The 288,358-nt window shown below is 32.3% G+C and overlaps 2 protein-coding genes across 3 annotated transcripts; both read right to left on the reverse strand.

The window, feature by feature from the left end:
* Window positions 1–41,887: 41,887 nt before the first annotated feature.
* On the reverse strand, window positions 41,888–225,955 carry LOC129941415 (serine-rich adhesin for platelets). Of its 2 annotated transcripts, none has more exons than XM_056050037.1 (8): window positions 225,562–225,955; window positions 111,908–112,930; window positions 81,898–82,082; window positions 71,306–71,974; window positions 66,509–66,867; window positions 53,445–53,617; window positions 52,809–52,932; window positions 41,888–42,980 (listed from the first exon to the last, which is right to left on the reverse strand). In XM_056050037.1, exons 2-8 carry the CDS (start codon window positions 112,561–112,563, stop codon window positions 42,852–42,854), a joined length of 2,295 nt encoding a protein of 764 aa, XP_055906012.1. In that variant the 5' UTR covers window positions 112,564–112,930; window positions 225,562–225,955; the 3' UTR covers window positions 41,888–42,851. The 2 variants fall into 2 exon arrangements, with proteins under 2 accessions (XP_055906012.1, XP_055906011.1); XM_056050036.1 differs by lacking the exon at window positions 225,562–225,955 and adding an exon at window positions 164,287–165,644.
* A 36,074-nt stretch (window positions 225,956–262,029) lies between these two features.
* On the reverse strand, window positions 262,030–280,144 carry LOC129938672 (polycomb protein Scm). Its single transcript, XM_056046351.1, has 4 exons — window positions 279,021–280,144; window positions 266,919–267,836; window positions 265,914–266,861; window positions 262,030–262,406 (listed from the first exon to the last, which is right to left on the reverse strand). The coding sequence occupies exons 1-4, from the start codon at window positions 279,546–279,548 to the stop codon at window positions 262,269–262,271; spliced, it is 2,532 nt and encodes an 843-aa protein (XP_055902326.1). The 5' UTR covers window positions 279,549–280,144; the 3' UTR covers window positions 262,030–262,268.
* Between the last annotated feature and the right edge of the window lie 8,214 nt (window positions 280,145–288,358).

The raw sequence follows: 288,358 nt of genomic DNA on the forward strand, positions 1-288,358 counted from the left end.
GATATAAAATGTTAATTAAACATAGCTTTGAAACAATCAATCAATTATTTCAATACTAATCGTTCTAAGGTCCGAAACTAAATGAAAATGAAGTACTTTAAACTTACCTACTCTACTGCAAAAAGCTCCATATAGTCCCACTCGCTTATTTTCCAATTTCCTAAGCTTCGCTTACACTTAAATTCAGTCCACAGTCGCATGGAGTGGAGATGTATTTTTGTAAGTAAGGTAAAGGTTCGCTCAGACATGGCTAATAAACAATATAAATGATTAGAAATTAAATTAAAAATGCAGAATATATTTGAAAAAGCTATTTATTTTAGTATCCATGCCTAAAAAGCGTTGGTTGGTAAGCTCCTGTATTAAATTATTCAGCCAAAAAATGGAAAAATATAAACACCCGTATTCATAAAGAAATAAAATGCACGACTGGGTCGCACGAACTTGCTCCTGTATGCTAAGAGTATGTTTAAAAAAGTACTTATATAAGATTTAATAATATACCAACCTGTAAATTAAGTTTGTCTTCAAAGATATAAATGCCATTATGTACAATTGTACATAATGAAAACCATAGTACTCTTATGAGCAGAAACTTTAAGGGATGCAGAGTCGTTGGCGTGGCGTTAGTATCGAAAGTGGAGAAATTCAGCGGGAGCGCGAGAAAAATATTATTTCCATTCCCATAAGCAGCCAGCAGAATAAGAAAGATAATTAATTTTCGACCCAAAAAGTCTACACAATTTCCTTCATTCTACTTGAGTCTATCCTTGTATATCTTTTCACATAAAGAGCTTCCATATGAAGGTTGATGAATTTGTTTTTGTTTTATTTATATCAATGCAATTTATATAAAAAACAAAATGGCTTAATATTGTATCTAATAAGGGGATGAAACAAACTTTTGCATTCTTACGTCAGCTGTTTAGGATCTTTTACCGATATTTGTTTTTATTTACATTCATAAGTTTGCTTTTACTTCGGTACGATCTTTGTATATGAAAAATGGTTTCTATTATGTATAAAGCTACGATGCGTTCGATATAGATTCAACTTGTTCCTTAAAAGCTTTTTTCCTTTAGATAGCTTTATTGTAATTTCATATTAGAAGAACCAGGATGGAAAATAAATAAGATAAAAAAGAGGCATGACCATGAATATTTAAATTGTAAAGCGATCGCCTATTGGTTGTGTAGTTAGGTAACAGGTAGGTAGATGTCTAAAACGAATAAAGAATAGTTCATTGGCGAGCTTAGCTTTATGCAGATAGATAGATAAAACCATGTTTATGATGATAATGAAGGAATGTTATTGGTAGCTAAAAGGTACATACTACATTCCTTCTTTACTATAAGTTTTAGCGCTAACATGAAGTTTTTACGTTCAGTTTATTTATTTTGTTAAAGTTTAAAAATAATAACAAGCATACGAACAGGTACAAGAAACTGCTATTGATGTTTTGTTTAAAGTCAGGCTTTTGTGCGTTTGATATTTTAATTATGAAGTGACACGTAAGCAGTAGTTGTAGAAGTCGTACGTAATACTTTTATAAATAGGTATAATGTGTATACGTTGAAAAAGTGATTCTAATACATATACTCTTTCTGGCCCGTTTCATTAACTTGTACTAAGTTTATATAGGCGAAGGAAAGTAAATCATGTGTGAAACAACCTTATTCGTAAAGAATAATATTTTAAAATCACATATACAAAGTTACCAAGATAATACTTCTTGATAGACACTTTAAAATAGACTGTTGATTAAATATATCATATTCGTTAATCCGATACAGATGCGCTACATGGGCGGCCATCGTTGGTATTTACAATAATTTTAGTTATAAAAATACATAAATATGTACCAAATGCACTAATTTAGATAAAAGCTAGTAATGTAATTACAATTTTGTCAAAATAATGCGCTCTTTCGGGCTCATGCACAGTTAAAATATTAAAAAAAAATATTTTAAGATTCAAAATTTCGCCCGAAAAATAAGTTTGTCTTCAAAAATTTAGATGCCATTTTATAAATAAAAAAACATTTCATTTTTCAAAATTATTTTATGAAAATCGTTAGAGCGGTTTTTTTTTAAATTAATTTTTTATATATAAAATTTTTCAATTTTGTTCTAAAAATTTTTTTGGTACGCAGTTGTTTAGAGATTGTTAATATACGCTATACGTTTGAATTTCGTAAAAAAATGTTGAAACGTTTTTGAGATATCGAATTTTGAAAAAATAAAATTCAATATTTTTTTAAAAATCCAAACAATAAAAATTTGCACTTTTGATAATCAAATATTGTTAAAGCAATATAAGAGCTTATTCAGAAAAAAAATTATTGAAATCGGTTTATAAATTGCTGAGAAAATTAAAAAACAAAATAACGGTTCTATGAGCGGTACCTTTCCTGAGCAATACAAAAATTTCTATTTCTTATTAAAAGAAGCCAAGTTAAGAAATAAAATTTTAGAGAAAATTTAAAGAAAATCTATCGGTTTGTTTTTGAGAAAATTCGAATTTTCGTTTTTTGACCAAAAATATTGTATGGTGGCCACTGTTAGTTATGATCTTAAAAAAAAAATGAAAAAAACTCCTAACGCGAATCTGCTCAAAACCTTAACTTCCAAGTTTGAACTCAATCGACCCAATGGTTTAGGCTGTAGGAGCGTGGACAGACAGACAAAACCGACCGGACGGAATCGCGGGACCCACTTTTTTCGACTTGTCTACCATCGTAATATCATGTTTGATTAAAATCTCGAGTTCGAAATTTTGCACGAATGCAAAACTTGCCATATACATAGTTCCTATATGTCGCAAGTAAAAAGAGCTATTATAACCCCCGTGTTTAGGAAAACTTTACAATGGAATAACAAATTGATCTTCTTTCGTAGATTTCATTATTATTTTCCATAGACATTTTATTTAAATGCAATATTATCGTTTAATTTTTAAAATATTTGTGACAAGTAATTTAAGTCAGGATTTTCAGTTGCCAGAACTGCAAGCACTGCGAATTTAACAGTTATAATTCTGTTGAGCATTTCGTAGGTAGAATTCCACCGCGTTATGCATGATTGCTTAAGCATAAGTTCTAGCAAATTGAGCTCCCTTTCCATGCTTGCAAGTTTGACTGTTGCTTTTGAGCTTTTTTGAAAAATGCAACAATATTTTTTACCTACAAAATTTTCGACTCGATAATAGCAAGTCCTTCACCAACAACCAAATTAAGGCTATGTGCAAGACACTTATGGGAAATGGTTCCACTTTTTAAATTTCACTGCACCAACGACATTGGAAGCATTGTCTGTCACAACACAACACACTTTTTCTTTGAGGTTCCATTTATTCAATTCCGATCTGAGCATGTTTCCCAAGTAAATTATGGTTTGGCTTTCGTTATAAAGAATGTATCCTAGGAGACGTGACTCCAGGGATAAAGTGTCTTGCTGCTCTTGAATGAAGTGGACCGTATTTCCGATATAACTTTGCTGCGTATTGGATGTCCAAACGTCTGTTGTGACACAAACAGCTGAAAATGTTGCTAATGCGTCTTGTACCTTTACTTTCGTCTCTTCATAGAGCCTAGATATTAAAAACTACTTGGATTCAGCATTTGAACAAATTTCTTGACTTCCTGGTCGTCAACCATACAAAATAGATAATATTGCTTCACCATAGTTTTGGCAATTTGTTTGTCTAATTGTTTTGAGTATTTTCAATTTTTATGCCAACGTGTTTGGTTTTTACAGGCCTTCCTAGATTTCCGGTGGCACATCCGCTGTTGCTAATAAATTTTTGGCCATAGAGGCATTTTGCCTTTTTCTCATTCTCTGTAGTCTGACAAAAAATGCATCCAAATTGGACTGCGTTTGTTCTTGAGTTCCATTATTAAATTTGTCTTTATAAATAAATAAATTGGGTGGCGCAACAGTCCGTTTGATAACTAGGGCCTAGTGTCAATTCCTGGCAAGAGGCAGTACCCGTGAAAAAACTTTAGGTGGCATAGGCAAGGATCGAACCCAAGACCTCTCGCATGACAGTCCAACGCACTAACCATCATTCCACGGGTACTAAATTTGGTTTTACAAAGTTAAAAAATTATGCTTATTTAAAGTTTCTTTTCAGCTGAAAAACAGCTACCTGTAAAATTTAAATAAAATTCACTTGATTTAAATTTTTGTAAGCATTATTTTGCTGCCTTATGAGCCAATATGTAGGCAGGTATTTTATATAATTTTGAATCGCAACCAAAAACCAAATACCAGAAGAAAGAAAATAAAAAAGTTTTCCCATTTCATTCAAAACCAAAATGAAACAGAAACCAAAATGATTGAAAAAATGAACGATTGAAAAGAGCGAACCATTGAACTGAACGACATATGAACGATTAAATCTTTTAAAATGAACGATTGAAACACCTCTAATTGTTTCTTTTCAACGAGACTCTGAAATGTTCTAATTCCCAGATCAAATAAAAAGGTTCTAAAAATTCAGTTACGAATCATTATCTGCTATTCTATATATATAATTTATTTTGATTGTTCTTCTGTCATATTTAAAAATCAACATAACAATTCATGTCTTATTAAATTCAATTCCTGGATATCTCTGGGGTCACCTGAATCTATTTGTGTTTATTCTTTTTTTTAATTTACGATTTGCCTTATGTTTTAAAAAAATCACTAATCAATATTGATCAATATCAATCAATGCTAAAATATTTTGAATGAATAATAACTCCATCAAGGATCGTAAAGAGCTACAAGAAGATCTAAATCCATTTTGGAAATGATGTATTCAAAATTGTTTGATTTTAAATATCGACAAATGTAAGATAATTAGTCTTACGAGCTTACGTGATATAATAAATTATGACTATAAGTTGAATTCGTCACGTTTGAATAAAGAATTCAGTTTCTCCCGAGAGTTCCGTGCTTCTGTACTTCAACTTACTCTCTACAAATGACAATCTCAAATGTGTTAATTTTAAATTAAATTTTGTTGTCATAAGTTATGCTATGGAATTATGTTGGTTAACGTTTATATTTATGTAAATATTGTAATCTTAACCTAATGGTTTAACGGTTTTAATAAAATATGAAACCCAAACTCAACAAACAATTAATTTTTGATTACCAGTGTTACATTCTTCTTGGAATCAGGTTTTACATTTTGATATGAGGTGTCCTGAAATATTGCTTGAGATAGGCCGCATTCACAGCGCCCACAAAAACTTTCCATACGGTTTAACCCTGACTTAGATCATCCTAAAACTAACCATATCTTGTCCCAAAAAAACATGTAATACCGTGAAAATTATTTATCAAAATTAATGATTTTTCTATTCGATTATTTCCTTCAAATCCACAGAACGTATGTTATGTATTATAATTTTCACAGTATTTTATATTTATTAACATTTACAATTTAAGTTTTTTAACAAAATATGAATGTTGGAATACAAATGTCTACACCAAATTTCCTGTTTTTGATGCTCAATTAGTTATAAACGGTGATTTTTTAAGAGCTTGAGAACTTAAAAAAAAAAAAAACGCATAAAATTTGCAAAATCTCATCGTTCTATATTTGAAACGTTAGATTGGTCCATGACATTTACTTTTTGAAGATAATTTCATTTAAATGTTGACCGCGGCTGCGTCTTAGGTGGTCCATTCGGAAAGTCCAATTTTGGGTAACTTTTTCGAGCATTTCGGCCGGAATAGCCCGAATTTCTTCGGAAATGTTGTCTTCCAAAGCTAGAATAGTTGCTGGCTTATTTGTGTAGACTTTAGACTTGACGTAGCCCCACAAAAAATAGTCTAAAGGCGTCAAATCGCATGATCTTGGTGGCCAACTTACCGGTCCATTCCTTGAGATGAATTGTTCTCCGAAGTTTTCCCTCAAAATGGCCATAGAATCGCGAGCTGTGTGGCATGTAGCGCCATCTTGTTGAAACCACATGTCAACCAAGTTTAGTTCTTTCATTTTTGGCAACAAAAAATTTGTTAGCATTGAACGATAGCGATCGCCATTCACCGTAACGTTGCGTCCAACAGCATCTTTGAAAAAATACGGTTCAATGATTCCACCAGCGTACAAACCACATCAAACAGTGCATTTTTCGGGATGCATGGGCAGTTCTTGAACGGCTTCTGGTTGCTCTTCACTCCAAATGCGGCAATTTTGCTTATTTACGTAGCCATTCAACCAGAAATGAGCCTCATCGCTGAACAAAATTTGTCGATAAAAAAGCGGATTTTCTGCCAACTTTTCTAGGGCCCATTCACTGAAAATTCGACGTTGTGGCAGATCGTTCGGCTTCAGTTCTTGCACGAGCTGTATTTTATACGGTTTTACACCAAGATCTTTGCGTAAAATCTTCCATGTGGTCGAATAACACAAACCCAATTGCTGCGAACGGCGACGAATCGACATTTCCCGGTCTTCAGCAACACTCTCAGAAACAGACGCAATATTCTCTTCTGTACGCACTGTACGCATTCGTGTGGTTGGTTTAATGTCCAATAAAGTAAACTGAGTGCGAAACTTGGTCACAATCGCATTAATTGTTTGCTCACTTGGACGATTATGGAGACCATAAATCGGACGTAAAGCGCGAAACACATTTCGAACCGAACACTGATTTTGGTAATAAAATTCAATGATTTGCAAGCGTTGCTCGTTAGTAAGTCTATTTATGATGAAATGTCAAAGCATACTGAGCATCTTTCTCTTTGACACCATGTCTGAAATCCCGCGTGATCTGCCAAATACTAATGCATGAAAATCCTAACCTCAAAAAAATCACCCTTTAGTTACAAAAATATGCATATGATATTTTTATTATTATTTTCGATTGTTGAAATCAACTTGTTTTATTCAATTACTCACAATGCAAATTGTTTATGATTTCCGTTTTATTTTATATTATTTATGAGATAAATTGAAATATGTAACTTAAAATTGAACTATCAATTATGTTAAATGTTTGCAACAGTTCACGCATCATGCAGTTTAATTGTCACTTGTGCATTAAAACTGTTTGAATTCTGAGAATAAGTGTACTTTCAATCAAAATAATGATATATTGTTCAACTCTGATGTCAATTTATACCAATTAAAGGAATCGATGAAAATCTCGCTTTTTGAATGCTTGTTATGTGCAATGATATTATATTATAAAAGTATATACTTACGTTAAAATATGGTTTATCATTGAGTTTGTACCAATCAATTGTTAATAAATGTTTTCAATTTTGATTTTCCATATATTTTCACAATAGTTAGTGATAAATGTGTTTATACCAATAGGTACACAGAATTATTTTCAGAAAATTTAATACGAGCACTTTTCAGCTGTTTCACTAAACCTAGGCGACGAAGATCAACAATTCCGCTTGCCCGACCTGGACGAATTGAAGATAGCTTTATCTTAACTGAAGTCAATTAAAGCTGCTGGATCTGACGGCATTGCTGCCGAACTATATAAAACAGCAGGTGATGACTTGGTAGGGAGCATGCACCAATTCATCTGCAAAATATGGTCGGAAAAAAGCATGCCCGATGAGTAATCTCAGCATAGTTTGCCCGATACATGAGAAAGGAGACCCACTTAATTTCGCCAACTACAGATGCATCAGTCTCCTTACCATTGCATATAAGATCCTTTCTGCCGTTTTATGTGATCGTCTAAGGACGTTCGTCAACAACCTGATAGGTCATTATCAGTGTGGAAAGATTAGAGCGTCTTAGGATGCTTTGAGAGAAAAATGCTTCGGGTGAATTTTGGTCCCGTTTGCATAAATGGAGAATGGAGGAGAATATATAACGACGAACTGTACGGACTGTACAGCGACACTGACCAAGTTAAAGAATTAAAGTCTAACGACTTAGATGGCTAGGTCATGTAGAGCGGATGGACATCAACGCTCCAGCCCGGAAGGTCTTCGAATCCAATCCCGAGGGACGGAGCAGTAGAGGAAGATCGCGACTCAGGTGGCGCACTAGTGACCGAACTGGCTAGAGACGCATGTTAGTTGAGGCTCAGGTTGCCACGTTATGTAAATAAGTAACTTTGTACATTGGTTTTAAATTTTTAAACACTGCAGTGCCGCATAAAGACAGAGTCTGGTATGGTATTCCGCATTCGTGTAGTACGGCTAAAGAACGACAGCAGTGAATACTAAAAGCCAATTATGGTCTTGGTTTTCAAAATTATGTACACATAAGTATTCAATGTTTTGTTTTTTATTTTCGAGTTTCGTAGTACTTTTTTTCTAAAGCTTTTTTAAATAAATACATAAGTTGATTTTGAATATACAAAGAAAGAACAGACTTTTGGCTCTCAGAAATTTTGGAATTTTTTTTAATACTATTTTAAGGTTGGTTTCCAAGTGTGATTGCTATTTCTTTGTGAAAACGTAATTCCTCTTTGTGATATATTTAAGTGTCCGAATTATTTTTTTTTCACACCCACTTATAATTCAAATGTAACATCATCTTGTAGTACCCGTAGCATGATGGTTAGTGCGTTGGACTGTCATGCAAGGGGTCTGGGTTCAATCCCTGCCTGTGCCACCTTAATTTAAAAAAATAATTTTCGCGGGTACTGCCTCTTGCGAGGAATTGACAAATCCTTCAAGAGTAATTCTTGTCATGAAAAAGTGCTTTCTCAAAACTAGCCGTTCGGATTCGGCCCAAAATTGTAGGTCCCTTCCATTCCTGACAACAGTACTCGGACACAGGAATGGTTGAGAGTTGTAAGTCACTAGGCCCTGGTTCACAACGGACTGTTGCGCCACCCCATTTGATTTGATTTGAACATCATCTTAACTAGTGCGGTAATAGTTTAAACCAGTAAGTGGGAAATCTTTGCCCACTTAATTCCAGAAACTTATATAAATCTCATAAGATTTTTTTTCATATTTATCCATCCATAAGAATCCCATAAACGTATTTTCATATTTTCCATCTCTCGTATGATATTAATAATTTTTTCATCTCGTTTTCATTTCTAAACCTTGTTTTAAATTCATCACTCCAAGGATCTTTTTCTGCAGAACAAAATAAAATTATTTTGTATGTACTTAACTTACAACAAAAGTATGAAAAAAAAATCACCATAAAAGTCTTAAATTACAAAGGCTGAATTCTCTTGACACCTAATTATACCAGCCAACAACAAGGTCACTAACAAGAATGGTGGAAAAAAAACAACAACAATAACAACAACATCTTATAAGTGGCCAGCCAACGCTTCTTCCAAATTGTTAGAGTGTAGTTATACCTCCTCATGTATGCAGTCTTAGATAGAAGATGACAAGTTGTATATTTTTATGTCCTTAGCTCGTTTTTTTTCTAAGAACGAAATTACAGTCAGGAGGTTGTAACTAGAGCAAAAAGGACTTCTTTTCCCGTTCTTTTGAGGCTTTTGTCTTCATTTAAGTTGAAAACTATTGCTGTCGAAGAAAAATATGAGTGTCTATATAGTAATAGATAATATGAAAGCTCCCGGGGGGAAACTTCTAAGGATTATCTTTCAGGCTAATTAAATGCCATAAAACAGGGACATAGAGCCAAGACAAGGTCATGGTTGCCAATGAGGGTCGTTAAAAAACAATTTTCAAAATAAGAAAAGATTTGAACATTAATAAAATTTTCTGAAATTTTTAAGAATATGAGAAAAGCTACGTGACGTGATGGTTAGTGCGTAGCCCTTTCATGCTAGAGGTCTTGGGTTCAATCCCTGCCTGTGCAACCGGAAGTTTTGTTCACGGGTACTGCCTCTTGCGAAGAATTGACAAATTCCCCAAGAGTAATGTTTGTCACGGAAAGTGCTTTCTCATATTAGCCGTTCGGATTCGTCCTATGACTTAAGGTTCCCTCCATCCCTGAAATGACTAGCACACAGAAATGGTTAAGTGTTGTAAGTGACAAGGCTTCATAGTTCCTAAAAGACTGTTTTATTGTGAAGAAATTTGTCATTTATGACAGTCGTGTAAATTATTGATTATATCATAGAATTTGACAGCAAACCAAAATAATTTAAATTTTTTTCCTAGTTGGCAACCCTGCCAGGTCATCACAAAAACAAAAATAAAATCATAGGGCCAACCAGTATCGGATGACTTGAATACTAAACAGCAAAGTGGTGACAAAAAAGATCCCCACAAAAAGCTAACAAAAAGAAGATGAAAAATAAAACTAAATCGGAAGGCGAATTATTCTGAAAAGTGGAATTTATAGTCCAGAATAATAAGGACATTCTAGGAGCCATAGTATAGTAAGTCAGAGATGCGATGATGAGAACGATGACAATCATGTTTATGGTGGTGGATTTTGTTTTTTTGTTCTATCAACTTAAAAAGACTATATGTAGGTATACGAGTCAGGATGAGAATGAAAATGAAATCCAGAATGACCTCATGAACTAAATGTTTAACTTTTCATTTGCAATGAAGCTTATTAGGTTATGACATGGTTATGATATGGATATATCTTAATAAATGATTATGATGATGTTAGGTCATGGTAAGGGTTGTTTTTCTCCGTTGTTCTGATGAAAAAGCTGCATTTGATGATTATAATAAAATATAAATATTTATTAAACATATTTTTGTGGCATGTTAGGGTTTTCATCTCTAGAGCCTTTTCTTTTATGGTTTGGTATCCGAAAGATGCTGTTTGAATATATTTTCACGCTTTGGATTTCCAATTGTTTCGATTTATTTATGAGCCATTTTGATTGGATTGAAGTACTTAAACACTCCTAATGCTAAATCAACCTGACTTTTTCAGATATGGATTCCATAATTCGCCTGTGAAATTTTAAAATAACTGTCGAAATTATTGTTGGCTTGTATAAACAAAAATCTCGCTGCATATATCAGGAAGCTTACCTGAGCGATAGATATTTTAATAATTGGATAAACTAAAAATTAATGTAAATTCGTCTTCTTGCATTTGAAAAGTCTTATTTTTTTATTTGTAGAAATTTCAAATGGGTGAGTTCGAAATTTGTAATTGTTAACACTACATATTTTTAATAATCGGGTTGAATATTTCATTTATAGAGCGTAAATCCCAGGTTTTTTTAACATAATAAAGTATCTGATACCTGGTGTAATCTAATTTTATACCCTGAAGTAAAGTTAAAAGTTAAGAAATGGATGAATATTAACATTCGTTTTCCAAAATTTTAACTGCTATAATGCTTGCTATAAGCTTTCAATACAGTTATTTTATATTTATTAAACGTTATTAATCTTAATAACGTTCCAATGACTTAAAATTACAATCAAGTCTTAAAGGTTCCTCTTCTGCTGTACTCCTATAACTGGTATAAACACCAATTTTCCTGATTCCAAATTTGTTGATTATATTAAGTTTTTTGGTGAAAATATTCTTTGATAAAGTGAAATTTGTTGATTGGTATAAAATGTATCTAATGCTTAAAGCGAACTTTTAGTTTGTTGTTTGGTGCAAATTTCATAACTAACGTCTTAACAAAAACGTTTTATCTTTATTTGGAGCCATATCAAAGCTATTGTATGAAATTCAACATTGTATATGGCCGCAGCTGTGGCTGTGCTGGGTAGCGCCTATTCAGAAAGTCCGGTTTTCTATGAAATCAGGTTGAAGTTGACCGATGGCATTGATAATAATGTCTTTGAGACCATCTTTTCTTGCAGCTTATTTGCAAAGACCTGGTAATTAAATAAGCTGCACAATAAAAAAAGTTCGGAATCCATATCATCGAATTCATATCACAAGAAGTTGGTGATCATCGACCTATAGCGATTGCCGTTGACGAAGGCCAGCATCATTTTTGAAGAAATACGGACCGATGATGCATTGGCTGGTCTGCGATAGACCAAGTTCTGTGAACACCGCGGATTAGGCTGTACTCTTTCACGAACATGGGCAATGATTTTGGCAGATCTTGCGCTACTAAATAAGTTGTATCATTTTCCTGCCAAAAGCTGACAAATCAATAAAATAGGCAGTTTGTGAGAAAAAAATGATTGGTATAAATTGTAATTATTTCGGTTTCCTACTTTTTAACCATTTTCTCATGTCAAAGGCTGATTTTCATTGAAATATTAATAAAAAAAAAGTGCAAAATATTTCTATTGAAATAAATTTCGTAACTGGTATAAAATTTAATTCACAAATACTATTGTATATTTTTAAGTGAAATTGCTTGTCATTTAAAATCAAAAGACATTGTATTTCGAATCACCAATAACAATGTCCCTCATTATTGACGGTTTTATTGTTTGGCCCTTAAAAGTCATATGCTTCCGGGAGCTTAATGCATTTTTACAAAAGCCACCATTCCCCTTATGACTTGCCCCACAATGTCCTGTTAACTGTTTTCGAGTTCGCTTGATGTCCTTTCATTGTTGTTTACATTTTTCAATGACACAAAATTGAAAATGCTTTTAACTTGAGATACAAGTGCGATATAGTATCTCACACCATCAAACCCTATAATTTTATTGTATTGTCATTGTGTAGTATCCAGCAATATAATTTGCCAATTTTGGCCGAGAGAAACCGAATCGCTCGCATCGATTTGCATTTAAATTTTCCAATCCCAATTCCATTATCCCATCGAGAAACTCTACATTCAAGCCGACCGAGTGTGAATTGCCAATACGTTTTCGTAGGCAAAATACCACCAACAAAAAAAAGAAGAAAAACACAAAACTACGAAAACCCGGATATCCGCCATGATGGTGTTTCGTGTTTGGTGGATTTAAATTTTCGAATAGTAATTCGCATTGAACGTGTCCACTGAACACGGTGAAAAAGACTTGCAGCTGCAGTATAGGGAAAAATTCAAATCGAAGAACGTGACAGAATTCTGCACAGGACCAGAACCAGGTGCAGGACCAAAAGTTGAGTATATAGCGAAAGTGGTGTCCGAGGCCAGCTGTGGCAATGGTTTCATGTATTTAAGGTGGAAAAAGTACGAAAAGACTGATATTCATGGGTTCATGATGATTTTTCAAAATATTTGTGTCCAGTCCCTGTGGTTCACCGGATCTGCAACCGTGACCGACTGGTGTCGGAGCGGTGAGGTACGACACGGCGGGGTGTGGACCTACGAAGTGTAATGCATAGGGGCACATATGATATACTATCGAAGTTCGTGCTGATCCATTGGTGCGACGGCGGCGATCCGCAGCGTTAATTATCACATCCACTGAAATGTAAATTGGCAGGAGATTATGAAACGTAATTGCATTTCGTACAGCATAACAGGATATCGAAAAGAGAAGTGAGTCTATTCGATTTGGCTACATAACTACAAAAACAAAAAATTGTTTCTTTTTTCAATTCGCCGGTAAAAGTGAAACGAAGAGGAATGCATATTTTTATTTGTACCCACTTTTGAAAAAAAGAATAAATTCACAACACACGGGAACGTACACTTTTATAAATGTTTTGTAATTTTATCGGTTTCCGTTTTTGTTTTTTTTTTTTTGTGTGTGGGTATTGAGCTTGTTTAACTGTAACGCATTAAATCATTGACTTAACGGTTTTCAATTCGATAACCAGTGAAGGATTATTGAAATGGTCAGTCACATCGAGAGTTGCAAAAGGATATATCTCTCGTTTTTGTATATTGAATGGAATAGGGGAGTTTGTTCAATGGTTTTATCCTGATAAATAGATTAAGGGTTTCTCTTTTTGTTTGGGATGATTTTCAGTTTTTGTTTTTATTTTATTTTTTTTGATTAAGTGCAATGATTTATTGAAAACAGAAGAAAATAGCCATAATCTGGTAAATGGATTAAAATTCAAAGGATGGTTGGATTTTATTAAACTTACAATCGTGGTATTTCCAGCAGGCTGGTATAAAAAAACCATCTTGCTTTATTCAAGTATGTAGCTATGTGAAAAACAAAGCAAAGTTGATTACCGTATTCTAATTGGAATAAATATTAGTAATTGCTCATACTATTTTTAAAAAGTTTAAACCGAATCAAAGCACTTTTTCCTTCTTAAAGATTTTGTTTTAACTGATTGGTATAAACTAAGAGAAACGAATTTTTGATTTTTTTTTTTTTTTTAAATATATCGTGTTTTATATTTATTTTATTATTTATTATATTAAATCGTTGAAAACAGTGATGTCAGCCTGTGAAAGCACTATCATAGAGACCTTCATATTTTGCAAATTATGTCAATGTCAGTACCTAGGTTTTCAAGAACCAGCCTTGATCAGGAAGTCTGAAGAAGTTGGCGAGATCAATTGTTTGGTTTGTGATCACATTGTTTCCTAAGTATTAATGTAATGTCCTATTTGGCTAGTTTTACAGCAACGGTTTAGTTGAGTCGTAAGGCACTGTTTGAAGCGGTTTCTTGAGAGAGAATGAGTATTGCGTCCAATAACAGGATTTTAATATTTTTTTCTTTTTTAGATGATCCTCCCAACAAAAATGTTACTATTAGTGATCACTGGCCTGAGTTTAAATCCAAAGTACGGTTTTAGCATTTGGTCCCCAGTTTCTACTCAAGATCTTATTATATGAGTAATATGCTATCCGACCTTTTTGGATATCTCTAGCGTATTTGGGCCCCAGCTCAGATTTTTATTCAAGATATTTGAACTAATTTGAAACTTTGAGCAAGGTTCTATTGATTCTAAGAATTTCATAGTCTGGGATTTTCCTTCTATTTTAAAAAAGTACTAAGTCTGTTTTAAAGATGTTTATCGTTTAGTCTAGATGCAGATTCTAGTTAAGGCAAGTTCCTAATAAACAACATTATCGGTGTATGGAACTACTTTGACAATTCAAGATTGGTAAGGATTGCATTCATAACAAGTATGCCGAGAAGTGGTGAGAGTACCCCTGCTTATGGCGTTCTTTTGGATGATGTTACTTTAATCTCTGTACCGCCCAGTTCACTAATGATCTGTCTATGTTTTAGCATACACATGATCCAGTTCATGTTAGGATTCTTGCCCTTGACTACTAGGTTTTCTTTGTGACCGAATTGGGTTTGGTTCTTTGCTTACATTCTTGTGCTTGTTTGTACATTCTATTTTGTCGCAGAAATTCTGTTTCTGGTTTAAATCTTATTTGAGTTGACTTAATGAAGTCACCGTCTAGTCAAGTGCACTTGGCAACATTGGAAAAAGAAAGAAACGTAGCTTTTTTTTTGAAAGCTCATTTCTTTGTTCTGAGCTTAAAAATAAAAAATCCTGATTTAAAAACGAAGTTGAATTTGTTTTTCCATCAAAAATTTACATTTTGTAGCATTTTTGTTTTGTAATTCAAATTTGGTAATTGGTATAAACTGGGTTTCGTGTTTTAACAAATATGTTCTTAAAATTTAAATTATAATCTTCCATTTGCTTGCATCTTTGAACGATATAATACATTAGTATATAAGAGTTAATGGTATAGATTAAACTCTAAAGTACCTAATTCAAAATTAAATCTTAAATCAATGAGAAGCCTTTTTAAGAAAGTTGAATGGTATAAATGTTTCTAAAATTCACTTATTTTCATAGATGTTTCTATTTTCGGGTACTTGTTTTAAGTTGATAAAGAAACAAACTGTTTTAAGTTAAAAAGAAAATAGTTGATCTTTTTTAGCGGTATTAACTGATTGGTATAAAACTATAAATTTACCCAAAACTGAATAATTTTAGGAAGTAGCTACATTTTGTTTTATAAATACTTCTTGGTAAAAGTTTACTCAGCTTGCCTTGCAAGTTTATACCATTCAGACAAAATCATACTAAAACTATCAACACTACTTTACTTAATATTGTAAATTTATGCTGTAATGAGATTAAAAAACTTGTTCAGTCTTGATTATTTGACACCAATTCCCAATCAACACCTCAACGCAGAGTCCTTTGTCCCAAGAAACGAAAAACACTCCAAAGTAATCATTCCAATTATACAAAAGTTCCTGAATGAAAAAAACATCTTCATGTAAGATTTTATTCCAAAAACTGTTGTTCCTTCATTGCATCTAGTTTTGGAGTATAATCACAAAAATATAAACGTTTTATGTTTTTATTGTTCTGGCAGAGTGAGAAGAGGAGACAAAATTTGCACATAATTTCTAAAGTGAGCACAGTGGGGTAGTTATGTAATCCTTTAAAATAAATACAGAAATCTCCAAGACATTTCATTTGTCCTTAAATTGAATTTAGAGTAAATGTTTATTCGAGAAGTTATAATTCGCATCCAGTTCTTACTCAAATTTATTTCCGAAAAAATGTATTCAGCAAAAAAACACAGCCAATATTTCTTGTAAAATGAAATGGTCAGTCTTGATTCCTGATAAGGACACAGAGAATGTTAACACAAGTAAATAATAATTGAATGTGAGTTATTTTAAAATAATCCTGATACTACCCCACTGTTAGTTGTTTCTGAATTCAGTTTCCAGTTTCCACTGCATCGCCTTCTCGTTCTCAGAGTGTTTGTAAGAGTGGCAGGCGCCACCAATAAATTTTCTTTCCAACTTTTCTAATTCACTTAAATTGCGGAAAACTTTCAACCAAATGAATTAATTTTGTATGAAAATCCGTCCGTTTTCTTGAACTTTTATCTTCTTGTTTGTGTGTAAAGTGTATGTTAAGTGTGTGTACTGTGTGTTGCTATTCACTTCCTTCCTTCCTTCCTTTCTTCTTCCTTGCAAGTGGTTGCATTCAATTAAAAAAGAATCCTGGAAGTTCATATTTTTTGTGTTCTCCTTGTGGTGTGTCTCATTCTCGTCGTCGTCGTCATCGTCTCCATCGTCCTTGTGTCGTCAGCCCTTCCTTGATTTGCCTGTTTGCATTGCATTTTGGCGCCCGCATGTGAAAAACTTGTAAAACATCCTCTCTACATTTGCATTCAGGATATGAGTGGCTGTGCTGTGGCTGATGGATGGGAATGGGGATATAAATAAGATTGTGCAGAAAAATTTAAATGAATTCTGTTTACATCGCACAACCCAAAAAAAGGAAGACTTCATACTCCTCTCTTTCCCCTCGCATGTGTGTAAAGAATATAATTTGCATAGAAGCAAATAAAACAGGACTTACTAATAATCCTTCTTACACGAAGAGCATCATCATCATCACAGAGATACCGTTACTTTTGGCATATATAAAGTTCGTTGACACATCACAACGACTCGACGCGACGACGAAGGGGGACGCGATAGCATAATTCAATGTTCAAGCAGTCGAACATAATTGAATTATTTAATGTTCAACTGAAAACCTTAAAATCATGTCGTCGTCCCTCTTTTCCTATTTCTATTTTCTTTCCTATTCACCCAATCCCCCTCTCCCATCATCATTCCGTTACATCCTTTCTATCTGCATTTAGTCTGTAATTTCCTTTGGCCTAAGTGAATTTTTAGTTTCGAATTCCAACGTTCCTTTTACTTCCGCATCCATTTTAAGGCACGAGAGTGATAACGTTTTTTGTTTCTTATCCTAACCGCTTGGAGGCCAGAAGCAAAACCAAACACACAGAACCAAATGGCAGCGGTTGAGGAGGGCCGGACGCGGTGGGGGCGCGGGCTTCTCGCCGGGACTCGGCAATGGTGGTTTGGATGTTGGCTTTTGAAGGAAATTAGCAATTTATGTGAAGTATTCGCGCCTTCTGGGGTTGGGCGAAGAGAAGGCTCATTTATTCTTCTTCTTTCTCAAATGTGGTTCCCAGAAGTTGCCAAGATAAGTTTTCTACCAAATTGTTTATACGTGAAAATGCGAACGCAAAAGAAAAAAGAATGTGGAAGGCGGGAAAAAACATTTTTTTGATTTCTTTATAGTTTGTATCTGTTCCGAATGATGAGGGTAGTCTCGCAAGCCAAATAAGGGGGTGATGGTTACTCTGGGCGGGATTATAAATTAAAAATGTCCAACAATGTGATTGTTTTTCAAGAGAAAAGTTTTTGTTATTTTTTGTGTCAGACAACGATTTTCATCCCAAAAGTGCCTTCAAGAGCTCAAAAAGGAAACATGTGAAGAAGATTTAAAAGGATTTATCGAAGAAGTTTATTTTTTCAAAAAAAATTGTCGCAACTTAAAGAGGATTGAAATTTAAGAATGATAAATCAAATCTATTGCTCGTAAACGAAACGAGTCGCTGGGTATCAAGAGAAGTTGGTAACACTTCTTGCATCGATTTGAATAAATTGAGAGAGACATTATTTGGTCAATTTGCTAAAAAGTAAACTCTGATGATGTTTTTGTGGTTGGAAACAGAGAGATGAATTAGGACAACAATGTAGGATTGAAAAGTTTAAATTCCATTTCCGCTTCAGGCAAATATAAGATCCTTTAGAAAATTTGTCTCCCCTTTTAAAAATATGTATTTTTAAGTTTATTCATACAACAATGACAACAATTTTGATAAATTTAAATATAAGTAGTACCTCTTTTGTAAACAGGAACTCAAAACATACACTTTTAACATTTTTGAATATTGTGAAATCTCACTAATTTGTTTTTCTTTTTCTTTTAGGTTTTAAATGGATGAACTTTAAGACAAGAGTCCACATCAACATCATTGGTTTACTATAAGCTATGGGTTTGGAATTTTAAGAAATAATTTAAATATAGGTAGTCACTGGCTTCTACTGATTCCAAACCAGTCCCACGTCCTGTTAACAAACAATAAGTTAAATCTCAGTGTACATCGGCTAGCATGATAATAACTTATCATTGATATTGGAAAAAGTCCTTAGGCAGTGATGAAAGAATATTGATATTTTTGTAGCATTATATATATTAGTTTTAGCTTAAGTTTTATAAGCTTCATTTCTTACTTTTGCTTTAAAATTGGAAGTTTTAGCTTAACCTTTTTTTTCTTCACAGTGTCACGTATTAGAACTTAGGTTTGAAAACTAACTTATTTTTACCAAAGGGAAGGAACTCAGCATTACGGTGAGTACAAACAGTGAAGAATGTATTGTATCGGCGAAGGTGGGGTGATCATGCAATCCCCTCCTTAGGTACACTATATGGTTTTAAGCAGGTTTGAGGATTTCTTTGTATTCAACAATCTGGATTTTGCAGTTGAAAGTTGGATTTATTTCGAAGTACCAGCACGCAACTACCTACAAAAATTAACAAATTGACAACCTAATAATGTAAGAAAACTTTTTCAGAAGGAAACTAAAGAGTTCTGAATTGTTTTTAGATTTTTCAATATTTGGTATTATATTTGTTTGAAGTACTATCAAAACATTTATGAATCGAATTCAACTTCGTTGATATGGCCACCACTTTTGCAGCAATCTATTCGTTTGACCCAATTTTCGACCACTTTTTTTTTTACTATATCGCGTTTAATGTTGGCCATAAAGTCTTCCAACGTCTTCGGCTTCTTGGCATAAATCAATGACTAAACGTAGCCTTAAAGAAAATAGTCTATAGGCCCATTTCTTGAGATAACATGCTTATCGAACTTACCATTCAACAAATCGATTGTGAGGTTTAGTATGTGGCTTATGGCATCAACCTGTTAAAACCACATGCCGTCCAAGCCTATGTCTTTCAATTTGGGCCAGTAATAATCGGTAATGATGGAACGATAACGCTGGACAACCATAGTACCATGCCAAGCGTTTCACTCAATAGTAACAGTTGTAAAGCCATGATTATACTAACTTTTTCGTGCATCGCATGATGTGGGGAGCTGTGGTTTCAACAAGATGACGCAACATGTCACCCAGCTCGTGCCAACATTGATTTTTTGAAAGAAAAGTTTAGTAACCGCAAACCATCACGTTACAGAACCTTGAACTACCCTTCAAGATCATGCTATATGCAACTAACTACACTTAACTATTTCCTGTGGGGATAAGTGAAGTCGATAGCCGCTAATTGACCATTGGGAAACAATATTCTTCTTCAAATGTTGATAAAAATTTAACATTATTCAAACTTTAAAAAACTTTTATTTTAAATTTTATTATATAATTGTACTGTAAGATAGAGTCGAATTTTTTAGTTAATAACTTAAGTAATAGACCAAAAATATCAGTGTAGTCACTGAAAATTCCTTAAATTACAAATATTGCCTTAAAGATTTGTATAATAGACCGATGCCAATGTCAATTTAAATATAGTGTTCGACTGCGTATTTTGAATACCCTTCTGAATCGAAAGTAATAGAAATTCTGTTTTTAAAATTTTAAAGTTTAAATATAAAATAAGTTTGCTAAAATTTTTGCACGATTTTTCTGTTTGTACTCACATTTGGACGACTACATTTACCGAAAAATTCACAAAGTTGACGACTTACACATTTTGATTTGAACGCCTGTTTAACGTGATGCTAGGTTGTTTATATTTCCAGGGTTTAAATTAAATTTGTCTGGAATTGAGAAATGTCAATTGAAATGCAGAAAGAACTTGACGTTTAGGTGTAGTTCATATTCAAAATCGGCGCTTAAAATTTAACTATTCTTAATTTCCTATCTGTGGCAAGTAAAAAATCATCTATGTTTTATTGCATTTCCAAGTTCTTAAAAAACATCCTTCACAAATACACCCATGAATTCACAATATAATTATGTGTATTTTCATGCATGCTTACGAAACTCATCTATAGATTTTCACATTAATCCTCAGCCTCATCTATTCACATATATACACGAATTCACTTGGTAATCCTCACGAAACACGATTCAATAGTACTTATAAACCTTAAATTAGGAGCACTGCAAATTAAAGGAACGCACTCTCACAGTTTAATTTGGCATACATAAGTTCCTCTTTTATTAAATTCCGATGAATTTATCGAAAAATTATAGAGAACTCCCTCCTCATGTGATATCAAACTATACAATGCACACCATCTACACCCATTTCCAGCCGTTCAAATTCATCTTTTTACGTGTGTGAATGACCAAAAATGTGTGTCTTCACTCATCACCACATCCTACTTTTCCACAAATTTTGACATAAATGCACTCTTCACATGCACACACGTCATCACTCATGAAAACGCATTTTTCCATTCATCAACACAATAGAATTATCTTTAAAGAAATGCAATGGAATACAAAAATTCACTGAATTTCCCTGTGATTTCCATCTTTGGAAAACAATGTTTTAAATACATATTTCTCGCTATAAAATTCTTACTTTAACTCCGACCGACATATTTGCCAATATTGCATTGGAATAGCTCAGCTCATTTAAATAAATTTCTCATAAACATAAATAATTCTGTGGTATCCTTTTTCTCCACATCAGTCCAAGAAGTTCACCCTTTTCGGGCTCCACACAAACCACCAATTCCTTTTCCTTTCTTTTTCGTTTGTTTCAAATAAAAAACGAACGAAAACAAATAATTACGAGGAGAGATCCTTTTTTGCGTTAAATTGTTGGTTTCTTCTTATTTTTAACAAACAGCAAATAAAATTAAGTCCAATTCGCCCCCTCACAAAAAAAAAAAAAAAAAAAACAAATAGTGATTTATTTCTACAAACGAAATGAAATTTAAAAAAAAAAAACATATTTATCTGCCGATAAGGAACGAAACGAGCCACTTTTATGCAACACGACCAGAATACAAAAAGGATATACAATATTTTTGTTTTTATATTTTTTCAAAAAAAGAATAAAGTAGTAAGTACCTACTCCTATAAAAGTACCTAAGTTCAAAGAGAACAGGGTAGTCGTTAAAGATATTCAGACTGATTTTTTGTTTAAAAAAAAACTGCCAAATTTCATTAAAATGCATTAAATTCCTTAGAATGGATGATTATCCTAGTTTCACTAAGAAAACAATTGCTTTCAGTTCTTGGAATAAAGATATATAAATATTTGTATTTATTTGATATGCTACTTTTGATTATAGTCTTAATATAAATAAATTATATGTCACAATGTTTGTCCGCAATGTGCTCCTAAACTTAATAAATAAATAAATTAGGCGGTGCAACAGTTAGTTGAGGACTAGGGCCTAGTGACGTACAACTCTCAACCACTCTTGTGTACGAGTAATGCTGCCAGAAACCGAGGGAACCTACAGTTTTAAGCCGAACCCGAACGGCTAATTTGAGAAAGCATTTTTCATGACATGTCAATTTCTCGCAAGAGGCAGTACCTGTGAAAAATCTTAAGATGGCACAGGCAGGGTTTGCACCCAAGACTTCTGGCATGACAGTCCAACGCTCTAACTATCACTACACCGGTTCTGTCCCAAATTATTTAACCAATTTTTATCAAATTTGTCACTGTTACTTAAGTAAAAACTTTGTAATATACTCATTTGTTACATACTTGAAAAATAGTGATACTTTTTTGCTTTACATCAAGTGTACGAAAATTTGGATCAATTGTGTTCAAAGTCCTTTCCCTTTAAATCCGAAACCAGTAAATTTGTATACTAGCTTTAAAGTTCCGGTCTTCGTTCGTAAATAATAATTTCATTGTAATAGATAATTAGTCATCAAGGTTGCCATGTTTTTTTTCGAAATGGTATCTATGTAAAAAAGCTTGGTGGAGCAGATGTCTGATGTTCTCCTACCGTTTCCCTTAAATAAAATAAATAAATTGGGTGGCGCAACAGTCCGTTTAAGAACTAGCTCTTAGTGACTGACAACTCTCAACCATTATTGTGTGAGAGTACTCGGATGGAACTGACCTACAGTTTTAAGCCGAATCCGGCAAATTTGAGAAAGCACTTTTCATGACAAGAATTATTCTTTTAGAATTTGTCAATTCCTCGCAAGAGGCAGTACCCGTGAAAAAAACTTTAGATGGCATAGGCAGGGATCAAACCCAAGATCTCTTGCGTGACAGTCCAACGCACTAACCATCATGCCACGGGTACTACGTTTCCCTTAAATAGTTCACAAAAATGTAAAAATGTGGCTTTCGTTTTTTGTCTTGTTAAAATTCTGAGACGCGAGAGTGTAATGCCTGTTTGTTTATGTGTCTGGGGCACTGATGGGTTCGATATCAGGTCCTTCAGGCCCTTCATGATATATAATACATCTAATATTATAGAATCTTAAAAAACTGAACAGTCACGTTCATTTTTATTAGCCATAAATGTATTTTTCCTCGTTGTGCTATGTTTTCTAACTCTTTTATTTACTTTTTTTTTAATGGGTCGTTCTTGGCCTTTTTTGTGCTGTGTTAAGCTCCATATCGTCAGGCAGGCTTCTCTATACAGCTCCTTCAGTCGTCCATTGTTCATTGTAATCACTTTGTTCAACAGGATATCGATGTGTTCTTTTTTTACTATTTTTCTTATACTATTTATATAGACTAAGAATCCTGTTTAAAAAAAAAACACACACAAAAAGGACGAAGTAGAATTGTGGCAATAGAAGAAGAAATTTATCGCATTTTCCAATTCCTCTAAGACTGAAAAATTGGTGTAATCGCATATCGCACGAATGGTTCTTTATACGAATTGTGGTTAGTTTATGTATGTGTCTGTGTGTATTTGAGTGTGTAGTTATACACCAGAGGACATGTTTCTACAGCCTCAACAGGATGATGACGGCAACAGACGATGACGACGACCTAGACCGATACCAGGATCGAAACCGAAGAACGGACGTGGGTCAAGAAAAGGATTTTATTCGAGTTATTTTGAAAAATAAATATGGTCAGCATGGAATATTCAATTTTACTGAGTTCGTTATGGATTCACACGTTTTTCTTTGGCAAGTAGATATAGATAGGTTTCGTAGATAAAAATGCAAATTTTATTGAAATCCGTTTTACCTTATGGATGGTTTTTTTTTAGAAAAGTACCTACATCTTAGATAGAAGAGATTTTAATGCTTATATTTATTGTTCAACAATTCATCGAACACGATATTTAATGGCGGTAAATTAATTATTCAGAGTTAAAAATGTATCCCTGGAGTCTTGCTTGTATTAATTTTAAGAATTTACATATTTTGTGTTAAGTTTTTTGTAAAGCAATTTTGTTATATAGCGACTTCCTGACGGCGTTATTTCTCAAGGAGGTAATCACAATTGGCCACAGAGATCTTTTGATTTAAAAACCACCTGAAAGGTAACTCAAGACTTTAACTATGGAAATCGTCGTAATATTGTTGACATGCAACAAATGTGGAAACAGGTCATGGAAAATTCAATGCATTAAATAAATTATTTTCCTTAGGAGCCAGTTATAGCTATCATTTATTTTCATTATTGAATATTTCGTTTTAAGATTTAAAAGCGATGAAGAGATTGAAGTTGATTTTGTTTGAGGTCAAAATGAATCTGAAGCTTGTACTAACTCTTCTTATTTATCCCAGAAATTCATGTCTCATTTTTCAATTCCTAAATCGTTTTCAACTAACAAAATTCGGGACAAAATCGTTCCACTGAAAGGGTTCCATTTTCATTCTCCTCTCAGAATGTGTGTCCAATGACAGTTATTAACAATGGAAAACCTGTCAAACAAATTTCAAGGATTGATTTTAGCAACGAAAACAAAAGATAACTATGTTTTATTCAATTCTGCAATCATATTCATTCATTTAGATGATTATAGCTGCTTACTGTCATTCTCGTTTGCTGAAAAGCTGAAACATCAATTTACACGCACACATCAAATATTGGGATCAATTTACCTCACACATTGAAGTTGGTATCAATTTTCCACAAATTTCCCAGTAGTTCATGAAAATGCTGAGAAATTATGAAAATCAGAACAATGAATTTTAAATTGCTTACCTGACTTTAAATTAACAATTGGTTTATAGGTAAAAATGTATTGTAATGGATATGTAATGTATAATTTGATGTGGGGTTTACAAAATGAAAAGGATTGACATTTTCTTTCTTATTTTGTTTGGTTGTTTTACATTATAATATTGGAGCAAACATTTGAATCCTTTTTGTTAAAGCTGTAGGAAAGTTTATGAAAGCTTAAATCGGTCCATATAATTTAATGTTTGAAGATTATTACATGCAAATTTTATCCTTGACTGCGCCTCAAATGGTCCATCAGCTTGGTCTAATTTTGGCATACTCTTTCCAACATTTTGGCCGGTATCTCACGAATAAATGCTTCAATGTTGTCTTCCCATGCGTCAATTGAAATGAGCTTGTCTGTTTAGACATGAGCTTTAACATAACCCCACAAAAATATTCTAAAGGCGTTAAATCACATGATCTAGCAGGCCAATCGACCGGTTCCGGTCGGTGTGAAATAAAATGTTCACCGAACTCGCCTCTCAATAAGTCTATTGTTGCTATTGCTATCACGGTAGAGCTCACCATTCACAGTTACGTTACAATTCGCATCATCTTTGAAGAAGTACGGTCCAATGATGCCACCAACCCATAATCCACACCAAACTGTGGCTTTTTCTGGATGCATTTGAAGCTCTTGCAATGTTTCTGGCTGATATTCACTCCAAAATCGCTAAATCCGCTTATTTACGTACCCATTGAGCCAAAAATGAGCTCCGTCGATCGTTGGAAGAAGCGCGCGATGAACATTCTTAACAGAGCACGCATTTTGATAATTAAGACGATTGTTGAATTATAGACCAAACTAAAGATGTTTGACAGTGAAACAAAACACGAATCGCTCGTCAACTGTTTAAACCAGTGTTGCCAAAAAGATAATAGCTAAAAATCACCCTATATAAATTGTTGAACTTATGCATTCTTTTTTCATCGGAATATTCTTAAGTTCTCCTAAGACTTTATTCATCTGGGCCATTTAAAAATATATTGACTTATATTTAAGATTTATTGAAGAAAAATCTTGAGGAATGGAAGCTTGTTAATCAGCAATATGGTTACGGTATAGTTGATTTGAATCCCTCCTTTGTTGGGTTTGGTGTGCCCCAAGGTTCCGTTTTTTCTCCAGCACTTTTCCTTATTTTTATAAATTATCTTTTTCTGAAACTTCTATTCTACAAAATTGTTTCGCACATTCTTGACTATGGGAGGTGGAGTACAAACGGCAGCATGTGATGAGCTCATAAATAAAAATATCTCTTGGCAGCGGTGTCCTATTAGGAATCTAAACCGTATGTGGGTCAAAGACTATCTCTTGTGAACTGAAAAGATATTTAACATCGACACAAATTCTGCTAATTGTTAAGGTTTTCTGCGGCAATGCAAAAATCTTTGTACTCCTTTGAACTTGGCCGCAAGATCTCCTGCTTATTATTTTCAGAAACAATGCGCTAGTGTAATAGTCAGTTGCATTATTTCCGTCAAAGAATTTTACGGTAACATCCGTACTTCCACGAATTCTCATCAGTTAAACCTTGAGCCCAATCTCTGTTAAGTACAGAGGGATTCTTTCTTTAGCCGTACTGCACGAATGCGGAACGCTTTAACCGACTCAATATTTTCAACTCATTGCAAACATACAAATCCAATGTGCATCGGTGTCTCCTTTCATATTCGATTTAAACATTACCCCTTGAGTGCGTGCACAATAATATAAGGTGGCGCAACAGTCCGTTGAGAACTAGGGCCTAGTGACTTACAACTCTCAACCATTCCTGTGTGCGAGTACTGTTTTCAGGATGGAGGGGCCTACACTTTTAAGCCGAATCCGAAGTTCTAATTTGAGAAATCCTTTTTATGACAAGAATTACTCTTCTCTTAGAAGATTTGTCAATTCCTCGCAAGAAGCAATATTCGTGAAAAAAATCTTCAGATTTTTTGTATCTTTAAAATAATGTAGATATCTTTGATTCTTATTAATCATTTTATTCATTCCATTCACTTTATTGTCCAAATTCATTTATTTTTAACTTTCGTTTCCGTAGAATTAATAATGAAGTAAATTCCACGAAATAAAATCAATAAGTTTATATTTTCCAATAGAAATAAATTTTCAAACAAAGTCAATTATTTTTGCTATAATTTAAATTTTGTTGAACCTATTTGTATTAATATTCTATTCTAGATCACAATAACGTACCAATTCTATTGTATAATTTATTTGACCAACAAGGCGATATGGAAGTAAGCTTAAGGTATATATGCACAGCACATATAGACGACCCAAATGTTTTCGCATAACACACAAATTACAGGAGCCAACATCAGAATACCAGAAGACAAAAAATATCTTTAATTACATTCGAGGTAAATGTGATCGCTGGACCAGGAAACAGGAAAAACTTCCAAAGGATGCTAAATGAAGAAGGACACAAAAAATAAATGGCTATAGGAGACCACAAGAAAGCGCATTTGTGTTCAGCATCTCAAACTCGAACTCGAACTATAATTATTTTACTCCATCGGATTCATTCTATAGTATAATACCTACTATAAAGGGAAGAAGTGTTGGTCGTGGGAACTTTGGATGCATAAACGAGCGAGTCAAACTCATTAGTATTCTAATGTTGCCCCACCATTAACACATTTTCATTATAAAATTCGAAGGACTCTTTATCCTGTTTCTTGTTGCTTGAATAGGGAAAAAAGCAGCAGAGATACATTTAAATACGAGTACTTTCTTCTACTAAAGCATCATAGAAGTCCTCCTTTATGCATAGTCCACACTGCTTCTTAGATAGGTATAGGTATCTACTATCTACCTATTCCTGTGGACGCACAATCTACTTTTTCTGACCTATTTCAGTTAGATAATGTTGCAGTTTTTGATTCTTTTTCTTTAGGAATTTTGTTTTGCTGTATAATGCAAGGAAGTTCTTAATAGTGCAATTTAGACGTTGTTGGATACAAATGAGGGCAGGAAGGTTCGTTTCAGTTTTGTAAGCAACAAAATTCATAATTTCAGTCAGTTGCATGTACAAACAACATAAGTAAGAACATTATGAAAATGTTCTTTTTGCTCTCGATGAATGTTTGGTGGTGTAATTTATTTGGATTTGTATATGTTTTTCCATAACTAATTGAAACAATAAATAACTGCTCTTGCTGTTCTGTTTATGAAATAATTATATTGTTGTGGTGTGAGAATCTGAACAAGTGAACATGCAACGAATTAATTTCGTTGGATGAACAAAACAAACAAAATGAATCCACAAACTTACGAAATATTTAAATTGAACAAAAAAAAGTTGTATTACGAATGTTTTATGCATTGCAATTATTCTTTTTCTGCTTTTGTTAAGCGTGTTTTTATCTCATAGTTTAATTTAAAGTATATGTATCTCTGCATTTTGCATTCACTTCGATTGAACATCCGATGACATATCAAAATTTTTAAGCCTGTTGATTTCTTTTTAAGCATACTGGTATATAATTAAGCCTCAAAAATGAAGCTTTTAGAAAGTGCTTTAAAAGAGCCCCTAAGTCTTTATTTGTTAACGTTGTTTTGTTGACGTTTTGAACACTTGCAATTTTGTGCCATGCAATACAAAGATTACATTCATTGATTTTAATCAGACATAAGGACTTTTTGAAATCACCATTTATTTGACCTTCTTTCAATTTCGAGTGATATTTCACTCAACACTTTTGAAAATTTGATTTTAATCAATTGTTGTCTGACATTGAAAATCGGTGTCAGACACCGTACATTACGGTGGTAGGTGTATGAGCCGCTTTAAAATATTTTGTTCTCCATTAATACGATGACTTTTTTACTTGCAACATATAGAAATTGGATTGATTAAGTTCAAACTTAAAAGTTAAGGTTTTAGCAGATTCGCGTTAGGCGTTTTCTTAATTTGTTTTTTTTTTTTTTTTTTTAAGATCAAAACTAATAGTGGCCCCCATACTATTTTGTTGGTCAAAAAACGAAAATTCGAATTTTCTCAAAAACAAACCGATACATTTTTTTAAAAATTTGTCTCTTAAATTTTATTTTTTAACTTGGCTTCTTTTAGTAAGAAGAACATATTTTTTGTATTGCTTCGGAAAGGTATAGCTCATAAAATCATTTTTTTGTTTTTTAATTTTCTCAGCGACTTATGAACCGATTTCAATAATTTTATTGAATGATCTCTTATATTACCTTAGCAATATTTGATTATCAAAAGTGCAATTTTTTTTTGAAATATATTTTCAAAATTCTATATCTCAAAAACGGCTTAACATTTTTTTACGAATTTTAAATATAGAGCGTATATTTATAATCGTTAGACAACTGTTTATCAAAAATATTGAAATATTGCGAATCAATTGTTTTTCGATTTATAAAATGGCAATACAATTGTTGAAGATACATTTATTTCTCAGGTAAAATTTTGAATCTTAAATAATTTTTTTTTTTTAATTATTTAACTTGTATTAAATATAACCCCCTCCCATCTCATCAGATCAAATCCTGTGCATGATCACCGAAAGAGTGCATTATTTGACAAAATCCTAATTACATTCCTATTTTTTATTCAAATTAATGCATTTGGTACATATTTAAATGTATTTTTATAGCTATAATTATTGTAAATACCAACGATGGCCGTATGCTCCTCTGCATCGGATTAGCGAATATGATATGTTTAATCAACAATCTATTTTAAAGTGTCTATCAAGAAGTATTGTCTTGGTACATTTGTATATATGTATATGATTGTAAAATATTATTCTTAAAGAATATGGTTCTTTTACACATATTGTACTTGCCTTCGCCTATATAAAAGAATAAATACTTAGTACAAGTTTAAGAAACGGGCCAGAAAAAGTATCTGCATTTTCTATTAGAATCACTTGTTCAACGTATCCTCATTATATAGGTATTACGTGCAACAACAACTACTGCTTACGTTTCACTTCATAACTAAAATCCAATGTTAATAACTCCATGTTTGCGCTGAAAACTTGTAGAAATGAAGGAATGTGACTGGAATATAGTAACTACCTTCTACCTACCAACAATATTCCTTGATTATCAGCATAAACATGTTTTTATCTATCCATCTGCATAAAGCTGAGTACGCCAATGAACTATTCTTTATTCGTTTTAGACACTTACCTAACTACACAAAAAATAGGCGATCGCCTTACAATTTAAACATACATGTTCTGCCTCACTCTTATCTTCAGATAATTTATTTTTCATCCTGGTTCTTCTAATATGAAATTAAAACAAAGCTATCCAAAGGAAAAAGCTTTGAACGAACAAGTTAAATACACAAACAATTGTTTTCGTTACGTATGCCTACAAGCATTTTTTTATTTTAGGGATGAGTTGTTTTAGGATGAGTTTTGTCTTCGGATGAAACTAGCTTACCGACAAAAAATGGTGTGTATTCGATAAGTTCATTCAAATACACAAACCATTTCCCTTAGCATAATATTTTTCGAGTATTTCATATTTTTTTTTAATAATAAAAAGTTAAGTTATTTAAACAAATTATAAATTAATATTCATAAAAATATAATTCGCATAGTCTACGGGAAATTCTCTTTGTTTTGACACCTTATTTGTTAAAATTAGTTCCGTATGAGAGCCGAAAAAGGGAGACATGCTAACGAAATAATATAAATGATGATGATTGGTCCAGACTAAATTTCTATTCAATCACTAAACAACTGCATAACAAAAACAATTTATGAAAAAATGGAAATTTTGTATATATACAAAAATTAATTTTAATAAAAGCGGTCAATCGATTTTCAAAGAAAAAAATTGAAAAATAGAGGTTTTTTGACAAATCAAATGGCATTTAGTCTTTGAAGACAAACTTTTTCTACACGTATTTTATTAAATCTTATAAAGGTTCTTTTTTAAACAGACTCTTTGCATAAAGGAGCAAGTTCGTGCAGTGACGGATTTAGTCTTGATGCCGCCCTAGGCCCTGTTCGATGCGCCGCCCTTTTTGATAAATTGAATTTTATTAATTTTGAAACAAACATTTTTATTTTAAAATTACTTTATTTATTGAAATTTAATTTTTTAAATGTAAATAATAAACGTGACAGATAAATAAGTTATAAACTTTAAACAGAGAAATTATAAATATTTTTTTCGATATTAATTAATTTTAAAATTTATTTTTCCTGGCTTTGGTCCACGCAAAAACGTCGATTATATCGTCATAATTTATTTCTTGGAGTAGTTGAGCTTCAATTGACAGTAATGCAAGAGCATTAAGTCCGTCTTGGCCCTTGCTTGCGTAGTTTTTTACGCGTTTTGGAAAAAGATCTTTCTCCTGAACAATTTGTAGCCGGAATACTCAAAAAAATACAGAGAGCAATGTCCACATTCGGACAACCATTTTGAAAACTCCGTAAATGAAACATTGCATATTTTTTGTGCAGAGCGTACATCTTCCGTATTTGCTAAGGAATCTTTCAGTTGAAAATGTAAATTAATACATTCAATGCCTAACGTTTCTTCCAAATCGTCAGGAAACTTACTGACTAATTTATTGGCAAAATTTTTCAATTCGATTGTATCTATTTCGGATATCATCAAAAAATTGAAATTTTCGTAAGGCTTGTGCAAAAATTTTCGCGAACTCCAGATAGTGTTTTGGCTTTTTCTTCATAATCAGAAAATTATCTGTCTCTCATGTCTTGAAGAAATAGAGCCAGAGAGTTATAGATCTGAACAACGGATGATAAATGAGCTTGAGATTCTTGAAGCTTCTTAATAGCAGCATTTTATTTTTAATAAAAAATTATTTTTATGAACAAAAAATGTTCGGACACTTTTGAATGAATATCAAAATGATATTCAATACATGAAAATCTACGTTATTTTTATTTCACACTTAAAACAAATTGAGAAGTTATTCAGCTTTAGTAATATGAATATGCTTTATACCCGTGAGATTAATCTCACTAAAGGAACAGAAAGTAAAGAACATTACTCAATAAAGCCTATATAATTGATCTATTAAAAAATTGACATCTTACCATCCATGAATTGAATAATAATATATTCTATGAACAATTTCTTATAAAAACTAATCTGAACCAATTTTTAAAATTGATTGCCTCTTTACTGTTTTTCGCCTCTAAAATGTTGGCATTTCAAAATTGTTGCCAACCCTCAAATTATGCCGCCCTAGGCCCGGGCCTCACGCTGTTTCTTAAAAATGAAATAAAACAATACTGATTTTTTTTTAAATTGATATGAAATTCACTTTATTTGAAATATAATTTTCGGCAATAAGTAAGTAAGTAAGTAAGTAAGTAAGTAAGTTATTCATTTATTAACAGTTAAATACAATAGTTTGTTACAAAATTTGAATCTTAAAGCTATGGCTTAGCCGTCAGCCTGATTGGCAAATTTATATTTTAAATTTAATTAATGACTATAAATAAAATAAATTTTCAATAAATTCAAAATGGCAGGTATTTAAATGTATTCAGATATTAACAATTTTCTGTATTTGTAAACTGTTTTCAAGAAATTGCTAAGAGTTTTCCATTCACATTCGTTTAAAAGTTGTACAGATTCTTGTAATGTTAAAGTGGGTTTACCAAAATGCATAATTCTTTGTGGTCTGAATATAGGGCATATACTAATAATATGAAAGCAGTCTTCTTTTGCTTTAAGGTTGCACAGCGAACAGAATTGGTTAATTAATTTTCGGCAATATAATTTAAATAAAAGTACTGGCATAGTTCTATGCCCTTGGATGTCTTACATGGTGGTAAAATGTTCGATGACTCTTGTCAACATTTGTGGCCATAAGAAAAAACATGGCAAACGTTCTGCTCCAAGTTGTCAAGCGTATACTAGCGATCGTTTGATTCACTACTTCGTAAGGTTTCCAGAAGCTTCCTTCAATTGCAATAGCTGTAAGACATTTTGCATTATCTTATAGAAACCACAGCTGATCATAGCTATGGCGGCCAACATTGACTAACATTCTGGTCAGCCAACATAAAGTTAAATACCTATACAAAAAAAAAACACCTTTTAAAAACTTAATTTTCAAAAAAAATGATGTATGTATGTATATTGTATGTTATTTAAATATTAATTGTACATGGTATAAAAAGGAAAAATATTTGTTTAAATAATTGTTTAATTTTAAAATCTATAATTCATTAAAAACATTAGTATTCTATAATCATTAAATTATTTAATTCATTTCAGTATGGTTTTTATCGCTTTGCTTCAAATCATTATAAAATAAAATATAAAAATAAAATAAATTAAAATAAATTAAAGCAATTCAAAGACTTCGAAAGAATGCGATGACTTCAAGTAAATGTTGAAATCACAAATGATAGCAATCAAATGATTTAAAAACAAAAGTTTAGAAATCTTAAATATTAAATGATTCGTGAATGCAAAACTTGAATTCCCAACGTTTAGTGCACATGTGGATTGAGATCTGCATCAGTAGCTAATAAGTACCCTCTAATCTATATTCGTTGATTTTGAACAAAAGACCTTATTTATAATTTAAGTTTAATAATTATAATCATTATTAATAAAATATACTTATATATAATTATTATTAAAAATTGTATTCATTAAAAATTGATTTTAAATTTATTTGGGAATTTTAAAATGCTATGGGTGAGTATTTAAATTTTCCAGAGAATTGTTTGTTAAGATTTCGAAGAAAACCTCAACTTTAAGGTACCGGCAAAAACAAATAGTATCCAAAAAACTCTTGAATTTATTATACTTCAACAAAAAGAAAGTAATTCAACATATTATTGTGAATGCGCACCGAAAGTAACGATTTGTGTTTGATAAAGTAACGAGTACAACTTATTGGCACATCTCTAAGTTTAAGCCTGTGCAAAGAATAAATGTACGTGATATTTAGTTGTGACGTAGTTTCATTTCAACACACGATCGTAGGGGTGATGGCAGAAGAAAACAAAATAAAAAAGAATTATGTAGCAATTCAAACCTTCTCGATCACCTGGTAAAATTACAGTTCGTATACAAAAAAGTTACCAGATTCAAATTTAAACACCAGGCGCTCAGCAAAAAGGGCAGGTACCTGCACTCATTTTTCGGTTTTGCTTCATCCTTCTAAGCAGAAATCATTCATTTCTCTTTTAATACCTTCTTTTGCAACAAAAACAAGATTGTTTTTGATTGGTAGGTCTACTTATTGTTTTACAGTTTTCTTTTTGCTTGGTTGAGTGAGACACAAGTTTTCTGTGGTCATTCTTATGTGTGGGACAATACATCAATAATACTCAAAAAAAAAGTATAGACTTAGGTGGCCTTAGAAATCACATTTTAAGAAATGTACATTATTAAAGCTTTTCATAGTAAAGACTATAGATAAGCCAAGATATTAAATGTGCTTCGATTGATTGCCTTTAATTTTGCTGTTAAATTTAACCTCCTAATTCAAACAAATCTCCGACCAATTTTCTTAAGAATGTCCAAATATTTAAATTTTTGCTCTGTGTAAAAAATTAGAAACTAAATGTTGAGTTCATGATCGCCTTGTAAATAAATTTAAACGTTTTGGTGCGGCGGCGTACGAAAACAATTACAAATTTAGTTTTAAAACACCAGGCGCTCAGCAAAAAAAGACAGGTGCCTGCGTTTGTTTTTAGTTTTGCTTGATGCTTTTAACTTTGAATATAAAAACACAAACAAAGCTTTTAAACATAAATTATTATAGGTTGTTTTTGATTGGTAGGTGTGTTTATAGTTTTACATTTTTTTTTGCTTGGTTGAGTGAGAGACAGTTGCTTTAGTCATGCTTATTTGTTGACCACTACAATACTCAAAAAGATTCAGATTGAGGTGACCATAGAAAGCACATTTCAAGAAATGTTTCTTATTAGAGTTGTTTAAAGTTTAAACTATATATATCAAGGCATCGAATGTGCTTCCATACATTCTCTTTAATTTCTTAATAAAATCAAAGCACTTAGTTCATAACACATTCTATATGATCACTTTTTTTTCCAAAAATGTCCAAATATTTATATTTTGTTTCATCATTCATTTCAATGTGTGATTTTTATCGAAAAAAAAAATCAAAAGGAATAATAAAGAAAAGATTTATGAATGTAGTAAGCCCTCTAGCTTGCATGATCGCTTGATAAATTGTAAATAAATTAAGAAATTTGTATGTACGCATACAAAATCTTACAAAACTCAGCTTCCAACACCAGGCGCTCATGAATAAAAGGCAGAAGCTTGAATTTATTTTGTAGTTTTGCTTCATTCTTTTAAGATGAAATTATTTATTTCTCTTTTAATATGTTCTTTTTCCCTCGCCAAGAGTTTGTTTTCATTGGTAGGAATGTTGGTATTTTTACAGTTTTGTTTTTGGTTGATTGAGTGAAAACCGAATTTTTAGATAATGCTTATGTATTGACTCCAACGATACTCGAAAAGATGCAGACTGAGGAGGCCTTAAAAAGCACACTTTAAGGAATGTGTGTTTCATAATTAGGACATAGATAAATCAAGATGTGCTTGAATTGATTCCATCTCTATATCATCCCGTTGAGTAAATATTTAAATTTTGTTTTGAATGTAAGAAAGAAATAAAAACACAAACCCAACATTTGTGTGAGAAATGGAATTTGTAATTTGACGTTAAATGTTATATTTAATTGAAGATGATTTTTCGTTATCAATTTGACAACTATTCCAAGGCTATCTAGATTATTTATTGGCACACTTTATTTAAAATATTAAAATAAACAACACAAACCTCAAATGGTTAAGTTGAAAAATTTGTTTATTATAGAAATTAATTTCTTTTAATACACAGCACTGGGCTGGTTACGGAGTTAGAATTTTGGGGAATCTTTTTTGCCTAATGGTATTATTGGAAATGTTGTATAATTTAATCTCATTTCAGAATTCAATTAACCAAATGAAGTGGAGATGGAAACAGTAGTAACTATAAAGGTATTTGTCGATAATATGGAGTGCAAATAGTTTCCTCAAAATCGCCAGCATTTAAAAGATGAATATAAATAAAGTGTCTTAATGTAGTGTTTTTCAGGACTATACTGTTAAGCGCCATATGAAAACTACTGCTATTTGGAAGACCATAAAGAAAACAAACATAATTTAAGTCGTATGTATGTACATATATATATAGAGAAATAGTATACCTACTTTCTTGATCACCTGATGAATTTTGATGACATGATGGGCTTTCACAAACAACACCTACATTTTTATACACTTTTGCTTTTATTCTTTTTTTTGTCTCTTTCTTTTCTTTGTTTTTCACTTATAATATTACTGTTTGAATTCGTTTTAGTTCTTCAAGTATGCTTATGTACAACTTGAGAATAAAACAATTAAATTGACCCAGAGTAAGGCGGGCCTAAGAAGCAGAAGAAAATTTGACTTGTCAACATTCAACACGTGGGATAATAAACATTTCAAATGCGCTTACAAGAATGCTTTGAATTCAAACACAATTGAAGAGAACTATGTTGTTTTTTCAAATTTTATAAGTGCTTTCCAGCATGATCTCCTGGTACATCATAAAGAATTTACAATGCCTTGAAAATACAGCGGGTTCTTAATTTCAACAAAATTGAATATTATTCACCAGGAGATCATGCTGCTGAGTAGGTATTCTAGTTTGCTCTTGCTGGAGTTATTCTGTTCTTTTTTGTGTGCTGAGGATCGATGAAAGCTAGACTCCGCCCTAAAACGGCTTAGAATTAAAATGGCGCAAGTGTTAGTTAGGCCATCATTTGCCCAGCAAACGTTTACGATTGATTAGTAAAGAGTAGAAGTTTTTACTTTTTACAGGATTAAGATGATTTGAATTGAGTTTTTGTATTTTGTAATTGTTTTAATATTTCCAAAAAGTAATTCAACAAATGAAGTGTATGATATATTTGTCTATTGAATGTGCAAGAAATGTCACGAAGATCACAATCATTTCCAACGATGAATGCAGTTGAAGCCTCCTTACGTATTTTTTTTTGATGACTTGTCTGTAATGGAGCAGAGGCGCCATTGTTGTTGGGAGAAAAAAATTTAACTTAAGAAATATATATAGACACATACTATACTTACCTTCTTGATGATCGATGATCGCTTAGAGATGATACACAAAGCTGCTTAAAAACTAAATGCAATTTAAAACACCAGGCGTTCATGCTTTCTCTCTTCAGTCTCTTCAGATCTCATTTTTGTGAGAGCTTAGCTTTAGTTGTTTCTGTTCTTCTGTTTTTTTGCTCTATTTGCAATATACATATTTGCACATTCATATTTATATACAATACTATATATTATAGTTTGCTACTTGTTTGCATAGTGAGACTAATACTAATAAAGGACTTCAGAAAAAAATTGAAGGTTAAAACATCGACATTAAGGCGGGCACTTTTCAATTGAGCTATCGACATTGTAGTAAGAGACAAGAAATATGCTCCTTTCTCCTCTAATAAAATAATCTGACTCATACAAAACTCTATGTGACTACCAGGCGTTCAGCAAGAAGAGGCAGGCCCTGATTTTTTATTTTTGTTCTGGTACAACTTTTTTATGCTTTCTGACAATGTATAATTTTTGTGTGTGTATAATAGAAAGAAAACGGAAATTTTAAGGAGGAGCTTATTGAAAGTTGAACAACACAAAAACAATTTTTTTTTTTAATATAGGAATACAAATTTTACAAGTTAAGAAGTGCTGTTCAACATGATCGCCTGGTGCATCAAGAACAATCTAGGAATACAAATTTTACAATTTAAGAAGTGCTGTTCAACATGATCGCCTGGTGCATCAAGAACAATCCAAGTCTATATTTTATTTTTACGTGTGTGCAAGCAAAATTTAAACAAATTTTTAATTATTTAACAGGCGATTATGCTGCCAAGTAGGTAAACTTTTTTTCACTTGCTCGAGCTATTCTGTTTTGCTTTGTGCTGATTACCCATGAAAGCTAGGCCCCACCTTGCAACGGCTTAAAATCAATCATGTGTTTGTTAAGCCATCGCTTGGAGAATGAGGGTTCTGATTAGTGATTAGGAGAATTTTAAACTTGTTGCTTTTTCACAAAGTGATCTGTTTATTTATTCATGTTGAACTTAAAGGTAGATAATTTTTGTAAAATTTGTGATGCTCAATAAATTAATAGGTACGTAAATATTTCCAAATTTTGTTCAATCAAATGTTCATTTTATGAACTAGTACATAAAGCGACTGTCATGGAAGACCGAAATATTACAAAAGAATTAAATTCAATTCGGTTCTTGGACTGGTTACAGAGTTAGGTTTTGTTCGAAGCACATTTGCATTCAAATTTGTATTGATATGAGCTTTGGTCTGGTTTTATTTCGTACTTTTGCATATACATATGTATTGTATAGACTTATATATTTTTTGGTTGTAATTATTAAATATTTTATGCAATGTGGGAAAATTTATTTTATATTGTAGGGTCTATACTTACTCATATACATATGTATACTTATCACTCAGCTCTGATACTGGTTAGGTTTCACCACTTTTTAGGCGGATAATGATCAATTCAGCCATAAAATTACTTTCAAAACCAAATGACTTACCTTTTCGAACAACAATAACAACTTAATTAATAAAAAATCCTCAAATACACCGAAGAATAATATAACCTTAGGTATCCTGAAATGAAATCATACCTAAAAGTTTAAAGTAAAAAAAACCTTTAAAGCCTTTTTTAAAAGAAATTCAAAGTAAAAAAAAGAGACAAATACCTATTTAATCCGATAGCTTTTGAACTTTTTTTTTGTTTTGTCATTGCATTTGAATCCACCAGACAAATAACATTAAATCCACCCAAGAGCAAGACACTCAAGCAGGTACAAAATAGGCCGCGTCGTAGTCATCCTGTTCTCCATCGCATCATCTTGACTCAAATCTCCTTAGCTTTTCAATTCGAGCGAAAAACACGAGACAACAAAAAAGAATACAAATAAAATATAAAACACCTTTAAACATTTCCTCATCACACGCAAGGATAAGTCTCGAGAGAAATAAAAGGAAAAACAGGGACAAATCTCACAATCTACTCAAGTCAAGCAATACCATAGAAATCGTACAAATATACACACAACAACTTTCTTCTTGCCACAATTTGTTGTGGCATAAGGACGATGACGATGACGAGGACGATGCGAAGAGGAGGAGCCCAAGGAAGTTCGGATGTTGTGCTCATCGAAACTTGTTTACACGACTTTTAAGTAACTTTGGAAGAGAGGCTAAAGTGGAAGTCATATTATGCAGCAAACCCAATTCCCAAAAAGAAAAAAACGTACCAACCTACGTATAAAGTTAGTAGACGAATAGACTAGAAAATAAGGATGCCATAGACTAAGAAATAGAAAGGATACGATGAAGGCAGATCCGAATCCGGATCCAGATCCAGTGTGTGGTGTTGGTGTCGGTGGTGGTGATTCTGAGAAAGTCACTCAATCTGTGTGTTTTTAAGATGTTTATCACTTTTTCTTCGTTCTTTTGAATTTTGGGGCTTTGATTCGGGTTTCAAAGCGGGACATAGAGACAAAGATTGAGAGGAATTGAATAACGCAAAATTACTTCTTTTAATGAAGGTGTTATCCAATTGTTTTGCTGTTTCCCAGCAATTGGGTTGGTATTGGTATATATTTACATAGGTTGGTATTTAAAGGACATTAAGGAGCACAATTCTAATAGATGTTCAAAGTTCTTCGAAGAAGCAGTTAGTTTTGTATCTGCATAGATAAAGATATATCCTTTACTACAAGGATACCTATACAAATACATTCTGCATAAGGAGTTCTCATTTATTGATCTATATAAGAGAGAAATTATTGCAATCGTACATAAACAGAACAGTTATGTTATTTCAATTCAGAACAAGAAGTTTGTGTAACTTTTGTTAATTTATATTTCTTATGTCTTCGTCGTCGGTCTGTAGGAAGGTACCTACCTACCTACCCAAGAGCCGACCCACAATAAACCTACATAACGACCATCATCCAGAAAAGGAGATATAAAACCTATCTATCAGGAAAGTTCTTAAAACTGATTAGCATTGCAAATGTTTCCTTATGTTCAATAGAAATTAACATAACTTGTTGTAGATAGATATAAATTTATGTAAAACGTATTTCTATTGGGTACTTTGATCTTTTAGAAATGATGACAACTTTGAATAGGAGCTGAGCTCTGTAAAAGGGTAAATATGTATCAATTAAAAAATTGTTAGATTGAAGATTAAAAGCTTATGAACCTTTCACAACTTCTTTATTGTTAACAAGAAGAAATGAATTGATGTTGAGCATAGGCGCCCGCAGAAATGTTTTCTGTGAAGGGGGATAGATATGTTTTGAAAGCAATAATATTTGAAATTTATTACGTTGTCAAAGTTAGGTATGAGAAATCAATAGAATCGAATCCAATAGATAAAGTACAATAAAACGGCTATCATGGTCTTTATATAGGAGGGCTAGTTTCACGAATCTCACCGTATAAGGAATGCGTAAGTTAGGTTTAAAAGCTTTCAAACTAAATCAATTTTAATAGATAGGAAACAATTGCATTGTATTTGAATATCAACGTTTACATTTTGAATTTCGTATTGTAATAAAAATATAAAATACTGCGAAAACAAATGTATTTAAAGAAACAGCTTTTCTATTTGAACGAATTAATGTAATTAAATGATTTAGGATATTTTTCACGAAAGTAAAATGTAGTAGGAATATAGTCACTGATATATGTTCTAGGTGGGAAAGCTTCCAGAGACGGCATTTTATGATTTTCACAGCAGTAAAATGGAAAGTTGCTGATTAATGGTTGAACCAAAATTTAAAAAAATTATAAAAAGCAAGTGAAATTGAGCCCCACTACAGAAAGTTTGAGATATATAATTTTGAATATCTTCACTTGGAACGACAAGTATGTTTGTTGCATATAAAAACAGTATCAGCAAAATGGTGGCCATTCTCTTCCATGTATGTCTTTGATAACTTCGCAAATTCCATCTTTAGACCTTATATTTTATGTGGTCATAGAGAAAAAGTCTTAATGTGTTTAATCATAAGATATTGGAGGCCAATTGTGATCATACTACTCGAAAAGCAATATCGTGAAACTTTTTTTGTGAATGGGCCTCCCAAATTTGTTTATCATAAAAAGTTTATAGGTAACCAACTTTAAGAGAAAGACGTATGGCATGGCTAACTTTCTTTTAGAATTTTTAATGAGGAACAATTCTGCCCTACAATATTTTGACCGTTTTCGCAGCGCATGCAATGGAAGTTCTCAAAAGGGAAAAAATACCCGATCTTGAAACATTATTGATTGCTGCTTCGCTCGTAGAAGTCTAAGCGTAATTTTGTTTACTCTAAAGCTTTTTTAAATAGCTGGCTATCTAAAATTGGAAGAGTTTTTTTTTTCAAATCAGACCAGTAGTTCCTAAGATTAACGCGTTCAAACAAACAAACAAACTCATTAAATTTAAAACATTAGTGTAGATAAAGGTTTGGGATTTTATGGGGGTTAAATGTTGATTATTGAAAGGCCTACAAATGTACGTAAATATGTCAGGAGAGTATCAATAATTATCACTATACAATGATTGAAAATCAATCTTGTTTGTTTTCACCTCTAATTTTCACCACGATTGATTTCTATTTGTTTGAATGTTTATTCAAAAAAAAAATTATATTCCAAACAAAAATCTAAAATAAATATTTGAAACAGAATCTATTTCACTACCTATCGTAAATACCTATCTGACTTTCAACCATCATCCAGACACCATATTAATGGAAATATAGGACTAAATAAATAAAAAACACATCATCAAGCGAAAACATTCCCGTACTCCAGGCCCTTAGACCGTTTGCAAAATAATTGAAAATTTAACTAAAAGTTATGTTGAATTTTTGATGATTTATTTTTCTTTCTAATAATTTGTGTTTGTTGATTTGTTATTTTTGTATTGAATCCATTTATAGGAGAACCTCTATCAATGTGATTTATTCACATAGTTTTGCAATAGCAAAAAATTAAATAGAATTCGCCCCATGTTTACTCTTTGAGGCATTATTTTTTACCAGAATTCAGAATTTAATTCTGTTTTTATTTCTTTTTTTAATTTGTGATCAGGAAAATAAAAAAACTGAGAGTTAAAAAGAATCCTCTTGTGTAGTTGAGAATGAAAGGATTTTTAAATTTTTTTTGAAGTTGTTGTTGTTGCTCGTTTCAATCAGCTCCGTCACGGTCCCAAAGCTTCTTGCTGCAGGATAAATTAGAAAACTTTTTATTTCGTTCAGTTGGAATTTTATATTTAATTTGTTTGATTTTTGTTGTTATTGAGCAAAAGATTTGTTTTTTGTTGTATTATTTTTATCAATAAATTTTTTTTTTTTTTTATATTTAAATTTTAATTAATTATACAATTACAACGAGTATGAATTCTGCTCTATATTTTATTATTAGTATAGGTTTTATTTGCATTATCATTTGTTTATATGAATTTTTTATGATTTCTGCCCGAATATGTGTCTAAAATATACAATTTCTTTTTATTTAATCTTATTCGTTTTATATTTTAAACTTGAAAAAAGAAAATTTCATTGAATTTTATTTTTAAGAGATTTATTTTTAAAACACAAAATTTCAACTTATAGAGAACGTATTGTCAAAAACTTATGTAACATTTTACTATTTTTGTTTTATAAATAGATATTTTCTATAATAGTTTTTGTTTGTTTAACGTTATATGTAGGTTTTAATTTTTATTCTGTCAAGTATTTGATTTAGGTTTTTTTAACTTCAAATATTTGTATTTGTTTTGAAGACTTAATAGTTTTGTTTTTGAATTTATTGTTTCTGTCTTATTTTGCTTGATTTTGATTTTATTTGTATCCTTAAAACTTTTTTAAAATAGGATTTTGTTTGTTTTTATTTTTGGAACCCCTATGATTTTAGCGCACGCATCTTGTTTTTCTTACAATCTTATATTTCTTTCATATTATTTTCTTTTTGCCTATAAAATTTAAATTTATTAACTATATTTGTTTTTGGTTTTATTTATATATTCTATTTTTAGTTTCCATAATCATCAATAAATGTATCGATAATGTAGCGTTTTACTTCATTGATTGAAGTTCGAACATTCGAACATTGATGGCGTTCTTGGTTATCGGGCAATACAAGCAGTTGTTGAAGTTCACCCTAAAAATTAGAATAAAGTATATACAAAAATATGTTGTTAGTAGGGACTATTAATACTTAATAAATTAATTCTTGAAATGAATGCAAACACAAAAAAAAAAAAGAAAAGCATTTACATTTCAAACTTGATTTTTGTTAAGTTGGAATCTCACTAGAAATTATAAATTTGAGGTGATTTCAAGACATTATAATAATTTGTCTTTCCATAATAAAAAAAATCGACTAGTAAAAAGGTACGCAGACGCCACAGTCTACTTTTCTTTCTTACGCTATATTTTGGAGGCTGTTGAACTAAATAGAAGAGTTCCTTCTAATTTTTTTTTTTTTATAATCATTGTAAGAAATTTTAAGATACAAATTGAGTTACTTCAAATGAAAATTAAAATAATAATTTAATGCACGGAAACAAATGTTTTTATTATAATTAAAGTAAATTAAATTTGTTTAAACATTGAAAATAATTAAATACAGATTTTCATTAATGAGTTCACTGAGAACTAAATTCTATAAATTAATTGACGTTCTGCTCATTCAACAAAAACTATTTTGGTTAGGAAAATATTTATGTAGAAGGGAATTGCAAAATTTTATGATTAGATATTTGATTAATTCAGTGTTATGTCACAAATTCAGTTAGTTTAGCTCAGTTCACTTTTAATTTCACTCTAAGCTATATCTGCTCTTAAAATGTTAAAGTCTTCATATGTTATTTCCATAAGAATCTTTTGTTGTATGTCGACATTTATTAATTTTAGAATTCATAGTTTATAAAGAAAGTGATTGTAAACTTAAAAAACTTCTATGTCATGGAATCGAAGAGACTTAATATAAAACAATATAAAAAGAAGGGCCAACATTATATATAAACATAAAGTCTACGGAAAGATGCAGCTGGTGATTTGATTTTAAAATAATTACATTTTTAGTTGTTAAAGACTTTATTTTTAACTTACATAAAAATAATATAATTTCTCTCAGTACTCATCGGCTGTCTGATCTAATCAGACGTTTCTCTGTGCGGTACATTCTAATAAGCAAACATTCAAAAAAGAAATAGATCACCAACTTTAGTTGAAGACATTCATTTGTCTTTCAACGTTAAAAATCGTAAAATGAGTGCGGATGACCATAATCTTAAATATGGGCGGTTTACCCCCCTACAATGTCTTCCCGACTCAGACACCGATATTGAATGTGAAGAAGTGTTAGCTACTCCAGCAGTTAAAAAAATTAAAATACCTTCTATTTGTGTATTACAACAAACAACCCAAAGTATACACGCTATGCTTAAAGAAATTAAAGTCCATGACTATTGTATAAAAAAAATGTCCATTGGCATTAAAATAAACTGCAACAAAAGTGAAGACCATGCAAGTGTGTGTTCCCAACTAAAATATAAAAACTGGCAATTTTTTACTCATGACCTTCAAACAGTGAGGTCATTTAAAGTTGTTCTTTTTGGGCTCGATGAAATGCCAATTGAAGAATTAAAAACTGAATTGAACGTACTTGGTTTAAAATGTGAAAACATAAAACTAATAAAAAAACAATATGAAAATTTCCTTGATGTTTTCTATATAGTCTTTCTCGAACGCGGTTCAGTTAAGCTTGCAGATCTCAAAAAAAAAATTCCATCTGTATTTAAAACACAAGTGAAGTGGGACTTTGCCCGACGTCAAAAGCAAAAGTATACACAATGCTTTAACTGCCAGATGTTCGGACACGGAGAAAAAAACTGTCACATCAAGACCCACTGCGCGATCTGTTCTGAAAATCATGAAACAAGTAAGTGCAAATCAACCAATATCAAGTGTGCAAACTGCAGTGCAACACACAAGTCCAATGACCTCTCATGCTTGAGCCGTAAAACCTTCTTTGATATGAGGGAAAAGCTTTCTAACAAGAACAAACGTCAAACTCAAGTTCTTAAAACAATGCACCACACGCATCAGTCATCATATGAACCAAACACCTCTGATTTCCCACCTCTCTCAACTCACCGGAGAGCACCCATGCAAGTAAAACCGGTTTCTATGCCTGTTTCTGCTCCCACTGGCAGTGGTGCTTGGTCGAACAACAATACTTTTACTGATGATAGCACCAGTGCTCTCTTCTCTATGGATGAAATCAACCAGCTTACTGCGGAGATGATAATTTTGTTGGGTAAATGCAAGACCAAACAAGACCAATTTAATGCTATTGCACAATTAGCAATTAAGTATCTTTATAATAGTAGTAATAAGTAATGAATAGGACATCCATGAATATAATATGTTGGAATGCTAAAAGCATTCGATGCAAATCCATTGAATTTTTTGCTTTTCTTAAAAAGCATAATGTAGATGTAGGTTTAGTGTCTGAAACTTGGTTAAGTTTTAATGACAAATTAAATAATCAAGATTATGCTTGTTATCGTCTTGATAGAGATGAGAGAAGGGGGGGCGGTGTTGCCGTGTTAGTTAAAAAAACAATACGACATGAATTAATTCCAATTGTAAATACAAAAATAATTCAAAACTTGGGAATTAAAATACCTTTTGCTAATGGAAGTGCATTAAAAATATTTTCTGTTTATTTTCCGGGAGGTTCAGCTAGTGCGGAAAAACGTTTTCATTTGAATAACGACTTGAGAAAGATGGTAGGTATAAATGATAAATATCTTATTGGGGGTGATTTTAATTGTAGGCATAGAAGTTGGGGTTGTCTAAGAGCAAATACATGGGGTAATATTCTTGCTAGCCTTAACTCCAGGCATCAATTTGAAATTTTGTACCCTCCTCACCCAACTTACTATCCTACTAATAATAGATCAAACCCATCAACTTTAGATTTTTATTTAAGTAATATGCCTAATCTTTTTAACCAACCTATGGTCATACACGAGCTTAGTTCAGATCATTTACCTGTTCTTATAAAATCTTTTGATTCACCTATGGAAAACAAAAATGAAATATTAGACATTAAAAATGCTAATTGGTCTAGATATAAAAAAGAAATTAGATCCAAGTTGACATGTATACATGCACCTTCAATCGATGTTGTTGATCAGCAACAAATAGACTTTGCAGTTTCTTGTTTCACGACTGCTGTTGAAGAAAGTGTTGACATTTCAGTTCCTAAAAAACAAATATTATGTCATGACAGGGCCAACTTATTACCACCTAACATTTTACGTCTAATAAAAACTCGGAACAGCAACCGAAGAAAATGGATAAGAACAAGAGACCCTCATTATAATTCAGAAGTTAAGGTACTTAATATCTTAATAAAGGATTCAATTTTAGCTTATAGGAACCAAGCATGGAATCAAAAATTACAGAGATTAGACAAAGGGAGTAAACCTTTTTGGAATTTAGTCAAAATAATCAAAAAGAAAAATACGTATATTCCAGCTTTCAAAGTTGGGAATAATGTAATGATTTCAAGTGTTGAAAAAGCGAATGCCTTGGCTGAAACCTTTTATGTAAACCATTTGACTACTACAGGTATCCCTTGTAATACTACAGTTGAGTCAGTGGTCAGTGACTCAATCAATTTTATAAACTCAAGTACTGCAAATGATATTTATGGGCATGTTTCATTTCAAGACGTCAAAGATGTACTTATGGCACTTAAAACAAGAAAATCTGCGGGTTTTGATGGTATTAAAAATTTGTATTTAAGGAATTTGCCAAAATCGGGAATTAAGTTCTTACAACTCTTATTTAACTGTTGTTTGAAGGTGAGCTACTTTCCTAATGTTTGGAAAACAGCCAAAATAATACCCATTTTGAAGCCTGGTAAAAGTGCAAATTCACCAAGCAATTATAGACCAATAAGTTTATTAAGCTCACTAAGCAAATGTTTCGAACAGATTCTAAAAAGTAAACTTGTGTCTCAAGTGACTAGAAATAATATTTTACCGCTTGAGCAATTTGGCTTTAGGGCTCACCACAGCACAGTACATCAAGTTCATCGAATTACCAAACACATTAAAAATAATTTTAGAATGGGTAAAAGTACGGGCATGGTACTCCTTGACATTGAAAAAGCATTTGATACTGTTTGGCATAATGCATTATTACACAAACTTTTAAGACTCAATTTCCCAATGTACCTTATAAAGACCATTCAATCCTTTCTGTCTGAAAGGAAGTTTAAGGTTTCAATAAATAATTGGTTTTCTGAATCTTACAATATCATGGCAGGTGTACCTCAAGGCTCGGTGCTAGGTCCAATCTTATACACTATCTTTACCTACGACTTTCCATGTTTAACAAACTGTGATAAAGCTATATTCGCTGATGATACTTGTATCTTTTCATCAGATTCAGTTGGTTTCATTATTGAAACAAATCTGCAATCTGCTCTTAATGTAGTTCAAGATTATTTGTTTGATTGGAAGATAAAAATAAATGCCTCAAAGACTCAGGCTATCTTTTTCTCAAGAAAAAGAAAAGCCTGTTTCTTGCCAAGCAATAATCTTCAAGTTGGTGGAATAAGTACAGAATGGCGTTCAAGTGCTAAGTATCTTGGAGTTCATTTAGATAAAACTTTAACTTTTGGCTTGCATGTACAAGAAGTAATCAAGAAGGTTAATATAACTATCAAAACTCTTTATCCATTCATAAACCGCAAATCTAAACTGAGTAATGATAATAAGCTCCTGATATTTAAAGCAGTTTTTCAAGCAATTATGTTTTATGGTTCACCGTGTTGGGGGATATGTGCAAAAAGCCATATTCGTAGACTTCAAATAGCTCAAAATAAAGTTTTAAAAATGATTCTGAAGCTTCCATGGTCGTTTTCAACAGCTGAACTTCACGCTATGTCAAACATAGAACCAGTTCTGCAAAGAATTGACAAAATCAATGTACGCTATAATTTATCTTGTTTATCTTCAGATAACATATTGATTTCAAACCTAGCTTCTTAGTTATATATAATTATTATTGAAAGTACATTTTCGTTCTTTTTTCTTATTTTCCTTTTTAAGACTGATTTGTGATATTAATTTTATAATTTACTTTAAATTTAGTTATTTATTATTATTTTTCTATTTATTTATTCTTTATCTATTAATTTATTTATTTACTTATTTATTATTTATTTATTTATTTATTTATTTATTTATTTATTTATTTATTTATTTATTTATTTATTTATTTATTTATTTATTTATTTATTTATTTATTTATTTATCTATTTATATATTTCATTATTTATTTATTTATTTATTTGATAGCTAATTTATTAATGTATTTATCAATTATTTGTTTAATTTATTTAATTTATTTGATTTTTTGTTTATTTATTATTTTTTTGTTTATTATTGTTTGTTCATTAATTTATTTACTATTAATTTTTTTCTTTGTTTGTTTTTGAACTGTCTTATATATATTTTGTTATTTATTTATTTAATTTTGTTTATATATTTATTTATTTAATTGATTATTTATTTATTAATCTATTTGTTAACTATTTACCATATAATGAATATATGTAAAACTTTAAGTTGGGTTTGATTTAAATACCTCACCGCCCACCCTTCTCCTCTCTAAATCCTCAAAACAATTTAATGAAGGTTTTTATGTAGCTTTTCCTTCAATATACTGTTAGTTGCTTTTCATTACTTGTATTCAAAAATTTATTATTTGTCAGTAGTAAGGTAGATTTATACCGTAACTCTGTAAATTGTGCAATATAGTTTAAGAAAAAATGTAAGAATATTCTGCTACAATAAATACAATACAATACAATATAATTTCTCTTGTTAACATTTTCCGTTTTTAATAAATTTGTAGACACTTTAAATAAATAAATTGGGTTGCGCAACAGTCCGTGGGGAACCAGGGCCTAGTGACTTACAACTCTCAACCATTCCTGTGTGCGAGTACTGTTGTCAGGAATGGAAGGGACCTACAATTTTAGGCCGAATCCGAACGGCCAATTTGAGAAAGCACTTTTGCATGACAAGAATTACTGTTGAAGGGTTTTTCAATTCCTCGCAAGAAGCAATACCCGCGAAAATTATTTTTTTTAAAATTAAGGTGGCACAGCAGGGATTGAACCCAAGACCCTTTCCATGACAGTCCAACGCACTAACCATCATGCCACGGGTACACGGGTAGACACTTTAAGCAGATATAATATAACAAGGACTAAACAATGTTTATAGACTTTACGGACCATATTTCGCTAACAATATTTACTTGTTTACATTATTCTAAGCCTACAATTAGCTGCTTAGAACATGAATTTACTACCACTCACTTTCCCAGACTATGATATTTCGAGAAATGATGAACCCCACCCAAATTCTCAGATCAAGCAAAATATCTATAGCTGAGCTGTAGCCCAAACACACTAAAGAGATCCAAAAAAGCTCATGTCGCATACTACAACATTTAAAACTTAAAATAGGATCTTCAGTAGAAACTGTGGACAAATCATAAAATCGTATTGTGGACGTACAATGCAATGGTAGAAGGCTCTGGGAAAATCTTAAAATCATAAAACCCTTACAAAGGTACGAATAATGTTATTTTTAGATGCGTAATTGGAAGCAGTACTTAATTTTGTTTTACAATTAGCGAACACTAAAAAGGTTTTATATACCTTTAAGATGCCAAAGACACAGTGTGAGCATTAGGAAAAGAGGGAAGGGTTGAACAGGAGGTGTCGGTGTACATTGATTGTAAATTCCTGAACATTACAATGATAGGGAAAGATAGAGCGTGGCAAGGCGTTCCACATTCGCGTAGCACGGCTAAAAATGAATCTCTGTACGTCATACAGGACCATCATGGCCGATGTTGGGCTAAAGGGTAAACTGATGGGAATTCCTAGAAGCGCGGGTATTGCGGTTAAAATTGTTAAAGGGGAGGAATGCAACTGGCTATTTCACTAGAGAATAGTCCGTTATAATAACTTTAAAAAAGGGTGAGACAAGAAACTTTAATCGTAACATAACGTAATCGAGTTGATGATGTTAATGTCGCCAATCATTTTAAAAGCTCTTCTGTGAATACTGTCCAAGAGGCTAAAATAAGTCACTGGAGCACCAGTCCTGAGATGAGAGTCATATTCAATTTTCGGAAGTATATAGGTTTTGTATATTGAAGCCAGATCAGACGGAGAGAAAAAATTTCTTGCAACGTCTCAAAAAACCTAGACATCTTGCCTCATTTTTGATGACATCGCGTATGTGATCGCTCCACAAAAGGTGGTTGCTAATGAACATTCCGAGGATGTCAAGATCTTCCGTTTCGTGATGCAAGTGCCACTCATAGCAAAGAGAATTTATCTCGCTTTAACGATACAAGACAGCATTAAGTTTTCGAAGCATTAAATTCCACACGGTTTTTTATTTCCCGTTGTACAATGCTGTATAGGTCGGAATTTAATGGCTTATTATATTTTACCGTTGTAGTTCCACATCCGAAGAGGAGGGTTGTGAGTCTCGAAACGAATATAAAAAGCTAAGAATGCTATCGTAAGCGAAACAATGTATTGGATTGGAAGTAGCAGACAGGAGATCATTTAAAAAATGAGGAAAAGTGTCGGAGAGAAAACGGAACCCTGGGGCACAGGGTTTCAGACTTGAATCCATCCAAAACAACTTGTATTGAACGGTTCGAAAGAAAATTTCTAATCCAACGAAGAAGAGATTCGTCGATACCGAAAGCACGCATTTTCGGTAAGAGAGCAAGGTGCCAGACTTTATCAAATGCCTCTGAAATATCAATGTGTACAATGTGTGACACATAATTCAGTCAACTATATCTTTATGAACTAACGTCTTGAAAAAGAATACTGGGGTAGGTGCTGGTTACTTTTCAAAAACAATTTATTCCGCCAACTCCTTTAGAATACCCGGTCAAGTAATGTTTTTCAAGCCGATGTATTGGCAATGGAAAACACAGCAAGATAGGTTTCAATGATGGCGCAATTACGGACTGACAACCGTTTCCATTGATGGCGAGCAGTAATAAAATCAATATCTGCCACCAAAATCAAATCGAAGCTTGTAATCTGTTGCCAGTCATTTTTTAGCTTACAGAAAAACATTAGACTGCGCTATGTACCAGGTCACCTCGATGTACCTGGAAATAAGGACGCTGATAAACTTGAAAATGAAAGTTACTAAACTGGTAAAAAATACTCCAGTATTGTGATGAACGTAGTACCCGCTGCATAATGTTCGTTGGACTGTCATGCGAGAGTTCTTGAGTTCGATCTAGTGAAAAGTTTTTCCACGGGTACTGGCTCGTACGAGGAATTGACAAATCCTCCAAGAGTAATTCCTGTAATAAAAAGTGCTTCCTCCAATAAGCCGTTCGGACTCGGCCTAAAACTGTAGGTCTCCTTCATCCCTGATAGCATTACTAATTTATTTATTTATTTAATCTAATGAACAATGAAAAATCCCTGAAACCTGAGCCAAAGCCAGGGAATTATGGCCCAAATTTGACAAAAGCAAAACCCGTTCGATTATGCACTTCGACAAAACATTTCCACGATATTATTCTTAGCACAATAAATGGCCACAAATACGTCTTCTCGACGGCGAACGTATGTATGCCAAGGGTGTAACGATGAGAAGAAGTAGAGGACACTACTCACTTCCCATGTCACTGCCCAGAATTGTGCCACGCAAAATACAAATTCCTAAGAAAATACTTCTTTAATAATCTGTAGAAGAACTCGAAGTCTTTGAAAAAAAGAAAGCAACTCTTGATTTAATCAAAATCTATTAGTGGCTGAAAATTGAAAACAAATAGAATCATAGGTTAAACGCTCACTTTTAAAGAAAGTTATAAGAATTTCAAGGTTATAGCTAAATCAATCACCAGCCCATTTAACTTTAACCTAACTATCATTCATTTACAAGTATTTGAAAATTATTCAACTAAGTGAATGAATCCTCATACATTTTTATTGATAAATTTGTAATATTTCAGAATTAAAACTAAACTCAGTTTATCGTTAAAGGGTTTAAATTTGTTATAATTTTTTTTAAATAAATTTACGAGGTCAATTTTGCCCTGGAGATTTTTATTATAAAATTTGATAACCTTAAAACCGCATAAAACTTAAAAAAAAATCTAGTGAATAATTGAGTAGGTATTAAAAAAAAATAATAAAGACCTCGACTTAAATTTAAATCACCATTAAACCAAAATAAAAAAAAAAGTATATTTTGACCAATATCAAAACCACAAATGTATTAAATTTACATAAACAATAAAATAAACAGCTTTGGCCATTAAACGGTCCATTATCCTCATCATCAGATATGTATTATGTGTCTATTTTATTTCAATTTTATATATTTGTTCCTATTTTTAACAATTAAATATATAACTAGCTATTTTAGTATTCCTTACAAACATTTAACTATGTGTGTATCACCTTGATAGGTTTTTAATTTGAACTTCCTGTTCGCTTTATTTCTCTATATACGTATCTACCTATACAACACAAAGTTAAAAACAAAAAAAATAAAAATATCTGTGTTGTATGTATTCAATTACATAAAAAACCTATAAAATATCAATTTTTTGTTCAAACAACACTTTTTATGCAACTTTAGTGAAACAATAAATTTCATATGCAAATTGAACATCAGAATGTACATTCATTCCGCAATTTTTACTTCCACTGTTTTCCTATTATGTTTTTTATTAGTTTTATTGGTGTACCTATATTCCTACCTACCTCTATATATTCTTTGTTTTCTTTTATTTTATTTTATTTTTTGTGTAATATTAATATTTTATTTTATTGAATATAATTTGAGGGTACGTTAGGTATATGTAGGTAAGGTAGATATGTTTTAATACTCACGCTGAATCCACGTCCAATTTCAACATCAGCATCGTTTGGCAGCGAAAACAATCGTTTTGAAACAACAAAACTGTTTGTCCATGTGCAATCAACATAAATAGATATAAAATCTCCATTTTGAAAACTGTAAAACAGGATAATAATGAAAATTAATATTCGTTTTCCCCGAAGAGCTTCCATAAAAAATAACAATATCGAAATGAACAAAATAAAACAATAAAAATAAAACAACATCACAAGAACAACAAAATAAAATATATAATTAAATTCCGCAACCTCTTCACCCAACCGCGCAACGCCGGCCGCCTTCTAAAAGAAGATCCTCTTTTTTATTGACGGTCACAGGACACAACGACGATAACAAACCACTGTAACATGGTCCTACCATGTCATGAACACACAGTACGTTAGGTACACACTCGCACCTTCCGCTTTGTGTTTATACACATTTTCAAAAACACACAACTCTAGCTTGAGCCAATACGGGTGCAGAAAGGTACCCATCAGGCCTACATCCCCAAAACGCTTTTGAACCGAAAAACCAATCAACCCCTAACGCATTTCAAACAGTTAACCGTGGTTATACCCTCACTTAAGGTAACTCCATACGACCATACTAAAGGTAGAGGTACTTACCTGATTGAAACCTGATGCCAGCGGTTGTCGTACAATTGGAATTTTACAGGTAACATTTCGGTGGTGTTATCTCGCTCCTGGAATAGCCTTAGGCCGTCGACTGAGGTTTCCACATAAAGGTTATGGCTGCTGTTACGTATGGAGAATACTGTCGATGTGGATTTTGTATCATTCTGGAAAAAAAGAAAAACAAGAAATAATTATTATAGATTGTTTTGAGATTAGATTTTACTTATAGGAAATAACCTTAAGGGATTTGTTAGTACATTTCAATTATATTACTATTTGTTAGAAATTATAACTGAACAGCTTTAAAATATATGCATATAAATTTTAAATCGTTATTTTAAAATGTTAAATACAAATTTAAATTTTGAAACTGTGTACTCTTCTTTTTAAATAAAAAAATGAACCCAAACTTCTTATCGGTTGAAAATTCCTTGCAACTTTATTGTGTCTATAAAGGAGAAGGTAGAAAAAAAATACTGCTTTGTAAAGGGGAGATCAATGTACTTGGCTCCGTTGGTGAGCTTGTGGACTGGCTGACAAGATTGTGCGATTTATCACCAGTGGACTATTTTTTTAAGGTTATTTAAAGTCATTTTCCTCGCTATAACCCCGATCGATTGACCGTTAGACATAAGTAAGGCTGCAATTTCTGCAAAAATTGGTAAAAAATTGGGGAAATAATCTTTAAATTATACTGGCAAACCCTTATCTTTCTAATATTTTTTAAGCGTTTTATTTCTTCTTGAAAACCAAACTTATGAAAAAAAGACAGTATACTTTTGCAAAACCATCATGCACTTACTTGTGTTTTACCTGCATTCTATGAATGCAAGAATTGAATTAGGGACAACTTAATTCTTCAAAAAAGTATTGTTTTGATTGTGTGACAGAAAAAAAACTAATATTGTCAAAGTATTTGCACACAGAAATGGTTGGGAGGTGTAAGTCACTAGGCACTACGTTCTTTACGGACTGTTGCGCCACGTAATTTATTTATTTTGTATTTTACTTTAAAAGTTTTCCGAAGAAAAGAAGAAGAAATATGAAAGCATCGAAGTTGGAAATCAAAATTACTATTGTTAACTTCCCATAGGAAGTTATTGTATTGTGTCCGATTTGTCGACTTGAAAATTTTGACATTTCTCGACGTTTCAATGTCAATAGAGTCGAAATAAAAGATTTTTGGAAAGATGTCAGTGCGTACTTTTTTACGTCCGTATGTCGAGACGTTTTTTTCGTTGTCCATAGCCCAACAACAACTAGATATATATACTTCAATAATAAATTTTGTTTTAACAAATTGATTTCCGACTGAAATATCTTTTCAATAATTTGATATTATGGCTTTTTACTTATTTTACCTTATAAGACATATGGTTTTTAACCTTCGGTAACATTTTGAGAAAAATCAAGTTGACAGTTTTTTATAAAACATAGAAACCTAAAAATAAATTAATAAAAGTTGGTAAAAATTGATTTTCGCCTCATACATCTTTTTAAAAATTTAAAATATGTTCTTGAAATTAGTTTTATTTTATAAAAAAATAGATATTGTTTTCAACATTCAGTTTCAGTCTTTTTTATAAAAATATAACTTCTCATACAAAATTAAAATCCACAAAAAATAGTACCCAAAATTGGTAAAAATTGATGTTCGGTTCTCGATATCTCGTGAATAATAGAAAACATTGATTTCAAATTAATTTCATTCATCCAATTTGTATTTGTATTACAAATAAAAACATTAAGGAAATTCTTCTAAAGTTGGTAAAATTTGGTTTTCGAATAAAAATCTCGTTAACCAAAATACATTTGAAATCAAACTATTTCATCATATGCAAACATTTTTAATTTTTTTAGAATAAAGAATTTTTTGACAAAACACGAAAACCTACAAACCTTTTAAGCAAGACAAATCGATAAAAGGGATGGGAAGTTATCAGTGTGGGTCGCATCTCAGCTTCTTTTTGCATTGAAATTATTCTTTAAAACAAAAAATCAAAAGCGATACGATGATTCGACGATGTTACAATGAAAGTAACAAAAATGTGTAACCCTTTTAATACTGCTAAATGCCCATTTTTCACTGTCAGTTTACCATTTTGTTAAGAATTTACATAAATTATAAATCTATAAGCACACAACTAAAAAATCAACAAACTATACAAATTATTTATTAACTAAAATTATATTAAATATGCTTCTGCTGAGGCATGAAAGCGTAAGCCCTAATTAAATATCGGAAATTAGTATTTTTCATGTATGCTTGCATTCAATAAGGGTTGTCATAGTGTCATTTCAAGAATAACAAATCAATACTAATGTTTTAAGTACAAAAATATAAAAATGATAACAGGATTCAAATAAATAATATTATTAAATTAAAACTGTTATTTTTAAAATTCCCTAAAAAATTGTTTTTTTTTTATTATGTTGTGTCATTTATTTGTTTAATTTAACTTATTTATTCCAAAATATTTAAAACCCCTTTTTATTATTATAAAGATCTGGCCAAAACTGAAAAAGAGTACCAGTCTTGAGTTTATTGATGATCTGGCTTCCTAAATTATTATTTTTTGATTGCATTAATGTATGGCTATGTTTTCATGAAAATTCAAAATTTGAGATTTATTTAAGACTAGTTAAATAGACCTCGCATGAAACTTGATGATATTCAAAACCATTACATTACAACTACTACTACTCAAAATACAATTTTGGATAGTTGATTGGATAAAAGCTGTAAGCTCGTCTTCTTATTTGAGACAGATGTAAAAAAAGTTACTACACTTGGGGCTTCAAGTATGATTTTTAAGTTTGCAACTCAAAAATATTGATTCAATGAATTCCTTTTGAGTTCTATCTGACACTTGCCTATTCTTTGCCTATGTTTCCTGAATTATTAAGGGTAGTAAAGTCCACAAAAAAGTATCCGTTGATAGAAATATTTGCACTACTAAGCCTTGAAATAAGATGTGCTTGTCAATGCTTGAATCATTACTAACATTCTTTAGTTTTTTCTGTTTGTTAGTTTTGTACGTTGGTAGGTCGAAGGTTGATTTAAAAATTACATCTTGAACATTTACTTCGCCGCGCCGCTTGAAGAATTGTAATCTTATGAAAATTGTGCTAAATACGAACTTTTGATCGTTTTATAAGTGGTAAATCTTTCTGCATTTGTTTTTTTTTTCCAAACACTGCCATCAGGATAATTAAACCTTCTTAAAATTAAACAACTTTATATTTTTAGGTTGTTTTAAACCCGATCACTTAAAATTTAAATTTTAAAAGTATAAAGTGGAATTCTGCTAAAAAAACTTATTTTTCTAAAACGATTATATTTCCACAATAATTGAAACGACTTTATCTTAATTTTTAAAATATGTAATTAAAAATTAAAATTATTGTATGTAAAAAAAACACTTTCTTTCGCCTTTTTTTTTGATTCCAAATAATTTGAAAAACAAAAACAACGTTTTAAAAAAAACACATTTAAATTATATACTTATAAGATGGCAACTCTTTCATCAAATAAGCTCCATTCCAAAGGACACCGAGGACTTCCCAACTTAATATTCAACTCAAAGGTATTTTATATGAAAATTATGTTTGAACACCTCAGCACTAGCAGCGCTTATGTTTACTCGAGATATACTCTGGCTTCACTAGATGATAGTTAAACACATGAATTCATTTTCCAACCAACGCCATCACACATTAAAGTGGCTGTATACATACATAGGTGCATATCTACACCCAGCGACAAAAACAATATATCGGGAAGTTACAGAACTCTAAATGTTCATTTTCAATTTCATATATAAAAAGTAACATTAAAAATAAATTATGTAGCGCAACAGCCATTGAGAATCAGGCCTAGTGACTTACAACTCTCAACTATTCGTGTGTGCAAGTACTTTGTGTCAGGAACGGAGTAGATCTACAGTTTTAAGCCGAATGGCAAAAATTACTCTTTGTCAATTCCTAGCGAGAGCCAGTACCCATTAAAAACACCTTTGGATGGCTCAGGCAGTGATTGAACTCAAGACCTCTAGTATGACAGTCCTAAACAAAATATAATATGTTCATTAAATTCCGACCTAAACAGCATTGTACAATGTGGATTAAAAAACGGCGTGGACTTCAATGCTTTGAAAACCCAATGCTGTCTTGTATCGTTAAAGCGAGATATACTCCCCTTGCCATCATCCATGGATAATGGCATTTGCATCGTAAAGACTGAACATCTTAATATACTCGATATGTGTATCACCAACAACCTTTTGTGGAACGATCACATACGCGATGTCACCAAAAATGATACAAGATGTTGGGGTTTTCTAAGGCGATGCAAGAAGTTTTTCTTCCCCTCTGATCTCGCTGTTATCTTCAAAACTTATATATGTACGTCCAAAGCTTGAGTATAATTTTCATTTCTGGGCTCGTGCTCCTGCAACTTACTTAAGCCTCTTGAACAGAATTTAATGTAGAGCATTTAAATTAATTGGTGATGACAACATCATAGGATCATTTAAGTCGCTTAAACATCGTCGTAAAGTTTCTTGTCTCACGCTTTTTTACCGTTATTTTTACGGTTTATGCTCAAGAGAAATAGTATGCTGCATTCCTCCCCTTAAACAGTTCAACCGTAATACTCGCGCTTCTAGGAATGCTCATCAGTATACCCTCGAGTCAAACTTCGACCGTACTGTCAAGAACAGAGATTCGTTCTTTAGCCGTACTACTATTTCACTTAATTTTGAAATGGATTATGGGCCTTCAATTAACGCGATTTGAAGTTTTGAAAGAAGATGAATGTAATTCCTTCATGGTTTCAAAAAATTCGTTTAAGAGTTAGTATGATTTTTTAAAAGCAAAAATAATCACATACAATTCAGAAAAATGCATGCAAAATGATTCATGGTCAAATTAAAGACCACGAAACGTGGATCAGCTGTATAAACCAATGTTGCCAAAAAATAATAGCTTAAAAATTACCCTTTATATATTTTTGAATAGCTTGGTTTTAAAAAGAGTTACTAAAGCTTAAGTCACTTTCTAGTTTGAAACTAATAAGTAAAGAAGTATTTAATTCCTAAGAAACTTTTTAATGACTCGTGAATATAATTCATAAAATAATTATTGCCTTATGATTTAAAAAAATGTAATCCAATGTAATTCAAAATGAATTAATTAGCTTTCGGATAAATTCTGATTAGATTAAATTATTAATTGGAAAATTAATATGCTAGCACGATTATTTTTATGATTCCCAAACACCTTGAAAACTTCATTTGTTAATAATAAAATAACATTACATTTCACATTACTAGCACATAAATGTACAGAACACAGCACCTATGAGCGACTAGACTATGTATGGTGATAACAACACAAGACATTAATACAAGACAGAAGGACAGAAGAGAAAGAATTATGTATTCAAAACAAGCTTTTTATAATCTACCAACTAGTTTATGAATTAAATCAAGCTAAATTCATAAGTCACTTTATAAGTTGTAAACTGATGTTTTTTTTTTTTAAATTCATAAGTACCTAACTTCCTCATGACTTAAAATACTGTAACTCCTAAGTCACTTCGTATAGGCAATAAATTACTTCTTTATTTTTTCATAAGTCACTTGGAAGCTTATGAATTATTTTCTTTTAAATTCGTATGTCACTTAATTACTTATGAATTATATTTTTTAAATTCACAAGTCATCTTCAGACATGACCTGAAACCAAAGACTACGAATTCGTAGCAAGAACATAACTTTGTTGAAAAGTGTTATTCGTTATTCATAAAATGTAGGCTCTTGACAGCTTATATGTCAAAACATATGCATAATAAAATACTTAAATAAAATTAAAAGAATTGTAGAATTTAATAAAAATAAAAACATGTAAAATAACAGATTAATGGACGGTTTATTTTTTTCGTCGCTGGGTGTACATATATCGTATAACCACATAAGGGCATGCATGCATGAGTATAATGAAAGGACCCACAGAAAAATGAACTTCGTGTTGGAGCTTTTATGAATTGGATAAGCATCCAATTGATTTTTAATTAATTCAAGACATAGATAAAGAGATTTTGTCGGGTTGAGTTGAGTTTGTTTCTGTTTTTATTATGTAAACTGTGTTAATTAATAAAATTGTATAATTGATTTCACCTTTGGGGAACAAAAGAGCGAGAGTCCTTAACGAAAGTGGTGTGGTCTTTCAATGAACTTGGATTAATTACTTTTAAATAAATGCACAGTTACATATTTATAATAAAATTATTAATTAACATCCTCACACACCACTTCTGTTATTTTTTTTTATAATTTTGTATTAATTGCATTTTGTAGGCTATGAGCATTCGCATATGTGACAATTAAGTGAGTTCATGTGTTGGAATAAATTGGTAATTAAATGAAATTCATTCGTTGTCTTTATTCTTTTTTTTTATTTTTTTGTTTATTTAAAAACGTGTAAATCGAAACAAATTGAGTAAAACAAAAGAAGTGAATTAAATTTGACTCAAAAGCTAAAACTTGGATTTAATTATTCCACGAACTAAATATTTATGATAAGTTTATTTATAAATGGTATTTTTTTATTTGAAAAGTATGAAATAGGGAGATAGTTTTTTTTCCAGGAAAAATTAAATTGAGTTAAAAATTAATGCTAATTTTATATCATTTCATATCACCCAAAGCTGGTGGAAATTTGAGATATGTAAATTAATTCTGCTGAGTTAATTTTGATGTTGACCTCATTAGGAAATTCAGGGAATTTGAAATAGATATAGAAATTAACAGAATATTGGCAGAGAGACAACAACAAACTTTAAAAAAAGGGTAATTCAATGATATGCGTCAATTCTGATTTTTATATTAAAATTTCGAAATAATTTGGGTTGGGTTTGCTTCTATCTATTAGTATTCTTACCTTTCAATATTGTTGGGATGATGTTATTCTTAGACTTTGAAAATTGAACAAAGTTAGCTACTTAAATGAATCTTCATGTACTTAGTTAGATATGCTTTTGAATAAGTTATGGTGCTGGCAGTGGTCTTTTTCACCAAATTACAAATTGTAAATTACAAGTGCCTTTTTAACAAATTTGAAGAAAAATTGATTTTTTCTGTTTCACGAGATAATTGTGTTACAAAATTGTGGTTGTAGATTACAAAGGGAAATTTGTAGAAATTTCATTATTTGCGTTTCACCAACGTTTTTTTGTTGTAGTTTACAAATACAAATTTGTAAAATAAATTTTTTTTTGTAAGTTTGTGTTCCACCAAATCAAATATATTTACAATTTTGTGCAGTTTATGAAAATTTCTTACAATAGAAAGATGATGTGTAGATTTCATTACAATTTGTAATTTGCAATAAGAATATTGTCTTCCAGTCTAAGAATGTCGTTACGTCGTCGCAGGCATAGTAGCACCGATAGTGTTTTAAGTGACCATTTCGTGCAACATATACGTAGACGAAGAAAAATGTTTCAACCGCGTATAAATTATGAAATTTCTGATACTTTTACATCACAAGTTTCGCTTGGATCGTGTAAAGGCGGAGGAAATAATAGGACAAATTGGATCAATAAGCATTGACTGAAAAAAAACTTTTCATTGACATTTCATTAAAATTCCGTGAGATCTTATATTTTCAAAAATTTGTTGCCACTCCATAACCTTGGCATTGGCGTTACAACGTTCGAAAATTTACCGAATAACACATCTTTTTTCTCACATATTAAGTTTGCATGAACAAATGTATGTTGTTTATTTATAGCTAACTTCTCTGCCCGCCGACTTACAAATTTGTGAAAACAAATTGTAGTTTACAAGTCTGGAAATCAAACTGTGAAACTGTTTTTCTTTTTTTGTAATTAGAAATTACAATTTTTCCTTTTTTTGTGTCTCTTTTCTTACAAATTTGTTGGATTGAATTTTGTAGTTTGTGAAACAGAAAATCAGTTTACAAATTTGTAACTGTAGTTTACAATTACAAATTTGTGATTGTAATTGTAATTTGGTGAAATAGACCACAGGTTAAGACATTTCTATTTTATACCAGCTAAGCATTACAAATCTTGCAACTCATAAAAAGCTTATAAAACACCCCGAAATAGGGAACTCGTGTTAAATTTTATATAAGTTACGATATTATGATTTGGTCTTGATGGGGCTGCAATAACTTAAACTTCTGCGTCCCTGGAATATAACGTCTGAAATTATTTAATTTTTTCTTCATGTCCTTCTTTGAATTTTTTTTATAAACAAGTTCAGTATTTAGATGTTGATGCTATTTTTTTTTCATGTGAACTAAAAAAATCAAGGAAAATTGTTAATGAATGCAAAATTCAATTTTAATTTAAGAAAATTGAAATCAAGAAATTATGCCTGAAATAACCGCATTTAAATTTCAAAATTGTTTGGAATTATATTTTAGAAATTAACATTCATTTTTCAACGAATACTAAGGGAAGTTTGTGGTTGCTGAAATTCAAGGCGAGCAAAATTATTTCCCAAATTCTGAAAAGTGCCTAAAACCAATAATACAAATTTCCAGAAAAGAAAAGAAACATTTATATAAGTCTGGAATGTACATCTACGATACTTGAATACGAAATGAAAACTCGCGCAGTGTGAACAGGAGCGTTGTCATGAAGAAGCAACACACCCGCTGCGAGTTTACCCCGTCCTTTCTTTTTAATTTCCTCCCGCAAATTATGCAAAGTGGAAGCGTAGGATTTGGCGTTGATGGTTTCACCTCTTTTTTTGTACTCAATGAGTAAGATTCCCTTTGAGTCCCAAAAAACTGTGGCCATGAGCTTCCCGGCAGACGGAGTGACTTTGAACTTCTTCAGGGGGTTCTGTTCCTTTTTTATGCCACTGCATGGACTCTTGTTTGCTTTCAGGGTCATAGTGGTGAACCCATGTTTCGTCCCCAGTAACAATCCGATGCATAACACCGTCCGCGTTCTCACTACACATCTCCAAAAGCTCTCTACAGCATGCGATTCTCACTTTTTTCTGAGGCGCTGTGAGCATTCGTGGCACCCACCTTGCACTGACCTTTGAAAGGTTAAGATGGTCATGAAGGATGGTGTGAATGGTACCAGTCGAAAGCTTGGTGATCTCTGCCATCATTTTCACCTTTATTCAGGCATCCTCGAGAACAAGTTTTTCGACTTCTTTGATGCTTTCTCCCGTACAAGCACTAGCCGGGGCGCCGGAGTGGGGGTCGTCTTCAATGCTCTCTCTGAAACGTTTCGAAACGTCCGAATTAAATACTAATCACAAGAAACTTAAGAATCGTTCAGATATAAATTCAGAGTTGGTCTTTTTGAAAGTTAGCAATTGCTGCAAAAAGTTGTCGGAATCATTTCTAAAAACTAATGACAATCTCTTATCTTTGCAATAAAGGTAGATACTATATTCTTAAAGATAGCTTTAAATTATATGCGTTGTCTTGAAAAGCTTACGTAAAAAAACCCTTTACAATAGAAATTAATATTTTTATGTTTTTCCTCATTTAATGGCCTGTCGGTTGCCGCCATTGGTTCGATCAAGTTCAACCTTGGAATTTTAAGATTCTTCAAATTCTAATTCTTCAGAGGCTTTTTTTATAGGCACAAAATTAGTTTTGAATTGGTACAAGGAGGTACCCTAAAAGAACCGTTATTTACTTCTCATTGGAAGTTATTGTAATGGGTCCGATTTGTCAAATTGAAAACGTTGACATTTCTCGACGTTTCAAGGTCCCTAGAGTCGAAATAAAAGATTTTTAGAAAGATGTCTGTGCGTGCGTGTGTATATACGGTCGTACGTCCGTACGTCAGTACATTCGCTCAAGAACCAGAAGGGATATCGACTTAAAATAAATTTTGTAATACAGAATAAGGCAAAAAGATGCAGAAACGGCTCTCAAGAAAATTTCGTGGGTGGTTTGCTTACCACAGCAGTTTAAAATAAGGCGAACATTTTGGTTAACCCTAAATATTTTATGTATATTTATATAATATATTAGCGTGATGACAAATAAGCATATTTTTTGAACAAAATCCAATTAACGGTTTTTTATAAATCAAAAAAAAAACTGAAAAAAAATGTGTCACCCTGAAAATTATACGAATAAAAAATGATTTTATCTCAAAAACAATTTTGTGCGACGAAAAAAAACGTTTTTAACACCTGGTAAAATTTTGAGAAAAATCGAATTGACAGTTTTTTTTAACAAAAACTTAAAACTTCGACTCAAATATCTTTTTAAGAATTGGAAATTATGGCTTCCAACTAATTTTAACTTATAAGAAATATTGTTTTCAACATTCTGAAAAAAATTGGGAAAAATGGAATTGACAGTTTTTTTACAAAAAATAAAAACTTAAACAAAATAATTAATAAAAGTTGGTAAAAATTGATTTTCGACTCATCTATCTTTTCAAAACTTTGAGATATTGGCTTAAAACTACTTTTATCTTTTAAAAAATATTATTATCAACATTCAGAAAAATGTTGAGAAAAATCAAATTGATAGTTTTCTTACCAAAAATATAAACTTAAAAGTAAGAAAGAAAGTAAAAATTTACTTTCGACTCAAATAGTTTTTCAAAAATTTTAAATATTGTCTTCAAAGTTTTTTTTATTTTGCACAAAATATTGTTTTCGATATTCAGTAGTTTTTTTTTATAAAAATCTTACAGTCCGTTTTTTCATAAATCTACAAAAAATAGTACGTAAATTTAGTAGAAATTGGTGATGGTGATATCTCTCAAATTAATTTCATTCATCCAATTTGTAAAAATTTAAGAAATGCTATTTAAATCGGTAACAATATGTTTTTGACTAAAAATCTATTTAACAAAAATAAATTTTTAAACTATTTCTATTTCCTTATATAAAAAATACTGTCGACAATTTGTAAGAATAATTCAACTAACAACTTTTTTAACTCAACACGAAAACCGACAAACTTTAAGCAAGATAAATCGACAAACGGGTGGGGAAGTTATCAGTGTGGGACGCACCCCATCCTCTTTTTTTATTTTCTCAGTAACGCAAAATATTCGATTTCAATAACTATTTTTTCTGCACAAACTGTTATATTGTCTTATGATCCAAAAAGATATTTACTTTTTTTTCAAAATTCGAAATCAAATGTTAAATGTTTTTTAATATGTTCTTAATAATTGGATACTAACGATATATTTAAATAAAACTTGAAAAATTTTTTAAATAAGAAATTTATTTAAAAAAAAAAAACCGTATTTAAGATTTTCGAAACAAAATATATATATTTTTAAATATTAAATTATATATAGGTAGTATTTTTTAATAAAACTCTTTAAGTACAGGAGCAAGTTTTTGAGACCTAGTCGCGCATTTTATTTTAATATATCAAGTCAAATACAGTTTTTCTTCAGTTCATTTTCAATGTTGCTCTGATATTTTTTCCAATTGCCTTTTACTTTAAAGTGCCATGCTAAAATTTCAGTAGTTCTGTTTAAATGCTAAAATGTTTGTACTACTTTTACTTTTTTATCAGCACGATCCGAATTGGCTATTTCTTCGATATTGATACAAGATAATGTGCTAGACAAAACTTTCCTTCCGAACTATTATTTTGGTATTAAATTTGCACGATCTGAAAAAGTTGTTCAGGAATAAGTCTGTTAATTATATGAAATTCAAGTCGCAGCTTTCAAAAAGACCATATATAAAAAAGGAAAGTTTGAAAAATTTGGAATTTTTACTTGGCCTTAAAAAAGGGCTTTAGAGTCAAATTTTAGGGCTGATTTCGAATCCGATTTTAAGCATCCGTTTTGAATATTGTTCTTATATTTTTGCATTTCATGTAATTTAAAAACATGATGATGTAGCCCTGTTTACAGGACAAATTCGCTAAAAAAATAGGAATTATTTTCAAACCTTTTTTTCTTTAAAATCGTTTTAGCATACATGATTAAGCTTTTTCTAAAGATTTATATGAGGTTTATGAATATTTTTTTTTAAATTGGATGAAATACTATAAATAGTTTAACTAAATATTGGATATTATAGATGTTGAAAACCGTCACGAATTTCAATGAAAAAAACAAAACTAATTAATTAATTTTAAAAAGTAAAACATCAAAAACCATTTCTCTTAATTCATATCATTCAAAACAATTTTTTTCTTGAAATGCCATTTCGATATTCTATGTATTTTTAACGCAAAAATCCATATAATTTAATAAACTTTTTCTAAATAAGTACATGATTACATTTCGAACATTATCGTGAACATATATAGCATAATAATTCACTTCAACTGAATTCATTCAAAAACCTTTTAATTCTTGGAAATCCGAACTCACTCTTGTCCATTGGCTGACAAATGTTCTCATTTGTCAGTCTGTCTTGATTGATTTCTAAAAGAATGTAGTCTTTTATTTTGCTCTTTTCTTTTTGTGAATGATGTTGATGACGCAGACAAAATGTCTTTACCATCTCCAATTTCCCCAAAAAAATAAAATAGCCAAGCAAGCAAATATTCTGATTAATAGCTCCATGGTTTTTGGTCCCTCTTTTTTTCTAGGTATACAAAGAAAAAAAGAAGCCCGAAAAGCTTTTATGTTTCTGTCATGTGTGACAATACAATTCGCAGGGTAAACATAGTTAAGTTGGATCTAACAACCATGTCGTCAAAAAATGATTCAACCCTGTATTCATCAAAATCATATTTCACCCAAACAAAACGAGGGGAAGAGATTTAACTAACCACTGTTCCCTAGCCGGCTCCTGAACCCCAATTTCAATTCCTATTTCCATCCCTATATAATCTCCTGATCTAACTTCAAACGATTGATGGTAACAAGCGTCATTTTTGTTTCCTACTTTTCCTTACTTTTCTGATTCCTGTCAACGAACCATAGCTTTCTTGTCTTTTTCTCGACAGTAACTGTACCCACACATAAGATAAAAAAAGAAATAAATCCTGGAACGGAAAAATATCCTTTGTACGAAGGAACTCGCGGATTTTTATATATTTTGTAAACAAGCACTTACCTTCAATCTCAATGTGATCATTAGCGTGAAATTCAGCGAATTTTTCCAGCTTCTTATGTATCCGGTGTTTGGGAGAAGTGTTGTAGAAGCTGTTGACGCTGCCGACGACGATGACGACGATGCCGCTGCAGGAACACTTGAACCCGCCGAGAGGGAGAACGATAATGACGATGACGAAGATGATGATGGTAAAGTCGCTCCAACTCCTACTGATGCCAGTTCTGATACTGTTGGCATTTGTTGTTGTTGTTGTTGTTGCTGCACCATCGATGATTCAGACTGTTGCGGCACTAAAGTAGTTGGTAATTCTTCAAGTGGCAGGAACTTTTTATAAAATTTTAATAAGTCACTTATGTCGTCTTAAAAAATAAAATTAAAAACACGAAAATAGAAATAGAAAGAAAATATGAACAAATCGTATATATTTGAAGGAATATGAAAAAAGGACTTCTTTATTTAAGTCCTTTTTATTTTGAGAAGAAATAAATTTTAAGAAATTTCACAAGTACTGATTGATTTGGGAGAAAAAATCAAACAAAACAATTACAAAAATATTGGAAAATAGCAACAATATTTAGTTCAGTAACTTTAAGGAAAAGGAAGTATTTTATTACTTGAAATGGTTCAAAAATATACTAACCCATTCTTTTTCATTGTACTTTTTTAAGTTAACTTTCCTATCACTTCTATGGTAAACGTTTTCAAAACTTTGACTCTGCTCTGGAGGAATCTCATATATCTACGCTGGGCTACATGAAGGACAAAGAGGATACAGTTGAAGACAATGCGAAAACAGAGGAATTACCACCTGATATTCCAGGTCAGGTTGAATATGTTCATATTCAGCATCTGACTACGACGACGTATTAAACAGCGATGATAACATCCTATAAGTAGAGTTGATGTAGTCGATTGCTCCATCGGTATATAGACACAATCAATTTGGTCAGCCGAGTAGAATCCAAAAATGCACTTCAGATCTATACGGACATTTTTGGATCCCGACGAAAGACAACTTATTGTATGCCAAACTATGTTGCATGCAGGCCAAACAAAGCAACACAACTATTTTTAAAAGAATTACTGGACACATGCACCTATTGTTGGCAATTGCTTGTCGAGGAACCCATTTAAAAAAAATGAATTAAAAAATGTATTTACACCTTCGCTGATAAAGCCCACTTTAAATTGAACGATGAAATGCCAAAACTTCGAAAACTCAGTCGATTTGTGTGCAAAAAATTTCAACGTTGCCCTTTATAAGTATGAACACTTTTTTATAGATGAATCTATGGTGAAGTATGTGTTTCGGTTGCTATCCGAATCAATGGATTAGAACAAGCCTATGATTCAAAAATTGGGTGATTTCAGAAAACAGAGTAAAAAGTTGTCATATTAACAATCGTCGATAGTCAACTTGGCCAAGTTGTCGTATTTACTTCCTAAATTGACTACTTGATAGTCAATAGAACAATTTTCGATTGTCAATTTTGAGTAATCAATATGACAACAAAAGTAGTCAATAGAACAACTTCAGTAGTAGTTGCCATATTGACAACCTTGGTTGTCATATTGAGAACCAAATCTGACTATCGAGGATTGTTATATTTACTACCCGATAGTCAAATTAGATTTCGATTTTTATTGACTATCGCGGTTATCGGTTGAAAATTGACTACCAAATAGTGATATTGACTACCAAAATCAAAATCAAATGGGGTGGCGCAACAGTCCGTTGTGAACCAGGGCTTACAACTTTCAACCATTCCTGTGTGCGAGTACTGTTGTTAGGAATGAAGGGACCTACAATTTTAGGCCGAATCCGAACGGCTTGTTTGAGGAAGCACTTTTCCATGACAAGAATTACTTTTGAAGGATTTGTCAATTCCTCGCAAGAGGCAGTACCCGCGAATTTTTTTTTTTTTAAATTAAGTTGGTACAGGCAGGGATTGAACCCAAGACCCCTTGCATGACAGTCTAACGCACTCACCATCACGCCACGGGTACTACCAAAATAGTCAATAGGACTACGACGTAAGTCATGTAAAGATAATTACTTATACCAATTTGGCATCCACAAACTGTGCATCTAAAAATGTGAAAAATTCGATGAAAAGTAGCCAGCTAAATTATAAGAGCGGTTTTGGACCAGGACATAAAATATCTGAGGGACCATGATATCTCTTTTGACAACTCGTTCACAAGCTATGAGCTCAAATCTAAAGAGATCAACATTTCAGAGCAACGGAAATGGCTCGTGACACCCGACCTACAAAATATGATTAAGCACTTACAAAGACGTGTTGATTTAAAATACGATTCACTTATAAATTGCTTTTAATAAAATAGAAAGACAACAACACAGTTACAATAGTCTCAAATAAGTTATGTGATATTTTGAAAAAGAAGAGCCAGAAGCAACAAAAAAAGTGATTGACCGCAGCCTCTTTTGGTCAAGAATTAGAATACAAATATGGGTTATGTGGACCTCCATGCCCAAGTCATAAATATGTAGGTATTTAATTGAAATTCGAGGAAAGAAAATGTAGTGGAACACTTTCACCTCCATTTGAATGCCACAAATCCACAAAATGGTATAAAATCAAAAAGGTGATTTCTAAAATTTCACTCTTTTCACTTTTTTAGGTTCCACAATCTCAATGTAGGACAAGCAGAACTTAAACCAACTATCAAGCGAAGCATTGTGTAGAATCCGGAAATATGATTTTTTAAATTGTAAATATAATAAGAAGGTAGTTAATGGGCTAGTTCAATAAACATTTACATCGGACGAACGTTAACTTCGGCATTTTTGATTTGTTGGCTATTTTTGACTAAGTTGCGTTCATAGCTCTCCGTTCAGAACGTTGGGTTTTCTGATAAGAGATATTTTATAAACAATTTCCAAACAAAATTTGTTCATCAAGGCCCTTTTTATGTCAGGGGATAAGGCTACAGAAAAAAATATATTAGATCTCATTGTTTCCAAATCTCTAAATAAATAAAAAAATTTTAAGTTTTAGTTTTTTTTTGGCATGTGAATAAGAATTTATATTATTATTTAATATTCTTATTTTGGATCAGTATAAGAGTTCTAGTATTTTAATTTTATTTTCTTGGAAACGTTGTTTAGATAATTTTGGAATTTTTGTAACTTGAAAACTCTTAGACCCACAATTCAATTGAACAGAATATAAGTTAACTGACTAGGTTACTGTTCTTTGTATTCAGTTGAAAAAAAACTAATAGTTTGTTATAAAAGATCATTCGGAACATTTAAAAAATACAAAACTAGTTAACACTTAATGTACTTATTTCATTATCTAAACAATTTTATAAAATACAAGTGATTTTTATAGCTTCATGGTTTCAAACAGATTTTTTTAAACATTTCACACCATTTCAAAATCACTTTCTTTGAAAAACTTACTTGAACATAAATAAAGGACATGTTTTTCAAAATTCTGTATGACATTGTTTCATAATTGTGTATGTCTTTAATTTGTATCAAGGCACTGTAAACTTAGAATAAGGTGTAGCTAAATAATTAATGAACAAAACAGTGTAAGTAAAAATATTGTATCTCCAAATTTCTCATCACGAAATATGACATTTTTACAAAGTGTGTTTTGCATAGTACTGTTTTTAAACTATCTGTAGAAAAAAGACAGCACTTGAATTAATGCATTTTGTTTTTTTGAAATCCAGAGCAAATGTTGTATTAGAATGTAATAAAAAAGGCATGTAGAAGATGATAATTATTGGTATTTTATTCATATTCATATTCTAAAAACTTTTGAAATTACAGCATTTAGAAACATATGAAATTCGCGTTTATTGAAAGAATATTAGTAAATTGTACTTCCTTACAATGTTTTGCTAAGAAGTATTACTTAAAAGTTGATATAAAACTTTTTCTTAAACATATTTGTTTTAGAACTTTCACTTAGTAATTCTGTTTATTACGCCAGTTATAGCTATCATTTGTTTTCATTATTGAAAAGAAACAATTTTTCACATAGGTCGTTTATAGCGATCATTAAACATTTCTGTCATTGAAAGAAATTTCATGATTGGAATCCAGCGACAACTTTTTACTGACGGAAATAAGTCATTGGAATTGTGTGAAATTGGAACACAAATTAGTGGAACGTTTCGTTTCCTTTTTGAACAATCAGTTGTTCAGGAAAAGGATTTTTCGTGCGGAAAATATAAAAATACATTTTTAGTGAAAAATAGATGTGCAATTGCAATTTTTTTTATATTACAAAATTCTTTATGTGATTTCCGAACGATCAGTATATAATTTTTATATCTAATCAAAGTGAAACACCGTCAACTTTTGTGATACAGAACTTTGACACACAAAATTAAATAAATGACGTGGTACAATAGTCCGTTGAGAATTAGGGCCTAGGAATATACAATTCTCGCCCAATTTTAAGCTTAAAGTTTTTAGGTCGAATTCGAACGGCTTATTTGAAAGTTCACTTTTCATAACAAAAAATAACTTCTGGTGAGTTCTTCCGAAGCGCAGTACCGTTGACAAAAAAATGTGTGGTCTCTTATCAGGGATTTATCGCCAATCCCCATTTTAAAGCTAATAAAGCAGATTTTTTACAAAAAATAATGATTTTAACTAATTTAAAGAATATTGAAAAAATACGTGTTTACGGAACATTTTAAGAAGCTTATGAAACCCCCACTAAATATTTTAAAATACAATCAATGCTTGTGAAATTCCTTTTTTTAATTTTTCTTTTTCAAAAATAGAATAAATATTAAAACCCAACTTACCAGTACACTCGAATGTATTGCAATTTCTCTGTTCGATGTTATATCCTTCGCAGGACATTGTTGACAGGCTTTTGGCTTTCTTCCGTTTCCTACGTTTCTTCAATTTATTTAAGGAAATACTGTCAGTTGCTGCTGCTGTTGCTGTTGCACCTCCTGCTACTCCACTACCTACTGCATCTCCTGATGCAATGCCTCTTCGTCCTGTGATGGTTGATTTTATTCCATTTGTGATGTAACTGCTGCTAGTGGTGTCCTTATCCGAACCGGTCGAATGATTTCTACTTCTACCATTACTATTGCTACCACTACTACTGCTGATGCCACTCCTGCTACTACTGACACTGCTGCCGCTGATGCTGTTGCTACTTCCTCTTGAATGGAGAAACAGCAATTGACGATGATGATGGTTATGATGTTGTTTCTGTTGATTGGACACATCTGACGTCGGACTACTATTACTACTTCTGCTACTACTGCTGCTGTTGCTCTTTCTACTGACATCCAACATATCCTCCTGCTGTTGTCTCTGCTGCATCTCATTGCCATTCATATTGCTGTTCATGTTGATGTTTATCATTGGATTGTCGAGCAGACATCGTCGAAATCGTTGTTGGACACCTTTGCCGCATTGAACGCTGCAAAGAGTAAAATCGCTCCAATCATCCCAACCTAGACAGCAACAACGAGCAACACGGGAAAAAGAAAAAAGAGAGACATTTTATAATCAACTAAAAAGGATACATACAGACATTTTAATATTAATAATAACATAAAAAAGAAAACGAAAAGGAATGGTGGAAAATTGAAAATTTAATGAAATCGTATTTTTTCGATATTTTTTTCCGTTTTCTTCTTTGTCTGCGAAGTCCTGAAAAAAAAATTGAAGCCGATAATCTTTTTGTGTTAATTTTTATATCGAGTTGTTCCTGATATAGCGAACTCATACTAAAAATATGCATTAACCTTGAAGGGTGGATATGGATACTTATTGGTTTATGGTTGAAGCATTTGTGTTGGTTTGTTCTCTTTTACTGTCGGAAAAATCAAAATAATCTCAAGTAAAAAAAGCTTTTGAAATAAATAAATATAATTACAAACAAAAAAATTTGTAAATATTTCAGCAATGTTTTATGGTGCATCCGAAAGTCGTTTGCGAAATTCATAAGCAAATAGAAAAGCGTGGCATAAATTTTAAAAAGTCGCAAACATTTCAACATTACAAAAATAAAATGAATTACATAGCTAACCCGACGAACTCTGTTTCGTCTTAAAGGCTGTAAATAAGCAGATTTTGTATTTTACTTAGTTCATTTGCAAGTGATTTTTTATTAGTTATGTATTTTGGTGCATAGTTTGCAGTTTTCAGTTAAGTACTTTGTCTGGCACGACATTTCTTTTGGTTTAGAATAAACAACGCAGAAGGTCTTGACAACATTTGAACGGAAAAACAAGGATATTGCAGATTTAAAATACAAACTTTCAAGGAAGAGCCTTGGGAGCCAACCTTTAGGCGTAAAATGTGCGGTGGTAATTCAGGTGAATCCAGAGAGTAAAAAACTTGGATTCGATAGTAACATAGGTGTTTCGCCAAAGCAATGGATATAATGAGCCAAAAACATTGTCATTTGCGTTTTGCATTAACTTTGACGCTTTATGTCACGTGGAAAAGCGGTCGCACATAGAGCATCCTATGCGCGTCTCACGTTTTTAAGCTACCTTCAATTAATCACTACGGCCGTTCTTGAGTATAACTCACACGACTTTCTTTTATCTATATACAATTTTGAACCACCAACTTAAGAAAAAAACAGGTAACGTTTTTAGGGGCATTTTAAACACAAAATTTGATGTGCTTTATGTATTGGTGGAATAATTGGTCCATACTTCCTTAAAAACTATGCTGGCCAGAATTTTAAAGACATTAGTGACTGCTATAGACATGATTACTGACTTTTTCGTTTAATAATTACAAAAATTTGATGTGCAGGAGCTGTGATTCAACTAGAAAGCACAACATATCATACAGCTCGACTATTTTCTGTGGGGATATTTGAAGCTGCAAGTCTTTGCCTATAAGCTCGAAACGTTAGACCACTTGGAAGACAACATTACCTGCGTTATAGCCGATTTATATAAATTTCATGTTAATTTAAAGAAACAATTTTTATTTTATTTTATTTATAAGATATGTAACCTTAAAAAAATCACCCTTTTTATCAAAACTATGTAATAAATGCTGTAAATTCAAAAAATTCAGTAACATCGAAAACAATTTAAAATTGAAAAAAAAACTGTAAAATTCTAGAATAAATAAGTGTGGTAATACAACTTTCAACTTCTCTTGTGCAATATCAGCAATACTACTCTTGGATACTTTTTCAACTCCTTGGGTAGAATCTCTCAAAATCTGTCAACCAAAAATTTAAAGTAGCGGTGACAGATCTGACAGCCGTAAACATCAACTATAAAGCCAACAATAGTGCACATTTGTAACATTATTAAATACCTTAACGAAAAAACTGTTAAAAGAAAATTATAACTTTCATGCTTTAACAATATTTTCACAAAAAATGCAAATTTAATCTATTTTTTCATCCAGTTAAACTTAAACTCGTAAGAATTTAAAAACAATCCAGTAGAAACATTCAGTTTAACCCCACAACTCCTTTAAAAACAAAAACTATGACAAAAAAGTCAATATCTTTTTAAGCCACTTCCGCAAACCACCTAACACGTCTCTAATTAATTAGAAACCTCGGGTGTCGAAAGCAAATATTTTTCCAAAACTTCTCTGTCATCATACCAGAAAAAAATAACAAAAGAAACTTGAAAAAAAACAACCTCCTTTTTGTTCTTTTCAAATTAAGCTTCATTCATCTAACCTTCAGCCAACTACGAAACCGCTTAATTATATTTCACCACCAACAGAACTAACAGAGCAATGGACAGCAAAAATTAAAAATGCAAAAACTCAACTCTGTAGTAAAAATAAAAAAGAAGAAATGTACAAAAGTTGCAACAAAATGTGCACAACCTTCATTTGCCCACACATTGTCCAACATTTTAATGAAGACGACCAAAAGTATAAGAATAAAGGACAACGAAAGAATAAAAAAGTAGAAATAATAATAATTCCACCCTTCTTATCCCAAGGGGGAATTGTCTGGTCTGAGATCCTTATTCTGCCCACACACACAAACAGAGCGAATGAATACAAAATATGTTACGCATACGCCCCGTATAACCCGGCAACATTTATACACATCACGAGTAGGAAAATACCGCAATGAAACAACCATATGGCTCTGCATACTAAAGAGTCCTTTCTTTGCTTAAGCTACAGCGGCGAAAGCATCTATGCATATACATTGTGTGATAAAGGAAAAAAAGGAAAACCACTTAAAGAAAATAAATCGTTCATCTGGCATTAGTTCATATATTCCGCCAACTGTACGTTTGCTTATGGTCTTTTTCAGTATGTGTCTAAATTGAAACAGGGATGGATTTGTTACAATGCAGTTTGAGTGTTTAAGTATGGCTAATACCTCGTTATTGTTTATAAATACTGAAAAAAAGCTTTACTTAAAGTATAGAAGTTTTAAGTTGATTTTTTATTCTTTTAACTTTGTGGACTTATTTGAGAGTTTGTAGAAATTTTTTAATGATGTTTGTGGCCAATAAAGCAAACTTCTGGAAAGTTGGAGGTATATAAATAACTCTCTTTATAACGCTTTTGAAATCTATGAAATTAATGTGATTTATAGTGTAGGAACTGTGGGTAATATCACGTTATTCAAATTTTGTTCTCATTTATTATTTTTGATCTAAACTTTTCCTTTAATATTTGGGCAGATATTCATATTGTACGTTCGTTCAGGATATCGGTTTTCGTTGGCCATATCTCATGAACCAGTAAAGATATAGACTTTAAATAATACATTCAAAGATGCATTAAGATGCTTAAAAGAAAATTAAGCGGGTAGTTTGTTTTACTATAGTAATTTTAAAAAAATACCAAATTATAAATTAGGTGCTTGTAAAGAACCAATAAGGGCAAGGAATAAAATTTAATATAATAAATTGTGGCATGAAACCACTTTTGCATTAATATTAAAATAATTCAAAGATCGTTTTTTATAAATAAAAACAAACTTGAAAAAAAATAGAGGCTGGTTAAATTAGAATGGCTGATGTTGAATGTGAACTACACCTTAACGTCAAGTTCACGTTAGTGTGGCTGGAGAGCCGTCGACCTCAACTCATCTTCGTGACCAACAATTGCACATACGTTCGTCGGTGATGAACATTTTGCATAAAGACTTGCATTTACACGCTTACAATGTGCAATTGACTCAAGAAATAAAGCCTGGAGTGACATTTTCACCTCAGTGGATTCAACAAGAAGCAGAGTTGCCACATTTTTGTGACTGTCGAAAAAATACGGCACACACAAAGAGCGAAAAAAAGGTTCACGTCGAAAGCCAGCAACAATTCAAAAGCTAAATGATGAAATGGTTCACCGCATTTAAGACATAGAATGGCAATTATGTGTCAGCGTCTTCGAAAATTGAGCCATCGGATTGAGGTGTTCCGCCGAATTTCTGGCTGCCATTTGGACGATATTTTATTGCTTATGTAATTGAACCTTACCAATATTATCATAATATAAAGCAATGATAGTAATTTCTTTAATAATGTGTGCTTTATTCAAAATCAACATCGGCCCTCAAAATTTAAAAATATTGGCGATACACTAATTTTATCTCATAAAAATATTTTTAGAAAAACGCAATGGGTAGTTTTTTAAGGAAAATACAAATCTCCAACTAAAAACTAATTTTCAACGTGGTATCTTGAGAATAAATGAAAGCATTGACTTCAAGTTATTTCATTCCATAAAACATTTTTGTTTACATAATGTAATTTTGTAAGACTAATCCAATCGGATTTTTATGTATAAAAATAAAAACTTAAAAAGCCGCAAAAAACTGTTTAGCGAAACATAAATATATTAAAATAAAATTTATTTTACCATATGCAAAATACTGTTATTAATTTATTTTTAATGCAATTTTGTGGAAAAATGCAACTGATAACAGAAACGAAAACCTACAAAGTAACCAACGACTTAAAAGAAAGGAATACAAATGCTGAAAATATTGCTAGGAGTAGTCAAACTCTGGTAGTGGCATGATGGTAAGTGCGTTGGACTGTTATGCCAGAGATATTGGGTTCAATCCTTGCCTGTGTCATCTAAAGCTTTTTCACATGTACTGCCTCCTGCAAGGCATTGACAAATTCTCCAAATGTAATTCTTGCCATGAAAAGTGTTTTCCTAAATTAGCCGTTCGGATTCTGCTTAAAACTGTAGGTCCCCTCCATGTTTGATAACATTACTTGCACACAGGAATGGTTGAGAGTTGTTAGTCACTAGGCCCTAGTTCTCAACGATTTTGTTTCGACTCCTAATTTATTTTATATATTTAGTCAAACTCTTACGTAAGTTAGATTAAAAAAAGAAAGAATAACTTATCTAAAAATTAATATTAAATATAGTATCGAATACTTTAATCGATGGATTATGTTTGTATATTTATTTAGAATAGAAAAACAGTGAAATACACTCTTCGGGTTGTAGAATCGAAGCAACTCTCTGGGCAAAAGGACCAAAAATGTTTTCTAGATCGTATGCGAAATCTTAACGGTTCTGTATTGCAGGTTATATTCGAAGGTTCGGAACCAGGCTTGATAGTTTCTAAAAACAAAAAATGTTATAAAAATCATAGGTTACATTTTACAAGTTTTCAATGCTTTTGCCAAAAAACACAACAGGTACCAGAGCAATATTAACTTAAAAAGAGGTGCCCAGGAGTTAATGCACAATAAATAAGACTGTGGAAGTATCAACAGCGCAGCATTACCCAAAATAAACATTTCGATTGCTGTTATATCGTACCCCTATTTTGACTTTCCAACTGACGTGTCATGATAGCCATTGAGTCAAGTATCCCAAGTATGAAGTCTTCACATTTGTTTGAAAATTGAAAGCTCTATGCATAAGCGTTGTTGTAGTTTTAGACCTTTCTTTTCTCCTCCGTTCAGTTGGATCGCTATCGGAAAATAGCCCACTCTTATTGACTATCTGACAAATGATAGTTTTAGTGGATTTCACTACAAAAATTAACTACTTGTTGATTTTTATCTTCGTTTTAATGTTGTTGCTACCTACAAACCATTTCTGCAGACCTTTTTGACCAGCTTTGAACTATCAATCAAGGCCAGCGGAATCTGTTTAGCCGTGTCGGGTCCTTTGCTTTAAATGCAGTGGCCAATGTGTTTCATGATAGTGGATTTGTTTTCCGCATGAACGAGAATTCAATGTACAATAAAGCTTAAATTGTTTACTTTCGGAAAAAAACTTTTCGGGACTGTTGGAATTTTGGAAACGGAAGACTCTCTATGGGTTGAAAGAAATCGGAAAAATCAAGATGCAAAATTTGACTAGGAATTTGGAATTTGTTGCTCATGCCATGCTACGCTTTATTGCTACGATCTTGTATATTGTACTCGAAATGTTATATTGAAATGTCTTCTTGCACTACAAATTTAGTGCACAAAAGCTTCATTTTCTAAAATTGAAAATATTTCTTTTGTCATTCAATTTCAAATCACACCGAAACTTAGAAGAAAAAAGAATTGATATTGATAAAAATGAATTTCACGACTAAAATTTGCATTTTGAATGGATTTTAATATTATTTCGAGTGAAAGAGCAATATTGATAGATATTGCTTCAAATCGCTTATTTAAAAAATGAAGATTGCACTTTTAGAAATTGCCATTTTTTTTTGGAATAGTAGAAAATACATGTCCTTAGTTTCTTTTGTTTGTGTAATTCATAAAATTGTACAAAATAAAGAGTATTTTCTGTTTTAATGATCCTCTTTAATTTTCTATTTGAAATATGAAAATCCCCCGTGGACTCCAAAAGTAGAGTTATTAGTATTTTTCCAGCAGGTATAGTTCTATTGAGCGTTTGTTTATATTTTCCTATACTTAATGACTTTAGTTTGCTCTTCCAACATTTCAATTACCAATCCAAATCCATCCCCGATTAATTTTCCATATTCGCCTTCAGCCATAGTTATCCAACATAGCCACGGTCGTTATTTATTTTATTTTCATATCTGCCGGGCCATATGCAATGCATGCAGCAAAAACACACAATTTCTATTTTGGCCACAATAATTCTCTGTTTGGAATGCGACTTCTCATAATATCCGGTTGCAATCTATTTGCATTTGGGTGCATAGTTGGAATGTGCATCATCAAAAACCAAAGGATATACATATAGTACAAAACGCATGCATCAGTTTGTTGCAAAATGCAATTACACGCGCGTAACTATGCCAACATTTCAACAACAACTTTTGAGCCTATATTGTGGGACGGACGACCGATGAACGACAGATTATTCACCGGACAAAGGAAACTTATGGTAAACCAACAAAACAATGAATCCAAACCAATATTTAAATTTTGTTGTTTTTGATCAAAATAAAAACGATACATTAAACGATTAATTACGAAAAAGGACACACTTGAAATATATTAAATTGCCGCTTGGCAACAATGTACACAAGAGCGTCATGATTCGATATGGTTATGTGTTGAAGTTGAATTTGAAGTGTTGCAGTTGCAGTTGAAGGCTTGTTGATGAAAAACATTGCTGGAGGACTAATCCGTCCGGAGATGTGTTCAAATAACCCTTTGGACCTTTTGTGTTACATTTATGCACATTGTTAAATTCAACATTTCATCGTAGAATATATGACAACGACCTCGCACCAAGGGACCTCCTATAAAAAACCGCTTAGATGAAGTGAGTTTGTGATTGCAATGAATGATGCTTAAACCCTGGTGGCTAAACCTAGAACAGGAAACGAACATCAGCATCAGCCAAAAGCTATATACTATCTATGTCTATATAAAATGCTGGAGCATAGACACAAAGCATGAAAAATCCTTCGTCCTTTAATCAGATTTCAAGCATTTTCAGTGCCATTGTTGATGTGCTGTGCATTGCACTCCGTGCGAAAACGGCGAATGCACTTGGAATTTAGGACACGTATGGGGAAGAGAATTCATGGAGATAATCGTGCTAAAACCGACTGAAATAATCTTTTAGGGAGTTCTAACCTAAAGAATTCATATTTTCTCCGCTTAAAGGTGTAGAATTTTATTTAAGTTGTTGCAGTTCTATACATCTCAATGAATTTTGAAGTTTTCCCTAAAAATTCTGTAAGCACCTACTTTAAAAATCTGGATATTAAATGAGTAGATAAAGAGAACGCTATACTTATTTTGAATATTTCAAATAATTTCACAAAATGGCTACTCCAAAATTAAGTTGCTTAATCTATATGGCTTCTGAGTAACTGATATTTTAAATTATTAAATATATTAAATTTTGTTTACTGGTAAGCCATGTTCCCGTGCCCCGTTTTCAATAAAAATTGAATTTGGATCTTACACTGGTCGACAAAAATTGATTTTTATTCTGTCTCACTAGGAAATAAAGGATTGAGTTGTCCGAATTGGAATCGTCCCTTAAATTATTTCTATCACGTAAGGTTTTAAAATATGACCTTTGAAAATGCTAAGGACAACCAAAAATGTTTTTTTTTTTTATTGCTAAGCTAAACACAGTTTTAATTTTTTTCTGTTGAAAACTATTCAGCTAGAAATAGTGAATCTTTTTTTTTTTAATGTTAAACAGTAAAATCTGATGGGCATCTTTAAACAAAATTATGAGATAGTGTGGATAATTAAACTGAATATTGAAGTTGGGGCTACTACACAAATTAAAATTTAAAGATTAATTTTTCAAAATAGAAAATAAAACTGAAAAAATAAATGAACAATTTCAAAGATTCTTTAGGTGATTCAAAATTGAAGATGAGAGTAAGAAATGGTAGAGCAATTTTGGTGAAGTAAAAATAAGATAACTATTTGAATGAGGGAACTACAGTTTTGGGCGACGTATATCATCGTTTGTCAGTAGCTTAAAACCACTTCATTGCTCAGAATAGAAAAAAATCTGATCAAATGAAGGAAGAAAAACCAAATATGTATTATGAAAAGAAGTGGAGCGAGTATCAAGCCTTGAGGAGCATTGTGAAGAACGTAAACAAAACTAGACGAACTACAATTTCCTACAGCACATTGCTGTTTGCTGATAGGAAATGAGCGAATCAGTTTGCACGACTCGGTCGTAAATCCAAAAACTATTTGTAGTTTTCTTAAAAATACCTAGTGATTTACGCTGTCAAGAACTTTGGATAAGTCAAGTAGTGTCAGTATAACAAAATTTAAATTCTCGGTCTACTCTTGTTTTATCAATCATGAGAAGTAATGCTGACTTGTAACACTGATTTGTGTTGAGGATGTTGTAAGAAATGGGATATGTAGTTGTGTGTTTATTTGGAGAACGTTTTTTAAATACTTTGGATATTAATCTATGTAGATAATTCAAATTTACCCAACAAATAAAAAATTGTATTATTATGAATAAACATATGCACATACAATTTCAAGTGCCTAGAAAATTGATACAGTTGATATCTCATTCAAAACTTAAAAAATATAATTGTTTCTTAGAATCAAAATAAAAAATATGAAATTAAATCTGAAATTATAAAGCTTCTCATGCTATCCTAAAGTACCTCTTTCAAATTTCAGACTCAACACACAACCGCCTTTATCTCGATTTTTGTGTAACGATTATACTTCTTCTGTTTTTAAATTAACCCATTATCCCAGAAGAAGTACCATATTTTCAATGTTCATCTGTTTTGAACGACATTCGAAACATTTTATTCTAACCTCCTTTTCTGGAACGAATGAACTAATGCATAAAACAGTACCTCACCTACATAACTACAAAGCTGCCAGAAGAGCATTTTAAACAAGCTCTTTATAAAACTGGATACGACATTACGACTACGACTACAACACCTCTACCAACACCATATGTTGCAATATTGCAATCCTTTAAGCCCGTCTGCGAGTTTTTCTTTCCGTGTTTTTTTTATTCTTGAATGTTTGTTTTATTGAATTCACCCTTACAATGTCATAGGTGGATATTTCTGATGTTGGGATTGGGAAGGGAGCTCTCACAACCTTTTGCAAATCCAATAAATTATAATTACACTTCGCACCGAACACCATTTCCATTAAAAGCACACACCTCCACTTTTAGAAACAGCACGTTTTATGTACTTCAAATTGTAAAGACCATATTATTCTACCTTCTATTCCTCCACCCGTCTCACTCCCTTTTTAGGTAGGCGGTATTAAAGTACGAGTATATGCACTTGTAGAAAACAACGCCAACAAATAGCTCATTAAATTCAATTAACCCACTCTAAGTTATAGTCGAGCACTTTGCTTGGCTTCCCGACCCGACTACTACTGCCCCACACGCCATATATCCGATACCATAACCATACATGGAATATGTAAACCTGCTCTCTTTACCCTTAGGAATATCATCAGATTTACCCGACGTAAAATGTCAGCAAGCCACTTACCCAGATATTTCCAAATGCGATTCTCGAATTGCGGACTCCATCGGTGTAGGCCATTAATGCTGATTCGTAAAACATCCGGCCTTTGGTCACTGACCAATTTTCCGAATGCTATTATTTCGGTTGGCAGCAGCTTGAGAATATTGCTGTCGAAGCACGCCAATGGCTCTAGGGTAGCATTTAATTGTCTGTTAATGAAAGAGAACATAGAAATACATTTAATTAAATGAGTTCTTTTAGCATTTTATTTTGTTTGGTATTTTAGCTTAATATTGTGTTTTTGTATAACAATTTATGTAGCATGTAAAAATAAAATTACATCGAGAAATTGTGTGTTTTTATGGTTGAATCCTTAACAACAATTATTTGAAGCTAAAAAAGAAAGGAAAAAGTTATACAACTCATTAACATTGCAATTAGAAATATAGCTTTAGAAAGACCTTGTACAATTTTGAAAGTGATGGTCAATTAAACTTTCTCTTGATTTTCATAGGTTTATTTTTAATTAAGAACTTTTTTATTGGAGTTTCATAAAATAGTTGACGTTAACAAGCTACTATTTAGAGCAAAATAGAATGATTATCAAACTGACGAATAGGAATTAGAAATAAAACTAACGAAAATAAAGAAAGGAGTAGGCGTTTGTAACGTATTACTCCATTACACTATTTATTTAGTAATTGTACTGTTCTCATTGTCTTTTCCTTGTTGGATAAATAAGGGAAAGACAATGAGAAAATACAAACTCTCACAGTTAAGCCTAGTACGTAGCTGAAGTGAAACGAATATTTTCGGCGGTCTTTAAGTGCAGAGCAAAATGAAAACGAAAACCACAGCGGACAAATATTTGTGGAGAGTTCTGTAAGTTTTCAAAAACAATTGAATTCCCAGCCTATCTCCTGGGATTCTTCCTGTAATGTCTCGCCTTGATCTGCAAAGCCAGGATCGGCCTCACTACCCGACTTCCTCTTGAACGCACATTGCTCTGCAATCTTCAAATGGAATAAAAAAAGCTAACATACGGAATTCTATTTATTAACATTCTATTGAGCAGCTAGTACCTGGTTTTTTTCATTTCTGCAGCTATATAACTTCAGAGGCTCGCAACGGCTAATTTATTTTTGTGAAGCCTATGCGCCAACTTCCAAATAGCTTCACTGGCTTCGACCAACGAGGTTTCTTTTTTTCCTCCGAAGAGAAATCAATTTTTTTTTCCGGCTAATTTTTTCGAAATTAAAGTTCACTGCTTGTCTTTATCACTTCTTGCACATCACCAATAACATCCTGAGTTTTCGATTCAGAAATGTAATGTTGGAACACATTAGAAAAATCCATTTTATTAAATTTTAAATCAAAGATAAATCCAAATCAAAACACCGACAGTCACGAGTAAACAATTTTTTTCAATTTTAATTTGTAAAACATTTTTTTCAATAAATAAATTAAACGTCAAAATTTTGCCTGGCAATTAAATTGAGAACGAAAAGAGTGGAGAATTGAACTAGGAAATCTAGTACAGCTATCCACTAAAATGACACATTTCGTCGTTGAGCAGCGTACTGAAAAACCAAAAGCACAGCGAAATTTTTAGTTTATGATTTCGTCATGTCATTTTTGTATGGGAAATTTCGTTTCCGCATCAGCAGAGCAGGGTACTAGGCTTTATTTGTAAGTATTTGAGGAAAAAAAATAGAATAATTTTCGATATCTCTACAAATAAAAGCGCTGACATTTGTTACCTGTCAAACGCAGCTGTCATTTAAAGTGTCAAAATATTATTTGAATGTTTGCCATTTACAATTATGAATCGTTTAATGATATTAAACTTATTAAAATTACCCCTACTACAAAAATGGTGATTCAAACGTATACTCTTTTAGTTGTTTAGGTTTTGGTTGTCATAAGCGACTGATTACCCAAGCAATTAGTATGTAATGAAATTTAAAGAGAATGGAAGGTTTTATTATGTTTTAAGGCTTTTTTAATACTCGATCAGTCGACAATGTAAGTTTTGTTGTTTTTATGGCGTTCCAGGATAATTCAGGATACTCATGACGTTGATGGAATATCCAACAATACGGGATACGAAGGTTTTTGATGGCATTAATCTAAATACGAATCCAAAATTATACTCTATGACGCAAGGAAAATACTATCGATGACCAATTTTTAACGAAATCAGGAGTTAATGATTGGTATAAATTGATCAAACAGAATCTATAGAGGAACCAAGGTCCAATTTTACCAAACATTATTCGCTTTGCAAATTTGCACTTTCATTCAGCAAATAAAAAAATAAATGAATAGAAAAGTTTCACCAAACTGAAATTTGCAAAGTACAAAGTCTTTTCTAAAAAAAGTTTTATTATTTTGTAAATTATTTTTTCTTTTTGTTTTACTAAACAACAAACTTTGCAAATTATATTTAGAATTCTGAAATCCTTTTATTCTAAATTTAGCAAAAAATAAGAAATTTTAAATTTTAGGGTTCTAAAGGGTTCAAGTTCTAAAATCTCTGATTTTGTAGAGGTTTTTTAATCTTTCGACATCGTAGCCATATTTCAATGGAATTTGACAATTTATAGGATAAAAACGTTTCTATTGAAACGCTGTTGTAAAATAATTTATATAAAGATAAAATATTTAACGAACATTTTGAAAATCAAGAAGAACAGTGACAAAAGAGTAATGAAGCTAATAATAAACTTCGATATATTTTTAAGATGAATGACAATAAAGTGCTAACAACAGTTTAGACTCAGAGGTGGGATTCATTAATGGCATTACCTAAACATGCATTTCCTTTATACGAGTATAGTCAGAGACATAATCAGATGTAGGGATCTTGAGGGAATCGAACAATGGTTATGGTTTAGGGTTTAAATTTAATTGTATGTAGGGTGTTTTTTTGATGTGCTGACAGAATAAGATCTGAAACGCTTATAATTTTATATTATCGCCAAGAATTTTTTTTTTTATTAAGATAAGGGTTTGCCATTGCAAAAATATATTTCAGTCTAGAGGCTTAATTTTCTACAACTTTTTGCCACATATGGAGAAATTTGAGGCATCATGTCGGCGGTAACCTTCCGAATATTGTCCTCTAACTAGACAAGAATCTTCATTTAGGTACTAACTGTACAAGAAATTGCCCACCTGTATTTTGTCCGATTCTAGTTCTTCATACAATTTTGGAAAATCTTCATAGATTTCACCTTTGCCACATCGATCTTAAAGAAACACTGAACTTTTTATGCTGAAATAGTTTTTTGACAGAAAAAAACATAACGGCTTGAGAATAATTTTTGTCAAGATTCTGATTTAGGGCAAATTAAGCCTTTAAAAAAGTATTGTTTTGTATTTGTGACAGAAAAAAACATAGTATTGTGAAACAACATTTTGTATCAGAAAAACAATAGAAGTCAATGTCCTCAAGTTGAGAGCCCCTTCTTATCAAAATTGTTTTTTTTTTTCAATTGTAAGGTGAATTTTTCTGAAAAAAATAATTAAAAATTTACAAAATCTAATTTTGTTCCCGACATTTTTAGTCGAAGACCAATTTTAGCTAATTTAGTAGCATTTCCTGAAAGGTTTTATTTCTTATATAAACAAAAATAGATTTGATATTTAAAAAAAAAATAACACAGAATGAAATTAACCTTCATTTATTCTCGAGATATTGAGAATCCAACATTATTTTTTAACAATTTTTGGTACTGTTTGTGATTTAAATCGCTTTGTTTTATTACATTGACAACTTAAATCTTTTTTACTTCATTATTTATATTGATTTAATTTAATTTATATTGAATCTAAACATCTTACTTTAATTATTAAACATTGTACACTTTACAGTATGAAATGTTTCTTTTTGATTTTTTTGCTACTCGGTTTCAAAGATAATCCCTTTCTACAATTGTTTGTAAATTACATTTGAAATCAATGCTAAATGACAATATAAACGGTCATTTGCCATCTACAATGCATGAAATGTGTTGTTAATGAAAGCTTTTGCTTCCAGCATTTATGTAAATCAATTATTATTGTAAGAAAACTTGAATTGTCGCTTTTTGAATTCGATCGCCAAGCTGGTAAGATCTCTATATATCTTGGCAAGAACAATATAATTGTTAATACTGATTGCTTGTGTTTTTTGCTGTTTAGTAAATTATTTTATTATAACCAAAACCAGGTCAATTTGATTTTTTCTCAAAATTTTACCAAAGATACGACAGACACAAACATCTCTCTTAGAATCTTTTATTTAGACTCTAGGAACCTTGAAACGTCGAAAAATTCCCAAATTATCACTTCGACAAATCGGATCGATTACAATAACTTTTTATAGGAAGTTAAAAAAGTTGAGAATTTTTTTGACTCCAAATATCAAGCTAGCGATTTCAATTAAATTTTGTATTGTGTAGATAAGAATGATTGATGATTTAGAAAAATCAAATTCAGTTTTTCTGCAAAAAATAAAAACCAAAAGAAATGACTACATAAAATTAATAAAAATGATTTTCTGCTAAAGTATCTCAGGAATACATTGTTTTGCTAAATAAAAAAAATAAATTGGGTGGCGCGACAGTCCGTTGAGAACCAAGGCCTAGTGACTTACAACTCTCAACCATTCCTGTGTGCTAGTGATGTTGTCAGGAATGGAGGGGACCTACAGTTTATATGCCGACTCCGAACGGCTAATTTTGAGAAAGCACTTTTTCATGACAATAGTTACTCTTGGAGAATTTGTCAATTCCTCGCAAGAGGCAGTACCCGTTAAAAGACTTTAGATGGCATAGGCAGGGATCGAACCCAAGACCTCTAGCATGACAGTCCAACGCACTAACCATCATGCCACGGGTACCACAATTTTTTGCTGCCATCAAAATTATTTTATACAAGTTATTATTACAAATATTTTGTAATGAATTTAATAAAATCTCGTTGACAGCTTTAAAGTAAAAAAAAAAATATCTCGAACAAGAAATAGTGTTTTTACTTCAAAATTATTTGATTCTGCATAAAGATATTGTTGTTGGCATGTATTTGAAATGCATTTTATAAAAAAAAAATTTATTATTATTTTAAAAAAATATTAAAAAGTGCTAAAAATTATTTTATGAGTTAAGTATCTTGAGAATAAAATAAAATACTGACTTCTAAGTTGTTTTATGCCACAGAAATATTTTTGATAAAATATCGAATACATCTTTACATAAAATCATCAATTTTTTCAATAATTTCTCCTATAATAATAACATTAACTTGTTACAAAAAATACTATTTGAACATTTTTAGCTGCTACCAATAGTACCTCACTAGTACGTGAGGGTCACGTACCAGTCTCTTTTTTTTAACTAATCCAAAAGAAAAAAATCACCAAGGAGCAAACGTTTAACGACTTTATAAATTCTCGTCTTAAAGCACATAGTTGAAAATGATGTATTCAAATAGTTTCACTGAATTACAATTTGAAGTTCTAAAAGGTTCTTGTATTCACCTCACGGCAGGGTAGAACGAAATTAAAATAATATCCTTTAAGAACTAAAAGAAGCTCAAAATCAAACTCGTACGTATTCAAAAAATCCTTTTAAAAGATTAATCGTCGTGTCCACTTTATTAAATAAAAAGGTTTCAAAGTGCTATATTATCTTGTTTTAGACACGAAAGGATCAACACTTTACGTTTATCTTTCCTTAAAACTACAGATCAAAAAAAAAAACAACACATACCTACTTATTTTTATTTCGTTTCAATATACGATATTGGTGTTAATCTTATACCATTCCATACATTATCCTTTATCCTTTTATCCCTCATCTCAATTTTATTTATTCACACTATCATAAATATTTCATCCCATTAATTTATCAGTATCATCCTAATTACAATATAGTGAGCCCTCCTCCTCAAATTTAAATTCATTTCCGACAAGAAATCCCCAAACTCCCCTTCTTCTTCCACCAACCCCCAACACCATCTCCTACACACTGTAGTATATTTGGAAAACAAACGTAATCCCTCTTTGTAAATCCTTTTCATTCTTTTTCCTGAATATTTCCCATAAAGCCGGATTCATTTTGTTTATTTTCTTTTGGGGGATGCTGATTTAACAATCGAAAAGAAAAAGAAAGGAAAAAAGAGATATCTAATATTAAGAAAACAAACAAATAAAGAGAGGAGAAACACACACACAAAACATATACCAGGAGAAAATGACAATGTAAAATTGAATAAATATCCTTTTAAAGAACCCCCCAAATAAAATGTGTGTGTGTATGAAGTGTAGAATTTTTGTTCATTTCCCCAGATCATATAATGTCCATTTGTCTTCGGCATAACCCAGCATCCGGATTGTGTGTCGTTATTGTCCCGTTGTGTGTATTTTATGCGAACTGTTAAAAGGATGAAAGATTTACAATTTATAAATAAATCTTAACATGGCACACACATTATTTTGAGCTACTTCATATTATTTATAAGGAAACAATAAAACAAACATGAAGTATCCTTTTTTTGTGTAAAAAGAGCAACAACAAAACAAAAATACAGAGAAAACCTCAATCACTTCGTATATTTATTTTTTTGTTGCTTTTGTTGTTGAGATTGAGATTTCCATTTTATTACCTTTATATTCGTAAATAGGGTATACTGAGTTTGTATGGTTTTTCAAGAAGGCGTTTTTATTAATTGCATAAAGGTTTTTCCTTTTTTAGGCATCGTTAAAGTGAAACCCTTATAAAAAAGGAAATAAAATTAAATATTCCAACATCGATACACGTGCTAAATATTTATAATCTAATCGAAAGAAAATTAACGTGAATATCATATGAGATGAGAATAGGAAAGTTCTTCTCGTTTTTTAAGTGCCTTTATTTTATTTTAAAGGATTTGGAGACATTTTTATAACAACACTTGAAGTTATGTTTTTATTTTGTTTGTTTTTTATCACTTTGTCATGAATTGTCAGTTTCGTTAATTGGAAAAACGAAGAAGAAATAAACGAATCGGTACCGTGAATTAAAGTCAAGTGAGTCTAATAAAGTCAATTTTCAACAATTGGTTTTACAAAACTCAAACAAAGTGAATTATAAAGTTGTTAAAACTACATAAGTGCTTCAGGTTTGGAAATAAGATTTTGGGTAAATTTAAGGTTTCAGTTAGTGCAGTAATGGCATTAATTTTCTCAGCTTAAAACACACTTTAAGTTTGCATGTGATCAGGCATTTTTTAATTTTTTTTAAAGACTAAAATTAACAGTAGTCACTATACAAATTTTTGTATCAAAAACCTAAAATATGAATTTTCTCAAAAAGGAGCCGATAGGTTTTTATTAAATTGTCTACACATTTTTTTAACTTGAATGAACTGAAGTGAACAATGAAAAATAAATATTATTGTTGAGATTAAGCTTGATCTTTTATCCGCGTTGAATGATGACTGTTCAGCCGAGCCGGTCTCAATGGTATTCCCCCGATAGTATTAAGGAAGTGTAGTAATGCTTTAGTTGAACCCATTCCGTTCCTATTCAAACTTTCTCTTAAAACAGGTACATTTCCCGGATATAACAAACTACAGCCCCAATGCAAACCTTTCTTACATTCCTAAAGTGTTTGAACAAGTTGTTTGTGAAAGTGTAGCATTTTTTAGTAAGATTTTCATTTGCGGAGAGCAACATGCTTTTGTGAAAAATAGGTCAACCGTTACTAATCTTCTCACATTCTCAAACATATGTTCAAACGTTTTAGAATAAGGTTATGAAGTTGACTGTGTATACACTGACTTTTCTAAAGCTTTGGATTAACTTAGCCACGGAATTATTTTATTTAAACTTAAAGCTCTTGGTTTTCCAACATTTTTCTTAGCTTGGATCAAATCATACCTTGAAAACTGATCCTATGAGGTACAACTTAGAAACTGTCATTCTGAACCTTTTGTTTCTCAATCTGGTGTTCCTCAGCCATTCGGCCCTTTTCTGTGTATCCTGTCTATTGACGTTGTATCGTCATGTCTTAGCTTAAGTGAAGATCTCATTTTTGCTGACGACATGAAGATTTTTAAAATGATAAAGTCCACCCATGATCGTATTCTTTTACACGTCGACATTGATAGTTTCACATTTTGCCTTTCACTCAACCCTTTAAAATGCGAGACCATAGCTTTGACTAAAAGACGAATCGGTAGTGTATTTGATTATTGTATACCACAGCAAACTCTGTCGCGTCTCCACGTTTAAAGATTTAGGTGTTTTTTTCAGTTTCAACTTAGAATTTACATCACATTAATTTTGTTAATATTGTTAATAAAACAAAAACGCTGAGCAAAGGAGTTCAATGATTCCTATGTTACTCTTTCTTTGTACAATCTTGAATATGCTTCGCAGATATGGATCAATTCAACATAACTTAAACTGTTAATTGTTAGATTTGAATTAAAATAAGGTGGGATTGAAATCATTGTTTGGATCATCATAATATTTAATGATCAAGATTGTTATTGTTTTTATTTTTAATGTTGGAATTTTAAAAATCAGAATAAAACCTGTATTTTAAGATTTTAAAATACAGGAAATATTTTGCAAACAGACATTTTTGATACATGGGCAAGTTCCTGGAACCAAGTCGTGCACTTTTTTTTTTAAATTTTTGATCAAACTCACAAGAGGACATATACAAATCAAAATATGTTGCAGAAGTTATCGTGATATTAACTTCTAAGTCATACCTCAAATGCTCAAATATGGCGAAAGAATTTAGACAACGATTCATTTTAATAGATAAAATATAATTACGAACTCCTTACTTTCTAAGTTGTATACAAAATATTTGCCATTCTACAATGAATGAAAAAAATACAATTCTCATTTTGTTATGCAGATCACACCAATAAAGGGTGGGCCAAATATAACATAAGACGCAAGGTGTTAAAATTGTTTATTCGTTTTATTAAAATGCTCAATGCATTCTTTCTTAATAAAATTCAATAACAAGCAGAATTTTCTCATGTTGACAAATTCGAATCCAAAAGCGGACATTCATCCAAAATAAATATTGAATATCTAATTGCGGTTTATGGGCTGGGGGCCTGCCGGCAGAGGCAGTGTCTTGTGGCAGTACCTAATTCTTTGAAAACAATGTTGATAAATTACCGTGAATATAGTTCGCTATAACGAGAAAATTGTACACCAAGTCAATAAGCCACGAACGATTCAAGAGCGACATCAGGATCAAATAATTCGTCAAATTAAGAATATTTTGCATCAATTATGTCTGATCGTAAAAAGTATGCCACCGATTTAAGCGGATATTATGTTACACATATTTTTGCCAAGATAAGAAATGTAAATAGAAAACTCAATATGGAAAATAATATAACTGAATTAACATCTTAAGAAATTTCAAGGATTCTTTTGAAAATATTTAATCTCATCTTTGCTATAATTTGTTTTTTAGCAACGCTAATTTTCAGTAGCTTTCTGAACATTCGAGAACAAACCAATTTAAGAAGGCGTTGAAATTGCAGTTGCTAACTTTTACAATGTAATAAGAACCAGTATAAAATACATCATGCAAAAAATATTCAAAATTGTCAGCTTATATTATTAATGGTAGCCGTACAAAAGAGTTTAAAACGCTTCGAAACAAGAGAAACAAGAGATGTGAAAATCTCTTTAAAAGTATGTCTCTTGAGGATCGTGAAGTGTAAGTTTCTATTTTAGAAGAATTTAAATCTCTCTCCAATAACTTATGTGCAGAATATCTTAAAAATATGAAAGCCTATTTTAAAACTGGCCCAAAAATCTTTTGGAAATTTGTTAATGGCTTTACAGTAAATTTAACTTATTTATATATCCAGTAGCTTTTCTAACCCTCAAAAATTTCAATCGTAATCGTCATACTTCTAGGAATCCTCTCATCACTTAACCTTGAGCCTATTTTCCGAATTGCTTCTAATTATATTTCGAATATTTGCTCAATCTTTTAGCCCAGGTAAATTTCCAAACCAATTGTAAAAGGCATTTATTTCCCCACTTTTTAAAAAAGGTAAAAAATGTTAAATTTGCAATTATATACCATACTTTAAACTGAACTGCATTCCCAAACATTTTGAACAAGTTGTTTAATAGTTTTAGTTAACTTAAAGAATATGTAATATTTTGGTTTTATACCAAAACGTTCGACAATTACTAATCTACTCGAATTTTTGATTAAGTCCGAAAATCATCAAAATAAGATTAGGCCTTATCAAGGCAAATTCATGAGTTCTTTCTCTTAGTTTTTCATTGCCAACTCAGTAGTTCCCCATGGTAGTCACTTAGGACCGCTACGTTTTATCTTTGCTTTCAATGATATACTCCTGTAACATCTATATTTATGCTAATGTTATGATAATCTGTAAAAAGAATTGGCCTGAGCTATTACTAAATATTTTGTTCGTTTACTATAATTACTAATATTCAACTTAGTGATGAGCAATATGAGCACATAGTTTCTGTTCGCAATCCTTTGGTCGAAAAGCTTTCTTAAGCTGATTTTATACAACAAATATCAATTTTTGCATTCAACTGAATGAATTGGTATTAAATGATTTTGTCATTTAATCAACAAAAATTAAGAAAAGTTATTTGTAAAACTTGGTCTTCTCCAAGCGTTTGGTGAGACACTTCAATGAAAACTTATCAGCATTAATTATTCAAAGGCTCTTTCAAAAGGCCAATTGATTCAGTTTCCTTATTAAAAATGTACGATGCACGAGTATCTCTTTCAAATCAAAAATGATTGTATAAGCCACAAGTATCTTGTGTTATCAATTTCAATATTTACCAAAGAAATTTTTCATAAAGAAAGAAAAATAAGAACACACATCCGAATACGCACATGAATTTCTATCTCATGCTTGAAATATTTCACACTGCTGAAATTTAGCTTAATTTCAACACTGATAGGATTCCCATTTCTATTCAAAATCATCGAGGTGTGATATGCCCTTAAGGCAAGAGCACTGTGGTTCAGTTCGGGGGAGCAGAGGAGAGGTTTGCTCTACAATACTAGTATGTACATTAGACTGGTTCAGAAAAAAAGAAATATTGGAACTAGCTGCATTTAAATTTAACGTCATATAACTTTGAAACGATTTCATTTATTAGAAAAACTGTCAAGACATTTTTTAAAGGCGATTCAAATTCCTATAAAACAAAGAAGCTTAAAAGTCCAAGCTCCTTATACATTTAAAATATGAAATAGAAAAACGCAATGAGCTACTTCTTCAATCTTAAAAGCTAAAATTTGTACAGAAGTAGAATTTCACTTAGCTCTAACCAAGTCTGGCATTGAAAATCAAAGACATTTAAGTTTTTTGAATCAGGCTAATAAACAGATGTTAATGTATGTGGCTAGGCTATATGTCCTTTTGTCTATATTTATGTGGATTGCCTCTGCCATTTAGAATGGAGTTTTATGGGTGGTGGTTATTCGTCCTATTCCTCCTTTTTTCGGTCTAATCCGGGCAGCTGTCAAGTTCTTCTTCAGCTTCTTCTCTTCTATCTTCCTTCGTGGAATTAATTTAATTGGCTTTTGAAAGAAGAAGCCCTCTCAAAAAGACGATATTCCTAACCTACACTATACATATATGTATATATTGTCTCTTCTGGTTGCCGATATTTGTTGAATGTTCAACACTGCAAGTACATATTTGGATACTTATGGCTTATGTGCATTGTGCATATAGATAAATGCACATTTTGTGCTGACACAAGTGTCTTGTTTTGTTTATGCAACCGGTTAAAGTGAAGCCCTAGACAGGAGGCTTATAACTACAATGCATGAATTTTATAGCCTTTCGTCTTGTTAAAAATGTTCATGTTAAGGAATTATCTGATATGGGCACTGCTGGTTAAGCTATAAATTATCTCAAATGAATCAAAGTGAGTTTACAATTACATACATAAAATAGAAGAGACGTTTGAGTGGGCTTTGAGAAATTCATAAGTGAACCTAGAACCATTTTTTTTTAAGATTTTGGAGCCATAAATCAAAATGAGAAGTGTCAACAAACCACATGAGTCTGTGAAGGACCAGAAATATATATTACCAGAAATTGCCGTTTGAAAAATTACTCCAAAATCGTTATCCATAAGTAGATTTGGATAAATTGAAATGGATAAGCGGGTAGGAATGATGCTATGTATATGGATATAGATATAGATATGGATATGGATATGGATATGGATATGAATATGGATATGGATATGGATATGGATATGGATATGGATATGGATATAGATATGGATATGGATATGGATATGGATATGGATATGGATATGGATATGGATATGGATATGGATATGGATATGGATATGGATATGGATATGGATATGGATATGGATATGGATATGGATATGGATATGGATATGGATATGGATATGAATATGGATATGGATATGGACATGGATATGGATATGGATATGGATATGGATATGGATATGGATATGGATATGGATATGGATATGGATATGGATATGGATATGGATATGAATATGGATATGGATATGGATATGGATATGGATATGGATATGGATATGGATATGGATATGGATATGGATATGGATATGGATATGGATATGGATATGGATATGGATATGGATATGGATATGGATATGGATATGGATATGGATATGGATATGGATATGGATATGGATATGGATATGGATATGGATATGGATAAGGATATGGATATGGATATGGATATGGATATGGATATGGATATGGATATGGATATGGATATGGATATGGATATGGATATGGATATGGATATGGATATGGATATGGATATGGATATGGATATGGATATGGATATGGATATGGATATGGATATGGATATGGATATGGATATGGATATGGATATGGATATGGATATGGATATGGATATGGATATGGATATGGATATGGATATGGATATGGATATGGATATGGATATGGATATGGATATGGATATGGATATGGATATGGATATGGATATGGATATGGATATGGATATGGATATGGATATGGATATGGATATGGATATGGATATGGATATGGATATGGATATGGATATGGATATGGATATGGATATGGATATGGATATGGATATGGATATGGATATGATATGGCTTTGAATATGGGTATATGAAGAAATCAGATTTTGAAGTTCCATATTTGTTTTCTATCCACTTGGAATCAGTTTTTCATAGTTGGAATTTATTTTTTGTTGCAAATTTTCCACTCGATTTAATAATTCATCGATTTGTTTTCATTTAAAGCTTTTTGCAGAATTGTTTATTTTTGTTTTGTTGATGATGATGCGTGTTCCCAACATGCTGATGTTAAACGAACAAATCAACACACAAAAAAATACTGAAACAGCAAGCAAAAGAAATATACAGATAACGGCCAACCTTTCCGGAAACACTGCACTTGACTGTTGCTGGGATGTAACTGATGGTTTCTCCCTTTTAGAGCAACAGCATAGGCAAGGCATGGGAGAAACGAGTAACAGCTGTGTGTTAAGCTGAAGTTATACCATCCTTAAAATGCCTCCAACGAAAAATGCTAGCAATTGTATTTCAATTCCAAAAAGGATAATAACAACGCACGCAATCAGGCGGCAAGCTACTCCTGTGGTGTGGCTTCGTCATTCTCGTTAAATTAATAGTCCGAGCGGTACAGTTTTTTGTGTTTCTTTTGTTTTTTTTTTTAATTTATTTAAAACGTCAAAAATATATGGTTTTCAAAATATCTTTAAGACTTCTGTTTAAAGTTTAGAAAATAATTTAAACTTTTGAAAAAACAAAAATGCTTCTACAAAAGTTTTTGGTAGTTTTTGAAAACATATTGATTAAGAAAAAAATGTAAGATCTTGAAATTTTATCATGTCTAACAAACTTACTAAAAGTTCATCTGAACAAAAAATTCCTTGATTCGTACGTAGTAAGTCACAACTTTAAATCACTGAACTATTACTAATGGATTCTGTAGAACAAATTACCGTTAAGTGTGGATGAAACGCTCGGCTCTATACACTGAATGGAACAATTTCCGCGTAGAAGTTAAAATTGATGAAATTGGTAAAATTTTTGCTGAGTTACCAATATTATTTTCCATGTTCTATATGAAAGGATACATATACTATACAGAATACATGTATGTAGGGATAATATGTATTCTCTTTTTTTATTTTTATAAAATACTTAACGCAGCTTTACATTGAACTGGAAATTAATGACGTTCAATATGAGCTCGTGCGAGTTGTTAAGAGTGTCTGAGTATTAACCCAACGAACATCGGGGAAAGCAAATGTCAGGCTTTCTTTTTGTTGGTTTTTGTGAGCCCAATCAATAAATTAATCGATTCAGTTTACTCTACAAAAGACCACATGATGTAATAGATGAATGTGAATTGACTATTTAAGTGGCTGACGTGAACAGATTTTTAGTGATTTAGCCTTGATTAAAAGGTTGTATGGGAGAAGAGGCTTTAATAGCAATGGTTTTCATAATCAATGTTAGATATATAAATAAAATGAAACCTTGGTAAAATAAATTACTCAATAGCGAAAGTATACATACACAAGGTGTAGATAATATTGGAACAAGTTTAATGGATAAATTCTTCGAAGTGTAATTTTAGTGAAACAATTATGTCGACAATTAAGTGTTGCATTTTTCCTTTAATCATATCAATTGTATTAATAGCGCCCTTAGAAATGCTCACCAATACAGCCCCGATCCCAATTTATATCTTAATGTCAAGTACAGATATTAGTCCTTTAGAAATACTACGCGAATGTAAAATGCTTTAAAATACTCCGTGGTTGTCAGGGGTACTAAGAAACACTTGGGTGTGTGCTTAATATGAACCACAGGTTAAGTAGTATAGAACATGTTAAGAAAAAATGGGTTATTAGATGAATAAATAGCTTAGTTAAATCCAAAACGAATAAATAGTGTTTCTTCGAAATTATGAAATTGAACGATTTTAGGAATATCGTTTGTCTGTCAGGTCAGTAGATTCCCCTTTTGAACTTTGAAATATACTAGAGAGAAGAGAGATCTTCCGAATTTTTTTGTCATTAGCAACAATCGACTATCTTCGTCTTTATAGCTATGAGTAAATAACTAACTTTTAGCAACATCTTGATTGAGTCCAGGTTGAGCCTCTAGTTTAATATTTGATCAAAAAAATGTTTTCCTATGGAAAATCACATTTTAAGGTTTTGTTTTGATGAATGTTTTGAAATGGTATGACATGCAAGAACCCATTGGTAAATCTTTAAAGCTTTTAATGTCATGTTATATATTAAAATATATAAATATACATACCTATATAGCTTTCATCGATTATCAGCACAAAATAGAATAACCGGAGAGAGCAAACTAGTACACCTAATTCGAAGCATGATTTCCTGGTGTATAATATAAAATGTTGTTGTAAAATTTTATAACAAACGGCTAAAAAGTCAAAATATTATTATTTCCTTTTGATGCATCAGGAGATCATGCTGGAAAGTATTTATAAAATTATAAAAATTTTGTATTCATAAGTTCAGAAAAAAAGAAGGTTTTGTGAACTTAAACTGCTCTGCAATTTTGTATGAATTCAAAGTATTTTTGCTATAATGTATTTAAAATGTTGAAATATTACCTGGAAAGAGCTTTTTCATCGCGCCTATATCTGGTTTTATTTAATTTTTTTTCTCAATACAAGAAGCACTTAGTCGGACTCAAAAAAATGTACAACAAGAAACAGAATAAGAGAATGAAAGAAAAACTGATTTAGCTTTGTAGGTACCTATTACGCATGAACCCCTGGTGTTCAAAATTGAATTTTGATGAGATTGGTCAAGCCATGTCATGTTCCATCAAATTTACCAGGCCATCAAGCGGTAGGTAAGAAGGTGGGTATACTATTTCTCTACACACTTCTTACGTTATTTTTTTGTTTATTTTCTTTGAAATACTAAAAGTTACCTTCCGTCGCTTCACAGTAAAATACTGAAAAACATTACATTAATGCGCTCAATTATATATGTACATCCTTTTAAGCTTTCGATCCTGATAAAACTATGTGCATGCCATATTTTCGAATAATATATCAATTTTGGAACAATTAAACTTTATTTATAGCCGTTCAAGTATTAGAAGACAAGTTTCTTTACGTCCTACATCAAGTAGATCGAGCTGTGGTAAAAACAGTCCTCTCAACCAATTGATTTCAGTTTACAACAAGTCTTACTTTTTGGTATATTCTGTAAACGATGATTTTAAAAGTAAAACATTTAAATTAAATTTTTTCAACACTTCAGTTTAGCCTTTTTTTTGTAAATTGCTTAAAGCATTGTAAATCTATTAATCTAAGAATAAATGTTGTATTAGTCTTAAGTTCTAACGTTAGTTTGTTAAACGAATTAAATAAATAATAAGAAACATATCGTTAAACACATCATGTCTTAACGTTACTGTCTTTTGAAACTGGAAACATTTTACAAAAACTCAAATAGCAATAAGTAAAAAAGCTTCCCCAAAATCCTTACTCTGTAACCAGCTAGAGCAGTATCAAACGACATAAGTTCTGAAATGCAATGGATTTATACCTATAATAAACACTGTTTACTTTTTAATTTAATGAACATTACAGATTTGTTTTGTGTGTTTTAATTTTAAATAAAGCGTGAAAATATTAACCTAACTAATAATCTAGGAACAGTTGTCAAATTGTTTATGAAAAGTTAGTTAAATATAACGATTCCGTTCAGTAAGACTCGTCACTATGCAAAGTGTCACCAAATCCTTTCTAAGTCACATGTGTCATGCCCTTATAGGGCGAACCTAAGCTTTAGTTACCTAAAACACTAGAAAGCAGAACAGAATAATTTAAAGAAAATAAAGTAGTACATATACCTATTCCGCAACACGATCGCTTTTGGAAAGAGCAATAATTTTGGCACCCGAATAAGCAAAGTGGTCCAGTTACTCTTATACAGAATGAAACAAAATTCTTGTATTCATAATTTTTTAGAAAATAAAACATGAAATAACTGCTTTAATTTTAATACAAAATTAAAAGGAATCAACCGAAGCACACTCGTTATTTTGATCTTAACTATGAAATGTTCTATTAAGGAACACTTCTTAAAATGTGCTTTCTTAAGCCGCCTCAGTCTGAATCTTTTTGAGTATTGTTGTGTACAACAAATAATAATGAATAAAGAAACTGTCACTCACTCAACTAAGCAAAAAAAAAGTATAAAAAAACACACCTACCAAATCAAAACAAACTTTTATTTGTATGGGACAAGAAAAAAAAAAAGAGAAATGAATAATTTCTGTGATCAAGCAAATCAGAAATATAGTAGAGAAGTGCAGGTAACTGCCTGTTTAGCATGTGCGCCTGGTGTTCAAAACTGAATTGAATAACATGATACGTAAGGGTAACATGTAAGGGCAATCTTGTGCATGCCCCATATTGCACCAGGCGATCATGCTGTCAAGAAGGTATTTCTCTACTTATTTCTTGAAAGCACCACACGTGTGCCATATCGTAATAGGGTAGAGCTTAGCTTTCGTGGATTTAAGAAAAGCAAAGCAGTAATCCCTTTCCCCAGCATGATCGCCTGGTGAATTAGGAACAATGTGTATATGCATTCGGCACAAGAAGATCATGCTGCTAAAGTAAGGAACTCTACAGTATTAAAATTATTCTCTCTACATTCGAAAAAAAGCTGTTTTGTTCTTCAAAAAGCTCCTCTTGATTTATTTCCTTATGATACAATATACATAATGTACATATGTAATAAAAACCATTGTAATGCTAAAAACAAAAAATAAAAAGTGAGCGCAGTTTTTTGCGAACTAAGTGATTTAATTTTAAAACAAAAATAAAAGTTATCAGTCGACGCACATTTAATTTAATAATCTAATTTAGTCTTAAATATGAAATGCTATAATAATGTACATTTATTGAAATGTGATTTCTAAGGCCGCCTAAGTCTGCATCTTTTCGAGTATTGTGATGTGTTTTCTTTTCTACACATAACCATCACTAAAAAAACTGTCACTCACTCAACCAAGCAAAAAGAAAACTGTAAAACAATAAAACAAACTTACCAATCAAAAAAAACTTTTGTTTTTATGGGACACGAAAAAAAGAATAAAAGAGATGAATAATTTCTGTGATGAAGCAGTTAGAAATATAATATAAAAATGCAGATAACTGCCTGTTTAGCATGGGCGCCTGATGTTCAAAATTGAATTTAGTAACATGGTGTCTGTCAATTTTGCATGCCTCATATTTCACCAGGCGATCATGCACTCAAGAAGGTATTTTTCTACTACTTCTTAAGTACAATTTGTTTGATTTGTTCCTTAAAGCAACTGTCAACACATGTGCGTTATAGGGCGGAGCTTAGCTTTCGTGGAATTTGGAAAAAGCATGATCGCCTGGTGAATAAGGAACAATATGTATATGCATTTGGCACCAGAAGATCATGCTGCTAAAAAGGAACTCTACAGTATTAAAATTCTTTTCTCTGCATTCGAAAAAAAAGTTGTTTTGTTCTTTAAAAAACGCCTCTTGCTTTCTTCCATAAGGATACAGTAAACATATATTTACATATGTATGCATAAAACATCATTGAAATACTAAAAATATAGAAGAGCAGTTACATTTATTGAAATGTGATTTCTAAAACCGCCTAAGTCTGCATCTTTTTGAGTATTGTGATGGGTTTTTTTTTCCTACACATAACCATCACTAAAGAACGTGTCCCTCACTCAAAACTGTAAAATAATAAACTCATCTACCAATCAAAAACAATTTTTTTTTTTGCAAAAGAAGATATTTAAAGAGAAATGAATAATTTCTGTTTAAAAGGATGAAGCAAAACTGAAAAATAAATGCAGGTACCTGCCATTTTTCATGGGCGCCTGGTGATTCAAGTTGAATATGGTAAAATATTTGTGACGTGTTTGTAAGTTTTGTATATTTAAGAATTATATTATTATAATAATCAGCCGATTATGCAGCATGAAGGTTTGTTCATAGTTCTTGAGTTTTATTTCCTTTTGTTTTCTTCTGCCACCACTCCTTCGATTCTGTGTTTAAAAAAACTGCATCATAACTAATACTATTTACATAAATGCATTCTTTGCATATGCTTCCGCCTAGAGATGTAGAAATTAGTTGCTCTCGTTACTTTATCAAAAACAAATCGGTACTTTTGATGCCCATTCACAATATATGTTGAATTAATTTTTGTAAATATATTTTTCCTACCAATTTTTATTTTTCTAGCTTATAAATAAAATAGTCAATAAAATTCTCTGTAGGACATGTCCTCAGTTCAAATGTCGCTTTTAAATTTTTCAATCACATCAGGTTTCTAAAAATATGCTCCTTTATAAATGATAATCACAACCAAAAACTGTGCTCTTACGACTAAGTTAAAACTCAAGATATCCCTTAGCAATGAATTGTTTGATAATTTTGTAAAGTGCAAATATTTGTCTTTTAATACAGTTAAAATCATCATAGCTTTTAGTCATTTTCTTAATCTAATATAAAATTTTGAGCAAACTTTGAACTCATTGCTTTTATTTTTCAAAGTTTTGAAAAATACGGTTTGCAGTTATTTTTAAGTGCTTATTGCGAATTGGAAATTTTATTTAAACTTCCCGCTCAAATTTAAAAAAAAAATGCAAATATTGCATTCATAAAAAATGTCAAACTGGAGAATTTTATAAAACATGACATCGCGATGGTCGAGAAGTCGAAAAAGATCTGTCTGTTTGTCTTCGGCCCCACAGCCCAAAACAATGTTGCACTGGGTCGAAGCACAGTCAAATAAATGTCTGAAAAGTTTTCAAGAAACATTGTTCTATTCTTAATGTTTTCTAAAATATGAAGTAGAGCCTATTACTTTCCACGTCCTAAGTCTTTTCAAAAAATAAGTTAAGTTTCATTTTCTACAACTAAAATTACTTCTTCTTCTGTTTTAAAACCTCTTTTCGAATTTTTTGGAATTAAAATCACTTAAAAATCACAATATTGAAATGTACTTTACTCAAATTCACTTAATTTTAAATAAAAAAAAAGAAATCCATAACGATAAAAGTGAATTTCAGAAATCTAATTATCAGTAAACATATCGTCCCCTCAAAAGCAAACTGTCGTAAATCGAAAATTTGCAATTTAGAGTTAAGTATACAGGAAAAGTCAGTAAACAAAATGCTATCTTTTGGTCAAACAGTCATAAACATGAAGGCGTGAGGCCAAAGTGTCGTTGTTCATTTTTAATAACATCCTTGAACTATTCATTAGTAAAATGACATTTTCAGTTTCATGTCATTCATGTCATAGTAAGTTGTTGTGTCGTTTGCTGCAGAAAAAGTTTTTTTTATCGGAAAATGTCGGACTACTACACTAAAACGAAGAGGTAAGTTTTATTTTTTATTTTCGACACTTTTTTATTTGTGACACTTATCTTAAAAAATATTATTGAAGTCTTAGGAAAAGTGATACTTTTCGTTATACGTCATTTCTCACCGGTTCGTTTTACTATTATTTTAGTGCTTACTCGCTTTAATTCATTTTGCTTTGGAAAAAAACCAAGCAAATTTGATTAATTTTTTTAAACTAAACTGACATTATGTATTTTAAGTCAAAATTATTTTTACTTCTCCGAATGTTAAAAGTCACTTTCTGAAGTTTTGTCAATTTGTGTGAAAAAATACAAGCTAAAACTTTAAAAAGTTTTGTTTTTGCAGTATAAGAAGTGTCATTTCGTCAATGTTTTTTTGGAAAGTCTTAGAAAATAATTTTTTTTCTAATGCGACCAAGTTTTTGTTTTATAATGTAGATTGAACCGATCTAAATTACTCGTTACATTGGCGAGAAATTTGACTAATATCAATAAACCAGAATGGACAGTTTCACCTTCCAAACAACAATCTGAAATCACTTCTGAACCTGGGTGTAGCGTCACTAATTTAATAGTAGGTCAATGTAGCCTAACAATTGAACCATATTTGCCAGCATCACCATTAGATGTACAAAACATTAATTGTTATTACTACGAAAACACTGTAAGTATTTTGTAGTCATCTTTTTTGATGTTAAATGTTCGCCTGAAAATTGATTTTAGCATCAACATTCACCTTCGAATCAACCTGGTTTACCCAATCATCATTCAACTGCTTCGTTTATGCAATCAACCGAAAACACTCAATTTCAATTCAACATAGATACACGAAATCAAATCACTTCTGAACCTGGATGTAGTGGTGCCAGTGCCTCTAATCTAATAGCAAGTCAAAGTAACCTAGTAAATGAACGATCTTTGTCAGCTTCTTCATCCGATGAGACAGGCTCTGATTTTTCTTCAGATGACGACTATGATGACCCAAATTTTAATTCTTCAAGCTGTTCTTCGGAGTCTTTGGATGGTACTCCAGCTCCAAGTCCTATACAAACTATACAATCCAATGAAAAAGAAAAGCAAAATTCAAAAAAGAGACAAATTTTAAAAGATAAATGGACAAAAAATAAAGCTTTCGATGCAAGGAGATTTGGAAAACCCTATATTTCAAATTCGAAGAGTAAAAGGTTCATTGAAGGCAGACAAATGGGTCCCGTTTGTCATTGTAGGCTTGGATACTCGACAAAAGTAAATGAAGAAGATCGATTGAAAATATTTACGAATTACTGGAACTTTGGATGTATCAACAAGCAACGATCTTTTATTGCGTCTTCCATGATCGAAATTAAGCCGAATCGATACATTCGGGTAGAAAATGATCCCAAACGCAAAATGTCAATATCAGGAACTGTCGAAAAAATAATAATGCATATTATTTTAAAATTGAGAACTCGAGAGTAAGAGTTGGCAAAAAATTTTCGTATCGACTCTTGGAATCAATGATAGACCCATTCGTACTGTCCAGCAAAAAAGAGATATATCAATCACCAATATAGATCTAGACGACTTGAGAGGTAGGCACCCCCCAAAAAACAAAACTGAATAATCTGTTTTGAAAGAAATACGAGATCACATTGAATCAATACCTCGAATTCCTAGCCATTACTGTAGGTCAAAATCTAAAATCAATTACACAGATACATCAAAACTATGTTGAGAAATGCAAGGAAAAACAAATTCCTTTTGCTAAATATAATGTTTTAAAAAACGTGTCTGTGAATAACTTCATTATAGGTTTTCAACAACCCAAAACAGATCAGTGTGAAGACTGCGCTGCTTTCAAAAACAGCAGTGACAAAGAAAGCCTGAAAGAAAAGTATAACGAACATTTGACAGAAAAAGATCTTTCAAGAACAGAAAAAGAAAAAGATAAACAGTCTGCCAATGAATTAAATATAGTACAATGTCGGAGAGGAAACTCAAGTGTTTTTGACTACGTGTCCAAGATTAATGTGTTCAATTTTACAATCTGTGAACTGCAGACTAAAAATGTGGAATGTTTCGTTTGACACGAGTGCCTTACCGGAAGGGGGGCCAACCAAATTGGTTCCTGTGTTTTTATGTATTTGAAAAAGCTGCAAGAAAACTCAACCGGATTGTTTAATGTCATTTTTTACCCCGACAATTGCTGTGGACAACAAAAAAAAAAAACAAATTTATTATTGCTAATATGCTTATGCAGTACAAAAACTCCTTAATTTAAACATATCTAAACGAAGGAGACTCGGTTCATTCTGTAATTGAGCGTAGTATTAAAAATGCGTTGAAATCAGGCCCTAGATCAGGACTCCTGATCACTACGTAGCGATTATTCGCACCGCTAAAAAAACAGGAAAACCATTTCTTGTTCATGAGCTCGATGAAACAAAGTTCTTTGATCTCAAAACGTTATCTGCTCAAATGGGATTAAACTACAATTAGGATGACCAGAGAGATAAAGTTAAAATGACGGATATTAGAATAATGAGATTTGAAAAAGCTGAGCCTGGTATTTTTTCTGTTAAATTGTCATACGCCGAAGACAATTTTCGTCGCATCCAAATAAGAGCAAACAACACTAGATCATTCGAAGGAGTATCTAATCTGTGTCTTGATATCTTGGATAACTCGGACAGCGGTGTATCTACAAAAAAGAAAGAAGGATTATTGAAACTATTCGATTAAAATCAGATTTCTTCTTTCTTTTATTTCTTTATACTTTTATTCAAAAATCAAAAGCGTCTAAATAATTTTGTGATAAAACAAAAATCCTAATCTTAATTTTGTATATCATTTTTGTTATAGAAGTTTAATGAAGTTCCTATTTTCGTATTATTAATACTTAATTTTAGTATTTTTTTGACTGTGAAAGATACTTAAAGACTGAAGAACTGCTTTTTTTTCAATTAATGTTAATTTATCTATAACTAAGTTTTTCTTTTTCGTTGCTTAAATAATTTAGATCGATATTTGTGTTAGGAAATACTCTTGAAGAGTATAATCGCTTTGTTTGGTTACTAAAAATCAGTTTTTAGTAAAAAAATATAATATAGTTTTTCAATAAACACAACTATTATGGTTTCATTTAAATACCAAATGACACTTGTTAGAGCATTTTGAAAAAAAAAACACCAAAACCGTAATTATTTTTAATCCAAACCTCATAAGTCTTGCAATTTCTTGTTTTTTTCAAAAATTTTTAAAAACTTAATCATACCATTTGATAAAGGACAAAAAATGAAATGTTCTTTGTTCTACCACTTTAAGCTCTTTAGATAAAATCCAGATAAAAAATCATGTTTTCAGATTCAAAATTATTCAAATCGCTTTTCTGGAAAACCAAGAATTTTGAGTTACGAAATTTGCTTCTGAGGGGACGATATGTTCAAGACATTCCACGGTGTGATATAACCATGCAATTAAACCGCTCTCGCAGAATATCGTGTATTGAACTCTGTGGTACGTAGCGCTATCTTGTTTGAGCCATATATCTTCGGTATCCATATCATCCAATTCAGGCTCCAAGAAGTTGTTGATCATGACCTTTATCGATAGCCATTGACGATGATGGCCTGGTTAGTATCATTTTTGAAAAAGTACGGACCTATGACAATTCACAAAATACACACCAACAGTCAGTTTATTTTGATGCAATTATATCGTTCGAAATCCAGCAATTTTGATTTTTCACGTACCCAATCATCTGAAAATAAGCCTAATCGTTAAAGATAATTTTCTAACAAATATTGGGGTAAACTTCCAACTGCATTTTAATAATAAAGTTCTGTTATTTACACTTGTTATTCGACGTTGTTATCATTACGCCATGATGATTTGTCTTAAGTGACTGATTAAAAGAAGATACTTTGTCCGAAAATTAAAAAAATAATATGGCCGCCATAAGCTGTCAAAATCAACCCATTAGAAAATACTTTTTATTTCATACGAAAGCCAACACCGATTTTTATACTCATATCGAAAATTTCCCAAATTCTACGCGTTACGTTCTGTAGTTAATTTTGAATATATTTTTCAAATCAAAATATATCAGAACCACTCCTAATAGGGACAAATATGTTGAGGTTCTTATTAATGACGATTTTATAGCTTCAAATTTCTGCATCAATGATTTTTCTTTAAAAGCTTCAATCAACGAGCTTTTCATGAAAAACTTATATTTAGGGGAGACTTCTAAGAGACGCCTTAAATAGTTGAAAATTATGAAAATGGTCAATTAAAATAAGAGGAACAATAATACTCTCTTGCTTCTTAAGCATCAACATTTCAACAAATAAACATAAACAAATGTCTTTTGTTTTCAGCGGGAAAGGTTTTAAAGCTTGTTTCGATTCTAAAATGCGTTGAGCTTGGCGGACTGCGGGCGGGCGGTAACTCAAAACAAAAAGCATTTTATTCGGGTCTGCCGCCCTTTTTTATCTCTTTTCCTCAGTCAAAGTGAGTTAACTTAGTTTTCCTAAGTCCTGTGATGACTTCTATTTTTATCTATCGACAGCTTAACTTCACTGCTCAAACACTCCGTCGTCCTCAACACAATTGGCGTGGGGCTTGGGCTTGGGCGATGGATGGATGGATAGATGGACGGTTGGTTGGTTGGGTTGTTTGGTCGGTTGGATGGTTAGTTGTTTTTGGTTTGATTTGCTTTTAAGTTGGATTGTGCATGATGATGGTGCGGTCGGTGGCGGTAACGGTGATGGTGACTGGTGCGGGACTATTCAAACCTAACGAGAAGGAAGAAATTACTTTTTTTTACGGTCAGTTGACTGACAGTTAAATTGTCAATATTCCTGAATGAGACAGAGACTGGCATTTTGATTTTTTTATCGCCCTAAGAAAACCAACGATATTGGTAGCTGCTGAGCTGGAGCAATTGAAGTAACAGCAGGAATATCAAAGCAATATTATCTATCTTTGTGTGTAGTACACAGAAAGCACGAAACCCTGATGCTGAGTTTGGAAATTGTGAGGTTTTTAAAGAATAAAAAAGAAATCTGTTGACCAAACAGAAAATCAAATCACAACCCGTAATAAGGATAAGAGCATATTATATGTTTTTTTGTTTATTATATATTTTCTATCAGATTTAGAAAAATCAACCAAACAGCTGAATCAGAATCAGGATCAGAACCAACATAACATCCCTTCGGTCGGTATCGGCAACGGCATCGGCACCTTTGGCTCTGCAAGTGTCAGTCCTGATGGTGGTTATAAAATACAACCATTTTGGGGAAGATTTTTTGTTCGTCCTGTTTGTGAATTGTGAATATAAGGGTATTTGTGAGGTGCTTATGGGGGATGTCGGTCGATTGGATGATTATAGAGGAAGGGGGTTCATGCGTATGCAAATTTTTTGCTGAGCCAGGACGAAAATGGAAATTGATGTCGTTCGTCCTTGTTGTCGGTTTCCACTTCCAGCACACAAATTGAATTCCTGCGTGTTTGCGTGGGCTTGCTTTGCTATTGCTGATGGGTGTTTCTATATGCTCCAAGTGGTATTATATGCTCGATGACAATTTACGTGATGAGGCTATACCTCTGAGCCAAGCCGAGCAAAAACAGTAAACGGGGTATATCGTATATCCTCATGGCTTTAGCTTTGTCCTAATACACATTTACATATAGTTACACATAAAATTCCGAGGCATATAGGAGATTAAGTCTGTGTTTGCCTTTGTTATTTGGAATGTCAGCTGGGGACGTTATGGTAATATACAGAGCTTAACGATCATATAATGGAACGTAATACAACATGCGTTCCACAGGTGTTTTTTTGTGTTTGTTTGTTTCTGACTCGAATGGTCTTTACACAACTAGCAGTTGAAGGAATGGCGGCGGCGGTCGACTTAAAGAAGTGCCACAAGGATGTCTTGGATTTGGGGGAGTCGGAGTTGAAATTGATTATGACGTCGTTAAGATAAAGCAAATATGGGTCGTATAAAGATGATGGCATCTGTTATGGGTCTGGTTTATAGTCAATAAAATATTGGATTCTTGATATGAAGTTCGAGAAAGACGTTTATGATGTCGGTGTCGGTGGCATGGCGGTGGTGGCGCCAATGAAAAAATAAAAGACACATACCATCAGAGTTCATTATTATGGATATTTTTTGACGAAGGTATACACGAAGTCTTCTTCTCGTCATTTATTCATTTTGTTTTTCAGCTTGGATTTTTTGCTTTTATTTGCTTAAACTTTTTACTTGAAAAGTTGTTATAAGTTTATATGATGTTGAGTTGAGAGTTGAATCTTTGGATGGTTTCTCTTTTCGCTTTTACTACCTTTGGTGGTACTTTGCGCAAATAGATGTACATATAAATTTTTGTTGGATTTTCGTGAAGGTATCTATACACCCTCTTTATTTTTTATTGAAGTAGCAAGATAGCACTTTTGACACGTTTTATACGGCAAAACTTTCTTCATTGGATGGAAATTTTTGCATTTTTTTGTTAGATTTTATGACGAACAAAGTTCTACAACTGGTGGTTAAATATATTCCACTTCTGATTTTATATTTATTCATTTGTGTAATGGCGAATAAAAGGTTTGCAAAATGAAACGAGAGGAGGAATACAAAAATTAAACGTTTAGAAATAAATTTAAGATAAGAAAAAATTAAAATAATTCCGTGTGAAAAAGGAATGGCAGTGGATGAATAAAAAGTTTAAGCGTCTCCAATCGAAGTTAAATAGGCCTAACTTAAGTATTTTTTTAAGGAATCTATTTTTTTATAGCAGATTTTATCTGAAAAAAAAGAGATTGTGATTCAAATTAAAAATATAATTATTAAAGTTTTCCATAATTGTGCGGCTCTTGATTATTGGCTTAAACCACGAAACAAAAAAATTGTTGTTTTAGTTTGAGAAAATTTATTGTGAAATTGAATCGTGTTTTTAAATTATTTGTTGCTGATTTAAGACTTTCATTAAATTCGGTTGAGTGGTTCTGTTCGGTTCTTTTCTTCTTTTTCTTTTCAAACTAAGAAATTTTACTTTCGAAAAAAAGAGGCTGGCATGTGGCACTCACACTCAAATTTTCCCATTAAAAATTAGCAAATAATATTATTCATAAAAATCCAAATTTTAATTTAAAAAACTTTAAAAAGAATGAGGTCACTAGAATCTAAATAAAAGGATTTTATGGAGGTGTCTGTGTGTATACGTGTTTTCTTATGTTCGAACGTAATGGCCAGCAATAAAAGTTATGCCTAATGACTTATGGACTCATTAGGGATAACTTTATAGTGGTCCTCTCAAAAACCAGAGGAGATATCGATTTCAAATCAATCTTGTTTTACAGATATTAACATCAAAAGATGCAGAAAGACTTTTAAAGCAATTGAGTAAATGGTTTATTTTCCAAAAAATAGTGAAATATTCGGTTAACCTCAAATATTTCCCGAACCAATAATGGTAACAACTTTATAAACTGGAAAAAATATCTAAATAAGAAACATAAACTATAAATAGATGGTGGGATGCAATCCGCACTGATAACTTCCCATTCCACTTGTCGACTTGTTTTGCTTAAATAAAAAAAATAAATTAGGTGGCGAGAACTAGGGCCTAGTTAACCACAACTCTCAATCATTCCTATGTGCGAGTAATGTTGTCGGTGATGAAAGGGACGTAAAGTTTTAAGCCGAATTTGAATTCCTTATTTGAGAAAGCACTTTTCATGACAAGAATTAATTTTGACGAATTGTTCAATTACTGGCAACAGGCAGTGCCCCTGAAAAAAAAACTTTAGATGCCACAGGCTGTGATCGAGCCATATTGCTACGGGTACTACTTGTTCTGCTTAAAACTCTTACAAAATATTTATAACAAAATTTTGTGTGAGATAAATAATTTTCTTCCTTCTCCCAAACTTTAGCCGAAAACCAGAACTTATCAGTTTTTTGTTGTTTTTGTAGGTGTGTAGTGTAATTTTTAATGTTAAAAACTTACTAAAAATTATCAGCAATATTTTGAGTATGATGAAATAGCTCGATTTCAAAATCTATTTTAATTAAAGAGATATTTAGTCAAGAACCAATTTTTACCAATTTTAGTAACAGTTTGGATTTTTCTAAGAAAATTTAACACAGAACGATACCATTTTGAAATCAATTCCACCATATATTCACGAGGTATCGAACATTAATTTTTACCAATTTTGTGTACCTACTATTTTAAAATCCGAGCATAGGATTATTATAAAAACTTTACTGAGTGTCAAAAACAATATTTTCTATAAGATGACATTAGTTTAAGGCCAATATCTTAAATTTTTGAAAAGTTATTTGAGTCAAAAATCAATTTTTTCCAACAAACTGGCACTTCGATCATTCCTAAAATTTTGCTAGATTTCCAAATCGTTATTCTTCGTTGTATGAAGTTATTTTATTTCCTTTTTTGCTCATAAAATATTCGAGGTGACAGTTATTGTGTTTCAGTTTTTTTGATTTATAAAAGAAAACGATAATTTTATTTTTTTGGCATCACTTCACATCTGGTAATTTTTTAGAAAAATCTAATTGACATTGATACAAAAATACTGACTTCAAAACGGTCTCATTTCATATAAATATTGTTTATAATATTTGGTATCATTTAAAAACAGTGTTTAGGAAAAAAATTTAAATCGCACTAAAATGAGTATATTATTTTGATTTAACTTCTCGAATATATCTCCACAGAAAAATATGCAAAAGCTGCCTTTTTCAAAAAAATATTGAATAATACTTCAATAAACAGTCAAATAGAAGATGATAAAAACTATGAAAACCATTTTTTCAATAATATTTAGTTTGAAAAATTATATGCTTCAACATACAATAAATAGGCCCACAAAAATAGCAAAAAGTACACATTTTTCCCAAAAAATAGTCAGAATTTTTAAATACAGAATTAAGATGAACCAGAATCTTATAATACGGAATTTTGTCGTACAGAATTTTGACTATACAGAATTATGTGACACAAAATTTTGACATACAATATTTTCGATATCGTATTATGACCCATACAGTATTTCAATTCCAACTCTCCAAAACTACCATTTGAATATTTTTAATAGGTACCAATGTATACATGGTGACGTCATAAAGTGTATAATTAAATTTAATTGAAGCCAGTGGCATTTTTGAGTTGCAACCTATTTGGGACAAGCGAAATTGATAATTACGCATACGAATATATTACTATTCACACAAACCATGGATTCGCATTCTAGGGATTTAAAAACATCTAAAAATGTTCCGTTTCACAAATTGGACCGATTGTAAAATTACGATTAAAATCCAAGGGGAAGTTAATATCTTAAACACAGATTCATAAAATGATTTTAATCCCTTATTTAAGTCAGTGTAATATAAGTAGTTGTTTTATGAAAATAAACATGACTGCCAAAAGCACTTAATGATTTATAATGTTTTCCTTTCAATTTTCTTGTTCACCCTACTGTCAGTCATTTTCCACTGACAGAGGTATCTCTCTATTTAAAATATTAAATTCAAAAACTCACTCTTCATATTGATAAGACGATTTTCCAGCGCCGCTCATTCCATCGGGTTGTTGGGTGATTTTCAATGCTGACGCTCCCTTGTATATAGTCACGGGCGTTAATGTGATTAGTGTCGATGTCAACTCACTGTTTCCACCTCCAACCGTAGCCCATTGACTGCCGTCGAAAGTTGTTCCTGTCAGCACAGAGTCCTCCGATAAGGACACATCGTCATCTTCGTTATCATCGTCCAGATGATTGCCGCCACTGTTCGCCCTCCAATTACTACTTCTACCGCCACCGCCATCATCGATCCTTTCACTGGCAGAAGTACTCCTTCTGCTAGCTGCTGCCGCTGCTAGCACCGAAGCTGCTGTCATCGACGATGACGAGGAAGCAGACGAGGACGAGGATGACGGCACATCCCTTTGTTGCTGAGCCTTCAATATGAGCTCTTCGGTGATTTCAATATCATCCTGGAAAGGATAGCTTTCGTAATCGGTGAATATTCGTGCACCGAGCGCTTTCAGGATCACCGGACTTGACTTAATTAAATCTGGAATGCTGTCATGTTCGCATTGTGTCTCTCTTGGCGTTTCGAATGCTTGGACAAGAACAAATGACAGCAACAAGAGCAGCAGCCATTGCCATTGACTTTTTGGATGAACAATGGACATTTTGTGGGACAAAATTTCAAAGGATTCGAATTCTGAGAGAGAAAGTGACTAAGGTGCAGTTCAGTGAGCGAAGGGCAGGCGGTGTGTGTTCAAAACTCCTTGATGACAGTCAGCAGCCTTCAGACAGCAGGTAACACAGTATACTGGATACCTTGATTTTGAAGCAACTGCGATAGACCGTGAATTTGTCGATTTAACTAAAACGAAAACCAAAAAGGACGAAGACAGGCAACTGGAGCAGAGCCTTGAAGTCACGTTGTCGTCGATTGATGTCGATGTTCATGGATGGTTAGCATTTTTGTTTGTATTTTCCCTTTGATATAATAATAATGAATGCGTCAGTTCATGAGTTTTGATAGTCACTGATCTGGAAAGAGATAATTGAAATGAAAGATGTTTTTAAGTTAACTTGTTTTATTTACTAATTAAGAGAGAGAGATAGTTAAAAATGATATCAATAAATGAAGTGGCACTGACAGATGATGCTTACAGATACAATACTTCTATGGCTTGTTTCAAAACCATTTTTGATATTCGTTTTATATAGGGACACAAATCATTGATTCTACTCTGCAATTTTGATACTTTATGTTAAGTGCTAGTTTAGGTCGAAATGTTTAAACAAAAATAACAACACAGAATCATATTTATAGACAAGAAGAGTTAGAAAACCTATTTCCACATGAAATATCAATTTTCGAATTCCACGAAATGATAATTCTGCACAAATGTATATGTAAATATACTCGTATGTATTTCGCACAACTTTAACATGACAGGATTTACTCTTCATAATTACATGTATCTATGAATATTTTGTGAGGTGAAAGTAAAAGGGATCAACAGCATGCCAATTTAGGTTAACCCCTGAATCAGTGTTGAATATACATATTTACAAATGAATGCATTTCCCACATAACTGATGGTTAACCTGCTTCCATTCATTTTAGCTAAATGACTAAATCCCATAATAATTACTTATTCTATAAGGATTACACTATCTATACGTATGCATTTGTATAATAGGTGATGCGAGTACAACAACAACAATCAACCAAAACTAAAGCTTCACTGATGATAGTTCTTATGCTAGCTAGCGCAATGCATCGCCATTTTTAGTTTGTGTGTTGGAAAATGGAATTCACTTTGCATTTCTGAAAGTACATAGGTACTGTGAAAGAGGATATGAGAGACTTCTTGCAGAGTTAAATATCCTGATGCCACCTTGTCCTTGTCCTGCGAATGCAAGTACCTTCAAATATATGTACCTAAAGAGAAAATATAATACAAACATACATACAACTATATATCTGTGTATTATATTCGTGTCTTCTATTCAAAAAGAGCTATGCAGACTGAAAGCACGTTGTTGTCGTGCGTCGTCGTAGCTCTTGAGAAGCATTAGCAGTGAAGGCTCATGATTTTGAAAAAGGTTTTTTTTTAAACTTTAAGTAGAAAAATATAATTTTTAAAATTACCGCAACTAAATTTTGCTTCAAAGTTTAAAACTGTTTATATGTCTCAAGCTTGCTATTGTATTTCTCAATATTGTCCTTGCTTTATATACAATAATTAAGAGTGTTATTAATTTTTGGCAAGCCCTTGCCATTTTTGCCATTTTCCTACATATCATTTATTCCACTCTGACCAAATTCATATTCGCTTAAATAATTCAGTTTTGGGCTAAAGAAATCTGAACATAGACATCAGTAAAAATCATCATAATACCAACGCAATTTAAAAAAAATCTGCTAGAACTCATCCACGTTGACGAAACATTTTGAAACAATTTGAATTACCAGCGTTAGATTCTTCTTGGGATGAGTTGTTGGTTCCGGAATGAGGTGTCCTTGATGTATGGTATGCGTATACACCTCCCTCCTTTCCTGATTTAGCTCATCCGAAAACCTTTCATAACATAAGAAAAACTTATCCCAACAAATATTGGGAAACTAACATATCATTTATGGTTTGTGCAGTCAATAAGGTCATGCAAATACACAAACCATTTCTTTCGAAATATTAATTTCCCATTATTTCACATTTTTATTATAATGCAAAGGTAAGTTTTTTTTTAAAACTAAGGCATAAATTAAATAAAAAAATACAATTCGCATAGTCTACAAAAAAAAATATTTTTCAGTTTTTCTAGACTTTTCTTGGTCTCGTAAAAATCTAAAAATTTTAGACTCGTTTCGAGTCTTATCCTCTTTTTTTCCCGTTTGTTGTTTCATTGCTAGCCTCGTCTCATCCTTTCTATTTTTAAATGTGAACTCCTTCAATGAGGCAAGTCGGAATTTGTAGACGTTTGACAGTTTATGGATTGACAAATATGCAGTAAAAATTATACTAAACTATTTCAAATGCTATCGCAATCTTACAAATCGAAAATATTTGCAACTGGTTTGTTTGGACTTTTTTTCCCGAAACGACCGAACGAAAAATTTCAGTCTCCTGTCAGAAACATCAATTTTTCTTAAAACTTCACAACATTTGTTGATTGATTCTGATTCTGATCAAATGATAATTTTATTTTCGTATCCAAATTTTCTTAGTCGGAAACATTAAAAGCCAAATATATTCTTGACTTTCGGAATTATTCTGTTCTTAAAAATTCTTAGTGTATGTATTCAAAATTTTAAATGACTTGAGTTCAAATTTTAGACCATGTTTTTAAAAAAATTTCAAATACCAAACACTCAACTTTTTTGTTTCGGTTTTCAAAGACAACCCTTCACTCCATCAGGACACCACTGGTTATAACCAAGTACCTTATAGCTACATGAAAGACTATTAACTTAAAATGGTAGCAACTTCAATCATTTGGATGATTTTAATGACGAGCGAACCTTATAAGTTGGAGATGCTGATGTTTAATATGAGATTGTTGAATTGAAGTTTCCTTCAAACTAGTGCACGTGTGATGAGCTACATTTTCATATTATACGTCGACATTCAGATACATATACATATGCACTTGCGTCTATACACAAACAAATGCTCATTTTGAGTTTCCTTTTGAAATTTTAATGCTTTTAGCGTTCGTGTATGTGGGAGCAAGCTTTCGTAGAGCTACTTGTATAGTCCCACTTCTGATGGTAAATTATTATAAATTGCTTTCAACGGTCTTATTATTATCAATGTGGCGTATACGAATGGAAACTGCAACTTAACAGATCCTCAGAGGTATACTTTTATTTAAAAAAAAAAGTAATTTGTGGGACGAGTTCCTTTGGGAGTTAATTAACTGTTGCTCTTTTTTAATAATAAGTGGTTGTGGCATCATATACACGAGAAGTGAAACATTTTACTTTTAGTTTCAAGGACTTACTTACTGGCATAAGTTTTATGGGTAAAGGCTTTGAAATTACTACATAAACTTGAAGTGGAAGTTGTCCTTATCATAAGATTTACATATAAAATCCTATAACCACGCACTAAGTTCTTCTCTAAGTTTGAAATTATTTATTCAAGAGCTTTGCATTTAATCGCATAAATAACGAAACGAAGAATACTTGAATCCTTGATACAAAATTGTACTGAAAATGATTTATCAGTGTAAAGTGTATACATAGTTGAGATATATTATAACCAATAACCCATAATACTCCTTGGAAAATAAAACGATGTATATCCAAGTCATAATCATAAGAATGTAATACCTACTCGTGCATATGTACATATATATGTGTGTTTTGTTTACTTTTTATTACACTACAGTTTACACTGCCATACAATTTTCAAAACAAAATATCCAGGTTTCCGCCATAATGAAGATTAATTTTTGAGGTTTTGACAAAAACCTAGACAGATCCTCATAATGTGCTCTACAATAACCCAGACCTTGAACGAGGCTCGTTAATACGTTACTTTTTAATTTAAAGAGAGTAATTTCATTTTTCAAAATTAAACATTCATTTGAGTTCTCAACTCTTAATCCAACGTTCCTCCAATGTGTGTACCTCTTCCGAAAATATCATTGGTCGAGGTCATCAAAATAGTCATTGGTTTGTGAGATTATTTCGGTTTTGAAGTCAAATCACTTTTCGCCAAGCTAGATCTTCAAGTTAAGGATCAAGAAATAGTCACTCAGGGCTAAATCTGCAAAAACTAGTCCATTAAGGTTTAACGTTCATGAGAACTTTTAGAGGAAGGGAAATTAATTTTGTCAACACAGTATTGTGGTTGGTGTATTAGCAATTCATCAGAAAATACCAACAAATTATGGAATTTAAGGGAATCAAAGGACATATCTAGCAGCAGGGTAGCAACATTGGATACACTGTCATATCTTTGTTGGCCGAAAACATAGCGAACAATAATTTCAAAAGCAACATTAAGTTTACGTTTACTATCAAACCTACAATTGCAATTTAATTCACAACCATATATTAAAATTAGTATTAACAAAGTCTTGACAAAGCAACATGCATGTGTTTATTGGTGTAAAGTACTTGGTCACCTATAAAGCACGTAGGACACCAAACATTTTGCCTATAATTGCATTGATATGGTTGTCAAATTTTAGAGAGCGGTTTAAGTTAAAGCCGAGATTTTTAGCAGTTTCTACAAATTCAATGGATACATTACTTAATAAAATTGAGTTTTAGGGTTCAAGACCATTTAAGTTAGACCAGTTTGAAATTTTGTCAAGGTCTTCATTGATATTAGAAGCACAATGCTAACTGAGTATAAGATGACAACTGAAGTAAAGTTGAAAGTCGTCGGCATACAGATGACAAAAACAGTTTTTGATCAAATTTGGAAGCTCATTGACATAGATACAGAATAGTAGACGACCCAATACCGACCCTTGAGGAACACCCGACGAAGTAGGGTGACTGGACAAACAGTCACCAATTTGAACTGGTTGTTTCCTATTAGTCAAATAAGCATATACAAGCTTAGCGAAACTTGTAGAAAAATTAAATTGCTGCATAAGTTATAGGAGAGAAATTAAAAAATTCAAACCGCCCTAAAATAAAAACCCTTATAATACTTTATTCAAAGTACATTCTTTATGTACATACGTCGTACATTAACATTCTAAAAATTTAATTGAATCTTTGAATTTAAGTCAAAAAGCAGCTAACAATACTCAACTCGTAGCAAGCAACAACACAAAAAATCCTTAATAAATCCAAACATTCAATGCAAAAAAAAGTAATAGATAAACTGAGCCAAGCTAAAAAAATAATAAACTCCATTTCACTTAAAATTCCAAAAAAAAGCCTTCATTCCGTTTATAGAAAGGATGTTTTTTCTTCCATCGCATCGTATCAATAGGATTTCTTTCGCCAATCTAAACACATCCACCACGTAACATCTGTCGGTCTTTTTTATGTTCGAAACTTTCTGTCAGAAAAAGAAGTTAAAAGAAAAACACAGAAAAAGCAAAAATTGAAAACCTATTTCACACTTTATTGATCGTATTGGAAATTTATTCGGCCCAACGCCTTATTTTTCTCCCTTTCTGCTCCAAATCCGCAGTAGAATATCAAAAACCACCACAAGGAACAAAAATAATGAATTCAAAAAAAAAAATTGCCCTCCCCATCGCCAGGAAGGCACAAATTTATGAATGAATTCCTTGAAAAAGTTTGAAATGAAAACAAAAAAACGAGAAAAAACTTTTCAAAGTCATCATTGAGGGAAGTCCATACGATATCCTTTTTGTATTCAATTTTTGACTTTGAAATCATATACCTACTTTCTACCTAAACACCACATTCACACCTGAATGGAAAAAAAAGTTAGCAAGGATGTGGTTGGGCGGAGGCCCACCCCCAGTGTCAGAATACAAATAAAAAATTACCCAAAAAGGTGGAAAGAATTCTTTTGTGTTGGGATGATGAGGTTTGTTCTTTTTTTACCTACTCGTACATGGGTACCTGTTTTGTTCTCATTTGGTTGAAGGAACAAAATAAAACGCATGACTGGATCGCTCGAACTAGCTTTAATGGTTCAATGCTAAAGTTTTAGCTTGGTTTTGCTGAAAATGTTGGAAAAATTAACTACAATGAGAATAACACATTACTTAGAATTTTATTTTTTAAAGTTAAACTTTGAAGCAATTTTGTTTTAATCAATTCTGAGTTAATTTAGGATCTTTTAGTTCTAACAGTGGTAAGTAAGAATTAAAATGTCTTTTGAAAGCCAATAACATACAAATTTCAAGTAAGATATTTCTACTGTGCATGTTTAAGGTTGTAATCAAACCGAATCAATAAAAACGTTGTCGAAAAAAGGTTTTAAAGAAGGTGATGCGCTGTCATGCCGTTTCTTTAACATCATCTTTAAGAGAATGGTGCAGAGCTCCCACGTCAAAACTAGAGGCATTTTCGTTCAAAAGTTTGTCCAATAACTGGCATATGCTGAAGACATTGACATGTTCGGAAGAACTCAGCGTGGTGTCAATGGCAAAAATGGGGACCTACAACACTGAACTCGAAACTGGAGACATCTAGCTAAGGGTAGAGTTAGATGGAGTCGTTTGTTGGGTGAGGCCATAGTTCACAAATTACTATAGCATCATCTTAAGTAAGTATAGTAAGTACTCGTAAACTGAGCACCAAAGAATGCTATGGAAAGCTACAACGTATAGTAATTTCGAATGGAGTAAAACAAAGATTTTTTTTTAAATTGACTTGAAATTTGAAAGATTAAAACATGAAACGTCAAATTACACGAATACATCTAATGTTAGGACAATTTTTTTTGCAACAGGTGGTTTATAAGGGAAAATTTATTCAGAACGTAAGCATTGTTTTTAAATTTTACAGGGTTATCCATTTTGGGGTTTCAAAAGTAAACGTAAATAAAACACATATGATTTTTCTTTTTTTACGTTTCTTTTTCATTATAAAGTTTAAACGTTGAAATTATGTGTGAAATACTGCAAAATTTAAATGACCAATACGCGAATTGTTGCGAGCATCGATTCTTTTGAAGCATTTTTCGACTACTTTTGACACAAATTAGACTGTTGCTTAGCCATAACTTGACGAATGTTGGTTTTTAAGTGTAAGTAAGAATTAAAGGTTTATCTGCATTGTCACAAGCTTTTTCATAGCCGCACAAAAAAAAAGTCCAGCGGTTTCAAATCGCATGATCTTGGTGACCAGTTGATATCGCAATGACGAGAAATTACGCGGCCAGGAATTGTCTCTTCGGTTCCTACGCTCGTTATCAATGACACTCTTTTTGTTAGCTCCTTAAAGAAAGCTAATCTCTTTGTTAGGCAGTCTACCGCCAGTTCTACGCTGCCAGTGAGTGTTATGACTTCGCCTGTACTTGAGCGAGTAAGTGATTCTATGGGACCAATCTTTTTTCGCACCCGTACTGTTCGTTCTTTAAGCGTCCTACGCGAATGTGGAATGCCTTACCACACTCTGTTTTTCCTAGTCATTGCAATATTCAGTAATTCAAAACCAATGTGCACCGACTTCTAGTTTTAATCACTCTCTCCGCTTCTTAGTGCTGACACTCTGCATCTGCATAATAAGGGTAGTAAAATTCCCTTGAGTGTGTGCTTATTATTAAAAAAAGTGCAATAAAGCCATATTCGCTAGATTTGTGTTGCATGTGGCATGTGGCACTGTCTTGTTGAAAAAACATATTCTCAAAGTCGAATTCTTCAATAGCAGGCAAAAAAAGTCGGTTATCATATGACTATATAACGCTCCAAATTGACGGTGACAGTCGTTCCACCGTCGGTTTCGAAGAAATCAGGTCCAATCACACCTCCGGACCAATGAGGTCACCAAACAATGACTTTTTGTGGATGTAATGGCCTATCTTTAATAACTTAAGGATTCTCAGAACCCCAAGTATGACAATTTTGTTTATTAACATACCCATCGAATGAGAAATGCTTCGTCGCTGAAGAAAAATCACCGTCCAACGCTTGTTGTTCAAGCACCCATTCGACTTATCAACGACGCGACGTTGTGAATGGTCAGATGGCTTCAATTGTTATGTGAGCTGGATTTTATATGAATGCAAGTGAAGAGGCAAATGCAAAATACGCCTTAGTATGGCGCAAGACAGTCCTAATTCCTCAGAACGAAGGAATAATTCTTTCACTCACAGCAGATTATGCACAGGCCTTACAATATTCGAAACAAATCCACTGTCGTCAATTTTTTTCATAATTTTGCCAGTTGCACTCTCCTTAAGCACAGTGTGTGCCTGTGGAAGAATTTTTGTAGAAGGTTTTAACAATTTGTATGGAGTATGCGAAAGTTAAACGATCCATTTTTAAAAATGTCAGACTTTTAACTAAAAAATATTGATTTAAAAAATTAGTATGTCGAATTCCAGCCCAATACTTTTGAAACTGCTAAATGGATGACCCGCTATTTATATTTTTACCGTTCAAACTAAATTTTGAACATCCTATAAAAATGGTATATCCTTTTTTACCACAGCAGAAGATTATGTTTGTTGGTTTCAGGACATTTTTCTATTGATTTACACTAAGAACGAATACAAAAATCTTCAAATAAATCCCGATACAATTTGCGCTATTTTATTTTTGGTTGACTTTTTATTTTTGTACTTCCTCACATATAATATATTTATTTACCTATCTACATTCATATTTTTCATTAATCATGATAAATTTGACACTTTGTCACATTACTTTGCTGCATGTTCAAAAATGTACATCATCATCAGCTTTGTACATAGCATCATTCAAGAACTCTTTGTTCTGAAGTTTTTCATTATTAAAATGTAACATTTTTTTCTTCTTTTTCAATCTCTGTATATGTAGTCCTTCTGTTTTTGATAAGTATATGAATAGAACAATGAATAAATGAACAACAATAACGAAAATTATTACGTACTTACATACATAAAACTACAATAAAAAGCAATCAATAAAGTCACGTTTCAAAATTAAACGACAAAACCAACTAACGTCTAATTAGAAAAAAAAATCTGTCAGTTTGCGTAAGTTACGTCACGTTACATAATTTTCACTGTTTTTATTATATGCTTTTGTAAAACTATGTCACGCATTTCATAAACGAGTACAAGCATTTCATCAAAATTCTTTCATAATTAAACAGAAACAAAAAATATCTCAATTAAAAATATATGAACTTAAAATAAATGCACATATTTATTACAAAAGCCAATTTAATAACAAACCATTTTATTACTTAATTTAAATCTATTTACAGAAGCCAACTGTATTATCAAACTAACCAAAAAAAAGAAAAACTTTAAATTGCCTTCATTTAGTTGCTGAATTCTGTTTTCTAAATTAGTAAATTATTTTTATATACATACATACATATGAACTCGTATGAAAATATAAAAATGTACGAGTGTATTCATTTCGAACGAAAATAATTAAATTTTGCAAAACTGTGGTTCAAAAAGGTAAATACGAGAAAAAATAACAACACAACATTTTTAATCAGAATAAAATCTAAACACCTCTTGAAAAATGTCAACTTCACAACCACGATCTCATTATCCATTCAAGTCTAATTTAATGCTCCATTTGACAAATCCACTTTGTTGCTTATACATTTTCAAATAACAAAAACTACATCTATATGAACTACTCGTACATTCCTGCATTCATTTCCCTTTCTATACAAAAGCTAATGTACCTCATATGAGATATAGTGGCGGACTTGAGAATAAAGGCTACAAACGCGGGGCGTTTACCTGCCATGCATGTGCACTGCTTCTTGTCAAAAAATGTAAAAGATTATTTTTGTATTATAATTCTATCCAAGGCATTGCAATTTGAGTACAGTTTCTGTCTAAACTTACACTTTTTTATTGAATAATTAAGTTAATTAGCAACTTTTAAGTTTTTTACTATTATATTAGTTGGTTTTCGAAAAATATTGCCACGGAAACGCCATCAGTTAAATTTCAATAGAGAAGATTAGTTTACTAAAACCGAGTAAGTTTGTTAATAACGAAAGTAGGTTATCTAACTTTAACACAGTCGGTTGGTTAAATACAGCTAATTAAATAAATAAATTAGATGGCATAACAGTCCGTTAAGGACTAGTTTCTAGTGAGTTACAACTCTCAACCATTCCTGTGTGCGAGTTATGTTGTTTGGAATGGAGGGGACCTACAGTTTTATGCCGAATCCAAACGGCTAATTTGAGAAAGCACTGAAAGCAAGAATGACTCTTAGAGAATTTGTCAATTCCTCGCAAGTGGCAATACCAGTGAAAAAACTTTAGATGACACAATCAGGAATTGAAGCCAAGACCTCTGGCATGACAGTCTAACGCACTAACCATCATACCACGGGTACTGCAAATACAGGTAAGTAGGTTGGTTTAATTCAACTAAGTTGATCAGCTGAATTCAAACAAATCGTTTGCTAATTCATCTAAAAAAGTTTAGAAATTAACCGAGCTAATTGATTTATTTTAACAAGATAGTTGGCTGAAATCTGCTTTTTGTAGGTTTTACTTGTTTGTATTCATGCTAATACTACATCCAAATATACAAAATGTTTCAAGAACTCTGAAATGAGATTCAAAAAATTGTCAATTTACTGTCTCTCAATATTTAGAAAGTATTGAAAACTATGCAAAACATGTATTTCTGGGGTCAAATATATGCCGAGAGCGGATTTTTCAGATAAGCTTATCTCTATTATAAATTAACTTATGATAAGTCTATATGTCACTTCTAACACGGAGGTATGTTGTCAGATGAGTTTGAAGTCCAGATTATTGTCAGGTGGTGTTGAGTTATGAGCTCCGGGTGGCCTTACCAGGGAACGGAGAAATAAAAGGAACTCTGACAACATATCTAAAATGTCTAGATTACCCAGACGGCTATATGGTTGCTTTCTCATAGGATAATGGATCTCCATCAAATGACAACAAGTGTGGAGAGAGAAGCAGGAATTGTGGGGCTGACAATTAACACGGACAAATTATTTATTGATGTTTGGCTTCGGAACCACCTAACAGATTTTCTGATCCAATCGTATATCCAATTAAAACCGGGTCAGGAATTCATTGACTTTACTATACAAGTGGCAGAGGATTTGACACACGCTTTAAAAAGATAAGGACTGCATGCAGGACAAACCATTCAGTTAAAAACCACTCACTGCACATACTTCCCAATCAAAAGTAGACACCTTTCGACCGACTTTGCTTGCATTTGCTGATGTTGTAAGGCCTTTACTTTATCGTTAAGCAAGCTGATGCAAGTGTTGCTTCTCGGCATCCATCGTCAATTGAAAATCATGACTCTTAAGATATGTAGTTCGAACAAAGTGACTCAACAAGCCACACAACACGATCGATTATTTCCTTATTGCTTTAGAACTTTCATGATTGCTAGGATTCACGGTTTGGTGACGGCATTTTGCTACCCAAAATATGCGATTTGACACTGTTAGATTTTGTCTTTGCCTTCCCGAGACAGCCTTTGAGTGATTTTGTTTTTTCGTATTTCATGATATTTCGAAACTTTAATCAAGTTTAATTTTCATCAAATAGTTACACATTTTGTAATTAATGACCCTGTTCAATACTGTTGCACTGTTTTTTGTAATTTCTTAAAGATTTCCCGACTTGAAACTTAATTTCGAATACTGACAAATTCCTCTAAAATAAAATAAAATGTTCTACGTTTTTATTTTCCTTTGAAAGGTTCTCCGTTGAGAAGGCCACTTAAAGACTTAATCCGAACCTGCGTTTTCTAACTATAGAAGCTAAACTCAATTAGTAAAGTTCAAACTGAAAAAAGGATGAAAATGTTACATTTAATTTCGAATGTGTAACTTGTTTTTTTTTTCATTCTTTTTAATTTACAATTTCGTTAGCATATTAAATTTGTCAGAACAAACTGATCCCCTGAATGTGGTTTTTCTGAATTTGTCCCTTTTTCCAAATGTGGAGTTGGAACTTTGTACACATGTGAGGTTACTTTTAAGGTTTTTTCCATTTATAAATGAGATGAAAAGCCAAAGGAGCGACACACAGTTGTAACTATGAATTTTTCTGCTGTCACTTTATCCGTCATCGTTGTAATGCTCTGGAGAAAAGGGATATTTGTACTGTTTTGGGTGATGCATTTTCGTATGAATATGTTGTTTTTTGTTGTTGTTGTCAGAAAGAAATATGTATAAACAACTTTGAGTCAGCAAAGTAAAAGAAAAGTAAACCGAGTCAACCTCAAAAATACAAAAACACTAACCAACCGCTATTGCTATCACCACTAGCCATCGTCATCAACTTGAACCACCCGTTAACGAGCAAAAGCTTTACATTTAATTACTCCCCAAGAGAAGAGGTTAAAATGAAAGAAGATGAATTTACTCCATTTACCATTTTGTATACCAAACTAACCTGGAAGCCAGGGTCTTACTTTTATACCATCATCTAGCAGCCATTATACCGGATGTACAGTGTACAAAGCTGGTGAATGTGAAAACTGAAAAAGGACAGCAAATTAAGATTGCATTTTAATGAAATAGAAGATAAGGGCACGATTGCATTGAGATTGACTGACATGTTACGAACGATGGAAAAATGGAGAGATGGACAGTCGCGTCAGTTGGTTTAGGTTTTATAAGTTTTTTTTCAAGAGATAGATAGATGGACTTTCAATCATGGTGTAGTTTGAAGTCCTAGGAATAAAACTAGTTATGTATGCCTTTGTGAAGGAGTAGAGAGTGAAAGGTTTGCTCCGTTTTCTTTTCTTGTGTTTCTTTCCGGTGAGATGACAGTTTTTCACAGTTGAGAGAAGTTTAATTAAGAGCAGGAAGGACAGAATTGAAAGTGTTTTTAACGAAGTACACTTAAAGAAATAGATTTGTTGTTGAAGGATTAAAACATTTGTGAAACCGTCAAGCTTATTTCATCATGAGGTCACTAACAAAAAGTACACAACTGTCAGATTTTTAGAAGTGTACAAACGTCAAATATTGTTTATAAAGGAAGTTATTTTAAGGCATAAAACTTTGAACCAAAAACAATTTTTGATTATTTGAAATGTAATCTTCTAGCAATATTAATTCAAATATGATTTCTGGCATATGATATTCATGGCTAGATCGGGCATAGTCAAATCTGGAGGTTGAAGGTTGTCTTCTAAGTGTCTTCACATATCCCCGCGATGTTTTAGGCTAAACAAAATTCGTTTGGTATGTATTTTGAAGACGAACCAAGATTTTTAAATCAAATTAGAACAATTTGAATTTTTGTCAGTTCAGGCGTCAGTCTATTTTACAATTGTCAAAATAACCGTCCATTTAAGTGGTGCTGCCAGCTTAAAGTTCTTACTCATCACAAATCACCCCTTAGCAAACATACAATTTCAGAGTTGCCAACAAATCACTGCATTTCACCGAGTTTTGTCATATGTCAAAAAAAGAACAAATTTGATAGTCCTTTATCAACTATTTCACAAGTATTTGCACTTAAATGTTCTTTGTTTTCAGTTATTTTTGATTGAAATAGTCTAGACTAGCCTTTAATCAATTCTTTTGATAGCTGTCATCTTTTCTCTCCGTGTACAGTAAATAGCATTTGGTATCCTTTTTCCTTTGAACCTTTCCAACAAGAAGTAATGAGTAAAAAGAAAATTAAAAAAAAGAAAAAAAGGCATTGGATCAATTTAGTTAGCCTGGAATAATTATTATTCATGTATTTGACAGTGTAAACTATAGCAGGAGTAACGATTTAATTTATAAAAGAATGGCAGCTAAATAGCCAAGTTAGCTTGAAGTATAACGTCGAAGGAGTGAGATTTAAATGTTAAATAGAGAACAAAATTGTAATTTATAAGACTCGTAGAGCATGAAAATAAAAAGGCAAATACTACAACAATATGACGGCCTTAAGTGACATTATGGAAATTTAAATTAAGAAAAAAAATAAAACTGAAAGTCTTATTATCCGAATGACTAATTTCAGTTCAGATGGTTCTTCGGAAAGATAAAAAGAAAGATTTATTTAAATTTGTTTTGGAGATATGTATGAAAAAAGGGGTTTTGGAATAATAAAATTAAAGTCCAAGTAACCGTGTCAGCCGAAATCTAAGCGAAGCGAAAAAATCATCCTTCTCTTAAAATTAATCTTTTGAAAAATAAATCTACCGATTGAGGCAAAAAGATTTGTTCAAGTACGAAAAACAAATGGTTCTCAAAAAATAATTTATTTAGCTAAGCTTTTCCCTAAATCCTTAATTACATACTATTAAGGAACGAAAAAGTAGATATAATTAAAATAATAGATTTGCGAAACCAAATGACTGTCTTAAAACTACTATAAGTTTTTTGAAAAATCAACTTCGAGTCAGATGTGATGAAGCGACTGTTTCGGATTTATTTCCAGCATAAAGATTATTTATTCTTCATCTAATGATAAAAGTAAGGGGTTATCCATTTTGCGGTATAATGCTGCAAATGAACATCTGTCAAACTAAGTTGCTAAACCATTTTTTCTTCAGTTGAAAGTCTGACATTTATGAAAACGGATCGCTTAGCTATCGCACAATTCAAACAAATTTTTAAAACCTACTACAAAAATGGTGATTCTGCCACAGCCACATAAAGTTGACACAATTGTGAAGAAATTTAAAGAGACTAGATTGTTTACAGATAAATTGTAAAGCGTGTGCAATTATGCATCATTGTTTCCCTCGTGCCACTAAAAATATCGCTGCTGTAAGTAAAAGCGTTTCCGAATGATTTCCCTTCGAATAAGGAATAAGGACTGTATTAGGGCACGTTATGGTTTATTTTGGATTTGCTTCTACACCTACATCTATAAAAAGTCCTTCTTAAAACAAAATTTTCTTCAGCGGCGAACTACATTTATCACGCGGTGGGTATGTTAATAAACAAAATTGCCGTATTTGGGGTTCTGAGAATCCTCAAGTAATTGAAGAAAGGCCATTGCATCCATAAAAAGTCACTGTTTGGTGCGCTTTTTTTTTGGAGGTGTGATTGGACCTTACTTCTTCGCAAACGACGATGGAACGACTGTCACCGTCAATTCGGAGAGTTATACCTATATGGTTTCCGACTACTATTGAAGAATACGACATGGAGAATATGTGGTTTGAACATGCCACACAACTCGAGCGAATATGGCTTTATTGGAAGAAACATTTCCTGGCGGCCTTATTTTTCATCGTGGCGATATCAACTGAACACCAGGATCATGCCATTTGACACAGCTAATTTTTTTTTAGTTTTAATGGGAAAGACCGTGTTTATGCAAATAAACCTTTAACTCTTAAAAACCAACATTCGTCAATTTATGGCATTCGCCCAATATGTGTCAAAAAAAAAAAAACGAATTACCTTTAAAAGAACCGATACCTACAAAAATTCGAGTATTGGTCAGTGGATAACTCACCGTTAAAACGGTGAAAAATCTATGTGTCAAAAAAAGTGTATACATCTTAGCAGTTGCAATAAAAATTGTTTATAAATCGGACTTTTACTTGGTATGGGCCACTGTTTAAGACTTCAAGATTTAAAAAAAAAACGAAAAGCTCTGGTTTAGAATGAAAAAGTAGTATCTCTTTGCCGAATTTTAATAAAATAAGGCTGCACTCGATATTATCAACAGACGCATATTGCGATTCAATCTAAATAAAAACACTTTTTTTGGACGTCTGCACTCTCGCAAAAATTGTTTTTATAAATTAACCTTGACCTATTTCAACAAAATAAACAATCCTCTCTGACAAACAACAACTTTGGGTTTCAATCCTCAAAGTACACTTTTAAACCCTCTTTAAATCAAGGGCATTATCGGGACTTAAATTTCCCAAGAAACATTCAATCTAACTCATTCAATTTGCTCCATCAATCAAAACATGTTAATCTATTTTATTTTCTAAAAAAATCTATTTTATTCTCATTTGGGTTAAAATTAAATTAAAAAAGTTCGACTAAAAAATTGATTTTCTAACACAACAAAACATATATTCAACAACGATAGCAACAAGCATCAGGTGTTGTCAAATACAGAAATTCCCAAAATGGTATATCCTGACATATCCCAAGTTGGTTTATCAATTTAAATCCAATTATAAATAAATAAAAAGAAAAACATGTTGTCTCTATGTGGTTTGATAATGGCATTCGATGATATGAGATATCGCAAGTTGGTTTTTATATTTTTCTTTGCCTGCTGAGAATTCATTTTGCATATTATTTTATTATTAAGGTATGTTTGTAATAGTTTAAGGACCCTTTTTGCGTACTTGAGGGATTTCAATTTAGCAAAATCATAAACAAAAAGGGATTCAAATTGAAATACAACATCCTGATGGAGATGTGTTCGTTCCTTTTTAATAAAAACAAAATAAATACCCATTCTGTGTATGATGAAGGACAGGGCTGGATTTATTTTATTTTTATAAAGTGCTTATGTATTTCCTTATATTTTTTCTATCATGTTGTTTATTTAAAAAATATTTGTGGTTTTTATTTAAAAGAAAACAAAGCAATAACTTTAAAAGCCATTTTTAATTTTTCAAAACCTTGGAAACTAATTCTTGTAGTGAAATGAGTTTCTGTTAAAATTGTAGAAGCATTTCATAAGCAATTAAGAAAACTCTTTTATTTTTGGAATAATAACTCTAATTCTAGAATTTTTTTCATACACAAAAAAATATCTCAATGAAACGATAAGTTTCTTCAAATACCTACCATTTAATTAAACATAAAAATTTGGAGTATTGATTTAGCAACATTTATACTTTTTTATTTAATATGTAGCCTTGTATTTAGTATGTCTGTTGAAATATAAATACTGTTCTAACCACACACTGAGGAACTTCACTGCGCTTCTGATCGTTAATCACTGCCCGTGAAGATCAACGATGACCACCTTATACGTATCTTTCGTGGCCTTAACCAACGAAGTCTAGAACAGAATTGTCTCGGACTTCTGGAAGTTTATTTACAGTTTCCAGTTGTAGCAATATCGCTGAATCTTGTTGAAAGCATGCTGCAAAAGAATCCTATTAAGCTCAACCTTTCAAGCCGTTCTGCCGCAATAAGATCGCCAGCGTACCAAATTGCTTTGGTTAGACTACCTATCAGATCGCTTCTGGTGTAAATGCTGAATGAAATCGGCGTATTAACCACCCTCTGTTAAAAATCATTGTGGTAAGCATAATAAAAACATATGCAACAATGGTTCGTTCATGCCAAGGCTGCTCAATTTTAGGTAAAGACCTCTTACAATACGGTGTCGAAAGTCTTTTCCAAATCAAACAAAGCAGCACGTCTGCATTGCTTTCTTGATTTATTCCATTGGATATCAGAAATAAGTTTAGACGCAGTTTGAAATATGTCATTTCCCGCCTTGAATACGAACTTTTTTATGGATCTCTTCGAAAACTTTGCCGATGATAGGAAGAAGACATATCGACCGAAAATTTGAAATGTTAGAGTTATTCTTTCCCTTTTTCGGAAGGGGATGAACCACAGCAGTGTTCCAATGAACTTAATAATATGCATTCCTGAGTGCATTATTTAAGATTGTGGTATAAATGTCAATTGAGTCCTACGGTCTAACCATGGGTACTACAGGAGTTATAAGTACCTGCCGAAAATGTATTGTTGACCATAGCATCGAAAACAAAGCGTGTTCTTAAAACTTAGACAATTAAAGCGATATATTCCAGCATGTTCCAGGATTGAAGTCATCAGAACATACCTACACCTCAAAGCTATGGAATTTGCAAGTGGACTAAATTGTCTATCTGTAAATTTGAGTACATAAACTTATTCATTTCAAGCATGGGGTATGCCATAAGAAGACGTGTGGTAAAAGCAATGATGTATCTGATTAGGATTGTAACAAATGGAAAAGTGACATTTTTTCACATTTCTTAGAAAATTACAATGCTTTCAATATTTTGAATGTAGACGAAACCGCATTGTTTTTTAAATGGCTGCCGAACAATACTTTTACATTCAAAATGAAAAATTCTACTGGGGCAATCACAGTAAACAGAGGATCACACTTATGTTGGCTACAAACATGGATGGATCTCAATAACTTAAGATCGTTTTAAAAGGTAGAAGTAAAAAACTCTTTATTTTTGCGGTGTTGAGTGGTCACCTGTTGCTTAAAAAGCAAATTCCAAAGCATTGACGAACAGACAACTTTTTGAAGAATGGATTTTAAAGTAAGATCGATCATTTTTACAAAAGAGAAGACAAATTTTGTTTTTTATCGATAATTTTCCTCTTGAATTTGAATTTTTTTCCCTGAATATGACTTCAAAGCTAAAACCCCTGAACGAGGGAGTGAATTTGAATTGAAGGAAACTTTAAAGCATAGCGAAACATAAACGCAATTGAACAATACTAGAATGCATGATGACCATTTTAAAATTTTGGGACATATACGTCAAAAGTAAAACGACAGAAAATTGCTTCAAGAAAGCTGGTTTTGGACAATATTTGACATGCGAAGAAGAAACGAAGTTCGAATTTTAATGTAAGCTGAATATAATGAGTGGATAAGGCAAAGGAGTATAAACCTAAAATAAAGTTAGATAAAGATATTTGCACATCGGCCTTTAGTACAGACGAGGCCAAGGCTATTATCGAGCTTTATAGCTCCAAAGTTGCAAATTTAACTTCAATTGATATAGTAAGGAAGGAAGACAGGACTTCGGTACAGGAAGCGTGTTGAAGCAGATGCAGTTAGAAAATTTCAATTCATATTTGCAAACTTGAAACGATAAAAAACGAAGTCTGGTTAAAATTTTAACGGTCGATTGTGTGAAGCACTTCCTAAACGTCAAGTTTTTTTTTTCTGCATAGAAAGTAACGCATTCGAACAACGCGTTCAAATTAGTCAGGCTTATTATGAAAAACGGCGTCCAAATCAAAATAGTCCAAATGTGTGTACCATCGGAAAAACGAGCAAAGATTTGAGCAAACCAGAAACATCAGTGCATGCTCGTACAGAGTGTTAAGAACCGTCCACCTCAAATTGTCGTTGTGCCCAACAATTGCACCTTCCACGCTCGTTGTTGATGAACATTATTTCAATTTTCTCAAAGCGTCTTCACCATTTCAAGCTTTGCCTTCGCCTATGGTCAGAATGGTGTCAAGAAATGGCAACAGTGGATGATCAATTTTCGAAGAAAATTATCTTCAGGGATGTGACACATTTGCACCTTAGTGGATTGGTCAATAAGTAAAATTGCAGCATTTGGGCGAATAATAATCCAAGACTGATTGTTACTGTCGAAAAACTAATGAACCCACAAAGAGTGACTTTTGGTGTGATTTATGAGCTGTACATCGAGCCGTATGTCTTTTTTAAACGAGACCCGTCAGGCAGTTAATGTGAATGGTATTCGCTATCGTGAGATGATAACGAACTTTTTATTGCTTGAATTTGAAGATATGGATATGGACGACACGTGGTTTCAACAAAACGGTTCTCCTTGCCACACAGCTAAAGAAACTGCAATGGTAAATTTACCGGACAAATTAAATGGCTGTGTTATAACGAGTGGATTTTACACCGTAGGACTTCTTTTTTTGAGGTTATTTGAAAGAAAAGGTGTACATCGATAAGCTAGCAACAATTCAAAAGGCAAAGGATGAAATAAGCTGGCATAACCGCAGTTATGCTTCAGCGTCATCAATTTTTTTACCAACGGATGTAGGTTTGCCGCCGAAGTCACAGCGGCCATTTGGCCGATATTTTATTTCATACATAATTAAACCAAACCAAAATTATCATAATAAAAAGAAATTATAATAAATTCCTAAATAATTTGAGTATTAGTTACATTAAAAAATGTAACCACACTTTACATGCAATAATTTTGTGTATATTGTAACAGCTTTTAATTTTGATCAATACTTCGGATAACTAAAAGTCTTAATGAGTCAAACATTTTGAGTGTATTTAGACAATTGTGTACCCTACGTTGTTATCATTCAATTGGAAATCCACCCCTGATTGAAAGAAACTCATATGGCTCCAACCCACACACATGTTAAAGGGCAATGCGAATAACAAAAAAAAAGAAAGAAAGAAAAAAAAAAACAACTATTTAAAGGACACACAAATTCTCATCTAACCTTAAAAAAGGAAAGAACCTTAAAAAGGACAGTGAACCAAAGGAAATAAAGGAAGACATTTCTGTGGCAGAGGCACAGGCACCGGTATCACATCGGCTCCAGCTTCAGCCCTAGTTTCGGCTTCGGCAAGGATACTAAAACAAAATGATGGGTTAAAGGAATAGCGAAAAGCTTTACATAGTATCCAATTTGACATGGTGGCTACACCTATGGCACCAGATCGTAATCTAAGAATCCTCTATCGTCCTTAAAGCGTCTTTATAAAGCTGGATGTGGGGTTGCTTGCCATACGCCGAGTGAATTGCGAGCTAAGAACAATATATGTATGTTGTTCTATAGGAAACGGGTAGTTTGCGACGACATTTTTCTGCAAGCATAGAAAAGAAGAAACAAAAAAAACAAATCTAAGAGCAAGCTGGATTTCATGCGTCCTTGTGGAAATTTATTGCCAATTGTGAACAAAACACCGAGAATGGAAACAATGAGAATGGAAATTCATCCTGGAATGGACACGCGGTCAATGATACAAAATACACACACACACAAACATCTTTCTATACGCTGACCTTATAAGACTTCTTGCAACAGAAGCAGTATAACTGCCAAGCGGATCAGAATCACAGTATCCTTCTTCATTGCCCAGATGCCGCATTGTTTCCTAGAAAAACTACATATCTGATTGAAACAGCATCAGCATCAACATCAGCTTCAGCTCCAGTCTGCCTCTGCATTTTATTACTTTCTTTCCTATTTTTTTACTACAAACGATGGCAATGACGATGGACGTCGCTCGTCGTAGTCGTCGACGAGTCCTTTTTTATGTTCTCCTGATACTTTTTCGACTGTCCAGAGGTCTTCTCGAAGAAGAATGGTGCAGAAGGTTAAACGGGGGGTAGGTAGTTGATTTCAAATGAATATCTCTCGGATAAGCTGAGATTTGCTTTTGGTCTAGCCATATGGTTATACACAAAAGTATACGGAGAAAGCTGTATGGCAATTAAGAAGCCAGTTGCTGCGCCTCCTTCTCTACCTATATAGACACAGGAGCTTGCAATCTTGACTTTTTTTATAGACTTTTTAGTTCCTTTTTTTAAATAAGCTGTATAGGAGTATAGAACGGTAGCGGCGGACCATGACGATGATATAAACTCCCTTCAGCTTTTTCAGGTTAAAGTTGTTTGAGTACTTTGTTTTTTTTTTTTTACTTTTTTTGAAAAAGAATCATAGTATTGTAGGAGCCATTTAATACTGCGGCTTTGTTGATTTTCATTTAAGGGAATCGAAATGTGTTGACTTTTGTGAAATGAAAAAAAATCGAAAAAGAAAATGAAAATGAAAAATCCTCGGAAAAAAAAAAGAATTGAAAAAACTAGAGACTAGCAATTGTTTTTTAGAAATAGATGGACATTGAAATTTGGTTTTCATTTCCTTTTGGTCAAATATTGAATAAGGCACCTATGTAACTTCACATATTGAGATTGAGACAAATCATTTTTGGAGATAAATAAGTTATGTGGTACCTTCACATCTTTAAACCTATTAATTTCATTGGTTTGAGTTTACCTAGAGCCAATGCGCTTTGATTGTTTGCCTTCGTTCTTATTCATAGGGAAATAATTGGATTTGAAATATAGGCAATCAAAATCTAAGTTCTTTTAATGAAATACGGTCGAAGCACCAAATTTAGACCATGTTAACATTGGAATATTCGTACATCGTTTTGAAGAAACGTGTTTCGAAACATTAATAGTTAAAATTGTCTTCCTATTTTAAAGTTCCAAATTTCAAGACAATTAATCCAGCGGTAAAAACTGTATGACAATGTAGCATAGCATACACAAATACATGACACTAACTGCTTTTTGAGAGATCAAATTAAGAAGTATTAATTTGGATGTACAGGGCGTATACTTAATTTTTTTAAAGTGTAATACTATGGTCAATATTGGACTTTATGACTTTATTTTGGACAATTTTGACACTATAGAAAATGTATTGTCTAAGAGCTGCATTAATTACCATCCATGTTTAAGTAATATAAAATTAAAAAGTGTTTTATACACATATGAAAATATTTGTTCACCACGTTTCTTTTGTTTTATTTTATTTTATTTTATGTGAAATACTATTGAGGTCATTTTCGACTACTTTTTGACACATATTATACGGTATTTCAGCCATAACTTGAACAATTTTGGTTTTTTAAGTGCTCAAGAGTGAAAGGTTTATCTGCATAACCTCGCGGTCTTTCACAAGCAAAAGTCCAGCAGTGTCAAACCGCATGTTCTTGGTGGTCAGTTAAACGACGAGAAACTACGCGGTCAGGAAATGTCACTTACAATGAGGCTAGAGTTGTGCAGCATGTGGAACCGTCTTTTTCAAACCACATATTTTCCAAGTCGTATTCTTTAATAGCAGCCATATGACCATAACTCTTCGGATTGACGATGACAGTCGTTCCATCGTCACTTTAAATTTTTTCACAATTTTGCCAATTGCTTGAGTAGTAAGAAGTTTATTTAAACCATAGAAATCTGATTATTTAAACCATAATCTTGTTGAAGCACTATATGTTCCTGTGGCAGAATAATCACCAGTTTTGTAGTAGGTTTTAACGATAGTTATGCGTTGTGCGATAGTAAAGCGATCAATTTCGGAAATATCAGATTTTTAACTTAAAAAAAATGGTTTCAAAACTTAGTTTGACAGATGTCGAATTGCTGCCCTATATTACAATGGATAACCAGTTGAAGGTATATTATCTTTTTATACTTCTCCACTACTTTCACATTCCCTCTGTTTTAATCATCTTAAAGTGCATACTCTGCCATAAAGAATAAAATTTTAAAAACCTTGGAAGTAATGCAATAACCATTCTACCAGAATTTTCATATTTTAATTTAAAACTCAACAACGAAAGGCAATAAATATTTTGAAATAAGAACGATTCTCCATTAATACCACCACCACCTATCCCCCACATGAGTGCCATATTGTTTGTAAATGTATATTCTCAGGGTAGGTATAAAAATAAATTTTCGTAACGAGAAAAAAAAAACAAATAAAATAAATTTAAGAAAAAAATATTTCTTTTAAAGAAAATATTCAATTACTCACAATTTGTTCTTAAAAAAAAAACATTTTCTCTTTTTTTCCCAAAAAAAGCTTTACATTCCTTTTCGTATAAGGACGAAAATAACCATAAACCATAATTTATCAACCGGTTCTTATTTTTTTGTGGGGGTTTTGGTTGTATACGCACGCCGAACTAAACATACTCTCAAATCCACATCCGATCTATGCTGGAATGGAAATAATTTTATACCCCATACGCATAATAACCCTTTATGTTTGAAAATTCCTGCAATGTGAAGGAGTAACAAAAAAATATACCTAAATCAAGCTCCCAAGCTTCTTTATTCCTAATAATTTTTCATCTTTTACCAGGACCAACCTATCGTTTACAAGTTTCCTCTTAAAAGCAAAAAGGTTTATTATGGGATATTGGCAAAGCAAAAATAATGATCTCATAATTCTATATACAGAAAAATATAAAAAATTGCTCACACTAAAATTATTTAAAAATGAAGTCAAAAACCGAATATAAATAAAAAAATATCCATTCCTTTAGAAGATTATTCGCTGAAGGAGTTTTTTTTATTTTACACGAAACGGAAGGTATTTTAACGAATTGTAAGGAAAGTTTATAATGTTGTAAGAAATAAAAAAACAGAGCTCCCAGTTGTTATTATTTTTATGAGTTCTTGTTATGAATGCTACCATAAGTTCAGTCTCTTATCAAAAACAAATAAACACAGAAATATACAACCCTAAGAATTTTGAATTGTTTATTGATGGTTCTATGACTCATTTACACGAACACATTTTTTATTTCTGACATTTAACACCAATAGTTTTTTATAAAACAAGATTTTTACAAGCAAGTGATAAAAAATCTTTATATAAACTGATGGGAGAAATTTACTGTTTGTAAATAAGACATTTTGAGGTTTATGTCACAATAACAATAATAAAAAGTAAAACTGCTTCCTCGATTCGAAATCCATCGTTCAAAGTTTTCTAAACGTTTTTAAATGTTGTGTTAACGAGATGTTAACAGTTAATATAAGTTTATGAAATTATACATTAACAAAATTTATCGTGCTATGATATTTTGCTTTAACGTTCATTAAACGCTGGTGTTCCACGGAGTTCTGTCGAAGTTCCGGCACTCTTTCTTAGTTTTTGTTATTAGTCTCCAGTTTTTAACTTTATTAATTTTTAGATTCAAAATCTCATTCTACGAATGAAGATCTTTCCAGACGATTCAAGAAGATTTACACTCTCTAATCTGGTTATTAACTATAAACAATATCCTTCCATACATGAGCTAGTCCTAATCTGCTTAAGTCTCTTTCAATAGTATTCAAAGAAGCTCGTCACAATGGTTTGTGACAATATCATCGTTGAAAAATCTTTCTAACATCTATTTTAACGAAGTCTTTTGTGCCTGCAGGAATTTTTATCAGAACAGTCTCGAACCCAGCGGCAACGTCACGACTGAGGACGCTCCATAGAGATAAAGGCGCATAGGTCACTTTGAAACGTCAGGAAAACAACAATAAATATTACGTTCCGAAATTTATTTCTTTTTTTTTTTGCACTAAGAAAGTGAAATGTATTTCCAAAATGAAAGAACAAATATTTTAATAATAATAAGTTAAAAGAGCGGATGTTGTTTTTAACCTTTTGTTTTAATGTTTGTATAATATTTTCAGTGACAACAAAAGCTTAGCAAATCTGTTAATTGTCCATAATTATGACAAGTTAAGAAAACATATCAGAATTATTTGTAATTATCAGACTTACAAAATGTGAAGGCAAAAGATCAAAAAAAAAATGTTTTGCCCCATAATTAAAATGGCTAACGGATTCCGTTCTTGAAAAAAATCTTCTATCTTATGGACAAACATCTCTTTTTTTTAAACATGCATTAAATCAACAAAACGCAATCGAACTGGAAAATTGAGAAATACTTTTCCATATAAATGAGTATGTAAATGCTGTCAAAAAAAAAAATTGATAAAAAAAGGATCGTCAAGGCACCAGCCCAACATCATAAAAACCTAGTCAAAAAAGTGCTCACTTCTTATAATGAGTGAAAAAAGAAAAGACAAATTATTACCCTCTTGAAATAAAAATGCCAGAAACTTGTACCTTCGAAAAAATTTTGATGAGTCAATAAAAGTTTTGGATTCTTTTCAATCAAAACAAATTACAGTTAGTATCAAAGTAGGGCTCAGGAAAGCCATTAAAGCGACGACAAGTTTAATTTTATGGAGTATCTGGTCCCACTGCAACTTCCATTTAACCAAAATGTTCTGTGGAAAAACTTCTGCTTTTCATCTTTCTGCTATTATCGTCTATTACAAATCGGCTTTTAATAAAAAAGTGAAAAATTTTTACGGCTACACAAACCTAAATTCTTCATGCGTCAAATAAATATAATGCAGGTAGAAATGGCGATCTCAAGGCAACCTAGCCTGAGATCCAATTAGCGCTGTAGTGCGCCGTTTTCATAAAATATAATGCAACTAATAAAAAGATTGTTATAAAATATAAAACTACATTATCAATTATGGCAAGTTTTTCCAAACATAAAGTCTTCCATTAGATGTTATTTATGCACAATAAGAACAATATTTAATATTTGGTCTTTCTGTCCTATATCCGTGGACTTGACTTTTTGAGTCCTAATAAGCTTTAAGTTCAGGATTGGAAAACAAGCAAAACAAAAGAAGCTGACGTTAATAAAAATGAAAAGTGGATTCAAAGGAAATTTAAAAAAAAATCCTGGATTAATTGTTGGTTTACTCTAAGCTAGGATACGGAAATACCAACAAAGGTTATGTTGCGAGGAGATTTTTTGAACTTTTTTTTCAAAACTATTGAAATATTTTGCAATTCCTTCGAAGCTCAACTATGAGCAAATAAAAAGTTATATGTAGTTATGCTACTATATGAGTTAAATATTGATTCATGGCAATATTATTTCATTTGCATGCCTCTTAATGATTGCTTTGATTGAGGAAGAGGCTTTCAATCCACAAAACAAAAATTTTAAACATTTTAGACAGCTATCGAAATACAAAATTATGCATTGTCTTTATATAACAAAACTACATTATTCTTGATAATAAAGCACCGAAATATAAACGAAAGATTTTCTTTTTGTAAGCACTTAAAATTATATATTTTTAAAAAAAGACTGCAAATTTGTGTTTTCCTAATACAAACTAAAATGGGGCTCATATTTATTCTTATCTAAAGCTGAAGCACAAAAGTCACTTAAATGTTTTCAAAATAGTTTATCGCATACAAAAATACGCCGGCTGTTCTGACAAGTGCAGAGATTCGATTTTAAGCTGTAGTACATGAATGTGGAATGCTTGAACATACCCTACCCTTCTCTGACGTTGCAATATTCAAGAATTTAAATCAATGTGTACGAGATCACTTTTATTTTTAAATGAGCCGTACATTTACTGGCATTAACAAAACGAAATTTTTTAAAGGTTTTTGCACCAATTGTATGGTTATGACATCTTGTATTATTTGTCAAATCGAATATATTTCTTATCTATACTAATACTATAAAGCTGCAGAGCTTGTTTCTTGTTTCTTTGTTTGTTTGAACGCGCTAATTATAGGAACTACTGATCCGATTTGAATAATTCTTTTAATTTTTGATAGCCTATTTATTAAATAAGTCTATACAACATCACGCTTAGCCTAGGACAGAGATCGGAGATTTTCTTTTCTTTTTAGTGCTCCCACTGCGGAAATAGTAAGCATTTTGCTAAAATGATTTATGACAGAATTGTTTCTCTCTTATAGTTCTTAATATAATAAAAAATAGAAAGCGAAAACACAAAAAGTTATGGACAACATGTAACTCGATGCAAATATATTTTTAAATACAATTTTTCTTTCACATATAGAAAACATACAGCATATTCTTCACACAAGAGACTACCACTTATGTTTTATTAATATCTATTCAGAAATAAGTTTTATATTAAATTGAATATTTGTATATCCAAAACAAATGAGGTTTATTAAAAAAGATTTCAGATGAAACACTTTCCTTTGACTTACAGCACGTTCGACCTCATCTTAATCAGTATGTTAATTAATGGAATTACCATGTGGCTTTTCGAACTTTCTTCCTTCAATAGGAATTATTCATATGCTTTTCTTTTTGCCAAACAATAATAAAACCGAATTTCATTCGACCTTTCAATATTATATCTTCTTATAGATACTCTAATGTTCACTCTGACACACAATCTTTTAGTTTTAGAGAACTGAAATCTCTATTTCTTCTAATCCCTAAAATGTTCTTCCTTATAATTCAGATTAAAGTTCAGTTTACAATTAGTAAACAAGGATACAAGATTTGGAAACTTTAATTTTGTTTCCAGAATTCGATTGAAAAAAGAAAAGAGGATAAAGGATTATATGACGGATTAGTTGTTCAACATTGAATCAAAGGAAATACCTATAAATTTTATTAAAGGATTAAAGGAAAAGGAAATATTTCAATGGAATAATTTGTTTTCTTCTTTTTTACGAAATTCAGTTGTGTAAATCTCTCGAAAATACAAACTTCAATATGCCAGTTGGTATATATTGAGTTAAACCCTTTACTTCCTATGTTATGCCACTACTATACGATTACCGTTACATCCATAGAACTACGTACGAATACAACTAGGTACTATACGTTCATATATAACAATGGGGAATCCTTATGAATTATTATAGGAAAAACTATACCATTCCCGTCAAACAGATGTTGAAAAGTGAAAAAGTTTTCAACATTGCTTTTGCTTCAACACCCTTACTTCGATTTTAAGGATTGAGAGCATAGGTATCCACACATACGTTTGGGATGGCTATATCTATCAAATTGAAATAGTTGGATTTGGGGACGAAGAAGGCGGGGACTGGGTTGAAAAAATGGGATATGTAATATGCCCTTTCTATTTGAAAAGTTATTTCCACACATTCGCACGTGCCTTTCGGAATTCCAGGCAAACTGGTTTTCGAGAAAAGCTGCCGCAAATAGTTAAAATTTGTTTGGTTATGTTCTGCAGCTAATAAATATGGTTACCAGGTAGGGTTTTCTAACTACTTCCTTCCGAAATTATTTTTATAACTTTACTGAAATTAATATAGTTCGTTTTAATGTGAAGTTTAGCTGACTGTGGTGCATTAAAAATATAATTGCGAGATTTTTGTTTTATAAATCATGTGTTCAATATTAATTAAAAAAACGAAGTGACAGCAAAAATATTAACTTTAAATATTGTTACACTTCTTCTCTATCTCCCTGAACCCAATTTAATCTATCATAAGACCGATTGAGTAGGCAAGATCATTACATACACATATAAAGATGCCGAAGAAATGTATATGGTATAGCTTGTGCCATTTACTTGCTTTCAGTTCTCAGTGGCTTTTCACAAAATATTTTATAATGGGAGGTGAAATTTCAAAATTTCAACACATATTTTTCTTGTACCTTTACTTGGTTTGGGTACCAATTTTGTGTAAATTAAATGAAAGAAGGTCTTGAAATACCATTTTCTTTTTCCGAGCTTATTCCGCCATCTACTTCTTCTAAGTGTGTGACGGACAGGCTTAGGCTACCTGTTTGTTCTATTTTCTGCTTGTAGGAACAAGGAGCTACTCTCTCAACTGATTATTTCGTTACATTTAAAGTTCAGGGTCAAGTCTATCATTTAGAATCTCTTTTAACAAAACAACTCTCACGAAAATATAATTCATGGGTGATTCGGTGAGCAACGTACAACGGCGAATGTTGATAGCCCCAAATACTTACAGAGAACACAGAATGGAAAAACTTCGCACGCAACTTTCAAATTGCTTTTAGATTTGCAAAGCCAAGAGCGTCCATTTTGTCTCTCGAAAAGAAGCTAAAGTGCTACAATAAACCACGACGCATCGACTATGGTAAGTAAAGGTGGTCCTGAAGATCTGGATCGTACACTTAGAGATTTAAGAGCTGATGATCGTCCGATGGGAGGTGTTGTGATATTGTTTGTTTGTGATATTCGGCAAACATTGCGAGTTGTGCCAAGAGGGACAAAAAGTGATGAAATAAATGCTTGCCTAAAATCGCGGTTCTGTAGGCTTCTGTCAAACTTTTAAGATTGACCACAAATATGCGCCTACGTTTGGGTGGTGATAATAATGCAGCACAATTTTTAAGAACTATTTTGAATATAGGAAATGGAAATATTTTAAATAGTGATGGTGAAGTACTAATAGAACCAACATTTGCAACTAGCGTCACAGGACAAGACGAATTAATAGCTAATCTTTACCCGCAAGTCGCCCGAATTTTAGAGAAAACGGATGATTGGTTACGCGAACGAGCGATTAAAAACGATTCTGCTACAATCATAAATAATAAAATTCATTCAATGTTTCAGGCCCATCAACAAACTTATCTTTTTATTGACAATCTGACTGATCAAGATAATGCTATTGATATTCCAATTGAATTTTTGAATTCTTTGAATAGATCAGGACTTTCTCTGCATAAACTGGACTTGAAAAATCATAATACTTATAAGGAATTTAAATGCACCAAAATTATGCAAAGGTACAAGATTACGGATAGCAACTATTCTTTCCGACTCAGCCCAATGTCAATGTTCATTTTCAGGATACCGACGATTGCTAACGAATACCCGTTCGAATTTAAACGAGTACAATTTTCTATAAAGCTTTATTTTGTTATGTCTATCAATAAGGCACAGGGACAAAAAAAGGAGGTTGCAGGCCTTGACATCACAAGTCCCTGTTTTACCCACGTAAAATTTTATGTTTCTTACTCCCGTGTCAGCTCGGCAAAAAATCTATAAGTATATGCACCTTACCAAAGAACAATATTAATATTGTTTACAAAGAAGTATTATAAGCGTGATAAAAATATGTACAGGATAATATATAAATTAACAAATAAAAAAGGTACAATATAAGAAAATAGTAGTTTTTTCATCCTCATTTTTTTTTATTTATTTTTAAAATATTAATTTACAATAAAAATTGTTATTAATATGTGGAAAGAGCAAATAGCAGCAAAGGCTTTCTGCTCTTTTTTAATTTTAATGCAAGCCGATGCTGTATGTTCAATTAAGAGCCATGGGAAAGCTTATGTATAACAAAATGTCACTACAAAAGGGAGTTTATCGACCTTATGATACAAACAGCAGAGGACCACGAATAGATCCCTGAAGCACTCCATTGGTATTAGGTAAGAAATCTGAAAATTTGTTATTTAATTCTGCTTGGAATCTTTTCAGACCAAGAGTAACCGCATTTGGGGAAAACTTGTATAAAAAAAGAAAAACTTTTTCATAAAGTACGATAAATTATGAGAAAACTAGTAAAACTAGGAATTTATATGTTCCGTAATACATTGTTTTTTTTTTACAAAAACCTGACTTACAAAAAACAACTTAACTAAATAATAATAATTGCATTTTGTGGAAAAAAAAAATAAGTTTACACAGTAAACTGCATGAATAAACATTTCATTCATTTCGATAAACGCTGTTATTTAATACTGTTGAAATGTTGTTTTCTTAACTCATTGCAATCTAGTCATTTTATTTATTATTATTATTATTATTATTTTTTTTTTTTTCTTGAACTTAAATTGAAAGTTTTTCTTATAAGCATTTTCCTTCAAATAAACAATTACCCAAATGAATTTTTCAAATAAAAACAAGATAATGTTTCAGATGTAAGATAAGTTTAATCAAATCTCTGAATTGTAAAATGTGCGGTTACACCACTTTTAAATTATTTTTTTGCGAAATAAAATCTATCTATCTATCTATCTGTTATTTAAATACCTGATCTTTTTTGAACGTTTGTAAAAAACAAGTTAAAATATTCAACAAATTATGATTGTTAAGCATTAGATATGTTGAAATTATGGAGTTATTTTAAAATGGAGAAATACTCCAATATCGAAGCAAAGTCTTAAGCTTACGATAATGATAAGAAATGTTATTCACACACCAATACTAGATTTTAATGCTATAAATATTAGGTACATTTTAATTTGCAACTTTTTCTTATATTGAGTACATTTTAATACTTTTTATTGTTTTTAGACAATTATCAACAACTAACCGCGAGTTGACAGTAACAGCCTTTTTTTTTTAAATTCTCTGATATATCATATCTAAATTTCTGAACACGCCTGATTCCCTAAAAATCAAAAAGGTTTTTGGATAGGTTTATACAAAAACAAATCCTTCGACAATTTTTATCGAAAAGCTATAGTATTTGTCAGCTAGTTAATTATGAGATAAACTTATCCAAGAAAAAAGCTCATCTGAATGAATACCCTGAATATTGAACTGAACCAACTAATTAAATCCTATCTGGTAACCATGATTCCCTTAGGGGGTTGTTTTACTTGATGAGATTTATCCTGCCAACCCTAACCTATAGATATGAAAACAAATGGTGTAAAAAAAGATATAAAACATGTGAAACAGCTGAGGATGTGTAACATATGGCCGATATGATCGATTTGCCCCTTAAAGTGTTCAAAACTACAAGAACACATAAAAATGTATAGATGAGTAAAGCAGAAAGAATTCTTTCCTCAGAATAATAAAAAAAAAAAAAAACAAAAAACAAACAGAAAAAATATATAAATAAAAAAACTTTTCCAATCGAATGAAAATATTTTAATGTTGTGCAAATAGTTTCATGATTTTTTTTTTCTTATTTTCCATTAACGATTCTCCTTTCTTCAATATTTCTTCTCCTATGCTTAAAAGTTTTGGAAGGCGATGTACGAACTATATGAAGGTTTTTCTTCAGTTTTACATATTTTTGTGGAAATTGATAACGAAGTGATTCTTTGAATTCATCTACACACGTACATACACATGTATGTATGTATTATATTTGTATATAGTATGTAAAAAGTTAAGAACTAGAGAAGAAGTCAAAGTACGAAAGACTTTTTCATTTCTTTTTGCAGGAAGTTTAAGAATTTATATATGAAAATATGTAAGAAGAAACTGAATTTACATATTGTACACTCCTCACTATACACCTACTATACCACCTATCTATCTTTCAGTTGTATGGCAGTTTGATAAGGGCTTTCTTTTTGTCTACTTTTACTTATCACATTTATAGTTTGAGGAAAGAGTGTTTTTGAAACGGAAGAAGATTTTTTAAAGTCAAAAATAACAACATTTTAAATTGAATTTTCTAGCACCAATATTGTTTTAATGTTGTCAGTTAGTCGGAAGTTATGAGCTGAAGTGGTTTTTACTATGTCATATTTAAGGTCGAATATCTCGAAAAATTTCCCCAACCTTTCATTTTGTACTAATCTCATGGATCTACGCTCTGTTCTATGTAAATTTTTATGAAATTCGCTATGGCAAATAAACTTAACTTTTTTGAAAGTTCAATTCTCAAAAATTCAACTCTATTTTCTGGACTGTATGAAGATAGACACAGGAACAGGAAAAGTTTTTCTATCCTTTCTTTTAAGAATTAGGTCAGTAGAATTATAGAGGTAACATGAGGTGTATGTGTGTGTTCTCTTAAAAATGTGTGTGACGTGATTCGATTTTATGCTAAAAATATAAAAGAATACACATTTACCTAGGAAATAAATAAAATCGAAATTAAATTCATAACATAAATTTTAAGTGAAGAAAACCGGATGTTAGGTATAACTAGCATAATGGTTTACGTATATGAACGATCATAAAGCTGTTTTATGAGGAATTTCTCAAAAGGATAAACTTGTGAGAAATTAATTTCTTGAGAAAAATAGATGTGGCGCTGGAGGAAAACCATTAGCCAATAGGGAAAGTTTTAGATATTTAAGTATTAGCACTTAAATGATGGTAATCAAGTTATACTTTTCTAATGGTTTTTCATATTTTTATAGTTGGAATCCAATTTTAAATCACTTAAGTTTTTCAGATGTTACCTTTTGAAGGTTTTAAAAACACAAAACGTTCACTTCTAATATTGAAATATTTTGTACAAGTTTTAACAAACTCCAATTGCCTTTACTTTTCAAATTTTAAACATATTTACATAAATATCATCTAAAAGCTTTTTACTGATAAAAGTGAACAAGGCCTTCACTTTAAGTTTCAAAAATGTATTATAAAATTATAAAAAAAGAGGCTGGGATGCAACCCACCCCACACTGATAACTTCCTATCCTCGTTTATCGATTTGTTTTGCTTAAGGTTTGTAGGTTTTCGTGTTTTGCTAAGTTGAATTATTCTTAAAAATTAAAAATAACCACCAATATTTTGCATATGATGAAATACTTTGATTTTTAAAATTTATCTATCGATTTTAGTAGCATCATTATTTTTTAAACATATTCATATAAATTGGATGAATGAAATTAATTTAAAGTCGAACATCAATTTTAATTTTTACTAAAAAAAAACTGACTGTTGAATTTTTATAAACAATTTACTGAATATAGAAGACAATATTTTCTGTAAGATAAAATAAGTTTGAAGTCAATATTTTTAATTTTAGAAAAGCTTTTTGAGTCGAAAGTAAATTTGAGTGTTTTTTTTTTAAAGGTTTCTAATTTGTATAAACGCTGATTTTTTAAGAGCTTGAGAACTTTTTTTTAAAAAAAATAGAATTTGCAAAATCTCATCGATTTTTTATTTGAAACGTTAGATTGGTCCATGACATTTACTTTTTGAAGATAATTTCATTTAAATGTTGACCGCGGCTGCGTCTTAGGTGGTCCATTCGGAAAGTCCAATTTTGGGTAACTTTTTCGAGCATTTCGGCCGGAATAGCCCGAATTTCTTCGGAAATGTTGTCTTCCAAAGCTGGAATAGTTGCTGGCTTATTTGTGTAGACTTAAGACTTGACGTAGCCCCACAAAAAATAGTCTAAAGGCGTCAAATCGCATGATCTTGGTGGCCAACTTACCGGTCCATTCCTTGAGATGAATTGTTCTCCGAAGTTTTCCCTCAAAATGGCTATAGAATCGCGAGCTGTGTGGCATGTAGCGCCATCTTGTTGAAACCACATGTCAACCAAGTTCAGTTCTTCCATTTTTGGCAACAAAAAGTTTGTTAGCATTGAACGATAGCGATCGCCATTCATCGTAACGTTGCGTCCAACAGCATCTTTGAAAAAAAACGGTCCAATGATTCCACCAGCGTACAAACCACACCAAACAGTGCATTTTTCGGGTTGCATGGGCAGTTCTTGAACGGCTTCTGGTTGCTCTTCACTCCAAATGCGGCAATTTTGCTTATTTACGTAGCCATTCAATCAGAAATGAGCCTCATCGCTGAACAAAATTTGTCGATAAACACATTTCGAACCGAACACTGATTTTGGTAATAAAATTCAATGATTTGCAAGCGTTGCTCGTTAGTAAGTCTATTCATGATGAAATGTCAAAGCATACTGAGCATCTTTCTCTTTGACACCATGTCTGAAATCCCGCGTGATCTGTCAAATACTAATGCATGAAAATCATAACCTCAAAAAAATCACCCTTTAAAAAAAACTGTCAATTCCAAATTAGTTTTTTATCTCTAAAAATCTTTTTAGAGAGAATGCTTAGACTCTATTAACGCTGAAATGTCGCGAAATTTTAATATTTTAAATTAGACAAATCGGACCGATTACAATAACTTAATAAGGAAAGTTAATAATGTTGAAAACGTGTATTTTTTACTTTGGAGGAAATAGCAAAAGTTAAAGACGAGATCAGCACCATTAAGATACTTTTTTTTTTTTTGAAAACCGTGAAAACATACAATTTAAGGTTTGCATAACTTCAAGAAGATTCAAATGAAGATGCTTAAATCTTCTAGGCAAAGTATTTATGAATGGTGCAGGGTTGGATAAAGCATTCCAGATTCTTGTCTGTAACAAGATTCTCGACATTTTCCTACATTGAGCTTAAGAGTAAAATGATTGGCATTTTTAGAAGTGCTAGTATTAGATCAGACAGTAATACCAATGCCAGATGCCTTCACAGGTACTCCCTCTTGATAAATTGTCCAATAGTAATTTTTGCTATCAAAAGTGCTTTCTAAAACTAGCCGTTTTGATTAGGCTTAAGACTGTAGGTCCCCTTCATCCCTGAAAATATTACTCGCACGCAGGAATGGTTGAGAGTTGTAAGTATGTAATTTACCTAATTTATTTATTTTAGTAGATTCGTTTGAGGGATTGAATGGCAACAATGAATGACAACATTTTAAGTTAAAGCTCTTTTGCTTAATATGATAATGTAAAAATTGAACTTAGATAAATGGTTACCTAAGTTACAAATTTTTAGTTCGTATTTATTTGTATCCAACTGCCGATGCCTCAATAGGGCAAGCTGTAGAAATAATTAAATATAGGTACCAAAGTAACGTCTTTGAGTTAAATAAATTCAAACACTCAAGTGAAAGTCTTCTTAGCTTAAAAAATAAGAATTTTACTCAAGTTAAATAAACAAATATATACTCTTTATTTTAATATCAAAAGCACAAGTATACGAAACATTATTAAAAGCAGCAGTTAATTGTCATTTTCAATAATTATTCCTTATTTTTAACCATTTTCCAAATTTTACGACACGTGCAAAAAAAATTCAAATAAATTTATTTCATTTCTACGTCGCGTTGTAAGCTACTAACATTTAATTTTTCAGAAACAAAAAGTTGGAAACACTATTATAACTGTCGACTATTTCGTCTGCTGTCAAGTCATTTTTTTAAATTCCTATTTAAAAACATTACAATCGGTACGATTTTTCCAATTGAAAATGTTGACTTCCTCGACGTTTTAAGTTTCAAAGAATCTAAAGCAAAGATTTTTTCGAGCTACAATTTTTGCCGTCCATATTTAAAGAACTAGTTAAGACATCGACTTCAAATTAATTTTGTTTTTGAGTGTTTTGTTTAATATTTTGGTTGACCCAAAAATCAATTTAATGTGTATTTATAAATCAGAAAAACTAAACAAAAATATTTGTCAGCTCAAATAATTTGGCAACTTGTACAAATTTGTGAGAAATCGAAGAAACGGTTTTTTGTTTCAAAAATAATAACCTATAAGAAACAGTATACTAAAAGTTGGTACAAACGAATGTTGAATTCGATTATTTCTACAATTGATGAAGGAATTGACTTATGTAATTCTGTGCACAATTTTGTTATCAAAGTAAGATAATGTTCTTAGAAAAATCCATTTAGTATTTTATAAGAAACAAAAACTTCCAAAGATGCATCTTAAATTGTTTTATGAAACAAGAAAAATTACAAAAACAACAAAAAAGTGATATAAAGAAGTTTATGACTAAAATATTATGAGAGGAATGAAAGATATTAATTTTAAATTTTTGTCGTACACAAAATAATGTTATTAATAATTTGTTAATTTTTTTGAAAAACTAACTGTGTGACGTTATATGTTATAATGTGACGTTATATGAAATAAGTATTTATAATTTTGAAACAAAGAGAAAAAAAAACAAAACAAGTTTTTTGTCACTAGGATAGTTTACAATCAAAAAATTATCTACAAGTTAATAATCAATATAATGTCTCTCAATTTTATATTTACCACAGAAAATGAATAACCGCAGCACTCTCTTTTTTTCCTGCACATTTCCTTTTATTTTATTATTCAGCACTGTACAAAAATATTATATTCAGCAACAATAGAAATAGGTAAGTTAATATATTGTAAATCCAAGCAAATCGTTTAATTGCTTTGTAATCAATAATAGATTTTAGCTCGTTTCCAATATAAATTAAAATAATCAGTTACAAAATTTACAAGAAAAGAGTAAACATATTTAATTGACTTACACTGCTAATAACACTATTGATTTATTCAAGGAAACGTTTTAATTGGCCTCAAGGATCGTGCAGATTTTAAAGTTGAGGAGATATGAAGGCATTAATTTACGCCGGTAAGACCGAAACTATTGATCAACTGGACAACATTCGCCACGTTATTGTCAATGCACGGCCACACATTTTTTTAAAAATTCTTCGAAAATTAAACGTCCATATTATATTACGTTTGACCCAGTCGTAGGAGTACTTTTACAGAAATCATACTTAAATCCCACCTGGGTGCGCCACCTGAGTCGCGGTCTTCCTCTACTGCGCCGTCCCTCGGGATTGGATTCGAAGACCTCCCGGGCTGGAGCGTTGATGTCCATCCGCTCTACATGACCTAGCCATCTAAGCCGTTGGACTTTAATTCTGCTAACTAGGTCAGTGTCGCTGTACAGCCCGTACAGTTCGTCGTTATATCTTCTCCTCCATTCTCCATCTATGCGTACGGGACCAAAAATCACCCGAAGTATTTTTCTCTCGAAGCATCCTAAGACGCTCTCATCTTTCTTTGACAGGGTCCAGGCCTCAGCGCCATAAATGAGAACCGGGATGATGAGTGTCTTATGGATGGTGATTTTAGATGCTCGAAATAGGACTTTACTTCTCAATTGCCTTCTAAGTCCAAAGAAGCAGCGATTTGCAAGAGTATTCTTCGTTTGATTTCAGTGCTGGTGTCGTTGTCTGCATCAATCGCGGTGCCTAGGTAGACAAAGTCCTTAACTACCTCAAAGTTATAGCTTTAAAGTTATATACTTCTTAAAAAAAAACCCTATTCAATTATCTACAATAGTTATTTACGTGGTTTAAAAAAGGACTCAACCGTGCAATTGAATTTGATTAGAAATATTTACATCCTCATTCGTCCCCTAATTCAATAAGTTCTATAAACGAATATGAGCCTAATCTAAAAAAATGCCATTAAGATTTTGAAATCTTGAATCAATGTTTCACTTCCGCCATTTAGATAAAAGGGTTGACTTTTGGAGTTATATATATATTTTTTTGTAATGTTCCACATTTAGTAGGTCATTGAACATTGACACTAATAGCTACACAAGGAATTTGTTTCTCTTACTCTGTTGATTTTGTTGATACAGATACGAGTATAGTACTCTTTTACATTTCATACTTCACTGATTATATTCGGTACCCTTATTGGTATAAAGATATACGTTTTTACAAATATAAAAATCCATCGGAAATATCTCGTTATTTTACCCAAAATGAACTTCCTTTTTTCTTTGCTAATTTACATGTAAATTTTTTTGATCATCCTGTTTTGCAGCAATCCTTTTTCTTGTGTTTTGGCAAAAAGTAAGAACGAAAAGAAAGGAAAACATTTTTTTCCTTCTTCTCCAAGTACATAACCCTTATTTACGGTTGCTTAGATACACAGTGTTCAGCGAGATGTGTAAAGCATGGGTATAAGACCAACTCCATTTTCTTCTCTGGACAAAAAACGTAATTTAATTTTTGTTTGTTCAGAAGAGAGTGACCCTTGACCTATACACATCAGGAAATTTCAACCGACAAAATATTTCCTTACTTTTTACACTTAATTCAATTGAACATAATATCTCACTTTCGCAAAATTACCCAAATTGCTCTCTATTTATACCCACAAGAATATTCCTTTAAGGATTAAGCAGAAGCACCTAACACAAACAGATTAAATCCCAAAATAATAATACCTTTCCACTTAAAAAAAGGTAATAATTCTAATCCTGGAAATACTCCGAGAAGTCATGCAACGCGGTTTCTGCACATACATCCAGCACTTGTCTACCTTCATATAAATATACTTCTATAGGAGTCTTTATCCTAAGGAAAGAAAATAACTTTTTAAAAGAGATTAGCATAATTGCTAAATAAAATTCATATCGCACTTAGCCAGACCATAAAACGGATCTCTTCCAATAGATATACACACTCAAATTCACCTAAATATAAATCCTCATAGCCGTATACGCCAAATTAAACTATAAAATTCCTTTCCTTCCATTCCACATCGCTGCTGATGATGCTCTTCATACCGCACACCTTTCTATGTATTTGCGAAGACTTACAGAAATATAGGAACCTAAACCTCTCTCTACGTAGGTACATGTATATTTCTACATCAAAGTTAATCATTGAGAAGATTTTAGGCCCAGAAAAAAGCAACCTCAGACTTAAACCCCTACCATCACCATCTTCATCTCTACATCTCCACATCTTTCCTATCTTCTTTCCTCAATATCTAGATCAGTTTTGTACACGTTTTAATGAATTTACATATACAATTAAAATTTATTACGTCTCACCTGCAATTAAACGAACGCTTAATGATACTCTAGATCCTTTTTAATTCAACTACTCTCAAGAGGTTTAAATAAATTTATACGCGTCGCATACATATAGGCGAGTATTATGTGTAGGTATAAATGCGTACCATACATATACGAGCCACCTATACATAGTAAAGAATCCTTTTACCTTTTTCTTTTCTCTTATCTATATAGAATTATAGGGTTTTTCGTATGTGTGACGATGCAAATTAACGTGCGGTAGATTTATGCGGGAATTCCTCCCCTAAATTTACCCCCATACCGGTGATTATTATATTTGAGTTTAACTTTTGGGGTTTTATTGCTTTAACCTTACACCGAAAAGAACAAAAACACAGCACACCTAGGATTAAAAATTTTGTATCTTTCCTATATTTTTGTACAGAACATTTATTGGGTTGTTTTTGAGAGTTCCTAAAGTATCTCATACCCCTCGCTGAGTTTAGATTGCCCAAAATAATGATGGCCTGAGTTTCTATAACCTCCTTACCTAACCCACCCATCTGGCCTACATTCATATAAAATTCAAATAAAACTGTAAGAGGAAAGTTTTTTTTTTTAATCTTAACGTCTGTTTAAAAGTCCAATTCCCCAAGTTGGTTTTTATTCTTAAGGACTCTCGAAGGACCTTGAAACTTTTTTCAGTCTTTTTTTCATTCGTTTTCGTTTTTTTTTTAAGATAAGAATTAATTTTGAAAGTAATTCCAGTCTGAAAAGCAATGTGGGTATAGATAGATGGAATATTGTGATGCCCTTAAGTCAGGTGGCGAAGAAAGTACAAGAGTGATAGGGGTGGTAAGGAATTACGAGACGAAAACAAAAGCAGGTTCGTATTTTTGCTAAGGAATTTAATTTTATAAGGCGCTAATCGTTTTGTTTTTTTTTTCCTTTTTTTTAAACGTATTTTTTTCTTAATTTAGACAATAATTTGGAAAGCTTCCGATTCATAAAGTTTATTGTAATTATGTAGAGGATTTGACATCACAAAAATGTCTAACAAGTTTGAAGTTGTGGGTTTAAACGTTTTCAGCACCTACAAGTATTACTGATGCGGTTTTATTGTTTTAAAATAAATGATTTTTTTTTATTTACACAAAGCAATTAGACTTTATATACTTTAAAATAGCGCCAATTTTATTTTCCCGAAACGCGGGACTTTAATTTACTTTAAGTTAACAAGATATAAACGACTATACTATTAGTAGATTTTTGTATGGAATAATTCGTTATAGGTGATAATTATTGTGCTGGCCTCTTAACCACTTTTTAATTTGAAATGAATTTCACCTAGAAACTTGCTCAACACTATATCCATTTTTGCTTATTACAGCTTACATTTAAAATTAATATGATTGTTAATAGATGCCTGATGAATAAAAGTCTCTAAATCTAAAGCTTCATATGAAATTAACAATTATGATATGGGATGAGTTAAGGTCTCATTAGTTCAAAAGTTCGCCACCTTAAAAGCCCATTAGGAAAAATTTACTGAAAAAAATTCTTAGAATCTTCTTTGAAAAAGTTGTATCTAGATAATTAAGTTTAAATTAATCTCAAATACAAAGTTTTTTATATAAGTTAACTTGTATATTTAGATTATTCGTATAAAAATAGAAAAACAATTACTGAAATTTTCTCAAAATTTGTTTCTGTACTGAGATAAAAGATTTGTTTTCTCTTTACAAAAAAAAATATTATTAAAACTATACTCATATATAAACAACACAAAAACTTTGGACTCTCGAGAGAGTGATTCAGGTACAGGAAACGATTTGTTTTCTGAGTACTCTTTACTTGTCTTTACTTTTTGAGTAAAAGAAAAATAATATCAAGCTCTAACATATAATTAAAATTATCAAGAAATAATAATATTTTCAATGTTTTTTATTTTTTAAAAAAAAAAAATTAAAAATTTTTTAGGCAGGATTAAATTCATTCGTTAAAAAACGAATTTCTCAGGTCAATATATTAACTTAATTCGATTTTTTTAAATACAGTATATTAAATATATTGGGTTAACCAGTATATTAAAAATATTCGTAACCAATATCTTAAAATTTGTTCAAAATTTGATTACTGCATTGAATAATTGTTTGAAGGCGTATAACTATACATAAACATAAATTTATATGCCTATAATTAAAGAACTTTTTAATCGCGCGTTCCTATTATCTAAAAGTACTTAGAAATAAAAATATATAAAATCTACATAACATGTCTGATTAACTTAAGGATTTTTTTCTGTGCTCAGATAACTGTAGGTCTGTAATTTGTGCAAAGTACACATTTCAATTCCTTGTAATTGCAATTCAAACAATGCACTTACTAATAACATGTAATTGAAAATTGTAATGTGTTTATGTTCAAGTTTTTGAAGGAAAGGGCTTTTTGATAACAGTTCAGGTAATTTCTCTATTAATTTATAAGTTCAAAGCAAGACATATAAAAGAACTTATCATTTAAGGAGATTATTTTGTAATACCGCGTAAAATGTAATTGACGAAAAAAATATTAAATTACATTTTTGTGTAATGATACATCTTTCGAAAGTCTGTTCAATTACTGGCAAATGCTGATGCATTGATATAATCGGAAGAACTCAGCGTGATGTCAATGGAGCTTTTTTGAGTATTGAGGCAGAAGATCCAAAAATGGGTTTAACGGTTAATGAGGGCAAAACAAAGTAAATGCTGTCGTCAAGAAAGGACAAACAACACCGAACGTCTCGGTCAAAACGTCACCATCTACAGACATTACTTTGAGTTAGTCCAGGACTACGTCTACCTAGGATCTGCTATAAAAGTAGAAAACAACACCAGCGCCGAGATCAAACGAAAAATAATTCTTCCTAACCGATGTTTCTTTTAGCTAAGAAAGCAATTAAGTAGCAAAGCCCTCTCTCAAGACACCAAAGTATCGTTATATAATACCCTATGACAAAAGCGGATGGGAGCACCTTGGGTCGAGAGGAAACTGCGCATTAGGTGGAGCGTACAAGAGGAAAGTGACCTCAACCAACTTTGAGCGCGAAACTGGAGACATCTAGCCAGGAACCGAGCTAGATGGAGAAGTTTGTTGGGTGAGACTGTGGCGCTACCTTAAGTAAGTAAGTAAGTAAGTAATTAATTATAACTATAACAAAAAAAGTAACAAAATTATTTGGAATTCGGAAAATCACTTGAAAAATTTAGATTTTCGGTCACATTCCAGAGAGAAGAATAAAGATTAAAAAAGTGGTGTATTTTAGAGATATAGAACTGGAAGTCGGCAGCATTATTTTAGTTGGTGCTCATTTTGTCAGGAGTCAAGTGATACAACGTAGCTTGACTGTTTGCTGTAAGGATGTGAGAAATCACTAGTCTAGGCTGATAAGGCCGAAATGATTGACCAATTAGAGAACAACATTCGCCACGTTGTTGCCAATATATTCATCGCAAATTGGACCTCCATATTAGGACACGTTCGAGTCATTCGAGATAGGAAAAAACCCAAAGACTTGACGATGCCAAATATATGATCACTCCACAACAAGTGGTTTGTGATGCACATACCTACAACTGAAAGATGTTAAGTCGCCTCGGTGCAAGTACCACCGATAGATAGTGACATTGGGGGAGGATACGGCTGGTTATTATTGAATCCTTAGAATTGTACTCCAGCTGAGGAAACTCGATCCACTGACCTTTCGCATTCATTTTAAAACTTAATTTTGAAATTCGCCGTATGGACTTAGACCTTGTAATTTCGGGACTTACTTTAATAATTCAAGATCTACTTTGATACTTCATTGTCGTTTTATAGTTTGGATGTTAAAGGAAGAGCGGTTTGAATAGTTCAACGATTTTGGTTGAAAAATATTTTTTTTTTCTAATGAAGAGCATTTTCGTTTCGGCAGCTACGGGTTTTTACTGTGGATACTTATATTATTACTTATTAATTTTAAGAAATTACTTCATGCGTAAACAATACTGACTGAAAAAAGCGTCTTTTTTCTAAAGTATGCAGTCCGATCAAGGCGCACCTGTAGATGCATATGCAATCAATTCTCCATTTAAATGTTTCATTACAAATTGTGTTCTAAGATTTTTTGACCTCCTTCAATCCAATACTCTAGAATGAAAATGACTCCATGATCAAAAATTTCAGATTTTTGATCAAGAGTATGATTAAATGTTTGAATTTTTTGAATTCTTTGAAATAAGGCCCTTTGTGCAGTAAAAACATTACATTTCTGTATATTCAACGAAAGACATTTTTTCTAATACTAATCAGATGTGTATTCTTATCATTTTGAAGATTTTTCTGATTTTGTACGGATAAATGTATTTTTAAGTCATCAGCATACATCAAACATTAGAAACATTAAAGAAAAAATGGAATATCATTAACAAATATAATAAATAGAAGCGGACCTAGGTGACTTCCATGAGGAACTCGACCAGATAAAGCTTTTGTAATCCTAGAGATAAAACATTTCTAATTTCACACATTTCATTCTATCAATAAGGCAACCATTTGAAAAACTAAGCATGAATATTAAGAACTTTGAGATTACCTAAAAAAGAATTTTATCACACATCAAAAAGTCAAAGCTTTGATAAGATCTTTGTGGATGGTATCAACTTGATAAACACATTCAAAAGAATTGGTGATATATTTGTAAGAACGCATGAGATTTGTCGCGATATAAATGTATGCTACTACACATTAAAAAAATGATAAACTTTGACTATAAGGTAAAGTGTACCTTACCTGTAAATAAGCCTTACATAAAAGAATTCCCATTGGTTCAGAAACTGACCAGTAGAAAGAGAGTTACTACAAATTATTATTGTTGGGAAAGTTGACATTGTTTCATGAACTAAAATGGAATCCTTTCAGGTCCAGGAGTTACACTGGATTTTAATTTTAAGATAAAAATCTATATATCGGATTCAAAAAGATTAACAGTTTTTAATGGTAAAAAGCTAAAGGTATAGAGTTTACAATATTTTTAAATAATCGCACAGAACATAGGTATGATATCAAATTGTATATTACTACTGGAAAATAATAATTAGTTTTTAAACAGCATGAGTAAAAAGTTTATATTTATGATTTCGAAGGGAAACAATGCAATGAAAAGAAAAAACCTTCATTAGAATTTTGTTTATAATTATATCACAGAAATGTTATGCTTAATTTCATTGATATATTTTATCGGTGTAACACCAAATAAATACTTAAAATAGATAAATAAAAAAAAATAATAATAAATTAATAAACAAGATTGAAGATACATAATGCATAACACAAACAAATTTTTGAAAATTTATTAAATGGGGTTTTTATTACAGAGTTTTTTACTTAATAATTTTCTAGGAAAATTATTATTAGTTATTATCTTTTCAATTTGCTTGTCCATTTTTTACTTTATGTTGTCTGTTTGTGTAAGTCTTGGGTTAAGAACCTTAAGAATCATTTTCTAAAATTGTGTGTTGGAGAATTAGCATTTTTTAATACGTACTAAACACAACTACCACAAACGGGATATCTATATAAAAGTATTGCTTGAAGAACGACTTTAAAAATTATAAAATTCGCTAAGTAATGGCCTTTGGTTAATAAGAGGGCGAAATAGTTTTGTACAGACATTTATTTTATTTGTTATCATTTATGTGTGTTTCCTGATGTAAATTCTTATATATTTGAAAGAGTTTTTAAAACTAATATTATGGCTCGGAAAAAAACCGTTCCTTTTTTTTCTAGTGGAAAAGATAGCTCGATTCGTTCTTGTATTATTTAATTTTCTAGTGTTTGTAACACTAGAAAACTTTTGAAGCACTTTCTAAATTATTGGGAAACGCCAGCAGGAATTGGTTTGACACAAAATGTATGTCATTAAATAAAACTATAAATTTTCCATCATTTAATAAATTTTAAATAAGTTTGTTTTAAAAGGCCTTTTGAAACAAGCATTTATTTAGGAATTGCAGATGGAATTGCTTTTATTTGATAAATAATTAAAACAAACCAATTGAGCAAAAACGAACCATTTGAAGTTTAGCAATTTAGTCGCATATTTTCTTTACGCAAACAAATCGTGTTTGACTAATTAAACATCCAAAAAGATTTTCGAGAAGAAAAGCGGGATTGCATTCATATTATTTCCGAAAAATTGATAAACATTTTGATTTTTTAAAATGTGTTCAAGCTTTATTTTTCAAACTTCTAAATTAAGTGATCAAGGAGTTTTATGAAACGCATTTGAAATCGATATCGTTCTTGAGATATAGAGCACGCATTCCTTACCTACGAACTTACAAATTTAGAAGGAACACACTCACATGCAGTTATGACGGATTTATATTGTAAGGATCTTAAAATGTTGACATTTCCAAAAATTAAATTCAGTCCGATTAAAATAATTTTTATTGTGAATCAAATAAAGACACACAGAGCTTAAATTATATTTCTACTTTTTTTTTTAAAATGGCGAATAGAAAAATGATTTTTCGAGAGAGTTATAGTATGCTTTAACATTTTTCAAATGAAACTGTGTCATAAATTGCTAATGCTACGTTTTTTCATGTCTATAGAAATATTTTTAAACACACTGATTTTTTTTGTTTCACATAAAATTTACTTATTTTAATCCACCTAAAATTATTTTGATGAAAAAATTAAATATACAAAAATATCAAACTTGAATTCTTGTGCATGATTCATTGCAACTATTTCACGGGAAAACGAACTGAGCTAGGACAACAAAATTGGTATTTCTAGCAAAGAAAAACACAACACAAAATAAAAACATTTGTTAAAAGCCCCAATGCATATTATGCTTAAAGAGTTTAACATTTAAGAGAATTTTCACCAGAATTTTATTTTATTTCAAATAACTGGTACAAAAAGTATTTTCCATTGTTAAATAAATTTCTAAGAATTTTTAAACTCTATAAAAAAGTCCAGTTAACGTTTATTCCTCGTTTTAAAAATTCAAATTCCATACATTCATGCATAGCTAGCAATTTCTATAGATGTTTATCTATTGAGCTTCCACATTGCATACCCAAAACCCATTAGATTTGAATTAAAATTAATCCCCAAAAACTCCCCGAACAACTGGAAAAACACAGTACAACGACCGACTGACAGCATGACGGACGACAGTATGCAGACGCCTGATGGTGGGATAATATTCCATTTAGTATCCAGACTAATTCAACATACTCTCTGTTGTTCAATGTTCAATTGTCCTTTTAAGTGCTTTCTCCCTAACGCAAATAAAACAATAATATAACAGAATTAAAAAATAAAAAAATATATAGAAATTCTAACGATAAAATTTTAAGCAATTTTTCCCCCCTCAGAGAAGAAAATTTGTACATTCAATTCGATGTTTGACGCAAAATAAAAATGAAATAAAAAATATCTTTAGGGCAAATGGAATGTTTTAATATCCTTTTTTGCATATCCCCTGTGTCGTTGTCGTTGTTCTGGTCCTTGTCCTTGTCGTCGTCATCGCCATCGCCATCCGCTCTCGTTCCTCTAACTATAAGTCTTTATTTTGTACCCGAAAAAGGAGTACCTTTATACCTTCCTACTCCACAGTCCTCACGATTTCGTTTGTCTCTTTCTTTTTCTAGTTCTTCTTTTTTTTATTTTTTGAGTTTCAGCTCCCAGACCACTCAAAAACAATTCAATTCAGAAAATGTCAGTTCTTGTTTTTCATATTCTCATCTTCGTCCAGTTTCGCTGTGAGTCTATGGACAGAAAATAACAAAAAAATACAGAATCCCCAAAAGGACATTTAACACTTAAGAAGTCTCCCCAAGCTGAAGGATAATCACCCTTACCCTACCGAGACTTTCGTATACATATAGGAATAGTAGTATACCTAGATGCCTTTGCCTTTGCCTTCGGCTTGGGATATGATATGTAGGTATAATGGACTAAACGAAGACTGAAACTGTTTTGGAAACAACATGATATCAAGGTTCGTATACCTAATGTGTTTGAGTTCTGGGATTTTGTTTATTTTCGTATTTTTTTTTGTTTAATTTCATGAATTGAAATTTCTATTTGCCAATGTCCTTATGAGGGTTAAAAGGTATCACTGCTTAAGGGTTTCTTTCAATAAAACAACTCGAGGGCTGACGGAAAAGCAATCATGTTAACATTAAAGAACTTGTTTTTGGTTCTGATAACTAAAGCATTTAGCATGTATTTGAAGAACTATGTTATGTTATATTTAAAACCTAATATACAACAATGTTTCGGGTTTTTAAAATATTCAAAGCAAAACTAGAAAAAGCTTTTGACATTTGGGTAGTGTAACAAAGTTAAAACAGATTAAAGTTCAATAAATATTTTAACGGCTATTGCTCTAGTGAAATAGCCAGTCGCATTCCCTCCATTAAACAGTTCAACCGTAATACTCGCGCTTCTAGGAATGCTCATCAGTATACCCTTGAGCCCAACTTCGGCCGTACTGTCAAATACAGAGATTCGCTCTTTAGGCGTACTAAGCGAATGTGGAATGCCTTATCACACTCGGTCTTTCCCTGTCATTGCAATATTTAGGAATTCATATTGAGCCTAGTTACTTAAAACTCTCAACGATTCCGTGCAAGTAATGTCAGTTATGGAAGGGACCTACAGTTTTTATGACGAATTAGAACGGCTTATTTGAAAAGGTACTGTTGGAGGACTTTTAAGATCCTCGCGTGTAACTTTAAATGACACAGAAAGGGGTTGAATCCAAGAACTCTAGCATGACAGTCCTACGCAATAATCATCACGCCACGGCTACTAAAAGTTCGATATTATGTTATAGTATGCAAAGTCTAAAAGTTCGATATTATGATATAGTATTGAAAAGCCTTATAAAATAAATATAACGACTTCAAGTGATATCGGCTTATGAGTGGTTCTAATACATGGTAAATACAATATACGTAGGGTTCCTTTCCATCAACCGAAAGTTGTTAAAATTAATATTATTCTGATACAAAAAAGGAATATGAAAACAATATTAGAGACAAAACAGAATCCTGTGAAATACCATAATTAATTTTGTTTCGTTCAAGGCTGCAAAGATAATAAAGTTAAATAGCATGAAATACTCCTAAATGTACATTTGTATTGAACAAACAACAATTTTTAGAACCAAGCACACAAGTTCCTTAAGAATTATGAAAGACAAGACGAAAATCATAGATGAGAAGCTAAAAAACGGCAGCGGACTGAAATTTTATTAATAAATCTATTAATTTAATTTATTTCTATAAAAATAAAATCCAAAGACATGGGATTGTTGAGCGAATAAAAAAGCTTTGATAATTGGATTGAAAGGTCATAGAAAGGCGGTTTCAGAAATCTGAGAGGTATTAAACTGTTTGATAAGCTGAAAATGCAACCCAGTATCATGAGATATTTGGAATAACACAAATGGTTCCAAGAGCTCCAAACCAAAATAGATGTGGATTTTAATTCTATTGAAGACCTACACACACAAAATGAACGTTCAATATCGGATTCAGTTTGCAAAGGAAAACTTTCGAACATCTCTTATTTTTGGAAGAATGAGCTATTAAAGTAAAATCCGGAATGAATTCAGGTAATAGGGCGTTCTATGAACAATAATGACACAAAACTTACTTTTCGGTTGATTAATTCTTCTTTGGAAGATAATTGTCTAAAAATTTAGAAAAAAACGTTACAAACTTGGAAAACATTACAAATGCTTGGTAGGCAACACCATTTGGTAGTGTGTTTGCCAAGAAGATGTCAAACTTCGATAATAGCAAGGGGTTTATAACTAAATATTAATTTTGAATTCTAATACATTAAGATATGTTTAAAATTAATTTTAGCCACACATAACCTCATTTTAGCAAACACTGTCAACGTTTCTTATACTTGAGTTTAATAAAGGCCAAAATCCCAAATAAGAAGATGTTATTTCTATGTCTACCAAGTAAACAGTATTTTCCAAATAATGCACACCGTGTTGAACGTTCTATAACCTTTACGCTTCGGAAAGATGAAAGCTTTTTTTTATAGGTTCTCATCATTATTTGTCTAGTGAAGTTTCACCCTTAACTGGTTCATTTCAAACTTAAGTTAAAAAATTTAATAAATAACCGTGTATTGTTGGAAAATCTATCAATTGTATAGCAGGATTTTACACGAATAACAAAAACAATATCCGCAGTATGAATACTACCGATAAAAGTTAAATTAGAATCTTACTGCGGATGGGATTTTGACATTTATGTGATTTATTTATGTGATTTCGTTCTCAAACGTTGGTGCAATTGATGTTGCATGAGTATCTCGATGGCTGTGTTCGTTGATTAGTTGTGCATTTGAAATCATGTGTTTTCCATTAGGGAAAAAACTCAATCTGTTATTTAGTTTTGTTAATGAATTAAACAAAACAATTTGTTTTTGTACGCAAACATGCAAATAAACAGACCAAAATTCATGATCTGTAAAACCAACTCCTCCACACATATTTTTCTTCACAAATTTTGACTCGACTCTGATCCCCGACCGGAATCGAGCCAAATCAATCTTATTTAAACTCGATTCTGATATATACAGAATTGAGGCGAGCTTCAAGCACGCTTCAACACCACATGTTAATGTAGTAGTCTACGAACAAACAACCATCTTGACATTTGTATTTTATGTCAAATTGTTTGCTTAATTTCAATTTCCAGATGTTTTGTTAATATTTCTTCATGAAAACTGTTCATTTTAATATTTTAGTAGTTTTAGTTAATTTCTTTTGCTGAAGTTAATTTTAAATTTTGATTTTCACAAAACTTCTACTTATGTGTTTTTTTTTTTATTATTATTCAGACAGGTCTTCTTTCCATTGTACCAATTTTTTTTTAAATACAAAAATCTAGCTACTGCCGATGGATTTTCTTGGGAATTTTCTACTATACAAAAACACGGGTAATGATTGGAAGGTGTCTCAGGTGTTGCAGATTTTTCGCAAAAATGTTTTATCCCTTTAACATAAAAAAAAAAAACAAATTTTATCTGTCAAAAAAGACAGATAATTGTCCAAATGACAGAAAATTTTTGATAGAAATCTAGTAGAGTTCTTATATTCTTATATTCTAACAATTTTAAATTTTCAATTAATTGGATATTGGATGATGTTCTTGACAACATCATTCAACTTTTAAAAAGCTGAACGTTTTCGAGCAGGAAACAACAACAAGCTTACAGGATTTTGAGAGAATTTAATAAATACGAAAAAGAAGTCATTTAAAAAAAGTTGTAAGTTGTAACTTCACAACTTATCCAAGAGATCGAGGCGATGTTTGTGAGATGCAGGTTGTGCGGAGTATAAACTGCCTGAGGGTACGATTTGTCAAAACATTAAAGAAGCCGTTGAGATGGCCGCCAACTGGTGTAAAGCCAAATGGACAAACCTCCACACAAACTTATCCATATCTCCTGGAAATTCTCTAAACCGATGCTGTTTTTAGAAACAAAAAAACGTTCGGTGTTTCTTCTGTCGCGACTTATCTTTCTCTTTAATAGTGTAGCATAAATATGCACCCAAAATGGTCGTTATTGCCTGATTCATTATTGTTTTACTTTTTTTTAATCTTATATTTTTTAAACATTTTTGGGCGACCTGTTGATTTGGCTACTAACATAAATGTTCCTAATGTTTACCATCTTTCTAGCAACTTGTCTTCCAAGGAGTCTTCCAACCGTCTAAATTGACGGTGTTAAATGAAGACAACATATTTTAGAAAATTTTCAGCCAATTTTTTACCAAAAAATTGTCTTATATTTGCATAAACTCAACCAACCGTATAAACGGACAAATTTAATTTAATAGAAAATTAGAAATTGTCACCTAAGATGGTTATGCCAATATTGGAAGATCTCCTAATTATGTATGCTTAGCGTTAACAACATAAATTGTTGTTACAACCATTTGACAAAACTTCCATAATAAAACTTAAAAAGACTGCAATTAAACTACGTCACCAAACGCAACAACATTTACCAATAAAAACTTAATACCAAATTTAAAATGTCTAAATATTTCATAAAAAGCAATTAAAATGTTCTGAATTTGTTAACCTTAATAGCAAAAATTACACCCTTATTTCTGTTGTGGTCAGATCTTTTTCAAAACCTACTTTATACCATCAAAAATATAAAAATAGTTAATTCCCCCTTACTTTCGTCAATAAGGCCGCAATCCTAACTTCAACTTCCACTTTATAATATAATTAAGTTTTGTCAACATTTAAAACAATTTCTGTGATGTTTCCTAAGAGAATAAAACCCATATAATAGTCCTTACCCTTATTTAATCATCCTTCAAATTGTATACGTCCACAAAATCATCCTCACCGCATTTGGTTCAGTAATATCTAGGTACAGCTTTTCTGAGAATCCAACTTAAATGTCTGCAAACAATTATCCCTTTTTGTTTATTGTATACAAACTGACTATAGTGTATATAGTATTTAAGTTTTGATGTGCGAATACGAAGGCAAACTACGAAGTTCTCTCTGTGATGCCGCAGATACACCACCACCACCTGTCAACTCGAAACAATTAATATTCATTCACACCGCATCGCCCGCAAACGAACAAAGAGAAACTTCATTAAAACCACTTCGTCACTTCGAAGTTCGAAAAGAGCACCGATGGCACTAGTACTGAAAAAGAAGAATCAAATTTGCACTTTTTTTTATTTTTAGCCACGGGACATCATAAAGAGCCAACTAACCAGCTCCAGTCACCACAACCCACTCCGGCCACGACTCACGACAATGAACACACAAAATTTATATTCACAGAATAATGACTCCAAATTAAATGCAGTCGTCGTCAGTCCACTCTCCACAAAGCGAACAACGAAAAAATAAAACACCCGACGATCTCTTGTTCTGAAGTCTGAAGGACCAAATATTAAACTCCAAGGACACTCTAAAACCGCATATGAATGAATCCTACAAACGTCAATCGGGATTTAAGAGGACGACTTTTTCGAGAAGTGCTCCTTTGAGTCACGGCACGTGTATTTGTATTTGTATTTGTGCAAACAAACTCTAGAGGTTTCACGATATATTAACTATAGTTACCCCCCCAGGACTAGACAACACGATAACGAACGCACGACTCGACAAAGACGACAACCGAATCGACTGACGAGGCCGACCAAGGACGATAAACGGTGTAGGTAAGGTATAGGGGTGAACCGTTTGCACTTAACTAATGGAGGGAATGGGGTTTGTTGTGAGTTCGCGAGGAACGCAATTAAATCCAAATAACCCTCAAGCACGCTTCTAATGAAAACACTTGGAGAATGGAGATGGTGAAATCCTCAATTTCTCATCTGCCACGCCGCGCCGCCGATCATCGCCAAAAGGACTCTATTTGTATGTCGCTGAAACTAAAACTGAATCTGAATCTCAACTCTCGGGAAAAACAACACCACTCTATTTTTATCCCTGAAGCTGAACTAAACACACAATCTTCCGAAGCCAAAGGAACATTCACCTTCACACACATACAAAACGAGACAAGAAGGGTATGGTAGGTGTTTGTTTTCCTCACCAAAAAGGAAATTATTCGTATCCTGTTTATTATTATTGGTTCTCTGCTTCGAGAGGAATACCTCTTTGAGGTCAAGACTCGGAATTCGCAACTCAAAACTCGAGAAGTAGTTATCAACTGAAACTCATCTAAAGGATGCTGTCGTCTTTTATAGAAATATACAAAGAATATCTACCCAACGCTAAAGCTTTCTCAAGTTCGGATAAAAGCTAGAGTGTCTGACTTGGAGTCTGCGCGGATAAGGCCCACTTGTTTACCAACTATTTTGAATCATATGTTAGTCGGTGGTTTTTGGTTTCTTTGGTTTTTTAATTGAATTAAAACTGTGTTTGCGTTTTCTCGTTTTTGCATTCTTTTTCTTCGACTTTCAGAGGATTTAGAGGCACTTTGCCCTGCTTCCCGGAAAGAGAATTCCCCCCACACACATAACTAGATTTTCAAGACCGAATTCGAATCCATAAACGAGTTGTGGAAGACTTTTCTTTTCAGATTAAGCACCTGTTACCTACCTTCCTAGGTTTGTGTTGAGCCCAGGCCCACTTTAGCACAAGGAATGAGGAGGCATTACGGGGTTGTGAGGAGTAGACAGAGAGAAGACTGACAGGTGGTTTTTGTTGTTGTTGTATTGGTTGAAATATTGACGTTTATTTTATATGATATTTGCAGTCATGCTTGGGATTTTATTTTTGTATTTTGACTATTTCGTAGTGGAATGTGTGTGTTTGGAATTTTTATTTAAAATTGATGTCAATCTCAATATAAAATTGTGCCGAACACGTGTCAAATGGCATGTTTTGAGGTGTAAAATTTGTTTCAAGCGGTGTCTTTTGGTTTGAAAATTGATAGGTATGAATTTTATTTGATGTACTTTCGAAATATGTAAATGTTGTGAATGAATTTTTATTTTTTGACAAAAAGAAAAGTATTTTTTTATAGAATTTCTTGGAAGTATTTTATTTTATTTTATGTTTTGAAAGAAATTGTATGATGAAAAAGTCTTCTTGGAAACCTTAGTTTACAATTGTTTTCGTTCGTAAACTTCAACTTGATGGAAATTCTGTTGTTACTGAATAACTTGGCTTTGAAAATTTGGTCATTTTTTTTAAGCTATCAACACACAAGTGGGAAGTCTTTTAAGTTTTTTAAAATTCTAAAAACAACTTATTATTGTCGCCATAGGAATGGAATTTAATTTATCGAATTAATTTCTACCGAAAATAAAAAACTTGCATAAATATTTCTTATCCCACGATTAGTTTAGTAAGAAATTTAAATAATTAAAAAAAAGAAAGGTTGGTTATACCATATCAGGGATGTTACTTTGCTAAAACTGTAGTGGACGTGCTTTTTATTCTTGAAGAAAGTATTTTTTGGAACATGGGTTAAACATTTTATAAAGGATTTTTCAATAAAGGTCGGGTAGATGTTGAAGTGAAATAAAATAAGCTGTGTGTGAGGTATTAACAAAACAACATTAACTGTGGAATATGAAATCATTCAAATGCCTGCCTCGGCTTCTGACGATGGCATGGATCCGAGTGGTCCAACTTTTAATGACTCTTCTTCATAGATCAGGCTGAATTTGAGAAATGGACAGTGTTATGTTCACCTTTAGGGCAACAGTCGATTGTGGTTTATTTGCATAGGCCTGCGACTTCAAGAAATACTACAGGAAAAAGTCTAGTGAAGTCAAATCGCATGACCTTGGCCAATTCACATCACGCCTGCTAGAGATAACCTTACACTCAAATCGTTTATGCAGAATGTCAAACGTAGTTTTGTTGTGTGGCACGTAGCGCCGTCCTCTTGGAACGACATGTTGTCTAGGTCCATATTGTTTCATTTTAGCCATAAGAATTTTTATTTATTTCACAACACATGTTTCAGCTTTAATGAAAAGCGCTTGGAAATTAGTTATCATCGCTATGTAGCGCTGGCTGTTGAAGGTGACCGTACACTAACTTCGTTTTCTAAAAAGTACGACCCAATTACGCCGCCGCCGGCCCAAAATATACACCAAACGGTAACTTTTTGAGGATGCATTATCACCTGGTGAACCTCGCATGGGCTGATGCCGTCCAATATACGGCAATTTTGTTGTAAACACAGCAATTGATCCAAAAATTCGCTCTTCACTAAAGTTGATTTTTCGGATAAAATTTGGGTCCTCTTCTTTTTCTTCGAGGCTCATAGTGAAAAGATGACGTTATCTATGGTCATGAACTTTGAGCTCCTGGGTCAGTTGGATCTTGTGCTGGTGTAGGCCCAAGTCGCGACGCGAAATTCAACAAGTTAAAGTCTGGGAAAGGCCGAATTCTTGTGCACGACGAGGAATAGACTGCCTCGAGTTCTGCTGAACACTTTCACGGACCGCGGCGATGTTCTCGGCTTACCTTGCGCTCCTTGAAACGGGTGTGGCAATTTTTATTTTCTGATGCATCTAAGACCATAGACGGAACATCTTTCGCAGCTGTCAATGAAAACGGCATTATCATCACCAAAGGGTTACTGCAAAACCCCTCATCAATCTTTACAGCTGAAGCATTTGCACTACTTTAAGCAATCGAATCCGCCAAAAACAAAAAAACTGTCATTTTCACTGATAGTTTATCAACCATTAATGCTATCAAAAACATCAACAACTATTCTACTATAATTCTTGTCATACGTGACAAACTTATTGAAAAAAGGAAAAACCTTAAAATTGCCTGGGTTCCAGGACACATGGACATCGCTGGTAACGTTCTCGCTGACCTAGCAGCCAAAAAGGCTCATAAAGAGCCACTTTTCAATTTCTATTTTTTCAATTCCAAAGACTTTAAAAAACACTGCAATGCGACGATGAGATCTAACTTAAAAAACTCTTGGCTTGAGTATCGTCATCACTATTCCAAGATCAACCCAAACGCAGACAGAGCACTTTACCCGAGCGACATACCTTCATCTTGGACCAAAAATTATATTCGGCTAAGAATGGGACATACAAAGATTACTCACGAGCATGTTATTTCAAAGCAACCTCCTCCATCATGCAACTTTTGTTCGCCCACCACACCCCTCACCATATCTCATATGCTACAATGTGACTACATCGACAGAATATCAAGGAATACATCCGGAAAACCCTTAACAGAACTTTTATCAATTATATCTAAAGATAACATACAACTTATTCACGTAATTTTAGTTAAACTTAACTTAGAATATTTAATTTAAAACTTGAATTTTTTCAAATAGCGAAAAGCCCTTGTAGCTAATGCTTTATTAAATTATTGTTAGTAGAATTTTATTATGCTTTCAATAAATTATAATAATAATAATAATAATAATAAATATTGCTGCAAATGCTTTTAAACGTATTCGAAATTGTTTATAAATATACTATCAACATATATTCAAGAAACTTAGTTTATAAAAATAGTTTGCAGATTATAAAATTTTGATTTCAATATCGGTTTTTATTCAAAAGTTTTCATTTTTTAGAGGATTTTAGGTTTTCTAAAAACAAATGTGTCTCTTCCATTTCTATAAACTTTTTACTAAATGTCAAAAACGTTAGTCTTTTATGTATACAACTTTTTTGTTTATCATTTTTTGTTTGCAAAAGTATTCGAAATGACAAAAGGATCTTGAGGTTATAGGTAATTATGTTGAAATCAAGTAAATTTGGTTTGGCATACGAGCCAAGGGTTCATTAAGGCCACTAGAGGTGTTGTTGGTTGGTAGAAGAAGTTATAGAGAGAGCAGTCAACTGAACCATAGAAAAGCCGATGCATGAAAAATATGTCAGCAACTTCTCTATGTTTCTCAGGCCGACCTTTACTTTACGTAAGGGTTAGACAATTCTTCAGACTATCTTTTAACAAAATCTTATGTATAGTCCATGTTGTGAATGATTTAATAAATGTAAAGTAAAAATAGGAGTTCACGGTCACATAAAAGGCCAAGATCCTTTATGTTTTCACTTCTATGAACATATGTATTTTTGGTGCACCAGGGGCATATTTCACAAATGTTCACAAATGCGACAGGTGACAATTTGTTAATTTAAAACTTGACAAATGTCAAAATCTATTCCCTAAACAATTTGACAATTTTGCAGAATTGTAGGAAAAAAATATAAGAAAGTTGTGACCTTTTCGTTTCAAAGAAATTTAAAGAAACTGTCATGACAATGAACTGTCAAGTCAGGAATTTTTCGACAAATTTGTACTGACAATTTCCGTATAAAATAATAAAAAATTACAATTGAAACTTTTGTCAGTATTTAATTGACAGTTGCTACAGGAAACTCAGCTACTGTCAAGTGTTAACAGTGAAACGATATATTTTGTGACAATTCTCAGTCGAGTCTCATTGTTATAAAATAATATTAAAAAGAGAATAAATAATGATTTCGAATCGTTAATTGGTCTACAATTTAAGGAAATATTGTAAACCCACTTGTTTTAAGAATTTTTGTTTATTTTAAAAATCTCGATTTTTATTATGTTTGTATTGCCAATTTTTATGAAAACCATGTTGAGATATAGTGTCGAGATCTCTTTGGAGAAGGTATATCCTCATGTGCTGCAATTATTTTGAAAGATTTCGTATCATCAGCAGTAAAGAGGGGTACTTGAAAATGTTAAATGATTATTTCAATTGTAAAGATTTAGAGGAGAGAGCCCAAAAGGACTAACTTGAGGACACGCAAGGAAACAGACTCTACAAAGTTTCTAGTGGTAGACCTATTTTTAAAGCAAGTACTCTCATGGTGGAAGTCGAATAGAGCGGCATCAACATATTTTTTGTGGAACGTCTAGTGAAGACATTCATGGAGAAATCCATTGCAGTCGGGAGACTTACAAATGTTATAATTTGAAATAGAGAAAGACTATAGTGAATTAAAGAAAGTTTGAGTGCGAGAGGAAAACACATTTCTTTTATTATTTTTTGGTTACATTCGCAAAACGGTAGTCTTTCTACACACAGATGATAAGACAAAAGCACGTGAATTGCGAATCCAATCTTCAAATATTCAAAATAGCTGCAATCTAGAGTACAAGAATCCTGTGAGTATAATTTTTTTAAATATAATGCAAAGTAGATATGTATACTACTTGCGATACCATTACGTACGTGGCATTATGGTTAGTGCGTTGGACTGTCATCCTAGAAGTCTAGGGTTTAATCCCTGCCTGTGTAACCTAAAGTTTTTTCTTCACGGGTACTGTCCCTTGCTAGGAATTGACAAATTTTTCACGGGTACTGCCTTTTGTGAGGAATTGAAAAATTCTCCCAGAGTAATCCTTGTCATGAAAAAGTGCTTTCTCAAATTAGCCGTTCGGATTCGGCATATAAACTGTAGGTCCAATCAATCCCTGCAATTACTCGCACACAGGAATGGTTGAGAGTTGTAAGTCACTAGGCTTTGGTTCTCTTCGGACTGCGCCACCTAAATTATTCATTTATCTAGTTATGTATACTTATATTATTATTTGAAGTTTTACTATTGAGGATGTATACCTATGCGAACTGGAAGAAGGGTTCGTTATCGATCATAAGGTTGAAGTTTATGTTTATATACTTGGTAGAGAGAATTATATAGACCCTAGAAAAGTCAGTTGGGCATTGAGAAAGTAGAAAAAGAAGAGAATGCAATGAAATTCAATAGGTAGTCAATTCTCAAAAAGATAAGTTGCTCTTTCAATAGACATATTTTCATAATCAAATATAATTGTTCATTTGGAAAATTGGGTTTTATGAAATCTAATGTTTAAGCTACACATATTTTTAAATCCATGACCTATACGTACCAATTGGAAGATTGTATACTTAAACCACTTTTAGAAACTTTTTTAACTAATTTTAATTGTTTGATAAATGACAGAAATGAAAAGAATGTGTTGAAAAAATTAACTTCAAACTATAAAAAATAATAGATCCACAAATGTTGCACCTTCTTTTTGAGACAAAAGATATTAGGTCAAAAGAATTTTTTTTATAAGCAGAATTGTAATCCATATCCTAACCTGTCCTATAATCTATTTAACTATGCCAACACAATAACCGCAAGTCCAGAAAAGCAATAATCTCAAACCCACGGGAATTCCTCATTTGTCAAGGAATTACAATACCTTGTGCGCAAATATTATCTCTAGCAACTAATTATATTTATTTGCAAGTGCACTTTGAATACCAGCCAAGACAATAACATACCATTCCAAATCACAAATAAATTAAGCTAAGTTAAGGAAAGTATGGTCAACATTAAAGGCCTAATTTCTTACTTTTAAAGGTTACAAGTAACGAGTATATGAATCATATAGAAATTCTTTGTTTTCTGTTAAACTCCCCTTCCCATACAAGAATAAAGCCTCTGACATTTAATGTATCAACTTAATTTGATCCTTCTACATTTCATTTAGTTAGGTATGTCTAAGAAATAAAAATGGACCGTAATTTTTTAGTCGAATCGAATAGTAAATTTAAGTCCTCCCTTTGAACGACATCATTATTTTGATTACCATTCCATTATTCACCTTTATCCTTATAAGGAAACGTATACAGACATTTGCACAAATAAATATATTGGAATGTATTGCTATGTGGGTTATAAGAAAGTTTGAAGATTTGAAGGATTTGAACACACAGAATTAGATACATATAAATACATAACATTTCTCAGCCAAAAGGATTAAGGCTTTAATATATATAAGTTATTATAACGTGTGCATTGTGTGATGTAGCTGATGATGGTGTTTGTGTAAGAAAATATATGGGTTAGGTATACACACATATACCTATATAATGTGGAAAGAGCCATTTAATTTGATGACTTTGCCTCAAGGGGTTATTATATATGATTTAGTTCATATAGAAACCCATATATAGAGGATTTAACTAAACTAAAGTAAACGCAAGGATGTACCTATAAATTGCTTTCATATAAAAAAGGAAGAGATTGTTTTTTGTCTCTCCATATCCTTACAATGGTACACCCTTTATACATGCAGAAATAGGGAGAAGAATAATATAGAGCGACTAAAGTCAAAGCCAGCTTAGATATAAATGACAGAGGATATAAACTATCCCTGGGTCCTTTTATTCATATTTTCGCCCATGTCCTATAATACAACACAAACACACACGCTCATTTATCCCGCAAGGATTATATCTTTCATCGCACGATTATTTTTGAAAAGATATGAATATTCCGTGAGAAATTGTGTTAGATATCATAGTTATACTGTGTTCTGTATGCTTTATTATTATTATTATTGTTGGAGATTTATTTCGTGTTAAATTAAGACGTCATGTAATGCAGTATATCCTTGTCATAATTTTATTCAACATGAGTTCTACCTGCCTTCATCTACAGCAAACATGTCAAAAAGTAATTAATTTTTCTCCCCTGGGTGAATAATATACTTAACTTAGGTTTGTATCCAGAATTAAAGGAAAGTTTGTTATACAAAAAGGGAAAGGATAAATGTCTAGATAACTTCATCTCACCTGTCATTTCATTTTGTGTTTCACGAAGATATTTTTTTCTTTATAGTTTCTTGTCATAATCCTAAGACGACGACACGAAGATGCAAACAAATGTATATCATTTTATATGTTCGTGCTTTGCTCTTGATAAGAAATGATCACTTGATCAAAGTGTGACAGTAAGGTCTCAATGTCACCGGAAAAAATAGAATCCCTCAAGGAAAGAAAAAATTCTTCAATTTTTATGACTTGATTTTCATTCACTATTCAAATAGCTTATAATGTAAGTACAAGTGTATCATATCAGACATTTTCCATCTTGCAAAAATATTATCTACCAAAATTGAGAAGCAATATATTTATGGAGTTTTGTTTTATTTTTCGTTTTGTATAAAATCCTATAATACCTATAACATTCTTTCCTATATTTACGAATAAAAAAAAAATAAAAAATTATTATGATGTACATTTCCAAGTCACCGGATGGCGAGGCATGCTCCAGTTCCAGCTCCAGCTATACAGCTCCTGTTTCATTCTTTTTATAAATAGGTACAATATGTGGAAGTAGCTGGGGAACTCAAATAAGCTTCATATTAAATACATATCATCGGCATATGTTTGCGATTGAATGCATTTTTCTATTAAAGAAACGAAATGTCATCTCTTCGAAAAAGGACTTTGAAAAATCCTTTTTTTTCTTGCTTGAAATGTACATATCTTTACCCCTTTCAGCATTTGGATATTGTTCGTATGGTACCTTTAAATCTTATAGTAGATACATTGGTCTTGTCTAGATGATGGCACATATGGGACGGGACAATGATGTGAGAACGACAATGACGATATGACGACGATACAGCCAAAGGATTTTTTTTCGATCCAGGTGCGGATCAGAGATTTATCAAAAGAGGGAAAGGAGGATGACAGAGATTTACTTTTCAGATTCTTATGATCGATGATAATATCCATGATAGAGAGTTAAGAAATAATTAAATAAACTTAAGCAAATGCAAAAGCAGACAAATTATGAACCCTTCTGCAAGGTTTTTCTTACAATTAACGGGCACTCAAGGGGTTATTAATACCATTAAAATGTTTAAAGTTTAAACACAATGCGACAGTAGGAAAATTGGGAAGAATTAAAGAGGAAATAACGACGCACAAATCAAAATTATAGGGAAAAACAGAGTTGGGTAAAGTATTCCACATTCTCGATGTGCGTTTAAAAAAGAAAACTCTATACTTGACAGTACGTCCGAAATTGAGCTCAAGGTTAAGCTAATGTGCATTCCTAAGAGTACGAGTATTACGCCTGAATTGTTTCAGGGGTGGGTGCAACTGGCTAATTTGACAGGATATTGTTTATAAAAATATCGGTAAAACAACGAAGGGTATGAAACATTATGGCAGTGATTGAGTGACGTAATTGTTTCGGTCGAATATGTAATCATTCTATAAGAAGTGATCTGTGATACACATACCGAGTACTGAAAGTTGATTAGTTTGATGGATGCAAGTGCCGCTCATGGATAGCGGCATCGTTGATGGGTTACGATTTAGCGACAGGAGACAGCATTGAGTTTTTGAAGCATTAAATTCTACACGGTTCCATTATACAATTCTGTCGAAATCAGAATTTAATGAGCTTATCATACGCTGCTGTTGAAATTCCAGAAGAATGTGAATCATGAAACGAATATGAAAAGCTGAGGATACTGTCGTCAGCGAAACAGTCAAATAAATTAGAAGTGGCAGACAATATGCGGAAGAGAGCAGGAGACAAAACGAAGCCCTGGGGAACACCAGCATATATTTTATGAATTTTGGACTTGAAATCATCCAATACAACTTGTATTGAACGGTTAAACAGGGAATTTCTAATCCAACGAAGAAAGTATTCATCAATACCAAAAGCACGCATTTGATAAGTGAGCTTTCTGCCTACTTTATCAAATGCTTGATTGTATTATTTCCTTTAGTAAATCATATTTATATAAGGTTCACCCAAAATTAATTATATAAAATTTACATTTAATTTCTTCTTGTTCTGTAACAACTTTTTTTCTAAAACTCTCTTTTGGCTCCAAAGCAATCAGGTTTTACGTCAGGTCACAGCAGTACTACGGCATTACTTGAAATGATCAGAGAATCACGAAAAGCGTTAGCCAATAATAGAGTGAGGCTTCTGGCATTTTAAGATTGTTCTAGGGAATTTGATACTAACTATCACAAACTCATGTTCCTTAAGTTACTACAATTTATTACTTTTTAGCACAAACTGTTAGGCTTATTTTAAAGTTTTTATCTAGCATACATCGAGAAGTTTTAATTACTAGTAAGGGATTTGTATTCTTATCATATTCTTTTGGAGTTCCCCAAGGTTCCATACGTGGTTCTTTTTTTTCTCACTATACGCTAATGAGGTTCCAAAAATAATAGACGAATACGTTTTTGCTAATGATTTTTAGTTACCGAAAAGTTGATCAATTAAATTGATTGTGTTTAAAAGATAAATGAATCAGCTATAACTTTATGGACAGCCAAATGATAAAAGGCAAGTATTAGTTTCTCTAATTCGATCTCCGATTACAAAAGTTGTTAATGAAAGGGAAGGCCTGAAACTAAACACATTGTGCAAACTCGAAAACACCACCTCTTCCCCCCTCCAAAAATCAAATTACATCCGCTCTTGCTCATTTAAATCTAAAGGAACATACAAGTCACTGCGAATGAATATTATGTGTATATTCCCAATCTGAGTGATGACGCGGAAGATATATGAAAAGTCAAGACATTTCCCTTCTTCTCATATACATACAAATATACAAAGCCTTCGAAGCAAGCCAAAGAGAACGATTTTTATATCAATCCGAAAAAAAGCAAAGAAATGTGAAACGAAAAAGCTATGTCCTTAAGCGAATATAATTCATAATTTCACGTTTGCCTTTTTGAATACTTTTGATGGCACTGAGCCAAACTTATTTTATTTTAACTTTTGTCACAGCTCCAAAAGAGATCCTTTTGAATGAAACGAAAGAACTTAGGGAAAAGTCAAGAATACGCAACACTTTGAAGTATTAGAGAAACTATAAATATAATAGGTTCTTTTTTTCGAGCAAAAATGAAACAAAAGAATTTAGCTTTGTTCTTAAAAATGTTGTTTTGCTTTGTGTCATTATCCTTTTCATATGAAATTTTCACACAGGATGTAGGTTTCCATAATCATTCCTATTATGTCCATTTAAGTTTTTCTTTCATTATTTATTTCTATTAAAGTCGAGACAGTCAAAAGTCGAGGTTTTTCTAAAATAATAAATAATAATTAAAAATCCATTATCCTTTTTAATCCTTAATGTTTCTGTAAAATTCCATTCCACCTATGTACCTAAGAGTATGATGTGCAATTTCTAATATTGGATGCATTTTTTTTACATTTCTTTTTTGTCTTCGATATGAACTTGCAATTCAAATTCCCAACGATGCTTTATAGTACGTCTCGTCTTCTTCGTACCTACCCCATACAACCCTATAAGAAAATCCATCCAATGTCCTTTTTTCCATAAGAATAGATACGGTTAGAAAAGCTATAGCTTGTGAAAGAAAAATAAGGAATTGCATTAGAAATTGAAAAAAAAATATATATACCAAAATGGGGAATACCTTGTTTCTGAGTTAACCGAATGCCATGGCAATCGAAGATATATAGAAGAACAACAGATATAACGGTTTAAACGAGACGAGAATAGGGAACCTCACTTCAAGGTGAAGCTGGATGACAAAGATTTTTTTCCACTCGTGATGCAAAATAAAATATGTAGGTAGTTAAGGTAGGAAGCTCAGCTGAACGTACAACGCTGTACCGCTATCGCCACCGACATGACAGAGGGAACCCACAATTTACTTTAATCCAATTCAAGGAATTCTTATAAATTCCTTAACCATCATCATCGGCATCATCCAAAGGAGGAAAAACTTTAGCATACTCTCGCAGCTCGTAGCACTCGTCCCTTCGGCTGGTTGAATAAAAAGGATCCTTTTTCCTTTTCTTGATATTTTTGTTCTGCTTTTATTACGAATGCACAGGACCAAGGATGGATGGAAAGCGATGAATCAATAAACGAAGGAATTACTGGGTGCTGCAACGTAAATTAAAATTCCTTTTTACCGCTTCTCAAGGAACAAGACAAGTTAAAGGATATTGGTATGAGATAAACAGAGAGGGAGAGAGAGTGAAAGGATAGGTCTGATAAAATAATTGAAGGATAAGAAATCAATCGTAGTTCAGGATGTTGGCCGATGCTGGTTGTGGTGATGTGCTATGATGCTGTGTTGGATGGCTTAGGAAGGTACACCTACGAGTATATCTGCCATTATAAGATGACGAATGCATTTGAGGTTATTTTTACAATAGAAATTGAAAAGAAGATGTAAAATGCTTCGATGAAGGAAAAAGAGAGGATTGAAGAAAAGTTAAGGAATGTTGGAAATGCTTTGAATTATTATCTGTGATGTGGCAATTTCTTCCTTCGATGAAGTCACCAAAAGAAGATGTGACTTAAAAGTTCTCCTGATGAAGGAGTAAATGACATGGAAGGTTGCTATGAAAAGTTTTGACATATTTGTGTGTGAACTATTCATGTGTACATATACCTCCTTTTATTTATTTATTTCAGTTATTTTGAACATTGAAAGGTTATGTTCATTATTTGTGGAAATTTAAGAGTGAGAAAGAATATTGAGTGCATACGTATTTGCATTTTCTTATTTCAAAAGTCTGTCATTTAAATTTAAGTCAACTCTAACACCAAATGAATATATACGTATATAGATTTTCATGATTTACATTTTGTGGTAAAAAATATTGTAACATTTGTATTTAAATTTTATCTATGACGAGACAGATAGGAGGAAATGTTTTTTAGTTGGTATTACGGTCACAACTTACAATTCCTTTTGCAAGAAACATAAAGTGGAGTTTTCGTATTTTATGTATATATATTGTATATGTTTGAAACTATTCAACAACTCAGCTCCACTCAATTTTGGCTGACCCAAAAAAAAATGTCTTTAACATTAAATGTTGAAAAAGTCCTTGGGTACGAATTGTTTAAAGAACGTCGAGTATTAAAGATAAGGCACAGACAGGACGATCATCAATATAAACGGAAGAGCTGCACGAAAACAAAATTTATGATCAAAGTTTGTCAATTGATATTTCGGAATATTACTGATCTTGTTTTGATATTGGAAAGATCAGAAAAAACTATTTTGAGTGACCGTTTGGAATTAAGAGAAGTGAAATATTATCGTATCATCGTAATGGCTTCGTGAACAACGTCAATGTCAATAAAAACGGGTTTTGTGAATAAAAACAAAGCTAAAGCTAAAACTTGATTTTTTAAGTCAAACCTAGGTTTCGTGTGATTAAAGACAAACTTAAAGGTGTGTTTTATAGTAATCGCTATTTTAAAATAGCTAATCTCGTTTTTGCAGCTTAAGCTTCAAGTTCTGTGAATAATAATAACTTAATCTTGAGTATAATAGTTAAAGCTCCAATAATGTCTAAATTCATGGAACCTAAGAAATATGGACTTAAAAGCTTTGACTTGTTTTTATTTTAAGGTTTTTTTTTAGTTGAATTGTGAATATAGCTAAGTTTATATGCGTGCAACAGTCAAAGTTTTATTGAAAATGGTTATAAATAAGTTTTCAAAAGAAAATTTGAAGTGCCTTCCTGATTACTTTTAAGTGGAAGTAACAAAGAGTATAGAAGGTCCACTGACGTGAACCAGGATTACAGTTCGGACAAGATGTTGGGGTTGAACGAACTACAATGTGCAAAACTCTTAAGCACGTGTCCAAAAAAATTATGGAAAAAGATCATATTCATAAAAGGTTTACGTTAAATCCTATAGAGAAATCGCTACAGAAGAAGCAAAATTGGGATATAAATAAACGTTTTCTAGAGCTTTTAGAGCTATCGATTGTATCCATACTGCCATCTCTAAACTTTTAAGATTTCCTTATCAATACATCAACCAGAAAAGTTTCTCCAGCCTAAATGTGTAATTAACAAGCAATGCAGCTGAAAAATTCTCAATTGTGGATATCCAACGGCTGTTTTTTGAAAAGATCAATAGAATATTAATTAATAAACTAGAATAGGCTGGACAATGATATCATCTTTGTAGATTCTGAAGTTATAGTATTAAACTTTGGTTCCAGACGTTATTCAATGGAATAATCTGCAAAGATCTCGTTATAACACATAGATGTTTTGGCCAAATAAATCAAAGGTTTTTGTGTCTGCAATACAAGATGAATGTTGCAACAAGGGTCTTAAACAACTTATTACCTGATTACCTACATGCCACTACATTATCAGATAGCCAAGCCACAGCAGACAATAACAACTAGGTAAAAACAAAGTTAATAACTCAAGTGAAATAGCAATACACAGAAATGAATAAACCAGAAATAAACCACTTTTTTCATAAAACTTTAAAGCCCTACTTCAATTTTGAGATTTCTTTAACAAATACCTCAGAATTAGTCTTTTTTGAACTGCTCTACAGATACAAAGTTACATAAAAAAAGTTAAAGCCAGTATTGAGGGAATTTAAAATTATTTTGATTTTGATTTGGAGCTGCCTTTCCTAAACAAGCTTACACAACAATCAGACCCCTCTTTACCACTGGGCCCACTGGGCCCAGGCCCAGGACCCCGCAATCACCAGGGGCTCCCACATTTCTGAAACATTACTTAACCTCTATTGGTCTATTTTCAAGAAAAAAAGTGCTGTGGATTTAACGGACTGTGGACACAAACATGAAATCTCAATTAATGGAGCTACAATGTGAAATTATAATACAAGGAACATTTTCATTTATGAATAACAAACATCATTGTATTCGTATGTGTTTCAGACTTATTGTGAGTTTCACTTTTATAGATTTCCGTCCAGAAAATATGTCAAATTACATATAAAAATTTTTTTTTCGGAAATCCAAAAAAGTGAAGCTCGCAAAAGGTCGTCATTATTTATTTAATTCGGAATTAGCTATTCTATTATGATTTAGGAACTTCTAATGATACACCAATTTATGATGTTAGTTTGCATGGAAATTCAGAACAGCTGGTCTTAATAAAACAAAGCAACCAACGTATAGTTTCGATCTCTTAATTTTTACTTATTCATTGTTTATTTTCAAACTCCAGTTTTACACAGAAATTTCAATGCGCTTTGATGCCTAGTGTCCAAACTTAGCTTCCAATAAACGAACATAGATCTGATTATTTAGCGGAAACCATACTGAAGTTTTTGAAGGATCATGACATTTTGATAACAGATTTCGTGAAGGTTTTCTGGCAGGCAAGAATAAAAGAAAAAATGTAAAATTGCCACTTTTGTACCATATGCAGGGCACACATTAAACTTGGTTGGCGTGCATGCCGCTGGGTGGAGTGTGTTGACTGCTCATTTAGGTCCAAAAAAAGGTTTAAAAAGTCTTTCTCAAACAAGATGGTCGGCGCGAGCTGATGCAGTAAGCGCCTTACATAAAGGTTATCAAGAAATTGAAGAAGCTTTGATGTCTACAGCGAACGATTTAGGACAGGCACGAGATGCCAGAGAGGAAGCATTTAGTCATCGCAAAAAAATGTCCAAGCTTGAATATACCATACCTTAAGAACTTTGGAACTCTGTATTGCAAAGAATTAATAAAACAAGTACTTTACTTCAAAACCAAAATATTACCCTGAATGTTGCAATAAATTTGCTGAGTGCAATAGATGAATCTATAATTGGGGTCAGGGACAATTTTGATAACTTTGATTCAACAGCCAGACAAAAAACCCGGATTCCGAATATAAGGACCTTTCTGAAAGGATGAGGTGCAGAAGCTCATACTTTTTTTGACGGCTCTGGACTCTCAGTAATTCTAACTGGGAAAGAAAGATTTAAAATTGAAACCCTTCTTCCCATTGTCGACACACTAAGCGTTTATTTGAAACAGACGAAGATTGGCCAACGTTTTGACTTTTTTTTCGACTAAAAAATCTGAATTCAGAAGACTTAAAGAGAACTGCAAATCTTTTTCTAAATTTTACACCGAAGATGTGTACGGAGATGAACTACATTCTGAATGCCTGTAAGAAAGCGACATCCTCAGAGGCATAGATTTTAAAGATGTAATCAATGATTTTGATATTCTCAAATCAAGAAAAAGGCCCCTTCATTAAATTTTGTTTATTTTATTTTAAATTTTTATATGAAATATTTATTTTTACTTTGTTTATGTTTATGTTTAAAATGCTGCAATAAGTAATTATCTTTTTAATGAATCAAACAAAATGTATTTATTTCAAAAACAAAAAGAATAAATATCAATTCAAAGCTATGTGATTTTTTCTGTATGCCTTTATTACATAACATAACAGTTTTATATTATAATCATGGGCCCCATTTTCGAAAAGTGCCCAGGAACCCCATTAGGGTAAAGACGGCCCTGACAACAATGCAAGTTAATGGCATTTAAATGCTCTGCTTCTGTACTAAGTTGGAAGCTCGATGACGGTTTATCAAGAACTTCCTTAGGAGTGCCTTCAAAGAAAAAAGCCAAAGTAATAATTTTTAGAATAATAAAACGGTCTGAAAATTTTTCTTGCGTAATTGGGATTATTTTGTTATAAAAAAAACACTGTTATTAAACATTGCAAAACATTAATACAAATGTTTCTATGGCGTAAAACAACTTGATAGTCCGTGTCTTCTTTTATTCTCAAAATGCTTATTACTTTTTAATATTTTTTGTTTCATGCTTTTATTTTCATATATCTTTACAAACTATTAGTAACAATTTAAAAGAAAGTTTGAAGAAGGTAATTTGATCTGTCTTCTTGTTTTGCGAAGGTTTCGATTTTTTAACAAAAACGTCGTTCAAATTTTTTCCCAAAAATTAAATAAATCTCAAATTGTGCAGAATCAAATAATTTTAATGTTAATAACTTTATTTGTTCCCAAAACGAAGATTATTTTTTACCAGTTGTCGGTACCATTTTTGTAGATCATTTGCATTTTTTTTAAATAAATAAGATAGTAGCAACAATGTTCTTTTTAAGATAAAACTATTTTAAACCCAATATTATTTTATTTTTTTTTCAAGATATTTGAGCTGAAAATAAAATTTTTAACAATTCTTTTTGAAGAAAAAAAAATTGTCTTAAAATTTTACCAGATGATAAAACCGTCGTTCTTCTTACCTGCAGTTAAAATTCAAAATTAATTTGAAAGTTTATAGTTTCATAACTTAAGCAGATAGATAAAATTAAAGTACGGATTTGAAATCAAAAATTAAACTATCAAATTAAAGGTTTTCATAAAACTTCATATAGACTCATATAAAGACACATATCTAATAGGAATTTTTAAAACTAAGTAAGATACTAATCAGATTTAAACTATACGAGTACATATTTAGAAGACAAAGATTTTAACTTTACAAAATCATCATACAACTTATTGCTAAGGGATACCTTGAGTTTTAATTTAGCCTTTAAAACCCCGTTTTTTTTTGTCTTTATTATTTTTTATGGAGCATATTTTAAAAACCTAATGTAATTGAACAGTTTAAAACCGATATTCGAATCCGAAAGGGCGTTTTTAATCCTTTAAACAAATTTGTTTGTGGTACAGAGAAAAAACGTTTTTAAGTAGACCAATGTGATCAAATGCTAAATATAGTTAGGTTATATTAACAAATAGTAATTCAACAAATTTTGTGAATGGGCACCAGAAGTAACGATTTGTTTTGATAAAGTAACGAGCGCAACTAGTTTCAACATCTCTAGGAGGAAGCATATGCTAAGAATAAATGTACCTACATGGTACTAGTTATGCAGTAGTTTATTTTAGAACACAGAATCGAAGGAGTGGTGTCAGAAGAAAAAAAAAATTACAAGTCAAGAACTATGAAGAAAAACCTTCTTGCTTTCATGATCGCCTGGTTTTAAATATGTAAATAAATTAAAACTTACAAGCAGTTACAAATATTTTACCAAAATTTAACTTGAAAACCAGGAGCTCATGATAAAAAGGCAAGTACTTTCATTTATTTTTCAGTTTTGCTTCATCCTTTTGAACAGAAATTATTCATTTTTTTTTTGATATCTTTTCTTCCCATGAAAACAAGTTTGTTTTGATTGGTAGACGTGTTTATTGTTTTACAGTTTTCTTTAAGAACTACACATGCACATTTTTAAAGTTTGTTTCTGTGTTAAAAAAAAAAACAATAATTTCAGCATTAATACATTAATAGAAAGTGGGAGGAGCTCATTGAAGAAAACGAAGTATGTTTTTCAAACCCATACACATTTTTCTTTTACTTGTTGCTTGCTTTGGCAGCATGATCTCCTGATCTTTTGAAAGCGATCTTAAGTTGCTTGTATCATTGCTTCTTTGAATTAATATACTTTGTTTTTAGACGAAGGCATTCTAAGAAGGCTGAAGGAAACAAAAGAAGTAATAAGGAATTATGTAGTAAACCTTCTTATTTGCATGATCCGCTGGTAAAATATGGAAATAAATTAAGAAATTTGTAATAGGCGCGCGAAAACAAAATCTTACCACATTCCTTTTCAAACACCAGGCACTCATGCAGGTACTTGTATTTACTCGTACACTAGTTTTGCTTCATTCTTTTGAGAAAAAAATTATTCATTCCTCTTTTAATTTGTTCTCTTCTGTCTTCTCATAGACACAAGTTTTTTTTTATTTGTAGACGCGTTTGCTGTTTTACAGTTTTCTTTTCGTTTGGTGGAGTGAGAGATACAATCATAAGTAACGTTTATGTGTTGAATCCAACAATACAACCACAATATACAGACAGTGGCGGCTTAAGAAATCTCATTTTGAGAAATGCACATTATTGATTCAATTGATTTAACGTTTTAATTAACTAAAAATGGAAAAATATTTGAATTTTATTTCTCTGTAAGAAAACAAAAATAGAAACAGAAAAATCCAACATTTAAGCGATTCAATGTGTAAGTAGTCGAATTTGTAATTCGTTACTTTTTTACGTTATCGTTATATTTAATTGTTTAACAACTAGTCTTAGTTTAGCTACGTTAATATTTCTACACTCTATTCAATACTAAAGTAAACAAAACAAATCTTAACACTATTCAGACCAAGATGTTGTGTATACCTATTCCGACCAAAAGGTGTCTTTTGACACCTTAGCCAATTACCAATGAAAAACATTTAAAAGTTACTCTTTTTTATATTTTGTTTATTTTTTTAATCGAAAATAATATATATTATTATTTATGACCTATATATATTTATTATTAAATGAACTATTGTTTTTCTTATTCAATACAACACTTTTTACAGGTGAATGGTTGGTCTTTTAAGCATTTGCCACACGAGTATTTTTTACACTGACAACAAATTGTAGTGGCACTATTACCGGAACAATACATTACTTGGCACTTTTTCAACCTTTTTGGAATGGAACTGATATGGCATGAAACAGCTGATGATATTGCCGTATTTGTTGTTCTCTCATTGCATTCTTTATACGCAGTTGATAGTTCCTCTCCCAACTGGAATAAGAAATCTCTCCGTGAAATGTTTTCACCTGTCGTTTCTTTATAAAGAATCCATGCATTTATACCGATGAAATCAAGGACATTGAAAAACACGTGCATAGGCCATCTACGGCACTTACATTTCACGCTATATTTTCTTGCCATTTGGTCAGCCATATCGACCCCAAATTTTGTGCTGTTGTAAGATTTAATTGTTTCGGGAATTGTTTATTGTTGTTCCATCTGGTTGCATGATAATAGTTGAGTTTGGCCTAGTTTTTCTATTCGCTAAAAGTTATTGAATACATGATGTGTATATTGAATCAGTAGTAATTAACGATATATTTGTCGAAAATATGGAATGCAAATAGTTATATGAAGATCGCATGCATTTAAAAAGATGAATATACTTGAAATGTCTTAATGAAGTGTTTTTTAGTCCTTTACTGCTAAGCGGCGGAAGCTAACTACTAGTGTTTGGAAAAAATTAAAAGTAGTATTTGTTTTTATTGTTTTACAGTTTTCATTTTGCTTGGTTAAGGGAGAGACACATAGGACTACCTACCAACAATATTTGAAAAGACTGAGGTGGCTTTTGAAAGTATTTTTCAAAAAATGTATATTATTAGAGTTTTTCATAATTAACCCGCCGTTGGTGACGCAAATTTGACTTTGATCAATGGTGACGCCGCGCCGCCGGTCTCATGGACAGTGTTTTTCAACTGAAGATTTTTCGAAATATGTTACTAATATTTCAAGTTTTTTTTAAATATGTGTTCCTTGACAATAAAACAACGATATTAAATCAACAGAAGCTCTGTTATGACAATACACAAATTCAAATTCAACAAAAGACAATAACGGGGGAGAAATTTATTCTCACAGACCAGAAGGTCACCATTGGCGGGTTAAGACTTCGGACCAAGATATCGAATGTGATTCCACTGATTTTTTTTAATTTGTTATGAAAATTAAAGCAATTAGTTCATAAAAAACTCATATGATCACTTTTTGTTTTATAAAACTGCATAAATACTAAAATTTCGTTTCAGTGTAAGAATAAATCAAATAGCATTTCAATGTGTTTTTTTTACATATTTTTCTTTTAAATTATTGGAAGAAAGTAGGAGAAGCTTTTTTTTATTTTTTTTTTAAATCATAAAAAAAAATGTTACTATTGTAAATTTGCTTGCTTTGGCAGCAACAGTCCGTAGAGAACCAGGGCCTACTGACTTACTACAATCAACCATTCTTGTGTGCGAATACTGTTGACAGCAATGGAGGGGACCTACAGTTTATCTGCCGAAACCGAATGTCTAATTTGGGAAAGCAATTTTTCGTGACAAAAATTACTTTTGGAAAATTTGTCAATTCCTCGCAAGAGGCAGTACCCGTGAAAAAAACTTTAGGTGGCTAGGCAAGGATCGAACCCGAGACCTCTGGCATGACAGTCCAATGCACTACCATCTCTTCACGGGTACTAGAACATGATCCTCTGGTGTAATCAAAAAGAGTTATGGACCATTTTGTTTGCTTCGATGGCAATTCAAATAAAATTCTTGCTCTTTAACTAAGCGATCGTGTTGGACAATAGTATAAGTATATAACTTTGTTTTTTTTTTTATAGTTATTTTGTTCTGCTGTCTGGTCTTCCAGCAATAAAATTAAGGGTTTTCTTTTGCCTTATAACAGCGTGAAACATGTGACTAAGTAATGAGCGAATCATTACTTTTGGAACCTATTTTTTATACATTTAATTTTACTTATTTATTTTTTATATATTTATTTATCAAAACCGCAAGCATTAAAAAAAATAATATAATTCAGTGTGTTAACGTAGTGTTTTTCAGGACTTTACTGTGAAGCCGCGGAGGCTAACTACTGGTGTTTGGAAGAAAAGAGGAAAAGTAAACCTACCTTCTTTACCACATGGTCGCCTGGTGAATTTCGATGCCACATGACATGGCTGCACATGCACGCAACAACATAAACATTTAATTTCAAACACCAGGGGTTCATGCGAAATAGGTACCTACATTTTAAATCAGTTTTGCTCTTATTCTCTTTTTTTCTCTCATTCTGTTCTTTGTTTTATACTTATCATTTCATTTTTTAGTTCTTCAAGTATGCTTGTGTACGACTTTAGAGAAAATATATTTATATATACTTATACATACATATATCCAGATTTAGGCGGGCTTAAGAAGCTCATATGCAAATTTAAGGCAATGTTCATCAACAGATGAGTTAGTAAACATTTTAAATAAGCTTAAGTGCTGTTCAACATGATCTCCTGTTGCATCATAACGAATTTAGATTACCTTGCTGAATTGTAACGAAATTTTATAAATATTATTTATCAGGAAATCATGCTGCTAAGTTTGTTCTTGCTGGAGTCATTCTGTTCTTTGTGTGTGCTGTTGATCGATGAAAGCTAGGCTCCGCCCTATAACGGCATAGACTTTAAGTGACTCATGTGTTGGTTAATCCATAATTTGGCGAATAACGCATACGTTTAGTGATGAGTAGGATTTGTAACTCGTTACTTTTTAAAAGTATTTGTTTCGTAAACAAGTCGTCTTATTTGACATTTTAACATTTTGAATGAGTTGTTGAAACGTATTTCGTTCCATTTTTAATAATCACCTGGCTTTCACATGCCAAAAGATAACAATTGAAAAGTTACAGCAGGCCAAAATGAATCCTCTTATTGGAAAACCATTTATTTGCAAAATAACTCTATTAATTTTGTTTGCGTTTTATACAAGATCATGACTGTGATGTGACTGTTCATTTTATTTTTAATCTACCTCAAGAACCTTTCTTTTGTTACCAAAATTAAACTGTAATAAAAAAAAATCAATTAGCTACATTTCGTTTTTGCATCTCTTTAATCAAGCAAAATACATTTTTAGTTAATTTAATTGATTCCAATTCATTTAATATTGATCTGGGTCATAACTAATTATTATAGCTTTACCTTATTTCAACTACTTTATGGTTTAAATATGCTCATTTTCATAATTTAAAAATTCCCAGAAATTAAGAGTGAATATTCCTGAAACCCAACTCAAACAAATTCAATAAACTGCCAATTACAGTCACCATCAATATAAATATTATTATTTTTGTCTGTAGGCCTATACTTATTTTTAATCTTTTAAAACCCTCTTCAATTTATTTTTAATTTATAAGTTCATTAAAGTTATTGAATTTTATCGAGTTTTTGAGTCCTTTTTTTCCCAAAAAAAACAAAAAAAAATAGAAAAAAAAACCAAAGATATCATCAGTGTAACTGAAATAATAAATCATTATCCTGTTATATTGACGGTATTGTTTTATTTTGTTTCAATCTTTTCATGGCTTGTTGTTTCGGGATAAAAAGATTTAAATGGATTTTCTTCAATCTTCGCCTCGGTCTCTTCATTCTCCCTGAAGAAAATCTTTTTTTTTTTAAATAAAAGTTGTTTTTCAATTTGTCGATGACGACGAGACCCAAACACCATTTTTACTATTAGGGAATTTTCAAGGATTCTTTAAAGGTTTATTGGTGTTTATTTTTGTTTTGTTTTTGTTTTCAATATCAACAATCAGAATCTTTCTCTCTCTATCAATCTGTTAAAAAGAGTTAAAGTTTTACAACTTGAAATCGAAAAAGTTCTGATAAGCCTTCGTCTTAATAAATATTTACGAACAAATTCCTTAGTGATATTTTTTGAGGATATAAGAATTTAATATCCTTTTCAGACTTTGACTTGAGACTTTTTTTTTTATGACTTTTGTATGAGTTTGCTGTTGCTTTTTTAAGGCAAAACTTTACGAAGCACGTCTTTGAGGTGTTGTTGTGAAAGGTTCTTAGAAATCAATCAATTTGTTTTCATGTTTGTCAAAAAAAATCCTTCAATCAGTCGGATACGAAAATATTTTCAACGTATTTTCTAATATATAAAAATAATTAAAATTGAATTGTGTTTGTGAATTATTCGAATTTTTTACCTTTCTCAGAACAATACAGTCTTTTATTATTTAAAAAAAAGAAGGAATTTTTGATCTCAATAAAGCAAGACATTGTCCACACCTTTTCCTTTTGTAACTTTAATATACCTACTAACTCAAACAGTAAGTCCTTTCTGACATCATCATTATTCTGATTGCCATGTAATCACTCACCTTTATCCTCAAATAAATTTATATGTTGGAAGCTTTATCTGCAAAGAACTAAAATAGATTATAAGGCATTTTCCTGTCCAAACCGACTCCCCCGTGCACCTCCTGCTCCTATAGTCTTCATCAATATCTTATAAGATATGAAATGTTGTGCGTTTGTGAGTGTTTTGTTCATCTGGTCATCTAATTTGATAGTTTTGTCTTAAGGGGTTAAGTTGAATCACTCAATTATGATGAGATAGGGCGAGTTGATAAATTATTAAATGGCCTACTTTAAGGTTAAGGCATAAATTGACATCAACGAAACAATTCGGAAGTATGTGTATATTTAAGAAGCTTATTAAGGCATCTCCTGGGTTAGGAAAATGATATTGTTTGAGTAAGGCAATAGGAAAATATTTCAATAAATTAAATAAATATTTATACAATAATATTTTATGAAAGAAACAAGTTCAAAATATTGAATTTAGGATACATTCTTTACTTATCAAAAACCTCTTTAGGTTAAAGGCAAAAGGTAAGCATTTAACTTCACTTTTTTGGAAATCTATTTTGAACTAAAATTTAAAGCTTTTGGTCAGAAAAAGTTTTTCTTCAATAAAAAAATGAACCAAAAAACTAGTTTGTCTTGAAAACACTACGAAAATGCACTTGTAAACGTTGTTCTATTTTAAACGTCGTTGGTGAATAGAATTGTAAGGAGTAAACTCTTTTATTGACTGCAGTCAGTAGATCAAAAGTCAACTAACTAAAAAATTAACTAAGACTGAAGACTCGTGATAAGACTTTTACTTTTAAAATAAAAGTTAAAAGTCATTAATTGAAGTCACTTAAAGAAGTCAACTAACTTATACGCAACAGCTCATAAAGAACTAGGGCCTAATTTCTTACAACACTCAATTTGTTTTGTGTGAGAGTGTGTGAAGTCAGAAAGGGAGGGGATTTTTTAAGCCAAATCCAAACGAATAATTTGAGAAAGCACTCTTCATGAAACTAATTGTTCTTGGAGGATTTTCGAATTTGTTTGCAAAAGGCAGTACCCGTGAAAAAAAACCCTAGGTAGCATAGGCAGGGATTGGACTCAAGACTCAAGAACTCTGGCATGACAGTCGTAAGGCACTTAACGTCACGCTACGGGTACTACAGTCTCTTTTCATTCATTTAAAAGACTGCCTCAAATAACTTAAAATTTTCCTCAAATTTAAAATTAACTTTTGAATGATTATGAAATTGTTATGAAGTCAAAGAAAATGCAACAAGATTGACTTTAAGAATTGAATGTTAAATTTTACTTTTAACATTAATTTGAAATGCCTTTAAAATATCAAGTGGAACAATCTTGATTTCTTCAAAACGGTAAAAAGATTCCTACCACTGTTCGATGCGATGAACTGTGAAATCACCTGTGGACCTATTGCTTCAAAATCCGTACTGCCACTCATTTAGAAGCTTTCATTCCACAAGATATGTCTTAACCTGATATTAAATTAATGTTTCTATAACCTTGGCAAGAAGGCACTTTAGTGTTGAAAGCTTGAAGGAGAACGAGATTCACCTTTTTGGGGGATTGTCTGATAACAAATGTAGTTTTCCAGCTGCTAGAAATGAGCTCAGAAGATTAGGATGGATCGAAACGATCACGGAGGGGTTAAGCTACCGACTTCCTCACAATAATAGCAGATATACCATCTGGTTCAGTGGATTTGTGTATGTTGAGGGCTATTATGGGCTCACGCTACAGTACGAGTACGAAAGAATTAGAGCCAAACTCTTTTTCAGACAATTAATCTTTCTCAATAGAATTAACTAAAGGTGTGTCATTGACAAAAATCGTAGTATACTTTATAACGTGGGTTAGTCTAAGCCATGGTTATTTTGTACTCTGTACTATTTTATAACTTCCCTGATTTCATAAACCTTATCCGCTTATAACCTTAACTTCAAAGTTTTAAATCAATCGAAGGAGCGAGAAAAGACAGACGGATTCAGGTCAAAACAAGGAAGTACTGTTACACTCTCTTAATGAGTCCTATGCTGCCTACAATAAGCATTGATAACTTGTAGCAATATTGTATTGCAGCTATCAGAGGTGCCGCCTCTGAAGTACTGGGTTTCACGCCACCACGCAGCTTAGCAAAGGCATCAAAAACGGCGTTGCACAGAAGGATTGCAGATGTCGAGAGCTTTACGAGCAGAAGAGAAGAGGGGTACACCGACTTGTTAGAAGGACAAAAAGGGAGCATGAGAATGGCGGGATCGAGTAGATAGAATGATATTCGGAAACGAGAAATAAGGTTCAAAAATTTTACCGAAAGGTTAAAAAATAACTTCTAAAGGTTTCAGCCACAAATCGAAGCCTGTAAGGACGATCAGGGAAACATCGTATTAGAACCGCAGTCTATGTTGAGATTATGTAAAGACCACTTTTCCAAGTTTTATAACGGCGATGTCGAATCAAACTCCGCTGAAAGGGAGATAGAACTACCGCACAGACTGTAGCCCCACCTTAAGTAAGTAAGTAAGCCATATAATCGTAATAAAAGCCAACAATTCCAATTAAAATAAACTAGGTACAAAAACAAAGTGCGTCTAAAAACACTTTTCAAATGAAAATATTCGAATCTTTCAAATTGCTTTCGAAAAAATTCGAAGTCTTATTTATTCCATCACTTATAAGAAGTAGCTTTTTAAAATGGTTAAAAGGATAATGGCGAAAATATACTTCAGACAATTCACAATATTCGAAACTCCTATTAATTTCTATTAAAATTCTTAAAGATTCCATTGAAATGAATACACCTTTAGGTAAATATTTCAGAATTGTTATTTTATTTATTTTTTGTCGGCTTTTAGAAAAATCTCTTCTTAAACCAACCACCGACGCAACCTTTATACAAAAACAGATCCTAAATCCATTTAAATTACTTCGGAGGATTTTCATTTCCAGGCAGGATATTTTTATTCATTTTATTCAGTGACAGGATCATCTTCTCTTAGTACTTAGTCCTATGGACGTCATTATTTCTTCATTTCGTTCATTTATTTAAGGATTATAGAGCTTTCATCACGCTTTCACCAAAAATACACAAACAAAAACAAGCACGCAATTTAGGTAAGTCTTGAATACGGGTGTGCTAAAATAACATTCATTATATCTATATACATATTTATAGAGATATAACTTTCAATTGGATTTGTTACTTACCAAAAAAAAGGAAGAAAAAAACAAACTGTTATAAGACATCAGAATTACTATGAGCTTGGAAACAAGTCCTTATTGTGGGGGAAGTATAAAGATACAAAATAGTTGGTTAATTAATATGCTTCACGGCACGTCTTTTAAGTATGTACACATTTAAGACAACGGAGGTATTGGGGTAGGCACAATATATTTTAATGAGGCAGGGTTAGAAAATAATATCTCAAATAATAATAATTATTTCGCCTAAGATATGTCATTTACAATAATCAAAATGTTTCATGTTTCATGAAAATGATACCCTAGGGATTTAATTAATCAAATCAAACTTTTATTCGTGTTGAAACGCTTAAGTAGTGTGATGTGCTTTAAATTGACACGCTATTATAATGTTCCTACCTTCAACGACTCTGAGTGGGTTTAATAATTATTTGTGAAAATAAGTTAACTAAACAGATTCTCATAAAGTAGTTTTTAATGTAAATAACTTGGATGGGAACTTGAAAAGGTACGATAAAGTTATTACAGTTTGACTATTATAATGTAGCAAATGTTTAATGATTATTTTATAAATTATATTCGATGTGTATACTTAAAACTTACTAATCAATTTTATTCCGTCTTACTAAAAAAAGTAAATTTCAGTATTTATTTTATAATCGTTCGTTCTGATATTTAAGAACATTCAATTTAAGACATGGGTATTTTTTTTCGTTTGACAAATCAATTTGATGGATATGGCTTGGCATTTTTGAGGATACAAGAAATATACAGAAATAATTGCATATCTTGCCAAAACACTGAAATAATTTTTAGTGACAAAAATAAGAACACATATAAGGGGTTTTCCTATATTGACGGTTTGATTTTGACAGCTTGTGGCGACCATATTTTTTTTACTTTCTATAAAAATATGGTATGATGAAGTTTTCTAGTTGCAACGATGCGCGTTTTGAGACCTTTTAATGGAATACAGGTCGTCCTTTGTGTAGAATTTTTTGCTTTTCCAAGCAAGCATAATATTGGTGTAAAAAAAATGTAAATATTGCTAATAAAGAGTATAAATGTTATAGAGTGGATAGAGAAGAGAGAATAGGAGGCGGTGTTGCCATAGTTATAAAAAGAACGCTAGAGCATAGATTACTACCCCTTTTTAATACTAAGGTAGTAGAGAATATTGGTATTGAAATACCATTTGCTAATGGACATTCGATTAAAATATTTTCTGTTTACTTTCCGGGAGGCAATTCCTCCGTAACTAAAACATATGATTTAAGAAATGATTTACGTAAACTGGTCACTATAAATGAAACTTATTCAATTGCAGACACAGAAATTGGGGATGCATGAGGGCCAACGCATGGGGTAATATATTGGATGATCTTAATACCAGGCACTCATTTAATATTTTGTACCCTCCTGAACCCACTTATATACTCCTAATGATAGAATGAACCCTTCAACCATTGACTTATTTTTAACAAATATGCCAGAACTTTTCAGTCAGCCAATGGTCGTAAATGATTTAAGTTCAAATCATCTTCCGGTCATGTGTAGCGTCAATCATGCACCTCGTCAAAATGAGAACATGATTTTTGACTACAAAAATGCTAAGTGGAAGAGGTTTAAAAATAAAATGCGTACTAAATTAGAAAACTTACCAATAATAGATCCCAATGAAGTCAGTCCTGATCAAATTAACGACGCTATTTAAAATTTTACAAATGTTAAAGCAAACAATGGAAATTATAAGATCTCAACAATTTCAATTTAGCGATGATACAATTATAGTACTTGGTAGCCTTAAAAATTCCAAGAGTCCAGGACTCGATGGTTTAAGAAATATTATGTTAAAAAACAAGTCATTTTTACTGCTTGCTTTAAAATAGGTTATTTCCCAAGGCAATGGAAAATAGCAAAAATATTTCCCATTCAAAAACCTGGAAAAAATCCTTCTATAAGTTCTAGATATAGACCCATTAGTTTACTCAGTTCTCTGAGTAAAGGTCTTGTAAAACTCATAAAAAATAAAATAGTGTTCCATTTGAACGAGCATAATATCCTTCCAGCGAACAATTTGGTTTTAGAAGTTATCATAGCACAGTGCATCAAGTGCATCGAATAACGAATGACATAAAAAGTAATTTTGCAGTAGGGAAAAGCACTGGTCTGGTCTTATTAGATGTAGAGAAGGCTTTTGACACTGTGTGGCATAAAGGCCTTCTCCACAAACACTTAGTTCTGAATTTTCTAATTTTCATTATAAAAATGATAAATTCCTTTTTAACCGAAAGATTTTTTAAAGTTTCAGTAAACAGTTCCTACTTTGATCTATATGAAATCCTTGCAGGTGTACCACAAGGATCAGTTCTTGGTCCTGTTTTGTATACCATATTTACTTATGATTTCCCGACGTTAACAAACTGTAAATCAGCTATTTTTGCAGACGATACGTGTTTGTATTCATCAGATTCAGTTGGTTTTAACATCGAAACCAACTTGCAATCTTCGCTGAATATTGTGCAAACGTACTTTAATGATTGGAAAATTAAATTAAATGCCGGGAAAACTCAAGCCGTCTTTTTCACTAAAAAAAGAAAAGCTTGTTTTTTACCCACCAATATGCTTCAAATTAATGGTATTCCAACAGAATGGAAATCGAGTACTAAATATTTAGGAGTACACCTAGACAAAACACTTACTTTTGGGGTTCATATACAAAAAGCAATCAATAAGGTGAACTTAGGTATAAAAATTCTATATCCATTTATTAACAGGAAATCAAAACTCAGTGTTGAAAATAAGCTCAACATTTTTGGGTAAATGTGCTAATAGCCATTTACTTCGATTACAAAGAACCCAAAATAAAATACTAAAAATGATGTTAAATCTGCCATGGCACTATCATACGGAAGATCTCCACTTACTTGCCAAAATTGAAAAAGTTTCATTCAGAATAAGTTATTTGTTAGAGCGATATAATGCATCTTGCAGACTATCGGAAAACCACCTTATCTCAAACTTGGCTATTTAGAAATAAAAAAAAAACACAAAAAAATTAAAAAACAAAACACGAAACTGAAAAAAAAAAAATGTAAAAATAAGAACTTAAAAAAAAATGGTTAAAGCTTTATATTTGCTACTTTTTTATTTATTTATTTATTTATTTCTGTCTTTATATTTACTTTTTCTGTTTTTATTGTTTTTATTTATTTACATGTTTATGCACTTCTTTATTTGATTATTTATGTAATTATTTTTTTTTATTTTTATTTATTTATTTATTTATGTATTTATTGATTTATTTATTTTTGGTTGTTAACATATTTACTTTTTCTATTTTTATTGTATTTATTTATTTACTTGTAAAGCATTTTTGAAATTAGCGTTTTTCGATGCTTCCAAGCCTCCTATTCTCTCCAATCTTGGATAACAATGTTTCTTGACAATTTGAAGAAGCTTTTGTTTTGTAGCTTTTTCCTTCGATTTGTTAGTTATGTTAAACTGTGATAATTTTATATAAAATTGTTATTTTTTTCAGTAGTAAAGTAGGGTTATACTAAATCTCTATAAATCTTGCAATATAATTATAAGAACAAATGTAAATAATTACTGCTACATGTCGTCCTTTACAGTCGACTATTTAAGGTTTGGTGGCCAAACTTAAGTCCAACGGCTCAGTGAACGGTCAAAAAATTATCTTTAGCAAAAGGCCTAAGCTTGGATGTATTGATTGGGCTGGTCAGGGATCACCGTCAACAGCGATCGATATAAGTCAATAATCACCACATTGTTGTGGACACCGAAGACATAGGGTTTTAACAGGATGCCGCCACTTGCCTCAAACTTAAGACACAATTGATATTCTGCGCCCGAGCGCAGCGGTTAGATGGCATGGTTATCTTGCGCCCGCCAGGGTGACGTGAACTGGCCATACAGGCTAAATGTTCGACTTTTGTATACTGAGTGATTTTTTATAAGATGATATTAATTTCAAGCCAATGTAATTTATAAAAACCGCTAATTGATTTGTTTTTGTTCAAAATTATATAAGTTTGGTATCACGTCAAATTATAGATGTATGAATTTTTTAAAAATTGTCGGGCAAAATGAACCGGCAAGAATTCAAATTTTATATACAAGGTACCAAGAGGATGGTTCAAACTGAATAGGGTAATGGGTCAAGTTATGACCTTTCACAGTTCGCTAACTTTTTATGACAAATCATGACGGATTTCAAGAAACGGCTGTTTTAATGAAATTTTGAAAACATTCACTTTAAGTCGGTTAGCAAAATTGATTTTTACTAAAAAAAATTGATAGACATTGCCATTTCACTAACAAGTTATTTATACTGAGTAAAATAAATCAACCCAATTTTGTAACTTAATGTTTAAAATAGTATGATGACTTAATATTTGTTTTTGATTTTAAAAATTCTCTTTGTTCTTAGAATTTCGAAAACACCATGAATCATTCAGAGATTTTCATCACGTCTATCAGGCTATCTAATTGTCCGTCGCTTACATAATAGAAATCAACAAGTCGAGGGCTTTTGAATGATATCCATTTGAAGTGGTTTTCCAAGATCTAAAAGAGTAAAAAAAAAGAGTCTTCGGTAACAACTGAAGAATAGAATTTTCTAGTTCTTAAAGTCAACATGATCTCCAATTTTGTTCTAACCCTTGGATGAACATTGTTTAAATTCAATGATGACTGATTCTATTTTGCAAGATTGTGCAAATTGTTTGAATGATACACATTTAAAACACATAACTTTTTTTATTGGACGTCAGCATCAACACACTCTTATTGTCAATTATTTTGCTTACTAGGCAATTTATAAATAGTTTAAATTTCAACCAAAAAGTAATGATTCTTAAGCTTCATTATAGTTAAGTTCTATGGCAAGACAAGGAGCAAATGAAATTATCCACTTGGGCGTATACGTATTTTTTTATTTCTGTCCGTCAGGGAAATTTTGTGCTGATTTGTTTGTTAACGTACCCACCGAGTGGGAAATATACTTCGTCGCTGAAGAAAATTTTGTTTGAACGAGCGGAACGCTTATGCACAGGCCTTACAATATCTATAACCAATCCAGTCGCTTTAAATTTCTTGCCAATTTTGATAATTTCTTACGTAGTTGGACGAATAATCATAATCTCCTTCTAAAGAACGATATGTGGCTGTGACAGAATAGCCATTTTTAGTAGCTTTTGACAATTTTTTGCGTTTCGCATCGAATTCCAGCTCTATACTTTTGAAACCGCAAAATGGATAACGCGTTATTTTATACAGTATATTTTTACAAAATAATTTCGCTTCCATGTAGCTCTTACTCAAGGTGGCGCTACAGTCCGGGGCGGACCTGAGCCTCAACCAACATGCGTCTCCAGCCAATGAACGCCAAGTTGGTTGAGGTCCTCTCCCACCTGGGTGGGCCACCTGAGTCGTGGTCTTCCTCTACTGCTCCGTCGTCCCTCGGGATTGGATTCGAAGACCTTTTAAAGGTAACCACCTGCAACACTTATAACCATTCATGAGCTAACTAGTGTTGCATAATCTTAGTTTTACTTTCTTATTCAAGTTTCTCTTTCACAAATTAGGATTTTATTTATTGGTATGTGTATTCGTTCTTTAGGCTTTTGTAAGTTGGATAAAATAAATAAATTAGGTGGGGCAACAGTCCGTAGAGAACCAGAACCTAGTGACTTACAACTCTCAACTATTCCTGTGTGCAAGTAATTACAGGGATGAAGGGGACCTACAGTTTATATACCGAATCCAAACGGCTAATTTGAGAAAGCACTTTTTCATGCCGAGAATTACTTTTGGAGGATTTGTCAATTCCTGGCCAGAGGCAGTACCCGTGAAAAAAAACTTTAGGTGGCATCATGCCAAGGTAAGTTGACTAACTTTGCAAAAGAAAAGTTCCGTAGATAAAGATCCTTTTTCCATGCGATTTGAGGTTCTTTTGGACCTCATGGAAAATGAACTGATTGTATTATTTTACTATAATTTCTTTCATTTTTAGCTTATACTAGAAAAGACATAACTTGGAAACCTTAAGATTTAAAAACACAATCTTAGTTGTTAAAGTTGTTTTTATAATTGTATTCCAAAAATGTACTCTATTGTGAAAGGTGCCGTTTTAATTGGTATAATCAAGAATTCAAAAAGTTCTTCTCAAGTGTTTAATACAACAAGAATTGATAGTTCTTTAAAGAAGAAACAGTTTCGAAATTTTGTATTGCTAACTTAAAATCCTTTTAAAAAATTGTTTAAACAAAAATCTTTAAGTATTCTTTTTAAATACTTTTAAAATGTATCTTAAAATACTTTTGAACAAACAAATAAATGATGTTTAGTAAAATTTGAGTTGTGGATTTATCTGTTTCAGTTCAACATTTCAAAAGAATGTATTTTTAGCAAAATCAAACCAATTAAATTACAAATTTCCAAAAAAAAAAATTTAAAAATAATTATCACGTCTTTACCAAAAATGAATTCTATACCATTCCATGTCATCGCCATCACAACTAAGTTAAATGAATATCCTTCGTTCGAGGAACAACAGCAAAAACAACAAAAAAGCTGACAATTATTAAATTCCGCTAAATTGACAGAAACAATCCAATCAACAGGTTATCGCTATATTCACCTCCACATTTAAACCTCCTTTTTCCAATAAAACAAAGAACAAAAATTGAATTAAAAAAAAGGACGAAACAATATACAATACATATAACGACGTGCCCAACAAGCTAAATCAGCAAAAACAATACCAAGACCAGCAGTGGCAGCAGTAAATCCTGGACCAAGTCAAGTTGAACTTTGCGATATTCCATTTAAACACCGCAAAGCAGAAACAGCTTGTTGCCTTATACATAGCAAGTTTACGGGAAAACCAAGTTCCCAACTGACGACACCCTACTTCCAACCAAACACCTAACTCTGGTGAACCATGTCTGGAGTCTGGATACACCTGAAGTTCTGGTCCTAGGATGATATCTGCGGCCTGTGGGAGTGTTCTATGTGTATGTTTGTTTGTATATGAAGCTCACGGTAATTTCCGCTTCTTTCAATCGTTGCAATCTTGCTTCCTTGCCACTACCAACGACACGATGAGAATGAGGATGAGGACAACGACGCGACGGCCGGTGATTTAGAAGCAACATCATTGTTCGAAAGAGCTTGCCACACTTGGATTTCTCTTCATCCGGCTTCCTTGTTTTCCTCTCTATCATGAAGCTTCTGCGGCTTTTATTATTGCTCCCGATCCCGATAAATGGGATATGAAGTATGGATGATGGTTTTGAAGGTAAGGAGAAGGTATTATAGAAGGTGGGGACACGATTGAAAGTTTGTGTGCCATTATTGTCCTTGTTTCTTCAGGTTGTGTTGTTTTTCATTTTTCATTTTTCAGTTTTTTTTTTTGTTATTTTCAATGATTCCTGGTTTTGTGGAGAGAAGAATCAAGTTGGGTTTTATTTAACAGCGTGCAAAATGCCATAGAAAGGTTTGGCTGGCACAATGTTGTTCTTATTATTGTCGTTTCTTTACATCAGCCAGCTTAGGTTAAAGAGACTAACTTCCCCCTAAAAATGGTGTCACATAAAATCACATTAATTTTTTTGTTTTAAAATATTTTATAACGAACAATGGCGATAGTTTGTTCAACCGTGTTAAAAGTAAAAAACCAAAAGATCTTAAGTTATTGATTTCTGGAGAAAGATGTAGGAGACGTCTAGGTTCTAGAAAGCAGTATGAAAAGGACATTATTTTTATGTGAGTATAAAAGTTTGCAAATAAAATTTTTCTAAAAATATTATAGTTTTGATTTTATTGCCTTATAAACATTTTATGGTGCTTTTAAAGAGACGTTTTTTTTATATATAGTATAGAGAGAATAAACCATTGTTTTGGCTAAGACGTGGGGAAATTATATCAAAATAATATCAAAATATTTTATACACAAGTCAAGGAAAAACTAATGTGGAAAATATAAACGTATATCATAAAGTAAGGGTGTTTATTCTATGACATCAGATTTCATAAAGATTAATTATCGATTTCTATGACGTGTGAAGGTCCTAACAATTGTGTTTGGGATCCGTTCTTTCTTTAATCATATCTGAAGAACGGGCAGATTTATTGGGTGGCATTAAGAATCCATTTGCTCAGTATCATGAGACAGACAGAGAATGCATGATAGTTCATGAAGTTGATCTAGTACTGTCATTTGCTGAAACTTCTGTCTTTATTTATAGAAAATAATTATAAGTATTACTCAGAAGTCTTCAAATGCTACAAAACCCTTCAATCTTGAGCAAGTTTTTACCAAAATCAAACAATTTTACCATTGTAGGATGCAAAGGCTTACTTTTTTTACCGAATTAATTTTTGACATTTTTTTTACTATATTGCACTTAGGAACATAATACAATCCCCTTTTGTACTACAAATTGTATCACCAACTTTGATAATTCCGAAAGCTCCAGTAATTCCGTTTAGAGAACTAGGATCACCAAAAAAATCAGCATTATAGTTTTAGTAGTCAAACGACAATTCCGAAAAAAGACAAGTATTTCTTGTTAAGACTTCAACTTGGGTTGAAGAATATTCATAAATGATTTAATAATTCCTTATTGACTCAGCGAGAACCAAAACATAGAAATGAGATTCAACAAATTTAAATCCTAAGCATTTTACGAACTCTACCTCATTCCATCGAGGTGCTTACGGAATTTTCTAAAATAGAATATATTTCTACAACGAAATGAATCTAGACTATGTTTTAATAGGAACAATAGCAAAAGCTCGAGAAATAAGAGATTTGATAATGGGATATTTCTATTCCTGGCTTTGAAACGATTTTGTTGAAAAAGTTTTCTTTTTATATTAAAATATTCGTTTCGGATGCAAACTCTTCTGGCGTCCCACAAGGCAGCCATTTTGGTTCTCTCCTTTTTTACCCACCATTAACAATATGAAAATGATTTTTAAATAGTATTATATCTCACTTTACGCCACAAAACGAAGTTTAATATGAACATAACGTCGTTGCAGGACCCTTTTCTTTGCTAAATAGACCTCGAAAGTTTCTCAGTTTGGTGTAAAAGGATCTGATGATAGATATTAATACAATCAATAGTAAGTCAAATACTTTTTCACAAAAGAGTGTACAAAATTTGCAATGCTTTCTCTATGATCAACCCATTTCCTCTGTTGAGGTTCTTGACGAACTTGGGAATTTATGTGACTAAGAGCTCAATTTCCTGGCCAATATAGATCACACTTAAGCCAACAAAACACTTGGCTTTGTAATTCGTTTGGTCAAAGGATTATTCAAACCCTTCTGTTACCAGATCTCTCTATATTTCTTAACTGTCCCCTCCTCAGTTAAAGTATGGACACCTAATCATCGCATACATATTTTAAGAATTGAGAGCTTTCAAAGAATTTCCTTCAATTTGCACTTCAAGATCTTCCCTGGCAGTCCTGGCACCATACTCTGAAACTGTCCTCAATTGATTAATCCCAAGACCCTAGAAGAACGTAAACAGATATCGGACATCATGTTTATCAACTTTATGTAACTTTAAATCATAACAACTCAATCTTTTTTTCATTTGAGAAAAACTCCTCTTTTTTTTAGAGGTTATTCAGCATCTTTTTTAAAAATTGAATTTTTAATTAATGAGATTTTAAGTTTTTAAAATTAATCTGTAATTAGGAGTGCAAATTGAATAAGCTTGCAAAATAATATCAGGAGCGTGTTGTTAAGCTCACTGATGACAAGTCGTCAATGTGGGCTGCGTTCCGGTTCTTATTTAAATGTTCTTTCAAAACAACTGAAGACTATGAACAAATTAAACAAATTAAAAATGTCATTAGGACTCAACTATTTTAAGATGTCTTGAATTTTGTATCATTATTGGGAATATATTATGTTCTTATTCATTAGCATCACATAAGATATTCAAATGTTATTACCTTCTCTTTGGTATTTAAAATCACATTTCATTATACAAGAGGACACAAGTATGAATACAATTATAGTGCACGTTATCCTTCTATATAAACCTTTCTAATATTTCTTTAAGACATGAAAAACACCTTAACTATTATAACACTAGTATAAAAGGGACCCAAATCATTACAAAATAACTCCTCAACTTAGTTAAATACATACTACTACGAGTGCTTATCTTTTCACTTTATCATAACTATCACAGCAGCAAAAGTAAAGTAGTATAGTTTGGTCCCATTATTATGAGAATGTAATCCATTTAACTTTTGTATACATTCTCTCAGCTAGTTAGCCCCTTCAACCAGACCCAGGCAGCGTCGACAAGTTTAACCTATAATCAGGTATTAGATTTTATCGGAAAACTAAAATCTTTATAACATCATTTTGTTTTGATATGAAGTTGAAGTACTTAACATCAGGGTTCGGATTGTAGGGGAGGTTACAGTTTCATATAAGAAAGAAAAATAAGCTAATACACAAAAGTAAGGAAGGAATTCTAAGAAAAATGAATAAAATATTTTATAATACAAATAATTTGTAAAAAAAAAACATTTTGGTATGAATATTTTCTTGTATTAAAGTTGCTGTTTTAGATTCTTTATATGATTCGTTTAAATTTGTTTACCTCTTTCGTGTTTTTAAGTTGGTAGCACTGATAACTGTCAAACTCAGCTGTCATTTGAAGTGTCATATTATTTAAGTTTACCATCTACGACAACTGATCGCTAAACAATTAGCTACCAAAAAGAAGTTAAAAAGTCTTATGAACAGGTGAAACAAAATTCACAAGTTCATAACCTGGAACCGAAAGCTATAAAGACGAAATATCATAGTAGAACCGCATTCAATGCTGAGAATATGGATAGATCTCTTCTGCAAACTATATAACAGCGACCTTTCAATAAAGACGACGAAAGCTAACAATACCGTCTTTTCAACTTAGACAAAGTAAAGATAAGAGTATCTAAGCTGAAGTCTAACAAAACTGCTTAAGCAGATAACTCAAATCCCAAGCTTTTCAAAGCAGCTGAAGATCATTCTCATGCACTAACTAATCTTTAAAATATGTTCGGAAGAAAGCATGAACGATAGTATTGTTTGGCCGACTGACAAAATTAGTCTTCTTAGTATCGCACACAAAATATTCTCTGCCGTCATATGTGAACTTCTTAGGCCCAGCCTGAGCAGGAAGTGATGTAATCCAAGTCCACAGGAAGTCGATGTAGTATCAGTACACAAGTCCAACCTCATCCAACTTGGAGTGCGCAATTATACAAACTTAGCTAGGGTCTGTAACAACACCTTATGTAAGTAAGTAACTAGAAAACCCATTTTTCGAGCCCTACGCGATGATCATGGTCGTCACTTTAAAACCTACAGCTCAAAAATTGCGAAGAAGTTTAAAGAGTACGCCGAGTTAATATTCGATTTTTTTTTATTCGACTTTAGTCTTCAATTGGGATGTAGATTTATTTTATTTTGACAAAGTGAAAGTCAAGTGGTCTTAAAAGCTTGGATGATCTAGGGGTTTTAAATAGTCTTAAAAGTAATTTTAGTTAAGAAGGTTTTAAAGTAAATCATACAGGGTCAAGATGGTTTTCAAAGTCTTAATGAACTAAGTTTTTCAGATAGCGTAGAGCGTTAGAACTGTTCGCCTAATTATAAAGTCTAAATCCTTAAATGCCATAAGGTACAAAATTTCCAAACAGTTTTTAAAAATCGTCAATAAACCCAAAGCGGATTTCTTAACGCCTAAATAAATTTAAAATAAAATAACGCCCCAATTATTAGTAGTCATTTTTTTGCAAAGTATTTTTAATTCGTATTTTTAATGCCGTTGGGTGAAAAGCGATGTACCACGCACAGCTTTGTCAAGTAGCGGAGAGATCTAATGGACTTAGATATCCTATTTAAAGCACTTGGATTACGCGGACGATGTTTCCTTACTCTCATGAACGTGCATCTCCATCAAACGACAACAAGTGTGAAGAGAGAAGCAGAAGTTTTGAGGCTGAAAATTAATTCCGGCAAAATCAAAATGATCAGCACCGGAACCAAACCATCCTCTCAAATAAATATTTCCTCGAAACTGGTGGAAAAATTGGAGAGCATTCAATACCTTGGAAGTATGGTCTCCATCGAAGGCGGAACCGTACAAGACGTCATCTGCCGCATCAGCAAAGCAAAAACGGCGTTCAGTATGCTGTCGAAAATTTGGAGGAATAACTTTATCAGCTTAAGAACAAACCTACGACTGTTTGGCACAAATGTCGAATCTGTGCTTCTTTATTACAAGAAAGCTGCAAACCTTCGTGAATAGATGTCTTCGTAACATTCTAAAGATTTTCTGGACAAACCGTATATTAAATAAGGAACATCAACAGGTAAGGAACCTATAAACTCTATAATACGAAGGCGTAAGTGGAAATGGATTGGGCATACGCTTCGAAAAGGTAACGACTGCATTGCAGGCCAAGCAATGCAGTGGAATCCGTTCACAAAAAAAGAAAGAAGAGCTGGACAACTGAGAAGCACATGGCGAACGACAATCGAGGTTGAATCAGCGTCACTAGTTAGAGTTAGAGGGAGTTTTCTTAAAGGAAAATAAAGCCAAACATATTTGTCAGTCTTTCTTGACTTTCTGAGTTTTTGGGTGATCTGACAATTTTGTTTGTATATTCAATGTTTGCGATTGACAGATTAAATTTAAAGCTCAAAAATCGAAGTACTCAAAATAAACAAAAAAAAATGAGTTCAAATGCCCAAATGTTTTTTTTTTTGGCGATATGCCAATTGGTAATTTGGGCGTTATGATGCTTTTAAATTTAAAAATTTTGGGCGATAGAGCAATTTTTGGAGGATATTACATTTTTAATATTTTGGCGTTATTTTATTGCGCAATAACACCAAAACGCCCAAAGGTCGGTAGTGGCCTTTGGTTGAGCAAATTGCAAATATTGTGAAATAAAAACAATTAAATGTTACGTTTGAATTATGTTTATTTACTCAAACCTTAAACGGAGATCAAAAAAATGCAACACAGTGTTCCAGGTAAAAATTAAATTAAAAGAATCTTAATTTAACAACTTCTTGAAGCCACTTATATTTTAAGCGATCCTTTTCTGACACTGGTAACTAAGACACTTACTCTAGGAATAATCTTTTTTACATTAAGTCTGTTTTACTAAACGTCAATTATAAAAAATTCTAGTTAAAAGAAAAACATTGCTAAACCATCTGGATTAACATCCGTACCCTATCTCTTTACAATATATCCCTTCAACATAATTCCCTCAATATTCCAGAACATAAAAATACCTCACTATTAAAAGTGATGTTAGATTTTTCACATTAAAAGTTAACCATCATTTTTGTAATCCTGTTTTTATGAAAATACATTTTCAACTTAATCCTTTCTTGAACAAAAGCGAAACTAAAAAGCAACAATCATTTGAAGTGAAAATCATCAAAAAGGCAACGAAATCAAATTTACATACATAGTAGGTGGCTTTAATAAAACTATATAGATATTTACTTAAGTATAGTTACCTATGAGACGTGTATACGTACCATAAACGCTTCAGAAAAAGGATTAAAAAGGATGTGTGTATATGGATGATGGGCAAGAACAAACTCAACAACAAAAAAGTATTCCAAAGTAATGAGTTTACAAAAATTAAAAAAATACCCAGAAAACATACGGCAGGGATATCCTTTTAAAAGCTACCTATGTTTTTAATGAGAACCAAACTGCAAGGATATATATACGGTACGGATACACCCCAGGATATACATGTATTTGCATAAGAACATTATTGCCAAGTTTGTATTTTTTTCTTGCGAAGCCCTGGCTGATGCTTGCTTAGGCGGTGAATGTGGACGATAAAGAAGCTTGAGATTAAAAAAATAAGTTTGAAATGAGTTTTTCGTTAGGAGATCAAATAAAAAGACCGAAAGAAATCTTCTCTTTTGTTTATACACGTTTGGAAAGGTTACTTTGTTTCTACCTGATAAACGAATTTCTACCAAGTAAGCGTTTTTTTGTGTTTAATTTCAAATCCAATTTAGTGGAAGTCCTTAATGAAAAATAAATTAAAAAACACCCGAATAAACAATCAAATACATTTAAATATTATTTATTTAAAGGACATTTTTTTCAATTCTCTGTAAAAATTTCGATATCATTTAAGAGCAGACAGAAAAAATGAAGCAACAAAAATTAAAATTTATTTACACACCATGACAAGAGATCCTGATGGTTGTTGTTGTTGTTTTGTTGTTACTCTTATATAGGCTCAGAAATATTTTTTGGTAAAACGATATTTCCATCCTGAAATTTATATCTCGCTTGTTTTTCGTTTGCATGCTCTGTAAACACACGAACAACATTAAAGACTTGACGGAATAATTTACGAAAATAATTCAAACGGAAAATGACCAGAGAGAAAACGAGTGTTTCGTGTTTCGAGGCGATTTAAGCTTGAAATTTATTTGTATTTCCAATTGAATTCGATTTTTTTTGCTTTGTGTGCAGGACAACAAAACAGAACGGGATGATGCATACGTTGGCATACGCTGTTTTGGGAGGTCAGGCGTTTTGTTACTCTTATATGTCATTTCAATTGTTATGGAAAATGCAATACGAATTTTAGCTGAAATTTTTGGATAAAAGCTACAAACAAGAACGACAAAACGGACGTAACATGTAATTCCGGGTCAATTGTCTATGACGGTGAATTGTGAATTTACACACATTTCTTTCCGCTTCATTCAAAGTCATATGGGCCTATATGGAATGCTGCTTACATTCAGGGAATAAAACAGAATTCAATAAAAAAAAACAGGAAAAAGGACTCTCGGTGAATGATTGACATGTTAGGTAAGGTGTGTAAGGATGCATAATAGAGACAAGGCTGGATTTGAATTTGGTTTTATTTAATGAATTAAATGTTATTGATTTCAAATTGAAGGACTAAGAGTTGCTCACGCAACTTTGGTGACTCTTAGAAAACACATTTACAACAAGATAGTAAGTTTTAAAATCATTTAAAAATGTGAACTTTTTAAGTTCCAATATGGCTTTAGAATGGAAAATAAGTTTCTTTCAAATATACACAGTTTTCATATACATAGAAAGGTTACTCATACGCCTAACTAGCCTTTTAAAAATAAGAAGTTTTAATAAATTAGAAATAAATTCATTGCGCATACGCCAAAGTGCACTATTTCGAAAAGAATACAAAAAGACTTACTACCACTTTCTTTACAGAGTCCTAACGTTAGGATTAGTACTAGTCCTAGAATTAGAATAAAATTATTATTAACACATTTCTTTACACAAGTAAAGGGTGTCCCCAAATTAACGCAAGATTTGAATTAAATTGTTGACATAGACTTGTGATTTCAAATAACCCCATAAAAAGAAGTCTAATGGTGTTAAATCACACGATCTAGGAGGCCAATTTTGATCACCGAAACGAGAGAGTATACGACCTGGAAATGTCTCATGCAGTAATCGAATTGTTTCACGGGCTGTATGACATGTGGCACCGTCTTGTTGAAACCACATATTGGACACATCAATATCATCCAATTTTGGCAGAAAGAACTGTGTAATCATGTCGCGATATCGAGCACCAGTAACAGTCACTGCTTGACCAGCATCATTTTCAAAAAAATATGGCCCAATTATGCCTCCAGCCCAAAATCCACACCATACAGTCACGCGTTGTGGATGCATTTGTTTTTCGACAATCACATGTGGGTTCTCCGAACCCCAAATGCGGCAATTTTGGCGATTGACAAAGCCATCAAGATGAAAATGTGCTTCATCGCTTAGGATGATTTTGCTCGAAAAATCAGGGTCCATTTGTTGATGTTCAATAATCCATTCAACGAACTCTCTTCTCTGTCCATGGTCATTAGGCTTCAATTGTTGTGTTAATTGAATTTTGTAAGCATGAAGACACAGATCTTTGGTGAGTTTACGCTGTAGAGAGGTTCTTGAAATTTGCAATTCTTGTCCACGACGTCGAATTGAGGTTCCGGATTGTCAGCAACACTCTCACGCACTGCTTCGACATTAACATTTGAACGGCTTGTTTTTGGACGACCAGTGTGTTTGGCGTCTCCAACGGATCCAGTCTCCATGAATTTTTCAATTAATCTCTTCACAGTTGACGAAGTTAAAACACTATTCCGAAGATATTTTGTATGAAATTTTCGAACTGCAGCCGCCAATCTTTCACTATTTTTGAAATATTCTTTAATAATGAAGACACGTTGTTCTATCGTGTAACGCTCCAAGCTGTCAAATTGCTTTTTTTCAGGGTTGCCAACACTTCACTGCACAAATGGCGGCAAATTCAAATCTTGCGTTAATTTTGGGACACCCTTTACTAGGACCGGTTGTTAGTACTCGATTCAGTACCAATTGGGTATAAAAATCAAAACTAGGCCAGTCTTAAACGTATAACTTTTTAGGACTGGGTTGTGAAACTAGATCGGGTAGTATTGAAGAGAAGAAATGTAGGGGTACTAGTTTGTTGTTAGGACTACGTATCAGGTTTAGTATGTGGCAAGACTGAACACTAGGACAGCTTAGGACAAATGCGAAGAAAGTGGGCGTTAGACTTAGCTTTCTAGCTGAGTTTTATTTAGTAGAAAAACTTTAAAAAAATATATCGGAATTCAGAAATGAGCTTGTTAAATATTTAAAACATTTCATTGAGTGCTTACAATATTTTTTATTCAATTGAAGCTTTGAAAACTCAAGACTGTTTTGTATCATTTAGGCAAACAATACCCCTTTTCTATTATCTGGCACTTGCATCAAAAAACTGAACATCTTGATATTCTCTGTATGTGTGTCAGCAACCACCTCTTATGGAACGATCACAAAATGTTTGGGTTTTGAAAACAATTCAAGAAATATGTGTCCCCTTCTGATCTTGCAGTCATTTATTAAACCTATATGCATACGATGGTTAGTGCGTTGGGCTGCCATCCAGAGGTCTTGGGTTCAATCCCTTCCTGTACCATCTAAAGTTTTTTTCACTAGTACTGCCTCTTGCGAGAAATTGAGAAATTTTACAAGAGAATTCTTGTCATGAAAAGTGCTTTCTCCTTTGGCAACAATACCCAGTCACCAATGAATCTTTTATCGTAGTTGTAGAAGCAGATAAACTCAATCTTAAAGGATCATAATTGAGTCAATTCATTTTGGAGAACTTCCTAGCACCAAAACTGACGAGGTAAATACCGAATTATCAAGATTTTAAAGTAGCAAAATTCGGACACAAAGATTTACTGATAATCTTAAAGCAAATGAACTTATAGTTGAACGGAGCAAGCATTATTTGAAAGAAAAAGGATCTTTCTGATCCTTCTAGCTATAGGCCAATAAGTCTCCTGCCTAATATCGGAAAGATTTTTGAAATAGTTATTTGTAAAAAAAAAGGAGTTAATACCGCGAAACCAACTTGGGTTCAAGAGAAATCACTCAGCATTTCAGATGTACGCAAACAGCTGCCTACTTAGTAGATAACTAAAAAGCCATTGACACGGTTTGGATCAACAGGCTTTTATTTAAACTATACGGTACGATCATTTCCACCCCATCTTGTTAAGGTAATTTCATCAATTGTGAAACATAAGAAATTTGTTGTAACCGATAGACAAAACACTACAACCGAGGTTTTTAGTATCACCCATGGTTTGCCACAGGGCACAGTATCGGCCCTTCACTTGTCTAGTTTATAAGTTTCTGACGTATTGAGTGAAATCGATGATTCGATAGCATTGGCTGACGATACCACTTTGTATGCAAGTGGATCAAGAATTGCAGATATTTAAACAGAACTGCAAAGAAAATTTGATAAGCTGCAATTATTCTTCTCGGAGTGGAAGCTTAAAATTAATACACCAATACGCCCAATAAGACGATGAAATTTGAGACGAAATTAGAAAAACCTAAAAATAATAAACTCACAGGGTCTCCCCATCGAATCAAAAACTGTTGTGAAGTACCTGGGTGTTCATTTGGACAAATTTGTATACTACCGTGATCACATAAACAATGAACTGCAAAAGGCAAGAGCAGCATTTATGTCACTTAATCGCCTCCAAATATTCTCCAACTATATGAGATCCGGTGAGAGGATTATTTCCTTTCAAGCATTTATACGTCCAATTCTGACTAATCGTATATGGAAAAGCTTTGCATGTTCGAGAGAAAATGTCTTAGAACTTGATTGTAAATGTACAGGCTCACATTTTGACTTTCGGCATCACGTTTCAAACAAGAAACTTTTGGATGCTTCTGGTGTGTCAAGAATTGGCAATGTCATTCCGAACCTTGTGAGGAATCATTTTGAGAGGTCCGCAAACATTGTTGAGAACGATCTTGTTTCTGGGTTATTCTATTTTAACCCCGAATACTTTAAAAACATACTAACGAGTGGATTTATACCTCCCTAGGCTTTCTTATTTCTGTATGAACATGGCTATTTGTCCGACTCAATATGAATGTACTGACATTATACCATATGGCAAGTAGAGCTACAGATAAAAGAATACTATATGAACCTTCTGAATTAGTAAGTGGAAATACGGACCTAAGATACTTCGTAAGCATACCTCAAAGAGATGAACAAAATTCCGATCGTTATAATCGCGAAAGATATTGGTAGCTTGACTGAGTCATTTCAGACGCGTAGTCTCTTTAACCATAATGTTCATATATGTGGAAGGCAAGCTAGATAATTGGAAACGACTGTCGATCTTGCTTTTATCTCGGAAGGTTTGTGATCATATAACAGACACCTTCTACTTTACCTAGTTTTTAAGTATTTTACGTATTTTTAAGAACTAGTTTGTGAGAAAAGAAAAATTATAAACAATGATTTGAAAATTGTTTTTTAAATTCTATTTACCATTAATATGAAAAAAAAGAACATATACACAGTAAACAACAGTATGAATATAAATTATAATTAATTGTACTAAAAATTAAATATTAATTAATGTGTATAAGAGTAAGTTTATATAACTAAGATAAAGATTGTTATACTTTAAGGGAACACAAATAAACAATTAACAAAACAAAACAAAACAAAAAGCTTTCTTTTTTGGCTATACAAAGCTGAAAAAAGGTAAGGTGCATATAATCGACTATTTTTATTAATCCAATGTGGTGGTTTTTACCACGTTCTTTCTTTCCCTTTTTTATTGCAATTTCCAAGAATTCAAAACCAATGTACACCGACTTCTAGTTTCCACCCCCTGTCTTTTTTTCTAATCCATAAAATGTGTTTTTGACTTATTAAAGGTATACAAAAAAAGAGCAAAATACTCATCAATATTAATTGAATCGGAATTAGTTTCCTCGAGAATATTTGTTTTCCTATGAATCCGCTCATGACAAAAATATAGGTAGGTATACTTTCCTATAGAATTTTTCGTATTTCTGTGAATAAAATGATTTGTTTCGTTCGTCTGTTGATTACAGTCACCGATGAATCTTTTATCGTAGTTGTAGAAGCAGATAAACTCAATCTTAAAGGATCATAATTGAGTCAATTCATTTTGGAGAACTTCCTAGCACCAAAACTGACGAGGTAAATACCGAATTATCAAGATTTTAAAGTAGCAAAATTCGGACACAAAGATTTACTGATAATCTTAAAGCAAATGAACTTATAGTTGAACGGAGCAAGCATTATTTGAAAGAAAAAGGATCTTTCTGATCCTTCTAGCTATAGGCCAATAAGTCTCCTGCCTAATATCGGAAAGATTTTTGAAATAGTTATTTGTAAAAAAAAAGGAGTTAATACCGCGAAACCAACTTGGGTTCAAGAGAAATCACTCAGCATTTCAGATGTACGCAAACAGCTGCCTACTTAGTAGATAACTAAAAAGCCATTGACACGGTTTGGATCAACAGGCTTTTATTTAAACTATACGGTACGATCATTTCCACCCCATCTTGTTAAGGTAATTTCATCAATTGTGAAACATAAGAAATTTGTTGTAACCGATAGACAAAACACTACAACCGAGGTTTTTAGTATCACCCATGGTTTGCCACAGGGCACAGTATCGGCCCTTCACTTGTCTAGTTTATAAGTTTCTGACGTATTGAGTGAAATCGATGATTCGATAGCATTGGCTGACGATACCACTTTGTATGCAAGTGGATCAAGAATTGCAGATATTTAAACAGAACTGCAAAGAAAATTTGATAAGCTGCAATTATTCTTCTCGGAGTGGAAGCTTAAAATTAATACACCAATACGCCCAATAAGACGATGAAATTTGAGACGAAATTAGAAAAACCTAAAAATAATAAACTCACAGGGTCTCCCCATCGAATCAAAAACTGTTGTGAAGTACCTGGGTGTTCATTTGGACAAATTTGTATACTACCGTGATCACATAAACAATGAACTGCAAAAGGCAAGAGCAGCATTTATGTCACTTAATCGCTTCCAAATATTCTCCAACTATATGAGATCCGGTGAGAGGATTATTTCCTTTCAAGCATTTATACGTCCAATTCTGACTAATCGTATATGGAAAAGCTTTGCATGTTCGAGAGAAAATGTCTTAGAACTTGATTGTAAATGTACAGGCTCACATTTTGACTTTCGGCATCACGTTTCAAACAAGAAACTTTTGGATGCTTCTGGTGTGTCAAGAATTGGCAATGTCATTCCGAACCTTGTGAGGAATCATTTTGAGAGGTCCGCAAACATTGTTGAGAACGATCTTGTTTCTGGGTTATTCTATTTTAACCCCGAATACTTTAAAAACATACTAACGAGTGGATTTATACCTCCCTAGGCTTTCTTATTTCTGTACGAACATGGCTATTTGTCCGACTCAATATGAATGTACTGACATTATACCATATGGCAAGTAGAGCTACAGATAAAAGAATACTATATGAACCTTCTGAATTAGTAAGTGGAAATACGGACCTAAGATACTTCGTAAGCATACCTCAAAGAGATGAACAAAATTCCGATCGTTATAATCGCGAAAGATATTGGTAGCTTGACTGAGTCATTTCAGACGCGTAGTCTCTTTAACCATAATGTTCATATATGTGGAAGGCAAGCTAGATAATTGGAAACGACTGTCGATCTTGCTTTTATCTCCGAAGGTTTGTGATCATATAACAGACACCTTCTACTTTACCTAGTTTTTAAGTATTTTACGTATTTTTAAGAACTAGTTTGTGAGAAAAGAAAAATTAAAAACAATGATTTGAAAATTGTTTTTTAAATTCTATTTACCATTAATATGAAAAAAAAGAACATATACACAGTAAACAACAGTATGAATATAAATTATAATTAATTGTACTAAAAATTAAATATTAATTAATGTGTATAAGAGTAAGTTTATATAACTAAGATAAAGATTGTTATACTTTAAGGGAACACAAATAAACAATTAACAAAACAAAACAAAACAAAACAAAACAAAACAAAAAGCTTTCTTTTTTGGCTATACAAAGCTGAAAAAAGGTAAGGTGCATATAATCGACTATTTTTATTAATCCAATGTGGTGGTTTTTACCACGTTCTTTCTTTCCCCTTTTTATTGCAATTTCCAAGAATTCAAAACCAATGTACACCGACTTCTAGTTTCCACCCCCTGTCTTTTTTTCTAATCCATAAAATGTGTTTTTGACTTATTAAAGGTATACAAAAAAAGAGCAAAATACTCATCAATATTAATTGAATCGGAATTAGTTTCCTCGAGAATATTTGTTTTCCTATGAATCCGCTCATGACAAAAATATAGGTAGGTATACTTTCCTATAGAATTTTTCGTATTTCTGTGAATAAAATGATTTGTTTCGTTCGTCTGTTGATTACTGTTTTGTGTGTTAAATGAATGAAAGCAAATGATTACAATGTTCATAATACAAAAAACGAAAAACAAAGAAAAACGATGTGGATGATGATGATGACGAGAAATCGAGGATGTTGATGAAATTCATAGAAATGGTTCATTGACTTATTTTTCCTAAGCTATATTCTATATAGATTGTTGGAAATACCTAAAAAGACTTTTGATATAAATGGTATTTACATTAGAATGCCATGGCATGTTATTTGAATGTAATTCATATTGATTGTCAATAAAACAATATCCTCGAGTATGCCAATAGGCTTTTGTTTAAAAATGTTAATATTTTTTACTTGCTTTGTTTTTTTCTTGCTGTTGAATTGTAAATTTATTAATGAAAGAATTGATTGAAATGCTTTTGACGAATTAGAAGTTAAGAGGAGACAGTTTTCTATTTGGGGGATTGAATTGAAATATGCAAGAGTGTTTAAAAGAAGGATATATATCATTCAATCAGTGATCAAAGACATAATAAGAACAGGAAATATATAGACTATGTTAATTCTGGTAAAGTTCTAAATTGTGTGATTAAAATTTAAAAACAAATATGAAAATATGTACGTTTTCACATTGAAATTTCTTTATTAGAAGAAGGGTTGAACAAATTAAACAATTGGAACAATGTTCTCAAATTAAGGACTCAACTCACGCACATTAATTTTTTGGTTTCCAAAAAAAAATCGCTTAAGGATTAAATTGATTCCCCTAACTCATGAGAAAAGTAAAACGGTTTCCCAATATGAAGGTTCATTTTGATGATCAAAACAAACGTATTGACAATTCCAGATCTTGGGCTGTCGAGTTTTCATCATTCAATCCGTCTCTCTTTTCAACAACCATTCTTTGATTTTTGTATTTCAAAGAATAACAAACCTAGCTTTTTTCAGGACTACGGGTTAATGGAACAATATTCTCAATTGTTTGAATAACACTGTTTTAATTCTTCGAATCACATTCCCAGATATTTTGGATTTCTTTAACAAGTTATGTTATATTATAAAGCTCAAGAGCTTGTTTGTGTGTTTGTTTGAACACACTAATCTCAGGAACTGCTAGTCCGATTTCAAAAAATTCTATCAGTGGTACATAGCCCACTTATTGAGAAAGCCTATAGGCTTTAATGAGCGGCCCGTTCACAACTAGGGCCTAGTGACTTACAACTTTCAATCATTCTTGTGTGTAAGTACTGCTGTGTGGGATGGAGGGGACCTACAATTTTAACCCGAACCCGAACAACGGCTAATATGAGAAAGCACTTTTCATGACAATAATTACTCTTACGGGATTTGTCAAATCCTTACAAGAGGTTGTACCAGTGAAAAATATTTTTAATGGCACAGGCAAGGATTGAACCCAAGACCTCTGTGATGAAGATTATTACTTTTGAAATGGTTTGAAAACAAAATATTCTAATTGGATTCTATAAGCTTGGAAACCGATGCGAAAAGTTTAAGCGTGTTTGCAATTCTTATATATAAAATAGGCCATCCTAGTGATCTGTTTATAAGTTATAAATTCGGCTTAGAAAAAGGTTATTTTAATTTAAATACAACTGGTGGCGGGTATCCTTCAGTATAGAACGAAAAATGACAGTAAAATGGTTTACATTTTCATTTTCTTGTATGTTGCAAAGATATTAGATTCGAGGTAGGTCAGTTCGGCGATACAGTTTAAATTACTAACTTTAACGCATGCTCACAAATTGAAGCTTGCTTAAATAAATATTTTTAGACGAAAAAAATGGATAAATCTTCTCATCTATTGTTGACTGTCCTGGCCTCATTTAACTTGTCTCTAAATTTATCCCGATCGCAAATCAACGACATCTAGCTGTGCACCACAAGGCTTCGGGCTTTGTGGTCTACACCATCTCCCAGTGTAAGCATGGTCAGTAACGCTGTAGCGTACCATCAAATGAAAACACGCTATTTTAACACAACAACTAAGTTTTGGTTATATTAAAGAACTTAAGCCACATTATGCTCTAAGCTAGAATGGCCTTATGAATATTTAATTTACCGTGTCTTTAAAATTATGTATGTGTAATTAAAACACCAAGGTACTTAAGTTCTTGCACAACTTAAATATTCATACCACTGAGCAACCAATTTCTGCGAGGAGTAAAACTACTCAGCTTTTTTACTCGAAACTGCAAACTAAAGTGGTTGTTATCAGCGTAAAGTACGACTTTCACTTGTACACGACAAAGTAATGGACTTACAATACAACTCTGGGGAACATCTAAATTAAGAAAATTAAAATACGTCTTCAAGAATGTCCGATTTCCAACTTTGATAGGATTTTTTGTATATTGAATAATGCTGCTTTAAAATCGACGTAGCAGGCGTATATTTTTTGTCTGCCTTTCGTTGAGTATTGAAGTAAGAATTGTCCTTAAACTGTTTAAAATAGAAATTCCTTCGTAATTGTCCGTTTTATTTACTTTTGCGCTTTAATAAATTGCATTTAACCAAGTTATTCATCTATTCCGAAATTTAAAATAAATATTGGTCAGCATTTCAAAATAGTCAAATTTAAATGCAATTTCTTGCAAACCCACTATTTCTGTTCCCGGTTGTCTTAAATCATCTCATCCAAACTTAAAATATAAACAGAAGAAAATGATGAAATTCTAACAAATTTATTGTTAATCCAGATCCTGCTCTTTTGCATATTTTGTTCCTTTTTTCGAGACGAGTCGAAGAAAAAAAAAATGAACTACCGTAGCTATTATGTAGATACTATTTCTTTAAAAAATTCAATGTCTTCTTTTAAAATGGAAAAAAGAGAAAAAACGAAGATAATGACCTGATTATGACAAGTGCAGAATTTCGAAATAAATAGCTTTGGCAATGTTCCCAGTTTTATCGTTTCAAAGGATACTGTAGACAGTACATAAACATAGGTATAGGTAGTATATTAAACATGCAACCGACACTCATTGGATCGACCCTCAACTCATTCAGGATGTTTTGTTCCTTCTTTTCTTTTTTGTCTTGACAAAAAGGATATACTAAGAAATACTATATATGTATAAGAATCTTGTTGACAAGGCGACTTGTGCCCTTTTTCTCTCCCTCACCCTTCTAGAAATAGGTTATGAATTCTTTCTCAAGTATAACATGAGATGGTGATTGTGCTTCACAGAAAATGGTATTCCGCCTACAGTTCAACATAATATTGCAGTGACAGAAACTACTGCTTCTATACAGCCTTTAAAGTTCTGCTGCAGGATATTCCTACTCTTTTTTTGTGCTTTTGCTTAGTTTTCAGTTATTTTTTGGGTCTACAAAATGCAATTGCTGCATGAAATAAAATTCTACAAATAAAACAAAAACAAAAGAATTAACCATTAAAGGATGTCTTCAGTTCTGTCTTCTGATGCTTCTTTTCGTTTTGTTTTCAGGCGGAAGCGAGTGGATAGATACACAAGCTTTGTCATTACCGAAAAACATACGGGTAGGTAAGTATACCTCCTCTGCAGACTTATCTTATTTGATATCTTCATACTTTTGAATTTGCAGGACAATTGGACAGATATCCTCTGCACATATACATAACCTTCCAGCAAATTGCGCTAAATTCCTAGCAAAAACTTTGTGTTTTCTCTGTGTTTTCTGTCCTGTGAAAGGAATTCTTGCTTCTTCCTACATTTTTTTTTGCTGCCTTGAATGTCCTTTTTCACTTTTATTAGAATGACAAACTTTCTGGAGAGTTGTGTGATGCCTGTTAAAAAGTTTAAAGTAAGACACAACGACAACGACGACGATGACGATGAGGGAATATACGAGTGACGACAACTACGTTGACATAACACTCTTGCAAAAGTGAAAAAAAAGAAAGCAAAGTATGAAATGAAGGAACCGGAAGGAATAACATTGTATAGCCCCTGTGACCATATCATATAGACGACCACAGTCAGCCAGAGCCATTATATGAGTTGAACTTTGGTGGGAAATGTAATGGAATTACATTTTTGTTCGACTAATTTCTGAACGTTTAAAATGAAAAAGTTTTTTTTAAAAATACATACAGAAAGAGAATTTGAAATGAGGACTTTTTTCTGCTTCAAACAAAAAGTTTTCATATAATATTATCGAAAAAGTGAGTACTATCAAAGTTTTTGATGGTAATAGCATTTAGGTTATTACTATACTTTATTTCTTTAAGTCGTATTTAATTTTCCATTGAAAGTAAAAAATAAACATTAAAAACTTAAAAGTTTGACTAACAAAATTTGGTTTGAAAATAAAATGTCCAACAAATGAACGTAGTCTCTTAAAAACTTAAATGTAGACGAGACGATATGTAAAGAAATGTGACTATTATTTTTTATTTAAGACATATAGAAACTATATGGCAAGTATTGCATTCGTTAAAAAATTCAAACTCCAGATTATAATCAAACAAAAAGACGAAAAAACAGTTTGTCTGTTATCGCCCCTGCAGCCCAAAACATTGCCTCGATTGAGTTCAAACTTGGATGTCAAGGTTTTAAGCAAATTGGCGTTAAGAAGTTTTATAATTTGTTTCAGACTAAAAACAACAATGAAACAATGATTTTATTAATTTTTTTTCTTAACTTCTTCCTACCCCCACAGAACACTTATTTTGTTTTTAATTTTTCTCAAGAACTACTTAACCGATGTTTTAACTGCTTACTTAAAATATTTTTAAACTTAAATTTAAAATTGGTGTGTATAACAAATTAGTTTAAAAATATCGCTTTTATGATTTTCGAAAACCAAAAAAAAACTAATAAATTAGAATTTTTTATTAATTAAACATGGCATTACAATTTTTGATTTGGCAAATCGCAATGCTTTAATATACAAACTTTCGCAGATCGGTGTTTCAACCAGATTTGTACATGTCATCAAAAATATGTATACAAACACAGAAGCTAAAGTCTGGGATGGAGCGCATTTTTCTGAATGGTTTAGTACTGATTCTGGTGTCAAACAAGGATGTCTGCTTAGTGCACTTTTATTTTCACTATTCATTAATGACATAGTTAACGACTTACCTAGAGGAATTAGAATGGCCGGAATCCGGATAAATGCTTTACTTTATGCTGAAAATAATGATCTTTTCGCGATCCAATCGGACTGAAGTTGGAAGTAATTGGAAGTACAAAGGAAGAAGTTTGGAGGTGACAAACGAATATAGATATCTTGGAGTGAACCTCAACCCACGGCTGAATTTTAGTAAGCACCTTGACATTAAAGCCAAAACATCACAAAGTCTAATAAACTTAACATGGAGAAAGATCTTCTCAAACAACCTTGTATATTTGTCTACCAAATACCAAATTTTTAATTCAGTTGTAAAGTCCACTTTATGTTATGCAGCTCAAGTTTGGGGAATGGAAGAGTATGAGGAAATTGAGAAATTTCAGAGGAGTTTCATCAAAAAAGTTTTCAACCTACCAATCAACACGCCGAACTATGCGATCTACTTGAAAACTGGCTTACCAAAATTATTTACAAGCACATTAAAACTACAAGCGGATTATATTATTAAAGTCTTAGGTTTCCCAGATGAGCGACTAAGCAAAATAATGCTGCTTTACGAAATAAGGAACAAAGACTGGTGGTATGACGAATGGCAACGAATTGCCTCTTCATTTGGTGAAGATATGCAAATTAATACAAGTAACATTCTTGATGTTAAGGAAAAAATGTATAAAATTATCCAGCTTAATGAAGACTCGGTTCGGAATCAATTTATAAAAACAGCTATTGAATCAGAAAATCGAATATTATATAGCCAGTTACAATTTAATCTAAATAACAATAACTATTTTAATGAATCTTTAAGCTACAAAGATATTTCTTTGATTTTCAAAGCTAGATGCGAAGTCTTATGTCTCAACGTTAGACCATACAATGGGAGTTTCAACCAGTTCTGTACACTCTGCAATCATAAATGCAAAGAAGACTGCTTCCATTTTATAAGCGTATGTCCAATTTTCAGATACAAGAGATTCTCATATTTTCAAAAATTCTCTCTCACTCTACAAGAGACAATTCTAATATTGAATGGACCAGATTGGAAAAATCTTGTCAACTATCTGAAGGAAATTTGCAGATTTAGAAAATTGATTTTGAGTGAATATGATTAAACTAGTAGATGTATATACTCGTATGTATGTACAAATCAATATATAATTAAAACTGAAATTTAAAACAAAGTTTACCAATGTTATACAAATTTAAGTTGCTAGTCGAGCTGACGGCAAAGCCAAAGCTTTTAAATTAAAAAACAAATGCTTACGTATTTATTTTAAAAACTGTTAATAAATTAATTACTTACTTACTTAAATTACTTACTTACAATTTTTGAAGAATATTTTTCAAAAATCAAATGTTTTGTCAACAAGTTTCTGAAGCTCAAATGAATACAACAAATAGAAAATTTAAAACTCGTGCTTTTAAAATATTTAACGAAATATGTAGAAGTATTTTTTTTTTTTCAATTTAATGATGAAATATTGTTGCAAAGGTGACAGAACCAAATGGATCATCTATAGCACGCCCGGCATTCAGAAATGTGTTTTTTTCAATTGTACCATATTTGATCCAAGACAAAAGTTGAAACATTTTTTATTAGATATCTTAGGTTTTCATTATACATTTTAAAGTTTCATTAAAATTTGAGTATACCAGAGGGAAAAAGAAGGGTAGAGATTGAAGTACATTTTTAAATTTTTTAAAAACAAAGAAAAACACATACGACTATCAAAAACGTTTTGGAAATAATTTCTGTATGAAAGCATAGAAGTTCAATAGACCACTGGCGCTTGGATGTGCCTATTCATGACATTTTAACTCAAACTTCACGCAAGTGCCTAGAGGTGAACGTGGTGTGATCTTTTACGTAAAAATTCGATAATTTTGAAAAAAAAAAGTCCCTCAAAGTCGCTAAGGAAGTATATATTACAGTTGATAAGAAAACTATACCTACAAAATATAGGCCATCAATGAGACAGTATAATAAAAAAAACTTTTTCGTAATAAGATTCAGCTACAATTTTTATAATTACATTGAAGCTCAAAAACCCATGTAATCAGACAACAATTTACCCAAAATCATAATATGGACTAACGTTGTTGTGCAATTAGCAAGAACCATTCCTAAAGGGCATACATATAAGCCCTTTTTTCATAGTTGGTACACCTCAGTGCATACTTTTAAGTTAACTTAAAAGACAGTAATATAGCAGTTAGGTTCGCCAATCGTATATCTGGATAAAAGGTGCCGTAAAAAAAGTTAATAACAAAAGAAAGAGAAACTACAGTTGAGAAGATTACTAAAGTTGATAATGTGGATATTACATTGGTAACCCGGTACTACAACAGAATTGTTAATTTGGTAAAACCATACGTCAGAAGTAGACCAAAGAAAAGGAAAGGACGTGTCCAAAACCAGTGATAACAAACAATCGGAACATGGAAGGAGTGTTTCTGTTGGATGCTCTACTTGGACTCTACAGGATACAAATAAGTCCTAAAAAATGTTATCATCGTATATATTTCTACATACTTGGTAGCTGAAAGTGGGTGGCTTTTTTATAGACGGAATCTTGATAGCTCTGAAGCATGCATGTCTTTTGCTGAGTTGAAGTGCGCCTTAGCTGAAGACTTATGCTACTTCAACAAATCAATCTCAATTTTTAAGCGTGGATGTCAAAGAAGAAATCAAAATCTTATGTTGCAGTTTTACCAACCTAGGTTATGAGATAAGATAAATTATACCACTTGGTTATACAAACCCCTAGATGGAGTTGTAAGTTTTACCGAATGGAAGTGAAGATATTTTTTGAATTGCCGAAAGTTTGAAGTAAATCCCTGAGGTGCATTTTTGAATAAATTGATTCATTAATTTCGTTTATATATTTGTTTATAAGAGAAGGGTGACACTGCCAAATAAGAATTTTATGAGCTCCTAGCCAAAACGAGTAAGCAATGCCCCAAGAATGACGTAAAAGTTCTCTTGAGAGACTTAAATGCTAATATTGGTAAAGAAGTCATCCTTAGTAGGTAAATCGGAAGAAATAACTTGCAAGACATCACGTCTAGAAACGTATTCAGGCTTATCGACTTCCTTACCGAAAAGAACATGGTGCTGATGAGTACTAGAATCTCCCGCCACTTAACGGTCCCCCTATGATCTAACCTGCAACCAAATTGATCATGTTGCTACCGACGGAAAAAACTCCTTTAGCATTCACACGCACAGATCAGCCCTCATCGAATTCGACTATAATCTAGTTGGTTAGCGCATTCGAATATCCGCGGAAGTTATAAGGCAAACATCTACCACGAGGAGAATATTCAACGTTGGAAGACTACAGCAGGAAGACACTACCAATGTCTATGCTGACAAAATATGCTTATAGCTTTCAAAAAACCCGAAAACAAATGAGATCTGTCCGGAGAGAATATGCCAGCTTTGCCAACAGAGGAATGCTGCGGAAGAAGTTTCTACTAAGTTTATAAATGTTTGGTTTAATTATATTGATGAAATTCTCTTTTATCCAATTGTAAGTCATTCCATCAGAAGTGTTTCCGAGGATTAAGAATTAAGAATCTTTTTCGATATAGTTTAAATGGTGATTAAGTTTTTCTACAAAATTAAACTATTATGCTAGAAGAAAACGAAGACACAGACCACTTTTTATGCCAGTGCATTGCCCTTTTCTGAACTAAAAACCAATTCTTACGTAGTCACTTCATCAACCAATTAGAATACTTATTAAATATTTCAGGAAGCAGCCTATTATAAATACAAAATTAGGTGGCGCCTCAACAGTCCGTTGACAACTAGGGCCTAGATAACTCTCAACCATTCCTGCGTGCGAGTACTGTTGCCAGGAATGCAGGGTACCTACAGTTTTAAGCCGAATCCGAACGGCTTATTTGAGAAAGCACTTTTCATGACAAGAATAACTCATAGATGAGTGGTCAATTCCTCGCAAGAGGCAGTACCAGAGAAAAAAAATTGGAATGCACAGTCTGGGATTGAACCCAAGACCAATTGGGCTTCATTAAAGCCTCTTAGCGGCTAGAGCAAGAATACCCATAATATCATCGGCTCAATCTCACTCACTTTTAGAGAAGTTCAATGCTTCAGCGTATCACAATGTTCTCTTTAAGTATTCTGATAACGTCATGAATTACTGGTCTATCAACCTTCCCTAACAATAAAATTAAACTCAAATTTTAATTCGTTCTACTTCTAATTTTAGAAAATACTTCAATATAAACCAAGAGCAAAAATAGTATGCGCCGGGCAGAAAGACTCCTTAAACACTGATCAATGTAAGGGCAAATATATGTACATATGAAAATTAGGCCCAATTTAAGAAAATTTGTCTTCTTGAACGTGAACAAAATTGAATATTACAAATTAAAATGAAGCGGTGATGAGGTCTTTAGCGGTTCTGATTCACGAGAATGCGAATTAACCATTTTAACTTCGACCTGTACCACTATTACGAACCCCCAATAAGGTTCTTATATTTTTCTTAAATGTCTTTTTTAAGAATGTGGAAAATGTCTCCAAAAAGTATAAAATAGAACCATTAAGAATCAAGCAACGATTTTTAGAGCCTTATATTTTCCAGGATCTGTTAGAAGCAAACCTATGCATTATGCAATAATTTTACTGAAATTACAATAATTCTTCTCATAATTTTCTCAGTAAAACAATAAATTATAATTTTGGTATTTTTCCATATCATCGAATTTCAAGGAATTTTATTTAACATAAACGCATATTTCTAAATTTTATATGTGTAAAAAAGTAGTACCTACCAAGAGTTTCCTTGGAATAAAATTAATAATTTCTGCAATATCTCAGCATAATCCTTGGCTTACCAAGAAACATAAAATATTCATAAGAGTGTGGATTTAAGTAAGGATGTCTCACCTCCCTATATCATCACATTCTCTTCTCTGAAGTGAAACTTTTCAAGTTAGCAGGATACCATCATCATCCACATCATCCTCATCATCATCTGCATCACACATGAATCTTTCGGTCTTTCCCTCTTTCTGTTTTAAGATACTTATCCGGTAAATTAAAATTACACATCCTGATGAATTCTGGTGTGTGACCAAATATTTCCTCAAATTATCTGAATTTCCGGGAAAAAACAGAACTAAAAATAAAATTTGAGAACAAATAAAACAAGAAGGATAACCTCTTTGGATTTGTTTTTTCTTCTTCTTCTGTCTGATGGTGATGAGAAATTAAAGTCCCTTTCTCTATAGATATATGTAGATATTAAGTAAAGAATGAAAGTAAAACCGAAGGATGCTCAAATTAAATCTTTCGAGACAGGACGAAACCTAATTGAGTTTAAGGATTCATCTGATGATGAAACGTATCAAAAATGAAATTCCAGAATGAATTGGGTTTCCATCGAACTTCGAACTGTGTAACCCTAAAATAACGGACTAACTGACTACATATGTACAACGTGACATAACCGACAACTGGTGGAAAGGATATAATTTCGAGCTTTGGGTGGAATTGGATTTCGTTTAGAAGTATACACGGAGAAAAATTTAGTATAGTGTCAATTACAGAATTCTAAGAATTTTACTTTAGGTGAGCCAACTCGATCCACTGACCGTTCGCATTCATTGTAGGACTTTACTATGAAATTCACCGAATGAACTATATTGTCGATTCCTGAGACTTTCTTTTTGACGCTGCCAGTTTCTTTTGTTTTCGATTTACAATAATTTTGCCTCTTTTGTGGTAATTAAAATCTATTTCAAAGAATCGAAAGCAGAAAATCCTTATAAAACGCATATACCATTTGAATCAGTCATTCATACTTTACAAGGAGTAACAACATTTGAATCACTAATGCAAACAAATAACTTTGCAAATTCACATATTTGAACATGTAGGCGTATTTAAAAAGTGCGTTCTTTAAGTTCTACTTTTGAGTAAAATATTTAAATGCCAGTTTTGACAGTTTTAACCATTTAAAGCTTTTTTCCCGGGTACTGCCTCTAGTGAAGAATGACCACTCATATATGAGTAATTCTTTTCATGAAGAAGTGCTTTCCTTAATTAGCTTTTCGGATTCAGCTTACAACTGTAGCTCCCTTCCATTTCTGAGAACATTACTCGCACACAGAAATGGTTGAGAGCTATAATTCACTAGGAGCTAGTTCTCAAAGTATTGTTGCGCCACATAATTTAAATCTTAAAAGGTGCAATAAGCCGTTAGCCTGATACACAAAAAAATTTTTTCGACTTTTTGATTATTTCGTCATGAAGAAACATTCGATAAAACAAAACTTTTAACTAACATGTTTAAAATCTCAAAATTAGAACGAATCATCGATTAAAGAAATTACGAGTATATGAAATTCGAAAGGAGTGTTATTTCAGTAATAACGTTTACGTTGAACAAAATGTCGGTGGTGCATGGCGTGTTCCCGACATTCGTAGAAATTGGTAATAGCGGAAGTTTGGAAAATATTTGCAACTATCATATTAGCTCATTTTGCGAATTATGTAAAAAGGGTGTATATTTATTAAGTCAAAGTAGAAAAAACTATGAAATAAATAATTATGAAAAAATAAGAACTTCACTTACCTGATACATTTTATTCAAATATAACTTCAAGTTTTGATGAATGTTGAATAAGTATAGCAGGAACTTCCGCCATCACATTACATGTTTCGGTAGGCATCTTCATACCATATTTAACACATTTGCACCTGATTTAAGAAAAAGGAATTGTAATATTATATGTTTAAATTAATAATATTAAAATATAAAAACAAAAAACATTTTGTAGAACGAAATCTTAAAACAAAATCAGAAACAAATAAAATCTTTAAAATTAAAATAATCAAAAGTAAAACCCCCAAAACACAAAACTTAGGCCCCTAAAAGCAAATTACCAAAACAAAATTTAAAAAAACCAAAATCACATCAATCAAAAACCCCAATAATCAATTAATGAAATTTTCCATGACCTGACCAATTCGAGCAATAGCGGCTGTATGTCTTCGATGACTTCACGGGGTTCATCCTATATGTACAGTTGTGTTCATAAAAATAGCAGTGCTGATCACATTTTATTAGATTGTAAATTATTTTAAGAACGGAAATTCGTACCAAAAAAATGAACATGTTGCTTGCATCTAACGGTCTTTCGTTTTTATATTAGAGACTTTTAACTCTCTGGATATAGAGTGTTCATAAAACTAGCAGTTCTTTTGATTTCATAATTAAGAAGGTTAAAAATTAATTTTTTTTTTTTTAATTTTCGGTAAGTAAATATTTTATACTATTTAAAGTTTTAAGTATGTTTAACATACTAGTATATAAAAAATTTAAAAATATTGGCTCAAAAATAAAGAATGGAACGGTCAAGACACTGCACCGAAACAATTCGAAAACTTATTCAAAAACTGCGGTTGGAGGGAAATACCTACCAAAATATTCCAGGCATCCTAGGCTGCGCTCAGCAAAAATGGTCAGTAACGCCTTAAAATTGCAAAATAAACCGAAAACGTGAGGCCCAAAAAGGATGACTACTGAAAGAACTGACAGAAAAATTGTTCAGTTAGCAAAACAGAACCCTTCCATAGGCTCTAAGAAAATAAGAAATGGACTTCGACTGTCTGTTAGCGCTGTCACAATACGAAGACGTCATTTATAAGCGAAGCTACCGACCCGAAGTCCACACAAGGTACCATTTTTGACGAAAAGGAATGTGGCAAAGACATAAAATATTTTAGTTTGTTGTTAGAAGTTTAATAAAATATATTATAACGTTGAAATTGAAGGCATTTTTGTTTTATTTGGAGAGCACTGCTATTTTTATGAATACAACTGTAGGCCTTGAATTGATAGTGGAGCACTGTCATAGAATTTTTTCTATCTATGGCTTTAAAGTAGACTGTTTATATGTATTAAATAATTAGATCTCGATGGTCACTTGCATTAACCGCTTTAAGAAATAACACGCTCAGGAATGTTTTCTTGTAAAATTCCGAACATTGAAATGTAGCTTCAATTTTGTTTTCATTTGTGGTGCAAATTTTAATTAGTTGTTAAAGTTTTTATCGTTGAATTTTGAATAATAGCAACAAGTGGACTATTTAAAACAAAACTTCTTATTGGGACACTTTACAGTAGTATTTTTGAGACGTCACCGTATCGCTCTTGTGCTGTTAAAAATGTGTGTGTGTATTTTTCTAAGATTTATAAAAATGTATGAGCGAAATTTGGTTTAGGAGACTTTGATTTGATTGGAGCATTTTAGGTTAAAAAGTCCAAAGGCTCATTTGGGTAAGATAAAATCCATGAAAACATTATGAAATTATAACTCACAAATGTGAGTAAAAAGTTCAGAAAAAAATAAGTCATAATTTCATAATTTCTTTAAAAGAAAGTTGGATGAAAGTCCATACTCAATTCAGACAAACAATAGATGAAAATGAAACTTTTAAGGAAGGTCAAAAGCCGTTATAAAACAATATTACGACACAAATTGGCCTGAAAAAAATCTAGAAAACAAAATTGAAATTAAGCCAGATAATAAAATAATAAATCAAAATTTGCAGAGATAAATATTGCTGCACAAAAACCGAGCATTAAACCTTGTTGTGTTATAGGCTTGTAAAAGAAGCAATATTTTGGAAATGCATTCATACCCGTGGCATGATGGTTAGTGCGTTGGACTGTCATGCTAGAGGTCTTGGGTTCGATCCCTGCCTATGCCATCTAAAGTCTTTTCACGGGTACTGCCTCTTGCGAGGAATTGACAAATTCTCCAAGAGTAACTATTGTCATGAAAAAGTGCTTTCTCAAAATTAGCCGTTCGGAGTCGGCATATAAACTGTAGGTCCCCTCCATTCCTGACAACATTACTCGCACACAGGAATGGTTGAGAGTTGTAAGTCACTAGGCCTTGGTTCTCAACGGACTGTCACCCAATTTATTTTTATTTTATTCATTGAATTTGCCTTATGATTGGGACGTTTGGGAATCTTGCAATCAACAATCATTTGACTTTATAAAGACTGCAAAAATATTTGTCCAAGCATTTAAAATCCATGTCTTTAGATGAATTCAATGAGTGCAATATTTATGGTGAAGTCATAACAAATTGCATTTTTTAAAGGCCTATCTTGTAAAAACTCGGATATCCTTTGGCTAAGTAGATGTTACCACCCTGCTTTGGCACACTATAGGATTTGGGATAAGTTTAAGGATGGGTGGGTTATCTACACTAATATTATAAATGGAAAAGTCAGCTTTTTGTTTGTTCGTGAGTTTGTCCGTCTTTCAAGTCATAACTGAGCAACATTATGACTTGATTTTTTGTGTTTAGGTAGCTATAAGACAGGTTAGTGTTTGAAGCTACTTTTAACCGCAGTAACATGTCTCATTTATATCTCATTCGGGAAGATCCAGCGGTAACATTTATGATTATATGTTTCATATTTTCTGTTTTTAAAACATTTATCAGCACCATATCATAAAGTTCTGAATGATTTTGGATCTACCGTCGTGTCTTATCAGTAAACGCTTCTTATACCGACATAAACGCACGAAACTGTACTGACACTATATTAAAAATATAAGTTCGGCGGTTAAAACCCGATGCTGAGCTCTATATGATACTAAAGGAAGATTTTTATAATTAAGTACAGAGTAACTCTGAAGTTCGGTTCGTTCGGTTTGAAATTAATTCCGCTGTAAGGGAGATAGAGCCACTCAACCTAGGCGACGCAGATCAACAATTCCGCCTACCTGATCTTGACGAAGTGAAGATAGCTGTTTCTAAACTGAAGTCCAATAAAGCTGCTGGAGCTGACGGCATCGCTGCCGAACTATTCAAAGCAGCAGACGATGACTTGGTAGGGAGCATGCACCAACTTATCTACAAAATATGGTCAGAAAAAAGCATGCCCGATGAGTGGAATCTCAGCATAGTTTGCCCGATACATAAAAATGGAGACACTCTAAATTGCGCCAACTACAGAGGCATCAGTTTCCTTAACAATGCAAGCATTTCGTCAACAACCTCATAGGCCCTTATCAGTGTGGCTTCAGACCAGGAAAGTCAATCTACGACAAAATATTCACACTATGGCAGATCTTGGAAAAAAATCCAGGAATTTCAAATCGAAACCCACCATTTCTTTATAGCTTTTAAAGCCGCGTATGACAGCATCTATAGGAAAGAGCTCTACAGAGTAATGTCTAGTCTTGACATCCTTGTCAAACTTATCCGTTTATGCAGAATGACGATGGAGAATACACGCTGCTCTATCAAGGTCGACAAAAATCTCACCGATGCATTTGCTGTCAAAAAAGGTTTTAGACAAGGCGATGCACTGTCATGCGACTTCTTTAATATCGTTCTGGAATAAATTGTGCAAAACTCAACCGTCAACACTAGAATCACACTCTTCCAAAAGTCCTACCAATTACTCGGATACGCAGGTGATATTGAAATAATTTTAGGATCAAAGCGTGAAGTCAGTGGAGCGTTTTTGAGCATTGCAACGGAAGCGAAGAAGATTGGTTTAGTTGCCAATGAGGGCATTGAACAACAACGTCTTGTACAAAACGTCACCATGGACAGCTATAACTTCGAGGTAGTTAAGGACTTTGTCTACTTAGGTACCGATATAAACACAGACAACGAAACCAGCCCTGAAATCAAACGAAGAATAGAAGGCAATTGAGTAATAAAGTCCTCTCTCGAGCATCTAAAATTACAATCTATAAGACACTCACCATCCCGGTTCTCATTTATGGCGCTGAAACCTGGACCCTGTCAAAGAAAGATGAGAGCGTGTTAGGATGCTTCGAGAGAAAAATTCTTCGGGTGATTTTTGGTCCCGTATGCATAGATGGAGAATGGAGGAGAAGAAATAACGACGAACTGTACGGGCTGTACAGTGACACTGACCTAGTTAACAGAGTTAAAATCCAACGGCTAAGATAGCTAGGTCCTGTGGAGCGAATGGACATCAACGCTCCATTCCGGAAAGTCTTCGAATCCAATTCCGAGGGACGGCGCAGTAGAGGAAGACCGCGACTCAGGTGGCCCACGAAGGTGGGTGAAGACCTCAACCAACTAAGCGTGTGAAACTGGAGGCAGTTAGCTAGGGAACGAGCTGGCTGGAGACGCATGTTGGTTGAGGCTCTTGTCCGCCCCGGGCTGTAGCGCCATCTTAAGTAAGAATTCTGAAGTTACTGCAATTGTTCACCCTGATTTACAAAACAACATACATGACGAATAATTTGTTTGTCAAATTACGATTCTATCACAGAGAAACGTTGTTGTTTTGAAAATAAATTCAAACATATAAACATAGACATATTGGATGGAGTAACCGGAGACATGAGGGAGTATTTGTCTACAGACACTGTCTTCAAACCTCACATAAGCAGCGATTGTAATTAGGCGTGTCAGTAATGCTTATGCGAATTTTAGATGCCCCTCGATTATGAAACGGTTCAAGAATTTCTATCACATAACTTGGGCGAAACATTGAAACATTATTGGTGTTAATATCTTAAACGGCGCGGCGGCGGTGGAGCGGCCATCGAAAGGTAAAAATGTAATTATTCCTCGAATCCCAATAAAAGGCTTCAATACCCCATTACAGTAAATTTTGTTATGACAATAAACCAGGCGCAAATACAAACACTGTTCCTACTTTTTTCTCTTGATTGTGGAAAGCTTACCAACTAACTCCTGTATACTTGTCCCTGGAATGTCTCTATGTGATATTTAGATTATGAACGGGTAATAAGTTCATAATGCATTTATGTTCTTTCAACCCATACAAATAATCCAAAAGTAGATTACTTGTTTACTGGGTGTTATTTCCTTTTAATTAAAATATTAAAATCATTGGGATTAATGTCCTTTAAATCGCCTATGATGGTACTAGATTCATTCCAAATCATTTTTAATTTTTAAAAAATATTACAAACTTGGTATCTATGGAATTTATTTCTCAGTGCAGAAGTTGAATCATTTCAAAAGTCAGCAGAACAACTCGCTACGTGCTAAACGATATTCAATTTAAAACTTTTTCGCTACACACAAACATAAATTCATACAAACAAACTTATACACTTACATATGTATTGTATATGTTTGTTGTCTGCTTTTTCGAATTTCTTTTGTGCCTTTGGCCGTCCATTTGGGTTTAATGAATTTTGTTAGGATTTTTCTTTTTGTTCCTTTTGTGGCCTCATTTATGAAGAGGGGTTAAACGGAATGGATGGGATATATCTACGAATTTGGTGAGCCAATAATATTTCCAACAGAAGGTCTTCAAGAGCAAAATAGAATGAAAAAGAAAACTAAATGAAAATAAGTTTTCTTCCTCGATGGTGATGGCGATAGTCTTCATCATAGAAATTTTCGAGAGGTTTGAATGAAAATACATATATATGGTCATAGTGACATGAGTATCTCGACTTGATTCTAGGTCAAGGAAAATCGAAAAGGAATTATGGAAATTTGATTAAATGTCTTTGGCAATAACATATTTTTTTGCTGTCAGTTTGTGTGTTTTTTTGGCACAAAAAAATCATATAAAGGTTTCAAGGACGTTTTGTATAATAATTACTTTTTCCTTCGTATTAAATGATCTCTTTGATGAAGGTATCAAAGACGGCAGCTGCCAGTGGTGGGTTTAATAATGTGTTTTAGCATTTTAATTGATTTCATGAAATGAATATTTATTAGCTTTTATTTTGATTTTGGGTTTAATATTTCATTGCTTCCTTGATTCATAGAAACTCAAACAATTTGGCAAAAGAAACTGAAATTATGAGTTATGTTTGTAAGTATAATTGTATATTTTCACGTTCGAAGCTCATTTGCTTTGAGTTGTAATGAAAATTTAAAAACAATCTATTTTGAATCTGGTCGACAAACATAACAATAGATTTGTAATGGATCCAGTTGCCCCGAATTCGAATTATGTCTGAAATATTTATAACATATAAGGTTTTTAGAATACACCCCCTTAAAAATGCTAAATTTAACCAAAAACTTTTTTTTAAGAATAAGTTAAGGCACAACATATCCCTTAACAATAAACTGTTTAATGGTTATGGTTCTTGGATTTTAAATCTGCTTGAATTTGAAAAAAAAATATCCGTTTTATACATTTGGTTTTATATTTTACCAACATATTTCAAAAACTTTGTGTTGTAGCTTCCTTTAAAGGAAATATTCGTTAAAAAAACAAAAAAATACTTTCACTTCGTTTTAACTTTTTCTGTTAAAAACCAATTAGAATAAATGGTTCACCGTTCCTTACAGATTTATTTCATACTAGTAAAATCTAACAACTTAGGAATATTTTTTTGAAAATTTTATGAAATACTATATAGATTTGAAAAATCATCACAAGAATTGTATTTACAAAAAAAACTTCTTCATGAATTTAGATGAACTCAAAAAGCCCTTATGCTTTTTTTCGAATTTTAAAAAGTAATATCACAAAAACCTAACGTGATAGATTAATTTTTAAGTAGGAGCATCAGAATTCCTTCACCCCTGGATGTCTAGAAAGCTAAAACTAGTTCTGGAAATATTTTTAGTAATGACTTAGCTTATACACGTAAAACAACTAAAACTTTGTACAAATATGCCCAACATTCAGTTTTCAAAAGAAAGTATGTAGTGGCTTTCGAAATACCCTTAACAAAGAGGTGCAATGGCTTCTGCTTAATCTTATCCACAAGACCCTTCATTCTAGAGTATAAATATTTTAAGTAAAATTATAGTCTTACAATGACACTATAATGTGTTCCATTACAAGAGGTGAAAACCAAAAACCAAAGGGTCGTAAAAAATCTCTATGATAACAAATCACCGTCTGTACATATCTTTGATTAAATTGTTTTTTCTTAAGTATTTTTTGAGCTCATTATGGCAAACTCTAACTCTTTTTTAACGTCAAATTTTCTTCCAATAATGATTTAGTTCATTTAACAAAAAGTTCAATTTCCTTGTCAAACACACACATTCTCGCATAGCTACTCAAAATTTTATGAACTTTATTGAAAGCTCAATTTTAGATAAATAATGCAAATGAATGAAAAATTATGTATTTACCAACCATCAGTTTCTGCAAAATATTCTCGAATTTGAAATCCAGAGAATTTCTATACCGAAAACCTCATTAGCACATTGGGTGCTGCAATTCCATTACTACCGGAAATTGCGGTTTACCACATTTTGTATTTTTTTTTTCGTCTCGTTCTTAGCTTGAGGTGCATTACTGCCTTGATAATAATATACAAATAGGACGGGAAAAAAATTATGGCACAGTCTAAAAAACTTCAATTACTTGGTAGGGTTTTTAGTCTACGTCTTTTTCAAAATATCTACTCAAAAAAGTAGTAAAAATAAGAGAGAGAGAGATTGCGGTTAATTGTTTCGCCATTTGTTTTGGTTAATGATGACTTCTTTGAGGATTTATACTTTCTTCTTTTTTAAATTGCAACAACAAAAAGAATAAAGAATTTTAATTCGCAATTTAATTTTAAGCTTTTTTTAAAGGTATTTAAAATTCAAAGCCACTGATGAAATAAGTGAGTAATTATGGCTGTAAAAGATCTGATTTCAAGTTTTAAAACTTTAAAATTCGGCTCCCAGCTTAAATTGCAAGGAACTTCAAAATCATTACATCGACATGAGAAAATCAATTGTTATAGACAAAATGGTGTAAGTCTCTTGTTTTTCAGTTCAGGTTAACAACTGTTTGTAAATACCTCCTGATTTTTTTCCTGAGCATGTTATTAAATTGATATTTGAATCAGAGATGACAACCGAGTACTTAGTGCTTTCAGGTTAATTTCCATACAAAATACTAACCCCCTCTTGAGACATCGATTAAGATGTTTAGATGTTACTGCATAGTGTACAAGGGGTAAATCATTGATATCTAAGATAAGAAGTAGTGGCCCTAAATGACTACCCTTTGGAACTCCTGATTTGACAATGAAAGGGTGTGCTAACTTGAGCTTAACTTGATAAGGCGTATTTTGAAGATAGAAAGAAATCCTTGTTATAAATCAACGAGGAGATCCAATGGCCTTCAGCTTAAATCATGATATCATGAGAAAGTTGGTCAAAAGGTTAAGAATAATCAGTGTAAATACAGGTCTTAACATAGATTTGGGTTATTTCAGCACTTAAAAAAAATGCAAGTAAATTAGTAATATTGTCTATCTTCTTCGGAAAACCCATTTTGTTAGTTTTTAGTTCAAAAAGTTTGGAATAAGAACAGGGTCAGGTACAAGATTAGTCTGTAACAACTAGCGTCATACTTGTAACCATTAAATTTTTAAATACTGGTGTAAAAAGTGCCTTTTTCATATGGTTTGGAATTTAGAGCAAATATGCTAAGAAGGGGAGATACTAAAATAGTGCTTTACATTTTTTCAAGACAAGTGGGAAAATTTCATCTAATCCAAAGGACCAATCATCTTTAAGTAAGGCCAACATTTCGGAATCGATGTTCGCTTTTTATATAGTATAAGTGTGCCTATGATAATAGGAATTTATTTCCCTTATACAAATTCATAAAAATAAAGGGTAGACTAGAAACAACCGTTGGAATGTCCTAATATTAAATATTGAGCTACTTATATCATATACAAAGGTGTTTCACTTGTATGAGGCCATTGCAAATATTTCGGTGTAGCCTTTTAAAAACTTATGTATGGAATATTAAAGAGAGTGTTGAAAACAAATGTTTTGATTTAATTTGAAACATACATGGGTTCCGCAAATATTTTGACACCTAGAGATAGAGCAAAAATATTTTTTTTTTTAAAGAATTTAGGACTTCAGGACGTGAAATAGCAAGGACACCTAACAGAAGCAAGGCGGTTGTAGGCTTTCATCTTTCTGATCCTCAAAAATATGGGGAAAATCAAAAAGGGAGCATGGTAGAATCAACGACAAAATAAGATATATAGGGATTTCTACGACTAGTCTCAAATTTCACTCTACTGGCGACTAAAGTAAGTACCAAAAGCAGTGTACTAGATAACATAACAACCGTTCGAAGAATATTACAAATTTTGAGGCAAGTGCACAAGGAGCATCGGATGGATTTTCCAACAAGACAATTCCCACATCTAGGGTACAGATGGCAGTCAAAAGCAGCCTTGCTGCTCTAATCAATTATATCGGAGAATTCCATCTTGGGGTCCATATGCTACAGCAGTGAGTATTGTGAGGGATACCCAGCTTTGCTGCATGTTCTCCTATCGGTCAATTTACGGGACATATTGCAGTGACCATGACCATATCATACCTGGGTCTACATACAAGTTCAATGGACCTATTTTTGTTATAGGTAAGCCATATCTTCTTGGATATGGTATAGCCCATTAAACTGTTCCACCTGCGGATGGATTCTGTCAGAATAAATTGAGAAAATGTTACCCTTCCTAGCTCCAAGAGGAATATTTACCCTTTCCGCAAGTGTGCTATGAAGGGCCCATTCTTGTCGGACCAACTCATCAGTCCATTTAATTCCATCAGTACCACTATGACTTGGAACCCAAATAAGAGCGACACGGAGGTTGATGTTGAGGCTGGATACTTCATCCAGACATTGTTTTAAACGAATTTATAGCCATAACAGCCCCTTGGCTGTTAGTGCAGATATCCGTGTTTCTCTTTTGGTTTGAGTTTGATGAGTTTTACATGCTTCGCTAATTGTTAAAGAAGTTTCTCTTGAAATACACTGGCAAAATCAGGTAGCCGAAAAGACTTAGAATTATTTAAGGACTCGTACAAAATTCCCGACCCAACTCCACACTCCATCTTTGAGCCGTCACTAAAAATAGTGACATGCAATCCTCACAATCGTTTCTGCCAGGGTGCAGTACTTAGTGTCTGTCGCAAAAATATCAGCTAGAATCAGTTCATTTGTGTTGCCATTCCCATAGGGTCTGGAAAAGCAAGAGTTTGATTCTTAAAGTCTTAGCGCGTATGTTTGGAAAATATATATATCCATACCCATTACATAAACTGAAAATTGATTCCAACACTGTTTTTCCCTTCAACCTAGTGGTTCGCAGTTTAAGTCTTTGAAAATAATATAGTCTAATAATAGAAGCTCCTATTGACCTTCTAATGTGATAACAGTTGTGCCAACTAATCGTACAAGTCATCTAACACTAATTCGATGCATTGTGAAAATGCGGTTTAAGACCCTCATATTTATCACTTAAGCACCACCTTTGTGGCAATGAAACTGGATATAAACATATCATCATGTGTATTAAATTTAATTCAATATTTACCTGCTCCATGGTTAAGATCTTACCACCTCGCAATTTTCGTGTAATTTGTCAAAAACAAAAACTTTTTTCTGTCGAACCTGTCATCAACATCGTCGTCGCTCGTTGCCTACACAAACCAACCCCTATTTTACAAAAATAAAGGAAAATTCCTTAAATCCAAGGAGTAAAGAAAAGATATCTAAGGCAAATACGTGTCTGAATATATCAATCTTCAAACCATCAGCAAAAGTTGCATGATTATATTTATGAACAAATTGAATCATTATTGCTATTATTTATCCCGGCACGATTGAATTATTAAGCCTTTGCAATTAATATCGCATTAAATCAAGTCACGGCGGTGGCGGCAGCGAGAAGGGGATTGTTCGGTAAATATTGGAATGGTGTTGGAGGGTCCATTCTCAATGACGAGAAATATGAAATAATTACAGCGATCCTGATTGTCATTAATTTCTCGTTAGCAGAAATTCCAATTTGTTATGTCGTAGTCGTCGTCCGTCGTCGGGGCCTACACCAAAAGCAGCAACAGAAGCGGTATAGCACCCGACACCCGCAACAGCACCGCCCGTTTTATCCATCACACCGCAACGACAACATGTATACAGATACTAACATATATCTATACTGATTACAAATGAGACCTTAATTTAGTGACGCAATGGGTGGTCTGACAGCAAACATAACCACACAATTGTCACAACACTCCGCCATAACCGAACCAAAACCAACAATTCCCACAGAGCCATCTTATCCGCAAACCCCTCCAATAGAAAGTAGGTTATGTATATCGTATATGTGGTCCTGACACATTTCCAGCAAGAAAGTGATTTGATAATATCCTTATGGGAATTAGAATTGGAAGTGCGGAAACGTGGGGTGGCTTATGGAGTTGGAGCTGTAGCTGAAGCTGATGTCTCTTCTCAAGGTGGCAAATGTTTTGATTTTGCTGATGATAGAAGTTTGTATACGAGTATGTCTGCGGGTTTTGGAGGGAATTTATTTTTGGCAAGCGAAGAAGCAAGGAACTGTTGATTGCTGGTTGGTTGTGTTTTTTTTTGTTACTCAGGAAGACATCAAGGGGTCATTAGGCGAGGTACACACAGCTAAGTGATATAACGTTGGGTGTTATATATTTGCACGCGAAATTATCTCACCCGTAAAAGGTGCCTTGACAAATATTTATGGTGTGGTACTTATCTGAACTGAAGGACCCAATTGCCATTGCTTGCAGAATATTCAGAATATCTGATTGGAAATAATTACATATCCATGCCATCGCAGCGCGGCGGTGGTAATGGTGGTGACAAGACGTGGCGGAACCGGCGGTGGCGTAGTAGAAATTTCGTTAAATTATGGATGATGGTTTCGATGGTTTTGAGTGAGTTATTGGAGAGAAAATAGTAAATTAATGGCCCCCCTACTTTAATCACAGAAAATTTCCGAAAAAGTCGAGGGAGACAGTTTAAGCAAAAATTCGCTTACAAACGACATAATTTATTGATTTAAGACGCTCCATAACTGTTGTATGAGTTGACATAAAATTGGCAACTAAAGCGGGAAAAAATTGTCAAGTTAAATATGTATTTTATTTCAGGCGATTTTGGGCGGAACCCAATATGAGAAAAATAAATAAACTTTTGCGTTTCATGCGAGATTTATGATATACCTTATTTAATTAATATTATGATAGCAGGTATAGATAAAGGGTATCTTTTTAATAGGTATAGTACTTTTAAATGGAATAAAAAAAATGATGTCTTTTTTGAATTGACATGGAATTAATATTGTTCGAAAGATAATGTATATTATCAGGCTCCAATGGAATACCAGCGGTATGGAGCCGTCGAGTTAGTGAGCAGGCTTACTAATGTATACAACGAGGGTTTAGTATGATTCTTCAGGTATTTAGTGAATCAATAAATGTTGATCAATCCACAAAAAAGGTTGTTTGTCTGTAAGGTCTAACTATCGAGGAATGTCCTTTTTAAATTCTTGCTCTAAAATATTTACTAGAGGAAGGAAGAAGATATAAGTGCTTTTTGTTGAGTTAGGTTACGTCGCCAGCCGTCTACTCGAAACCACAGCTCCTGCAAATCAATTGACTATAATGTTCTGGCCAGCATCATTTTAAAGAAATACGAAACAATTTTTCCGCTAACCTATAAAGCACCCCATAAAGAAAGTTTTTCAACATAAGTCTCAACATACACGTCAAGATTATCATCACTCCTACTGTAATTCAGTTTATTGACCTAGCCATTCAACTAAAAGTGAGTTTCAACGCTAAACACAATTAGAGCGATACATATTTTGAAAATAAATTTGCACAATTTGTCAGTCTATTCAATGTCAAGTTAAACTAAAACTAAACCACTTAGCAGTTGTCAAAATTCCCAGTGTAGATACTGAAACAGCAAAAAAGGTCTTGAAATATCAAAAAAAGGTTTTAAATGTCGAGGCAGGTTTGGAAATTTCAAAATAAGTCTGGAAATATCAAAGCTTGTTTAGAGATTTCAAAGGAGATAGTGAAATATCAAGGGAGATCCTGAAATTCCAAGGGAGGTCTCGAAATAACAATGCAGGTCTGGAGATTTAAGAAAACTATTAAGTTATTAAAAGAGGCCTTGAAGTGTTGAGGAAGGTCTTGAAATATCAAGAAAGATCTGGATATATCAAGGAAGGTCTGGAGATTTCAAGGGAGGTCTTGAAATATCAAACGAGGTCTTGAAATATCAACGAAAGTCCTAAAATTCCAAGGGAAGTTTTGAAAATTCCAAGGACGGTCTTGAAATATCAAGGCACGTATGAAGATTTTAGAGGAGGTTCTGAAATTCCAAGAGAGGTTTCAAAATATCAAGGAAGGTCTGGAGATTTCAAGAATGGCTTTAAAATAAAAAAGGAGGTCTCAAAATATCATGGGAGGTACTGAAATTCTAAGGGCTGTCTTTATAATCAAAGAGGTACTGTCACTTTAAGGGAGATTAGAAGATATCATGAAAAAAGCAATTAATTTACTGAAACAGCAAGAAAGGTCTTAAAATGTCAAGCGAGGTTCGAAATTTCCAGGAAGGTCTTGAAACATCAAGGGATGGTCCTCAAATATGAAGACTAGATTAAAATCTTAAAACTAAGGAAAATGTAAGGTAAGGTAAATAAAATGAAAATATCTTTCAAGATATATTTGAAGTGGGAGAAATTGTATGCGAATACAAGATATAAGCCATTTGTAAAATTTAGACCATGAAAACGATCTTTAACTTTAAAATCAACTCAGATCAACAAACTTCCTTTCTCCGTAATCTACATATATACAAAACAATATCCGAACAACCTTTGCCATCGTTCGTTTTCCAGAATCTATACCACCCCAACACACAGAGAAATCATAGCTCTCAAAAATTAGGTCAACAAACGAAAAACTTCCAAATCCAAAAATTGTATCTACGCAAATCAATAACGGGAAAAAAATGGAATAGCTTATGCAGAAATGGAATAGCTTATGCAGAAACATAGACATAAATGAGAAACACTATTCTGTTATGGAAGCTCTTCAAAAATCATCAAGAAACTCTTCAAAAACTTCAACTCTATATAAATAAACATATCTATAGCAAGATACATGAATATACCCACAATATGTACCCTATTTGTATATATGTATGTATATCGCATTCAGGAATTCCCAAATGAAGCAATCAAAAATTCGATGTAATAAAAATGCTGCAAATGCAATAGCACAGGAAGCACACTACACACCTACTTCCGGTATGCTTTCTCTTCTATGGTATATAAGGCAAAGCAAGGCACACCATCAAGAACTTGACTACTAACAACAGAAAAAATTCCATTCAATATCGAATGCTCAAAAATACGTAAGAAAAGGATACGACGATGCCGCCGACGCGACGGATGGAAATGAATTTTGTTACTGGTTTTGAAAGCTAGTATGGGCCCTCAATGCAGGGACGGAATTTCAATAAAATTTCTGACATAATAATTTGGGCAAACCCCTTATAAATCTAATGCTGGAAAATATTTCAGTAGTATGGCAACACCAAAGATAACAAATTCTTAACATTTTGCTTATTTATAAAAAAAAAATAGTTACACGGTTCGCGGATTTTGTTAAGTCATTTGAATGTTTATCGGTGCATTTTTTTGTGATTTCTTAGTGCTTTAAATATTATATCTACCAAAAAAAAAAACAGTAAGTATATGTAAGATATATATTATTAGTTATTCCGTTGTTATAGTATTTTTGGTGAAAAGTAAAAATGCATCGAGTCTTATAAACAATTGCAGATCATTGCAGACAGTACTGACTTTTGTATTAGTTAGTAAAGGGTGTCCCAAAATTAACGCAAGATTTGAATTAAATAGAAAACGCCGTTTTTTGTCTTTTAATAGTTATACTTTTATTGACTCGTAAAGTACATAGGATAGGGTTATGTATGGAATAACACATCGGACAAATGGCTTCCACAGCTTTGCATGCACATGTGCACTCTTTTGTTGAAATTTTCCATGACCATTTTGCATAAATGTGGCTGAATTTCGTTAATGCAGCATTGAATCTCTTCCTTTAATGCACGGGTGGTTGTGGGCTTGTTGACATAGACTTGTGATTTCAAATAACCCCATAAAAAAAAGTCGAATGGTGTTAAATCACACGATCTAGGAGGCCAATTTTGATCACCGAAACGAGAGAGTACACGACCTGGAAATGTCTCATACAAATTGTTTCACGGGCTGTATGACATGTGGCACCGTCTTGTTGAAACCACATATTGGACACATCAATATCATCCAATTTTGGCAGAAAGAACTGTGTAATCAAGTCGCGATATCGAGCACCAGTAACAGTCACTGCTTGACCAGCATCATTTTCAAAAAAATATGGCCCAATTATGCCTCCAGCCCAAAATCCACACCATACAGTCACGCGTTGTGGATGCATTTGTTTTTCGACAATCACATGTGGGTTCTCCGAACCCCAAATGCGGCAATTTTGGCGATTGACAAAGCCATCAAGATGAAAATGTGCTTCTTCGCTTAGGATGATTTTGCTCGAAAAATCAGGGTCCATTTGTTGATGTTAAATAATCCATTCAACGAACTCTCTTCTCTGTCCATGGTCATTAGGCTTCGACATTCACATTTGAACGGCTTGTTTTTGGACGACCAGTGTGTTTGGCGTCTCCAACGGATCCAGTCTCCATGAATTTTTCAATTAATCTCTTCACAGTTGACGAAGTTAAAACACTATTCCGACCATATTATTTTGTATGAAATTTTCGAACTGCAGCCGCCAAGCTTTCACTATTTTTGAAATATTCTTTAATAATAAAGACACGTTGTTCTATCGTGTAACGCTCCATTTTTAATAACCCTATACTGTTAGCTGTCAAATTGCTTTTTTTTCAGGGTTGCCAACACTTCACTGCACAAATGGGAACAAATTTTGGGACACCCTTTACATGTATTATAAACATATATTAGAAATGGCTCCTGAAATCACGTACTTCGAATTATTTGAGTAATGGTTAAAATTCAATTCAATATGTTATTCGTTAGAATTATACATATCTATAACATTAAGCACCTGGGAAACGAAGGTATTCAAAGTTAGTTGGAAAATTGTGAGAAAAATGTTGAATCTCGTTGGAAAAAAAAAAAAACAAATAACTACCGAGCTGGATTTTTGAAACTCAGTAAAACATAGCTTGAAACCAGAATACAATTTTCTGTTAATGAGGGTGTGGACAGTCAACCTGGACTCTCAAAAGCTGGAAGACCATCAAAAAAATACTAAACATGGTTGCCAATAATTATTTGTAAGAACTTTCACGTGCAGCTCAATCTGCGTTATGGAAGAGAGGTAAGCGAGGTGCCGCTTGCCGCTTAAAAAAGCTGTTGAAGAGCCGATGGCATCTGTAAAAAATTAGGATCAGCCTAAAAAAAATATATTTGTACCCATGTGCTCAGACGAAGCATTAGCACTTATAATAAATACAAAATCAAGAAAATCTACCTAACTATCATAAGGATTTGCTCCAAAAAACTGCAACGCAAATATTTATCCACCATGGTACAAAATATTATCAGCTAAAAAAATGTATCCAGCAGAAAAGAGTATAGTTGTGACGAACATGACCTCGGAGATTAAAATACAAGACTTGCTTAATTTAACAATAAATATGATATGTTAACTTCAAAAAGAAGTATTTCTGACATTCACTCTGGTTTGTAAATGGGGTATAGACGGTAGCTCTGGTCAAAGTAATTATATACAACTTAGCAGCTCATCAACAGAAGACCCATCTGTTCTAATAATATCACTAGTGCCCTTACAACTACCCAATAGTCAAAATCTTCCTCACGGTTACGCAGATCTATTCAATTTATTTTTGCCAAAAACACGCCAGACATCACTAAACCAGAAGTCAATAACATAAAAAAAAAAAAAAAAACAAATTACAAATTTACGATAGCTAATGATTTTTTGTCATTTTGTGTGGTTTTTACAAAGCCAGGAATTAATTCACGTTAAATGTGCATTCTGTATCTACACTGTGGGGACACACATTTATTTCTATTTCTCTTATAAGATTAATTTCGTTTAGGAGCAAACGTTAGTTATATTAGAAGGTTTCCCTAACAAAATCATTCTAAAGCATATTTCTCCACAAAACAAAATAAGGATACAAATACTTGTAATTCCTGTGAAACATTAGGAAATTTGATCTTTGTTAGTAAGGTTTTCATGGCCGCGTTGTTGCCTTGTCAAACCCATACCTAGGATTAAATTCTCAATCATCCAGTTCTTTGAAGCGAATTGCTAGAGACTTAAAACATCGCACTTTTCTGCACAAAGCCGAGTCTTCAATTAATTTGAAATGGATTTCTAATTTTTCTAAAACAAAAAATCCGAATTTTTAACTTCCCATAGGAAGTTATTGTAATGGGTTCGATTTGTCAAATTGAAAATTTTGACATTTCTCGACGTTTCAAGGTCCCTAGAGTCGAAATAAAAGATTTTTAGAAAGATGTCTGTGCGTGCGTGTGTACGTACGTTCGCGACGTTTTTTTCGTCGTCAATAGCTCAAATATATTTTATTATACAGAAAATAAGGCAGAAAGATGCAGAAAGGGCTCTCAAGAAAATTGCGTGGGTGATTTTTTTACCATAGCAGTTTGAAAAAAATGTTAGTTAACTCTTAATATCTTACGAACCAAATTCGCTAGAGACTTGTATTAAATTGTATGTAATATATTGTAACGTGATATCAAAGAATTATATTTTTTGAAAAAAAACCATTTAACGGTTTTTTTTATAAATCAAAAAACTGAAAAATAAAATTTGGCACCTGCAAAATTTTACGACTAAAATATTATTCCATCTCCAAAACAGTTTTGTGCAACGAAGAATAATGTTTTCAACATTCTGATAAATGTTGAGAAAAATCGAATTGACAGTTTTTTACAAAAAAATAATAACCTAAAAAAGAAATAATAAAAGTTGGTAAAAATTGATTTTCAACTCAAATATCTTTTCAAAAATGAAATATTGGCTTCAAACTAATTTTCACTTATAAAAAATATTGTTTTCAACATTAGGACAAATTTTGAAAAAAATCAAATTGAGAGTTTTTTTTACAAAAAATAAAAACCTAAAAAAAAATGTATAAAAGTTGGTAAAAATTTATTTTCGACTCAAGTATCTTTTCAAAAATTGTAGATATTGGCTTTAAACTACTTTTATCTTTCAAAAAATATTGTTGTTAACATTCAGTAAAATTTTGAAAAAAAATCTAATTGACAGTTTTTGTACAAAAAATAAAACTCTAAATAAAAACAGGACTAAAAACTTGGTAAACATTTACTTTCGACTCAAATAGCTTTTCAAAAATTAAAAATATTGGCTTCAAACTTATTTTATTTCACAGAAAATATTGTTTTCGATATTCAGTAATTTGTATATAAAAATCCAACAGTCCGTTTTTTCATAAAAAAATAAAATCTACAAGAAAAAGTACGCAAATTTGGTAAAAATTGATACGAGTACATGTAGACAAACTTTTTAAGCAAGACAAATCGACAGACGGGATGGGATGGGATTTATTTAAGAATTCCGCTGCACAAACAAAATAAAAAAAGATAGACAAACAGCCTGAATTCGAATCTCACCTTTAAATTTTTTGATCACATCAGATTTTCAAAATATGGCATTCTTAAAATGCTTTAGACAACCAAAAATGCTTTTCTAAGGCTAAGTTATAACATATCCCCCCTTTTTTCGTAATTCGTCATTAGTTATGAAATGACTTGTGAGTCTCCGCTATCTGACGCTATCTGAAGTTTTGAATGTAACTCCTTTTTGTTTATGAAAAATTAAAAGTAAATGTTCTTGCTGATTCCGAATCTAAATTCCGATTTTAGCTACATATACATATGTGCTTAAACTCAGAAATACCCTTGTTCAACGTTTTTAAATAATAATATATTATTAACTTAATAATACGAAATTGTAGTAAAACCGAAAATTGCTTTCATACCGTTTTGGTTTTTTTTTGTTAAGAACCTGTTAAATGTTTCAGCATTGTTTTAAGGGTTATGTATGGCAGGTTAAGGATTACAACTAATGAGGACTTTTATTAAAAACAAGTTAGGTACATACGGAACATTTTTAAACGTAACATCAAAGTAAGGGATTACTAATGGTTTCCTCTCATAATTTTTACAATTTTTGTTGAATTTATTAAACTTTAAAGGATTTCCAGTCAAAATAAAATTTCACATCTGCATATAAGAATGATTCGCATACTGATCAAGTAACACTGGGGACATCGTTATTACCAAGTGGCAAAAATTCCCCAAAAATCCCTTGTCTGCAAAATCTATCGTTTTTATGTTGTAAATTTTGAACGGTAAATTCTAGAAAAAAATGTTCCTCTAGACTTTGTAGACTTTGATTAGAAACTTCAGTTGCTTCAAAAAAATGTCAAATGTGGAAAATATAGATTTTTCACATCTTTTGCCTTAACGGTACTTTGCATCTTAAAACTTTTCAAGAAAAAAATTAAGTTTGATCGTTTCTCCAAATTTCAAAAATTTCGTTTTCCGCATATAACTTTTTTTATTTAATAAATTAATTATTATGTTAAATAAGCTTAAAACATGGCCTGAGTATAATTTCTTTTTTTCTTTAGAAGTTTTTGCAAGTTCTTGAAAAAATATTCGCAAATTTATTTTGACTTATTCAAAATGGGGACTGTGTTAAGCTTTTGTTAAATTTTGAAAAAAGCTTGTTATTCCTTTTATTTTTGAATAATAAAAACAATGATAGACATCTTTGAATACCAGCGTATCACGTAAATGGTGTTTTCCTTGTTGCTTATAAAACAAAATTAAAACATTAAAAAATATTGAAAGATAAAATGTATTTTATCTGTAAGAAAAATTGGAATTGTATAGTTATTGCCTAAAAAGATTTTAGATCAAGTTACCGTTTGGGAAGAATATGCTAAAAGTAAATTTTTTCGGCTCTTAACATTTTTGAAACCGCTGTTACTTCTAAACACCTAGTAGAAACAAAATTTACCTAAGCTGAATTTTTGCAAAGTCTAGAAGACAACATAGCCTAAACCCCGGCATTTTCGATAAAAAACGATACAAAATTTTCGATATTTTTGTCACAAAATACTATCCGTCTTTGAACCAATGCAAAACTGGACTTAAAAATCTAAACTCAAGTCATTATGTCCCAAATTGGTATCCTACACAGATACAGCCATGGTAAGACGAACTTTAAAGATAGGGTGAGAGTTCAAGAGAGTACCAACCAGTCGGAATGCATGCAAACGTAGGTCTAAGTGTATTCCATAGATGTACGTTTCTAGCTATGTAGATCCTTCCAAACTTGGCTCGTTGACACGCTAAAGAATTCAATTCAATTCCTATAGAAGAAGAACTATATAGTAGAAAAGTGACGAGTGTTGGGGTTGGTTCTTTGAGAATTTTATTCGCCTCATCATCGTTTGTCCCTCTTTATCCCTCCGGAGACTTTAGTTTTGTTGGAATTACACCTTTATCGCTGACATCGTAGTCATTGCGTTAGGTCGCTCTTGTTGCTGGTGCTAGTGTTTCATCCAGCTTCAGTTTTACAATCAAAATTGCGAAGGGATAAATTGCCAGGCCAGGATCAGGATATATCCACATTGAACTGGCATTGTGGTGCGGTGCGACGCCCGCCGGTGTGTTGAGGAAATGGAATTCAATTGTGCGATGCGATGTGCTGTTCTCTATAGTAAAACTCACACAATCATAATATGGTTCATGGGACTTGTTATAATCCTTCGGGTTTTCTTCAATTTTTCTTCTAGCATTCTTCTTCGTTCGCACAATTGCATGAATTGCGGCGGTGTGTATCTATAACGCTATGTATAAAGATGAGCATCCTTGTTGTCTAGCTTAATCCACTAAAGGAAGGACTTCTTTATTTTTATTTTTTTATTTAACTCTTCTGAAATGGGAGTTGGTATAGTTGGAGATGCTAGATGCAAGATGCAACTTCCATCTGCAACGCAGCAGGGTCTTATAGGAATAGGAAGAAGAATGTTCAACTATTATTTTCTGTGTAAGTGAGGAATTTGTGTGACACGCCAAGGATAAAAATATTAGGAAAAGTAGATTTAAGATGAAAAAGGCTATGGAGCAGCAACATACGTATGTTCGTATATAGATGTGTATATAATGAATAATATGGAGACGCATCTGGGGGATTCTATTAAGCGAATGAGGTTAAATACGATATGGTTGAATTGAATTTAAAGAAACTTTTTAAATTGATTTAAAGCCAAATTAATGTGGTGTTAAAAAGATGGTTATCTAGATAATTTATTTCAAACAACAGTTGACCGTTGAAATTGTTCATTTATGGGTCATGTCATAAGGCACTTGAGTACGTGTTGTGGGAGAAAAAAAATCGAAAAGAAGCAAACACCAAGATGGAATAGTTTGCACTTGGAAAACGATATGTTATAAATGATGGGCTATAATACAAGTATTTTTTTTTTAAATGTCACAACATTTCAATTAACTTTGAAACACAACGTCGTCGTTCAAGTGGATGACTTGGCTAGCTTCGCAGTAATGCATTCTGTCACTCCAATTTTCCAAGACTTTGTTTATGGTTTCTGGCTGTAATTCTGTTTGAATGATATTGGCTTAAAGTGCTTGGATCGTTTCCGGAATGTTAACATAACAACGTTTCTTTATTGTTATCCATAAAAATTATTATTATTATCCAGACGGCTTATGACGCTGGGAATTTGGTGCGAAAACAGATTGACTTGGTTTTGGGCTACAGAGCGCTTACTTTAAAACAAGTTTTCAATATTTCCAAAAGTTCTATATGATATTGACTTTCTATACAAATTTCGAGCAAGGATGAGCTGGCAGTATCAAAAGCACTTATGAGTTAAAAAGAAACCACTAGATGGGTTACCCTCTACCTAGAATAAAGTCAAGTTTAAAAAAAAAATTTCTAAAAAATGTACCACCTCTTAAAAACGTCGTTTATCATTGAAAGCAAATTTAATAACAACAACTGAAGCCAGCTCACTATTTACAACGTGGTATAGATACGTCGAATTGGTACATTTTTCTCACTCTGTGGGTATGTTAATAAACAAAATTGTCATATTTAAGATTTTGAGAATGCCCAATTAATTTAATATTGGCCATTACATCCTGTTTGGTGCGGTCTTTGTTCCGGAGTAGTCATTGGACATTACTTTTTTTCGAAAAAGACAATGGAACGACTGTCACCGTCAATTCGGAGTGTTATTGTCACATGATAACCGACTTTTTTTTGCCTCTTGTTAAAGAATACAACTTGGAGAATATGTGGTTTTAACGAGACGGTGCCACATTCCAAGATCATGCGATTTGAACCGCTGGCCTTTTTTATTTGGAGCTACGCGAAAGAGCGTGTTTATGAAAATAAACCTTTAACCAACATTCGTCAAGCTATGGATGAGATACCGACCAATAGGTGTCAAAAAGTTTTCAAAAATTACCTCAGAAGAATTGATGATAACAATAATTCACGTGGTGGTCATTTAAATGATGTAGTGTTTGGCACATAATGTCAACGTTCAAGCTTTATAATAAAAAAGCAATATCATGAAAACCACTTTGTATAATGTGTTTTATTTACGTTTACTTTTGAAACCGGGAATATGAATGAAAATGGATAACCCTGTATAAACTGTACAGGGCGGACTCTCATGATAAGTCTACGCAAGGAAATGGAAAGATGGATGGAAGATGTCTTTAGTGATGTAACGAATAATTCGTAGAGAAACACATTTTTTTCTCATATTTATTTTATAAATCGTGACTTATTAAATTGAAATGTTTGTTATATTTTATACTTTTTTGAAAAGGTCTTAAAATCAAGAATCACTATTGTGTTATATGAACATTGAACTATTAATTTTTAACTTCCCATAGGAAGTTATTTTAAAGGGTCCGATTTGTCGAATTGAAAATGTTGACATTTTTCGACATGTGCGTGCGTGTGTACGTACGTTTGCGACGTTTTTTTTTCGTTGGCCATAGCTCAAGAACCAGAAGAGATATCGACTTTAAATAAATGTTTGTATACAGATAATAGTGCAGAAAGATGCAGAAAGGGCTCTCAAGAAAATTAAGTTGGTTTTTTTAATATAGCAGTTTAAAAAATCGAATTGACAGTTTTTTTTACAAAAAATAAAAACCTAAACAAAAAAACTAATAAAAGTTCTGCTCAATTATCTTTTCAAACATTTGAGATAATGGCTTCGACATTATTTTAACTCATAAAAAATATTATTTTCGACATTGTGAAAAATTTTGAGAAAAATCGAATTGACAGTTTTTTTACAAAAAATAAAAACCTAAACAAAAATTGAATAAAAATTTTAAAAATTGATTTTCGACGCAAATATCTTTTCAAACTATGAGATATTGCCTTTAAACTACTTTTATCTTTTAAAAAATATTGTTTTCGACAATTAGTAAAATTTGGAGCAATATCTAATTTTTTTACAAAAAATAAAACCTAAAAAAAAACAATACTAAAACTTGGTAAAAATTAACTTTCGACTCAAATAGCTTTTCAAAAATTAAAAATATTGTCTTCAAACTTTGTTGATTTCACAGAAAATGTTGTTTTCTGTATTCACTAGTTTTTTTATAAAAATTTAACAGTCCGTTTTTTCTTAAAAAAATAAAATCTACAAGAAATAGTACGCAAATTTGGTAAATATTGTATGTTCCGTTCTTGATATCTCTCAAATTAATTTCATTTATCCAATTTGTAAAAATTTAAGAAATGCTAGTAGCTAGGATTGGAACAAATTTGTTTTCGACTAAAAATCTATTTAACAAAACTAGATTTTCAAACTAAACTGTTTCTTGATATGAAAAATATTGTTGGCAATTTTAAATTTTTAAGAATAATTCAACTGGCAACTTTTTTGACCCAACACGAACCTACAAACTTTTAACTTAAGCCAGACAAATCGACAGACGGGATGGGAAATTATCAGTTTGATTCGCATCCCAACCTCTTTTTTTTCAAAATAGCGTCGAAAATTCAAATTTTTAAATGTTGCCTTTTTATTCAAGATTGGCAAACAGTAACACATAAGAAAAACGAAATTCTAATGTGGACAGGTTCTTAAAGAAAGTGTTTTTGAAAATTAAAACAACCGTTACTCGAAAACAATTATTAAGTTGAAATGAAAAATGAAAATGATCAATTAGCAATAATTAAATTTTGTTAATATTTCACACACATATTTTTACATTAAAAATGACTAAACCGTCTAAGACTCTTCATTAACTTCTTATTTAGAAATTTTTAAAATACATATGTCAACTGGGTATTATCCCAACTGTCATTTGCATCTCATTTGACATTTGGCTTATGTCAACTAATGTTAAATACTTCGTAAACCCTTATACAAAAAAAATGAATATAAATAAAAATTGAAAAGATAAACAAGATGAGATGAAAAGAAATTCCTGAAAAATCTTTCAATTACTTTGGACAAAACAAAAGAACCAGAATACTCACAATCCTGCATTAAATGACTACATAGCAATTCATTAGCTGGAATATTCAACTTTTACCGAGACATTTCAATAAATCAAATTGAAACACGACAACATCATCTCAAGGATCAGAGCAAAAAGGGGAAGAAGGTGGAGCTTTGAAAAAAAAATCAGAAAAACAACGCACTTATCCTTGAATCTAAATGAAAGCCTTCGTTGTTTTGTCTTCTAATTTGAATGAATATGCAAAAAAAAAATCACAATTATTTTCAGCCTCCTCTAAAATGAGTCATGATATGAATGATTTAAAGCCACCGCACAGCTCTTTTGATTCCAGAGAAACCTAAACCCACATTCGTTTGATCCTTTTCTGCCTCCATTCGCTGGTATCTATAGACTTCAGACTGGGCTCTGTTTCTATGATATAACGATGATGATGATGATGTTCGCATAGAATCCGCAATTGTTTCCCTGCAACAATTGCACAAACGGGACTAGCGAGGCAATGCGGCAGCAAAGGGTTTTCGTTATTTTGTTTTGTTTTTTCCATCATCATGGCAAAGTGAATTCTATTGTGCGGCAGATAACAATAGGTTCGGTCAGGTATCAGCAACGTCGTCATCCTTATCGTCATCGTCATCGTCCTCGTCATCACCATCTGAATGAAGCAGTCAACAGTCGGGAGTCGAGTCAGTCATAGTCAAAATTGAAGATATGCATTGAATAGCTTGGTCATGCTGGTATGTATAGGATTTTGTGGGCGAGTACTCCCACAGTACCTTGCATAACTCCTTACCCACCACATATATTTAGAAGCAGTTTAAACCTGAAGAATGCATAGTTAGGCTGTAGTGTGTGGCAAGTAAGAGTCATGTTTACGAGACGCTCCTCAGAGCCGAACTGATGCAACTCTTGGAATTATTATTCTCAGTCAATGACTTTACAAGCTTTCCATATAGAAAATAGAAACAAACGTAATTTTTCTGATGGGATCACTTCAAGGGTCGAGTACACGGTATTAGAATGTATGTATGTAATGTTTTTATACAGTTCCAGTTTTATCCTACAATACCAATATATTTTCATAGATAGTTTGCTGTTGTTGAAAACATCAAGTTTTACGTTTTTTTATGGAACGGAAGTTAAAACGAAGAGTTCTTCAGAAAGTATTACTCGTATATCAATTTTTTGAAAGGTCTTCACATAAATGAAAAGCTCCTAACAACAATGAATCACAAATAGAACTTAACCTTATTCGTTATTCTCTTTTTCACATCTGTAGGTATATATACTCGGTATGTAAAGTGTATGTTTGTAAAGGAGCTTACCGACGAGGATGCAAAAGTCAAAAAGGCAGCAACAGATGTATTCGTTATGTACCTAACATAAATAAAAATTTAAACACAGGATCTAAATCCTTTTTCATAATTCATGAAGTCAACTCTTTCATTTCGATGGATGCTGATATGTAAGGTACCTGTACCTGTTATTTAAAACAATGCTAAGCTTTTAATTTCTGGTTTCTTTTATAAATTCATTTTTAAACGGAAATATATCCATCTTAATTGAAAAAACGTGTAAATAAGGACTTATCCCGACTACGATAGGTATTAACTATCTTAACCTTGATTTATCTAATAAACAAAACACACAAAATTCAATTGTTGGCCCAAGTTAAAACTTAGTTAATTATTCTAACTGAATCAGTATGTTAACGCCGAAGATGTGCTCTCCTACTATATTTGTATTAACTTCAACCTTAATTTTCAAGTCTATCACTTTTTAGGTACAAGTAAATTTTAAATTAAAAAAGACACAAAGGTTTAAAATAAAATACTTCCCTTGTATCTTTGTATATTTTTATATACAAAGGTCGAAATAAAAGATTTTTAGAAATAAGATGTCTGTGCGTTCGTGTGTACAAAGCTTGTATATGAAAATTTCATATACAAAGATACTACAAAAGCTGGTGGTTTGTGTCAAGACTAACTTTAAATTATTAACTGGTTGAAAGACAAGGTAAAACACTGATGCCGGTAATACAGTTAAATAGAAATGTCAACTACGGGGTGTTCGTGTTTAACTTCCCATAGGAAGTTATTGTAATGGGTCCGATTTGTCAAATTGAAAATTTTGACATTTCTCGACATTTCAAGGTCCCTAGAGTCGAAGTAAAAGATTTTTAGAAAGATGTCTGTGCGTGCGTGTGCACGTACGTTTGTACGTCCGTACGTTCGCGACGTTTTTTTCGTCCTCCATAGCTCAAGAACCAGAAGAGATATCGACTTCAAATAAATTTTGTTATACAGATAATAAGGCAGAAAGGGCTCTCAAGAAAATTGCGTGGGTGGTTTTTTAACCATAGCAGTTTTAAAAAAAGGTGAACGCTAGAGACTTGAATTAAATTTTAAATTTGATTGAAATCCATCGAAAATTTTTTACTGACAGAAATCTGTCATTGGAATTGTGTGAAATTGGAACACAAATCATTTCGTACATAAAAGTATCACCTGTTCAGGAAAATGAATTTCCGTCCGGAAAATTGAAAAATACATTTTAAAGAAAAAAAAAGTGCAATTACATTTTCTTTTCTTTAAAAAAATTTGTTGTGTGATTTCCGATCGATCAGTAGGCACATAATTTTCATTTCTAATCAAAGGGAAACACCGTCAAATATCGAATCAAAAATTTTTCCGGATCGATTTCAATGATAGCGATAACTGGCGCCTAAAATGAGTTTTGATGACCTTAATTCTAAATCATTGCATCTAGGTCTTTAAGATCTTTATTTTGAAAATTCGAAAAACATGTATACAGGGTGTCCCGTAAGTAATGGATAACCCTGAAATGCCGCATAGTAAGCTTTATGACCGTCCTGAAAACTGATAAAAAAAAGTTCTACCCCAACCACAAGAAAAGTTATATGCATTTTTTTGTTCAGTGCATTATTTTTTTTCTTACTTTACATTTTTGAATACCACGACTACAAGTGAATGAGTTCCTTCATTTTTTTGCAGGAATATTTTACATTATAATAAAGTAAAGTATAAAAAATGCATGAATACCTGAGTGGTAAACTATTTTAAAAATGCAGATTTCAAAATGGTATTACTTATTATTATATCTAGAGTCAATAGCAAGTTATTGGTAAAAATCTACAATACTAGTGTAAATTTAGCAAAAACAAAAGTTTTTAAAATTAGCACAGTAAACGTGAAAATAATACCAATCGTTGAACATATCAGTTTTTTGATTTATTTGCTGTTTCTACGATGTTGCCCTAATGATAAATTCAAGCTTTCAACTTCTAGGGCCGAATGCATTATTGATAAAAATGTCAAAAAATGTCAAAAAAAACGGTTACATTTTCGAGCTTGTTTTGAATTTTACCTGTTCTATTGGGCTTTAACAAACCCATCAAATATTTTGTTAGTTACTATTAGTTTAATTGTTATTGTATCTAAACAAAAAGTTTTTGAGCCAGCTTTTAATCACATGATCACTTAGTAAGAAAACAAAAATAGATAATTTTTTTTATTTTTTTTTTTTTTTTTCATTTAAAGCAAATGCTCAAACTGTTTTCCACCCACTCTTATACAGGTTCTGCACCTCCGAATAAATGAACGTCTTAGTGAACGTGCAAGGTCTTGCTCAGAAATTTGTAATGCAGCTGCCTCCACACGATTTCTTAGCTCCTCTTAAGACCTGATCGGCTTGCTGTATACGATTTCCTTGATGACCTTTATTTCGAAGGTCAGTATAATACAATACGTATTTTATTTCAATCTGTGAATTTATAAAATCCAGACACGTAGTTATATCCTTTCATGAAAAAGCGCAGACATTTAATATTGTACAAGCATAAATGGATAATGGGTTATTTACAAGAAATGAAATTAATCTCTGGAAACAACATTTGATAAATGAAAAGCGCTGAAAACGAAAACGTTAATTTTTCCATTTAAAGAAAAAAAACAAAATTCAATTTTGACCAACAAATTACATCAATAATGTTAATTACTTCTTAATCTTTGCATATTTGTGGAAAATACCTTCCATTTATAAATCATGCAGATCCATTAAGTATTTATGAATAGAAACGAATACAAAATATGCAGAAAACCACATTTTATACGGTTCTTTGTGTCTGATCTTGTTGTAATACAATTAATATGCATATATTTATAACTTTTCATTCTATACCCATCTCTGTTGATTTTGCGACGAGGTAAGGTTGAAGTGGCGGCTAGCTAAAATTATTAACACACTTTAAATCGGTAATCGGTCCATTGTGATACCACATGGTATAAGAATATTCTCTATTTAGTTAGAACATATGTACATATATCAGATCATTATATAGTAGAAGAGTTCTAGGAGGACTCAACGTCTTTGTGATTGTGCAGGACATAAACATAAAAGGTGAGAAACTGTCTCCTACAACTCATTTATTTATATATTTATGTAGCTTCCGCAAAAATCATTTTCAGCCCAACTTTTAAATAAATCTGCCCATGGTTCTTACAATTAGTGCGAATATGCCTAAGTGCACCACTGTTATCGTAAACCAAGTGTTAGTTGATAACCCAGTCCATAGTTTTTTATTTGGATAACATGAAATAATTTAAAAATTAAAAATAACAATAACTAACTAAATAACGCAATAACTAACTTCACCCTTATAAAAAAAACAACATCCTATCCTATTTGTCCGGCCTAAGAACGGAACACATTAAGAACGTTAAAGTGAATGCTATAAATTAATTCAAAATATTCTGTTCTGTTTTTGAAATATTTTATTTTTCATTCACCGTTTAACAGTGTAAATCTACTAAAATTAAACTATTTTTACTTTCATTTACTTCGAAATTTTAGAAAACAAATAGAACATAGAATTGGATAATAATTGTAAGCAGTTTGACACCGGTTGGTTTCTCGAGCTTCCCAGACACCATACTTTTTCTTTTCCATTAACCGGCTCTTACAATAAAAATGTGAGAGCCCAAAACTACAATAAAATATGAAATTTTGAATAACACAGCAAAATTTATGGAAATTTGTCAAATCACTAGAATATTGGAAGAAAAAGTCAAACCAAAAGTATCTAATGACTGGTATATTGGAAGAACTATTTTTGCTTTGCCGCGAACTCGTTGATAATTAAATACGACGCGAGTCGAATTTAATAGGTCGAATTGAAAACGATCCGCTGCGAACCTCATAATCAGGCCCAGATTTTCTGGCCAATTTTTCTAAGATTGCATTGATTAAAACGTATTTCTAGGGAAATCCACGATAGCTGACAAAATTTAATTTTAGGAGTATGAAATTTCCTCGGAGATTTTCTTTTCAAACAAAACAAAAAGTAAAGAATTGAATAATGATTCCAACACCTAAACAAAATTTTATTTATACATTCCTAAATAATTTTATTCTCTTGCATGAATTTTGTTTTACATGTGATTTGATTTTTGTGTGATTTAGTCGTATTATTAATTATGTATTATTATTATATTTATTTATACATTTAATTTCTGTTCTTTGTGTTATTTTGTATGTTGGCTTTTTTTCCAACTATTACTATTAAATTTATACATTTTTGCTTACTTAAATATAAATATATATATATATAATTTATAGTTACATGTTTAACAAGCTTATTAAAATAAAGTTTGTCTGTTCTACAAATCAAATAAATTGTTAATTTATTTTGTTGTTCTTTAATTGTTGTTGTTTCTATAATTTGTATCGATCGATAACTTTTGTGTTTAAAAAATTTGAATTTAAAACAAATTAATCGTCGATCCTGAAACGCGTAGAAATAAAATTTATCTGTTTGACTTCCATTTTCCATTTTCATAATTCTTTTAGTGAAGAGAGAGCGATTTTCATTCGTAAGTGACGATTTGTGCATTATAGTTAAATAAAATTATGTAATTCAATGCTTTGATTCTATATGATTATAAATTTTTGTAAATAATAACAAACACAATTTGTTGCTTTATTTTTGTTTTTTGATTTCATATTTATTATTATTTTTCCCTTTCTAGTATGTTAACTACATAATTTCTTTTTCTATTTTGTTTGTTGTTTAACATTTTCGTATGTGTTTTTTAAAGACAACTGGATCCTGCATTTATTTTATTTATTGCATTTATACAGTAAAATTGTTTATATAAGTTAAGAATTGTGTGAACTTTTGTGTATTCATAATTCTTTGATTATGGTAATTAATTTACTTTTGATTGGAAATTCTTTAAAATCAAATTAATGATATTTGCATGACTTCATTATATATAATTATGTCGGTATATGTTTGCATCTATGTACTGCTTATGTTTATATTTATTTTTCCTGCTTTGTTATTTTTCTATATGAGGTTATTTCTGCTTTAAATATATTTATGTATTTTGTTTTTTTTAAATTTCGTTTTGTGTGTTGTAAAATTATTTCTAAAATTCTTCGTGCTGATATAATCTTTCACGGACAACTTAAACAAAAGAAACCAATTTTTTTCTTTTACAATTCAGAATAAGTTTGAATTGGCGAAATCCTTATAATGTTTTATATAATAAAATTCGGCTGAATCATGTTTCGGTGAAGATATGGCTTATTATAAGCAAGCCTTGGAAATGCTCAAGTGGTTAACAGCGGGGCAACTTCCCTTCATGATAGGTGGAAAGACGTGTTAAAGGGGCACAACATCAAATCCATTCTGTCGAACCGTTGATGATGATTAGATGAACAAATATAAAATAAGATATCAAGTCGTTTAATGAAAAGAAAGCTTCCTAACCCTTTTCACTTGTTTGATAAACTATGAATGCTTCTCAGAGAACTAATATATTCTTAACAATTAACTTAAAAGTGGTTGTGGTTTAGTAGATTTTTAATTTGACTCAAAAGCTTATCAGTCGGTATTAGTAAAAAAGTTTCAATGCTTTAATTGCATTTTCTTTTTTGAGAATCTCAAACCTTAACAGAATTTCGGGCAAAACTTATTCCTTGTACAGAAATACCTATCGAGATTTCGAGAATAGGATTCAAAGCCCTAAGCCAACCAAAACGAAATGTGATAGTAAGAGAGCGTAGAGTTAAAAAAAATAATACAATGCAAATTTTCAAGCCTTAGAAAATGAGTGTATGAAGTCAATTTGTATTGACTTCATTTTAAGATAAGAGAAAAAAGTGGGCTGTAAGGCAAACAAAAAAACACCAAAAAAAAACAAGAAAATTGTAAATTTATTGATTTTAAATTTTATTGAATTTCAAGCGCAATAGAATTTTTTCAGGGATTTTATTACAACTTTGTTTAAATGCAGTTCTTAAAAATAAAGTACAAGAGTACAGGAGTACAGAAGTACATGAGTACATGAGTACATGAGTTCATGAGTACATGAGTACATGAGTACATGAGTACATAAGTACATGAGTACATGAGTACATGAGTACATGAGTACATGAGTACATGAGTACATGAGTACATGAGTACATGAGTACATGAGTACATGAGTACATGAGTACATGAGTACATGAGTACATGAGTACATGAGTACATGAGTACATGAGTACATGAGTACATGAGTACATGAGTACATGAGTACATGAGTACATGAGTACATGAGTACATGAGTACATGAGTACTTGAGTTCATGAGTACATGAGTACATGAGTACATGAGTACATGAGTACATGAGTACATGAGTACATGAGTACATGAGTACATGAGTACATGAGTACATGAGTACTTGAGTTCATGAGTACAGGAGTACAAGAGTACAGGAGTACAGGAGTACAGGAGTACAGGAGTACAGGAGTACAGGAGTACAGGAGTACATGAGTACATGAGTACATGAGTACATGAGTACATGAGTACATGAGTACATGAGTACATGAGTACATGAGTACATGAGTACATGAGTACATGAGTACATGAGTACATGAGTACATGAGTACATGAGTACATGAGTACATGAGTACATGAGTACATAAGTACATGAGTACATGAGTACATGAGTACAGGAGTACAGGAGTACAGGGTTACAGGAGTACAGGAGTACCGAAGTACAAGAGTACAGAAGTACAGGAGTACAGGAGTACATGAGTACATGAGTACATGAGTACATGAGTACATGAGTACATGAGTACATGAGTACATGAGTACAGGAGTACAGGAGTACAGGAGTACATGAGTAAAGGAATGCAGGAGTACAGAAGTACAGGATTACAGGAGTACAGGAGTACAGGATTGCAGGATTACAGGATTACAGGAGTACAGGATTACAGGAGTACAGGAGTACAGGAGTACAGGAGTACAGGAGTACAGGAGTACAGGAGTACAGGAGTACAGGAGTACAGGAGTACAGGAGTACAGGAGTACAGGAGTACAGGAGTACAGGAGTACAGAAGTAAAGGAGTACACAAATTATATTCATCTATTTCAAAATAAAAATATAACTTTAACTTTTTTCATATCTTTTAAATTTTATGTTATTATAATTTACAGTGCCGAACTTAGTCATTTGCACATTTTTGTAAGCTTGAAGTACTTTTTTCAGTGGAGCTTGCATGTATCCATTACCAAATGCAGTTTATTTTACATTAAATTAGTAAACAATTAAGTGCTTATATTTTCATACAAAATTATTAGCAGATTTTTATAAAAGCTAAAAGGGATGGCCAAATTATAATCTAAGGCATGCCCTACTATTAAATTACAGCCGTTGAACTATTGGGCATAGCTTAAGGGGGTATTCTGGTCTAGAAATTAAAAAAAATCGATTTTTTTTTCTTTTCATATTTTCATAGTTTAACTATTTAAGAATATGTCTACTAGAGGATTTTCCCAAATTCAAATTATTTTCGGAGAAATAAGTATTTTGCTGAGCAGCCATCCAAATCGGTTGGGCTGCAACTAATAGAACAAAAGACATAATGGGGTACTTTAAACGCGTTTTTCTCAGAACTGTCTTTTTGAATCTGATACCCACGATTTCTCAGGTTCTGCCGAACCGATTTACTTGAAATTTTAAGAAAGTCTTCTTTAGGGACTTGTCTACGTCCGGAACTACGGCCATCCCCAAATTTTTATTTTTACTATTTTTAACAAATCGAAGAATGTTCAAAAAAATGGTAAATTTTTTGTATTTTTCTTTAGACAGCCGCCATTTTGTAAAAAAAAATGTTTGTAACTTTTCCGTAGTTCCAGACATTGCGACATTATTGTAGATTAATAATCTTTTTTAGTTTTTGATTTCAGATTTCTAGGAGAGTTAAAATCGTGGGTATGGTCACGCACCAAATTTTTGAGACGCACTACTCTATCAGCTGATAACTAACGGAATTTTTATTTTTTTTTTACTTTTTTATTTTTTTTGTATGCTTCTAATGTGAATAAATAATGTATAAAAAAATTGATGGTAAAATTGTAGCTTGCTTTTTTCTACAGCACTTCAAAAATTACATAAAATTCATGTCTCTAGACCAGAATACCCCCTTAAACCAAGTTTTTGGTGACTTTGTATCTAATAATTTGCCATTCTTTCTATAATGCCTGATTAAATTCAGGTTGATTGGCAATCGCACGCTTTTAACGCGTTTGTCCAATTTTTCCACATATATTCGATTAGATTTAGGCCCAGTAATTGTGGTTGGTGTGGATTTGGCTGTGAACTTTACTCATACATCTTAAGCCTTATTTTTGAGATCATCGTTTCACTGGAAAAATCACATATGACATTCTATGGTCTTATAGCATTGTATGGTCTGTTTTAAAATCTCCATATAAATTCTTGGGTCTTTAATGCTGAGCCAGGGTTACTTGGAGTGGTTCTGTGTTACATTTTCTCCACAAGGATATACGGTAATTAGCCTTCATTGAATCTATCCTCGACAGAAAAGACAATCATCCAAGAAGCTCTTTGACCTGACTTTGTTTCAAGGACTCGAATTGCTTTTTTGGTTCAATTTCGAAATCATAGTATTTGGTCTTGAAACTCGATTGCTGTAATCAGCTTTGAGAAGCAGTCTTCTTACCCAAATTCTTGTTCTACTTCAGCAACAAATAGCGTGATGTAATTTTTTGTTTTTGTTTCGACTTTTTCAGCCAATCTTAAAACATTCATGAGCACTTAAGATTCGAAGAGCTGAATACTTGGGAATTTGAAAGATAGACCCTCAAAACGATGTACGATGCTCCAATGTTGTTTCGGCACATAATTTGCCATATTAATAATTTCTTTTGATTGGATTCCGTGGTCTCTTTTTTAGAGCCGTTTTTATACTTATTATTTTTTAATTTTTTGAAGAAACCGGTTGATTTTATTGACAAGCAAGATTGGTTTTGAATAATTGATATTTCAATTATTCCCCTTTTTGTGAACGAACATTTAGGTTGGAGAACATTCTGTACCTAATAATCTAGAACTGCCAATAATTTTGTATGAAAAAATAAGTAGTTTTGAGCTAATTATTTTATATCTTTGGATATCCATAAATTGTAGTAGACGAAATAAAATGCACTTGATAGAAAATAAATGCACCAAAAAAAAAACTTAAATTAAAAGTAGGTTTAAGGTTTGAATATGGTGGTGTGCCAATAACTAAGGGCAGCACTGTGCATGCAAAATCTTTTTGCAAACAGTATTTTAAATAAATAAACTAATAGAACCAAAATAATCGTTAATGACACTTAACAGCGCATATAAAAATGAAATCATAGAATGAATTTGAAACACATTGCTACATATTTTATTTTTTGAAATTCCAACTTTCAATCTACCAATCGGAGTAGCTCAACAAAATTGTACAGTTTAAAGGCATTAGAAAACCGGTAAGATTAAAATCAGTTCGGTTAAAGACCCTGTCCCAAATCTTAAAAACAAAAATGTTTTTGAAAAGCACAGCAAAAAGCAAATAAAAGAAGAGCCAACAAAAAGAAAAGAAATAAAACAAAAAAAAACAGTTATTTATAGGTAGAGGAATAATTTATTATTATCTTGTGCACATATTCATTTATAATTTACGTTTTGTGTTTATTATTTCAAAAAATTATATTTATGTATTTTTTTTTTGTTTAATAAATGTTCAAATCAATCTTTAAAAGTTGTACACGCGCTTAAAATTTTACTTTTATTCTTTATTTTATGTATTATACATGTTTTTGAAACAAACCTTAGAAAGATAAATTAAATAATATCTTATTACAGAAAATGCTTCAAAAGAATCTAAACAAAAAGAAATAAAATTAATAAATTTAAACAAAATATGCATTTAAAAGATAAAAAACAATTATTAAAATAATTTTGATTTAAACCAAACAACTGCATTGCAAAGGATAATTAATTTTAATTTAAGTCGGGTTCTTAAAAAAAAGTCTACTTTCTGTTTTCTATTTTGTTTACTGATTGCGCACATTTGCACAGTTGAAAAATGTTTTTCAAAAATGATGTTTATTGATTATACTAATACATAGTTTTTGTTTTTAATTTGATTTTTTCTCTGTGTAGATGCTGTTTAATATTTCAATTAAATATTATAGATAATATTTTATTCATTTCGATTTGTTTTTTATCTTGTCTTCTTGTCTATATTTTGTTTTTATTCATAGATTTTATATATTTTGTTGTTTTATATCTCTTTTTATAACCGCAGTTTGTTTACCTACATTATTTATATATAGGATTCTATACAGGTAAAACTTGTAGTTTCTTGTTGTTGTTTTTTAAAATTAAAATTAAATTTGTATTGTAAGTTTATCATTAAAAAATGTTTTAATGTTTTTTTGTTTTGTTGTTGTTATGTTGGTTTGTATGTGTATTCTTCTTGTTTTTTTGTTTACCTATAACTTAATCTAAATTAATTGTTTAAATGTTTATTTACAGAGATACGTTGTTACGACGTCCATTAACTTTATTTACTAGATTGCAAATTTTTAAGGCTGGCCCTAATTTTAGGCCCATGTACTTCATCATCATTTCAGACGTTAAAAGCAGCAACGCTTTCCCATCGATTTCCTAATGAGAAACAAAAAATAAAACAAAAACAAAAAAAAAGAGAGAGAGAATAGAATTATTTATTTAAATAGTTTTACAGCAATGAATACAAAATTGAATACACTTAAAATTTTATTGGATTTAGTTTAAAGTTGTTCTTCAGCACAGAATCAGTGGAATTCTAAAGCTTAGAGTTGTTGGCTTGATTCATCCATAGAGACACTACACGAAAATTCGAATTGTGATTGTTGAAACAGCTTAAACGCATTTTTTTGAGGCTTATGAACATTTAAATTACACAAATAAATTACAAATGACAATTTTTTTCTTGTGTAAAATCTTCCAATCATACAGAGTGCGTCAGAGATATGGAATTAATTTTAAAAAATCATAACGATATCTCTATTTGAGTTCGGAAACGAATGTTGTTGGAAATTGGATGTACAATTTTTTTTACTACCAACCACCATTTGCAGATGAGTGCTTTTTTCGCTGTTGTGATTCTTATAAGGTTAAACAAAATCTTTGTTACTGGTGTGAGGAGAACCTTTACATGGTTCAAGAAAAACTTCAAAGGTTGGTTCGCCTTTGGATGGCAATAGGGGCGGCAGTGTGGGCCATCATCGGTCCGTATTTTGTCGACACAACGGATAACGATCAACGCTACAGACTGCTGTTCAACTATTTTGTGCGGCTGGAATTGGGTCGAAAGAAGAAACCAAAACGTACCTGGTTCCAGCAAGAATATGCAACTTGTCTTTACGCCTACGAAACCATTGATTGTTTCTGCAAAATGTCTGGCAATTAATTAAGTTTTCATAGAGTAAAAATCTTATGGCCGTCGCGTTTGCGTTTTTATGGGGTTATTTGGAGTCTAAAGTGTAGATACAGAGTAAGACGCGCGAGTTGAGAAAGCTTGATAGCTTCAATTCAACTTCATTCTTCCAATTTTAATCGTTATTCTAAGGAAAGTAATTTTAAGTAAAGAAATCGTGTTAGGATTGTTTAAAATCCTTTCTATTTCTCTGGCTTCCGTAGTAAATTCGGATCTTGACTATTTTTTCGAAGTTAAGCCAATGCAAAATTCTCTTGAAATATTTGTGTTTTTCTATTTCAACATCAATACATCACATTTATCAACAAATAATTTTGGTGACTGTCAAAATTAGTACATTTACAATTTCTTGTGTTTCTTTGTGTTAAGTGCTTTTCAATAAAATAAATATCGAATATTAGTTCTCAAATGTCGTTTAAAAAAGACTGATGTCTTTTATATATATTGTGTAGAAGATAGAAGATATTTGTCATACTAAAGGTTAAGTAGAAGCTGCAACTTTTCACATACCAATTCTTTTTAAGAATTAATTAAGCTTTGTGGTATAAATCGAAATTACTTCAGTTTTAAGATAAGTTCAGTACTGCCCATTCTATATCTTGTTTAGTTTGAATCACACCGACTTCGTCTAGTCGGACAAGCTTATACAATGGGTTGATCGGTGTTGATTGGGTGTCAACCCACACAACTCCCATTTAGATCTATTTTTTAGGAAATTTAAGATTCACAATATTTTACCTCTTTTTATTAAAGGATCTCATTAAAGTTTTCCGATAAAGATCTGAATATCATTTTACACAAAACTTAATTGGAAACATAATAAACAAGAGAAACGAGAAAGTAACTAAAGCTCTCTTTTCGTACGATAAAGCCATTGGTAATATATGAGGCTTGGAACCCCTTATCACGCATTAGTTATACACATTGGTAATTACACCGATTCTACTGTACGCTGTGGCAGTATGGTGGACCATATTAGACAAAGTTTTAAACAGCGACAAACTAAGCAAATCCAACGTTCAGCTTGCCTATATGTTAAGAGGATCGCTCCGTATGACCCCATCTGCGGCACTAAACATTCTTACTCGAACTGACACCTTCAGATGTACTAAGTGAACAAATAGTTGTAAGCACTGCTCTGCGCCCCTGAACTTCACAGTTGACTGTATTCTAATTTAAAAAGAATCAACATTAAGGCACACAATTCAACAACAATTTGATAGAAGCTTCCAGATTTCTCTACATTCCTGGAAGAATAGTCAATCCAATTCTATAACGATGGATCAAAAATCTAAAGATGTGGCTGGTGGAGGCGTGTACTCTAAACGCCTAATAATAAGCCTTTTATTCCGTCATTTTACTTACAATCACTTTAGCGTGTTCCAGACAGCACCTTTGGTGATAAGAAAAAAAGATGTTTGGAATTTCTCAGACTCTCAGGCTACCACCAAATCTTTGGACTCTTTCTCTACAAACTCTATAACAGTCCATAACTGTTGATCATCTTTAATAGAGATGGTACAACAGTTTAACATGAAACTTTTCTAGGTGTGTGCAAAGAAATTGTAAAATGGATGAACTCGCCAAAAACGATACAGTACCGCCCATTCTATCACGCTTAGCTTATGTTGACATACCAAACGCTAAGTGTAAATGTTTGCTTAAACAAGACGCTATAAAGAAACCCAACATAAGGTAGAATAACATCAACACATTTCAGGCCACACAAAATATCTGGCCTACCCTAGATTTTAGGCCGCTTGCATAAAGGCTCGATAATTGATGTCATAACCAAACATTACCTAATTTTAAAGCATACCGCGCGGGTAACAGCATTCTAAAATGACTTTTGCAGGAGCTGTATGAACGAGGAAGACGAAGAAACAGTTCTTCACCTCCTCTGTGCATGTCCTGCTCTAGCTCTAAAACGTAAGACCTGCCTAGAAAATTCTTCTATAACGGTCTGAACAATCGTTTATGTTTTATAAGTGACTCCAATTAGTTTCATTGATCTCAAAAGAAGGTATCAAGATTCATGTGGTATCACAATGGACCAACAACTGGTTTAAGTGTGACTTCTACTCCATTACTGACACTCACTTCAACCTAACCTTACCTGAATCATTATGACAATAATCGATTCTATGAAATTTGATTATTGTAGAAGTGTTTTTCGGGCTATGGGACATTTTGGAATTTGGACTTATGGTCTTTTACGTTATAAGACTTTTTTAATGCGCTAATAGTCTCTTTCTTAAAACTAAGTAAAGAATTGGCCATTTAGTGGTTTCTTTTTAAACACAGGTTAATTAGAATCTGACAGATTAAACTGTAACGAAATCAGTCGTTTTAAGGCTTAACAAAGTTGGGAAATATTGAAAACTAATTTTCAGCATTTCGCTTCAGCGAATTTTGCACAAATATCACGAATTTTTCCCTTGCTAGATCCAACTAAAAGCTCATGGCCATTAGGTTCGTTACAATAGTTATCATTTTGGGCTTTATCAACTTTTCTGACCCTGAAATTCAGTCAGGTTTGGCAGCTTTATAGTAATAGGAGAATTATGTCCACTTGACAACTCTCAACCATATGTATGGTTATTGCTGATGCTGGTATGAACAAATTGATACTTAGGAATTCCAACTAACTACAATAAAGTTTAATAAAAATATATAATGAAAAAGAAACTTACATGTTTTCTAAACAGATCTCCGTGAACCGCCAGTGAAATATCATTTGTCTCAATAAACTGAATCACCTCCTCAATGGACCAATCGCCAGGATGTGTCTTAAGAGGTGTTTGTGCAACCGGTGTGGTTGCTGCAGCCGATGATGCAATCGCAGCCGATGTCAGTACGTTCATGGAAGCCACAGCAGATGCAGACGAAGAAGACGATGTCGGCGTAACAGCCGAACTTACAGCAGCCATTGATGCCGCTGATGGTGATGCCATTGACATTTTGCTATTGCCTCCGCCACCGACACTGTTGCCGCAAATCTGTGGGGCATGTGGTGCCGCCGTGGATGTTGTGGTCGTTGTGACTGTCGCATTGTGATTTGAATTGTTCATTTTGTTGTTATTGTTGTTGTTGTTATTATTATTATAGACAATCGATTGTTCAGGATGAACTTCAGCCACCAAAGGCGAATGAAATTTAGCATTTGTTGGCGATAGCAGCTCCACCGATCTTGACGTCGCTGTGTTTTCAATTTTGATTGTCGGCACCACCGGAGCTATAGTGATATTCGAGGCAACGGACGAGGAAGTCGACGACGATGAGGTGGAATTGGTTGAATCTTTGCGAGATGAATTATTGCTGGAGTGGTGATGACGATGGTGATGTTTCTCACCATCCGCCGAATGGTGTTTATCTGAATGGTGTTTGTCTGAATGGTGTTTGTCTGAATGGTGTTTTTCAGAATGGTGCTTCTCTGAATGGTGTTTTCGTTTTTCGGCAACAGGTGGCGGGGATTGCGATGCATGGCGTCTTTTGTGGCTTTGCGAACATTTTTCACATTCTTCTGTGTCGGCTACAAGCGAGATCAAATTCGGACATGCTCTGCATGTTGAACAGAGCGTTTCAATAAATGTCGCCAGACTTTCATCATCTTTCATGCGCAGCTGGGATGGAATTTTTACCTAAAAGTTATCATTATTAGAACTGAGTGAACAAAAAACAAAACAGGCGACACTTACTGTGAAATTCTTTCCAGCAGCTGTCACAATGTGCACATCCCCATCCAAGGCGAAGAGCAGCTTAGATAGCTGAGAAGTATCTGTACTCGCTGCGAGTACTTCTTGCAGGCACAACTTGGCCAATGTCTGATGTGTCGGCCCCGTTACCATCGATGGAAGTTTCGAACTATTTACGAACGGACCACCTTTGCAGTTCATTTTGAAATGAGCTGTGACCGGAGAGGCCGGCACCATTGCGTCTGATTCCTGTATAAATGTATACCTCTGGCGTGGGCTGCGATGCTTATTCGAACTCGAGTCCATGCGACATTTATTGCCCGGTGGTTGCATTGGATGGCAACTTCTGGCACACCAGCCAGCTGGGAATATATCTCGCGACTTATAACTGCACCAATAGTCAAATGCGCCCCTCCATCCATCGAATGTCACATGAATCTGATCGTCTTTGATTGCATTAACAGTGGCGCAGCAAATCAGTTGTGGATTCTTTTTGTCGACTGCCTCCAGTTTTTGCCCAACTTGAAATAGATTCTCCGACGGCCCCTCGGGCTCGGGTTGGAATATATTTTCCGGAGCCACCAGCGCGTTGTTTAAAATTTTGCACAAATACCCAGGCCAGCTGCTGGCGTTCATACGATATCCCAATGGAGGCTGCAGCATTCCGCCGTTCTTCTCGCAATGACCGATAGCATGGATCTCATTGGAATCCACCAGGCGCCAAAAGTCGTTTTGACTGTCACTGCCATCCAAACGAAGACGCAAACGCGAACCCAACACACCGACAACGGTGGCAATGCAAGTTGAGGTCACATTGCGCGGATCGAGGGCTTCCAATTTCATGCCGATTTTAAAGTCATTCGATGGCGGATTCGGGGCTTGTTTGAAGCACTCGGCTGGTGCCGCTTCGCTGCCAGATTCCTATGGAAAGAATAAAGAAGGAGAATGCAAAAATATTAGCACTTGATGGTCTCAGGAATTGAGGACAAGATAAGAAGGAACATCACATTTTATTTGATTTGAATATCTGAATATTGTTGACGTGGGTGATGGCGATGGATATGAAGATATTGATGGAGGGCACTTTACGAATGAATCTCTAATATTAAGTCCTTGAATTTTCTGAGCTAATTAAGTTAATGAACGGCCCTAAACGGCCCGGATCAATACTACACCCATCCTAAGCCAATGCTCTAGAATAGGGATTAGAAGATTAAAAACAATCTGCACTTCATGCCATTTTTCCTAACTAATTATTATTATAATTAAACTTTTTGTTGGTTCGGTTGTTATGCTGTGAAGTTGTGCTCTACTTCAAACTATTTCCTTAAACTATTTTAAAATATTAAATTAGCAAAAACACTAAAACAAAAAAAACATCAAAGCCAAGACACTTGATGTATATTAAATCAGAGATTCAAAACCTACCCTCAACTATCTACGTCGTATATAAATAACTACGACGCCGATGACTATGACGATAAAGAGCCAAGCAGGAATTTCCATAATTCCTGTATGGGACACTACCTTTTCATCCCTTATCGTCGGCCTCACCGTTCGTTGTCGTTGTGTGTGTCCCAAATGCGAATTTAAATTTCAAGTGATACAGAACACACTTCCAACCAAGAGCATCTATTTGATTTTTGAATTTATATAAATTGAAATTATTTGATTTTGGCTTTCATTTTGAAATTTTCATTCATATTGATTTCCTTATGGGGTCGGTCTGTTTTTTGTGTTCGACCGACCGACCGACCGAGGGAGGGTGGGATAAAGCAGCTTGCTCTGGTTGCGGTCTAAGTCATGATAGCTTATATGCAGATAACTATGTATTTATTTGATGTAACTGTACGAACTTTGTTCCGGAAGCTAATCGGTTTACATATTCTAGTAGGGAAAAAAGCAGTATGAGATTATCAGCAATGGAAACGTTTCAGCAGGATGTTTAGTGGCGCTCTGCTGGCAGCAGGCGTTATGCTTCATTAAATAAATGGAAGATAATTAATAGTTTTTATGGCGTTGTTGTTTTTTTCGCTCTCGAAATATCATTTTAATAAAGTTAAAGCGTACTTGATGTCTCCATAATGATTCCCAATTATAGTTATTTATTTATTTATTTGTTGAAATTCAAATTAAAAATCAAATAGAACTTCAATAAATTGATCATGAGTTAAGTGGTGAAATCAGTGCGACTCATTCATCAAGTTGTGACGATTCAAAAACAATATTGCTTCTTAATGGCATGGCTTGGCATGGGAACACTAATTGACCAGTTTCATATTAGTACAAAAAGAGAGAAGAGGTTCTTAGGAATTGAGTCACAAGAAATATGTATGGATATATGTTTTGCTATGCATCTATTGCTTCGCGAAGAAATTCTAGATTTATTTATGAGAAAGAAAATCCATTTATGTAGGTTTCGTGCGGATAAGATGTTTTTGTATTCAAAACCTGACTTTTTCTGATTTCTTTATCTGGGATACATAAAAGAGAAACATTAAACTTTCCTACTTACTTTTCCTTTTAAAAATACTATTGCGTGCTTTTTGATCTTATGTAAGTGAAGACAATTAGGCGATTGTTTCGTAACTAAAATAAATATGTAAAAGGATATTGTAGACCTAGGTAGGTATTATTTGCAAAACGTGTTGTTTCTCGTGTATTGAAATGTTTACAAAAATTGCAATTTAAAACATTTTTAAAATATTTATCTTGTTAAGACTCTTTCTGTTGTTATTTTATATTGAAAGAGGAGCAGATACATATATGTACATATATAAATGGTATTTAATTTAAACTCTTATCATTTTCTATAGCTTTCGAGGTTTACAATCCTCTGAAAAGGAAAAAAACGGCAAGTTTTTTCAAAATTTATCATTTTGAACTTTTAGTGCTCACTGCTCAGGGAAACGTAAATCAGCAATTTTGTTCTTATGATTATAATTATATTAACAGTTAATAAATTACACAAATAATAGTAATTTTTCGGAGCTAATTACCAGGGGGGTCATTCCGTAAAAAGATAATCGTTAGATGATATCGTTTAGACGGTAGTCTCACTTCACGTAAGACGATAATCGTCAAAGTGATATCGTCAAAACTATAGCATTTGCACGATAGCTAAGTAGGTATCGTCTGCTATTAATTTCCATTGATAACTAAGCAAATTGATGTAAAAAAGTTTCGGTGTAGTTTAGTTGTGTTACAAAATGAAAATAAAAACTCAAAAAATACAATGAATTCGGTAACAAAGAAAATTAATAGATGAATGGAACCTTCTATCTATTCTAACCCATATTTAAGCATTTTTTTTATATATTTAAACTTTGGGGCGCAGGAACATTGGTATATTCGACAGGCAACGATTTTAGTATCGCTCTTGCACAAAGCACTAGTCCAAAGAAGTATTGGAAACAACAAATATTTTTGAAGCCAAGTTATGTTCTCTGAGGATAAAATGGAGTCTTCACTTCCTTCCCTTGTACAAAATTGGGATTATTACGGCAGCTGATTTACAAAAATATCAGACATTGAACAAAATGTTTGATATTATAGTTTATTCTTCGTCGGCAAAAACTTAAAACACAAAAAGTGACAATAACAATAAACATCACAAAATAGTTGGCATGTTTATTAACAATACATATTTTGCAAATTTTCAAAATTTCCCATAGAGAAAAACCAAGTTTAATAACATTTTCAAGTTATTGAAGAAGCTTATCTTTCGTTGAGTTCATTTTGACATTTTGAATATACTTAACGAACTTTACTGAAAACGATTGAACGAGACGATAGTGATAAAGTTACGTGAAGCAAATTATTGACGACATCGTTAATGATAATCGTTTTGAAAATTACGGAATGACTACCCTGGACTTGCTGACATTATGTGAAATAACAATTTTAGTTAGTTTGTCTTAATTGAATTTTACTTCTATATCGATTGATGTCAGGATATTGAAAGTTTCCTACAAATGATGGATGTCTTTTATGAGGCATACAATTTAAGCTGGCAGTATTATTTTATCTGGTGACCGTTTTAGCTGGCAAGTGATTTATTATCTACTTTGGATTGGCATTTCAAGAATTGAAGCTACAGGCTTCGGTCAGTGTGCTAAACAAGATTACCTTCGATAAGAATTTTCATAATAGAATTTTTTTTAGCGATGAAGCTCACTTTCAATTGAAAGGATGTCAATGAACAAAACTGTGGTATTTGGAGCAGCGATAATTCTCAAGTGTATGTTGAGACACCGTTATATCCTAAAAACTAGCTCTTTGGTTTGCTGTAGATGTCTCACAATTCCGGACTAAAAAAAAATAAATTCTGTGGCGCAACAGCCCGTTGAGAACTAGGGCCTAGTTCTCCATTCAACCATTCCTGTCTGCGAGTAATGTTGTCAGGGAATGTGGGGACCTTCTACTTTAAGCCGAATCCAGACGGCTTATTTGAGAAAGGACTTTTCACGACAAGAATTACTCTTGGAAGATTTTTCAATTTCTCGCAAAAACTTTAGAAGGCATAGGCAGGGATCGAACCCAGACCACGAGTACTACAGCCCCGGAAAGAATTGATTTATTGAAGGAAACGTTCGGTAAGATCATAGTTTCACTTTAGGGAACAGTCAACGCCGCTACATTTTGCCTTAGATAGATGAAGTCAACCGTGGGGTACTGCCTCTTGCGAGGAATTGACAAATCCTTCAAGAGTAATTCTTGTCATGAAAAAGTGCTTTCTTAAATTAGCCGTTCGGATTCGGCCTAAAATTGTAGGTCCCTTCTATTCCTGACAATAGGACTCGCACACAGAAATGGTTGAGAGTTGTAAGTCACAACGGACTTTTGCGCCACCTAATTTATTTATTTAGATAAAGTCACTAGTCTAAACAATAAAGCTTGATACGATTGACCACTGGGTTCACAATGTTATTGCCGATATACGGAGGCAAATATTGGAAGAAGTCATCGAAAATTGGACCTAGGACAAGATTACATTCATTTCAGATCATTCTGAAAATATCACTTTTGTTTTACTATATTTCAAAGTTCAATACTTAAAAAACACTCTTTACATACATATATGTATATATTTTTATGATTAATAAGCTTTGATAACTTTTAATATATTTTGAAAGAAAATTACTAAATTGTCGATCTGAACAATTTATATTAACAATATTTCTAAAATATGAAGGTGCAATAAAACAAAGTCTGTCGGTTTTAACCAGAAGTTATACTTTGAATGAAAAATATGCAGAGTGGTTTAATAATGAATTAATTAATCTTAAACATAATAAAGATATTTTATATAACAAACCTTTGTATGCAAACTTACTAAATAATTGGAACAATTATAAAATTGCTAGAAATTATTATAAAACTCAGTGTAAAAAAACAAAAAATGAGTATATAGAAGCGAAAATAAGTTAAAAAGCAGGTGATCAGAAAGGTCTCTGGAAATCTTTGAAGAGGTATATTCTTAAAGAAGAAAAAAGTGTCGTCAATGACCTAGAGATAAATGGTGTTCAAATAAAAACTGATATTGATAAAGCCAACTCGTTGAACCAATATTTTATTGATAGTATAGTAAACATTAGCGAAAGTATTCCCAAACTAACTTCTTCGGATGAAATCCCAATCTATGAAGACATATTCCAGTTTAATCAAATCAATTTAAATGATCTTATAGAAGCAGTGAAAAAAATGAATAAAAAAAATGACTGCAAGATTTTATTAGATTGCAGTGATGTGATTCTTCCATCACTGCCTGATTGATAATAAATTTGTCTCTATACCATGGAGAGTTCCCAGAGAGTTGGAAGAATGCTGATATTATTCCTGTTGAAAAAGTCAAAAATGCTAAAACAGCTGAAGAATGGAGACCAATAAATATGCTACCGACCTACGAAAAGGTATTGGAACACATAGTTTTTGTCCAACTTACAAATTTTATTGAAAATAATAAACTTTTATGAGAAAAGCAATCAGGATTTAGGCGTGGTCATTCGTGTGAAACCTCCATATGCTGGATCATTAATGAGTGGAAAAAGGTAACACTGTTCTGGCTGTTTTCTTGGACCTCAAACGTGAAGACATAAACCATTGATAGGGAGATACTTTTGAGAAAATTATACAAATATGGTATTCGTGGAAATGAGATGAAGGGTTTAAAAGTTATTTAACTGACAGAACTCAAAATTTTAAGATTAATGATAGTACCTCCAGTACACAAAAAGTGTCTATTATATACTATATACTTAGAGTTAATGATTTTGGAAGATGTTTTACACGTTCAAAAGTATGTTTATTTGCCGACGATACTCTTATTTATGTATGTGGTCGCAACTTAGAGTTCTGTGAGGAGAATATGCAGCTTGATATATCCAGTATATTTACAGAGAATTGTGGAGTACATAACCAACAGTAGATACTTGTTGAGAAATCTTGGTGACTTCCGACTTCCGCTGTACAGAAGAGCTCAGACCCAAAACAACGTACTATATAAAGGTCTTCAACCTTTCAATATGCTTCCTAGTAATGTGAAAATTAATATCTATATTGAATGTATTTAAATCAAAAATTACCTATCTTCTTTATAATAACTTAATTTAAAGGCTGAATTGTAAATTAAAATTAAGAGTTTTTAAGCTAATAAATAAATTACAATTACAAAAAAGAAACTTTGCATACTGAGCTGAGTGAGGGTTGCAGATAGTCTTAGTAAAGGTAAATTTAGGTCTGGTAGCAAGTATCGGTCACGTTTCCCATAAAAAGCCTATGTGGCCACATTTGTAAGGCAGAGGTTTTTAGACCTTTGGGCAACGACTTGCGAATTGGAAGCCCTTGACTTCCTGATAGCAATTATGTACAGGGCTGGCAAAAAAACTCTCGTATTTTTTTTATATTTAAAGCTATTTATAGATAAAATGGTATTCCAGGTATACATAGAAGTCTATGAGCCATTTTTAGTAATCATAATGGAGTGGCACGGTGAGCATCGCGCATTTGTCGTAGAGTAATATATCCGTAATTGGGGTTCTGCGATTACTACTCAGCGAGCATTTCGTATTCGATTCAAACTTGGAAGACATGATCATGTTCCGGATGGAAAAACAATTCAAGTTTTAGAGTAACGGGTTCTGCGCTAAAGAGAAAATCGTCTGGCCGAACTCTTTGGAAGCACTTAAGGAGGAAATCACTGAGGAAGTGGCAGCCATTACGCCACAAATGACTCGACGAGCAATGGAAAACTTCCGGGAAAGGCTTCGTAAATGTATTAATAATACAGGACAATATTAAAGGGATATAACATATAATGTTTAAAACTAAATGGCATAGTATTTAATTTAAAAAAATCATAAAATTTTTCTGTTAAATTGACCCAGTATCCTGACAGACGTGATTAAACTCTATTTTTTTTAAATCAAATCACCGGATGACAAATTTAGCTCCGTAAAATATATCGAACTGCAAAGCTCTTGGATACAAGACAAAAAATACATTTCAGAAATCAGTTTATCCCCACTAGCTAGGGATAAAAATCTTGAATTTTTAAATTTAATTCTTAGAAATGGGATTTTAATTGACTTTCATTATATTTAAACAGAAACATATTAATTTCAATACAAACTTCAGCAGATGTTGAGTCTTACTTATTGGTGTTTTTTGAAATGTACATTGATTTAAATATTTTCAATCCCAAAGAATTAAAGTTAAGCTGGCACAAACTTTAACTAAAAAGCTATAAAAGTTATGAATGGTTCAGTACTTTATCAACTGTATAGGTTTTTAGAATTCTCATTTATTTTCCCAACATAATAAGCAACGAATAAGCATCTTTTAATAATTAATTCACGCACAAGGCTTTCAAGTTAAAGTCAATACAACTTTTAAAAAAGTTTGTGTTTATTCAGTTGAAGTGTAATTTATTTCTATTTTTTTATTAGAACAAAAATGTTCAGATAGTTTTTTGTTTGAACTTCATGCTTTTTGTTACATCTTTTTACCCCTCTTAATTCTGTAATAAACTGTTAAACAAATAGCCAGAGCGATTCATTAGTGATCGTAAATTTTCTACTAAACTTACTTTTTAATTGACCAATATTTTTTTGATAATTAGGTACTATGAGATCAAATTGCATTGTGGATATGAAAGGAGGGTGATTACTGACTGAGTAAACAGTCATCACATTAGGAATCGACATTATTTTCAATTTTTGGTAAAAAAAAACACGAGACTATTGAACAAGAAATTGAATTTAGTGAGAGAACGGAGAGGTATAGATTCGATTTGATCTTATCTTATTTTGAGAATATAAAATGCGATCCTCTCGATGGATGTTGGTAGATGGAAAGCTAAAATTTGTTTTTAAAATTTGATATTAATTTTGAATTGTACACAAAAAATAATTTAGATACATATGTAGATACTTATAGAGACCAATTATATTCCCCTTTCAATTTCGAAAGGATAGAAGAATCAGATACCTATAAAACATTAAGACAATTCAACGAAAGGCGAACGAAGTTCAAGTTAAATAAACAATCCTCCCCCATGTAGGTTCAAAAAATTAATACAAATATTTGCCAGCTGGAAGAGTTATTCATAACTGATCGTGAATGTTAAGCTGAGCAGTCTTTAATTGATAAAAGTTGTGAATTATGTGTGTGCGACGAGATCAAGTTACATCGTTATTGAGAAACCAATTTCAAAAATAATAAATATTTGTACACATAAGAGAGTGCCCAAAACAATGGAGATTTTGTTATTTTAATGTGCGCGGACTCAAGGGGTTATTTAAATGAAGATTCACAGTGTGAGAATTCAGAAAAGGAGGGTTTGAATGTATGCACATTAAAATGAGTGAGAAATATTGAGCTTGGCACATTCGTGTTGTGCGGCTAAATAGAGAATCTCTGTACAGAAAAGTACATCTTAAATTCGGATCAAGGGCAAACTGATTAATATGCTTAGAAATACGGATATTACGGTCAAATTGTTTGAAGGAAGGAGTCCAAATGGATATTTCTCTAGAGCTTATAAGAATATAAGACCTTGCAGCGGTTTTCCAAAGTAGCAAATGTCTGAGCAAGAGAACGATCGCATATAATTTTTAGAGCTTTATTTTCAGTTGTGTCCAAAAGTCAAGTAGGTTATTGGGACACCAGCCCAAATACGACTAAAAAAAGTGACTTGTAAATTGTAGCCGGGTCAGAAAAGGGGTACAACGATAGTACCATTGGAGAAGGGTAAACACTCTTGCGACATTGGAAATCATTAGCATTAAAATCTTAACGATTTTTGATACCCGATTGGACAATGCTGTTAAGACCACAATTTAATGAGCTTATCATACGTTACTGCTAATTCACATCCAAAGAACATGGATGAGATTCTGCAAACGAATAAGAAAAGCTGAGGGTACTGTCATCAGCGAAACAATTAAGTGGACAAGAAGTTTCAGACAAAAGATTATTTATAAAAATAAGGAAGAGTGTCGGAAACAAGACTGAGCCCTGAGGAACACCAGTGTTTAGTTTATGGATATCAGATTTGAGCCTGTTGAATACTAGTTGAATTCAATGGTCCGAAAGGTAATTTCTAAAAAGCCATACTGCCGGTCATTGAAAAGCTTTCGTTCTTCAATACATTTCTTAAGCTGAACATTTTTCAGCGATTTCATGAACTTGGAAAGAAGGGACTTTAACGCAATTGGGACGATAGTTTAAAGGGAGGAAAATTCGATTTTATAGGGAGCAGCTGGACAAATGCTGTTTTTCATCAATCAATTTTAAGCACTGGTGTTCCCAGCGTTGAAGAACACCTCTTCAGAATTATAGCGAGGGTACTATCTGTTCCAGTGGATTTGTGTAAGTCAAGGTCTTTAAGAATTCTAGCAACTGTACGCTTTTAAATACAGAGGGATTCAAGTCATTCATTGTCAAAATCTAATTAACAGCAAATTTTGCTGCAAGCAAATTGGCTTTATCAATCGAGATTAAAAAAAGCGTGTCATCAGAAACGAGCGTAGACACCGGCGATGACGTAGTGTTGCGCATATTTTTTACAAATGACCAGATATTTTTACTACTTTCGTAATTGTAGTAGTTTTTGCTGAAATTTTGAGTAATGCAAAAATTTAATACGTTGAATATGTCCGTTACACGTCTTTCTAGCTTGTTTGAAATTATTCCGGTTTTCTTCATTGGGATGTGCTGTTAACCCGGAAACTTACATATTTGATCTTAATAACCTCTTTGCAGCTCGAATCAAACCATGAGTGTTCTTTGGGTTTGATACACTTTACCCTTTTCACCATATCTGCGCTAGAAACCACGTTTCTATCTAGGAAGCATAGTTCCTGAAGAAGTAATTGAGACTTTACCCATCGCCTTTTTCATATTTGTAAAAGGTTCTCTTAGGGCTTTTAAATTTAACAGTTTTTTTTTGCATCAAAAATTTGCACAAGGATTATTTAACAACAATAAAATTGCGACTTACGGATCCGACATTAGAGCTCAATTTTCTATTACCGCAGCACGAATTTCGACTCGCGGTTTTTTTATTCGATAGATATGTGCAAATAAATAATAACTATAGCAATTTTGGAGCGAGGAAACATTTATTTCTATTTTTAATTAATTTTTAAAGTTCACTTTTTTCCATACAAAACACTCAAAAATGGTTGATTTTGACATTTCTTAACTGTTTTTTGTTCAGTGTTGCCATACTTGTTTTTTTTTGGTAATTTCTTTGATTTTAGTGCTCAAATGAAAAAGTACTTTGCATATACCCAAACTCGCACCCACCCCAAATCCTATAGTGACCCCAAGCAGGGGGGTTACATACCTAGCTGTTAGTACGCCGTGCTATCAATTAAAAAAAAACTTGTTTTAGGCTCAAAAAATGCAATGCAAAAAAAGTAGGGTTAAGTCCGAAAAAGAAAATATTGTTCTATTGAGACCTCTACCTAACTGTAAAAAAAAATCAGAAGGAAATTCGTGCTGCTGTAATGGAAAGTCGCCCCAAAAAAAGTTTATAAATCGAATTCAGGAGAAAGAAAATTATGATAATTTCGTGTGTTAGCCTTCTAAAAACTTTTTTAAAAGAATTTCAATCCCACTATCTATTTTATCTCTTTATGGTATCAAATGGTTCATTGTGTTCTCTCCTTAGATTCAAATTAAGTACGACTTAGTTTTGCATTACAAAAAGAAACATGAGAGGAAAAGCTTAGAAAAAAAAAGCGACACATTTTGGTTTATGTTTGTCCCCTTAATTTGCATCAAAGCTTATTACTTTTCGACACGATCATAATACAGCAAAATACTTGATACATTTTGGCGCGTAAAGAAATGTGTTAGTATTCAAACACCGATTGACGACATAAAAATCAAATATTAAGAGAGGGACCGACTTAAACTCAAATCTTAAGGAAAAAAAAAACATGAACAACAAATGAAATCGGCTCAAGAAGCAAAATAATGTGAAACTTGGGTTCCTCATCACATTCTTTTTGGTAGGTATTTAAATTAAATTGAAAAACGCCGCCACACAAAAGAACTTGTAGTGTACACGGTCAGACGTGTATCATCAAAAATTGTCACTTTTTTATTTAGTGTAATAAAAAATAAACTGATATTTATGCAAATTATTCTTTTAAAGAGGATTGACTTAATTGTCCGCACCGCACACGGTCCGACGCAGCAAACTCTAATTTCAGGTAAAATTCAAATTCTTGTGGCAATTCATTTGGGACATCGTTTTTATCTTTGTGTTAATGCAGAATTATTTGCACGTCAGACAAAAACTAATTGGAAAAAACCTAAAGAATTTATTCTCAAAATCAAGAACTCTTCAAAGTTCTAAAAAACATATTTAACAAAAAAGAAATTCAAAAATTATTCTACTACTCTTCATCGCCATTGGCGCTCTGTTCAAGGTCACGCATGACTTCTTTTCAACTTAGCAGATACCTGACGAACAATAGATGGCATGTTTACCTCAAATAAATTCCACAATACATCCTCATCCCCAACGTCTCCTCATTCAAACTAAAAAATTAAGGAAAAAAGCGCGTATGACGCAGTTTGCGATGAACTCACCTGCAAATAAGCATCCCAATCGAAAACATGGAAGCTCTCATACTGAAATGGCCCTGTCGGAGTGCACGACACTGGACTCATCTTGTGATTGCGCTCCTGTTCGCCCCGATTGTTGTTGTTCGGCTGCTGGCTCTGCTGCTGCTGTTGCTGCTGCTGTGTGGGCCGATTGATGTTCTTCTTTTGGTTCTTGTTCATGCACACTATCGAGCAGAACTCTCGACTGGGAGCAGTCTCCTTGATGACATTGTCGCACTGGACACAGGCGCCCTTGCTGTAGGCCTTGCGGAACTCCGAGATGCAAATCTCCGAGCAGAACTCTTTTTTGCCGTTCTGTGTAGGCAGGACGTATTGCAGTGGGTGCTTGCTCTCGCCGCACCAGGTGCAGGTGGCTGGCTTCTTAGCCGGGCGGCCACGCGACCGGTGGCCATTCACCGGAGGCGTTGCCATACCGTTGCTGCTATTGCTGCTGCTGCTCGAGGAACCCGCCGATCCGTTCGACGATGACGATTCCCTTCCGCCTCCTGACATTTCAACCACCGCTTCCGCTTTGATTTGTCAATTGACGATCTGTTTTTATTTCCGTGTTTTTTTTTTATTCCAACCGAAAGATGCGGGGAGATGTAAATTGTAATTTATCACTTCATTGCCCCTTTCGCCGGCAAGCGGGCGAAAAGTTCTCGAACCGAAATAAGAATTCAACGCACAATTTCAATTCCGCAAAGGAATTGAAAACTTTTATTTTATTTTTCAATCCAAAGAAATTCACAAAATTTACACGAAAAAGGACCGAGGAAAAGAGAAAACCCCAGGATTACTTCTTAACACGCACGCAACGCACTCCTCGTCTTGCTCACGCTTGAGATTTGTCAAAAAAAGTGGGTATGAAAATTTGACGACGAGTCACACAATTTGTTTTATTTTTTCTCTTGGAAAAATAATTTTCTTACAGCGCACTTTTTCTCGGCGAAATAACTGAAAATACAATAGTATTTTATTATTTTTACACAATATATTGATTATATTTTATCGAACACTTGATTTTTATTAAATTCGTCGATTTTTTAATAAATATTTTCCAATTAATTGTGGATTATGTGTTCTATCGTTCTATGTCGTACACAAAGTTCCGCCATTTTTATTTTTTTTTCGCAACCAAACAAACAAAAGTGGAATTCTTCTTCGAATTGGGAAGTGTTTGGAAAATGAGCTAATTCGTGAATTTCAAATTTGTGTGGTGCTATCTAGCGGAAGATAGAAAATTAAAGTGCATGAGGATGAATTTAACACAGAAATACGGGTATTTTTCATTTAATATGGTACAGAAATTGTTGAAAATGCTGATTTTCAATTGAATCAAAAAAGATTAATTTATGAAAATGAAAAATGAAAATAGTTTAACCGTTCAGAAATGAACGGTTTCAAATCGAAAACACAGCACTTACATGGGCATTTTCGAAAAACTGATTTAAGTTGATAACACAATAGTACAGAGTTGTTATGATTTGCACAATTTGTTACTGGTGTGTTTTAGAAGCTGTTACATGTATGGGAAGGAGAATAATTAAAAGAAATTTGTCACATAAACAGTGAATTATAATAGACTCATAAAAATGTAGTCTCAATTTTCTTTTTAGTATTTTTTGATTTATTTCATGTTTTTTTTGGAAATTAAGACTTATCATCGTTGTGAATATCAACATTATTACTGTGGCGCTTTAGTAAAATAACAACAAAAATTACTGTTTTAATGTATTTGAATACGTGAGGAATAACAATATTATACAAAAATACCACTGTTCTGAAGTATTTAAAGTTTTTGAGAAAATATTTTAACTAAACATCACGTATTTTTCCTTTTTTCCGGAGAAAAATTTATATTCCTGAACAGTCGATTGAAAATGAAAATAATCGTTCCACTGATTTTAAAATTCCAATAACATGTTTTCAAATTCCAATGATTGATTTCAACGATGACAGCCATTGGTAGCTATAACTTGACCATACACATACATTTCCACAAGTTACCAAGAAAATAGAGACATTTTTGCAAGAATTGGTGGTACCTACCTATAGATTAACGAGTGTAAGAGCGTTATGTCATTCGCAGAGAAACTTAATATTCCAATCAAAATAGACATTTAACTTTGAAATATATTGTGAAGACACAGGGCATCATTAAACAATATGACTTAAAGTCCTCAAAAATCGCATTTGAACCAGTAAATTAATGTAAAAGAAGTGTCACTTACAAGCAACCTTAATCTGCCTATTACGGGCAATAGAAAAACTGAAAATGATATTTTAGAATTTTGTGCGCAAGGACCATTGAACAACCAAAATCTTTATTGTAGAAACTCTAATAAATAAGTAAAAATAAAGCATTATTCACATGAGCGCGACCAACGAACGATGAATGAATTATAAAATTTGAGTTTATATACGTTTCAAGTTTCAAGACATATTTCCACACAAATTCTTGAAAAAACGATAGCAATATAGTTTCTACTTAATTTATGATGCATGCTTTTACTTTTCAATATCACATATAAATAAATTTAAGAAAAAAAATTTATTCGACGCGAAAAAAATTGTAGCTGATACGAACTGTCAAACTTTATTCGCGTTCCACATTATCCATACTCGCAACAAATAAAATAATCGCGCGTACTTAACCTAAGAAAATCATTCTTGATTTGGTTTCGGTGTTGAATAGTGTTCGGCTGTGGTACAAAGTCAAAATTCATTCGCGGCGAATTAAAAAGTCTCATGTGAAAGAAATGACAAAAACGACGAATATTCGTTCATTCGTTGGTCGTGCTCATGTGAATAGTGCTTAACTCCTGCAACGAATCAAGGCATTAGTGGAGAAGAGAAAGTAAACGAAAAATAATTTGTAATGCTTTAAGCAATTAAATAACAAATTGCAATTCTTTATAGAAAAGTTGACTTATTCGAAGAGATCTTTAATTCTTTGAATCTGTTATATTGCTTAAGGGGGTATTCTGGTCTAGAGACATGAATTTTAGGTAAGCAAGCAACAATTTTATCATAAATTTTTGTATAAATTATTTATTCACATTATCAGCTGATGGAGTGGTGCGTCTCAAAAATTTGGTGCGTGACCATACCCACGATTTTAACTCTCCTAAAAAACTGAAATCAAAAACTAAAAGATTATTAATCTACAATAATGTCGCAATGTCTGGAACTACGGAATTCAAAAAGACAGTTCTGAGAAAAACGCGTTTAAAATACCCCATTATGTCTTTTGTTCGATTAGTTGCAGCCCAACCGATTTGGGTCGATTTTTTTTTATTTCTAGACCAGAATACCCCCTTAAACTTCTTATACAAAAGTATGGGATCTAAAAAACTAATTTGTGAACTGTGTCAAATCTATTATCTACCAAAATTTTGTATGGTTCATTACAGAAACGTGTTAGCATGATAACAGATTTAGCAGGATAGTCCAAATTATTAAGGCAAACCACTGATAACAGTTTTCTCAATGCCTTAATGGCTAGAAATACAGATGTTTCATCAGAATAATTTACATATCAATGACATTTGGTACAGATACATGTGAGCATAAAAAGTTATTAAGGTTTTTTGTCGAAATTTCCCGGTTTTATGCTGAAACTTTTGAACTATAATGGCTGAATCACAAACACGCTTCAGCTTCGGCTTACCTGACGTTTACGAGTTCAGCCATAGAAATTCAATGCATGCTATCACAATGGAGCTTCGACCACACGCTTCGTTTGACAATCGTAAAGAAACGAACGTAATGTAACGTAATGTGACTCCAAACGGAAGCCCTAGTTCAATTATCTGAACATTTGCTAACAGCTCAACAGTTGTAAAAAATATGTTAACAAACAAAATATTTGCTCTTTGGATGGATAAAATAATAGAAATGGCATTCAAAGCGACCTTGAAGCAGGCTGCATGCTGCAAGAGTTTTCAAATAGAATTTGAAATGCGTGAGATGTGCCATGAATAGTTAAGTAACTTTTTTTATAAAGAGCAAGCGTTTAGAAGTTGCTTTGGTGTAAAAAAAATGTCAAATGTCAAAAATACCTATTTTTCGAATACTCCACGTAAACGGTACTTTGTGTCTGAAAGGTACACAAAAACCATTTTTATCATGGTTGGATAATATTTTCCTTCCGCTTTTTTGCACTTTATTCAATTCTTTATAAAAAGCAAAAGTCCCCCTTATTTGCGACAACGACAACCATTTTTCATAAGCCTCTTCTGAGTTCAACTTTACACCACAAGGGTGTTCGCCATGGACAGGAACAGGTGGTTATTACTTAGATGATAGAATTAAGCGTCTGGCCATATCGGAACAGTTCTGGTTCAAATTTAAAGCACCAAGGGCGTTCGCCATTTACAGGAACAGGTGGTAATCACTTAGATGGCATAATTAAGCGTCTGGACATATCGGAGCAGTTCATAGTGGATGATTCGCTTTGAATTCGGACAAACACACAGCAAAGCTTTCATGGTCGTTAATCCCTTGGCTACTGTTTGGGACAATTCACCGGCCTTCGACCACGACCGTTTTCACTTCATATTGACGTATGCCATTAATTTTTCGTCGCCATTCACTATTCACTTCAAAAATGGATCGAGTTCATTCCTTTTCATGTCCAAGGTTTTTTTGCATCCAGTCTTCTACAGATGGTTTAAAATGGTTAAGTGACAAACTCCCATCTTCTGGGCGATGTCATGAGATGCAACATGCTCCATATTTTTCATAACTTGATCAGTAGTCGTCGTCACAGGCATTTAGCCGGCTGATTTATCTATGGTGTCGTTTTCACTGGCTTTGAATCGTCGAAACAATTTCTCCGCTGTTAGAAGTGACAGAGTACCATGTTCAAAACACAATTAATCTTACGGAACGTTTCTCTAGCGGATTTGCCTTTAACGAAGGAGAACTTTAAAACAGAGTAAATTTTGGAGTTAGTAAACTCAATGTATTCACACCTATAACTGTTGAACGCAATATTCAAACTAATCATGCACAGCGTCGTTTTGTAGGTTATGTCAAGAACTTTCAAATGATATACCTACATATCCGGATACGAGCTCTCTAGCACTTTGTACATAGTCGCGAAATTTAAAAGAAAAAGAGGAGGAACGTAGATATTTCAATATTTATTAACTTTCAAGTGTTTCAAGATCATATTCAATTCTTCACATATACGTTCTTTGTTTTTATTAAGTGGCACTCATTCAATAAAAATAAATATTTATAAAATTCGTTCAAAACCTCAAAAAGAGGACTTTTCTTATTTTTACGCGTTTTCAGTTTAAACAATTTTCTTTTAGAACCGCCTGCTTAAGGGTAAGAATATAAACGGTTGCTGATTTGCCTGGGATATATCCATGGTTATATTGTTAGATGATAGTTTTAGCGTATGGAGCTATTCGTTCTTGTAGGATATAGAGGAGAGTATCTTTTAGGCAATTCTCAAATCAACTACTCTACAACTACTTTCTTGTGTTTGGGGCATATAACACCTTTCCCTCAGTCTTCTGGCATTTCTTTATGTTCTAAAACGTGCACTACATTTTCGTGAATTTCTTGTTGTAAACCTGGCCCGCCAAGCTAAAATAGCTCAATTGATATGCCATCGGCTCACGGGACTCAGTTTTGTTTAAGCTATTTTACAGCCTTCATGCCACTTCTATGCTTAGTATTGGAAGCAATTTAGGCTCTTCTTTAAGCAGTCGAGGTTGCACTTCTTAAGTGAGCTGACCCTTTAGCAATTCATTAAATTAAACTTCCCATCGCTTCTGTTCACAGATCAAATTTATTCCAAGACTTATATTCTGTGACGCCGGTTTTCTGTTCTTCTAAGCTTTTTGTATTCTTACGTTCAGTTGCTAGTTAGCGTTCATTATTTAACCAGTCGTTACGTAGGATCTCTGCTTTTGAGCAGCAAGATTAAGTTGGTGTTACAAATAAAAGTATTTTTAAGGTTTGGTCGCACTTTTTATCTGCTCCCGTTATGCTAGCTTTATAACTTTCTCTCTCCCCATCGATCTCTTTCCGAAGGTCTGTACTAATTTTTATCAATATTGGAATTATTCCGAAGTAAGAATTCTATTATATATATACTAACAAGATTGTGTTGTTTTGTTTGTACTAAAATAGTTGAAGTATGCATTGTTTTAAGCTTCTCAAATTAATTAATTTATACTATCATAAAATCTATTCTTCATATGTCTTAAATTATTATGTTAAACGAGTATAAGTACAAAAAAGAACGTATACGCCATTTTTGTTTTTTTTGTAAGAAGTGACCACTAGCAAAGTTTTTTTTTTTTAAAATAATAATCGCACACGAGGGGTTGAAGAAGGTTTCAATGCACATTGGTTTTGAATTCCTGAATATTGCAGTGGCTGGGAAAGACAGAGTGTGGTAAGGAATTTCACATTCGCATAGTACGGCTAAAGAACGAATCTCGGTACTTGACGGTACGACAGAAATTGGGCTCGAGGGTATACTGATGAGCATTCCTAGAAGGCGAGTATTACGGTTGAACTGTTTAAGGGGAGGAATGCAAGTGGCTATTTCTCTAGAGCATAAACGGTTAAAATAACGGTATGACAGGAAACTTTACGACGATGTTCAAGCGACGTAAATGATCTTATGACGATACCACCAATAACCAATCAATTTAAATGCTCTACGTTCAATACTGTCCAAGATTCTTAAGTAAGTTGCAGGAGCACCAGCTCAGATATGGGAATTATACTCAAGCTTTGAACGTATATAAGTCTTGTAAATAACAGCCAGATCAGGGGGGGAGAAAAACTTTTTGCATCGCCTTAGAAAACCCAAACATCTTGCACCATTTTTGGCGACATCACGTATGTGATCATTCCACAAAAGTCGGTTGGTGGTACACACGCCGAGAATATCGAGATGTGCAGTCTCCTCTATGCAAGTGCCATCCAGGGATAATGGCAAGGGGGGTATATCTTACTTTAACGATACAAGACAGCATTGGGTTTTCGAAGCATTAAATTCAACGCGGAATATGCGAAATATAGATACGTTCGATATTTGATGTATTTTAAAACGCTGTAACTTAACACTTGCTCGTAGAAAAATAATGAAATATGGTTTAGACGAAAAACTTCGTTCAAAAGTTACAGTCTAAAAACGTGGACTCTTATTTGGAATTTTTAGGGACTTTGTGTCACTTGTTAAAAATGATATGCTCAGCGTCTGTACTAATTTTCATCGGTACGTGAATTATTCCTGGGTTTGAATTGTTTGTCTATTTTTGAAAAAGTAAATTAAACAAGACCAATTTAATGTAATCGCTGAGTTAAGCATTAAATATCTGTATAACAATAAAAATGGCAAGTAAACTAACGATCTGCTTGTGGAATGCCAAGAGTTTGAAGAATAAACAAACTGAGTTTTTTTATTTTCTTTTAAAACACAAAATTGAAATAGCGAACGTGGCTTAAAGAAAAAATAAATATGAATTTTAATGATTTTCATTGGTATAGAGTAGATAGGGAGTCTGGCAAAGGTGGTGGAGTTTTTATATTAGTGAAAAAGACCATAAGTCATAGATTACTAAAAATAGAAAAAACTTCTTTGATAGAAACAATTTCAATGGAAGTCGAGTTGCAAACTGTAGGGTTTGTTAAGTTTATTGTAGCATATTTTCCCGGAGGAAGAGTCAAAAAGGAAACAATTTCAAAGTTTAAATCAGATATATTGAAATTAATAAGATGTAATTCAAATTTTGTCATTTGTGGTGATTTAAATAGTAGACATTCATCTTGGGGTTGTCCTAGAGAAAATAAATGGGCCAAGATTTTATTTGATCTCAAAAATTTTGAAAATTTTAATATTTCATATACAAATGATCCAACATATATCCCCTCGAATGATAGAGGACTTGCTTCTACCTTGGACATTATCTTAACAAACTGTCAAGAATTATTATATTTTCCCATAGTTGAAAATGATCTCACATCCGATCACCTTCCGGTAATTTTTGAGATGAACCATCAAGCAAAATATTCTTTCCCAGAAAGAAAATACAATTTTCATAAAGCAGACTGGAAAAAATTTAAATCAATTTTGAACAGTAAGTATGATACTTTTTCTCAAACTTCTATGTATACCATAGATGTTATTGATGATAATATTAAAAAATTAGAGCTCGATATAGAAGAATCAGTTAAAATGTCAGTTCCTTTTATCTCAAAATCTCACAACTTCCACGATTTTGTGTTAACTGAGGATCTCAAAAAAACAATTACTTTTAGAAACACAGTTCGACGTAGGTACCAAAGGCAGAGAAAAAATGATCTGAAATTTCAACTGAAACTTCTAAACGAATTAGTAATCAAAAAACCTCAAGTTATTAGAAACAAGCATTGGAACAAGACTTTATCTTAGATAAAAAACATGATAAACTTACTTGGAAACTTTCAAAAATTTTCAAAAGACAAAATTTAAAAATTCCACATTTAAATGCGGATGGCAATAAAATAAATACTAAACTCGAAAAGGCTACGGAGCTAGCAAAATTTTTAGAAAACAGTCACACTATTACTCAGAGCTTTAATGATAGAATTACCAATTAAAAAGTTGAAAACAGTGTAATTGAAATTGAACAACTTTCTGTTGATCCCCACAATGTTCCAAAAATTTCACGCAGATTTGTTAAAAATATTATTAAAAAAGAACTTAAAACTAAAAAAGCTCCTGGTGACGACAAGATGTCTAACAAGATAATTAAAAATCTTCCAAGAAAATGACATGTCTTTCTTAGTATTCTTTTCTATAACTGCTTCCTTCTAGGCTATTTTACCAAAAAATGATAAATTGCAAAGGTCGTTCCCATTCCAAAGCCTAACAAACCACTTACAGAAATCTCTTCTTACCGCCCCATAAGTTTACTTAGCTGCTTAGGCAAGCTGTTCGAAAAAATAATCTGTCTTAAAATGACAGAAATCGTTGAAACTAAAAATATCTTTCCACCAAAACAGTTAGGTTTTAGGAAAGAACATTCTTCGACTCATCAGATATTAAGACTTACCAAAGATTTAAAAAAGTACTAAGACATACAAAATCCATTGGAATGGTTTCCTTTGATATTGAGAAAGCTTTTGACAGCGTCTGGCATGACGGTCTTGTCCATAAGCTTCTACTAACGGTTTCCCAATATATATTATAAAGATTATTAAAAGTTTCTTAAAGGAAAGAAAGTTCTTCGTTGAAATTTCACAACATAAATCTAAGTTGTATGCTATTAAAGCGGGTGTCCCCCAGGGCTCAACCCTCTCCCCCC

The sequence above is a fragment of the Eupeodes corollae genome, chromosome 1 (genome assembly GCF_945859685.1).
Source record: "Eupeodes corollae chromosome 1, idEupCoro1.1, whole genome shotgun sequence".
Classification (NCBI taxonomy): domain Eukaryota; kingdom Metazoa; phylum Arthropoda; class Insecta; order Diptera; family Syrphidae; genus Eupeodes; species Eupeodes corollae.

What these genes read in the sequence shown, in the direction of transcription:
- LOC129941415 (XM_056050037.1), bottom strand. Translation starts at nt 112,563, where the DNA reads ATGTCCATTGTTCATCCAAAAAGTCAATGGCAATGGCTGCTGCTCTTG. An exon ending in TCGTCTTATCAATATGAAGA is followed by an intron (nt 82,083 to 111,907) that starts GTGAGTTTTTGA and finishes TTTCATTAACAG; the next exon opens with ACAATTAAATGCTACCCTAG. An exon ending in TGATCACATTGAGATTGAAG is followed by an intron (nt 53,618 to 66,508) that starts GTAAGTGCTTGT and finishes CTTTTTTTCCAG; the next exon opens with AATGATACAAAATCCACATC.
- LOC129938672 (XM_056046351.1), bottom strand. Translation starts at nt 279,548, where the DNA reads ATGTCAGGAGGCGGAAGGGAATCGTCATCGTCGAACGGATCGGCGGGT. An exon ending in CTGCTGGAAAGAATTTCACA is followed by an intron (nt 266,862 to 266,918) that starts GTAAGTGTCGCC and finishes GATAACTTTTAG; the next exon opens with GTAAAAATTCCATCCCAGCT. An exon ending in GAGATCTGTTTAGAAAACAT is followed by an intron (nt 262,407 to 265,913) that starts GTAAGTTTCTTT and finishes GTTTCTCATTAG; the next exon opens with GAAATCGATGGGAAAGCGTT.